Source organism: Dicentrarchus labrax, unplaced genomic scaffold (genome assembly GCF_905237075.1).
Source record: "Dicentrarchus labrax unplaced genomic scaffold, dlabrax2021, whole genome shotgun sequence".
Lineage (NCBI taxonomy): Eukaryota > Metazoa > Chordata > Actinopteri > Moronidae > Dicentrarchus > Dicentrarchus labrax.
Genome location: NW_026136710.1, coordinates 19,948,906 through 20,222,441, shown reverse-complemented (window position 1 = coordinate 20,222,441; position 273,536 = coordinate 19,948,906). Strand labels below are relative to the sequence as shown.

At 40.3% G+C, this 273,536-nt stretch overlaps 9 protein-coding genes and 1 long non-coding RNA gene across 18 annotated transcripts; 5 read left to right on the top strand and 5 right to left on the bottom strand.

Moving 5' to 3' along the window:
* Window positions 1-116,514: 116,514 nt before the first annotated feature.
* Window positions 116,515-120,542, bottom strand: LOC127370644 (oocyte zinc finger protein XlCOF6). Its single transcript, XM_051412882.1, has 5 exons — window positions 120,184-120,542; window positions 119,307-119,478; window positions 119,124-119,219; window positions 118,748-118,807; window positions 116,515-118,393 (listed from the first exon to the last, which is right to left on the bottom strand). The coding sequence occupies exons 1-5, from the start codon at window positions 120,439-120,441 to the stop codon at window positions 117,090-117,092; spliced, it is 1,890 nt and encodes a 629-aa protein (XP_051268842.1). The 5' UTR covers window positions 120,442-120,542; the 3' UTR covers window positions 116,515-117,089.
* LOC127370645 (uncharacterized) lies at window positions 120,286-136,597 on the top strand. Its single transcript, XM_051412883.1, has 7 exons — window positions 120,286-120,430; window positions 128,533-128,663; window positions 130,279-131,576; window positions 132,188-132,657; window positions 133,629-133,829; window positions 134,166-134,276; window positions 135,082-136,597. Exons 4-7 carry the CDS (start codon window positions 132,361-132,363, stop codon window positions 135,106-135,108), a joined length of 636 nt encoding a protein of 211 aa, XP_051268843.1. The 5' UTR covers window positions 120,286-120,430; window positions 128,533-128,663; window positions 130,279-131,576; window positions 132,188-132,360; the 3' UTR covers window positions 135,109-136,597.
* Window positions 136,598-139,933: 3,336 nt separating this feature from the next.
* pip5k1ba (phosphatidylinositol-4-phosphate 5-kinase, type I, beta a) lies at window positions 139,934-158,745 on the top strand. 3 transcript variants are annotated; one of them, XM_051412950.1, is made up of 15 exons: window positions 139,934-140,097; window positions 144,285-144,516; window positions 146,094-146,224; window positions 146,891-147,008; window positions 147,122-147,274; window positions 149,722-150,018; window positions 152,363-152,547; window positions 152,906-152,986; window positions 153,417-153,465; window positions 153,582-153,666; window positions 153,749-153,889; window positions 153,979-154,069; window positions 154,431-154,527; window positions 155,768-155,837; window positions 157,771-158,745. In XM_051412950.1, exons 2-14 carry the CDS (start codon window positions 144,445-144,447, stop codon window positions 155,804-155,806), a joined length of 1,539 nt encoding a protein of 512 aa, XP_051268910.1. In that variant the 5' UTR covers window positions 139,934-140,097; window positions 144,285-144,444; the 3' UTR covers window positions 155,807-155,837; window positions 157,771-158,745. The 3 variants fall into 3 exon arrangements, with proteins under 3 accessions (XP_051268910.1, XP_051268912.1, XP_051268911.1); XM_051412951.1 differs by lacking the exon at window positions 139,934-140,097 and adding an exon at window positions 143,973-144,092; XM_051412952.1 differs by lacking the exon at window positions 155,768-155,837.
* A 2,264-nt stretch (window positions 158,746-161,009) lies between these two features.
* On the top strand, window positions 161,010-197,163 carry tjp2a (tight junction protein 2a (zona occludens 2)). 5 transcript variants are annotated; one of them, XM_051412457.1, is made up of 26 exons: window positions 161,010-161,191; window positions 172,268-172,397; window positions 179,915-179,968; window positions 183,813-183,937; window positions 184,900-185,002; window positions 185,175-185,967; window positions 186,103-186,206; window positions 186,613-186,766; window positions 188,080-188,191; window positions 188,640-188,782; window positions 188,899-188,983; window positions 189,124-189,274; window positions 189,592-189,700; window positions 190,158-190,377; window positions 190,721-190,908; window positions 191,025-191,120; window positions 191,267-191,346; window positions 191,429-191,639; window positions 191,790-191,890; window positions 192,041-192,265; window positions 193,101-193,205; window positions 193,519-193,722; window positions 193,946-193,960; window positions 194,173-194,250; window positions 194,991-195,076; window positions 195,212-197,163. In XM_051412457.1, exons 2-26 carry the CDS (start codon window positions 172,392-172,394, stop codon window positions 195,366-195,368), a joined length of 3,705 nt encoding a protein of 1,234 aa, XP_051268417.1. In that variant the 5' UTR covers window positions 161,010-161,191; window positions 172,268-172,391; the 3' UTR covers window positions 195,369-197,163. The 5 variants fall into 5 exon arrangements, with proteins under 5 accessions (XP_051268417.1, XP_051268414.1, XP_051268415.1 ...); XM_051412454.1 differs by lacking the exon at window positions 161,010-161,191 and adding an exon at window positions 167,469-167,873; XM_051412455.1 differs by lacking the exons at window positions 161,010-161,191; window positions 193,946-193,960 and adding an exon at window positions 167,474-167,873.
* Window positions 197,164-197,849: 686 nt separating this feature from the next.
* On the bottom strand, window positions 197,850-215,719 carry LOC127370746 (amyloid-beta A4 precursor protein-binding family A member 1-like). 3 transcript variants are annotated; one of them, XM_051413098.1, is made up of 13 exons: window positions 215,399-215,719; window positions 209,093-211,039; window positions 207,813-208,187; window positions 207,070-207,109; window positions 206,626-206,771; window positions 202,744-202,776; window positions 202,376-202,462; window positions 201,954-202,154; window positions 200,356-200,535; window positions 199,459-199,671; window positions 199,212-199,331; window positions 198,802-198,942; window positions 197,850-198,328 (listed from the first exon to the last, which is right to left on the bottom strand). In XM_051413098.1, the coding sequence occupies exons 2-13, from the start codon at window positions 210,974-210,976 to the stop codon at window positions 198,257-198,259; spliced, it is 3,492 nt and encodes a 1,163-aa protein (XP_051269058.1). In that variant the 5' UTR covers window positions 210,977-211,039; window positions 215,399-215,719; the 3' UTR covers window positions 197,850-198,256. The 3 variants fall into 3 exon arrangements, with proteins under 3 accessions (XP_051269058.1, XP_051269057.1, XP_051269059.1); XM_051413097.1 differs by having other exon boundaries at window positions 209,093-211,036; XM_051413099.1 differs by having other exon boundaries at window positions 206,632-206,771; window positions 209,093-211,036.
* Window positions 199,929-206,217, top strand: LOC127370748 (uncharacterized). The gene is made up of 2 exons (XR_007886271.1): window positions 199,929-199,986; window positions 205,508-206,217. It is a non-coding gene; the product is annotated as an uncharacterized LOC127370748 (long non-coding RNA).
* A 5,776-nt stretch (window positions 215,720-221,495) lies between the features above and the next one.
* Window positions 221,496-237,832, top strand: LOC127370518 (MAM domain-containing protein 2). Its single transcript, XM_051412648.1, has 15 exons — window positions 221,496-221,720; window positions 221,840-221,950; window positions 225,183-225,472; window positions 227,356-227,440; window positions 227,612-227,749; window positions 228,772-229,043; window positions 230,826-230,919; window positions 231,752-231,898; window positions 233,212-233,331; window positions 233,440-233,585; window positions 235,201-235,297; window positions 236,002-236,163; window positions 236,327-236,580; window positions 237,305-237,389; window positions 237,506-237,832. The coding sequence occupies exons 1-15, from the start codon at window positions 221,690-221,692 to the stop codon at window positions 237,550-237,552; spliced, it is 2,079 nt and encodes a 692-aa protein (XP_051268608.1). The 5' UTR covers window positions 221,496-221,689; the 3' UTR covers window positions 237,553-237,832.
* An 856-nt stretch (window positions 237,833-238,688) lies between these two features.
* Window positions 238,689-245,686, bottom strand: slc30a5 (solute carrier family 30 member 5). The gene is made up of 16 exons (XM_051412647.1): window positions 245,168-245,686; window positions 244,517-244,639; window positions 244,325-244,391; window positions 244,105-244,190; window positions 243,844-243,931; window positions 243,258-243,345; window positions 243,056-243,132; window positions 242,771-242,941; window positions 242,186-242,474; window positions 241,544-241,752; window positions 241,054-241,211; window positions 240,817-240,946; window positions 240,143-240,404; window positions 239,828-240,054; window positions 239,087-239,215; window positions 238,689-238,972 (listed from the first exon to the last, which is right to left on the bottom strand). Exons 1-16 carry the CDS (start codon window positions 245,236-245,238, stop codon window positions 238,802-238,804), a joined length of 2,346 nt encoding a protein of 781 aa, XP_051268607.1. The 5' UTR covers window positions 245,239-245,686; the 3' UTR covers window positions 238,689-238,801.
* A 1,352-nt stretch (window positions 245,687-247,038) lies between these two features.
* Window positions 247,039-255,404, bottom strand: LOC127370750 (annexin A1). The gene is made up of 12 exons (XM_051413101.1): window positions 255,264-255,404; window positions 255,059-255,166; window positions 254,259-254,364; window positions 253,851-253,945; window positions 252,684-252,797; window positions 251,899-251,989; window positions 251,476-251,612; window positions 250,871-250,964; window positions 249,731-249,826; window positions 248,383-248,441; window positions 247,612-247,734; window positions 247,039-247,481 (listed from the first exon to the last, which is right to left on the bottom strand). The coding sequence occupies exons 2-12, from the start codon at window positions 255,125-255,127 to the stop codon at window positions 247,425-247,427; spliced, it is 1,041 nt and encodes a 346-aa protein (XP_051269061.1). The 5' UTR covers window positions 255,128-255,166; window positions 255,264-255,404; the 3' UTR covers window positions 247,039-247,424.
* A 1,008-nt stretch (window positions 255,405-256,412) lies between these two features.
* On the bottom strand, window positions 256,413-271,572 carry tmc2a (transmembrane channel-like 2a). The gene is made up of 20 exons (XM_051413256.1): window positions 271,239-271,572; window positions 269,630-269,668; window positions 269,044-269,503; window positions 268,262-268,417; window positions 267,707-267,797; window positions 267,524-267,605; window positions 267,320-267,426; window positions 266,993-267,091; window positions 266,225-266,367; window positions 265,818-265,965; window positions 265,473-265,661; window positions 262,447-262,626; window positions 261,715-261,873; window positions 260,612-260,740; window positions 259,840-259,907; window positions 258,985-259,224; window positions 258,745-258,870; window positions 258,422-258,500; window positions 257,802-257,913; window positions 256,413-257,476 (listed from the first exon to the last, which is right to left on the bottom strand). The coding sequence occupies exons 1-20, from the start codon at window positions 271,270-271,272 to the stop codon at window positions 257,256-257,258; spliced, it is 2,862 nt and encodes a 953-aa protein (XP_051269216.1). The 5' UTR covers window positions 271,273-271,572; the 3' UTR covers window positions 256,413-257,255.
* Window positions 271,573-273,536: the final 1,964 nt, after the last annotated feature.

Genomic DNA, 273,536 nt, shown 5'->3' with positions numbered 1-273,536 from the left:
CTTCAGATTTTCTAGGCAGTTTTATTGGCCACACATTTATCTCTGAGCCTTTTTAAAACTTTGCCTCCCTCAGGTTTCAGGGCTGCAGACGCAGTGTGCTGTTTGGTTTGGGTGCATGACTCAGTGCGCCACGTAGTGGTGGTCATAGGGAAACCATGTGTACTGTCTGAGGATCCACAGGGTCTGCTTTAGAGGAATTCAATACACTGCTCATTAAAGAGGAGAGCATGTTTAACTGCTTCTCTGTTTGGGTGGGATTATTAAAAGTATTTAGGCTACATAAACATCACCAGGTGGGGTTTAGAGATTGTCCATCAGTGAGTCATTGCAGATACAGACAGACTTCAGCCTGGTAGCTGAACTAATCCTCCTCATAACAACAGTACCACTGAGGAACCCGTCCGAGGGCTGCTGGGCTCAATGTAAACTTTACATGAGACGCTGAACAGTCGCCGCCGCTCCCCAGACTGGGGCTTCTGTTCACAAACGGCCTGATTTATTCCACCTGAACAGGCTGAGAACTCCATCTTGCCTGGTTCAGAGTTGCTCCCCATCTGTTTAACCCCTGATGCCACAGTGTGTACCCTTAGTTCAAAACAATTTATCAGAGCACAAAAAGAAAGAGCTTTTATAGAAGCAACATGGGTTGATGTGGTAGAACTACTTTTTCAAATGATGAGGGTTTTTTATTTTACCAGGAGGTAAACTAGATGATAAGCTCCAAAATGAAGTGAAATAGAAAGAGCACTGGGTAGCTTTCACATCAAATGCTTTATATATCATATCAAATGCTTTATTGGCTGTGACTGAACGGCACAGTAGCTAAGTGGTTCACACTGCAGCCTCAGAGCAAGATAACCTCAGATAAAGTTTGAATCCAACAAGGAGCTTTATAGATCAAATATGCATGTATCTCCTCATGCTCCTGCTGCATGTCCGGCCCCTTTACCTGCTAGATGTTCGCTGAAGTGTCTATCTGCAGTTTTGTGCTGGGTGTGTGCTGTACAGTGGGTTTGTCAGAGCTTCATTATGAATAAAAAAATGATTCACAGAGCTTAAAAGAAACACAGAATGTGTTATGGTGAGAAACCTTGAAGGTAAAATTTTTTTCTTCACAATAAAAGCAGCTCAGAGCCTAAATGAGCCCAACAAAGTGAACCAGGATTTAACGGTTTCACAAAACCAGGTTAGAGCTGATGAGATCAGATTAAGTCAAGTCGGGTTTATTTCATGACTTTGAAGCACCGACCTGCGACATCAAGCACTCACAGTGAAGACAACTGATGTATAAAGACAAAACTGTGATGAGCAGCACATATTAAACATATAATATAAAAAGTAGTATAGTATATTATGTATATAGTATATTATAATATATATAGTGGCATATTATAATATAAAGAGTATTATGTTGTAATACAAAGAGTATTATAATATATAAAGTAGTATGTTATATTATAAGGAGTATTATAATATATAAAGTAGTATGTTATAATATAAAGAGTATTATAATATATAAAGTAGTATATTTTAATATAAAGAGAATTATATTAAAGCAAAACCACTGTAATTAACAACACAAAAGTCTTGCATGAGTAACATGAACATACTTTGTACAAGGACTGACAAAAATGTATACAAGTATCGAAGTTGATACAAGATGACGTTAAACAGCTTATGAAATGAGACCCCAGTCTGCTGATTTATTTTAAAACAAGAATTAACATAATCAGCATTTTGGCCTCCCTCCAGCCCACAACATGTTGTCAAAAATATAATATAATCCGTGATAAATAAAATATAAAATATGGCCGTAATATTAGTTTTTAAATGATTTTTCTTATCAATCAATATCAATTTAAACCACCCCTTCATATACAATTAAAATGAAAACACAGTTCTGTTTTAAAAAATGTATTATGCGTGGCTCCAGATAATGGCAAAGGTCAAAGGTGATAAACGATTGATATGAAGAGAGCATGTTTACTTGTTGTGGTTTGGCTGTGAACAACAAAGATGATATAAAGTAGTCGGGGGGGGGGTGTCATTTTCCAAGCTAACTTTGCTCAGACTTATTTTAACCTTCTTTATGAAACATCATTTACTGAAACCTGACTTGAGTGGCATCGCTGGTAAACTGTGGAGAACTTATAACTTCCCCTGAATCTGTGCACCCGCTGTACACCACGAACCCTCAAATCGCTGGTGAGCGAGGTGAACCCACAGCTCATGATCATCTTCCTGTGGGCTTTGTTTACAGTAAATCCGCCTCACACTGTGTTTGTTTGGGTGCCATGGTGAGGTCAGTGCGTGTGTGCATGCATGCACGCGTGTCCTGTAAATGCAGGGATGTGTCTACATGAACCTGCACAGTGTTTTGCGCGTGTGTGTGTATGTGTGTGTGAGCTCAAGTGCACACTTCTTTTGTGCATGTGCACGAGCGTGTGTGTGTGTGTGTGTGTGTGTACCCGTGTGTGCGTGTGTGTGTGTGTGTGTACCCGTGTGTGCGTGTGTGTGCCTGTGTGTGTGTGTGTGCATGCACATCAGACTGATCATCCACCTCACCCAGACTAATCCATGAGCTATAATCACCTCATCTCCCCAGCTAAAGTGCCTGTCCTGCTTCATTTACGCCTGATATACGTCTGTGTTCCCCAAGACAATGGAGTCATTATAAATTAGGGTCAGTGGGGCTGCCAGCACAACACACAGCAGTGCATCCTAATGTTTCTCATGGCCTCATGAGTCGACTGTCACATACAGGCAGGAATGAAATCTCTGTATGAAGTATATATCACAGACGTGCTCCACGGCGAGGAGAGTGAGGGCAGCGACGAGGCGACAAGTGCTGCAGATTGTTCTGATTTTTATTTATTTTTTTATTGTTTATGAATGCAATCTGTAATAACCCAGTGCCATCAAAGTGTCACTCAGTGTTTATGTGACACAGGCATTACAGCCCTGCAGTCCTCTTCCATTAGCAGCTCGTAAACAGACTGTAATCACGTTCGGCTCTGCAAAGAAAAATCCATTTCAATATTCCTATCTTGCACAGAGAAGTAAATAAATAGTTTCTTTTTTCTTAACACAAGTTAAATATCTGCTGTAACCACTTGAGTTCTTTATATTTTGTTGATTCATTTGTTAGTTTTGTCAAGATTTCATCACAGATCTTTTATAATAATAATAAACCTTTTTATATAGTACGTTTCTTCACAATGTTAAAAAGCGCTTTACAGAAAGAAGTAAAACCAGAAAACCAGATAAAATGAGAATAAAGCCAAAGAGCATGAGCACACACAAAGTAAATACCATAAAATAAATAAATAGGACTAAAAACAGTATAAATAAATATATCATATTATATATCAAACATTTTCAAAAGCTCTCACAAAGAAGACAGTCTTAAAAAAAGTTAGGGCCATAGAGAAAGTGTGGGGGCTCTAACAGAAAAAGCCTGATCATTCTTCTTCAACTTACATTTTATGAATAGTACGGAGGATGATTAGAGCCACAAGGCAAAAAAATATTATTGTTTCTTCCCCACAAAAGAAAAAGCAGTGTTTTTTTCATTAGGTTTGTTATAGGAGTTAGGACCTGGCTGGGCCTTGGCAACCTCCCTTTTCTTTCCTTTGTCTGTATGAGGGCTTGTAGACAGTTTTTTATATAATATAAATGGGCCAAAATGTAGCTGTACAATAAACACTTTTACAATAAGATTTTTGATCTTTGTTACTTTGACTTTTTGATTTAGATTTTTCTCTGAAATTGTATCCACAGTTCCACAGACAATTAGACAAGAAATAGGAAAAAACTGCCGGAAAGAGTCGAAAAGATGCAGGCAGCACACTGACATTCAAGCTAACATAACATTCTCTAATGCTTATTCATGTGGATGAAGCATTAGTCATAATGTTACTTTCAGTTGGCTTAATGTTGCCATTAGAAGGAATGAATTCCAGGATTAATGGCGTCAACCATCTTCCTCTAGGTGTTTGCTGGGGTCAGCAGTCTGTTGTATTACCGCACAGCAGAGTGACATTGGCTCTGAACTACAGACTGTGTGAACAAGTGAACTGCCTTTTCCGGTAACCTTGCGATAGATGAGAGCAAGATGGCGAAACCTGTAGCTTCAAATGCTTAGAAGAACTAAAAACGATAATAATAAAATACAATAAAATTTAATTGAGATAAACTAGACTAAAATGACTTTGTCTAAAGACTAAAACAAAATCAAGATTATTAAAAGTTGACTGCAACAAATACACATTTCTGTTAAGGTGTCAAAATAAACTCTGGACTTGAAGCCTGAGACAGGATGTGTTTACCACCAAATGTCGTCAGATCTCTGGTGTCAAAGTCCTGCCTTTTATAAACCCACCACTTCCACTTCACTGGCAATGTATTTTCCAATGAACTATATCAATAAGCGTCTATTAGTTGATATTAGCACTTGTTTTTTATAGGTCCTGAAGTGTCAAACACCTAGTGAGCAAAGCAAAGTGTTGATTCATTATCACTTCCTTCAGATTCAGAATAACTGCATTAATCCTATTCACATGTGTTAAATTAACACATTTTAGTATGCAGCCATAATGTGCGTCTCTGTACCTCAGCTGCTAAATATTGATCTCTGAATAAATTTATAACATTAGTGGAAGATTATTGATAGTGCTATGTAGAACAGTTTCTCACATCATATCCTGTACAAAGAGACAGTGATACTTATAGTGGCATTACCATGAATTTATATTTTCATCTAATGAGAAGGAAACTGACAGCACACCTACCTGGTTATTTTTGGGGAATTAAATATTGGTTAAATGTCAAGGATAAAGTAAGGTTACAACAAGTTTCTACAGGCCGGAGTTTCTGATGCATATCAGATGTGAACATTGCAATAATTTTCCTACAACTGTAATGTGGAAGATCAGGATGGGCTGCTATTTCAATTTTCCATTTAAAACTAACCAAGGCTTGCTGTCTGCATTGCAGATTAATGCCTGGTACTGGTTATGGTCACATAACATTCTGCAAGCCCCTCTCTGCTAGTTTTCAAAAGGTTTTTAGAAAAAACGAAACATTCAGCCATTGTTATTGGAAATAAACTGTGCGTTAGATAGAGATTGATCTTGACAGTCATGTACTTCCCCTTCTCTTCTTCTCCCACTGTCCATTTGATTTCCTTTTACTTTCACCTCTTTTCTCTTTCCCTCATTTTCAGACTGCTTGTAATGCTATCGCCATCTCCTCATGGAAAAGTAAATGTTTATCTCTCCCCCAAGGGAGCGGTTTATTCCTCTGTCTCTCCTTCTTCATCACTCTGTCTAAAACTCCAGTGTGAACCTTCCCAGCTGGCCTTGCGTGCAGCCCCTTACAGGACGTAGATGTTGAGGTTAGAAGAAGAATAGCCCTCTAATAAAAGATTTGGCCTGGTGAAAAATATACAAATTAAGGTGAAATAAGAGTTGAAAGAGGAGGGGTGTGAGGAAGATGCACGATGACAGACTGAGTTAGACCCAGAAAGACGTGGGAGGTCTGAGTTATTCCTGTCGAATCTGCACTTGTAGGTCTGTGTGTGGCACCTGGTTGAACTCTTTTTGTATACATGACCTCTGCAAACACAAATACACAAATTCACACTTGCACACAAAAGCCTGAGAGTGTGTGTATGCTCACACAAAGACACACACACACACACACACACACACACACAGCTCAAATGTTATTATGAAGAAAAAACTTCTCTCTATCGATGTTTTCATAGTGATGTTCCCCTGCATGTAGGTAAGTAATGTCTGTGACCCGTGGAGCCTGCCCTGCTTAAAGTCATCCAAACTGAGGGCTGCTGACACTGGAATGCTAGCTATGTTGATGGAGGGAAGTGCTCACCAGATATGTACATATATACCAGTGGCGTGCACACAGGGTGGTGGGGGTGGGGTGAAGTGTCCCTTTTTGTATGGCTTTTATATACTCGGCATGTGTCTTTGTGGTAATGAGACTCTTTCGTGCTTTGTTTTTGCCTTGTTGTCACACCAAAGGTGTACTTGGGTGGTCCAATGCCATTCTGGTCAACCAAAGTGCCTTTCTGCTTGACCAAATCGCCCCCAAGTACACCGCTATTAGGTCCAAGTGCCCCTGTGGGATGAACAGAACTGCCCCTCTGAGGTCAACCCATAGGATCTCTATAGTTGTTTAAAGTGCCTCTCATCAGCCAACATATGCCCTTCAGCCTCAGTTTTCTTGTAGTCAACCATGTTGCCCTTCTAGTCAGTCCAAGTGCCCAAAGTGGTTGATCAAAGTGCCCCAAGTACCATGTGGCATGCAGGTCGAACCAACATGCCCCTCTATTCAACCAAAATCCTCATGTGGTCTGCTCAAATGTCCCTGTGGTCAACCAACATGCCCTGCATTTCCACTCTGGCTGAATTTAGAGCCCCTCTGGACACCTTCTGGTCGACAAAAGTGCCCTTATAGTTAGCCCAAATGCCTTCTGATCAACCCAAGTGCCCCTCTTGCCAGCCAAAGTGTGTGTTTTAGTCCCCTCCGGTTGACTAACATTTTGCCCAAATGCCACTGTGGTAAACCAAAGTGCTCTCTAGTCAGCCCCTCTTGACCAGTGCCCCATCAGTGTGTCAAATGACCTTTTGTCCTGTGTGACCTTCAGATGAATAAAAACCTAAACCCATACCTAAAACCTAAATCTGCACAAGGAGGTCGCAGTTCCCGTTTTTCATTCCCCCCTTGGTCAGCTTACGTTGACTCTTAGCCACAAAATCTGTGTACAGCATCCATTCACACAGTTTATATGGAGCTGAACACTGCTGACCTAGGATCAGCTCTCTGCAACCTAAATTGAGAGCTAGTATGAGTCACAGCTGTGGATGACCGCCCCAAAGACTAAATGAGTGGGTGTTATCCGAATCGAAGCCAAATCTGCCTCGGGGAGTCACACACTGTGAAGCTGAAAGTCCAGCGCTCATCTGCTCATTGATCGGCCCTTTTTGCCCTTTCAATCAATCCACTCACTCCCATTCTCATAACACAATTTTGCCAGTCTGAAATTAGCTTATTTCTAAAACCATAGGAGTCGAGATTAGATCTGGGGAGAGGACTAAAGGCAGAATGGAAACTTGCTAGAGAAATGTACATATTGTGTATGCAGTGTCCAGGTCTTAGCCTCCTCTTGAAAAACAGAAAGACACCCTGTAGGTGGGCCGGTAAACAAAAGCAGAAATCCTCTTGGCAAATAATGGCCTTTTGGAGTCTCTATTTGAGTTCATCTCTATCAAAGAGATTAATTATATACACAGCACTTACACCTTTTAGTTCTTGAAATGAAAAAGATCTGGAAATTAGCTTGGCCAGCTTTTGTTCATTAGCCTTTGATCTGAGGCATTTCAAGCTGAAGTGGGTACTTGATCATATCAGGAGATCGGGGAGCCGCGAATCAGACTGGTAAAGCAAAATCACTAGAACAGGGCAAAATGTATCTGAAGCCAGTGATCGAAAGGACTCATCAGCTCATGTGTCTCTGCGCGGATAAATGAGGCGTGGGGATCATACATTGGTAGTGGGTTCGACCTGACAGGGTCATGGAAGGGAGGGGGACAGGGGCAGGGGGGAATACACTGTCTGGCTCTGCTTCCAACAGATATCTGATCCCCCTCTGGGAGGATCTGTGTGAAAATGAAACTTTTCAATAAAGCTGGTGGCCTTTAATACAGGTTTTAAAAATAAATGACTTGTGCTGCGGTCAGCCTGAGGAAGAGCCCCCAAAATCAAAATGGAAACATAATAATTTGAAGAGCGATTTCAGGGTAGAGCAAGGAAACACACTCAGTAACACAAATAAACTACTGAGATACATAGAGTTGACGTAAGTATGTAATACTTTTCATATTAGATTCAAACATAACCAGGGCAACAGCTGGGTAACAATTGGATCTTCTCCGTGAGACTTGCAACTAATGATTATTTTCATCAAGTGTCTTAAAACTGTGTTTCACACGGAGACTTTGCACTCTGAATCAGAGCCTTTTTCTCAAAGATTCCTGGTTAAAATTTTTACTACGAAATAAAATGCAGCCGAGATAAAATGCTAAAACTTTATTATATAAATGATGTTAGATTCGAGCATCGCCGGCTGACCATTTCTTAAACCACATGTCAAAAGCCCAATTTTTTCATAGTTGTTTAATTTAATGCATCTTACAGAAAACTGACAAAGCACAGAAACATTGCAACCTTGCGTTTTCTTTTATTTTGTTTTTTTCCTGACAAATATTCACACTATGAAAACACAAAACACATACTTCTGATTTTGGCTAGACCCTTAGTTCCAATGAAGGGACATTTTAAGACAACAGCACACAATAATATTGTAATATATATATATACAAATATCAAATTTGTGGAGAAGACTCTTTCCTGTTTAAACACGAAGAAAGCCAACTCTATAAAGAAATTATTTTCCCAGTTTGGTGTGGAAGAACTTGACTGGCCTGCACAGCAGCTGGCAGCATCATGTACACACACACACACACACACACACACACACACACACACACACACACACACACACACACACACACACACACACTGCATTGCCTTAAGAAAAAGTAAATCTTTTAAAAGCATTCATAAGTAAATGAAACATTTTTTGAGAAAGTATGGTTTCCGTCATGTAAATCTTGCCTAATTGCTCAGTTGCTAAATACATCACGGCACTACGCCTGAGTGCTTTCCCCGAGGACTTTATTGAATTACAGCATTTAGACCTGATGAAGACCCTTATGTGGATTGAAACATGATTTAATCAAATCCAAGGAGCACCCAATATGAGTTGTTAGCCCTACTCTTCCTCATTTGTATATCTGTGGTTTTCAAAGTTTGGCTCAGCACCAATAATTCCTGCACAGCATCCTGAGAGCAACCAAATCATCACAAAAACTGTCAAACAGCCAACAGGAACCAGCTGTCAGGTGTAGCACCGGTGGCATTTCAGCGATTGGTGGGACATGTGGTAACACCAGTATGTGGGCGATACAGACGATGTCACTCCAAAGATCACCTGAAAGCAGTCATCAACATTTACTGACATTTCTCTGCTCTGTGGAAAAATAAATGGATGTCTGGCAGGTGGTTTGTTGAGATGCAGCCTGTACCCAGATGTCATACGAAAACACAGCCTAGTAGTATTGATCTATTCAATTTCTCAAATATAGAGCTGTATACAAAAATAAATAAAGCTCATTCTGCAATAAAGCTTGTTTTTGACGTATATTATGGTGGTCAAACACCATCATATATTAGCATGTCCTTAACTTTCAGCTCGAGTTATATCCTGGACTAAACTTTTTACATTTAATTTTAATTTTGTGCTTTTTCCAGTGGAAGTTATCTCATTCTAGGACAAAACTTTTGATATAACGGCATATTTAAACATCCCCTTACTGAGCTAAATCTAAAATATCACTGCTCCATGTTGGGCACGCATGCATAACTTGTAGATGTTATTACACCGCAGCTACTTCACAACTCTCTGCTTCTCCTAATTAGCAGACAGCCTGTGGAGAAGTGTAGGGCTGAGGTGACTCTGCATTGGCTGTGGCTGGTAATGATGGATCACAGGCGTCTGTGCCAGCCCAGCAGAGCGGCACAGCCAGGACTCACTGGAGAGAAGGCTGCAATATATCTGCATGTTAGCCCCGGATTCCATCTTGTAGTGAGTTGCGTAAACTGTGTTATCATTTTAGACTTCTTAAAGAGAGTTTAAAAAAATCTTTACATGTGAGAAAAACAACAATATAAGGTGAAACAATACAAACTTGTATTTTCATAAAAATACTTAATTTAAAGGAATTTAAGCTTGATATGAGTGATGATGAGAGATTTTAATAATTGTTATAGGCTTCTTGAAACAATAAACTGTTGCACCACGATCTGACAAAGAAGTGTATTTAGCCATTTCTTGGCACAGCATCATTTGTTCAAACTACTCAAAATGTGGATCATTGTTAAAGTTTTTTAATGGATGTTTTGACTTATTATTCCTATTTCTTCTGGGTCGTATTTGATAAAATATCAAGGGCACAGGCATACTATGCATAGATAACATTAGCATCAGATCGAATTATCGGATAGAATATAAAAAATACATGCCTAGGTTTATAAAGATAATCAAATCAAGTTTACCTGATGTCTGTCTGAAGAGCAGTTATCGTGCGACAGTCAACAACAGTGAACTCTTCCAGTAAGATGCATCAGGACATTGTTTTTCTAGTCACGGTCTAGGTGCTCACTGGAACTAAAGATTATGTTTCCAAAGACGAAAGCGAACGATTCCAGCTTACTGTACATCTGTGAAGAGCCATTCAAGGCAGATCAATGTGAGCGCTGACTGCAGTTAATAGTTCCCACCACAAAAATGGAACACATTTATTTGAATGAGGCAGGGAAAAGATATAAGAGGAAATCACAGAGCAAATTGCTAAACTCATATTTTGTGTCTCTACAGTCAACTTTGCAAGAAAAAAACAAAATAAAAAACCAGCCGCCTGTGAAAAGATGTGATACAAGTAGCTGTGATTGTGAAAAGTAGTAAAGGATAAAACATGGGGGACAATAGAAGACAAGGAAGCCCTGGGTGCTTGGGAAATACGCTTATTCTCTTTCTTTTTGAGAGTTAGATGAGAAAATATACCAATCTTGTGTTCCCACCTGTTTTTTACCTAAAAAGTCTGCAGTGTTTGCCACTAAACCCCATTCTGATGAAGTGCTTTGAGAAAGACAGCATCCCAGTCATCCTGGATCCTCACCAGTTTGCCTTCAGAATCAATAGATCCACTGCCATCCTGGGCCCGAGCACCACACTGTGCAACTGGACAATGGACGTGCTCACAAGCAGACCCCAGACAGTTCGATTGGTGGTAAAACCTCCTCCATTGTAGTTCTCTCTCTCAACCCCGGAGGCCCCTTAGGGCTGTGCACTAAGCCCCCTCCTGTTCACGCTGTACCATAACTGCGTCCCCCAACATGGAGACGACTCTGTTGGGAAGTTTGCGAATGACATCACTATCATTGGCCAGATTTCAAACAACGATGAGACTTTATATCAGAAGGAAATCAATAATCTTGCAAAGTGGCACACAGAAAACACAGCTACTACTGCTCAACACTGGACCTACCCATCTACTGTGCATCAGTGATATCAGTGAGGTGAGGTGCCTGCACAGACCCCAAAGGATACTACGAGACAGTAGTGGGTATTGTCCCAGCCACAGTCTGTCCACCCTGCTGCCGTCTGACAAGAGATATAGAAGTATCCGCTGCTGTGTGACCAGACTCCAGAGAAGCTTCTTCCCTCAGGCTGTGACACTGCACTTTAAATAATAGCTTTTTGTTCTTGTGCATGTAGCGTAAAGAGACTACAGCTTGCAGTTTGTAGAACAGCCCTGTGTTATAGAATGATAAATAAATTACCGTATTTTCCAGACTATAAGTCGCACTTTTTTTCATAGTTGGGCTGGTCCTGCGACTTATAGTCAGGTGCCACTTACATATGAAATTTAACATGTTTTAAGGCTTAACCAAAGTACTCCAGCCACTCGACATCTCAGTGAACCGGAGCTTTAAGGCAGTCTTGCGTCGCCTGTGGGAGGAGTGGATGGTGGCTGGAGAGCACAGCTCCACGGAAACCGGAAGGATGCGCCATGCAACTTTCCAGAAAGTCATTGGATGGATCGACACAGCATGGACTTCAGACTTCACTGTATTTATTGTAGGTCATAATGGTGGCACTTAGAGACCCTAATATTTTCTGGAAGTGGTACACGGTTTAAAAAGCTTGAGAAACACTGAAATGAACAAAAAATATTAATAAAGACTTTATGCTTTAGAGGTGCTGGTAGGCGGATTTTGTTTCCCGCTGGACAGAGCCAGCCAAGCTTTTCATTCTTTGCACTAAGCTAACTACCTAAAGATATAGATATGAGAGTGGTATTGTTTTAAGTATTCAACAGGAAAATTTGATGTTCACACAACATCAGTTGTGTGAGAGCTGATAACACTCCTTTTCCTTTATAGCTTTTCTTCTCAACTGGTGTGAGAGTGAGTGGTGCCACTACTTCCTGTCAAGTGCTAGGTGCCAGGTTTTATACGAGCATTGGGGCTCTTTCATTTATTTTCCTGTATTCATTTTCAATGGTTTTAGAGTACTTCTCAAATCAAAATGAAGACTTTATTTTTATGTATTATTCAAGAAAGGTCATACATGCCAGGGGAGTGGGGACTCCTGGCACCAAATGACAGTTTTTTCATTTTTTTTGCTCAAGGACACTTCAACAGTGAGTGACACTTTGATAGCTGTAAAGATGAAATGTTTGATTTTCAAGTCACAGGATGCCCTTAGTAGCTATCAGATCACCCTGCTGTCACAAATGGACACCATGGTCTCATTCATTGTCTTCATTTCCCTGCACAGAGGCTCATCCCTCACAGTCCCCTTGAAGACAGATTTAGCCTCTAAAGGTGATGTATTTGTTTAGTTAATCTCCCTTACAATCCTGAAAGCCCTTGCTGGTGAATTACCAGCAAGGATTACTGGGTAAATCTGCTAGGGGCTGCTTGAAGTGGAAGCAGGGGTCAAATTTTTTGAGGAGGAGGGGAGGTCTCTTGACTAAAATCTTTGCAATTTTAACTTTCATGTTTGAACTGAATTATTACAGTAAAGAGCCAAAGAAAATGTTCACCACCTTTGTTCTCAAGAAAGCAAGTCATAGATTGAAAAAACAACAATTCTTCCTATTCCCACAGAAACTGACACTTTGACATTGACATATACCTGACAGAAGGGATACACAAAGTGAGTAAATTCCTCTCAGTCCCTGGTTTCTGTCACACAATGGATGCGGCTGCAGTGATTCACAGAAAGGCTGAATGGGGGCTGGAATGATAGCTCAAGGTAATCTGTGTTTCACAGCGTTGGAGTGCCTGGTTTTTGTAACCTTGTCATGAAAAAACAAAAGATTCTCATAATGGACTGAAGTGAGCTGGGTTACAAAGAATATAATTCAATCTATCATCTCCAAAGGAAGCAGCATCAGAGCAGCAGCAATTTTTGTGCTTCCAGCATGAAAGCTCGTCCTATGGAGCGATAAAGCGAGGTCGATGCACGAGCCAACGGTAATGATGATGATTACACCGATGAAATTAGTCTCTGTTGTCACCTTTGTGAAAACAAATTAGTCATCTTTAGTTTTCTCCTGTTGCAACTCTCATAACTCTAATTTCCTGGACTGTATTCGTAAAGTCAACCGCGTCACCGTCAGTCCGCTTTCAAAACACCGTCAGGCATGACTTACCAGAGGTTTGACATTATTACTGGCCAACTATGTATGGAGCCCCAAAGGGTTCACTATTAAATAAGACAAAACAATCAATGAATCAATAAAATAATCATATGAATACATATGTTTCATTAACCATAACCAAGTAAAAACTTCATCCATAAAGTTAGATGACCAAGACCATGGAAACTTTAAATTTAAGAAAAATGCAAGAATACCCTGGCTGGAGTTCACAGCATTTCTTCTCTCAGAATAATTATGTGTTTTTCTGCAAACATTAAGGCCAGTTCTAAACAATAGTTTGTCCTTGAGAGTCTATTACTGTAGTGAAACAATAAACCCTGCTGCGCTAGCACAGCCATTAGCTTTGTATTGCCTCTGCCTCTTATTGCCACTTTATGAATATGGTTTGTATTTCATCTGGCAATTTGGTCAATGAATAAAATTACAATATATTGTTTCTGCCTCCTGACAAACTGTGATAGAACTCGACTGTTCTGATCTGCAGCGGGCTGGGTGATTGTACATGATCACATGATTTATTCTCCAACATTGTGGCTTCATTAAAGTTTGTGTTTGGATGTGGATGTGGTCATTAATACATACGTTTGTTTCTTATGATCATATGACCGTTACGTTGTCTGAGTGTTTACACATCTCTCCTTTATTACAGCTGATGGCAATAAAGAAATTGCTCATCACATGTACTCATCGACTGGCAGGTCAACGTGCTGTGTCAGCAGTAGCTCCACACTGGATTCTTGCAGGGGCCTGAAATACAGAAGCAGGCATTTTCCACCAACAAGGAACTGAAATTGGAACCAAAAAATAGGAGGTTTTGGTAAGCAAAGCGGGCATGTCATATTCTTCAGGTCATTGGTCATTGCATAACACTCTCTGTTCATAATGCATTCTTGTTTACTATGGTGCCATTCAAAATCTGGTGGAAACGTGGGCTGGTTCGCTACATAGCACCAAAGGTTCAAAGAATCTTGAAGGGAACCGGTTCAAAAAGCAGAAATAATTTGGTAGAAAAAGACTAGTTATGTATTATTGCCTATACATATAAAAATTGCAAAATTTCTGTTAACAGCGAAAAATAACGAACTAAAGTCACCAATACACAATGTATAGTAGTATATAGCAGTGCTAGTGGTAGTCAAAGTAACTGTAGTACTAGTAAGAGCAGCAATTATAGTAGCATTTTTGACGGTGGTAATACGGGCAGCTTTTGTTTACTGCTCAAATCCAAAGCCTTATAATCTGCCTCTCATTCGCCCATTCAAACACACTATCACACACTAATGGCAGAAAGCTACCACGCAAGGCACTAGTCTAAGCATCAGGAGCAATTTGGGGATTAGTGTCTTGCTCAAAGACACGTTGACATGTGGAGATGAGGAGTCACAGCCAACCCTCCGATTAATGGACTCGCTAAGCCCACTGTAGCAGCAGCATTTGTTGTTTTGCAGGACTAACACTTATTGTAGCACCGGCAGTGGCAGTTGTTGTAGCTGTAATAGTAGCAGCAGCAGTAAAGCTGCATCTACACAGGCTACATAGTGCAAGCATACACAGCCATGGAAATTGTTGTTGTAATATCAGCAGTAGTAGTGTCACACTGATATGGTTGTCATTGTCCTATTGATTGGCTGCCATCAAGAAAGTGGGTCTTATCTTATATGAGCCTGCAGACACCAAGGGAGGAGGAGGAGGACTAAAGTTCAAGAAAGTTAGTATGCTGCCGAGGAGCGAGAGACTCTTTTTATCAAGACTGTGATGGAGAATGAATAATAAGTATTTTGGTTTTGTTTCCGTCTGTTTATATGTTAAACCTGCATGTAAAGTTGGTCTAGCTGTAAAGGCAGAAAGAAAGTGACCTTTAAATTGTTCAACAGTCCAAGTTCTTTTTTTTCTTTTTCTTATTACAGTGCAGATCGGTTTGGCCCAAACCTAAGAAAAAAATAAAACTAAATAAAATATAAAAATAAAGAATAAAGGTATTTGGCGAGAAATCAACTCTGCTTGGGCTATGCTAATTTAAGCCTGGGCCCCTGGCAATGTACTGTTACTGTGGCCGTCACGCCAGCATTGTCTGAAAGACTGAGAGAAGCTCCAACTCAAAATCTGCATATCTTCCAAACATCTCCCAAAGCTCCCCCTATCCATATTATACATGGCACATTCCCCCAGGAACTTGACCATAAAAGGAGTCCAAATGGACAGGGACTGGTTTGGCAGTTCCTGGGTAAAAACCTAGAAATACCTGGCTCTTTAACTGCTAAATTCAATATGTTCACCAGCAAGTCGGCAACTATATCTGTCCACTGTTTGGTGCTGAGCAGGTAGTGTGCGGTGGGTTTTTACAACTTTTTAGAGGGTTTTCTCACAATGAGAGCAGTTAGAGTGAACCAAAACAGTAAAGTTGTGGGCCGGACAACTTCAATGAGCTCAAAGTCGCTATAAAGCTTTGTAAAGCCAAAGACAGCTGCAGATATGGGCGATAATTCATCATTACAAGTGAACTCTTTCACATTGTTTTCACATTGTCATTTGATACATTGTTATTTTAGTCAGTGTGCCCTTGGGAACGTCCGGCTTCCAATACCTAGATGGAGGCAAGTCACACAGTTAAATTCATCTATTCTCTGAAGTCAGCAACCTATGACACACAGCATATATCATGGCCTGTTAGCAACATGGCATTACCGCAAGGCTTAGTGTTAATTAATTCCTCTAGATGCAACAACACTACTTTCTGGCTGGTACCATTAAAGCAGTGGTTATAGTAAAATCCATTACACATGGTATGAGCAGCAATAATGGAGTGGGTACTGTGCAAGTGTTTTATGTAGTCTCTTGTGTGCTACTTGTGTGTATGTGTTTGTGTTCATGACCGAATGCCAACATGTTTTCACAACCTGTCATTAGCATGTCATCCTATTAGCACGGCTCTAATTCAACAAAGAGTGTCGAAAATAAGAAGCCAGTGGTTCAGAGATGAGTCAACCAATCTGTGACTCTGCAGCACTCTGTGAAGCTTTTTATATTGCCCCCTTCTCCTCAACCATCTTCCTGTGTAAGAGCGACAGATAAGAGAGGAGCGGATGAAAGATGATGATGATTAAAATAATACGCCTCTTATCAAAGCGCAGAAAGCCTCTCCGTGCCCACTGAAGAGGCTGTTTCAGACGGTCGATATTGCCTCTGTGTTAAAAATGAAAAGTATTGATCTCTTTTACCTCAAGCCGCTCAGCTGATTGAGCCTGAGAAAATCTGTATCAGCTGCCAACCCTCACAAGCAGGCATGAGAATGATAAACCAGACGAAACGACTCAGAGTTCATCTGAGGGAGCCGCGTTTCCTGTCAATATGATTTCAGGGAGGAGAGCTGAGTCGCCTGTCCAGTGCTGTAAGTCACACTGATAACAGCTTTATCTCTGAGACGCCTCTGTCCTCCATCACACCTGGACATCCCCCAGGTTTCAGACAGACCTGCATGTATTTGGGAGGCCAGGCGTGACCCCTTGTTTGCACTTACACGTCTAACCGGAGCTGGTGAGGTATCTAAATTGAAGCAAAGGCCGCTTACTCCCACAGTAATCAGTCTGGGAAACAGCCGTGGGCTATCAGAGTCAGCCCAGACACAGTTTGTCATGAAGCAAAAGGTAATGTGGTGACAGAGTGAGGTCTGTGTTGTCCAGCACTACAGTCCCTTTCATAAACCTCTGCACACTGAGCTCACAGCTGGATGATTAGATTAGTGTGACCTGTAATCAAATGACAGGCTCCGGTGACACACACAAACACACCGCAGTGGGTGATTTCTGCCCATCCCTCTATATCGCAACATCACATGCACATACCAACACCCTCAGATATGTCGGATAACTCTCCAGCATGAACACAAACATGTATTTTCCTGAGTTAATACTTCCCTTCACTCTGTCCATATACTTTCGCAGGAATGTGAGATAATGAGAAAAGTGGGGAATGGGACAGAGAGACAGAGATCACCTGCTCCATGCTGATGAACAACATTGATTGCAGAATGCTAGTTTAAATTCGTGCATGACTGGTTGGGACTGAACAGACCATGAGGTTTAAAAACTCCTCCCCCCCCCTGTTGACTGCAATGTCTAAATCAAACAATATAATTTAGATACAGAACCATAACATTATTTTATCATGGCACAAAAGATTGTATAAATAAGACAATGAGAGAAAATGCAGCATATGGCCACCTGTGGCAGCACTGCTGGAGACTCCACGTGGAGTGTGAGAAAGTATTCCTGCGCCATCTTTGATTTGAGGTCATTCTCAACCTAACCTTTCAAGGCCGATGAGATCACCTGAGAATCCAGCTTGCCAGCCTTAAAGATATGAGCTTCTGTCCAACCACAGTGGTTAGAAACCAATCAACATCCTATGAGGAACTACTGGCAACTACGGCACGAGCCATGGGCGTGGTTTCACAGTAGGGGTGTGTGATGACGTGTGTGAGAAGTGAATGTACGCTTGAAAACAACAATGGCGGCTGCTTAACAGGTTAGCGTAGATGCTGCCAGCATCAGTTCTATCAGAACTGGCGAGTACTTCTTCATTGAAAGAGAGGGAACAGCAAAGGACAGCACTGAAGGCTTTTCTCTATGGAAAAGATGTTTCCACTCTTGTCCTGTATGGTTTTGGCTCAGCTGGTTCATCTAATCACCTGCCAAGTACTTTGCCCTTGCGCCTGCTCTTTTCTTCTGAACCTCTGTTCTTGCCTGTTTTCAAACAAGAACATAGTAGAAAGGCAATTGGTTATGGCCCAAGTACTGTCCCAATTCGTAGCATTTAGGCTTGGAAGTTGACTTGTGTGAACTTGGAGTTGACATATATCCCAGCATAGATTTGAACCAGTGACTATGGTGCTAGGCCAATTCCCGTATATGATTGTCCACTGGATCCAGAATTCGTTCCATTACGCCATCATGAATGCCATTTCAATGCTTTTATTCCTGCTCTGAGGAGCGAGGAAGGACATAAGACATGAGTGAGGATACACGAGGCCAGCCATCACAGAGGTGTTTAACCAGACTGACACACCTCTTTATTGATTGGAAACCTGTTAGTACTTGGATGTTACAGTGGATCGGACTGCTATGAAACCGTATCACAACACTGCAGTTTTAAGTGCATCGAGAAAAAGCAAAAGGAATTCAAGTAATCGTCCTAAGTGAGACTGAAATAATGCATATGTGTTGTGTGTGAAAGACTGATTAACAAAAGAACTATAACTGTCTTCATTCATTAGAAAGATTTGAGCTTGAAGATTTATTTCCCCCTTTTATCCATATCATGTGTAATATTATAATCAGGGAGAGGGGTAGAGAGCATTGTCTTTCTGGGATAAATACATTTTAATTTTCATTTCCATTCAGTCACATATGAGTGGACAATAAAAAAAAGTCCCAAAAATCTAAATCTAAAACAAAATACGTGTATGTGAGACTCAGCAGTCTTTGAAAGTGTTTTTTGAAAGTGGGTGCTTTGAAAGACGCCTTTGTGTAAAGGTGCTGAAAACCTTGACGTCTGTGTGCATTAACAGCAGTAATATTATGACCAGGATGAAGGGCTCAGCACACAGTAGGCCCTGCCATACCAAGGTAATATATACAAAGCAGAGAAAAGTGCTCACATGAAAAATGAACTGAGGCAGTATTGAGATAAATGCAATATATAGAATTAAATCTGCTTAAATGAAACTTTTGTTGAATACATACTCCAATTTACTTCTATTAGTTCATCTGTCGTGCTCTCTTATGCCTTTCCAAAACACACAGGATTGTGAGTGAATGAACAATAAATGAAACAGCAGCCAGCACTTTCAATGAAGATATTCAGGCAAGCAGAGCCACCGAGGGTTAAATAGCTGTTCCAGTAATTGTAGCAAAGAGTAGCTACTATGCCTCTGAGGGCCTCAGTAAAAATCAACAAGGTCATGTAACACGTCATCCCACCAGGTCTATCAGCAAAACTGTTAGCTGTAGTGAAAAGCTTGCTGTCTTAGCCTCCTCCTGGCTGCATCCCACTGCCTGCCTCACTCCAACATTTTAGTGTGTTTTGTGTGTCTTTGTAGTCTTGAAGAGCTTGAGTGAAAAGTTCAAATCCTTGCTACTTTCACACCTCACACACCTGGTCAAACGCTGTGTAATGTGGGCATATTGTACTGATTCTGCCGTTGGAAAGGTGGTTTCAGGGACTGTCTGACAAGCTGTGCATTGAAGATATTGGGACCTTTAGGGTGCTGACATTGGTAGTTCAATTTGCATGTTTTATTGACAGGGTGTGCAAAGCTTCCAAGCTTTCCTGCCACCACTGTTCCAGATGCAGAACCTGCAGACCTGCCAAGATGCCACTGAGCAAGGCACAGGCTACATGGCAGCACATTACTCCACATTTTCATGTCCTACTCTGCCCTGTGTTTGGTATTTTTGGCCTTGTGTGTGTAAAAAAATTAATGAAAAAAGAATTTCCCCACTGGGATTAACAAAGTAAACCTACTGTGTTTATTTGTTTAATCTTTTCTGGGGCCGGGATTCACAAAAGCACCGGATCAAACTACCGCCACAAGAAGTAAGACAATCTCCCTAAAAACCTATAAACAAATAAACAACCCTGTCTTCTAGAAGTTACTGCTATATAATAGTGTGGAATAACAAAAAACTTAATTAATGTTGATGACGTGAAGCACACAATGCTTTAAAAAAAATTATTTAACCAAAACAACCTTACTTTAAAAAGTGGGACTAAGGATGTCCTCGACCATCTCCTTACAAATTTGGTACAGTGAATAAGCGTAGCACTTTCCCTACTGAAACAGAACATTGCCACAAAATATAATCCAAGCAGCAATTAGGTCTTCGTTCTAGGAGACTGATCTGAAATAAAACATTTGAGTTTACATATAAAATGACAGTATGAGCTTAAGAAAAAAGTGTATAAGCAATATCGAGACACTTTAGCGGATATTTACTAAGGGTTTGGTCCCTATTTTAGAGTGCTAAACAGTTAAATTGCATTTGTTCTTATTTACCAAGGACACACCATGGTTTTCTTCTGGAAATGTATATCAGCACCTGATTTATCAGCAGACTGACCACTGCAAAAGATAAAATTGCATCTAAAATTTAACGTCTGGAAAAAGCAGGCGTAAACAGGGTTGAGAGAGTACCTGCCTAAGACGAGTATCCAGTACCGACGATGTACGACCGGTTTAGGCACCACCCATGGCCGGTTACAGCTAATGTAGTTGGTTGAACAGATGCAGATAATAGTGTACTCGCTCATCCCTAGGTGTAAAATCTGCAGTATTGTTTTACTGGACACACACAGGTCAGAGACTACAGCCAGGTCAACAGTGTGACAGAACAACACTTTGACTCCCAACCTGTCAAATAGTGTCGCTGGGGCAGTGGCTCTATATATTTGGCTTCAAAATATGAGGCTGTAGGTATCCCTCGCGTAATTTCCAGACGCGCAGGGCTTTGCGGTCAAGTTAGCAACAATAAACATGCAATGTCTGGTTAGACTTTTAAAATAAAGCTTGCATGGTTAACATTGTGAAATGGTCACAGTTTGGTTAGGTTTAGGCACAAAAAATACTACATAATGTACCTGATGTAACTTACGTACATTACTTCAAAGAAATTGTTCACTTTTGCTTTCACACGGAACACAAACAGCGGTCTCCTGGGTTAGGCCAGATTATCCATCCACCCCACCACCTTTATATGCTGACTTTCTCCCTCTTTATAGTACGTCACTTGACTTTTATGGTGGGCGTGTCCAGAAAGGATGCTTGAAGGACATCTGTAGCATCATATATTGAAGCAGAGGGCCACTGACTAAGCTGCAGTATTTGACTATTTGGGAGACCAAGTTGGACAGAGACAAACGCAAACTAAAAGATGGATTATAAAGTCACTTTACCAAAGCTCCTTAGTCAGCACAATACAAGATAAAATTGCAGCAACCCGTTATTCTTCATGTGACTTTCTTTATGCCGCAGTGGCCTGCTGCTTATTTGTCTACTTTGTCTACTACTTTATTTGTCTTTTTAGCGCCCAGTCCAATGCGATGTGATTGAAGTGGCCAGTAATTAAGTAGGCAGTCATGTTATTATTTATTACAGAAAGGAACTTGTCAAAGACATTTCACCAAGAGTCATCAAATCATAGATCTTTCCGTTGAGCTGACAACACCCAGCTCCAGCATTTAATATTTCTCGCCATGCACAAAGCTTTCTTCTTGCAGGATGAATGCACACTTGCTGTCCTCCCAAAAATGTTCTTTTTAACCAATATTATTTACAGGACTTATTTGAGGGCAATTTATTGGAATATTGCAGTGTTACAAAAGTTTTCTCCCCATATGGTGATTTATGACAGGTTTAACAAATACCCTGCTTTGTTGCATGTTCGCACCCCGTCTGTTTTTAAGTAGGTGTTTGCAACAGACACGATGATGATGGAGTGAACGCTAATGGATATTATCTAATTAAGTAGGAGAATGAGAAGGAGGGAGAAGAGAAGAGAGAGAGAAAGGACAGCAGTTGTGACTGGCGAGAGAGGATGAGAAATGAAAGGAGAAAGAGCAGCAAGACGTGAGAGAGAGTAAGAAGAGGGGGAGGGAATAGGAGGGTAATGGGTATAGAAAAAGGACGAGGAGGAGGAGGAGAAGATTAAACGGTGTAAGAGGAGAAGGAGCAGAAGATTAAAAAAAAAAAAAAGAAAGAGGTTTTGTGAAATTCGAGACAGAAAGTGGAGGAGAAATAAAAGCAGCAGGACAAAGATATGTGAGAGTGAGAGGAGAGCGAAGAACAAGAGAATGAAGAGCAAGAGATAAATGGCCGAAGGAAAGTACTCAAGTAGGAAAGGAGGGAAGAAAAAAAAGATGAGGAGGAGACGAGTGACAAGGAGTAGGAGTATTGGATTGGCACTGAGGCTCCAGACTGCATCAGCAGCCCTGCCTGCAGGTCACGGAGGCTACAGCTGAATCCACAGATGCTCCTCAGTCAGGAAGATCTGACAGTGACCTCCTCCCTGAAAGAGGAGGTGATTTATCACACAGGCCATAAATCAGCATGTCTGACCTCCCCTGCACACAGCTCACGCCCCGAACTGTTTACTCTGCCGCCCTGGCTATCCATTTTGTGGCAACTGTCAGGCACAACAGCAGCAGATACACGGATGATACACTAGTCAGAGGTGCCCTGGGCGTGGAGTTGGACTGCTTTATATGCCACACAACCTGGAAAATATGGAAAACCTGGAAAGTTTCAACATCAAAAACACATACGTGCAGAGAAAGTGAACAAGATTTACCCTGACATTCTGATTCCGATAGTACATATTTAAAAGGTCCAGTGTGTAACATTTATGAAGATCTATTGTCAGAAATGGAATATAATATTCATAGGTATGTTTTTATTAGTGTATGATCACCTGAAAACAAGAATCGTTGTGTTTTCATTACCTTAGAATGAGCTGTTTTTGAATGTTTCTACAGTAGCCCAGAGCGGACAAACACTGGACCTAAATATGGCCTTTCTCGTTTTCTCATATTTGGAAATGTGGGTGAGGCGTGGAGGTTGTAATCAGCAACTACACCACTAGATGCCACTAAATCCTACATACTGGTTCTTTAACAATGACTGAGTTCTACTAAATGTCCTTGAAGGGACAAGCCAAAATCGAACGGGCTCCAGATAGGGCCGCTTACGGTTTTAACACATTTCACGAGTTTCTCCTTTGTGTTTGGAAGGGGTGGGTGAAGCAAGGAGGTTTTGATCTGCAACTACACTGATATATGCCCCAAAATCCTACACACTGGTCCTTTAGGCTTCTCTCTTTAAGTTGCTGAAGACCCAAACCTACATGTAGTCAGTAATAGTATCTTCTGCATTCTGCAATCCACTTTCATGTCGAAGTGTCACACATAAACAGTATGTGGTGAAATGGTTGGTCAGGGCGGGAAAGACCAGTACATTGTGAAGACACAAACCTGTTTCCCATAAACTAAGTTCTAAATGGTTTTGCTAAATACATTTTGGAGGAAACATAAGTGCTTAATAGATTGAGTTCACTGGCATCGTTTCTCTCAAGTCCACACCCAAGTGCTAAGAGGCAGTTGAGGTGCATGGTGAGCATACAAAGCGCAAGACTTTGACACAAGATATTCATCTATTTTATATATTTCATCTATATTCATTCATTCAGATTTGGCCCTATGTGTGTTTGAAGCCCTGTGACTGGGTGGGCCTGAGCTCCAAGTCCAGGCTCTAAGATGGGAGGGATGCAAGAACATTTTCCAAAGCGCCAAATGTCCCTGGGAGTACAGTGAGATCAATAATAAAAATAAATAGAACAAAAATTATAAAGTATAATAATGTTTTAGACTTCAGTTACTTTTCAACATTTGCTTTGCTGAAAAGTAACAAAAGAATAGTCCTAGCCTGAAATGAACATGTTCTACTGACTGTTTGTGGCCTTGTGTTTGTATGTGTTTAGTGCATGAGAATGTGTGATGCTGTGTCTATATACATTTTACAATTCAGCCCTATAGTGACAGAAAAAGTAATGACAAAGCTAAAAGCACTGGAGGATTCCTTTTGCTGGTCTCTCACTGTTAGTTTAGATAAGCTAACCTCACACACTTAAACTAATCAACCTTAGTTATCTGAAAACTGGAGAATGTAAACACTCACTTATCACTTGGCTGAAGGGGGGCAGGTTTGCAATCAGGTTGTGTCTTTCTGTCCCTGCTGTCATCAGTAAACACTCCTTACCTTTAAGATAACAGAATAATAAAGATGATGGTAATCATGTTTCACTCATCACTGGTTCCCCTCAAGGATTATGGAGGGATTAAGATATTCATTTTATTCCATGGATCAATTTTTTTTATATTTATTTTGAAATGCTGCAACTGTAGATTAAATTCATGTGACCCATATACAGAATCACAATCTTTGGAGCCATTTTTGATTGTTTCTTGCTTAAAGTTTTTAGTCAAGCTCACGGCATGGCTCCAGTGATGGCAGTTTCTTTTTGGTCCAGACTTTGGTGACCTCCTTACTTTTCACCTTGTGTCACCATCAGGTAATTTTTTTTTAAGTCCAGTACTTTGTAACTTTATACTTTTAATACTTGAGTTTTTGTGCAAATACTAGTGAAATTAACATTTCTATCATCCTCAGATATGCTTAGCACTACTTAGCAACATTTCAGCATGCTAACGCGCTAAACTAAGATGCTGAACACAGAACATTATTTATTATTCATGCTCAACATTAGCAAGTTATTATTGTCTTACATGCACGTTAACATGCTATGGAGTCGGCTATGTTGGACCACCAAGTTAGTATCCCAGAAATGACAGACCACATGCTGGCTCTACATAGGGCCTTCAATGTTTGTGAACTTGTGAGTTTCCTACATGCTTGGAAGGCGAGTTGTATTTCCAAATCCTACACACGGGTCCTTTTAAATTTTTAGATTCACGATTTCTGAGCCTGCACACTGGTGCCCCAAAAAGTCTGGGGGCCATGTCAGATAGTGTACTTTGATCATGATGTACAACCATAGAACATTCTGGTTCAGCACCAGAAACCATGACCGTTTATTAAGGTGGGACAGTTTGCATATCAGTTACTCTTAGTGAAGCCTATACAGTGACATTTGTGACTATGAAATGAATCCTCGTTGCAAACACTGATGTGTACAAAGGGTCAGGTTTCATGCCATTTAGCAGGATTTTTCAACCCCCCTTACAGAATATTTCCTTTATACCAAAATGTACCTCTTTTTTTTAACCTGTACTTTGGGCAAAGATGAATTTGGCCTTTTGAAGCTGTGTTCAATCATCTGATGATTTGAAAACTTGCAGATGAAAGTGCTTTAAAAATAACTGCCACATCACCTTTACGGCTAACAAATGCCCCTAATCAGCATGCAACTTTAAACGACTCATCATTGGAACAGTGTGTTTGATTGTTGGATTGATTCAAGTTAGTTTAGCATTAAAGTGTGTTTCTATGAGATGTTAATATTATTTGGCCTCCTGTAAAAATAGTATTATTTAGCTTCTTTTTTTGCTTATTTTAATCTTTGGGGTTACAGATGTTAGTATACTCTCAGTTTTCTTATTTCAAAAAATCTATTTATTTTATATATTTACAATTGAAGTAGCATTGAGTAGTAGCTTTGTCTTACTGTGGCCGACCTGCTCAAACGTCTGGCACAAGAGCCTCTTGCTTGACCATCTGCAGTAATTGTCTTGTGACTGTTTTGCCTAAAGGCGGGGTATTGTTGTCATCTTTTCAGCTCATTGCAGTTGTTTACACATCAACACTAAGCTGAGCTCATCAAGACTCTGCTCTCTCAGAAACCACAGTTTCCATTAAGAGTTTGTGTCACCAGTATTTCTTGTTTAACTTGCTACAAGAAGCACATACTGCACATATTTATTTTTTGTATATGTTTTTGATCTGTTTCTGCGATAGCTACATTCACAGGAAGCATATTTCTTGTGTCAGGAAGAAATCAGGGGCATGTAGATGTCACAAGGATGACTACACAACCACATTCTAGCCTCACAGCTCTGCTAGATGCTTGATAAAATCCTCTACTCATGGAACAGGATTTTTAATTTACGTTATATTAAACAGAGCATTGTTCTCTTGTACTTCTGTATCAATAATCTCCCTCTTCGTTGTGTGAGCTGTCAAATAACAAGAGGTTCACCGGCTTAAGGAGAGATGACATCATTTTTTAAAGACCCCTATATGACCAGCAGCACCTCCTGGTGCCTGAATGTCAGCACCACAGGATGGTGCGAGGTCACGGGATGATGAACTGTAATCAAATAATCACGATGATATACGTGGAATCCAGTTAGTTCATATCAGAAGTAGACAGTAGCCACATTCAGATGGAGAAAATTAAATCATAACCACACGAGGTCTGGATCAGCACATGTGGGTCCATTTAGCTACTCATGCACTTCCTCACATAAATGCACACAAAAAAAACAAGACTAAAACAATAAAATGCACACGTGTGCAACACAGACACACGTATGAATGGAGTGGCACCAGCTGTATGATGGGGTTTTATCGTCATCTTCAAAAGGTTACTGTCACAACTATGATCCCCTCCTGATAACAAAAAACTTAAAAACTTGCAGTCCACTACCGGTTCGTAGAGTACAGTACCCATTAGACACTACAATAGTTTACCAGTAGTACCCATTGTTGTTTTTTTTTTTGTAAAAATGGTTTAGCATCCCAGGAGGATGGTTGTTGTTTTACTGCTAGATTGTTAAATATCTTGAGCATAAATTTGACTTGTGAATGGTGTTAATTTGAAGATGAACGGTAGGTGCACTCAGAGAGTTCATCCTCTGGGGTGCACCCCCTTTAGATTTAGATAGGTCTTTATACTTTTAGCTTTCTTTGGCATTTTATGCTTTAATTAAAGAGCTGACAATAGAGAGACGATAAGACATGATGGGAGGGACAAAGGGAATCACAAATAGTTAGTCTGGGCCAGAATTGAACCAGCATCATTGCAATTCATGAGCAGCACGTTAAACCTCTAGGCCTACAGGTCACCTTAGATTTTAATGTCTTGTGCACTCTATAGACCACAAACCCATGGAAAATACAGAAATCTGATGTGTATAAGTCCAAAATCCAAAAGGGACATAAGAACAGTGAGAGTCCGAAACAGACCAGATCCAACACAATGAACCCAAATACTGTAGAGCCCAAAAGAGAGAGAATAACACTGGTGGCAGTGTAATGCTTCAGTAATCAATAAACAGAGCACCAACCCCTTATTTTTCCTTCACTTCACTGCTTAAAAAAAAATTCTCTTGTGATGATTATGATGCACCTCGTGACCAGAGCTGATAGAGAGTCCTCTTGGATCCACTCAGGGTTTAGACATTCTGACATACAGATCCAAGACCCATGGTGACCTACCTGTCACACATATAATATGGACACAGACTCAGTTACTAGGAACTGAGTGGACCTGTGAAAACCTACTTACTGCTGTTTGTAATGAATAATGTGCTACTGCATTCACTGCCAGTCCCACAGTGCCACCTAAATTCCTAGAATGCAACGTATTGTGTAATGTAATGTCACCTTATCCAGCGTCACAAGAGCTTGTGGTGCTAACTTCTCTCCCTTCTCCCTGAGGAGTCCACATTCCACAGGCCGAGCTTTCCTCGGACATCCAGACAGGGGTCCTCATTAGCAGTGACCTCCTTGTTAATAGCTCTTAATTTCACATGAGCGTGGTGACCTTTAGCACACTCGTGTCAAAGGTTGTGGCCTGCCTCTCGTTAGCTCCGTGAGAGGACACTGGTTATATTTTATACCTTGGTGATTGAACCCGAAGCTGTGGCTCGTCCCCTTTTCAGAAGGGTCTTTTCTCCCGGAGAGTTTACCCAACCCTAACACTCAGCTCTGTTTAGAGCCAAAGAGCTTTCAAAGAGAGGGACGCGACCCCCACGCCTAAGCCGGGGCGCTTTAGGGATGATGACGCACTGCTTTTTTTAACTAATTTATTTATTCCAGTTATTAACCCTTTAACACTTACCCACTTGGTGAAACCATACTTTAGCCACATTAGCTGTTCACACTAGGGACCGCATGGGTGGTCGGTCCACCACTTTGGTCAGGACTGAAATACCTTGACAACTATTCAATCGAGCTGACAGGTTGACATTTTTAATTCAGACTGGAATGTCTTGACAACTGTTTAATGGACTGACATTTGGTACTTTTCTAACTTTGGTCTTCCCTTGACTTTTCATTTTTCATTAAATATCAGATTGTTCAATACTTTGTTTTACAGTCCATGAAAGTTATGCATAGTGGTAGCATCTCACAAGTGGATCAGTGGGTGGTGAGATGATGAAGGAACAAAACATAAAATAATAAAGCAAAATCACTTAACCCTGCAATAGCAATTTTTTGTCCAACTGGAGGCAACAGAAACAAGCTGTAAACATAACACTGACATTATCAACATAGACCAGGGGTCTGAAACTGCCAGCCTCAGAGCCAATTCTGTGTTTGAGACTCCTGCCATAGACTGTATAAATAAAAATTGACTTATTGTTGATGGCTCTGGCCATTGCCATCTTGGCAATCCTGATTCTACGAGCTCACCATTCTTACATTAATAATAACTTACAATACAAATTATTAAATTTAAATGAAACTTTTTTTATAATAAAAGCTAAGTAAAAATGTGCACATACAAAAATTGGAGAAAAGCCACAAAATGGATACATAAGCAAATTATTAGTGTTGCAACACTTGGCAATACATTACAGTCTATGCTTTATGTTAAAAATGTGTTGTTGTTGGGTCAGAAATCCTATTTTTTAGTCCATGTGTCTGTGAGTTCAAGTCCATTAATTAACACTACTTTACTGCAAATGTTGCAGTTTTTCCAAGGAAGACAGCTTGATAGTCCTTTGACTGGCTGAAACTTGATTTTCAGTTTTTTCTTAACACAAATAATATATTTGGCATGTAGAAAGCTAAAATACACCATCTTAGCTGACACATTCTTAACCCTAACCCATCAAAAATGACTACAGCCGAGTACGGATTCTCTTTAACCCTGAGGTGAACATTTTCTCACCAAGACTAATGAGACATCAGGTTGGGTGAGGTACAGTATGAGATCTAAAAATCCTGTTTGTGTGTCCTTGAAAATCCTGACAGAGTATTCATTGGATGATGTGGTTATTTGGGAAGCTAGTTGGGATTTTTCCACATGATGTCATCACGAGGTTCATGGGTGTAACAGCAGAATCTGCAAAGGTGGGAATCAGGCCAAACAGAACTTAGAACAAAGAATGTAAATGCAAAGATTGGGTTACTGAAAACAAGCAAGCAGCAGGGCATAGGGTTTTATAAAATAAACCTTTTCCTCGGAATTTATTAATGTTTCTGCTGTGATTTGATCAAATAAATGCCAGATTAAGTTCAGTGGGGAGAGAAGAAGAGAATGACGAAAGTCATGTTGAGTCAAACTTGATTAGACGGCTCCTTTAACAAAGTGAGTTTGTCTTTATGGAGAAAGACAGGACGAGAGAAGAATGCTGCTTTATTAACACACATTTCAGAAGGAATTATTGTGCTTTTGGCTCCACTACTTTTATTTTATAGCTATAGTTGGTAGTTACTTTGCAATTAAGAATAATAAAAAAAAAGCATATGATCTGCTTGTAAAAGCTTAATTCATTTGCATCTTTATTATCCCACATTAAAAGAGACTCACACATTAGTAAAACAGCAATAAAAAATATCTGTTATATAGACACAATGGCAGTAAAAACAAATTAAAACATAGAAAAAGATAACAGTAAGACAGGGACTATCTTGCTTGTAACTACAGAGGGTGCAAATTAAGTGCAAGTGATTTTATTGCACATACTAAAAAGTGATGTTTGTATCTATTGCACCTGGCCTCTGGGGAGTCAAAGGAAGCAGCTCAAACTTTATCATATTTTCCTTTTGCCAACTTTACCATCAGAAATGTGTTCCAAACTGTCATTAAAGGACCAGTTTGTAACATTGAGGAGGATCTATTGGCAGAAATGGAATATAATGTTTATAGGTATGTTTTCCAAACCAAATACTGGCTCTACGTTTGCATTTTCGTGCATTTCACAGCCACTGTTGTTTCTCCTTAGTGCATGGAAGGGGAGCAATTATATGACATTATATTCTAACTTTATGGTGCGGAATTAAGGAGTGACTGTACAGGATAGTGAAAAAATGATGCAGTCTTTACTAAATAACGACTATGACCCACATGTATTGTACTTTTTGAATTAGACATTAGCTGGTTATTCTAACATTCTGCATATTTAAAGCTAATGAGAGTCTATGAGAGGCAAATAACTGGAGAAAATAAAAACTTGAACTCAAGATGATTGAGTTCACCCTGCAATGTCTTGGGCTTGTAGGAAACTGTTTGGTAGGAAGCTAAAAACCTTAATATGAAATAAACAACAACGTTATATAATTTCCGAAATATGTACCACCCCTGTCTAGACCAATGTAGTGAGTCATCCACACAGCTGTGCGAGGTCATTTTGTGAAGACAGATTTTTTTTGTTATTTATGCCAATAGAAATGTCAGTGTGACTTTGAATTAGGTTCTATTACTTCTGGAACAGAGCCCACAAGTTCCAGTTCAAATGTGTCTTTCTATTACTTATAAAATGGAAAAACATAACTAAAAAGCAGACTGAGTGTGGGCGGGCAGATGATGTCTAACTACAAATGCACACAAACACTGAAACAACATCACATGATCACCTCAGGGCCCATCAACAAAGATGTCAACCGGAGCAAACATATTGAGTTGTCTACCAAGGCCTAATGATAAACAAAGGCTCACACACACACATACACACACACACACACACACACACACAATGAAACTTTATCAGACTGGGAATTGATGCTGACAGTGGATGTGCGTCTCAGCTGGTGGTGTGAGCAGAGACAACACACTGTTCAAAGACTGATAGAGAGCATGGTTTTGCATACTCACTGCTGATATTAGCTGGCGCCTGCTAACACCTCAACACAGCAGGCAAATAACAACACTAATGATTTTTGCAAATGCAAGTGGTAAAATCATTAAATATTGTGACAAACAATGTTTGTTCTATTTAATGTGTATGCATCAGATCGTATTGTTATTTTAGGAATTGTTTTCACCTCAAACTGTTTTCGGGATGAGAAAGATAATAGGATGAGATGATTTGTAATTAATGAGATGGCAATAGCAGTTAAATATACCAGGCTGATAGTAATGAATAATTTGTAACAGGTAACAAAAACATGGGTAGTCATCTTTTTCATCATGCAAAATTAAAAATGAGAGCTACAATGACAATGACTATTCTGGGATTAAACCTCTATATGTAAATAATATATATTTTGTGCTTAATCTAAAGGAGCTGTTTATTGCTTGCTGGGTGGGCAGGGGCTGGACTGGCTGGATTGCAACCATTTCAAGAAATTCTATTCATAAACTACTAATTAACAGCAAATATGCTTTCAAGGAAACTTAATGCAGCTCTGATTCAGTTTACAGAATGATGAAATGTTAATTAAGGTATATGGCAAGTCTCAAAATGTTAAATCTAAATGTATCAGTAAAATGTTCACTGACAACATATTTAATTTATTTTCAGCAACAATGTCTGATCTTGCTATACAGCATCAGCTTGTTAACCTGACTCAGCCAATTAGTAGAAATAAAATTAAAATAAATACTCTCCAGTTCTGATATAACTGATGCTAACAACATCTACGCTAACCTCTTTAGCATTTGCGATTGTTGTTTCATCAACAGTGTCTTCTCACTGCGTCACACCTCGCACCCACCCCTGTATCTGCCAGTACTTTGTCAAATGACACTGATTGGTCCGGTACCGCTGTAGCAAATGGATTTTTACAAGATCTCGCGAGTCCAGAGTGGCCATGCCTTGGTTATCAGCTTGTTACAACTACAGCTACTTTTCACACAGCACTTGGTTAAGGTTAATGACAGATGATGCTCATGATTTAATACAGAAAACAATCTGCAGTGACTAAAAGCACGGAAAAAAGTCATTCACATAGATCTTTTATTACAGCCATACACTTCAGATATTGTATTGTTTTATCTTGACGTTTTGTCAATGTTCATACCCTGACAGAAATAATATTTCCTTCAGGGTTTTATGGTTGGAATAACAAACTAACTTAACTTGACTCAATGATAATTGAACAACAGAAACAAAAAATCCAAAACAATAATAATGGAAAAGATGACATACAGGAAACAAAACTTAAATAAGTTAATTATTTCCATCTGAGCCCAGTAAGAGCATTCATTTACCCACCATTGTGTTATAATGGTAACACAATAAAAAAAAAAATTCTCATCTTTGTAAGTATTTCCAACCATTATGCAAAATAATGTGTGGTCTATAAAGGAAGTAGTAACATCATATAACTGATTACAGCTGTGCTGCCGGGAAATAGTCGAGTAAAAGAAAGCAGAATAGTACATGAGCTCAGGAATTCTTTCAGAAGTAGAACAAAGGCTTTGGGACTAACTGAGGGCACAAAATACCACTGCAAATATATGCTTCTGTACAGGGTATTTAACATAGCTTTGGGTCAAACCATTTTATAAGTAAAGTGGAAAAATGGTAATGACATTAAATAATTTCATTTGCTTCTGCTATAAATCAGCTGATATTTAACTACAGTATGTGAAGCTAACACTGTAGAGGCTTTAGAAAGACAATAGACCAAGACACATATTTATGCCCTGCATGCAGACACAAGCCATGCAGGCACCAGTAAAATACACACACACACACACACACACACACACACACACACACACACACACACTAACCCTGACCTGTCATTGACGTAATGTATTCCCTTGCCCCTTACCCTAACCTTACTGTAACCTTCACAACTAAGTGCCCAAACTTAACCATTACGCTTTCCTTAACCTAATTCTAACCCTAACACTAAAACCAAGTCTTAACCCTCAAGCAGCCCTTTAAACTTGTGGGGTCGAGCATTTTGGTACCCACAAAGCTGTCGGATAGTGGGCTCCTATGGGCCCCACGAATGTTGTAAAACAAGCCTGCATACACACACACACACACACACACACACACACACACCCACACAAAACTAATCAAGCTTTATTGATCAATGTACTGTAAGTCAAACAGAGCCAGAATTCTTTGGACAGCTGTGTGTGGCATGTACAGTATCAAGGTTTTTATAATAAACCAAACTGAGGAAATCACTGAAATGGACATAAAATAACCCAAAACCTGTGTAATGTTAAACTGACTTAATTTGGATGGAGAATTTTTGTCCTTTTTTTATTGAACTTGGTTATAACTACTTCTTTATAGCACCATCACACCATCAAAGCACCCATATGCTGTAATATTTGCAAACAGGGAGTGTGAGAGATTGCTGTAGAAGGTGTTGGTGCAGAACTTGAGTTCAGAAGGCTACAAGAAGAAACATAGAAAATAATAGAACTTGAAGAGTTTGATGACATTTTTCAGGAGAGAATGTGTGTGTTTATATGCGTGTGTGGTTTATGACGTACATGCTGCCTGCCTGTAACAAGGACCATTATCACTTAATGAGCTATTTCACATGCGTGTTTGTGCATTTATAAATGCCCATGTGTATAAATATGCATGTAATACTAATGAGTATGGAGCTACAGGTACATCACACTCCAATTTGTCTGCAGAAACGATGCTGTTTGCATATATGTACCTGTGTGTTTGTGCAGGTCCCTGTGTGCCTGCACATGTGTAATGAATTACCACCTGCTCGTGGCTGTCAGCATATGTTTTTTTATTGATAATCTTGCGGAATCTCCACAGGCCCCTGTGTGCATGTGCACAGGGATTAGAGCATAGTCTATTCCATTGTTGCTCACATGCGTGATGCCTGGGAGTATCCTCAGGCTAGCCTGCATGTAAACTAGGGTGGATATGTGTTTACACCCTATAATCCCTACAGTGTACCCACCCTCGTGCTCACATTGCAGCTTCAGGAATGTAGGTGTTCAATTACTTGTTATTTACTCCACTGAACAATATTTCTATACTTACAATGGATCAGAAGATTATGTGAAAGAGGTTACATGCAAAACTAGCTCATAGTTTTGTTTTTATGGGATTCTTAATGCATGATTCAGTCTCGACCCTCTCAGCAGCCACATTTCCTGCAACAGGCAGCTGTTTCCAGCAAACATTGTTTGACAAAAAACACTGTAGACTACCTGCCCAGCACCAAAATGAAAGACCAGCTAGCGACAAGAGAGAGAAAAGGCCAAATATCTATCTAAAAGAGACAGATTTTTCTCATGAGTTGGTGTAACATTAAATTCAACAGGTGGACACAAACAGGACTCCAGTTAGATGATAACTTTGGCCACTGAATGTGTAAATAGGCAACTGCTGTGTGAATCTCTGAGTTGGTTTCGTTGTTTGTCTGACCCCTAGTGGCCAAAAAGTGATTAATGCGACATTGAAGACAACGATTTGGTTTTTGCCATTGTTTTGCTAACTGGTTCAGAAACTAATTCATGATTTAGAATTTAGGAAGAGTGCACTTTTTATTTATTTATTTTTACAAACATTTAGGTTACTTTTAAATAATAAATAAAATATAAAACAAAAGTTTAATTAAATTAAGTTAGTGAAATAAAGTAGGAAATCATGTAAAAAGCCAATGACAGCAAATATAATTGCACAATAAAATGAACAATGAAAGAAGTTGCATTGAGGAATCTGAACTCCAACACCAGCATTTCTAAAATCCTTTGGCCCTGCATTCGACATTGTTATGAAATCACATACTAATAGCTATTTTTGTATTTTCAGACCAAGTCAGTGACTATCTGGTGTTTATATACTGACAGGTGTGTTTATTACTTTGTCCCATTTATATGGATATGGGTATAGGCTAAATAACACATCTCTAAAACTGTTTCAACAAAGCCTGAACATTATAACAGTCTACATTAGTCAAAAAGAACACCCAAAGCTCAACCAAGCATCTGGCAGCCCTGCACATCGAACAAGCTGAAAAACAAGGTTTGAGCGAGTACTCGGCTATAACAAGTATCTGGTCATTTACTTTTTACGAGTACAAGTACCAAACAACTAAAAAGTCTCAATATCTCTTCTTGTAAATATAACCTTTATTTAAAAAGAAAACTCAAAAACATTGTTCTGAAGCTCAGTTCTGTAAATAGTTTCTTTCTGACCAACCAATATCAATGTCAGACTTCAATTATCAACTTCCACTTAGCTCCGCCCATTAAGAGTACAGATACAAATACAGATCATTTAGTTGGATGAACATATACGGGTGTATTCGCTCATCCTTAAGAATAACTGATCCAGAAACAGATCAGAGAAGGAAAAATAATCACATTGAGGATCTGGTGGAGATCAAACCAGAGCTAAAAAGGAGAGTGAATAATAAATGTATCATGGACAGAAACAAAGAATTAATGTTAATATTACTCAAAGTCATGTGCATAGGTAACTGTTTTCTCAGATGTTAACAGTGTTATACAGGTAAAGGTCTTTCAGCTTGTTATGGAGATCTTTTGATCCCTAGTGGGCAGAACATGAATAAATAAAGGAATGCAGCCTTACATACAGCATCTTCTTTCTGGCTTCAACTGTGTTAGTAGTTTCCGATCAAGGCTGTCACCACAGCTGCAAATGCACTTCTCCCCACCCTGCACAAACACAGATACTATATAAATGTATATATACAGACAAATATTCAGTTTCCAGTTCATAAATATAACCTGCACTGCCCTTTTGCACCATGAGATCCTGTTGTTCTTCTACCTTGTGTGTCATTATTATATTCTGCTAAGCCTATTAGGTTTCAGGTCTCTGCCAATAAAAACTCTTAAGCAGTTATTGGTGGCTGAAGCAATTCTGATCATCATAATATCATGTTCCCTGTGGGAAAACAAAGAGAACTTAATCTTTCATTTTTGTGTTATTATCAGGGACTGTTCATTTTTGAGGCACTGACTGTTAAAACACACACTTTGTACTGAAAGAGATATGTTGGTTGGGGAATATTACTTTTGTCTTACAGACCCAGAGTCAGCCAAACTCCTGACTGCCTTTTCTTGTCTCTGCATTTAGTTTAAATGTAAAATATCAGCTGGATGTATGTAGGCTTGGATAGTTGCTCATCTGCTCAAACATAGTGAAAAATACAAAGAGCTATGGCTGTATGGATGCTCTAACTAGATTGCAGGTATTTACATAATGGCTCATTTCAATGTAATGATGAACATATGAAAAGTCCAGTCCACTGTGTTTACATGCAGCCACTGCCAGGGCATATAAACCAATAGTTCCAGATGATAAGATAATTGCTACATGTTTTGATGTGCAAATCATTTATTAGTATAGCTGCTACTAATCTTACTGCTCAACATGCCTTCAAGCTGCATGCAGAGAAGACACCAAGGCACATATCAATTTGTCCACATTTGCACTATTAGGCTAAGAGTGTGCAGAAGGAGGACTCAGACTGTTTTTGCATTGATATCAGTACTACATGTATTTTGGATGTGTCCGCAATATCAATGAAACAGTGGAAAGCAATATACAGGCAAGTAGAAAAAAGTACGAAGCTGCTACACATTGTACGTCATCAACATCATTTACACGCCCACTCACTCGCTGTGAATTCTCTGGACAATAATCTGCTCTGTTCATACATGGGCACTATCAGACATTAAACAGACTTTGTACAAGTGAGCTAGCAGATGTCAGACTTTTCTTTCATCCACAAAATGAGAAGAAACAAATAAAGTGCTGGTGATGAGGATGATTGATTGTGTTTGCACCTGTGATCTTGAAAGCATGCATACATACGCATACACATTTATCCACACCTGGTATAAGACTTAACATCCTGGCCCACTACATGACTTTTCCTTTGTTTTGCTGGTTTTGAGTTTTTTGGCAAATGATTACACTTTTGATAGGTACTGACCACTGCAGACCAGGAACACCCCACAAGAGCTGCAGGTTTGGAGATGCTCTGACCCAGTCGTCTAGCCATCACAATGTGGCCCTTGTCAAAGTTGCTCAGATCCTCACGCTGCCCATTTTTCCTGCTTCTTGACCAATCCAACAATCAACAACCAATCAATCAATCGACCATTTGTTGCAGCTCTACATAAAATATACTTGTTTAGGAAATCATTGCATCATCAACCCTTCTTGATAAGACTCCCAAGGTTTCTATACATTGTATTGGCTTTAGATCTCGAACTGGACATATTGAGTAATTTAATTTGGAGGACTTGTGCATAATACTATCAAGGTTTATACAACTCTAATCCTATTTACATTTTTAAAAAAATACTCTACCAGAATTATCGGAGGACGTTGCACTGTGTTGCAGCAAAAGTTGAGTTGGACACCCACTGTGTAGATGCAGTGGTCTCATTGAAATGAGTGAGGGATCTGCATTTTCTCTCACAGTGCAAATGTCAGTTGTAATATGGTTTTGGGCTTAAAGACACAAAGCTGTTCTCTGAATCTTTGATACGTCCCTCTACTGTCAACAGGCAACAAGCGAGTTAGCTAGCAACCCTGAGGTGGCAGCAATGCAAAAGTTGCTCAAAAAGCACTTTAGACTCACTGACAACAATTACTCAAAGGTCTGGTCTGCTGCCAGAAATGAGAGTCTATCCCTTTCAGACCTAATTCAATACACACTCTACCTTGTAATACTCCAGTGGGGTCAGCTCACATGGTTCTTGATTCTGCAAAGCCACAGAAACCTGTCAGGTCCAGGACACTGACAAAGAGAGTCAGCACTAGAGCAATGGGGTGCTCTCTCAAACTACCAGGACACCATCCTGCACATTTCTGTCAGCCAAGTCTCAATTCTCCATTGCTGCCACTGTGTTCTTGACCCCATGGTCATGTCTTTGTTGATGTTCAGTGTGAGCCATATTTGCAGTGGTATTTTGGAGCGAATACTGCTGAATTCACATGTGTAATGACCTTCAGATGATTATTCTCTTTGGCTTTCCATCACATTCATTCTTTAGTTCCTTTTTTTGCCTCTTTAGTCTCTCTTAGGTGCCCCTCCTCTGAATTGTCTCCACTAGCCTCGCTGTCCCAGAAGCCCATGCAAGGAAGGCAATCTAACCCTGCACAGGAAACCAGTCAGCCTGTTATTGCTGGCAGCCAATGGAGCAGCCGTGTTTTAATATTCATCCACCAAACCCCTCGAACCACATAAATCAGGGGTGCAGAGGGGCAATAGTAGACCTTGCCCACTGTTAGAAAAACCACAAACGTCCTTCGACAGGAAGAAAAGGTAAATAGTTGAGCAGATTGGCAGAGAGCAAGGGATCAGGAGTGCCAACATAGAAATTGAGCTGCTACATCGATAAATGAGTAGAGAAATTTAGAACTTTCCCGTGTGAGGGAAGTGAAAAGAAAGATGTTCTGTTCTTGATGTAGACTAATTAGAATCACATTTACTTAAAGTCCCCTGGATAATAAATGACAACAGCTTTCCTTCATGACATTTTTGTAGAAACAGACAGCTAACTATGCATATACTGTATGGTGCTATTCAACATAACATCTGTCAGTTTGTGCATATTTCCTGATATGTCGGGCTAAGACGAAAAAGTTGTTATACTTGGAAATAATTATCTTTCATTTATTTGGGGGATTTTATAGAATTTCAGTTGTCATATGACATAGTGCATAACTAATGTGTTTCTGTGCAAATCCCCCTTGTGAGCCTTACATAGTGTACATAATCAATTTTCACATTTCAACAGACGGACTGAAAAGGCAGCCTGGAGCAACATTCCCAAAGGAGGCTCGGGATTCAGCTTTTAGTTCACGGAAACTTTGGCTGTCATTGGAATCAAACCTGTGAATTTTGGCACGTCACAGCTACATACAGCAATAGATGAATAAAGTTGTTGTAGAGTAAAGCTTGATTAACGAATCTCCGGTCAATATCTCTCATGCATCCTCATTCACCTCCACCGCCTCATCAGACTCCCAGGCTGAAACTGACAGCTGGACCCTGTCTGTCACTTCCAAAGCCAAAGGCCAAAATCCAGAGCAGGGGCGTAGTTAATCCTACTGGGCTAACAAATTGGCTCTTATCGCCCCTCCGAGGAATCAACTTGTCAGATCTCACAGATAGTGCTCAGTGCAATGAAATGGTACAGTGCACACCGTTTAAACACATAAAGCCATTAGCGTGTCATGTTGGAACTTTGCAGGTCCGTGGGTCCTATAAACCCAGTTTCAGCCGTGCGTAGGGATCAGCAGCCTTGGAAGCATAAACCAGCGCCCCGACATGGATTCTGTCACCAGCTAATATGTCAGAAGAGGTTTTTTTAATCCCACAGTTAACACGAGGGAAAACACTCAGGCCATTCAGTTCTGACAGACCCTTGAGAAAGTCCTCCAGCCATACCTCCAGTTCAGTGTGAGGCCAGAATATTGGAGAATCCCCAGAAGCATACAAATATTGTGTTACACAGTGTAATTGATAATGGGTGAAGGCTTTATATGTTTTCAGTTCTGCTCACACATACATTGTAATTTTGCTTATAGGAGCAGGGGCAAAGTAGTGCGGAAACACAGTGCATGGATCCCTCATAAACTCTCAACACCGAGACGTTCATGCCCGTCTCAGCCAGCGAAAAAAGCACAAATCTGTTTCTAGGTGTCCTTAAGGCCCGGTGTCACAGGGAGTATCAGGTGTCAGGTACGCTGCACATGTTCAGCCCTCCTCCCTTTCATAGAAAGCCCAGATGTTTATTAGAAGATTTATAAGCAGCTGAACTGCGGTCTGGAGCTGACGCCGTGTAGCAGACCGTAGCTTTTAGCCTGGCACTCTGTTATTGCAGGTTGCTAATTCTTTCAGGAGCGTGCAGTTTGAAGAGGAGGTATATGGAGCAGAGAAAAGTAACAGCACCCATGGGGCTGATAATGTCGAAAGCAGCCTTGATCAAACGTGCACTGAGACATAGAGAAGCTTTTTTGTTGTTGTTTATTCTGAAGTAGGTACATGAGGTATTGAGTATGTTGCTAGTTTGCCTGCCTGTTCATCTGTGTGTGAACAAGCACCCTCTTGAGTACTTTTATCTGTGTAATTTTGTTAGTGAAAGCAAGGAGGAGAGCAAGTGATAGATAGAAAGAGAGGAGAGGAGAAAAGACTGAGATGAAGTGATACAAGGAGAGAAAGCTATAGCTTGTAAACACAAAATATTTAAATTGATTGTTATTCAGAGACACACACATACACATCTATCATGCCTCTTCAGTCCTCATCATAGCTACCATACAAACGTACAGTATGTATTGTATGAGAAGAGAAAAAGAGGACCAGAGGTCACTGTATGTCTGAGGAAGCACAAGGAACAGAACAAAAAGACAGGCACAATTAGACAGCAAAGACTGTACAAACAAATCTAATATAAAATCAAAAGTTATATACACAATACTCTAGACCAGTGTATGTTAATATTACCTGACGCAGCTATAGCTGCCAGTAGTTCTACGAAGGATGCTGATTAGGTCTGAACCACTGTGGCTTGGATACAAGCGTATAACAAGCAGCAACAGATTCAGTGACCTTTTCCTGCAGACATTTTGACCTGTCATAGTAAGAGCACATGTGTTACTGATAACATTAACAATGGCACTGAGCTATATATATACACATGTTCTCAACAAAGCTAACTTCATACTAGGCAATGTAATTTCTCAAGTACCATGCCAAAGTTAATAGTGACTGTTAAAAGCCCAGTGTGTAGGATGTAGTGGCATTTAGTGGTAAAGTTGCTCATTACAACTCACTGAACACTGGTCGCATCTGTATTTGACGACCTGGGAATGACTGGAGAAACTATGGTGGCTCTAATAAACACACTGTACGCTACCTGCCCAGAACCAACCAGCAGACAAAGTAAGCAACTATAGTGAGTGAACATAATGGATAATTTAGCTGCTAAAGAGACAGATATTTCCATCAGGAGGGGGTTGAAACCAAGAACACAACTTGAAATGACTTCTAATGTTCCTTCTTCATATTCGACATATCAACTCAAAAAAGGTATATGTCAATGTTGTGAGCAATGGCCCAAAAAAAAAAAAATCCAACTCCAAATCAAGTCCAAATCTGAGGTCCCAAACCTACAGCTATGGTTTTCATGTGAAATGTACTAAAACCACAGCAGCCCATATATGAATTCATCATATAATTTGTCATTTACAATATAAAGTTTTTACATTTGAAATGTCCAAAAACCACATGTGCATATATGAATATCACACTATGTTTGATGGCTCTGTCTGCTGATCTCTTCAGCGCTCCACCAACACCATCTGGTGCCCCCTTGCCCTGCCTCAAAGTACTTCCAGTTGACATTTTCAAATTCTAATTTATATGGCTCTGTGGAGAGAAGTTATAAGTTTTCTTTGCATCAATTCTGGGTGGCTTGGATATCACTGAAAAAGTTTTTATTTTTATTTTATTTTTTTTTACTTCCTGGTACCTTTGCATTACTATCCCAGGTACAAGGTCAAGGTGGACCCAAATAGCTTAGGGTCAAGCCGTTTACTTGGATAAATAGAGCAGAAGGCGAACAGAACGGGAAAAACATTACCTCACTCTCCTTTTTAATCACCATAGCAGCTTTCTTCTCTTTTCATAGTTGCCCAAAGATCTACATTGAAAGTTGTGTTTTTATTTTGAAAAGCCAATTGTTTGTTGGTACTGTACTTGCAAAGTTTGTAAAGTAAAGTAAATACAGTTCCAGATATTCTGAAATTGTAAGTGGTGAACAGGGTGAACATTTTGGGACAATAGGGTGGACATTTTGAGCTTCAGTTAGCATATTAGCTTACAGCAAACTGAGTAACTGAATAGCTTGTCTGGTTGTTGGAGAGAATTTGGTATAGTTAAACATTAAAAAAAACTATTCTAATCACCCATATAGTATATATTTTGTGCAGACAATGTGGAGATTTCTTGGGCAGAGCAAGTAAACAAAATTTATACAAAGAAAATTTGTCAGTAGGAAAGTCAGCTACTTACTCACCTCAGCGGTTAAATGTCCCACCACTGAATAGAGAGAGATAAAGAGAAAACAGTCACTTTGATGTCAATGGTGTGGATTGCCTTGTCTTAAAGGGGCGGATTCCCCAATATGACATTTAAGGGTCACACACAGACTCATAGGTAGGCAGATTTTGCTACATTTGGGGAGAGCCAGGCTGTTTCAAGGTCACCGTATTTTCCGCACTATAAGTCGCTCCGGAGTATAAGTCGCATCAGTCAAAAAATGCCTCATGAAGAGGAAAAAAACATATATAAGTCGCACCGGACTATAAGTCGCATTTATTTAGAAATGTATTTCCCAAATCCATGACCAAGAACAGACAGAGACTACGTAACTGGACACACAGACGCCGAAAAGATTGAGAATTCTACCGGGAATGTTAATGAAGACGAAGGAGGGAAATGAGGTGGGCGATACGAAGGCGGCAAATTTACAAAAGATTCACTGAACAAAAATGCTGATGTGGTACATGAATATTTAGCTGAAAATGTGGAGAATGCACGGCAATCAAGGATTTTGGGCGATGTCTAGGCAAACGCCGGCAGCAGAGCAAATACTCGGGAGGCTACCTTATTTAGAAATTTATTTTACAGTACTGGAGTACTTTGGTTAAGCCTTAAAACATGTTAAATTTCATATGTAAGAGGCACCTGACTATAAGTCGCAGGACCAGCCAAACTATGAAAAAAAGTGAGACTTATAGTCTGGAAAATATGGTATGTTTTCATTAGTATATAACCACCTGAAAATAAGCCATGATGTTGAACCGCCATGTTTCTACAGAAGCCCTGAACAGACAAACCAAACACTGTTTTTTGGCAGCCACCATAGTTTCTCCTACATACAAAGCTTAAGCTATATTCAAATGGTTGCAATATGCAACTTCACCACTGGGTGCCAGTGAATCCTACACATGGGTCCTTTAAGTTAATATGACAAATTCATTATTTATGTAAAGGACACCAAAAGTGATATCTCCCTACAGTGAAATAATTTATCCCTATGCCATTTTGTAAAACATATCTATGGTATATACTGTATACATCTATCTAGGAGGAAGAAAAAAATATAATACCCAGCCTATTGTACAAAGACAAGTAAAGGAAAAGAGGAGAATAGAGAAGAGATAACAAAGGAGAGAGCAGGAAAGGGAAAGAAAAAAAGAGCAACTGGAGGAAGACAGAAGAGTCATCCTCGCCCCGGGCATATCTGCCCAGATAATGACTAGGTGAGGAGAATCTGTGTCACTGGGTGGCGTGGCTGGCAGTGGCAGTAGCTGACAATCATGGACCAGCTGGACAGTCAAAAGGACAAACAGACAGGCATTTTATTCCATTACTGGTAATTTTGAATGTATTCCCCCTCCATGTCTTACCATCTTTGCTTCACAAGAAGCATAGCCGAGATAACTCTGTAATTTAGTTGTGAAATCTTAAAATAAATCCAATCAAATGAAACTACAGCAGAGAGAAACACAGAGCAAGGCTTGCATTGTTTGATGTCTCGTGATAGTGAAGCGAGAAAAGTGTCACAAAAATGTGACAGAAAAACAAGACACATGCAGACAAACATATCAAGAGATAGACAGGCAGCCTAATTGATGATGGCTTGCTCTGTATTATCCCTCAGTCATGTCACAGTTAAGGGAGAAAACAGGGCAGGATGAATGTGACTATTATTTTTATCCGTGATAGGATATGATCCTAATCTAATCTCCTCATAGCCAGGGGTAAAAGAACAAGTTGAGACAGGTGACGTAATACATCTCTTGCCCAGCCCCTCAGTAAATGTGAAGGTGCTCAACAGGAACCACGTTCTTAAAGCACTGCCCGCCACTTTGTCATTCGATATAAAACTATTAAACTACTAAAATAATACAGGTCCATACTAGTTAAATATGCATTTTACCTTGGTGAGTTAATGACTCATGATTTAATTTAGGCAGTATGGACAAAGAAAAAAAAGTTATGAACCAATTTTTTTAGTTATTCACTTTGCTGCTCCTTTTGTCTTACTGAAAAAGGTCACAGGTCACATTAAATTGTAAAATGTTTAGATAACATGTTACATGCCAGGGTTTGCAGTGAAGACCAACAACCAGGATTTTAAAAATATTGTGGGCATGAGTCCATGTGCCTCGACCCCAGACATGAAAAATAAGGTTTTTACATTCTTTTATTTGGATTTTCATATTTAATTTACAACATTATTCAGTTAGCCATTCACTTATTTTCTTCTTTACAGCTCTGTAAATTATATCAGACAACATGATGATCTACATGCTGTTTCAAAGCCTTCTCTAGACTACCGGGAATAAAAATATGGTGGGAAAATACTGAATACACTATTGATGTGCTTTTTTGTTGGCTGAAAAGTGAAATATTCCAAAACATTGGAAGCATTTAAAATACCCAGCATGTGTAAATTTTAATTGTAGAATGTAATCTCTCCCCAGGTTGTTAAAACACCAAAGTCCACAAAAAGAAATACCAAGGACATGACAGCAGTGTACTAAAATTTACCTATGGGCCTGGTCACAAACACTTGATTTCTGGACCGAAAAGACCACAGTTGAGTTCAAGGGAGAGATAAAATGGGCTCTAGATGGGTCAAGATTGAGACTCACAACAAGCAGGTTCTCATCCAAGACCAAGACTTAAGATAGGATTTCATCAAAATAGATCCAAAATGTTTGCTATTTTGGTACATGAGTTACTTTGAACAATCTATTTGATTTAAATGTGCAATAGCATTACACACACAAAAAAAGCTGGACTAAGGGCTAAAGCATGTATTGGCGAAGAGACACTGAAAGTTGTCAGTGTCACAGTGGGTATCACCAAGGGAAAGCCTTTACAATATAAATAGAAGTGGACCAAGTATAGAGCCATGGGGGACACCTCCAGGGGCAGTATTACAGCTGTGAATGTCTATGAACTTAGAGGAAAGAAAACATTTTTTTGTCTGTGTGTTAGAAGATTAATAGCCCACCAGAATGGGCCTAAGGCTACTTGGTCTGATCCAGTGGGCTGCCTCTTGTCCAAGTGCTGCAAACTGGAGTGATTGAGTGAAAGTGGAGATTCTTAGGCCAAATTGGCTCATGTCGGCACTACTAAAACCGAGCCAAATATGGCAGCCATATATGGGCTAGAGTTGGCACATACTGTATTTGGTCATGTGGTGTCTGTACCAAAATATTGCAGTGGAGGTTTAATAATCTAGTATAAAGGGTAAAACACCTAGGGGCGCCCAGTTAGCTCAGTAGAGCTGGTGACCCATGAACTGAGGCTGAGTCCTTGCTGCAGCAGCCCAGGATTCGAATCCAACCTGCAGCCCTTTGCTGCGTGTCATCCCTTCTCTCTGCCCCCCCTTCCTGTCCATCTTCAGCTGTAATTATCATAAAGGCAATAAAAGCCCCAAAAAATACCTTTAAAGGGTAAAACACCTAAAGGTCCTGTTTAGTGAGGGATGCTTTCCTGTAATCCTTTTTTACTCAGGCTTTGGATAATTCAATGTCAAGTGGCCATGTATTGTGCTCCACATCTCCAGTACATAACAATCAAGCCATCATGGAAACCTTCCAAGGTTTGAGTTTCTCCAGCCCTTGTACCCCATCCCTCCCCCCTCCCTTTGTCACCAAATGAAACCGCTTTTAACAGCTTTATTTTTTGTCTGACTAATTCACACCCCAGCTCTTTGTACTCCCCACCATTCTCTATTCGTATTCCCCTTTTACCTTCTCTACTCCCTCTCTAAAGTTCAGCCGCATTCCCCCTATCCCATTATCAAAACCATTTTACCATGCAGAAGCGGCTTGCTGCTTCCTCCCTGAGACGAAGAGCCTGCCTTTCATAGAAAAGTGCTCTCTCTGCCATGAATACGTAGTATTAATAGCATCTACCTAGCATGCAGCTTTCACTGCAGTCTCACAAAATGAAAATGTTTTGTAAGAAGGTGTACATCTCACATTTCTCACAAAAGGAGTCGGAGGACTATGTGCCACGCTACTGGCACTATTATGTTTTTTTTTTCAGGCTATGGCTGAATTATCGATCACATTAGTCTACAAGAGTGGCAGCTCACTGATCAATAGCAGCCCCTTAAGGTTCCATTAGCTCTATTGTTCAATAATGACTGGTTCTTTTGCAATGCATCTAACTGGCAGTAATGCCTCATCAAAAGCCATCTTCCCTATTAACTCTTTTCAACCTACATGAGCCTTTGTCCAACATAGAGGCATGACATATGACACAATGGCCTGTCTGGTTCTTAGAGTGGATTGCATTTCGACTTTAATAGGCATGGTATATTTGGGTTGTTTGAACAAAAGAAAAAACAGCTGACGGATGCACAGCCCTGACATATTATAATATGAACCAGCAAAAAATTTTTTTTACACATCCAGTCAGGAGCACCATGCATCCATTTTCTGAACCTCGTTACGAAGATAGTCATTAGATGATCATATTAGTCTAAGTGGCAGGTGCTACTTAATATATTAAGTTACTCAATATAAACTAAACTTGTGTCAATTAAAATGAGGTACACAGATTGAACGGGTTTTGTTCTGAGCTTGTTGCTGTAGCTAATAAAACCGTTGACAAAACTAAAGCCTAGCAATTATCTCAAACTGATAGCTATAATGGCTATGTGAGATTTCACTGGAGAGCCTGTGGCTCCACCTGCCTCTCTTGCCGTCTTTGCTCTGCTACTGGTACAAGGATGCTTATATCAACATGACATGTGCCATTTGGAAACAAATCCACTAGTGCAAAAGTCACTCACAGTGATGCCATTTCATGCTCTAACTGCTAGATTCAGTCCAATAAAGTCATGCTGCTCATTACTGATTCACTGTACACTGACTGGATACAACAGTGCTAGCTTAGTGCATCGTGTGTCAGCAGGAACAAAGTTTTGGGATTAGATTAGATATTTAGAGGATGTAACCATTTTCTAAAACCATCGAATCTCAAATGTGAGTGGGCACATGGCACCTGCACCCATTCTTGTTTCTGTTTAAATAATGATAAATAAAATATTAAATTTAAAAGGTCCAGTGTGTAACATTTCAGAGGCTCAACTGGCCTAAATGGAATATAATATTCATAGGTATGTTTTCATTGTATAATCACCTGAAAATAGGAATCGTTATGTTTTTGTTACCTTAGAATGAGCCCTTTATATCTACAGATGGCATGGATCGCCTTCTGTGGAGTCAACCACTACCATGTTTCTACAGTAGCCCAGAAGAGACAGACCAGACATTGGCTCTAGATAGGGGTGTTCATGTTTTTCAATTGTTCGCTGCCACTGTAGTTTCTCCTTCATGCTTGGAAGGAGAGGTTGAAGCGAGGGAGTTGTGATCTGCAATTACATCATTAGATGCCACTAAATCCTACACACTGGACGTTTAAAGTCAATGTTTGTTCTCCATTCTGTCTAAGGACATATAAACTATGTTTGTTCTCCATTCTGTCTAAGGACATATAAACTACAACAACATAACAGCTATTGTATAGATTTCCATTTTTTTAAAACAAAGATGAACAGCGTGTCATCCCGAAGACCCAGCATGGCATTGTTCGACTCACAATGAAGAGTCAACACAGGGGGACCTAGCTGGCTATCTGCCACTAGAAATTTAAGTTGTCTGTCTCTTAACAAAATTAGGGACGATCCATTGTGCTAATACTGTGTACCAGTTACAGCCACTTACATATATTACCAGGGCAAAGTAATGAGGCTAGTGTTCCTCAAGGTTGGAAAACGCCACCTGAGAGAAAAATAACAAAATAAAGGCTGACGTGGTTCCCTACCTGTAGCGGTATAGAGTAATACAGAGATGTGGATTTTGGTTGATGTCACGTTATGCGAGGGAAAAAAAATAAAAAATAAAAAACATTTGCAAACCCATTATAGCAATTCAATTTCAATTCAATTTTATTTGTATAGCGCCAATTCATAGCAGAAGTTATCTCAGGACACTTTTCAAATAGAGCAGGTCTAGACCGAACTCTTTAAAACATTAATTACAGAGACCCAACAGTACCACCATGAGCAAGCACTTGGCGACAAGGGCAAGGAAAAACTGCCTGTTAAAAGGCAGAAACCTAGGACAGATCCTCCGGCTCTAGGTGGGTGGTCGTCTGTCTCGACCAGTTGGGGTGAGAGAGAGAGAGAGAGAGAGAGAGAGAGAGAGAGAGAGAGAGAGAGACACACACAGACAGACAGACAGGTGCACAGCAACAACAGTATTGGCAATGGCAATCTAGCAGGACCATGGCAGGAGGCTCCTCCAGGATCGACAAGAACCTGCAACGCAGTATCTGGCAACTAGGGGTGGGCGATATGGGCAAAAAATAATATCTCAATATTTTTTGGGATTTTGGCGATAACGATAATCAGCCGATATCCTTTAAAATGTGATTAGAATTGTCTGAGCTGTACTTGTGTCCACCAAACGCGTTTACAGCGCTGAGAGAGCTCAAAAACTCATTTTCCGAGCGCCCAGCGGTGTTAAAAGTTGAACAGATTTCAACTTGAAGCGCTCTGAGCGCTGCGCAAAAAAACCCCCGTCTCCGCTGACATCTTTTTACCGCTGAAGGCGCTTAGCGCTCTGAACGCTGAAGCCCATAGGACCCACGTCTCGGCACTAAATCATCTGAAGTACCGGTAGCTTCAGGGACTGGAGGTGCTTGCATTTTCTCTCTACCATCACAACCCGCTGCTAAACTGTTGCAAGGAGGATGCTAGCGAGAGGTCACGTGATCACGTCATGTGATCACGTAGGCCCACTAGTTGTGTGACTGAATCCTGCCATGCTGTAGAGAGCGCTGCTGCACCGTGTATTAATGGATGTGAGGAGTTTCCGCGGGCGTTTCATTGTTTTTGTCGAAGTAATTTAAATACTCGATAATGGAAATTTGCACATCGTCAAAACAACAATGACGATATTATCGCAAACGATATATATCGCCCACCTCTACTGGCAACCCAGATCAGGCTCCACAGTCAATGCTACTTCAATAAACTGCAGGACGTTCAAGGCAACTGCGGCACAATACAAGCCAATTTCATACATCACAGGCAATATCTACACACACATATTTACAACTGAATGACTAAGCTGAAATGTAACTTTTACCTCAGTGGTATATCAACTCCCAAAGCCCCCTGTGGGCAACAGGCTTAAAGTGCCTGTAATAAAGAGGTAAACTGATCAATAAAAGTCTTTAAAGGAGTTCATCAAGGTTAAAACAGTCAGCTTTAAAACATACCTTCCAGAAGACTAGCCTGTTCCCTAGCCACACTGGACAACATGCATCAAGACTGAGAGCTGAATGCTACTCCTATGTATTAGCTCCTAATGAGACAGTAGTCTGCAGGTGGGTGCCTGCCAGTGTGAGGGGCAGAGGCTGGAGCCTCTAGGGAGTGGGAAAGCTAAGATGGTGGCATAACTAGGCCGAAAGCCTATACCTATCACACATAGTTAGCTTGTTTGAAAGCTAACCAGAACATGTTTCTCTTACATTTACATGTTATTTCCTCGTTTCCCTCACTGCTAATGTTTTCTTCCTTATTTTGACCCCAGTCCAGCCTGGCATTTGCAGTTCTGGTTGTCAGTTGTAGTCCCTAAAGAATGGATTTATCAACGGATTTAATAATCATTAAAAAAATGAACACAGCAAAAAGAACGGTAAGAATTTAAGCAAAGACAGCAGCTCTTATAACATTATGCAACTCCATCTTAAACTCCTGTTTTTCCTGTTTACTCTTGTGTTCATGTCCTGGTTTTCATTCATGTTTTAATTAACACAGCATTATTTGGTCACACTGAACTGACATTGATTTGACTGTTTACAAAAAGAAAAAAAAAGAACCCTAAGACAACAAAAGAAACATGAAATTGACTGTTTTCTGTGTGTATTTTGTTTTGGATAACTCAAAATAAGATTTGATTGTACTTTTATATTTGATATTTGATTTTTGCTCTCCTACATTAAGATGCAGAATCTTTGCTTACACCCAGTCACTCTTAATTCCTTTGAGGTTACATTCTTCCCAAAACTTTCTCTTATGTTTGTCCATCTTTTGGAATAATGAACCATAAGGCCTTCAAGATTGGTTGGATATGTACCACAATAATACAAAATGTTATTGCAATGGCAAGTAGACACAAATAATAAGTATTTTCCATATTAGTTATGGGAAGTACTACTAATGAACTTATTAGCAAGTTAGTTTAGTTTATTCAGCTTTGGAACAGCAGTGACGAGATAGAAATCTGAAATATTAGATTAAACTATATAGTTTTTTGTCATATGTAGCCCTTAATCCATTCTTTAAAAGTAGAGATTTACAGCCACAAACAGTGCAACCTAGTCTCTGTGTAAAAGATTGAAGAAGAGAACCTAAGAGGATTGTGTGAGAGTTTAATAATACTGTGCATTGACTATAGAGCACTGTATCCAGTAAACGTGGACTAAAATTACCTCGAACAGCGTACTGACCTAAGACATCTGTTTTCTTTGTTTTGGGACTCCCATAGAACTAAGAGCCAAGTTGGAAACATCTCAGCTTTAAGAAAAATACGCCTGGATGTAATTATGAATTTGAAGTAAACAGTATTTACAAGTCAGAAACTGGTAATTATGGCATCTCCCGGATGACCTGAACACAGCATGAGCAGCACCTGTTCACAACTTTCATTTTGCATGCTTTAGTGAAAAATGCATAGTTTCTTTCTTCATTTACAAACAGGCTTTGGTCTGTTGGATCTGGATAGTGGCCATATCTGTAAAGGACACTGAGATTTATCGTATTACTTCTATTATTAGGATATGACCAGCAGGATATTCTACTGTTACAGTGAGATCCTCATACAGCAGCTGCTGTGATTTACAGGAGGTTTCTAATTGAACTGCCAGGCCTGCCTCAGTGTGAGTATGATCAGTGATCTCTGGTCCACTATGTGGGGGAAGCATCTACCTTTCTTCTTCTAGTGGATCACATAACTTGTAAGGAGAGCTTAATCGAACTTTACTTTTTCTCATAATTTCTAGTAGAATCTCCTGTTGCGCAACGTGGTGTTTTTTTTAGTCCGTGGTTTGTTCTCCAACACTGACAGATGATTTTATGGACAAATTTTTTCCGATGTCAATGTATTGTGCTTTTTAATATGACATTCCTGTTGCTCACTGAAATTGAATGGGCTGTATTTTAGTGATTTTTACAGCAGTAGACTATGCAGTAGTGTGCACGTCAGTGATGATGCTCAGAGGAGCTGTGTGCCATGAGTGTGCTCAGCAGGACCCCTTTGCCTTTTCCTTGGACCACTGACTGTGACTATGACAGTGGCCGGAAAATCTTCAGGCCTGCAATGAGCTAAAAACAAGCAGAGAAGAGGCAGCAGATGTGGTGTCACCATGGTCCGCGGTTCCAGCTCAATCTCCAATTCAAATCCCTCAGTTCCAGCCATGGCATCTTTGGCTGCTAAGCAAGTTATTTAGAACCACGGTGGACCAGCACAGAAAAAGTCATTAAAAATAGAAAAAAACGAAAAAAATAAATTCTGTTGCATTGGCCTACACAGTCATACTTGACCCATTTGTTCCATCATTTATTTTTTTCTTTTCTTTTAGTGAGTAGCCCTCTCCTCAGTTGGAGAATAATGAAAAGGATTTGGGGGCTCAGGTGCCACAGCTGCACATTGACTGAAACACAAAGCATCAATCCAACAAGGCACGAGTGCAGAATGCATCTCATCATGCCTGTGTGTGTCATCTTAATTGCATGGATGGATGACTTTTTCCCGAAATGGGGCCCAAGAAAATGAAACCCCATTTCTGATTCCATGTATGGGCTGTATTTTTCAGCTGTAGTCCATCAATGTGTTTGCATTCTGTAATCACCATTTTTTTATAGTATTTTTTATTGTTATGACCACCTTTTACACAGAGTTTGCATATCAACTCACAAGAGGTTCACAAAAAAGGATGTATGCATACACTGGACGAAATGCAAATATTTCATTCAGAATAAATGTTTTGGGTGAACAAACTGTACTCAATCACTTCCTGAAATGATCCGTTCTCAGTCAGTTCAGTTGAGCTCTCTGTTGGGAGTAAACGTACTACACACAGTGAATGTGAGCCCTGAGCGATACACAGTCACTCAAGCCCATCTCCCTCTCTTTGTAAGAAAACTTTGAAACATGTATACAGTATTGGCTATATGTCAGCATTTTGTTCATTATATATTTACTAATTTTAAGTTTTGAAATCTTAGATTATTATTTAAGATCTAAACTTTGAAGACCTAAACACAAGCTATTTTCACAGAGCCTCTACTAAACAATGTTGTCCTGCATTAGAAAAGTACACAGATAAAACAAACCAAAGAGCTAAAAGAAAGTGGCAGAGCATCAGCTAGAATAAAACACTGAATTTGTGTGTCGTCAGATACAGGTGAGAAAAAAAAGCAGCCTATTAAATGGTTAAGATTATTAAAAATAGAAAAAGAAATACACAATATAGACAGAGAGTAGAAGTTCCCATAAAATATCAGGAAAACTCATCTTTGGTGGAGTATTGAATAATCCAATTCAAATCACTCGTTTTACAAAACCTTCCTGCAGTTATTGTGTATACTATTTAGTTTCATTGTGCAGTTTATCAGTTGTTCTCTACTGTTATTGATATACATTAAATATATAATATGGAATATCCATCGAATGTCACTTAGTGTATCATTCCTGTTTTCATTTATCTCTTGTTATATAACAAATATTGTTAAAAAAATATATAAAACATTTTTAATTTAAAGCACTGGAAAAAAAAGTAAGTTGGGGAACTTATCAAGGACATTAGACGAGCAATAGGTGTTGAAATTTAGCAAACATTAAATACAGTATGAACAAAATACTTGCAGTGCGTACCCACCGTGGCTCACAGTCAGTGCAACTTTCAAAAAGCAAATTCCAATTTGTACAAGGCTGATTAAATATGGTCACATAAATCTGTATAATGGAGACTTCCTTAAATGGGGAAATAAGAGCAATAACTGTGCTTGTATTTCACCAGTAAAAAATTAATAGAAGAGCAATAGGATGAGTGAAGGAAAAAAGAGAGGAAATGAAGGACAAGACACAGAGGAGACAAACCAGAAGAATAAAGGACAAAAGGGATGAAGGTTGAGGAGAAAGGAAGGGAACAAATAAACGAGTGAAGGTCATTTCTTAAGGGAGGGCAAGAAATTCAATTTCAAACAAAGCCTGGAAGACAAAACAGTTAAAAGTGTGTGTGTGTGTGTGTGTGTGTGTGTGTGTGTGTGTGTGTGTGTGTGTGTGTGTGTGTGTGTGTGGTTCTCCCAGCCAGGCAGCAGGTGCTGGTTTGGTCCCTGCTCCAGTGAGCTGTGTCTGGGTGTCTGGGTGGCTCCACTCCCAGCTGGGGCACAACAAGTTCTGCAGTGTGTGTGTGTGTGTGTGTGTGTGTGTGTTTGTGTGTGAGGTGAGAGAAGGTGAGCTGCCATGTGGACGAGGTGATTAGATTAGCAGCATCTGAGGCCTGGGTGCTTGGCCGGGTGTCTGTCGGAGGGTCAGGGCTCGTCTCTCACTGTACATTCAGCTGCTCTGTGATTAGCTGCTGATGGGCGAAGTCACCCAAAACTTACACCGGAGCCAACTTTTCTTCTGGGTAAACAAGTAAACAAGGTGACCGTGTTCCACATTTGCCAGCATGTCTCCGCTCATCGAAAATTAATGAGCTCAAAGCCATGAGTTTCTTGGCTGATGGTGATGTATCGGTTATGTGTACATACAAAAGGACCGGATGGTCAGCTGGCAATTTGCTCTGATTGGTTTGCTAATTTCTCGTTTTTATTTTCTACTGATAACGTGACTCCCAGGTACTAAAGTCAGGACCTAAATCAAGAAATAGTGGGTTCATTTTTGTCTTTCCATTACACCTGACAACTTGTGAAAAGGAAAATTATTCAGAATGGATGAACAGTTATGTATCTATACCTCAGTTTGAAAAATAAGTCATGCAGTCGTGGCAGGAACCTCACATGCTGCTTCGCATTAAAAGCTTTCCACCGATGAGCCAGCAGGAGGCCTTTATGTGAAGCAGCTGAAGGAAATGGAATGCAATTGTCACATAGAAGGAAAACATTTTTTAGTGGTGCTACTCTTTCAGAAAAATTGGTCCACTGAACAAGAACTGGAGTGCTAAATATGGCACTATTTTGGTCAGCAGATCACTTCTGTGAGCTGTTAGAAGGCTCTTACAATGGTTTGTTCAAACTAGCAGCATACCTTTAACATGTCATCAAAGTAAACCGTGTCTTTTATCTGCACGGGCTTGGCCTGTGAGTGTGCCCCACTGACAAAAGGAGGCATAAACTCATAAGTGTTTGCATTTTTACTGCATCTAAAGAATTGTGAAGATTAGGCAAATTAGACCAAAACAGAGTTGTTATGTGCAGTGTGCGGGTGTGATGTCTGAAAAGGTGTCAGAATGTGCATCTGTTGATTTAAAAGTCAAATGATAAAAATAGCAGAGCAGTAGCTTGTTTAGTCGTGTAGTCTTATTTGTTAAAAGGGCTAAGCTCTACTGTGGTGAAGTCTGAGATGTTTTTTCTCATTTTAGTGTTGTTGCTCAGTCAGGGAAAGTGAAAACCAGTGTGCATCATTAGGTAGTCTTGTTAGTGAAGAATGGGGCATAGGTTGTAGAAGAAGGGCTGAAACAGGTGTGCACTCATGTATGTGTGCATGTAGGTAAATTACTATTTCACCACTAACTGAGGATTAATATTAAATTAATGAATTTGTTATTGTGTATTATTTAAATGTTGAGTATTTGTCTAGCTGTGGTTGTGAGGCTGTAGGTTTTATCTAGGAGGATATATTGGTAGACATGGAATATAATATTCACAGGTATGTTTTCATTAGTGAATAATCACCTGAATACAGAAATTGTTGTGTTTTTGTTACCTTAGAATGTAGACAGTAGCCCAGAACTAACAAACCAAACCCCAAACACCAGCTTTAGTCTACATTTCTACTACATGCTTCAAAGCCCAGTCTCATTCCCAGGTTGTTAGATGCACAGATACAGATGTAAGCAGTGTTCATTTAGTTATCTGCACTTTCACCACTAGATGCCACTAAATCTTACAGACTGCTCTTTCAGGATATTTTGTTTTTAATTTTATTTATTTTGCTATTTATGCTACCAGCTCAGCTCTGCCAATGCCAGTCGGTTGGTTCACCCCTTTGTTCCAGACCCATAGCATTGTCATTGTGATGATTTTAGCAGCCACACAGAGCTGCTAGCATCTACTACACATCTCATTTATAGTGGTGGTATATGGGGAAAGTCCCATTTGAGCATCAGGGGAATTTTTGTTCCAGTACAGCATTTACCACTTGGACAAACTGGCAGCAAGGCTGAGATGTTGCACTGCGTCCAGCTTTCTCAATACATCTGTTATTGCAGCCTCCACCCTCATAGTTCTGGGTCCATCAGAAAGTCTTCTAAGTTGAGAATGAATAATACAGGAGTGTGCAGATGCTGTACTGGTTCATCTGTTAGTGTAGTTAATTAACCTGACTGAGCCAGATGGTTTGTAAACTGTTTGGAAAAGAGCAGCCTCCTTAAAAATAATTGCAGGTCATTGTATGAACCATCTGTCTGTCACAGGCAAACTTCAACTAATCAAATCAACAAACTATCTTAAGTCTTACCAAAGCCAGAGTCGGGAGAAAAGTGAAAAACATCTTTTACATTGAGAAAAGCCTTCAGTGCTGTTCTTCGCTCTTCGTTCAGTGAAGAAATACCCTCCAGAACTGATGCAACCAGCATCTATGCTAACATCATTAGCAGCCGCCATTGTTGTTTTTTGAGTGAACAGCCACACGTTGTCACACACACCTAACTATGCCAGTTGCTCATGCCCTGGCTGCAAGTAGTTCCTCAAAGGACACTGGTTGGTCTAAACCACTGTTTGACACAGCCCTTGAAGCCTGGCAAGATCTCACGTGGTTAATACATAATTGCTGCCCAGCACCGTAACCAAACTATCTATGAAGGTGTGTTTACCTCTGAGAGAAAGTCTTACTTTAAGGGAGGGTATGAAGGCAGGAACTACATCCAAGGAACTAAAACCAGAATTGGGTTCCTGCAGTCAAAATGCAGGTAAAGTTTCTGAGATCCCAGAAAGGTCCCTGGAAAAGTTCCTGCAATCAAAAAGGGCCTTCAGAAAGAGACCTGAGACTCTTTTCCCTGAGACTGTGCCACTATGTGAGATGTTAAAAAAGTCAACTCTAAGCGTAATGTAAACTCTCATTGCTGGTCACTTTTGTACTGCTGAAAGCTTTAGTAGTAGAGCAGTCTGCATGTACCAATCATTAAGGCTTACAGAGTAGATTTACTGAACATTCCTTTAATCCTACAATCTGCACCAAAAAGCTCTGCGGCTTCTGACCAAATTCCCTCCTCAAACAAACTTTTCACTTATGTCCTTTTACTGTCTTTGGTCTGTTGCTGCACGCGCACCGCCTGCAGATCGCCCCTTATCGTGCAGGTTTCACCTTACGAGCTACTGACTGTCTGTCACACATCCATATTCAATATCCTTCTTCCATCTTGAATAATCTCTTTTGAATTACAGCCTCTCTATGTGAGTGATGCTAGTCCCCCTCGTCAGTGCCTGGTTTGGCTGCCGTGGCTGGCAGCCGGGGTACCCAGGTGTGGTGCTGGAGGTACCCAGCTGTGAGGCCACCAGCCCAGGCATGACTCATAACAGCGTCCCCCTGTCATCTTGTCAGTCACGGCTGACAGAGGCCTCAGCAGGACACACAGCATAGAGGGTGACAGGGTGTCTGATGGCAAGTTTAAAATGTGAGAGGCCATTTGATAAGTGTGTGTGTGTGTATGGCCTTGGCTATTGTCCAGAAGGCACATTCAGGATGTCGTGTGCGTGACTCGATGAAGAAGTGTAGCATCATCGCCCAGAGAGGAGTGTGTGTGTTTCCAGACCTGCAGTGCATTATGGTTGTGAAGTACACTATTGATGCGTAACCATGGATGGAGAGAAATTGCCTGGTCACTCTCAGCGTGAACAATTCTCTCTCCTGCTCCTGTCCTCCTCGTCTCTCTGCACAACAGAGCTCAGTCCTTTAGGAGGAAAGATTAACTCTGTTCTCGGCAGTCTAAGGCAACTTTACTGTGCTATACTGAATTTCACTGCATTATACGAAACCTCCAGTTTATCATAAAGCAGCTGCTTTAAGAGTATAAGGTTCATTGCTTTTAGAGGTTTTTAGACATGCTAGTGACAAGGCTCTAGAGATGGTAATATCTCAACAATTATTGGATGAATTGTCATTAAATTTGGTACAGATATTAATGATGCCTAGAGGATGAAGCCAATGGCTTTAGTGATCCCCTGACTTTTACAGTGCCACCAGGTGGTCAAGGTTTTCACTTATCCAGTAAAATATCTCAACAGCTACCAGATGGACTGCTGCAAAAGTTTGACATTCATGGTTCCCAGATGATATAGTAAAGACTTTGATGATCTTTTGAGGACTTCCTCTAGACCCACCATGAGGTTCTCATAATACCTTTTATATTCTTATTTTTCAATTTATAGTATTGATATGTCATTTTTAAAATTCCTTAAAAATAGAACTAAAACTAGAGGGGCACTGGGAGAGCACAGACCTCCACCAAGGCCAATATTCTTCAATGACAAAAAAAATATGCAAACACAACCACTATATATGTCTGAATTACAGTCTACCTAATGTGTATCTGCCCTGTCGTTCAGGTCGGCTCCAAAATTTAGTTCTCCCTTGACCCATACTACACCCTTCCACTAAGTTTCACAAAAATCGGGCATGTAGTTTTTCCAGAATTCTGCTGACAGACAGACAAACAAACAAATGGCACCAAAAACATAAGGAGTCCTGTATATGCCTAAAGAACATAAAATTTGACTTATTGCCCGACCCATGTCTTTTCTTCCCCGACCAACCACCTTCAACCCTTTCACCTATATCACAGCCTCTCCTTGGCTCATTCATTGCATTTCGCCATGTGGAAGTGATGATCTGTGAGCCAACCTCTGAATGCATGTACTGTGGGAATGACCCATTATTCCACACATGGGCAAGCAGCACGAGACCGTATGAATAAAAGACTTCCCCCGCTGACACCAGAGGTTCACACCTTCTCTTTTTCCCACTTCATTGCCAGTCTTTCAACCTCCTCACACTCGTCCGCTCTTCCAGAACAATAATCCTTCTTAACAAGCCGTATAATCTACATGTCACTCACGGTCATGAGTCTTTACATAAATGCAATTTTCCTTATCAAAATGAGTCAACACTTTGCTTGGAGTGACAGTGACTTGAACTGAGGTGCATTACTTCACTTAATGGTAAAATATATATATATATATATATATATATATATATATACATACATACATACATACATATTCAACCAGGAAGCTAAAGCAACATGCAGCTCAGACAGCAAGATACTGTGATTATCAAAATGGATTTTCAGGAAGAAAAGGAGAGTCGAGGACTTAACTACCTATCATTACTCATTTCCCCTGTTCTATGAGTATGTTTTATCATATTTCAGTGAAAAGGCCTCTTTCTGCTCTGCTACTGTTAATGCTAACGTCGTCCTTTTGATAAATTTAGGATAGCGTACATTTCTTCAGCACAAATTATCATCAGTAAAACACTCCTCTCCTTCCTAAGAGAAATTTTATAACAGGAGAAAAATTTCGATTTCTCTCACACTACTTTCCCAGATGTTTCACATTAAAGTCGTCCAGCAGCTTAAGGGCATGATGTCACGGGTACATTTTTATTTTGAACCATCTGCAGTTGAATTACTAATATATATATATATATATATATTGGATAGATTGCCATGTTTCCCTATGAATAAATTGTAATCACTTTGCTAAAACAACTCTTAGGAAACAGCATCAACTGCTGAAAGGTTGTCATTGACGTCCCCTTGTAAACTTGACTTGCTAACTGCAGTGCAAATCACACTTAGGTACAGGTGGCCTTTAGGGGGACTAACCCTTTGTTCCAATGGCCCATTGTTCTAAAACCCAAATACACTCTCCATGGAGTTTTTTGACTTTGTTCTCCCTGGTAAAGGGCGGTCAGGTGACATTTGTCAGGTGGCCATCGTCGCAGTGGTAACAACAGTTAGGTGACCTTTGTTGTCATGGTTAAAATAATAAATGTGGTTAATGCTGTGAAACGGTCCCAATTTGGTTAAGTTTAGGCATCAAAACGAATTGGTTAGATTTATAAAAAGATTGTGGTTAAAAAGAGTACATTAGTTATGTTACTTACAGGAGCAGTGTGTAGGAGTTAGTGGCATCTAGCGGTGAAGTTGTAGATTGCAACTAACTGAACACTGCTCATGTCTGTATTTGACACCCGGGGGCTGAGATCAACCAAACTTGCAAAAAACATGGAAAGCCCTATCTACAGCCAGTGTTTGGTTTGTCCTTTCTGGGCTACTGTAAAAACATGCCGGTTCAACATGGTGGCCTCCATGGAAGGGTCACACAGCGTGTGTAGATAAAAACAGCTCATTGTAAGGTAACAAAAACACAACAATTTCTGTATTCAGGTAATAATACATTAATGAAAACATACCTGTGAATATTATATTCCATTTCTGCCAATAGATCCTTCTCAATGATACACACTATGTTATGTACATTTGTTGTTAATTCCAGTGTGTGTATTTTTGGAACATTGGGCCCCCAATGGATGTAAACAATGGGCTGTTGAACAAATGGGGTTCAGTCCAATGGGATATTTTTCGGACTATTGAGGTTTCAGAATCATGGGACGTTGGAACAATGGCATGGCAGTTTTTTGTCTTTCTGTAATTATTGTTAGTTTGACATACTTTGAGCTGGTTTTATGGAAGCTAACTTGCAAAAGTATATTTGTGTACACTGGACTAAATACATATAAACATTGCATCTTTTTTATTGTATATTCAATTTCCAACCATGAAGCAAAACAATTACTTGCATATATGTTCCTAATAAATATGTGTACATAGAAATAGATTTCACATCAGATGTACAATAGTCATAGCAGGGTATCTTAGATAAAAGGCACAGCTGCTGGTTGAGAGCACTGGCACCTTTTTTTGGTTCAAACTCAAGCACTGACCTCATAATCACTGGGGAAGTTCTTGACACATCTTGTTTTGTTTTTTCTTTATTAGTGTCTTTATTGCAGCAAGATTGAACTGGGGAAGAGAGGGAGGGATGGAAGAGACGGGAGGATGTGAAGGCGTGAGATGGAAAAGAATTGGATAATAATCGATAGAGAAGAAGCGTCAAGGAAAGACAGAGATGCTACAAAAACAGCCTCCAATTTCATTAGAGAAGAGTAGATGATGATGAAGATCATTTCCTGCTGGTCTCGTATTCTCAGACTGCTGTTGCTGTCTAATTCAGGCCTCTTCCTTTCTTGCCCGGCGTCTCAGACCAGCGACCCCTTATTCACTTTGCCACAAACGGCAAATTAAAAAGACATCGGTACATAATGTGCTCAGGGCAGATAAATTCAACACCATATGCAGGCTGGCAGCACAGGCGTAAATGATCTCACCCTGAATATTACAATTTACCACAACAAGCAGTTACAGAGGTTTGGGCTATTAGCACTAAATGTCAGTCTAATTACGGTCGGGTACAGCTCATCATTTGTCAGGTAATCTAGGAGTGAGCCTGTCCCCACTGTGAGATGCAGCAGACGGCACAATGCACGACAAAATAAGCTTTCAAGAGGGTTCTTTGTTGAGTGCAGTGCTTGTTGCATCTGGAGAGGCTGTTTGGAAAAAGAAATTGTAATCCTGCGCTGGTTCCTGGGGATATTCATTTGCACAAGATACTTTTCCACTCTTTATTTTCTTTCTTCCAGGCCTCATAGACAGGAAAATTAATTATGAGTAAAAGGTTGTGCCTGCTCATTGTACTTTGATTTATTGTCCTGTAGACTCAGATAGATGGAGGGATTATTGGATTTGCAGATGGAAAATAAGGTTTCCACATTTTGAAAAGAGACTTTATGAAGGAAGACACATCTTCGGTTTCTTCATTAAACATTTGATTTTATTTGTGATCATGTTGATCATATAAAGACCACTGTCCGAAAATGCATTTAATCCCTAACACATTCTAAAACTTTCTTCCATAATGCTGCAGTTATCAATTCATCAAATGTACTGTAAAACTGCAAATAGTTTACCTCAAATACAGAGAGAAACAGGCCTTTATTTGGCTTTTAAACAGTTAAAGCTTTCACTTTTTATTTATTTCCATATTTTATAAAAATGTCTTCATCTAATTTTCTCTTCCTCTATGTTTACCTGTTTGCATGATAAATGCATTATAAGGTACATTTCCACAGCACAAATTTCATCAGTACAACAACAGTGATGGTCAGACTCACCACTCTGCTGCTCTGGGGTTGCTCTTCTCTAACAGAAATACCATTTTTTTAAACTAATTATGTCCAGTGGCTTCATTTAGGTTAGTTTTTTTAATGTAAAGCTACTGTCAATGAATCGCCCTGCATAGATATTTCACATGAAAAGCCTTACATCATCTGAGAGGGCATCCGGTTCTTTGTAGGCTTTTTACTTTTAAACATATTCCCTGCCTTGTGCCATATCGCTACATTTCTTAGGGCATTAGAGCTCCAAACTGTTTGTGGCTTGTGGTTCAGGAGGTAGAGCAGGTCGTCTGCTAATCGGAAGGTTGCCGTTTCGATCCTCCTGCTGCATGTCGAAGTGCCCTTGAGCAAGATACTGAACCCCAAGTTGTGTGAAAAATTGTGTGAATGTGAATAAATTAGTGCTGTCAAACGATTAAAATATTTAATCGCGATTAATCGCATTACTGTCATAGTTAACTCACAATTAATCGCACATTTTTATCTATTCTAAATGTCCCTTGATTTCTTTTTGTCCCATTATTTTTTCTCATTTTAATGCTCTTATCAACATGGAAAAGTGGATCGGCTTGCTTTGTGCAAATGTTGTTTTTATTGAAAAATCATCCATTGTCGCCTGGCTTTGACAAGGGGGCGGAGAATTCGCATCAGCTGTGTGCTTGGCCATCAAGTGGTATTTCAGACTGGACGTGCTGCGATGATAGCTCAGTTCACAACCACAAAACACACAGATAACTTTGGTCTTGTCAACCATTTGGCAACTTTTTAAAAGTAAACTTTTCATTCAGAATATTATTGGCATCCATTTCGGTGTCTCCCACTCGCCATCCACTCAAAACGTAACGTCTACTACTCTTAAACAAGTGTGTGTGGCGTGCCTGTTGTTTTGTTTCCGGTCTAGCTAGATCCTAGTAACTAACGTTACTAGTTGTTGCAACAGCATGGGAAAAAAACTACAAAGTGTGCTAGGCCAAAAAGAACGTTAATCTCGCGATAAAAAAAATTGACGCCGTTAAAATGGGTTTGCGTTAACGCCGTTAATAACGCGTTTAACTGACAGCATTAGAATACATAGATTAGCTTCTGTTTGTGATGAGCATTTGCCATCACTGTATGAATGTGTGTGAATGTGGCATGTCGTGTAGAAGCAATTAGAGTGGCCGGAAGACTAGAAAGGCGCTATACGTACAGTCTACTTACCATTACTGTGACTAATGAAGGTTGATCCATACCAACCAGCTCATCCCAAACTTCACATTCTGACCACCACAAGGTCTGTGTGATTTGTCGATTAATGACAGCAAGTTAAACTTGGAATTCAAGGACAACAGGTGGTGTTATTGTGTGAGCATTTGCTGTTACCTCATCTCACAGTTGCAGTGTACCTTACGTTATATCAACTGGTGCTGAAGTTTTGCCCTTTTGGAGTTTTGAGTCTGGTAAAAAGTCAACAGCAAGATCTGAAGCAAGTCTGAAGTAGTTGGCTTCAAGTGACTCAGATGTTATTTTCACTGCTCAGGACTGGGAGGTGTTGCATGCAATCCCTGATCGACTTTGGAAACTGGACATTCTGAAGAATTCAAGATTCCACATGTCTCAATTAAAACCATCAGTGGAGTGCAGCAATGCTTTCACTTAAGAGCTCAAGACAGGACATGTGTAGAGCATTGTACACAGTTTGGGGTGCATACATGTACGCCTTTCTGTTCACATTTTGAATTTAACTTTCTTTTTTTTTACATTTTGAATTATACGGTTTCCTCACAGTTTAGATAGAAGACATTAAGAGTCTGCATAAATGAATAGATTCAAAACAGTATTCAGCAGGGACACATTAGGTCTTACTTTCAGTTCAACTATGCAGAGTGAGAGTCCACCTCAATTTTGGAAAAAGGTTGCTGAGGAGCCAATTAAACTATTTTTCAATTAAACTAATTTGACCAACCAAATCTCATGACACCCATTTAAACTAAAAAAAGCAATTCTAGTTTATAAAAACTGAAAAATTGAAAAACAAGCCTCCCACATGCACTCCTAAGTCACACTGTCAAAAGAAAATAAACTGTCTGTCTATCTTATTCCTCCTGCCCTCACAAAAACCAACCTGACTTCCCTCACAACTGCTACAACAATACACTACATCCATGTACCATAAGCCTATTTGCTAAATTCCTTATTGAGTTTACTGCATAATTTTGTTTATTTTTTAGCATTTCGACAACAACACTGCAGTTTTGTTGCCGGCAGCATCCTGCTCCTGTACTTTTTTTAGCCACGCTAAATCATCTGTCAGTCTGTCCATCACTTTGGGGCCAGACTGAAATATCTCGACAAGTATGAGTTTGACATTTTTGGTTTGAGTGAAATGTCTCAACAACTATTGGATTTATTACCATGAAATTTGGTACAAATATTCATTGTGCCCCGGGGATGAATACCAACAATTCTGGTGATGCCTTCACTTCATATGTCGCCACTATTAGGTCAACAATTTCACTCATGCAGTGAAATATTTCAGCATGAATGCTACCAGATGGAGTGGCATAACATTTTGGACAAACATTTATTGTTCCCTGATAATCAGTCCTAATGATGTTTTTTTTTGTCTAGTGCCAACATGAGAAATGTTTAAAGAACCAGTGTGTAGGATTTAGTGGCATCTGCAAAACTAAATGACATTCCCATTAGTTGCAGCTGTACTTGCACTACTGTTTAGTGTTAATAAGCAAATGTTAGCATGCAAACAGACTAAATTGTTTAAAATGGTAAACATGGTTAACATGGTAAATGCTAAGCACTGACTTGTTCTTAGTGTGAGTATGTTAGTATGCTAACTTAAGTCATTAGCCCAAAGCACCACAGTGCGTACGTGCAACCTCTCTTGAGCTGTCAGGTCAAGGTAGGCTAGGTAGACTTGGTTGCATAACCAATGCCTGCATTTGGATATAAAGACTGAGAGTTTGAGCTCAATGTCAGCTCAACCCAGAAAGGAGGCTCAATATTGTTTTGTCCCAAAGTTATACAGACCCAGCAGGCCTACCTTTTTTTTATACCTAAATTAAATTATTAGAAATGAGGTATATAGCTCAGAGTTCTGCTAAGAATTTTCTTGCTACACTTGCATTGCTCTATATCCTATAACCTTTTGTACTTTTCAGCAGGTACAGCTAGAAACCCTCCGGCGTGCTCAGAGGGCCTTTGTTAGGGTAACTTACCTATTGCCATTCCATGGTCTATACGTGAATAATGTCCCTCTGTAGCTTGGAAAGGTCAGCATGTCGTACCTGATAACGTTCATGTTCTGCACGTCAGTGGTTTCTGCAGCTGGAGCAATTGCATATAGATCTGTGGAAGTGAAAGGGGAAGAAGGGGGTAAGATTAAAGTCTTGATGTCCAGGTGGATGTTTACCAAACACTGCTGCTGGAGGCGTAACTCTCTCTCCCTGACACTGATTAGATACACATCTCAACCTGGAATCAACAATTCGATGCACTTAAGATACACTCTAACCATTGATTTAATACCAGTGAATCCACATCTGTGTTACTGCAAAACTATTTTGTGTGTATTTACACCATGCAAATCCCCAGATGGAATGTTAACTGAATAAATTGTTTATATGTATATTTTAGACTTATTTATATGTAAATTAAAATGGTCTGATCTTATGTTTCATTACATTATAATGTTTTTTAATAGACTAATGTGTACACTCGCATTTGTTTATAATTCAGATGAAAATCAGTCAACATAAAATAGTCCATTCAAACAGGCTACTAATGATCAATAATCATGCGTTGGCTTTAGAAATCAATTTGTATTGTATTGTATTGTTTTTTTTCACAGGTTTATTGTGCACTTCACCACAGTTTTATTTCAGAGTTTTCATAAAGCAGGTCACACTTTCAGTTGTTTAGTACATTTATATGTTCTCTCTCCCTCAGTTGATATTCTTGGCTGAAACCAAATAAAGGATTGTGTAACAGACCAGAGAGAAGTTCATTTTATGCTATCAAGTGCTGAACCTCCACAGGTCTGGCCGTGCTGTAGGGGTAAGATGGTAAATAATCGTATTCACTGGTAAAATAAAGCATTTCTGATTCAGAGACACCTGCATCAATACTTCACCTGTGATTCCTCGCAGCTTTAGCCTCATTCAAGTGATTTGAATCAATACAGCTTTATCTCAGACGTTAAGCCTGTCGCATCGATTAAAATCACTGAGTTGCTACACTTCTAGATCATAGCATAATGCAACAATGTAAGGATTAAAGCTCTATTTCCTTTTGGGTCCACCCATGCTAAACTTGATTGCACTCACTGTACTGTAACAATAGACACTGAATTGATTTACAGCCAATATGCTTCAAGGCAGTATTTATTTATTTTGCAAGTATCCAAATGTCTTGCAGTAAAGACTAAGAAAAAAAAAAGAATGCTCTCAAAATGGAAAACATTTATGGGTTCACACCTGTAGTTTGGTGCATTTGTTCTGGACTAAGAGAAAAAATAATACATTGTTGCATTTTAGTTCTGGTCCAGTTTGTGTTCACAAATGAACCAAGAGGAGTGAACATGAATTTAAACAGACTGACAGGTAACTCATTGATTGGACAGTTTTGGCCATTGTCATCCTGCATCATCAGTATCCATGTGGGGAAATCAAATTCCAGTTCAAGGCTTATTACTCTGAGATTGCTGTCACACACTTTTTAATGAACTTAACGAACTGGCAATGTACAGAGAGTGTGATTTAAGCACAACAGTTTTAACAGCTTTTGACCTATTAGTTAGGGAAAATACCCTAATTGAACAGTTCGCTTTAGAGCTGCTGCATGAAGCTGACATACGTGTTACAAAATTATTTGCATATTATGGCTTATACAAATCAGTATAAGATCCCTTAAAAACAGATTCACGATCAGCAGATGGAATTATTAGTTGTTTAGCTTTTGAAATCATCTTTTGAAAAGTCACATATCGGCTATCATTAAATCCTGCTTTTGGTTTGTTTGCGTTCACACCACAAACAATACACACCACTTAAAAGTAGACTGAGACCTTTAGCTCCAACGGCTCTCCTAATATAGATAACTTCAAGATTTGCAACCATGGTCAGGATTGTCTGTTTGGGCTCACCACCTTCTGAAAGCACTCTTGGCCACATAACAGACGACTCTGTCAAAGTCAATAGCTTTTTTTCTTCATGGTCTTCCTCAGTGGATGGAAATTTGACAGTTGTCATTACTTGACGTAAGTATGGAACAACAACATCTAAATGAACTCCATGACAACTGAGGAAGACCATGAGAAGCTAACCAGTGCACTTGAGTAAATTAATTATGAAGACATTTTGGATGTGAGTTGGTTTTCTTCCACCATTGTAGTTCATGGCAAATTACTGTCACGTTAACAGAGGCAGATACAGTAATTTAAATATATACAAGTCCAGAAGACACGACAGGGGCAGGACAGCAGACCATAAAGGGACTTTCATCATGTAACACAGTATGTATCAACAGATCCACATAGAATATAAAGTCCGACTGCGACTCATTGAACATGTTTTTTGTTCTCCGTCTGTCATTATTTCCAAGGTCAAGAATGAACATTAATGTTCAAGAAGAAATTCAAGCAACATAAAGGCTACGTACAACCAAGTCAAGTCAAATTTTATTTTTATAGTCCAAATCAAAATTTGCGTCAGGGGGCTTTAACATTTAACATCTGTCCTTAGATCCTCCATTTGTTTAAGAAAAAACGTGTATTGTAGTTTGGCCGCTTTGTTGTATTCAGTTGATGCAAATGTCATATGATTTTTTTCCTGAGATCAAAAAACGTTAAGACTCTGAATCTCTCTCACTTTGAACTTCAGCACCTTGCAAGACTAGAGAACAACACTTTTCTTGTACATCATCCTTGCCCTCCACTGTGCGGACGGGCCTCAGCAGAACACCGCAGAGAACGGAGGGGGGTCAATGGGAAATTGATTCTTTCACTGCTGTATTTCTTTTCAGAGGTAGACTGTCCTCAAAGACAGACTGTAGATGAGGTGAGCTACCAGGTCCGTGCTTTTGTATCTCCATCAAAGAGTTTGGGGCACCCCTGAGGTCTATCAGGAAGTGAGAAAAGATGGACCACAGGAGAGCGACGTCATGTAGCTAATAAAAGATTTAGTTCAACTGAAATTACAAAAGTTGTTCCTTTTTTAGCAATTAACAATCATGGCAAAGTGTTCAAATGTAGTCTTTGTAGAATTGTATTACTAAAGAAAGACAAATTTCTTTTGAGAAATACTCCTTTAATCTCGTTTAAGTTTGACCGACACCCTGACTTTCCGGTGATATGGCAACAGTGATGTAGCCAGGCAAAGCCATAACACATCATATGTCCACAGATAGTGCAGACAGTACAGTACCTTCATCATAAGAGAATGAAACTGGAAAGCTATTGCTGTGAGGAACAGAGACGGTGGTTACGCAATGTTGCAGTGCAGCATAAAGCAGAATAGTAAAGGAAACAGCTCTCCCTGCACCCAGAGGCATGAGGGAGTTAGAGGACCCCAAATAACAATGAGTCTATGGAGTGACAAAACACTCCATATAGGGTGAGTCATAGAAAACGAGCAGATAGAAACAAATAAAGAGCAGGGGGAGATAATAGATCATTTAGACGGGGCAGATAGCGGTTGCAAGTGATGCGCAATTCATGGAGCTATCAGCGGCTGCAATCCATCCTCATTCCCAGAATGTTTGATTGCTAGCTTGTTCAGCAACCCGAGAGACAAGACCAAACATGTGCCTATGCCTGTACTGTAGATAAGAAAGAGACATAGGTAGAATGCTAATATGTACTGCAGTTCAGTCTGTGGCACTTGTCGTATCACAGCACGTCCTCTCTTTGCATAAACCAGTCTGACTTGAGAGACCTTCAAATCTAAAATGTATCTGTTTTTGAGTGTTTTTTTCTCAGAGGACAGAGCTGAAAGAAACATGCTGTTTGTTGGAGCTCCTAATGAAAAAGAAAATCTCTCTATTTTCTAGTCTGGACAGGAATTTATTAGGGTTTGCAAGGACATGAAATCACTGATCATCTTTGAGTAATGAATGATAACTGAGATACAGACATTTTATTTTTAGTTCTTGGGGGTTATTTCCCTGTGACAGAGTGCTGACTGTGTTCTCTCCCGTCCACGATGGCACTGACATGTTGTATCTGACAGAGACAGAAATCTGTGTTTGTTTGAAAATCTGGTGATGATCATAGTGTGTGGGAATTTTGGCAGAGGCTTGGGTTGCTAATGAAAGTCATCTGCTGTACTGAGATAACCCTCCAAATGGCTGTTGCTTCTACATGAGAGAAAGCGAGAGATGTGGAAGGAGTGCATGATGAAGAAAGAACTTAATGGAGTTGGAATTCATGCCTTGAGCTGGAAATAAAGTGTCATGGATTTCTGTGATTTGAGCTTTGACAGTACTGACAATCTTAGCAAAGTGACTTTGCTTCTCACATTGTTGTGTTGTGTTCACATTAAGCAAATAACACTTACTTTACCACACGTATCACGTGTTGACTAGAGGAATGTAAAATATATACAACATCACAGCTGCAGGACAGCAGCGCATATTCTGTCTATGTTATTTCATCATGTAACACACTGAACAATAGTTATGTGCTACCGTGCAGAATGTCAACAGCTCTGTACAGCTTATTAAGCATGACGATGAAGACCCACTGAACACAACAAGTTCAATCATGGGTAAGTGAATTGCCTCTCAAAGCATTGTGGGACAGGCGACGCAGAAAAGGGAGGTGCAAAAAGTTAAAGTCTAAATTTATCTGGTTAAGTGAGTTGTCAGATGAAACTAGTAGTAAAGGTCAATTGTCGTGGGATGATAGCCGATGGGTTCTGATTGCTCCTCATCTGTCTAGTTCTTGTTACTGTTACTTATTACTTTTTGGGTTGCGTTTCGGCCAATGCGTTCTGCCTCTTTTTCTCTCCACACTGGAAACCAGAACACTTCCGATACCAGAATCTTGGTCCCTTGCCTACAGGGTTTTTTGCCAGGTGTAGGCAACTATTTTATATGTGGGGAGACTTTATTTTGTATTTCCCTATCTGAGATACTGTATGCTGAACAGAAGAGTGAGAACACTTTTTCTGGAGCATGGCATACAGACAGGACCATTGCTGGCTTTATCTATGTGTTACTGTAGTGACTTTATTTTGTTATTAGACACAGGTGACTTTTTTAAGTTACATTTACAGAATGACTGTGTTAGGCACCTGGTGCAAGAGAGAGAATGGGTGAGTTAAAGTTGTATATATATATATATATATATATATATATATATATATAAAGTTCTAATCACAAGACAGAAGCTTCACTGAGCTTAAAACTGCCGAATGTTGACAAACACATTTTATTCCTTTTTGATCACATGCTCTATGTAATAAGTTTTGCTGGATATTTATTTCCTCAACCATGCAAGAGACTGTTGGTCAGATTATTATGATGAGATCACCTTTTTTTCCCAAATAGGATAAAATGGTATTATGTTGATCAGATCTGAGAACATAAATCTCAAAGCCTTAAATATTGGCTCTTGCAGTTTTTCCTAGTGTATTGAACGGTTCAGCTTTTTAATGCTAGATTTAAAACTCTGCTCTCTGACTTAAAAAGCCCCAGCTTGCGCTCAGATTTGCTGTGCTTGTGCTCAAACTCTGTGCTTGTGCTCAAACTCTGTGCTTGCACTCACTTATATGTTGTTGCTTGCACAGATTTTCTGCGCTTGCGAAACGTCTGCTCTCAGATTTCTGCTCGGCTCTTGGATTTTTTTGTGCAATGACCTCGAATGACCCTGTCAAATGACCTGCCTCACATTCGCTGTACTTCTTAGAGTGTCTCATACAGGCGGTTAATCTTTAAGTGAGTTCATCCACTCCCAGCCTCCATGACTTTACTGTATATACCTCTCTTGCAAGTTTTACAATAAAGAGGGATAAAAGAGGTTATTGTATAAACCACCATCCGTAGTTTTTACTATAATAACTACATACTGTATATTAGTAGCCTTATAGTACACTGGCCTCACAACGAGAAGTAAAGCGAATGCGCCTGCAACGAGGGTAGCATACTATTGGTTTTTACAGGGTCATTGCACGGAAAAAATCTAAGAGCAGACGTTTAGCGAGCGCACAGAAAAAGCGTGAGTGCGAGTGCAAGCAGGGGCTTTTTGAGTGCAAGGGCAGAGTTTTGAGGGAAAGCATTGTAAATCTGAACATGAAATGAAATCAGTAAATTATATTCTCAAACTAAAAGACCACGCTCTTGAATAAAGACAGGAAAAAAAAAAACAGGAATAGAATGACATTCATCGGCTTAGAGAGCGACCCTGAATGCAGAATAAGAGAATCCCTGGGCGAAAGCGCCAGGTGCAAATCCCTAAAAATACCTGAAAAACCTCCTTTTTCTCTCCCCTCTAATCTCTGGTTCAGACATGAGACCTAAACGTTAAGTTGCCATAAGATTAATGTAAAGAGCTGTATGCCTGAAAGGGGCTTCAGTGAACACAGACAATACAGCCAGGCTTTGAAAATACAACACATGGCACAGAGGCCTTTTTGCTGCTGCAGGGCCTGCATGCTGAGTGTTCATCATGTAACAGTAGCCTTTTTTAGTTTTGGGTGTGAAAAGTGGGACCAGGTGTGGCCAAGAATTGTCACTGTATGGAGCCAATTTCTGCCTCCTCTTGTGCCCTCTGCTCTGCCATCGTTTTTTCCTGACACAGGTGCTTGTTTCCTCTTCGCCTCTTTCTGTGTTCTAGTAAACGTAGGAGGATTGTTGTTTAGTTCAGGCATCAGTCTGTCCACTGCTGCTACACACAGCCCCCATTAAACCTTTCTTTACCGTAGAGCAGTTAACGGCAGTAATTTAAGTATTGTGTGACCAAAGCGAAAAGTCCCCAAGTAAAGAGTGGAAATACCAAAAAAGGTGCTCACACCAAAAGAAATAAATAAACCCTGCTTCACAGATTTGCATTTTGTGTTCCCTTGCAAGTCACTATCTTTTGTTTCACTGCCTTAAGGTAATCCTTTAAATAAGAAAATAAACGATGAAATCACGGTGAGCTATTTCACATGCAGTATTCAGAGATTTTCAGGTTAGAGGAAAAGCCTGTGGCAAACATCTGGCTTTCTTCACGTATCTTTAAAGTTTAAAAGCACGGGGAGTTATTCAAATAAGAAGAACCGCAGCGGAGAGTGGAAGAGCGGCCTCCGTCTTTGTGCTCCCAGTGAATGTGAGCCGCATTGTCATTAGAAAGTGCATTGGCCTCCTCATCGGAGACCCCCTGCAGCTGAAGGCGACACGCGGGTCCGTCGTTGACATTCCCGTGGATGCCCTGTGCCGCCCTGTTTCTCGAGGCAAGTTGGAGTAATCGTGGCAATGAGGGGAAGTGCTGGGTGGCATCAGAAGGAATTACTGGAGGGGAAGAGGAAGAGAGAAGGCAAGTGTCACCTTATTATAACCTGACCCTAGGGCACCAGATTTCTACCAGAAGGAGCTCAGGAGTTGGTCATTTATGTGATGTAAAGCACACAAATGCACACACACATGAATCTGATCATGAGTGGAAAATCTGGGTGGGTAAAGGCAATAGTTGAGCTGTGTTTAAGCAAGGTACTGTACTCTAAGCTGCTTTATTGGAGCTACTCAGAAGCACTGAAAGTTAGAGGAAGACCCCAACTGCTGTGAATGTATATTAATGCGGTGCAGGGTATTTCTGATCAAAATTGCAGTTTTCTGGCAATTAGGCTAGTCAGCCAGGTTTAGTTTTGTTTGTATTTTTAAGCATGATCATTAAACTTAACACAAGGAAGACAAATCAAAATGTACACCCTTCACACTGAATGACATTATATAGTCAAGCCACAAGAAGAACACACACACACACACACACACACACACACACACACACACACACACACACACACAAACAATCTTTTTAAGCACTTACAGTCAGTCAGTTTGGGGTTTTTCTGGTCATGGATGAATGACCAGCTTGTGGAAACGGCTGACAGCAGAATGGATGGAGTAATCCGGGAGTGAAGTTTGAGAGCAGTTCTTACACATCAGGTATCAGCATAAGTTACAGGACGGTACAGGACAGGGATCAAGCAACATGTTACTGAAGCTACACAATTTATTCACACAAATGTTGATCGTGTCGGAGAAGTGAAAAAGAAATGAACACCATTGTTTCTCTGATGCTGATTTGCACCAGAGAAATAATAAATGTAATGAAAACAGCAAAGTAAACAGACATTTATTCACCCTTACTTCTCCTGGAGGGCTTCACATTAGCTTGTACAGTTGCATGTTGCAGACCCCCTGGACATGTTTCTTTGAGGTCGCTCTCAGTCTGACATTCAACCTCTAAAAGCACATTTAAGACATCGACAGAGTAATGGCATTTTAAATGTGGTAACATTCTAATGACAGTATAATGGCTCTGTTAATGTCAAATCAATGTTTATTTGCACAATGTTCATTAAAATTATGACAACATTAACATTATAGGAGGAACAGAATTGTATAGTATTATTATTATTATTTTGGTATGAGCAGTTGTAAATGATCCCAGTTTGTGTGCTTTTCAGCACACACATTTAGATACACATCAGATAGTTTACTGTAAGGTTAGCATTAGCATCACAACCACTAGAGTAGGAAAGGGTAGAAAACTTACAGGGTGTGGAACTGCAGATGGAGTGAGGTGGCGGCTGGACCCAAACCCTAACTTAAACTCTATGTAGTTTAAATCGCACACAAGGGGAAAATGACTATTGTAAATGTACATTGCAGTAGTGTTACTGTCGAGGGACCCTCCTGCCACCTGCAACCGAATCGAGCTATATGAGGGTCTGATGGGAAACAGCGCAGTCCGGTTGTACAATACTAAATTTAAAAGTAGAGCCAGATAAAAATAGTGTGAATGCCTGTGAATTATTCTTCTACCTCTCTGATAAAATTCCTGTGAATGATGCGTCTCACTCAGCATACAGGGTATCTCTTTTTTTATATAACTGTCATGACGTCCCAAACGGTCGACGCTGTGTCTGCATTGGCCTTGCAAGGTTCAGGGTGATTTAAACCAGGAGAGGTCGTGTTCATAATTTTGGAAAGACAATATAAACACCAGCATTTATGTGTTTCATCACGGGACGGTCATATGATTTAGTTTACAGCTCAAAAAACACATTTTCATCCCTAAGTGAACATAAATACAGGTGTATGTTCACTTCTTTACCTGAGGAGGACAATAAGTGGCTAAACTGCTCACTTAGGCAGTCACTGTTAAAATAAAAGTGAGAAAAAGACAGTAGTGTGCCAGTATTCCTTCTTTTTTTCTTAGATACATATAATGGTGTACTCGCTCATCCCTATTTCTTCTATGTATTAGGTTAATGGTTACTCAGGTAATTTTTCCACTATATTTTTGTACTCTAATTCAATTATTTATTTCAATGACAACTTACTTTATGTGAGTACGTAAAACAACTGAAACTCAAAAACTGTTATCAACCTTTTTCCATGGACAGCGTGGACTGAAGTGGCCTGGATAAGGACATCAGCTAAAAATAATAAATGAAAATGCAGGGGCCCAAGTAGTAAGAGCTGCACAAGGACTTTTGAAAGGTGAAATTATCCTTGATTATATGAGTGTGGCACAGGCTTTAAGAATAGAATGACATTCATCGGCTTGGAGAGCGACCGTGAATGAAGAATAGAAGAATCCCTGGGTGAAAGCGCTGGGTGCAAATCCCTAAAAATACCTGAAAACCCTCTTTTTCTCTCCCCTCTAATCTCTGGTGCTTCTCCCCCAACAACAATTTATGACCACTGAATTGCACACGAATACACACACACAACCCACACTGAGACATTCACACTTAAATGCATGAACACAACACCCATACGTGCGCATTTTCCTGTCACTTAGCTGCGTTTCTTGCTATTAATCTTACCCTGCATACCTCATATTTCCTCACTAACTGCCATGTCTGCAAGACTACCAGCTCGCGTGCTGTAGTAAGATGGAGTCTTTGAGCCCGGAGGCCTCCGAGCTTTATCTCTGGTCTAAGAGAAATTCAGGCAGCAGTGCTGATAAACCCAGGCCTTAAAAGCATGCACATGCACACAAACACAACCCAGACATGCACGCTCGTGGCAACATAATGGAATAAATTCACCATGGCTGTGCTGGGTGGAATTATAAAGTAACATCCGTGGCCGAGTGCATGGCTACAACAGAAAGATAATAACGCATTTCTTCTTCTTTTTCCCTGCTGGTGATTTACAATCACGTTGGGGACTCTCTGGGCTGCTGAGGGCCATGTTTCGGCATGTTTGTTCGACAACACTGTTTTATTTTCATTAGACTGTCAAAGCTGAAGAGGATTCCGGACATGTGTTCACACACTTGCAGAATAACAATGACGGGCAAACGTTTCCAATGACGGGCAAACTGCGCCGTGTGTGTGCGCTGTGTTTGACATGATGATGAATTACATATGAAATAGCCGTGCAGCCGTTTCCAGTTCACCAGTAGCCGTCAGATGGAGTAAACTCTGGATGGGAAATTCCCATTCTGTCCACTCATGCACTAACACCAGTCCATATGAATTGTTGCACTGAAATGAGAAAAAAGGGGAAGTTGGGTTTAAAAGAAAATGGCTTGCTCTCATTTCTTCCACAAGCATCTCGTGTCAACCATCCTGAATATATTTCTGCACCCAAAGCAAGCAGTGGAGAGGAATTACAAGCCGGGGCTGTCGTTTCTACTTCCATATATCCTGAGGTGCATGTAGGTAATTGCAACTCTAGCTCCTGCTTTTATGTCAGTAATAAGAGAGACTTAAGTAATTTCCGACCCTCTCTTGCTCTCTGACTCGAACACACGGTTATGAAGGATACAGCAGCTCCCCGTCATTAGTCATGTACTCTGCCTGAGATGGCTGACGGAAATGGAGCAGACTCTGTGGCTTCAGAGAGGACCCAGTGGACAGCGGGAACGGCCAACACCAGCAGGATGTGGAACCCGGTTCATGAGGTGTTGCTGGACAGGGACAACAGGCTTCTGCTCATGAGGTCAGCCTTCCCCTTTCATCACCGCCATGTCCTCAGCGGTCGGGGCTGGGAAATCTTGGCGATGGGTTTGTGGTTACAAGTGGTCCTGGTTTTGGGAACATGACTTTTCCACCTTGCTGGTATTTTCGTGATTAAGCTGAAATGCTCCCTTGTGGTACATATGGGAGACTTTTTTCTCCCATAAAGGAGTGCTAGCTATTTTCTAAAAGGTTCTTCCTCAACCTCTAAAACCACCAGTATGCAGGGGCACATCATCACATGCAGCGCCCACCTCAAAATGTGTTTAAATGCAATACCAAGTAATAAATAAAGAAAACTTTCATTTTATAGAACAATGTCTCATGATTTATGAGTGGAAAGCGTCACTATAAGGCCACTTCTGAGTATTAATTACCACAGAATAATTTGTTATTGGTTGTTTACTTCATTACATGCATGTTACAAGAGAGACAGTGTTTAATCCGATGATACGATACAATACAGGGATTACGATTCAATATATTGTGATGTATTGCGATACTATAAGCAAGGCGATATATTCCTATTTTAAGAAAACTGTCATAGTATAAGGAACATGCCACCATATGCATAAAATTTAAAGTTTAATTTTCTTATACAACCAGAACAGCAGGATCCGCATTTGTATTTCTCACATTCCCTCTAACATCATAGCCCTCAGTTTATGTTTACAACACTGCTATCTAGCAGCAGGAGGTATACACACAAAAATCTATAATGTTTTTAAGATTTAATACAATATCACAACATAAAATATTGCCATACGATATTTTTTGATATTTTCTTACAACTCTGCTGCCTTCATGTGCACACAGCAGCAAATACTGCTGCGCTTTAAAATCAATCGTACTGGGACTAGTATCAATACTGAAAAGAAGACTTACTGTATTGTATTGATACTTTGGGGATCGATGTGTCCACCCATAGAATCCCCACAACACAACATGCTGTTGCATCGATAAGTGAAGATGGACCTTCACTGTGTAAATGATGTAATGTAATTTGGAACAGCCTCTTAAGCTCATGCTCCTACAATATTAAACACAGAAAAAAGCTTTTCACTTCTTGACTGGTTTTGGGTTTTAGTTTAGTTATTTTATGTTTTATGTTGAAAGAGTCTTTCCTCACATGTCTTGGTTAACTTTGCTTCCTGTCTGAGTGTTTGACACCAGTTTTGATTTCCATTCCTGCCCTGATTAGGTTCACCTGTGTTTAATTAGTTATTTGTGTATTTAATCCATGTGTTTTCCCTTTTCCAGTTGTCATGTTATCTGCCTCTGTTCCCCAGTCCTGTGTTCTCGCTGCGTCTCTGTGTTGCTGCTTTGCATTTTAATTTTCCTCACCTTGTGGAGTTTTCTTTTTTGTTATTGTTGGGCTTCTCTTGTTTGAATTATTCTTTGGTGGACTCCTCAGCTGCCTTTTGCTAGCTTGTGTTGTCCTGCTTGCCTGTTTGTTCATAGGTAGGTCATTTTAATAAAAAAAGACTTTGTCATATTTTCTGAAACTTTCCCTATATCCTGACAGTAATAAATGAGACAGATAATCAGGCTCCTCCTAGTGCTCCCAATGGTATTTGCAAGAATCCACTGAGCCTGAGTGAAAACCACCAATCAGAGCCAAGAAAGAAAGTCCATTGTGAATCTCATTCCCAGCATTGATATTTAAGGACCTGGGAATGAGACTCAACAATCATCTATCTGTCTTGGCTCTGATTACTTATTTCTGTTTGGGCCCGGTGGATTCTTGCAAATACCATTAGGAGCTCTAGGAGGAGCCAGAGGAACCTGTTTTTTTTCCACAGATTATCTGTCTCATGTACTACTGTCAGGATATAGTGAAAGTTTCAGAAAATATGACAGTTATTTTTATAAATTAACTGCAGCTTTAACATACCATTTAACTTAACATGTCTTTAGTTGGCTTTTTGTGTTGTATTGTCGAAGTGGTATGTACTTGTGTATGGGGACCCCCACCCACCGCCATCCAATTTCACCCTGCAACAACCTTTTGTAAAATGTCCTACGTCTGCCACTGCCAGTATGAAAGTGTCTGGATTGTATCACCAATCAGTGTAATGATCAGTTCAGCAATTGCTCTGTAACTAGCGGATGTCACTCCAGATCCATTCACGCCATCCTGTCCCTCAGTAACCCTTTTCCCGCTATTTCCACCACTTGATCTTCCCCGCACACTCACCCTAGCTTCCTATTTCCCCTAATCAGTCCAGCATATCGCATGCACTAAAACAGTTCTTTTATATTTCTCTTATATTTTATAATATAAATGTGTCCAGTTAAATGAATTGACTTTATATAAGTGTTTTAGTTCATTCATATTTTTCAGCATTGCAATTAAAATATTAGTTATCTGAATGTCTACTGACTGTGCAGAAAGGAAAATTGCTGCACTTACCCTATCAGTAGAAGCGCTATCCATTTTCTTATTCTACAACGGACACACTGTGTGTGTAGGCTGAAGGAAAATGTGTGCTTGTGTTGGGCATTTTATTAAAAAATTCAGATGGACGTGTTTTTGGCAGTTCATTTTGGAAGTGCAGCACATGTATACCGGTTCATTTCCACTAGTTCTCCACCAGATTGTCTACTTCACATCCGCCCTGGCTTTCTAGCCTTGTTTATTCTGTCTGCCTGAACCTGCCTCCCAGAACCCTTGCCTGTTTCCCACTTTAATGATTCTATGCCTTCCCCCTGCCTGCTTAAGTTTTCCACTGCTGATTGGATTTGGTGTGTTGTGCTTTTGGGTTCAAGTCTTTTCTGTGCCACACTTATTGCAGTTAGTCAAAAATGATGTATAGTTGGCTCTTGGTACCATATAAGATACCTTATATGGATGGCAACGTTACTCAAATTTTACATACTGGTTAAACATTTGTTACAATAGTCAGAAATACAGAAAAAAGGGAGCGACCGTCTGCCATATCTCAAGTAATGTACTGTGTAATACTACTGTATGCGCTAGCTAGCTTTGGAAAAATTGTTAAATACAATACAAATGGTTTAATTTATTTCATTTTCATGTTTGCATTTATTTTGTCATAATTACATTAATATTATAATATAATACTATTATCTTACAGTAAACACTGACAGAAGGTAAACACTGGGCTGTGATTGGACAGTTGATTTCATTTTGGCATGGATGATGCATCCCCATGTCAAAAAAGAAAAAGCTCCCTTACACCCCCTTATGAAAAGAAATTACAGTGTTTTGCATTTACTTTTGGCAGGTGTGCGTTGTGATTTGACTTTAAAGTGGCATAGCAAAGTCATGTCACAATAAACAATTCAGTTATTAAAGACAAAAAGCTAAATCATTTTCCTTTTAATGTATGTTTTCCATTGAATTATGACAGCATAAATGAAATACATTTGTAAACACTTGTATATATCGTATTGTATAATTGTTTAACAATTGTATTGTTTTTGCATAACAATGTATTTTACTTGCTTTCTTTGTTTTATCATAGACATTTCAAATCTTCCATACACATGAATGTACAGGGACAACAAGAAAGGAAATAGAGGTTCTGTAAAAAAATAAACACTACTGGAGTTTCTGGTTATATTTCAAGTCAGCCTGTGTGTTGTTAGACAGGTACAGCTAATGCCTGGTTTGTCACGTCCATGTGAAAGCTAATAATCTAATTTGTAGCTAATACACAGGTAGGAAAAACCCTCCAGTGGCCAATTTCAGAAATAAGGAGTGACACAGATTTTCGTTGCGTTAGTCTGAAATCACCTGAAGCAGCAGAAGCTTTGGTCAGAAAGCTCAAAGCATTTTTTCAAATTACACTTGCTCTTTATTTTTGCTTTACAAATTGCTTAATGGTCCTTTTTAAAACCTGTTTCAATGATTTTTACTGTCCACCGCTCTACTTTATATTCGATGCAGACAAAAGAAAAGTCTTATCAGGTGTCTTATATGCCACAGTGCTGTGTTATGACATATTAATATACATATATGTCTCATTCCTAATAAATTCTCTGACATTCTTCTCCTGCTCTTCAATGACATTTTAGCACAAAGGTTGTCACTCTACTGAGAACAACTCAGACTGTCAGATTCCAGTCCCGATGTTTCTATTCGAGCGGCGACCTTTTTTAACTGCATAAATGCTGCAAACAAATACGCTTTTGTCTTCCAAGTGAAACATACAGTAGAATAAAACAAAAGGAGAATAAAACAAAAGTCAGTACAAGAGGGGCTCAGACGCTGAATAAAACATACGAGTGAGAAAAACAATGTCAGCTCGTCACAGCAGTCACTGAAAAGTAAACAAAGAAAATTATTCTTTTTTTCTCTAATATGTTTTGTCAGATGACATTGTCACAAAAGGTCAAAAAAAAAAACACGGAGGCAACAATCAAATCCCTCAGCATGTGCCACAAAAACCCATTTCCCTAATTAGTTATCAGCCAATAAAACAGCAGAGAGATCGAAGAGCAAGAAACATGAAGAGCCAGGACATTTTTTATGATAATAGCTATTGTGAGAGACAGTTATATGAGACAAAGAAGAATAACACATCTGCAGTGTATTCAAAGGTCCCCAGGAGTGTCCAATTAGACAAATATGAAGCTGAGCACGTTTAGAGGTAACAGTCTGTGACACTCAGCCACCTCTTATCTTGTGAAAATGGAAGAAAAGGTGTGAAACAAACAGCCAATTAATTTAATTGGATCTTTTACACTGTCAGGTGCAAAAGGCCTAATATATCCACGTTTTTTTTAGATTTCTACCTTTTTGAAATTCAAAGGTGAAAATCAAATATGTTTTTTTTACCGCAATGGTGTTTAATTAAGGTATTAACGCCATTATTCTACAATCGGCTTTAATATTAACAACTTGTGTAACAACTTTTGGCTGCTGAATATCAACATTTTAAATGTCTCCCTATCCAATTTACAAACATGAACACATCTTGTTCTGTGCTTTAGCTTGTTAAACAAGCAGACAAAGATTCACTGGGGAAAAGTGTGCTGTTAACATCAGTTTACAGGCTAGATAGTTAATTAGCTGGTCATCTGCACCACATTAAACAGAAAGTAAACATACCTGCAAATGTCATTTTGGTCCAGTTTGAACCTTCAATACCACTAACATCACTGACTATGTTTACATGCATACATTTTTTTCCTTATTCTGAAAAGACAATATTCCTACTAAGCTGTGTACATGGCGAATGGAAATGAATATTCCACCAATTGGCCTGTTTATATGCAGCAGTGCACACTCCAATTCACATAACTGTTAATGATGTGCTGTACGTCTTACAGAGGAATTTCCCTCATTTCCCTTTCCCTCTTTTTCAAGCTGCAGTCATGCTGCCCCGTATGTCAACCTATTGTGACACACCCATTGGTTTGTGGAGTACCGTTTTGAAGCCTCGAGTTTAGCATTATGGTCGTCGCCATGACAGTTAGATGGAGCCAGTGGAGGTGACATACTGCAAGTTGAGCTGCTGTCATTGGCTGTGCAGTCTCAGCAGAATCTTGATTCATATTTGATCAGCACTGCCTAGTTTGACAGTTTGATCTGAGTTTTGTGTGGTGCACTGATGCACTGAGAATGACATCAATCACAAGGTAGTCACGCCCAAAAGCATACACTGCTTTTTACTACTATTTTACTTTAAATGGAACCATGATTTACCAAATGAACATCATGCTGTATGAAAGAACACTTAAACCTAGAGATTGAAACCATAAACTCATTAGGAAACTGTTTACTGAGCTAATTAATCAAGTAAGAAGTCGGGTAATTTCTCCATTAGATTGTATGGTGTTATTGCATTCAATGGAGCTGCCCCCTGCTGGCCATTACATAGAATGCATGTTTTTTAACGCATTGGCTTCACTTCACAGACTCGGAAGCTCTGTCCATTATATATACTGTCAGTGTGCTGCCCCTGTGGTAACGTTAGCCACACAAGCTTTATGTCCTGTAAAGTCAGTGTGCTGCACAGTAATAATCTGTTAACGTGTAGACATGAGATGAGCTTTTTCTTAACATCAGTATCAAATGTTTGGATCAGAGTTCGTTTAATAAACTTTATGGGTCAGCTACATGATTCAATATAAAACATAGAAACGCTGAGTTGATTAAATCAAACAGCGGGACACACCTGTCAAGCCCTATCATTTCCTGTGGGTCTGAAAGCACAGGGGAAATCACTGCTGGTAGAACCACCGCAGTGTCCACTGTCTCTGCATGTGGGTAAAAACCATGTGAAAAGAACAAACAAAAGAAAAAAAGCCACAAGTGTGTTTCATGACCTTTAGATGTCAAAACAACCTTTGACATCTGAAGAATAATTTTAAAAATACAACACTCAATGGGGAATAAAAGCTTCTTTTTTTGTATTGCTGAAAAAAAAAAAAGAGTATGTGAATGCAGAATTATAGTGAGAGAGTATAGAGACAATAAGGGAGCCTTCAATGTCCTCCAGAGAACCTCCAAATATACAGTAAAGGATTCAGTAACAGAACAATGCAAGGTTGGTGGGTTTATTTAAAAAGTAATTTTATTAGAGGGTAAAACCGCTTCCTAACAGACACTTAAATAATATTTGGTATCATATCACTTCGGCTCAGAATCAATATACCACACAGTAAAGTATTTTGAAATGTAATGTGAATATCATTTATGTTCCACCAACAAATTACTTTTTGCAAATTTCAGAAAACTGTGCTACACTGGTGTTCCTGCCAACTTACAATGTGATCATTGTGCTTTTATACAGTTAACATTTTACCAAATGGCCAGATGAGAATATGCATCATTTAAAGCTCCGGTGTGTAACATTGAGGAGGATCTATTGGCAGAAATATAATATAACATTCATAGGTATGTTTTCATTAGTGTATAATCACAATCATTATGTTTTTGTTACCTTAGAATGAGCCGTTTTTATCTACAGACACTGCGGGTCAGATTCCATCAAGTTGGCCATGTTGAATCTGCGTGTTTCTACAGTAGCCCAGACTGGACAAACCAAACACTGGCTCTAGATAGGGCAGTTTTCAGCCACCATAGATTCTCCTTTGTGCTTGAAATGGGAGGGTAAAGCAAGGCGCCTAGACGCCACTAAATCCTACACACTGGTCCGGTACATGTACTTAACACACGGTCTTTGATGGACTTGTAGAGTCCTGATGTTTTTCACTACTTAAATATATCCTAAAATACACATGTAAATATAACAGATCACACCTCAGGGTCACACCTGTACGCTTTTCTTTAAGCCCTGTAGCTTATTAGTATAGATGTTAATTAGCATCATCAATGCAATTTATTCTAGCTCATTACAAATTCACATCACCTCAATGCAGGTGGTGTCTCTTAGTCTTCTTAGATGTGTTAGAGTAAAAAAACAAAAAAAAACAATGAGCAGGCTAACATAATGGTGACAGTAATTGCATATGTGCTCTAAATAAAATGTAATACAACAGGACAAAATTCCACTAAACATGTGTGATGGTCCTGGATCCAAGCTAATCTCCTTCCAGATTCAACCTAAGATTGAAAATGAGAATTGAAAATTAGTGAATAATCAGTCCTTTTGCAGTGTGTGAATAAAATATGTTCGCTGTTATCCAAGGTCAGCGTGCTTTGTGTTTCTGCTCTTTCTCCCCCTTTGCACAGATACAGAAAAAAGCCCAGACAAATTTTGTGTGATGCCTGCGCAGATCAATTTAAAAGTCAACATGTGGTCCAGATAGAAAGGGTGATGGACACACATGGTTCAATGGAGATTGAAAAGAGGCCAATTTGGTTTGATATAAGATTGATAATATGCCAAAGGGGAGATGGAACCCTATCAATCAGAGCATCTGCCCTTGAATTGCCTGTCATACCTCGATCCCAATGAGGCTTACACAGCTACTGAAGTTTTGATTCCTGATCCCAGATCAGCTGTTGCCCAGTTACAGACTGTCCGGCATGACACATGGACGTCTTTAACTTCTGGCTGCTGATCAATGGTTTTCCTCCCTGATGCTGCTGTTGTTTCTGCTGCACCCTGGGCAGACTAAAATGAGATCAAGTGGGATCACTATGCAACAGTACAGTCCAAGGATCCGATGTTTCCTTCACCTTTTTCTTTTATTTTACTTCACATGACATTAGCCTTTGAAATCACTGCTTATTACATGTGATGAAACTTTAATGTTGCCCGGGGGGAAACTGAAAGTAAGAAAGTGACACATCATTTCCTGCTGCTATGATCAGGGGAAAACTAAGAAGATTATAGCTTTAAAAAAAACATGAATTAAGTATGGAATAATATGGATTTAAAGTATTTAAAGCATATTACTTTAGACTATACATACCATTTAGCTGAGCTATTTGGACTTAATTGACTTCAAGATAAAGAACTTCGACAACATTAATCAGGTTCCTAAAATGACTCTTGATAGGAGATCATAAAAATAAAATACTTCCCCTCCAGATATGTTTTAAGACATAAAAGTACTCTGCTTGAAAAACTAATTTGTCTGATATGGCTTTTACACAAAAATGTTCAATTACCTTGTTAAAAATTGTCAAAATGACATCAATCTCACTCATTGCAAAATCGATGAAAACGCAAATATTTCTTGTTTCAAAGGTTTAACTACTGTACCACTGTGTCTCCTACTATCTCCTCTGTGTGTGTGTGTGTGTGTGTGTGTGTGTGTGTGTGTGTGTGTGTGTGTGTGTGTGTACTGGAAGTTTCAAGTTTCCTCATCACACCTATGCATTAGGTGTGAGTATTAAGTATTGCCTCCTGCACCACGACTGGCTTCCAAATGTGAGGTTGTGATGTCAAAATCCTGCTCATAGATGCGGGTCTTAAACTTTCTTCAGCAGATGAATTTAAAAACATCATTGTAGCGTAGTATTGTGCACATTCATCATTCTGCACAGTGAAGCTCAAACATCCAAGTGACATAAGGATAAGTGAAACATTTTTAGTGGAGTGGGAAAAGCAGTTTTCAACCAACAGCAGTGTGAAATGGTGTGATGACTGTGCTTTGTATGTCTGAGTATTACAGTACTATGCTGTTTAAGGTCAATGTAGTCATATGTCTGAGAGTCCTTCACCAGGTAATCCACATAAATGTTGTGTAACGGGAAAAAATATATATTTATATAAATTCACTAAATGTGGGCGGGCAGCGGATGAATGTGTTTTTTTGTTTCTTCTGGAGAAATCACAAATGAAAATGACTGCGAAAGCTTTTTTAAACATTTAAATCAGCTAAACATTATCGAGCCTTATCAGCCGCCAGGATTTTTTTTTTATTGTGAAAGCAGCAAACTCTCACATCCTCTCTGAGGCAACATACATCTGCAGCTGTACAAGACAAGGATGCTGTAAACCAGTTAGCTGTAAAGTTTGTGTGCCAGGACATCAGATCATTTGAAACTGTGTTTGGAGATGATTCAGCGAACTGCCACAGGGCTTTATTGACATTGGTGCCCAGCTGTCAGTGTGGACGCAGCAGCAGCATTGTGAGTAGCAACATAGTTGGTGATTCTTCATGATTCTACACGTTACACATCTAACTGCACAAGTAAAAGTATGATATAGCATGTGTGTTTAATCACGGGTCGGGTCTGGATTTGACTTGGAGATATTTGCAGATAACAGGTTGGTCCCGATACTTTGCTCTGCAGGTGGCGATTTGCAAAAATGGATCTGTGAAGGACTGTGTTCTTTTGTTCAAACAAGGAGGGGTGGAGGAATGGTTTTTGGTTAAGATTGCAGCAACCCCCCACTCAACCTGCTGTATCCCTGTAAGAAACACATTTACCTGTGCTGCTCACTTTGTGATTGTGCGATGGCGCCTCAGGGGAGGTCCAGTGTCTTTCGAACAAACACTTTGATGAGGATGCCCTTTATAACTAACAGGCCGCCTTGGTGCTCCAAAACGCTGCAGGAAGATGTGGACACGACTCATCACCTATATAAATTCTGTTTTTGAGACTTGTATAAGGAGAATACCCAGGCATCACAGCAAAGGCCGCGCTTCACAAACAGAGAATGTCTCCCCTGCCGGGTAATATCGCCGACAGCAGACTTTCACCTCCCTGACTTCACTTCTGCTTGTTTACGGAAACTCAACCGAACAACAGGCAGAGAAGGCAAGTGGGACGTATTAAGGGGATTGTTAGAGATGCTGCTGCCATCTGATGGGAAGTAACAACACTTAAACAACACTTCACCTCAACCCATTAGATCCTACACAACTCTGAAGACCTGGCCGATGTAATGAGAGCAACATGGAGCACTATATTTATGGGCAGATTTGTCAAACCAATGAGCAACAGAACCATTAGCATTGATAGCAAAAGGCAGCGTTGCTTCACTGTCCTAATGGCAAAAGCCAACGTAATGTTACATTAGCGTTCGATTTAATAAACAAGAGTTGTTGAAAGCATTGCCATGAGCCAATTACTTTAAGGCCTGCTGGTCAGCTCACTGTAATTTAAGGTCATTTTCCAGCCTTTGGGGGCAATCAGGAAGTGAAAACTACCATTGGACCTCTCTAGATTACAGTGTCCATCTACACAATTTGACAGGCAACATGTCATGTAATTCACTGTCTTTGACTTCTCTGTGTTTGGACCAGCTCCACCTGTTTTTTCCACCCCAATCTAAAACCGAATTGAACACTAGCTGTACACGTGTTAGCCCTATGAGAGCTCACTGTGACGTAAAACAGGGGAATTAGGCACCACAGTGGTCCGTGGTCCATTTCTGCCTCGCAAATTATGCTCTCTGCTTGACTCTTCCTGCTCTGGCCTCCATCCCTTCATCTCTGTAATTTCTCCCCTAATGTGTTTTCTTCTCCCCTTTTCTTTCACCCTGCCCGTCTTTCCATCCTGCCTCTTCATTTTCCCTCCTGCACAATGGCAGCCTCTCGTCAACCCCCCTGACCGTCCTCTGTCCTGTCCCGCTGTCTTGCTCTTTCAAATATTCAATACCCGCCCCTCCTCCTTACTTTCTTCTTGCCTCTGATCTCCTCATTTCGTCATTTCCCCTTCTCAAAGCAAGAGCTGGCATATCACCTCCAGCTGATAGATCCTAATTACATTGTCCACTCGGTATGTGTGACTCTTGATCCTCACCAGGGTGTAGCATAAGATCATCAGAGGAAGCACATAATAATTGGTGGTGGGATAAACCGTATATAAGGTTGCTTCCACACCTGTAAATCAGTTAATTTAGTTTGGACCTACGGAAAAAATTTAACATTGTTGTCTTTTAGCTCTGTAAAAAGGGTGAACACAATCTTAACCAAACGAACCAGGAGGAGTAAACATGGAGGTACTCAGACTAACAGGTAACTAATGGATTGGACAGTTTTACAGACTGTCACCCTGCATATTCTCTGGTTTCACAAAGTACTCACAAAGATGAAAAATAATAAACCTTATTAGTGTCATTAGACAGCAACTCAACTACATTATGAACACTGACAAACTGAGCTAAACACAAGACAATAACTGCTGTTGGATCGCTGTGTCACTTTCTAATGGACTTAACTGCTTTAGTACACAAAATGGTATACAAGTAGTTTTAACTGCATTTGGCTGCTATAACAGAGAAAATCCTCACACTAATGTGCTGACTGGCATACATGTTACCACGGTTACTTAACATTTTGCACAAATATGTAAGCCTCTTATACAGTTCGATCATGAGATCACTTAATGAACAGCTCACAATCAGCTGCTGGATTTAATGGTAGCTTAGCAATAAAGTAAAGTAGCAAATTAAACACCTGAGGACTCTATATGGATGGTGGGAATAACCCAACCACTACATCACAAAATATGAACGTCTTTCAGTTCATTCCCCAGCACAGGTAGGCAGTCTGAGGAATGCCTCCATTGTCAGTTCAGTTTGAATCAAATTCAAAAGGGGAATGGGAATGTGCTGGGAATGTGTGTGAGTGAACAGGGCGAGTAGATGAATGGTGTCAGCCTCTGACTGCAGTGTATCTTTTCCACTGGCAGGAAAATGATGATTGTTGCTGAGATGAGGTTGTGTTCTGGGAAGAGCTGACTCCTGGTCTCTTCAGTTCGATTAGCTTGTCATCAAAGTCACACTCAACAAAGCAAAGTTTGTGTGCATAAAGACTAATGTGAGCAAGGAAGTTGTGCAAACCTTACTTCAGTAAAAGTAAAGTAAAGTGACCCATATTGCTGTACTGTGTCCATCCCCACACTGTGCATTTATCAGTTAGTTGCTGACGTTACAGTAACGAAACTGATCAATGAAAACATTTAGCATTCAGACCTCCCTACGTATATATGTTATATATTTTGTTAAGTTGTGTACTTACATTATCCCAAATATCCAACAATGTTCAATCCCAGAGAAATCTATCATTTTATTCACGTAACAGTGCATTTAACTGGTCGCCTGTCAATGGCGTCATATCCCAGTTCCACATGCGTTGTTGCTAGAAGCTGTCATAAATTGACTTTTTATCCAGTTTTAAGCCACATTTTTACAATAAGCTTTACAATAACTAATAACTTTTATCATTGTTTTTAACCGGATGAAGGATTTAGTCATTAGACGTCTGGATCTTAAATTATCAGAGAAACAAGTTGAGCTAACGTTAGTAGCAGCTCGATTGGCAGGCCCACCAGATCATCCCTTGTCCGTCGAACAGTGTTGGAGAAACAGATTTTTAAGGTGAAACTGCTTTATTCAGTGGTTTTACTGGTTTTAATCAGTGGGTCTGTTTGTTTTGGAGAGGAGGAGACCTCTGTCGATAATTTGAACAATTAACACTAAAGGAATCCTAACCGTTTGTAACAACAGATGATTCAATACCAAACTGTGGCATATCTAGGGCTGGGTATCGAGTACCGATTCAGGTATCTTTCAGGTATCGACCAAAACAACCCGGTACCAAGTAGTATCGAAACTAAGCCTGTCAAACGATACCTGCAATCGGTTCTTTTTGTACCCACTACCCAGATCAAGAAAAAAATTACTGTTTCTATGGTTTTGCTCTGCATGGCGGTAAAGCGTGCACGCTTTAGTCTGTGGCGTCAAATGCGGCAAGATTATTTCGGGGAAAGCGGGGAATACTAGCAACATGATGAAGCACCTCATCACGCACGGAACAAACTTCAGGGTGGACAACTGCACTGTTTTTAAGAAGCCGGCGTCTACAGCACCAGCATCGTCATCATCATCTCAACAGGACACGGAGCAACCATCGATAACTTCAGGTAATATATAAATGGTTACTAGGTTAACGGTACTCATCCTTTGTGTGCTAAAACATTTATTGTAAATGTATATGTAAATCATTTGGGGCATGTTGTAGGTATGTGTGCTAATTTTACCTGATTAGCAAGTTAGCACCCTACTCAGTCACATCTGTCAATGCTTTGTTCAGTGGTTGTTAGGTTACCGGTAGTTTTAGCTTCTATAGCAGCTTAATTACTTACGTACTTAATGTTAAGGTCCAACTATGACTACTACTACTACCACCACCACTGCACCGGCTGACGTTGCCGGAGACTTTAGCAGCAGCCTCACACCATTCACGTTAGCTGCAAGATCGCAGATGACAAGGGAGAGGACGGAGGAATGCCACAGGAAAGTGACAGAGACATGGAGAATTTGTGGCAGAAGAGATTTCCCAGATTAATATTCAGGGAAAGGTGGTAGCATTAACAGTCGACAATGCTGCAAATATAGGTGTAGCTGCTAGGACGTTGAAGGTGGTCAAGATCGGCTGCTTTGCTCATTCTCTTAACCATGCAGCCCAAAAGGTGTACACTGAACTAACAGTGTCGAATTGGGCAGCAAGAATCCAGGCAGTGGTTGTGTGGCTGAGGAAGGCGAGCTTAGCCAAGCCAGTTATGAAGGAGAAACAACGCCTCTTGCATGTGCATTGTTTAATATTTATTAATAATTTTCAGATCTCCCACAGCATGCAATGGTGCTTGATGTGAGAACTAGGTGGAATACACTCTACCTCATGATTGAACGGTTTGTAGAGCAGTATTCAGCCATTCAGGCACCATCTTTGGACCCCAGGCTCAGGAGGTCAATGGAAAGGGACAGGTAAGATTTGATGTGCATAACATTATCACTAGTCTGACACGGTATTTCTTTAATTTGATATCTTCATTAAAACTGCTTTGGTTTTGTGTGTGGTGGTTGTCTTCTTTATTCAGGCTGCAGAGAATAACAGACCAGGACTTCAGGCGTGCAGAGGAGTCCGTGAGATTGATGAGAATCCTCTATACCTCAACAGTGTGTGTATCCTCAGAAAGGACTCCAGCATGTGGCCAAATTCTGCCCATCGTGCAGAAGCTTGAGGGCCACTTCAAGGTTCAGGATGCAGACTCCAGCTTTACTGCTGCCATTAAGAAAAGGGTGTGGGATGACCTTTCAAAGCGTTACACGGTATGTATTTTGTTGTTGTTGTTGTAGTAAATCACCAAAAATACATTATGAAAGGGTCTAACTCTGGTACTGGCATATTATTTATCTCCCACAGGATGAAAACATCAGGATGTTCCTGGAAGAGGCCACATCACTCGAATCCCAAAATCCTGGATGCTGCCGTTTGGTCTAGGTTGGAAGAGAAGGCATGCGGTGAACACTCTGAACAGGTTTGCTTCATTTTGACTATTGTTACTGTACTTTCTGGGATGAAGATGAAGTATTGATTATTGAAATGCCACACAGAATAGTGATATAAAACTGTATTAACATAGCATGCACTGGAAATCGATGAAGATGAAGAGGACCAACTGGACGAGGGGATGGAGGTGGAAGAAGAGGATGAAGAGGCTGCATCTATGGAGAACACAACACATGTAACCTTTCCATAATACTTACCATTCATTACTTGCTCATCTCTTAAATAGACAAACCTAAGCCCTTTGCATTAAGATGATCGGTACTTCAGTGCTTTCCTCTGGTTTAGTCTCAGTTGTTTTTTCTCTCAATTTTTACCTTGATACTTTATAGACTGCTGTGACTACGAGCCACTCCATGTCGGACTCTGCACTGGGGGAGCTGTTCGCTGAGGAGGACCTGGCCCTCAAAACCATCCAGGCAGCACCACTCCTTGACTGGTCAGAGAAGGCACGGAAGGAGCTTGAGCTCTACAGAGCTCTGCCTACAGAGCTGACCTCCACCAATCCTGCTGAGTGGTGGTGGGAGAGGAGAGGGACATTCCCTCGGTTTGACCTGGCCTCTAATTACACGTGTGCAGGCATCCTCCACTCCAGCAGAGAGAATATTTTCAACTGCTGGAGACACAATCAGCCAGGAAAGGGCATGCTTGCCCCAGAGAAAGCTGACATGCTAATATTTTAAAAAAGAACTGTTGAGGAGGACCGACTCGTCTGGTTGTGGTCTGTGACTGGTTAGATTCAGAATGTTGGTTCGGTTGTGATGTTAAATTACACAGCCCAAATAATTCTTCATTGTACATGTTTGTACAGTTATTAAATAAATATTTGAGCACTTTCAAAATGTATTCATGTAAAAATCTTTTGAATGGGGAGGAGTGGTGACATTTACGCAAACCGATTGCTTTTTTTTTTAAAGTTGAAAAAAAGTATCGAATGAAGTATTCAATTGGCATCGGCATTGTGTTAAGGGTACTGGTATCGGTACTGGTATTGAAAATCTTTAAACGATACCCAGCCCTAGGCATATCATCATGCTAACGCCAAAATGGAGAGCTTAAACCCCAACTAACCAATTTGGCATTCAAAGCTTTCATTCAGGTATTTCAAGGATTGTATTAGATCTGTGGATTTCTTATAAAATGTAACTCATTAAACCTCATATTTGAAAGAATTTAGGTGGAATATAGTTGTTAAAACCAGTTTTTGATGTACTGACTTGCATCAGCTCCTCTCCCTGTGGTAATACCATTCATCTAGCCAATGCGCCTCACCTGCTACCGGTATGTGTGGCTCTACTCTGATTGGATACCCACTGCACTTTGAGATTTCAACCCATGGGAATACATAGCTTCTGCTCTTTTATACTATTAAGATTCATTCAGTGACCTGTGTTGCATAGGGGTCTTGTTCATGAGTTGTTGCATCATTGTGGTTAAGAGTAACCTTAGCTCAAAAGGGGAAGCTCTACATTTACCAGTAAATATACTGTATGTTCCATCTCCCACCTATGGTCAAGACCTCTGGGTAATGAACAAAAGAATGAGACTGCAGATACAAGCTGCTGAAATGAGTTTCCTTCACAGGGTGTCTGGGCTCACCCTTAGGGACAGGGTGAGGAGCTCAGACATCTGAGAGGAGCTCAGAGTAGAACTGCTGCTTGCTCCTTCTTGTTGAAAGGAGTCTATTGAGGTGGTTTGGGCATCTAATTAGGATGCTTCCCTGTGGAGGCATTTCAGACATGTGCTACTGGGAGGAGACCCCAGTGCAGAGCCAGAACACACTGATGGTATTATATATTTTATCTGTACTGGGGTTCCCCCAGAGGAACTGGAAGATGGCTGGGCTGTCTTATTTAGCTCTCGACCCCTGCGACCCGGACCTGGATAAACAACAGTAACTGGATGGATGGAGCTGTAGCAACCACCATGGCTGTGTGTTTAGTCTTATAACACCTGTCAATCAAGAAAAGAGCCCTAGCACATACCACTCTTTTGTAGATAATGTTTTTGACAATTTTGCCTTTATCATTCAGGCAGTAGCGAGTGACTGGGACAAGAGAGATGACATCCAACAAAAGTCCAGGAAAAACACATTGTTATACCAATAAAAACATTTTCGTTATCACTGTCTTATGACTTTGCTGATAGCAGTGTTATTTTTAACAGCTTGTCGCTTGTAGTCTCATCATTCAGTTCTTTGTCCACCAGAGGCTGTGATGACTTTTCATCCCAGTCTTGTAGTCTGAAAGTACTTTTCTGAAAGCAAGTGAACTTCACAGGCTTCTTAAAGGTCCATTGAGTAGGATTTAGTGGTATGTAGCGATGTAGTTGCAGATCGTAAGTCTATTGCTTCACCCTCCCCTTCTAAGCACAAAGAAGAAACTATGAAATGGGAATCTTAAGCCAGTGTTTGGTTTGCCCCTTCTGTAGAAACATGGCGTCACCTTTTAAAGGGACTTACACAGGTTATCATTTAGTGGTAGTAAACATTTCTGGTGTGCGCACCTTTGTTCCCACTTCCAAATATATACAGTATCCAATTCTCATATATTGTGTCCCCCATTAAGAAGACTGGACACCATTCACAACAAAAATATAAGACCCTACCCTGCTCTCCCCCAAACTGTAAAACTACCTTAAGCCAAAAGAAAAAATACAATATCCTCCTCCATTTCTGACTCCCTCAAACCTCAATCCCCCCCTCCACAATAATTTGTATCCCTAAGGTTTTGGACAACACGATGGGAGTGAAAAATCATATTTTACATGGCACATATAATGGCCTATAATACATCTTCTTGTACTCTAAAAGAAATAAACGCAGGGTTAAACCAAGGCCAGTCTAGAGATATACTGTAAGAGCAAGTATGAATGTCAGCACAGCAGGTGAAGATCTGTACAGGATATGAAGCTTCCACTGGCTACCTCTTTCAGATGGCCTGAACCAGGCAGATCTTAGGCTATCAATCTCTGAGAAACAGCCAGACCAGCAGTATTCAGCACAGCCAGAAGTCAGATGCAAATTAGGGCTATATATAATATTTTCTTGATTGGCCGATTCATCGTTTTGTCTATCTTCTCTTAATGTTTCTGGGCCTCTACATCTGAATGACCTTGTCAATCTTTAATTAAAGAAAAGTACAAACCAGTAGTTGAATTCCATATTGAAAGCACAATGACACTCTTCATGTTCAGACTATTTTTAACCTTGAAGCTATTGTGCACTCTAACGCACTTTAAACTGCATCCCTCCAGCTTAGACCTCAGTGTCAAACAGCGTTATTTGCACTGCAAGGCCAACCTAACACTGTGACTTTGTTGGGGGAGTCCATTGCAGGAGGCATTCTTAAATGGAAAATGTAGATTGCAGTGAGCAACACTGGTGTGTAGGTCCCAAGGACTGAATGATTTCTATTGCTCATAGGCCATAGGGAGGGCTGCTATGTATGGGGGACGTATTTTGGCTTTTATTGTTGTATTTGAATGGATTCACAGAGAGATTGGAAGCCTTGAAAGCCCCTCAGAAAAAAAGGCTTTCAGCGCCTCGCAGGTTTTGGTGTTCTGAGGGAAATGGCTGCATCGATTTAACCAGCCCCGACTGAATTCCAGGGACGGTCCCAGTGGTCCGTCCTTCTACCGCTGCTTTCATCTGCATTTTCCCTCTTCGGCTGCATCTGCATGCTTTCCGAGTGAAATTAGCCCAATGTGACAACCGATGTGCCACTGGGACCCCGCTGATAGCTGCCAACAACCTCACCTAGAAGCAAACTGCCGAGACGGGAAGCAGCAGGCTTCCTTCCCAGCAGATAAAAACACAAACATGAATTGTTATTATTATTATCCTATCTCCCGTCTCTCAAATCGGCCCCAACTATTCAACCACCTTCCCTCGTGGGTTGTCAATAGAGGAGCCAAGAGCCTGCAAATCTGTCTGTTTATATACATCACATCAAGAGCAAATATTAATGCCCAATTTCCTTGCAGTGGGCCATCCTATAATGCATTTATCCTCTGCAAATAGCAATGTCACGCTAACTCTAGGGAGAGGCGTCAGCTGAAATGTTATGAATAACTTGATCAAATTACACAGTCGGAGCAAGAGGGGAATAATAAGGCTGGTGCTGTGGGTCTTGGCAGCCCTAAAGGGCCCAGCCAGGTTAAGGCACCCAGCCAGACACCATGCCTGGAACTAAATGAAGCTGTTAGGAAATGCTACAGGTCGTTCTGAGGTGCACACTGCGCTCCCTCAGGGTCCACCATCTGCTGACACATGAAATACCAAGACAAGGAAAAAAAATACTTTTATACTTTTAAAGAGAAGTTGGACTTTGTGCTCCATTCACCTTTTCCCTGAGAATAGAACTTTAATTAGTTGTTAAAAGTATTTATAGCCCTCTTTTGCTCTTGCAGTAAGCTAATTCTTTCTTTGCTTTAAAGCCACCCTCTGATCAAATGTGTGTTTTATTTATTGTTACTGCGCTTGGATGTTTGAGCTTCACTGTGCACGGTACGTGATTTATGTTCAGTATATTTATAGTTTGGAAGCCAATTATGATCCAATATGCGACTTACAGAAGTGTGATGTGGAGACATTATATCCAGCATTTGAAACAAACAATATTTACATATTTATAGATTCTGGATTTTTCTGTGAGGGATAAGGAGTAGATATGATTTTTTAATATGTTCAACAAGGTAATTGTCGAAAAACTAATTATTGATCCAAGCAGAGTATTTTATATGTGTCTGGAGAGGATCTATACCCTCTATTTATTAATTATTAGGTTTTTCTCAAGATTTAAAGATTCAGTGTGTAACATTCAAGATAATCTATTGGCAGACAAGGAATATAAAATTCATAGATAGTTTTCATTAGTATATAATCACCTAAAAAATATGAATCATTGTGTTTTCATTACCTTAAAATTTGCTGTTTTTATCTACAGAAGTTGCAGGTCCTTTTCTACGGAGTCCGCCATGTTGAACCACCCTGTTTCTATGGTAGCCCAGAGAGGACAAACCAAACACTGACTCTCTGAAGTTTTGTGGTTATGGTAGTTTTTCCTCCATGCTTGGAAGGTGAGCTGTATTCAGTTGGTTGCAATCTGCAATTCCACCACTAGATGCCACTAAATCCTACACACTGGTCCTTTAAGAAAATAAAAAGAAACAAAAAATTATATTTGTAACATGTGGCGCTCCCCTTATCCACCACAAAGACAATCCCCTCGTCATCTGGCTGGCCAATACAGTAGATCTACAATGACATAAATCTGTAAAAATGTTCAGGTGTCCACATTCTGTTGACCAGCTACATACACGTAATATTGAATGATATGAGTAATTGGTATTAAATGTCTCCACTCCAGAACAAAATATAATATATAAGCGTTAAGTATAATCTCACCTTTTATTTTGATAAGATCACATTTCAGTCATGTGAAACCACAGATGTCCAGAGGCAAGGCTTAATAAAGTAGTGATTTTTTTTTTTTTATTATCTCAAATGAAAAATGGGGGGAAGCTGCACTAAGTCATTATGTTTCAGCAAAATAGTTCCCTAAAACTTTTTTTCTCCTCACACTAATTCAATTATAAATCCAATATCTTTTCTCCCTATGCCAAATGTCAAGCTGTGCCTGAGTTATTCCTGACTACGTGCAGAATCAGTTGGTTTTGGCCAGAAAAATGTGAACTGAGGCATGCTGGGATATGGCTGGCCCAGCTGTGTTTCTGCATGCAGATTGATAAAGAGATTAGCCACCCCCTATGTCTGACCTAAAACAAGGTCATTCGGGGCAGATACTGTACATAAACCTCTATCATTATCATCTGCTTGTCTTCCCCCTGACTGTAACACCCCTCACTGATTATAAAGAGAAAACATACGACTTCTTCCACAATAGTAGTGTTTAGAATTACTCCCCTGGAACAAGCGCTGGCAGCAACAATGTATTTAGAATAGAAAATCATAAGATGATTTTAAAATAGTGTTTCCAAGCATGCTGGCTGTGTATGAAAGGAATGCTTTATGTGGAAGAAGATCCAAAAGTGTGTTCAAAGGCCTTTAAAAGGGAGTGGTTAGTTAGCTCAGTTTCTAAAGACCATTTTAATTTCCTCTGAGTCATCGCTGGGCAATTGTGCAGCGCTGCCCATGATACCATCTCATTAATCATCAAAGACATTTGCAGAGGATTTTGGTAATTGTCCGGGTTATACCTCACTAATATCTGTCGTTTATATCACATATGGCAGATGATGTGATGCTGAGAATTTGTCTGATGTGACTTTGGATTTTTGCAACTTGGTATTTAATCATGTGACATTACAAATAGATTAAATATGATTGATATTGCGTGTTAATTTAAACGAATGTGTGAAATATTAATATATATTAATAAATGTCAGTCAGTCAGTCATAGTTTTAAATTTGTGGTTATTTGGCATTCAAATAATAACATGTTCCACATCAGTTGGCTAACTGAACATCGGATATCCAAAAAAATGTTGTGCATTGTATTACAATGTGGAGGATGTATCAGGCAAGCTGACCCATGGTGAAAGTCTAAGGATTTTGGAATGACTGGAAAGACATGGGCTCCTCCTTCTTAAAAAATCAGGAAATCAATATAGGACTGTATGCTGGAAAGCTAATCAGCTTTTTCAAGTCAAGCCATGCAAGGATATTCACGATTATCCCAATTCATGATTATCATGATAATGAACATTCACCTCACTAAATTCTTATTGCAATACACAATAATATTGTGTATCGTCGCATCCCTACTGCTAACCCCGTATCCATTTCACCAAATTTGTAACATAAGATCTTTCCTCTCATTCATTTTGACACAAAGAATTGTTCACGGCCTTTTCAGGCTTGGTCTTATTATGCCCTTTTCTTAACACACTAATTTTTGTCACTTGTACATTGCATTGACTTACATTAAAAGACCAACATTTAGGAGGTTCTATTAGCAGAAATGGAATATAATATGCATAACTATGTTTTCATTAGAGTATAATCACTTGAAAATAAGAATCGAATGTTTTTGTTTCCTTAAAATGAGCTGTTTCTATCTACAGAGGGAGTGGGTCCTCTTCTACAGAGTCTGCCATTTTGAACTGTGTGTTTCTACAGTAGCCCAGAACGGACAAACCAGTCACTGGCTGTAGATACAGCCGTTTGCCTTTTTTATGGCTACCATAGTTTCTTCTTTGCACTTGGAGGGGGAGGGTGAAGCAAGGGAGTTGCAATCTACCACTACATAGCTATATTCCACTAAATCCTACACACCGGACCGTTAATTCCCTGGAGATTTACCTGAATCTAACCCACAACCTAAGCCCAATCCTCATAACCTTAACCAAATACCAAGTCTTAACCCTAAAATGTAACGGTTCACTTTGTGGGGACCTGATTTTTGTACCCACATTGTGGTTAAAGTAAGTAGATTGGGATAATTCCAAAGGGAAATAATACTCTGTCCATCCTGGGAGAGGGATCCCTCCTCTGTAGCTCTTCCTGTGGTTTCTTCCATTTATTCTTTATTTAAAGTGTTTTTGGGGCTTTTTTCCTTACACAATTCAAAGGTCTAAGGACAAAGCGTGCGCCCTGAGGCAAACTTTGATTTTGAACTATATAAATAAAATTTGACTTGACTTTGACATTTAAATGCGAAAGAGACTGTCACCTCAGGCCCAAAAAATAATAAATCTGGCCTTGACAAGAACGGTGTCATGACATATTAAAATAGTGTTCCGTTCCCTCACTATATTTAAGACACGTTGTATGATATTTTTATGCCCCTGTAGCCATGTTGTTAATTAGTGTCTTTCTGTCTAATTTATTTATCCAGTTTCATTATTTTGAAGTTCAGATGAAATCAAATCTAAGATCTTTTAATCCTACAGATGATCAGGTGCAACACTGATGATCTTGACCTCTTGACCTTTACGTTCAGCCAATGGCGTGCTGACTCTGTTAATTATCTGTGTACATGTGTGAGGAACGGGAAAGACAAATGAAGGAGTCACATAAAGACTTCCTTCCCTTCCCCATTGTTTAAAACCCTGTCACCCTGATTGTGTCCTGCTCCTCATTGTTATTCATGAGCTGTCTAGATGTGTGTGAGGATTCTTTATTGCTACTCTGCCATTCTGGCTGCAATGACTCTGTGATGAGGCTCTTAAGCCTGTAGTCAAGTTCAAAGAGTAATTTCCCTGAGTGTTATTTCAATGGAGTGAAATGGTTTCTCATCATGGGCCTTTTCCCTACCAATAATGCCAGGCCAGCGAGCTGCCGCGCTGCTGGGCACGTGCACATACCTCACAGAATCAAGATGAGGTGGCTGTTTGACACACTTGATCACACACGCACAAAGGCTGGCATCAGTACAGATGAAGCCTTAGCGCCTTGTTGATGTGTTATATCTGTGCTGGTAGCCTGCAGCCCATGTACAGCAGTAATGCCAGTTACATGGAACCCCATTCATAAGAATTTGAGTGATGAAATTTAACACATGGATTTCTCCTGTTCACTACTACAACTTCTTGCAAACAGATACATCAGACAGAGTAAAGGCCCTAACCGTCAATTAGCAAGCTTATTAGCTCAGTCGTTCAGCTGCCTGCGAGCTATTCCCCTTTTGTGGAGCAGTTTATACCGCAACAAATAAAAGTGGATGGTACGGCAAAGCTAATAAGCTACTCTATCTATAACCTCCTGTTTCCTCCATTTTGGACTCATTTTGGCTCTCCATTCCCTCAAAGGTAAACAACACAGTCAAGATAACTTGCTATTGGGTATACAGAGCAAATTCACTGTTCACCAAAGTTAAACTCAGCATGGACATTTGCATTAGGGGTGTAATAATATTTAAAAATGAAATATTGATGTCATGTTAATAACACACATTTGATAATAGCATAATGACGGCCCTGCCCGGAGGAAATTGTGAATAAATTGAATTAATGATGTACTTGTGAAAATAACGTTCAAGCAGAGAATGGTGCCTTGCACTGCTTTGACAGTTTTGACCATTCTTTTTACTGAATACATGTATGAAAGTCCTAGTGAGAACAGACAGGTCGACACACACAAACAGACAGACAGGTAAACTTTCACCTTTGTTATGTTGCAGAAGCACCAGGACCATGACCAGCAGAGGATTAACAATGTTTCCTCCCTGACCATCCAATATGTCTGGGCATTAATAATGCTGAAATCAGACAGAGAGATGGCAGGAAAAAAGAAAATGCAGCGAGGCAGAAAGTCGAAAGAAAGAAAGCAAAGCAAGTCTATGAAATCGCATAATTGCGCTGCAGGGAATTTTAATCAATTAGAACCGCAGAGCTAATTAAAGGCGGCATTGTGTTTACTGACTCAGAGCGGTGAGCTCAGGGGGGAACAAACACACCAAACACACACACACACACACACACACACACACACACACACTTCCTGTTGACTCACATGTCCCAGGCATACACTGAAACATGTACTTGTATGTCACAGGTTCAGTCCTGACTCACCCCACTTTATCATTTCTGCCAACGTCCTTCCATTTAAGATCGTATCCAAAAGCTTTAATAGGCTTAAAAGCATGCATTCGGCAGGTGAGTGCGAGCACACACACACACGCACACACACACAAACATACCTGCATGGCCATGGGCTCCCGGATCCATTCATGAGCACAAAGCCCAGTCACGCTTTATCTGTCAGTGTTGAGCTAAGAGAGTTGACCCTCTTGAGCAGCCGGGCGCTGAATGTCTAATGGTGTTTGACAGTGTCCAAATGGACTCCCATACAGTTCAGAGAAGGTCATTTGCATCATTTAGTGCTACTGATGAGATGAATAATAAATGAATTACTGGCCTGATGGGAGCAGGGAGGAAAAAAGAGTTGATTGAGACAGGAAGCTCTGCCGTTGGCTGTGAATTAAGGCGATGCAAACAGGTGCTGTGTTTACCGCACGCGCTCACTGTGGGGCCTCTCTCCAGCTGTAACATTTTCCTGACATCCTCCATAGTGAAGGTAATTTCATTACCCAGCATCCAAACTCTACATGCTTGACTAGTCGAGGAGAGAAAGGAAATCAATAGACACCATTACCATGGTTCTCAGTTGAGGCGTAATGGATATGCACACGGCCAGTTTGTGAGTGTGTGTGTGTGTGTGTGTGTGTGTGTGTGTGTGTGTGTGTGTGTGTGTGTGTGTGTGTGGCAGTGTAAAACAAACCTCATTTACTGTTGACTAATGAAGATTTAAGAACCTACTGTTTGTCTTTTTCTGAGCAGCTGTCAGGGGTTGATTACATCTTCACATCATAGAGGAGTCCTCGCCCGGAGTATAACGGCGTTACGTTTCATGCTTGTCTCCTCCGACCGCGACCCTGCGACCCCGCAGGTTGACGGGAGAGAGGGGGAGGAGGAGGTGGTGTTGAGGGAGAAAGCAGAGGAGTCAGACGAGTCACTGGAGTGAATCGCACCACGTCAGGCCACCAGACTCCTCCATCTGCTATCAGAACTACGCCTGTCTGCTTGGTAATTAAAATTAATTACCAAAAATTAACTGCAGGCCTGTTTTTTCTCTGTAAATCCTCTCCCGGCCTCCTCACACACATGCAGAGATGAAACAAATCAGCACATGCACACAAAACATCCAAATAATAGGTTTTTGGCAGATCTCAGAAAGCTCTCCAGTTATGACACCATCCTTGATAGACATCATGTCGGTTCCCCTAGCTGTTTTATCCGTACAGCTCATCTCACGTGCGCATGGTGCCGCCGTTGTTTTGTTTAACAGGCCTATCTGGCTCCTGCTAAGGCGCCGACAATTTGTCTTTTAATTTTGAGACAACATCACTTTGCATCTCTCATTTCAGAGACGGCGGGAGACTGTCTTTGCCTCTCCTGATGCCAGCAGACGCGTTCATGTCCAACTGTGATGTATGGATTAGCGAAAGCCATCCTGACAGTCTGCAGCACGACCGAGAGAGCAAACATCCACTCACCACATGCTGGCCTTTGTGTAAAAATAACAAACCAATCTCCATAAAGTTCTGTCAATAGGGACAAATTGAGTTATCTTCAAAGAAGCTTCAGTAAAATTATTTTACCTCAGTAGCAAAGTAATAAAATCCTTATTTTCTTTTGCCACCAGTGCTGAAGTTTTTTTCTATTAGTAAAAAAACTGTTTGTTGCCCTCATGGACACAATGTCACCACATCTTTAGACCTTAATATTCCAGATAGGACAAAGCTGGCAATATTCTATATTGTAGTTACTGTCAACACATCCTATGAAAAGACCAAAAGTGTTTCAGTCCGCCTCTCAATACTATGCGACTTCCCTACCCCGTCTGTGGCACATAACCTCAGGCCCATTGCTCCTTACCAATGCTGTGAATCTTTAAAGAAGGCTATCGAAAATATATTTTAATTATTTCTTAAACGGCTCAGTAATTTCCTAAAACAGCTGGTTACTGTAGTTTTTAACCTAAGTCACTCAAAGAATTGCATTAAGTACATTTGTTGGGGACTATTTTCAGCTGCTCATTGGTGCTCTTGTATGTTTTTACAGCAGCAGGGTGGGGTATGTGTGACTGTGTGGGAGTCAAAGTAGGTCGAGTGTGTAACATTTAGGAGGCTCTATTGGCAGAAATAGAATATAATATTAATTGGTACGTTTTCATTAGTGTATAATCACCTAAAAAATTGAAATTGTTGTGTTTTTGTTTCCTTAGACTGAGTCGTTTTTATCTACCATGTTGAACCGCCTTGTTTCTACAGTAGCCCAGAACGGACCAAACACTGGCTCTAGATAGGGCCTTTAGCATTTATTGCGAATATCATGGCCACCGTACGGGGACGGTGAGGTGAGGGGGTGGTAATCTGCAACTACAGCACTAGATGCAACTAAATCCTACACACTGTTTCTTTAAAAGTTATTCAAGGATGTAATTTTTCTGCTTACTTTCTCATTTACTGTTCACTGTTCAGTTTACAGTGCTCTGTCAAGTACAAACATAATTGATGTGTGGCAATGCAATAAATTAATTTAACCGCTAATTAGTTCTTACTGCTACATGCTGCCAAGAGCTGAATGAGTTGTTGTGAAGTAATTCAAGCAGTAAAATCACAGTAAGGAAACAATTGGCCACAATTAACCACAAGCTCATGTATCATTACTTTATCAAGTAATTAGAGAGACAGTCACCAATCATTCTGATCACTTATTATAGTTATTTATACATCATTAAGAGTGTTACAAAGTGTTTTACAATCAAGGAAATAACTGAAAAATATAAAGTATTTGGGGGGTAAAGCCTGTGGTGAAGAATTAATTTATAAAGATTAAGACATACGGCCGAGCCATTTTCCAGACTTCTCTAAGAAATTTATTAGGGGAAAATTTGAAAAAGCTCTGGTCCAGCACTTCATCTTGGCAGTCTTCCCTATGAATCAGCAGAGATTACAAATAAATCCACTTAGACAGCAATCTGTGCGGTGACCGCTGTGTCTTGTGCTGCTGCGGTGAATCAGATGTTTGCAGATTCGTTTTAAAGAAGGTGAAACATTCATCGCATTATTGAGAGGAAGGCTGACAGTAGGTATTAGGTAGAGCATCTGTTGTCTTGTCAGTTAAAGTGTATGTATGGAAACATGTGGGTGGACAACAGGGCCCACAGGGACATACAGAAAAGTGTGAAGAACAGTTCATTTAACAGTCAAATATTATATATATATATATATATATATAATATTTCACTATGTTTTTCTATATTACTTCTTTTGAATTTTTACTGAGGTCTAGAACTAGACACTGGGCTTTGCAAGTTTGAAAGATGATGTCATGAACATTTACATATTGTCTGGCGACACAGAATTGCTGGTACTGTCTAAAAAATAGCAATCAAGACAGTCAACAGTCCACAGTTTAGATCACAAAACAAAGCCACACAAATTTTACCAATATCAATCTGAAGTTTGTTGTTTGGAAAAAGGTAAAGGTGACTCAGTTTGATGTTCCACAACAATGACAATGTTATTAAAATTGCGTGGGCAATTGTATTTAAACAACATTACTAAATGGACAATGGACAATTTCCACATATGTTTCAGTAAATCATCAGTAAGTATTCATGTGGCTGAAGAGTGCAACCCGCAGAAGAAGTCTGGATAAATACAGTGTAAACTCAGAGATGTCTCTCCTTTTAGTTGCATGTCCCTGTGCTGTTCACCAGGACTCAAGGCTGCTGACAGGTTTGCCCAGCAGTCTAAATCAATACAACAGGTTCTTTGAGAATCACACACACATACGCACACCTGCAGTTAAAGGATAACCTTGAGACAGACCCCTCAATGGTGTAGAATGAATGGAAAGTGTGAGGAAAAGAAAGTGTGTGTGTGTGTGTGTGGTGGGGGGGAAAGAGAGAGAGAGAGAGAGAGAGAGAGAGAGAGAGAGGAAGAGTTTGGTGAAGACACAACGGAGTAGGAGAAAGAAATGGCTTTCTCTTCTGTCCGACTGCTCTCCAGGCTACAGGGTTCTTTATAGAACAGCTGGTCGATTGTGACTATGGAGAATCCTGCAGATACTAATGAAGAAGAGGAGGGTCTGACTCTAGAGTGGGGTGCAGAAAACAAGACGGGGAGTCTGCAGCCGTGCTGGTGGCTTTGTGAGACTGTACAAAGACACAGTGTTGCAATAAGTAAAATGATGAGCATGCTACATGCTGATGTAAGCAGGTATAATGTTTGCCATGTTCTTTAGAGGTTCATTGTGTAACATCTATCTACTGGTTGATATATAATATAATATGCATAACTATCTTTTCATTAGTGTATAATCACCTGAAAATAAATATTGTTGTGTGTTTGTTACCTTAGAATGAGCTGTTTTTATCTACAGAGGGAGTGGGTCCTCTTTCATGGAGTCCATCAAGTTTCTGTAGTAGCCCAGAAGGGACAATTCTTACACATTTTTTGCGGGTTTCAAAGCCACCGTAGTTTCCCCTTTGCGTTTGGTTAAGTCAAATGGTTTGAGTTGGTTGCAATCTGCAATCTCACCACTAGATGCCACTAAATCCTACATGTCGGCACTTTAATGTGAGGAACGTTCCACCAGATCTGTGTGAAGCGATCGTGGATGAATTATAGAGACTCTTGCTATTCGGTTAGCTACTTCAGCTCATGAATCTAGTCCATATCGTACATTTCAGAGCTTCTTGCTCACATACAAACACAGTATAATTTACACTTTTCAACTGCATAATCCTGACAAGAAACTGAGAACAAAAAAGCAAATAAAGGTGGACAGATCCATGAGATCACACCGTTAATGTAAAGAATACATCATAAATATGCAAAGACACAGTGTTTTCATCATAAATGCAAAAATATTTTATATATTATTGAGGAATAATGCTGAACAAATGTTGAAAGGATAAGAAGAAGGATAACAAAAATTGTACTTATTAATTGTGCTTTGCCAAATATATTATGATTCTCAGAAACATCCTAATAGATGATATATATGGAGAGGAGAAATAGAGAGTTTCGCTGCATGCTGAAAGTGAGGGTTATGGTTGTTCATGAAGAGAGAGTCTTAATTGTTTCCTAGGAGACAGGCAGAGACTGCCCAAGAGTTCAGGCGCTGACATCCACGCTTTTCTCATTAAAGGAGTACCTGACATTCTAAGCAGGAAAAAAAGAGAAAACAACATTCTCCAGTGACTCTCTTTCACCTCTAAAACTGGTCGACAGTCAGACTGACAGACGGGAACAGCTTCTTCATTATCCTTTTGTAATTCTTTGTTTGTCGACTGAGTCAACAGTATTAATCTTTCCACGGTAATGTGGGTCTTGTTTATGTATGAGAGCTGTGTGGACTTCTTCAGTCAACCCCTGTGTGCCTGTTTATGCTGTATGTAATAGCTTTGATGATGGAATACAGATACAGATGTAATTCTCAACCATAGCACCTATACAGTACATTTCGCCTGTTAGGGAAGACAAGCAGCAGTGCTGCAATGTGAAGAAAAGCATGCATGGTAAGTGTCACCTCGCTATATTCATACAAAATCAGTCTACAAGTGTAACATGACACTAGTTGTTGAGTAAAGGCCTCAGTATGCTTCAAATAAACAGATTGTCAGAAAGTCTGAAACCCTGTTTGAGGAATCAGTTATGGCTGGGTTGTCAACTTTTCGGACTAAATTTTCAGTTTAGATTTTTTTTATTTTCTACGGCAACACAACGAGTGCCGTGGAGCAGAGACTGTCTGAAAGTTTTCTCCGTTCTCTATTTGTATGATTCATCACACTGAGACTAAAAAGACCTGAAGACTTATCAGAGTTTGGGGAGGCAGTGGGATGCAGCCAGGAGGTGACTACAATGGCAAGTGTTTCTCTCCGCCCTCAAGTCTGGCCTTTCTGAATAGGCATAAACGCTTTTCCCTTCAGATGGGATGACATGTTGTACAATATAGTTTGTTTGAAGCATGCTGATGGCTTAATTGTCTAATGAAACGCTAAAGCTAAAAAACAGTTTAGCATAGAGTTATTTTAGTAATAGAAAATCTTTTACTGCCAGTCATGCTGGTGTTGGCCATGATTTTTGAATAATAAGATAAATCCTGTCTGGAACTATTCTAATGAAGAGACCCTAGATCTGATCCAAAATGCCATTGAGCTGAACAGACCCAAATGGAGAAAGAACACTGACAGCATGTGGACTGTAATGATAGATATGTCTTGGATCAAAGAATCCAGGACAACTACAACATATTCAGGAGTTATGAGTATAAAATGGCTGTAAATGGCCACATGGTGGAGCTATTGTGTTATGTGATATCCTGCCAACAGTTAGAAAAAGAAATGTATGTACCAAAAACATAAATTACTGGTGGAGGTAACTGAAATTCAAACAATTTAATCTTTAACCACCATGTTAAAGGGTAACTAAACCCCTAAATTTTGCTAGCTCCCTTCTTCGTAGTAATTTTAAAAATGCAGCAGAGATTATCATAAAGGGAGCGTGGCCTTGTGGTTACAGAGTGTGTGACGTAATACCGACCAGACAGACTGACAACCATTCAGTGTAACCGCTCAGCTAACCAGCCATGAACCATTCATTCCATTTGTAAAGGTTTCTGTGTTGTAACGTTAGGTAAGCTTGCGGCTCAGAGAGGCTAACTCTTTGGTGTCTTTGGTACAGCTACATAGCCGCTCACATTCTGCAGAGTCGAGACGCTGATTTTATAGGAGGGGTTTGGGTTTGGTTGGTGATGAAAGCTGCCACCACATATATCACCTTATTGGGTATTGATCAACCAATAATGAAATTCAATTGGTTGAAACCAATAGCCAGCTTTTCAACCAGCAGAGGGAGGTTGCATATTTATAGCCCATTATGTAGAATTAAAATGCTAAAATGTCAAGATCTGGATCTGAATCAATAAACAACACTGATAAATACCCATATACATAGGTTTGCAGTTGAAAAAAGTGTGGTGGGTTTAGTTACACTTTAAATTCTTTTTCTTCTGACGAGGCCAGAGATTTATAAATTATCTTTGCACTTACAGGTCAGCTCTTTTTCTTGTTCCATCACTGAAGATAAAACCATGTAACACTCAACCTCAATATTCCCCAATATTCCAGATCACCGGCGCCTCTCCACTCTCCTCCGCTGGCTTCCACGTGTCCATGGCAACATTTCAGTTTAGTATTGATTTTACCATTTGAACACTTTGCAGATCTTGTTATGCCTTATTATTGCCAGAGCGAAATGTCCTTCTCCAGCCACCGGACTGTGCTTTTGGTTTAGAGCGACGCAGGCTCCATTAAGAGCAGGCCTCAGCCTATTTGGGCCCCAATGAAACACTCTAATGGTGCCATTAGAGCAGGTAGATTAGTCACAGTTACACGTTCATTCTGTGAATGCAGTCAGAGAGAGAAAGAAAAGAAAATGTGAACTTTCCAGAGAAAGTCCTGACTGTGAGGTTCAGAAAAAATGGCTTTATATGTTGTTATGCGCTAATATGGCTTATAGATTAGTGAACCTGAAAGACTGCATAATTTAGAAAGGGCATTTTTATTAACCGAGTCCAAGGAAATGAACAGAAGAGGCAGAGGAGACAAATAACAGCAGGAAGAATCAAGGAACTTTATTAACAACAGTAGAGATCGAAACATAATTAAATAAATGCAGACAGGTCTTAGGAAGCACTTCAGAAGATGGTAGTGATTCTGTGAGCCTCTGCTCTTCAGGGGGTGCTTCCCAAGAGCAGGCTCACTGAGGGTGAAAAGCCAAACCTGCTTTCATTTTCTATTGTCTATTTTTAGAAATGACTTGTGATTTATGCAGATGTACAGATCCACTGTAGTGTGTATGAACGAAAGAGGCCTGAACATCAAAGGTCAGCTGGCATCAAAGATGGCGATTAGAGTACAGTGAGGTTACGGTAGCTTTATAAAGGAGCCATTGAAATAATGTCACGTAATTCCAAGTAGAATTTTCTGGCTTTTACTGAAATACTTTTATGGGTCGAAGAAGGGACTGTCCTTGGCTCCTGAACAGCCTTTCGATATATGGACACCATAAAGCTGTCCTTCTTACTCAATGAAAAAAAAAATGGTGACTGATAATATAAGAAACCAATGATAGAAGGAGCATTTCTGAAGTTTCCTGGTTGGGAAATACAAAAGCCATCAACTATCCATGCCTTAATAAGGAACTAAATCTCATCCTTTCTACAACAGACATTATACATGTTTATTAGTGTATAATCACCTGAATATAGGAATCATTATGTTTTCGTTACCTTAGAATGAGCTGTTTTTATCTACAGACGGAGCAGATCCTCTTCTTAAGCCACATGTTGAACAGCCCAGAAGGAATAAACCAAACACTGGCTCTCGATAGGGGTGTATGCGCATATTGCGGCCACCGTAGTTCCTCCTTCATGCTTGGAAGGGGAGGGTGAAGCAACAGAGTTGCGAACTGCAATTACACTGTTAGATTCCACTAAATCCTACACACTGGATCTTATTAAAATACTAACAACTATTTTACTCTTCACTTACTAAATCATGTTCTCAAATGAGTTTATCAATTCCCTCAAATGAATAGCCTATATAGTATTTGCCCCCTTGACACTGTGGATCGATTGGGTTTTACTACAGTTTCATTTTGATTTTGCACGAAGACATGGATATACTTAATGTTCGGTAGCAAGTATTTCAAGGGTACGAATTAGTAGACAACAAGTACAATAAGAAACTGACAAATTAGTAATTTCATGTCATATTTATTAATATTGCCCTTGACCTAGTGGTCAGTAGTTCTGTACTTCATGACATTCTCACCATGCTGGTGGCAAAGCTCTCTAAGGATGGTAATGTCAGTCTGTTGGTCTAACGCTTTGCTATTGGATGGATTTCCATGAAATTTGGTACAGACCCTCATGTCCCTCTCAGGATGAATTTGAATAACTTTGATCCCCTGACTTTTCTTTATCCCTATCATCAGGTCCAATTTTTATTCGTCCAGTGATTTGTTTTATGACCAAATGCAAACCTACTGACATTCCCATTAGCCTCAGCTGTACTTTGTGTTTCGTGCTAAGCAGCAAATGTCAGCATAAGAACACAGTAAACTAAGACTGTGAACATGGTAAACATTGCAAGCTAATCATAAGCATGTTGCACTCTTCCTATGCAAAAAAAATGGATCAGGAGCCAAGTTTTAGCTTGCAGTAAATGTTAGCTGGTTAAATCTGTTAAACGTACTTGAACCAGTTTGAAATTCAACACTCTTACCCACCTTCAATACATACCAGGCTCCATAAACCCTGTAGTGGTCAGAAGATTGTTTGAGCCACATTCTCATTGTGTTTTTTTTTTTTTACATGTTGTTGTATGAATTATGCCTATATTTATTCATGATTTTATTGTTCCTCGATTTAGATTTTGTATGCCAAGTCCTAGTCATTACATATTCATTTCTTTTGAATATTTCATGATCCCAGTTTTGAAAATACAACAATTCTCTGTAATGAACCCTCTGTCACTAATAATATTATGTATTTGCTTGCATAGTAGATGTAATGTCTTCCACAGGTAAGAGGAAATGTAAGCCAAGTGGGAAATCAGCTAAATGACAGGCAGAATGTCAGACTTGATCCCTCTGTTGCTCACCTCTCTGAGTGAGCTCCATTTTTTCTTCTCCTGTCAATAGTGCAGCTGGGTCTCCGTTTCCCATTGGATCCATTTAGGGGCCTTGTTTTGATTTCTTCACACGAAATATTACTCCATCTTTAAAGGCCCGGGGGTGGTGTCCCCCCCACTCTGACCTTTCCCTGTCAGTCAATAAAATGAACCCTCCTTTCATCAAGAGGACCCACAGGAAAAATTAATGCATCATTTGCTGCTGCCGCACATTTTCTATGAAACCATTGATTCTAGACAGCTTCTTCACAGACATTCAGATGGCTCTGCTTCACATTCTAAAGGCGAGTATCATTTATTGTATTGGGTTTGCAACAATAAAGCAAATATACACACATTTCGTTCAACAAAACAACCATTCACATTTGAGATATATATTGTGATGATGTGTAATTTCAGCCTGCTCTCATTCCCAGGGCATCAAATACTGGTGTTTTGTCACGCCCCCTCAGCGTTTAATACAGACTCACAAGGAACCCTTCTCATCTGTATGAGACTTTCATCTAAGTCCAGTGTGACCCATCCACGTCAGGTGACACAGGTCAGGAAGCTGTTTTTTGGGTGGATGGATGGGTAAAGCAAATACAGGACTTTTCACAACCTTGTGTTTTAAAAGGCGTCTCATACAGATGTTACAGGGTATCGAAGGGGCGTGACAAAGCGGTGTTGTGTCGGTGTTGGTCATTTCACTGGTGAGAAGTACAGTTTTGAGATGTAACAACTTCTACTTTCCCTCCACTACATTTCCATGCTTAATGTTGTAACTGGCTATCCACTATATATGGTATCTGACAGCTGGAGTTTGGAGAATATACAGTTTCCACATTGAACATGAAATAAATATTGTATCTTCAAAATGTCAACAAATGTATCAGTAACAGCACAAAACCTTTTTTTCTTTCGTTCTTTGTTCTTTCTCTTCTCTGCCTGTTTTTTCCTCCTCTGTATCCTCATTCCTGATCTACTTTCTCATTTTCTATCCTTTCTGTCCTTTTTCAACTGATGACAAAGCCTGACGTGTCATCTTCTGTGCTATCAATACATTTGATACTTCCTTTAAACATTACTTATAACACTTATTTACATTACTACACGGATGGATTACAGAATGGGTTTAACAGGCTCGGGGCCCTGAGGGGGTTAGGGGGCCCCTAAGCCAGAGAGAGGATTGCTCTTTGGAAAGTCACAGGGCTCAGTCAAAAGTAGGTTGTTGTTTTGTTTTGCTCTTGATCCTAATCAGGTCCCTTAATATTGGATATCTTTTGATCCAGTGTCTGGTACAATCTGATCTGTCTCAGGCAGTGTTATTTTTATTATTTGTGTTTATTTTCCCTACAAAATAAAGCTCCAGTGCACATTTAGGCTAGAACAAGGCTACATTAAAATGTGTGAACCCATTTAAATATGTTTGATGGCAAGAATACTTCATGTATCAAAGGTTTCCTTGATGATTTTTAATGGTGCCCTATAGTATTGTGTACATCAGAGTTATTATTTTTAGGTTTATATGAAACTCAGGCTTTATTTTATGCACAAACTGAAAGCTGTGTGTGACAAACACCCTGCAAGGCTTTGTTTTTCTCACTTCCTGCAGACTCAGCATTGATTTAATGTGTGTGAGTCCTCGTCATCACTGACACCAGTTCAGCTCTGAGCTCGACCTGCTGTTTACAATTCGACCCACATATGTTTGATAATGTTGCATAATGCAGTGATGTAAGCACACTGAACGCTCACATTATCCCGCTCACTGCTGACGGCCTGCTGCTGCTGACTGATGGGCCGTCCACATGAGGGGGAGCAGTGAGTGATAAAGAGCTGGACAGAGTTTAATTAATGGTGTCTATCCAAGGTCAGAGTCATCATGTCAGTGAGCTGTGGCCCCACGATTGATTGATCACATTCTGCTCTCCCACTCACACAGTCACATGTCCAGTCAGGTGACACACATTGATCTGGTTCTGTGGACTGTGACAGCACTCCACATACAAGATCCAGCCAGCCATCAATCCATTAACCATCCATCCACTCATTATCTATTCATTTACTCATTATCATCCACACATACATATAAATATATGCATTAGAGCTGTCACTTGTTCCAAAAATCAAGTTGGAATGAATTTGAAATGACACAAAAATTGTTCTAATCAATTTGACTACAGTCAAAGATAAGAATTTCACTCCTACCACAACAATGGGCCGCATATCCGCACATATAAATCTTGCTATCTTATCGTGGTGACATTTTTATGAGCTTCAGGCAAGGGGCCCGCTGAAGCTGAGTGTGCCAAAAAGTAGGCAGTCAGACGAGGTTGTACATTTGACATTGCTCCGCTGCCTCCTGGGTGGCAAGCTAACGTTAGCAAGTGAGTCCACAGATTTGTTGTCATTGTAGAGTTAGACAGCGGCTTCGTACAAAGTCGACTGAAGATGCTTCGGTGTCGCGACTGTCCGCTCAGGAAAGCTTTGCTCCATGCTTTGCTCGTTAGTGTCCTCCATTTCCGGAGTAAACAGCATAACATTAGGTGCTGAGTTTCCTGACAGGTCAACAGGGCATGCTATAGGACAAGCTGAAAGTGGAGCTCTCTCCAGGATTACAAGGCGACCTACATCCATCTATTAATTCATCCGACTTACATTGTCAATTAACTTTATTATAAATTGCACAGGTACAAACTTTGTCATTTGTTTTTCCTTTGTGTACATCACACAAAGGAAAACAAATGACAAAATAGCATAAAAACAGTCAAACAAATTTATTAGATAAATTATGTGAAATAATAAAATAATAAAAGAATCATTATTTCAATTAAGAAGGCTACATTCATTTGTAGAGGTACTTTAAGCAAAAAACTGTATTTGCTTCCCTGATCTCTACAGACTGGTCTCTCTGGAGTGCAGGAGCTCTGACAGCGAAGGTATGATTACCCGTGTGACTAAATCTGGACCTTGGATCGAACGATCAGAGGAAAGCACCATTGCATGCTGATTGCCTGTTCTCCGTTCCTATAGTTCATCACTGTGCTGTCAGTGACACTCTGTCACCACGCGGCTCCAGCTGACCGTCCAGGTAGTGACCCCTGAAACGGTCTTCCATTAATCACAGTTAGACAACGCGCAGGGAGCCACAGCGGACGAGAAATGAAAGTTGCTGGAGGTCAGCCTGGCAGGCAGCAGCCGGTTCATCTGAAGGTATCGACGCTGCTGCCGTTTCTGAAATGAACTGAAGCAATAACTTGTGCGCGTATGCAAACAGATCAATGGTGCAATATGGTTGATTATGGGGATCAAGGCCCCGGGAACAGTGCTGGGCTGTGAGGTGATTTTAGCACAGTGGCCACATTAGTGCAGGATCACATGAAGAACATCCACCATTTTTCCCCATACATAATGATTCTAAAACTGTAAAATGGTGAATAAACATCTCTGAAAGTCACACTTTACTTCTTTGGCATATGCACCCAATGAACAGCCTTTTGTCAGAACACTAATGCATGAACACTTGCAAGAAGAGGAAAAGGGAGTGAGGCAGTGTATGGATGTGGACAAGACATGTGACTCATAACCAGGTTATATAGTAATATAGTTATAATAATGTAAGACAGTGAGGATACAGTCAGCCATTTCATGCAGGAGACAAGCCTATAGGTGGATCGATGCAAATTCACTCAACGGAAAACTCATATGCCATAAATACCGGTGTACTACACGTGTAAATCCCAATAAGGAAGGAAAAAGTCATTATAAGTTTAACATTTTTTAGGAAATGATGGTTTTTATGATGCCAAATTTTACTGCTTCCCACAACAATGCAGCTTTCAGTCAAACGTATTGCACTTGTTTAATTAACCCGGGTACAATGCTTTTTTGGCTTAAGCTTTCATTATTAGGTGCGACCAGCGGCTCTATCCACAAACATTTCTCCAGCCTTTGGTGGCCAGTTTTTCCCCAAGGAAGATGTAATTTGGCATGGAGGTCAAGTGTCTGTGTCTGTGTGAATGTATGGATGCATGCACGTACGTGGTAGCAGCTTTTGTGTTTTTGCTCTCGTGTATGAAAAAAAAAAAGACCGTTTTATTTCACGCTGGACACAGAGCAGGCATCAATTGATGTTGTCTGGCTTATTAAAATTTGGTGACAAGATGCTGCATCGTTCAAAATATGCTTCACAATATGCTTTTGAAGTGCTTCACACAACTGTTGCTGATGTGACTGTTAATAGCAGTGCCATTCACAGCCCACTCCATTTAAAACACAACAAGCACGGATTAGGAATACCGACACGCAAGGTCATCAGCTCCAGTAGTTTAATGAAATTCCTGCCATTTTGCCCACAAGAAACATTCATGGGTGACAACTTTCCAATTTGCGACCTGACATCAAAAGACCATTACTAAGGGGGTCTTCTAAACTCTGCAAAAACACTCTGAAATTACATGTAAGGGAAAATCACAGCACGCACTTGGTCTTTAGTATGTCGTATTTTTTTATACTTAGGCTACTATAACTGCTCCTCTGTATACCATACCATACCAAAAATATGTAAAAATATTAAACATTACTTTTAACATTTCTAATAATAAACTAAATGAGGAACTGTGTGTGTGTGTGTGTGTGTGTGTGTGTGTGTGTGTGTGTGTGTGTGTGTGTGTGTGTGTGTGTGTGTGTGTGTGTGTGTGTGTGTGTGTGTGTGTGTGTGTCTTACAGAGTTATTCTAAACAAACTTCCTGCAAAGAGAACTTCACCTCAGCGGGAGCTTAATCTCCATAAAAATACTGAATTCTTAGCAGCATTAAGCACAGCCAGCCTAAAGGTTATACTAAACGCAATAAACTGGTATTAGAGGTGTGCAACCGGCTCAGTGCAGCCTGAGACGGAGTCACACAGGGAAACAGCTGAGGCTGCCACAAGCAACACTCAGCTCTTCCCCGAGCAAGTTTCATGTAAGGACAAAGGTTTAGTTTTTTCAGACTTCACTTCTTCATGCAGCTACTTTTTGGAGAAAGACAGATAATGAATATTGATCTAATCCAATTTTCAGAGGTTCTAAAATTGTAATTTTTTGAGTGGTTATTCTTGATTGATTTTTAAAAATTGCTTAAATTGCTGTCTGTTTTTGTGCATTTTCTTTGTGATGCTTTGTTTCCTTTACAAAGATACAAAAACTTGAAAAGCTGAGAAGAAGGGTTTTGTTCCGTGATATGTATTTAATGCGAAAAACTGAACAAATGAATAAAACAAACATGACAAACACATACAAAGTCAGAACTCACACAAAAACAACTCTCCCATTTAAATCTCCCCATAAACCTGCTGATCAAATCTGGCAATAAAGTCTCTCAGTGAGGTCACAACCTCTTGAAAAATGAATTCATGCAGTAGTAAAGGTTTTATACATTTGTAAGAAAGATCTTTTTGAACATAAAGGCAAAATAAAGGATGGCTGTCAGTATGCATACCTGTTGACGGTGTGTATCTCTGAGGTAGCTTCGAGCTTCATGTTAACTGCAGTTGTGTGTAGGTTGATCCTCTACCACCATCTAGTGGATAGTTCACAGAACACATAGTAACTTCCTTTTATAGTTTTGGTTGGATTCACACAATTAACCATTTCTGATGATGAAAATTCTTTAGAAACACCATCAAGCTGCTCCAGAGCCTTCCTCGAGTGTTTTCTTCCTCATTTTGATTATCCTGGTAGACTGGGACAACACAATACAATGTCCTGTACCAACTTTTCTAGCTTAGCTTTGCATAAAGACCTAACTACCAGCATCTCTAAAGCTCAAAAATGAACATGGTTTATCTCGTTTTGAAGTTAGTGGTTTCACAGGGTGTTAAGTGTTGGTAGTTTTACACGACACCACAACATAACGGGCCCATAAACCCTGTGCATTAAACAAACGATATAATTAGAGTGCTTTAGAGGTGCTGGTAGGTGGATTTTATTACCTTTGGACAGAGCCAGACTAGCTGTTTCCCCTCTTAAACTAAGTTAAACTGCTGGTGTAGCTTTATATTTACTGTACAATAATGGGATGGTTTAGATCTACTTATCCAAGTCTCTGCAAGAAAGCAGATTGTATTTCCAAAAAAATGAACTTCTCTTTTAAATAATGATTCAAACTGTAAAAAAATAAATAAATGTTATAAGCAACTACATTCAATTTCATTTGAAATTGTAAACATCAACAGTGGGCCGGGAGGAAATGGCAGGATTAAGGGAACTGTAAAACAATCAGGGAGTGTATCTTTCATGTATTTCACACCAGCTGTTGTATAGTGCACTACACAGTGATGGACCAAACAGGTTAGTGTAAAACTGTTCACTCATTTCTTAAAGTATTGTTAGTGACACCCAGTGATATCCATCCAGTGTACATTTAGCTACTGCTCCTCATAAAACTTCAATAAACTGAGTATTCCTGCCAGAATCCCAGCGTTGCTCTAAGTCGCCCTGCCTGCCCAGTACTTATATACAAGTGCTGTTATACAAGGTCTCGGGCACGATGAAGTGTTAATTAGCTTAGGTTATCTGCTTCCTTTATTGAGCTCATTTACCCCCTCCTCCCCTTCCTTTGTTTAATGACAAAGGAAATTACCCACATGTAAGTAATTTGTGTGATTCCAGTAAAACCAATCAAGTGAAAAGAAACTAAATGAAAGTGAGCACTGCTTTAAGAAAGAGAGGAGTCAACAGCTACTAATGAAGACAGCCCGGAACAAACTTTAACAACATTTACACAACTTCTGAGAAGTCCATTTGAACACACTGGGTACTTTATTCATATGTTGTAGGCAGTCCGGGGAAAGCTACATTGCTTGTCTGTGTCATTTTCTGGAACAATAAAGTTCTCAATTCTTCACAATAATGCAAGACTCCAGTTAGGAGTGGGCGTAACAGTAACAGTTTGGGGAAGACTGTTTTAGGATGACAATGCCCCCCCCCCGCACCTCAACCCCATCTAACACCTCTGGGTCCATAAAGCTGTGAGCCAGGTTCCAAACCCTGATGGAAAGTTAGAACAGCCGTTAATTTTCCTGGTTTTGGAATTAAGTGCTCAACAAGCACATGTGGGTGTGTCTACAGAATTTGGCCATGTAGTGTTTGCAAGTTTAAGTCACGATGTAGAACTTTTTTCTGGAAACTCGATTAAGAAACTGTTATGTTATACTTGCAATGAAACCTGCAATGGCCTAATGCAGCCGCAGTTATTAACTCTGTATAACAGGACTTAAAGATCTTTGACGCTGGACAAGTCTCTATCATCTCACAGTATTTATCGTCAGGTACAGGGAGTGTGCGTACAACGGTGAAATGTTTTAGATTTTTACTGCAGTTTTTTCAGACTGTCCATCTCCGTCTGGCTGGTGATCACTCTGATGTTTCTTGAAGTCCCTGTTGTGTGTGAATCCTTTCCCGCAGACCGAGCAGCGATACGGCCTTTCTCCTGTGTGGATCTGTCTGTGCAGCTTTAGGCTGCTGGACTGAGTGAACCTCCGGCCGCAGATGTTGCAGCCGTACATCTTCTCCCCCGAGTGAGTCATCGCGTGTAACTTGAGATTGCTGGGGTTGCTGAACTTTTTATCACACTGATTGCAGGCGTAAGGCTTCTCCCCCGTGTGGATGCTCATGTGGTATTTGAGATTGACCATGCAGCGGAATTTCTTGCCGCACACGTTGCAGACTGGCTGCTGCCCCGGTTTCTTCCCGGTGTGGATCCTCATGTGGTTCTGAAGCGCGCTGGCGTGGCCGCAGCGCTTGCCGCAGGTCTCGCAGACGTACGGCCTCTCTCCCGTGTGGGTCAGCATGTGGTGCTTCAGAGCGCTCAGGTGACTACAACCTTTGCCGCAAACCTTGCAGTTGAAAAGTTTTTCTCCCGTGTGTTTGCTCAGGTGGTTTTTGAGGACACTCAGGTCGCTGCATCCGAGGCCGAGCACGTCGCAGCAGTTTTCCTTTTGCATGTGAGTCACCCGGTGAGTGGCCAAGGACGAGGACGAGAAGAAACACTCGCCGCACATTTCGCAGACGAAATCTCTGTTTCCTGAATGTAGATTCTCGTGATCGGCCAAACTCTGTCTGCACTCAAAAGTCTCCGGGCAAAGTGAGCACACAAACGTCTTTTTTAAGGCACAACACCTGTGCCGCTGAAGCGCCAACAGCCCGGTGAACTGATCCTCGCACAGAGCGCACGTGTGGGTGATCGGTTTCTTCATGCTGTGCCGACGCATGTGTCTGTCGAGGGTATACTTGTAGGCAAACTCCGTCCCGCAGTCTGAGCATTTGTAAAGCTTCTCTCCGGTGTGACGTCTTGAATGTGCGATGAGCCCCTGGAGTCCAGAAAAACGTTTGCCACACTCAGAGCAAAGGTGAGGTTTGGAGTGAGTCCGATAGTGTCTGTCCATCAAACACTTGAGAGCAAATGATTTGTCACAAGAAGGACATTTGAATGGCCCTGTGGTGGTCTTCTTCTTTTTGATCTTGGATGTGGTAGATGAAGTGCCGCCATCCTCCTGGACGACACCTTCCCTGCTTACATCAGAGGCCAGCTCTGAGACGGGCTCTGTTAGCGTAGCTTCAGGCTGAGATCCAGAGCTAGTCTCAGGTGGGGCTGCATCAGCTGAAACTAAAACAAAGCTTCATTAGCGGACAAGAAACAAAGTGAGATGTAAACAGCTAACACAGTCAAACACAGCAACCCACAACAAATTAGAATACAATTTCTGAATGTTTTTGTTCATGAAGCACAGCTAGATTGTAAGACAGGGAAACAGGGTTTTCAGGTTCAGTGTGAAACAATGACCTAAAATAATGACAGAAAATATAATGTTTAATATCAGTGACTTTAAAGAGAACAGCAACAACTGCAAATGGCAACAACAATTCCAGTATACTGCACGCACACATTCAAGACTGCACTTTGGTACTTGTTCTCACACACAGGAAGTATCCGTTCTGCTTGTAAAGAAGCATTAATTACCAGCTTTGATGGCTGACTCTGAGTCAGCTGCTGCTGCCGTTAGTGCCGTCTGTTGCTCCTCTGAAAACACAAAACGTGAGATTAACTTCAGTGAACCTCTCCTTAAAACAGAGCTACAATGTTCTGTTCAGAAACATGGTATGCTTCACGGAGCATTGAGTCTGTCCAGTCACAGCTACTATGAGCCAGGAACAAATCCAACGTGGAACTGCACAAAGCTTTATCTCTGCCAGTGAATCTGCTCCGAGGATAAAGGATTGTTTTATGAGTGACAGATATTTAGCAGCCGTTAGAATTCGGAGTAAGTGAAGACCTGAAGTTTTTGGTTGGTATTTCATATTGATTTCACTGAAGGAATCATGTCATCAGTAAATACCTCGGTAATACATATGGTCATTCTCCTTTCTTATTGCTGCTTCCAGTCCTCCCTTCATTTTCTTTTTCTTCTGTCGTGAGCTCCTGGTCGCTGATTCTGTCATTTAAAAAGAAACATATAAAACCTTGTGTAATATACATAAAATGCCTCTGCGCAGCCACTCCAAGCCAGTAACTGACTTACGCTTTTGGGGCCCGGCCACTCGCCCTGATCTTGTCTTCATGCTCGTCGGTTTCGTCTTGTCACTCGAGGCAGCAGGACCATCCTCCGCCTCACACATAGACGCCTTCAGCATTATCAGTATTTTCTCTACTGCACCTTTGGCCCACGCTTCCATGAGGGATGCAAACTGCTTCTGTTAAAGCCGTGGGTAAGAGCAATGACAGTGGTGAGTTAAACACGGCGCTTGAACATTTAGTCAATGAACTGATTTGTTGAGTGACCGAAAAATTGTCTACACAATTATAAATGAAAAATGCCATATATGTAAAGTCTGGCTTCTCAAAGGTGAGGAGATGCTGCTTCCCCCCGTTTTCTATCACTGTTTGTGGAACATCTCTGGGTTTGGGCCTGTTGGTGGTACAATAAAAGCTGTTTGAACACATTTTATAGACTTTTTTTGATAGTCAAGAGGTTAACTGATAGAGAAACCACTTACAGTCCTACACCATTGACACCTACAATCAAAAAGGTTAGTAATATGGTTTCACAAGAGTAAAAGCTGAATAAAAGTTGCTTTGGGTAAAGATTTATTGTTGCACTTTATGACCTTTAACCTGTCAGTAACTGTTTATTTGACGCTGACCCGTAGTTGAACACCAAAAAAACTCAACAACTCCAAAAATTTGGATTTTGCTGAATCGCCCTGGCGTCCTCTCCATGGCAACAACCGAAACGGCTCATGGGTAGTGTAGTTTTTAATACCGTTACATGTCAAACTGACGAACATAAAAGTTTCTCTCACACTAGCTGAAATGATGACGCAGTTTTTTCCGCAACTGTACAACCGCTAACGTAACTAGCTAACCCATTCTTACGTTAGACAACACCGTGTGTGTACCGTTATAGCTTTATTCAATTGTCGCCTCTCCTCCGGTGGAGTCACTTCGCTCTCCTCCTCTTCGGTCTTCATGGGAGTTAACGTTACCGTAGCCGGAACCGAGCGCTGCTTAGCGGCCATAGCCTTGGCGTTAGCCGAGCACTGGTACTGGTCCAGAAGTGTGCTGAGCTCCGCCACCGCCCCTTTCACCAGAGTCTCCATTACAGCAGATAACTGACTCTCTAAAGTCTCCAAACTGAACATGCTTGTAAGTAACATGGTGGTCTTATTTAGATTTTTTAAATAGTATTTTCTAAAAGGGAATAATTATTTCCTCACTGTGCACGCTGTGAAACTTGTTGTTCCTCTTTCTTCTTCTTCTGGTGATTTAGGTCGCATTGCAGGAGTCTGCCCTCTAGAGGATATCAAGTGCTCACAACAAATTCATTCAAAGAAAAACATCATTATTCTGTTAGATTTTGGCTCTTTGGTCATACTTTTTGGTTTCAAATCATGTTTCTTAAATTTGTACTTCTACTTTAAAATATTTTCTCATAACTCGTTTTCTAACCCCCTATTTTAACCAAATTCTGTTAAACACAACATTTATAGAATCACATTTATATTAATTTCACTAGCAAGGACCACACCACAGCAGTATTTAATTTAAAGGTTTAATGTGAAATTCAGGAGGTTTTGATGCTAAAAATAGATGAAGGTGGAAGAAGTTGTCCTCTGTTAGGTTGGTCTGGGACGACGTGCTGAAGGTTGGGCAGAGGGAGACTCAGTGTGGGGGTTCGGTCTCCAGCCCCCAGACGGTACGTAGAATGTGAAGGAGGTGGAAGAGGTATGCACCGATTGAATAGGAAGGGAGGAGGGGCGGGACAGTGAAGGGATGAGCAGAGGGAGGGATAGGGTAGGGGTGAGGTGAGGTGAATGGATGAAAGGGAAGAGAAAGGGTGGGTGGGTCGAGAAAACTGGGACAAACAGGCCCAGAAGGGGTTGATCAGGTATAAGTAGCCTGCCAGGTGATTAGAGGTGTGGTTCAGGTGTGACCCTGCTCCTGAACCTTTAGTAATAAAGGTTTTCAGGAGAATTCAGTGTCTGTTATGTCTGCCTTACGTTGGTATGAACAGAACAGATTACACCACTCTGACCAGAAGAGAGAAGTTAATATTGACGTGCTGTTGTAGTTCGTCACTGTAACCACAGAGACACTGAGTGCAACCAACAGCTGCATCAGACACATTCAGTAGCATCACTTCTGGTATATGAAGGAAGTTTCTGCATGAGAAAAAGATTTGGGTTGTTTAGTCACTATTATGAGACATGCAGGCACACATTGTTATAAAATAGATATTAATAATGTCATAAACCATCTTTGTCTTTTACCAAACACAGAAAACTTTCAGAATTGTCATATTAATGTTTCCTTAAGGATCCCCACCAAACATGTATTAAGACACATATACAAATAGTCCACTTGGAACATTAATGTGTGTATATTTTATTTTTTTCCACAAGAAAGTCTAATTTCCACATTTAGGATCGATGAATATCTCTTGCTTCACTGTAAAGTCCATTCTCAGTCTATGTGCACTGGTGGCTTCAGGGTTCTACATCACACTGTACAAGTTGCATACTGGACCAGGATTAACTTCCAAATCCCTTAAAATCAGATTTAAGCACAGAGAAACTTTCCACTTTCAGCAGATGAATGCGAAAACATCCTTCTAGAGTCAAACTCTGCACATACAGTATTCACACAGCTCACTGTAGGGGCAAAAAGAAAAATACATTGATTTGATATAATGGTGCTATCCCACTCCATGATAACTCCTTCAGATTTCACCACAGATCCTCCACTGGGTATTGGTGACAGTGCTGTGTGTTGACTAGACTCCTGTTCCTGCTGAACTGAGCCAGTATGTTTGATCGAACTGCTTTCAGCTCAGAAGGCACAAGAGGGACGCCAGATGTTTCCTCTGAGTAATGTCAAGACCGTGGTGGTCAAGAGACTCCACGTGTGGTCCTCTGGTGGGTCCACGCAGATGAGAGAAGTGTCAAATTCTGCACATTAAACGAAACATGGCAGGAATTTGATTTCCATGCAAAACACATTTCCCTTGTTGTAATTACTTGCAGGCAGCTCAAAGAGTCTTTATATTTCCTAATGAACTGTTTTATAATATGATATTATCTTATCTGATAGCATCAGTCCTAAGGAAAAGTAAACACAGTTTGCCACTGAATATAATCTTCTTTTTGTTATAGGGAAAATTAATTTAATTTCTCAGGGATGAGTTGAGCTGGCAGTGTATCAAACTGTCAGTCATTCTGCACAACAAAGGGAGAGAAGTTACAAAACCTCTGATAAACATCTGATGAACCAGTATGTGCAAATTCTCTAATTCTCCAAGAGAAAGAAATGCTGCATGTGGCCGACAGAGGCAGACTGAGACAGAGAAGATGTGGCTCTTATTAGATGTAACGACGATCCCAAAGTGTCCAAAAGTTCTCACTGCGGGGACACAAATGTGTTGCACACCAATCCATTGTGGTCCAGATGTGTTCATTTCAATTAATATTATACTGGATGTTATTTGAGGCTAATTACATAAAAGTGACTATTATTACAATACTTATCATACAAGAAATATTCATAATGGAATTGTCAATACGCTGGCTTGGTCTTTTTTTCCCAGTTTGTTCAACTTTTCATCTGTTAAACTGGAAATCAGTGTGACTCATTGATGTGTTTTTAATAGTTTTTGACAACAATGGAGCTCTATTTCAATAAAAAAAAAAAAAACTATAGATTGTCGCCAGCCTTTTCCTTGAATGACAACAAGAGCACAAACAAATTGGTTTTAGATTTCTGTATGCTAAAAGACTTTTACAGTCTGACTACAGTCTGATTTTGACCCTTTAAAATCATTTGAAATATGCTGTATCTTTTTTGACAGGACTATATAGCCTAGATCTTCAGTCAGCCATACCTCCCCATAAAGTCTGTACAAGTGAAGAACTTAGCCACTGTGAACAAATTGCTAAGACTCCCTGTTCAGCAGTCGACTAAGCTCTGCACCTGATCAGAAACAGCAGATACAACACGACAAAAACGCACCAATCGGCTGATCTTGCCTCAGAAGAGTTGTTCTTTCAGAGAAATCCACAGACTGGCAGCTTGAAGAACTCCTTTCTTAAAAATGTGTAAAAACAGAGCAAAAGAAAGTCTGACACTGTCCTAAAAAAACCAAACAGGTATCCTCCTCCAGCTCCAGAAGCAGCAGTAGCAGACACCGTAGCAGTGTAGTAATCCCTGGCAATGTGATTTTTATTTTCTGTCCCAAATCATCATGCCAGAGACCCACACAGCCACAGCAGAGACATTACTCCGTCCTCCAGGAAAAACACACTCCTCTGTCCTCATCTCTCTCCCTTCTCCTGCTACTTTTTCTCTCACGTTCCAGTCCCCCCGGTGCTCCCTCCCCCCACTCTCCCCCTCTCAGGCTCCCATGCTCGGTTTAACTTTGGGTATTTCCCTCATTAACTGCTACGCCTATATCAGGAACTCCAGAGAGGCCCGAGGAAGTCGGGCTCTGAAATAAAAATGACAGCGTGCTCCTCTGATAGTAACTAACGATAATCACCCCCTGGCTCTGCTGGGTGGGCAAGTCTCATGGCAGGTGTGAGGGCATTCTGGGACATGGGTTTAAACAGTCAGTGACTGGACGAAACGAGAGAACCTTTTTTTCCTCAGATAAATATTTAGACATTAAAAGTTTGTAGCTTGTATGCAACTAAAGCTGGATTTCAAATCAACACAGGGTTAACAGGAGTGTTGCTATAGATACGTATGGGGTAGGTTTAACACAGTGTTAAATGGTATGTAATCAGGCTGTATCATGCTTTAAATACATTCCCCGTATTATAGGTATAATATGCGATATTTAGGCATGAAAATGGGGCGACGTTATTCAGCTAGTTCACACAGGAGGCAGGTCTATTTAGGATTGCTGACTTTTACTGTATCCTGAACCGAACTGGTGGAAGATCCAGAGCTAATTAGTGGGAAAAGGGTCCACACTTCTCTTCCTAATAGTTCTGTTTGGAGCCACAATCACAGTGTTCATACCTCTGCTTTCTTGCGATCACATTTGTATGCATGCACTATGTAGCAGACTGATACTAATTACATCTCAGCGACCTCATAGTTTCATCCAACCTTTGTAGTATTTTGATAGGTGTGTTTCCTACTTTCCTCTAGTTGCTGTAACTTTCAGATAAACACGGGATTATACCTGATAATAAACCTATAATCATACCTAGTGCTGTCTTTGGTCTTTTTGTCTATTTGCTATTTTGCTATTTATGACTCACTGACCCGAGCTCATACAACTTGTTTTTGAGTAAAAAAAGTGAAACATATTTATAAAACATTACTTTGCGTCAAAGTTTAGCAAGGACATTTGTTCAGTTAAAACTGAACAGTATGATTTTATTAGTGCAAAAGGGACAAAAGTACACATGAAAATGTCACTGTACTGCAGAATGAATGCTAAGCACATAAAAAACATTAACATTATTGCAACAACAAAAACAGAAACACTAAAACTGTCACAGTCTGTCTGGTGGTTGGATTGTGTGTGTTGTCATGCCCATTTTGGTCAACACATGGTAGTTGTTGTATGTGTCTTCTGACATTTCGTCCTCTAATGTCAGTTTCCTGGCCTCTGTCCTTCTCACAGTATCATGATCAATGATATTATGAAGAGTCTGACATTTATTCAGTATTCAGTATTGTTTAGTCATTGTGAGCGAGGCCTCAAAAAAGCTTTATAGATCTGCTCGAAGAAAAGTTCTATTTATTATTGAAACAATGTTGTGATTGTTTGTGAGATGTGGTTCCGGCTGGGGAAAGAAGCATGTGGGGGTCTGGGAGAGGAAGTGTGTCCATCTGATGAATGGCCATGTGCCTGGACTCAATTTTATACACTAATTGTCTCAGCCATTCATTTATAATGACCGCCACATGTGTTGAAAAGTTAAATTAAACACCCAGGATTGAATGAACATTATCAAAATGCTTTTTGTGTGTTCAGATGCTCTGTGTGAACAAAGTCATGGAACTTTATGACAATCAGATTAAATTCACTACATTTATCAGAGAGAAAACTTGTAAAGCCGTAAAACTAAACACAAGTGTGTTAAGTGTGGTTAGCTCCACTGCGTAAACCTTTGTTTTTAATTAAAGTCCCTAAACCTTTTGTACGCAAGCACTGCTCCCTGAATAGAGCCAGGCACTGAACTTATGATAGGTAAGGGTTGGGGTTACAGTTACAGTATTCTTCTTATGTTTGGGAAACATAGGGAGAGTGTTAGTGGCTGATTTTTCATTAAAAGAATACTGATTAAATATATGGTCGGGGTCTGGGCTGAGCTGGGCCAAACTGCTCTGGAGTAACAATAAAGTGAAGGGCTGTTCAGGTAATGACAAACAGAACAAGGTACGTGTGTGCCAAATGATACTGCTGCCACACACCAGCAATACTTCCAGAGTCTTCCAGATTCATTTGTGTCTCCTTCTGCAGTAATAGAGACAGTGTGACCTGTCAGCGAGGTTCTGGCTCCCATCACAGCCTTTTATTGGTCCCACCGGTGGACTCACGGTGCAAGGGAGCAATACCTAAACCGCCTAATGAGACGTAGAAATTTGCTTGTGGCAACACATGTCCCTGTTAGGTTACTCCAGGCTGCACTCCGAGGGTTAGGAGAAGAAGAAATTGATGAGGAAGAAGAAAATTTGTCAATAACTGTCCTATGAGGGCACCTACAGACAAATCCAGGTTACTTAAAAAGTCCAGTGTGTAGGATTTAGTGGCGTCTAGCGGTGTAGTTGCAGATTGCAGCTCACTCACCAAACACAAAGGAAAAACGAAGGTGGCTGCAAAACACGCGAAACACGCATTCGGCTGTAGGCTCTACAGTGCCTGTGTTTGGTTTGGCCTATACGTTCTGGACACTGACATCTTCTTCAAAAACTTGAATATATGCACTGCAGTCTATATGAGGGAATAAGTGATCATTTATTCTATGATGACCATAAATACAGCCATAAATGGTAACATCAGCATGCTAACAGGCTCAAAGAGACTATGCTAACTTGCCAGTGCTTTGCTGGACCGGTGATGAATGTTAGTCCAATGCACCTTAAGGCTAATGAGAGCGCTAATGAGAACGTAGCTGTTTTGGTTCACTTTTAGCACTATCATTAGCATTGTTTCAAGATGCAGCAACCAGCTGTTTCAAGTAAAAAAAAGCTCTGACTGTAGGCTACTTGCCCAAACACGTTAGCGACCAGCTGGTGACCATAGTGGAGCCATTTTCTCAGGAGTTGGTGATTAATCATAATTATCAGGTTAACACTCAGATTGCTGTTGGGCTCTTTTGGTCTCTTTTAAATACAGTGCCAGCAGTAGGGTGACCTGGTGTCACACTTTCTGTGGGACTGCACAGGCTTTTTATCTCTTTATATATTGAGACAATGTCCTACATTTTTATTGGCTTTAGTTTTCAAAAGTCAAATCACTGCATGACAGATATTTTTCTAAAATCTGGTTTTAATGACTGTGAGGACGGCAGGGAAGGCCGTCATCATGGGACTGTGTTTGATGTCAGTTTAAGCTGCACACACGGGTCGAGTCCAGGTTAACCTGTTACCGTCTGTGCTACAATGCACCAAACTGTGAGCCACCAGCAGGTCACAAGCTATGCAAGTTATACTTTTAACTGGGTGAAACCGGTGGAAGGCGACTCTCGCAGACAATCATAAGACCATATGAGCTGTGAAACTTAAGCTTCCTTTTATGCTTTTATTCATGTAGGATTTGGAAATATATTTGTTATTTCCTTCACATCAAACCTGCAGCCCAACCTGAGTAGTCTATTGTGTGCTACTGAATCAAACAGAGGGCAAAGCTTAGAGATGTCACGAGCTAAGATGCAGAATAGAAATGTTTATTTTTTGAGTTAGATAGACATTATAGAAAATTTTAGACTACCTCACGTCCCACATTGTCCCACACAAACATCTTTGTCCCACATTTGGTTTGTTGGGATCTAGCCAGCAGTGAATAAATTATCTCCACAGCCAATCAGTAAAGATTTATGGTTTAATTAACTATGGTCATTTACAGTTTGTCCCACGCCTTATTTATATTCCATATAGTGATGATGCACGCACCTCATATTAATCACATACAGAGATTAATATAGACAACCCAATGCACGGTGTTGGCAGGTGTGTAGGTTGCATGTGCAGACATGATCCTGCAGGACTGATAGTGAAATCTCAGGTTTATCTGTTTGAGCCTGAAGCTAAATATCAGACATTTTATATTATCAGCTTAGCAGGCTAACCTTTAAATTGTTGTTGGGCTGTTTTTGTCTTGGATGTAAAGCTTATTGAAAATACGGTGCCAGCAGTGAAAAAGTGCTCTCCTCAGCCAATCAGCAATGATTTATGGTTCGTGGCTGCACAGCTCCACAGCTGCCTCTTAAACCCGTCACTCATCCCAGTTTCTCATGTCACGTAAATGATTTTCATAATAAATTCTTAGCTCTTACTCAATCCCCACGAGATATCGTCTTCAGAGTATGAGCGCGTTCAAACTAAAAGTGAACACGACATGCTCAAGCTAAACTGCAACCACACCATCCTGCTGTATGCTGGTGCGTGTGACTGATGGAGCTTACTTAATGGGAATCACACTACAATAACACGCTCGATCCTGCTTGCTGGGGTTTCAGTTTTTACATGTTTGATCCACAGAGGCATGACATACCAAGCGTGATCGTGGCATGTGACCTGGCCCCGCCAGCTGTTTAGCCACCCTACCTCTGACCTCCAAACCCCTGGGAGTCAAAGTCAAATCATGCTTGACTTGGTGGGGCCTTTATGAAAGGTGGAGACCTGAAGGATTGTATTAGAGCACTGTGGTGGAAGAACAGGTTTAAATTCCTGGATTCCCACAGCACATGCCACCAATAACACAATTTTTGCCAGTGTCTACATTTGCTCTGCTCCATGTGCTGACAAATTAATACTGTAGATTAAGTGAAACACTGGAGTGAAATTATTTATTTATTTATTTATTAACACAAAGAACAGGAGCAACTTTTTCACACTCCTATTTAAATATGTGGCTCTAGGTTTGTTGGAAATGATTGGTTGATTGTAGCTGACACCACTCCATTTATGTGCCTGAATGAGAGTACAAATGACAATGACTTTGTATAGCAATTTGGATTCAAACAGCCATGTTTAAACAAAACTCCTCTTCCTTTTTGTTCCTCTTTCTCCACCAGCACTGAAGACTCCAACCTGAACGCAGGACACCAGCAGCCCCTGAGGGCGCCACGAGATCATGTGACAGAGCTTTGATCAGCACATACATGCCTGCGTGCCGGGCTCACCGCTCTGTGCTCCATCTCACTCTGTTAGTGTTCAACACGCAGCTAAGGCACACTCACACACACACACACACACACACACAAATTAATATATTTAGTATACATGGATACACATGGATGGAGGCAATATATGCATAAACACACAAGATGTCCACACCTCTAAAAAATGACTCAATGACTGACACCTTACTACCAGACACAAAGCTACATCCTTGGTCAATGATGAAAATTCACTGTAGGTTTTCATCATATTCACTTAAACATTAAAACTCAAGCCTTTCATTCTGTTTTAAAGGCAGTTGTGAACAATGTGACACTGTATCAGTCCTGTGTTTGCCTGCTTTAGTTTCCAGTAACCCAAATGATGCTTTCCAAAATTCCCTGAAGCGTTATCTGCCAAATACGCAGCAACATTGTCCAGACCCAGACCATTGTTGTACAGAACATGCAGTATGCATCCTGCAATAGCTTCACTTGTTCCGTTTGCCTCTTTGTAAAAGTCTAGCAGCCCGTTTCAGATCCCAAGAGTTGGTGAAAAGTATGCTAATGTTCCGCTAATGGGAAAAAAGCATGGCTCTACCGAATCACACAGCAACATTTCTTGCGATCTTGGAGCCAAAACAGATTGATGCTAGCAGATTTGGTTCTCCTGGCTGTAGCGTCTTGTCAAAACAGTCTTAGCGTGCAGAGCTGTGGTTGTGCCTCCGAGAAAACATTTTTTTGATTGAATTTTTACGTCAACGTGCTTTTCAAGTACGTAAAAATGTTAAATGTTGGCAAACCTAGTCCTAGGCAATTAGCCTAGCTTGTTCTAAAGACCGATAGCAGGGGGTACCAGCTAGCCTATAGCACCAGCAAATAGCTACAGCACGCAACTCCCCCTGAAACCATAAATGATCATTTTCTACATTTCTTTTTGTGTACTGATTCAGCATGTTAGTTAGTGAGCTTTAGATTTAGCTTTTGTTGGTGGGTATGATTTTTTGCCATCGGACAGACCAGGGCTAGTTGTTTGCCTGTTGTTTCTAGTCTTTATGCTAAGCTAGGCTAATTGGCTGCTGGCCCCAGCAACATACCTCACTCAGAAACATCAAAGTTGTATCATCTCATCTAACTCTTGGAAATACAACCAATAAGCACAAACTGTTGTTAAGATAAGAGATACAACTGTAAAATCTTGTGCTGATGAAGGCATGGCTGAACTGTATTGCAAGCCACGCACCTAAAAGCTTTTTATCATAACCTCCACATTGCTCCAGCTCATAATGTTTTTGGATGTGATTTTAAAAAAAAAGATTTGAACCATTTTCTCCAAGAGCACTAGCATTTGTCTTTTATTCATCATTGAGTAGTTTTAGGTTTAGTCTTATATCTTAAATTGAAAGATTACAAGCAGATCAAGAAATTAAGACATTTCTATGATGCTTTGGTTTAAAACTACTACACTGGATACAGAGAAAACAATGCATATGGATATAAGATATAAGGTTTTCATCTAACGATGACTTTAGTACCTTTAAATATTTGCTGTTGCATCTCTTTTACACCAAATCATTTACTCCTTTAATCCATATCAGAATTATTCAAATGTCTCCTAAAATAATGAAAGCATATTGACTTACTGTATCCTGTTTTCCGCAGCATCACTCATGCAGTGGCCCAGTGACAGTGCCTCCCTGCAGCTTTCCTGTGTATCCTGAATGCCAGGAGGAAGGAGTGGGCTGAGACTGACGCCTTTCTCTCCTTTATAAATCAGGCTTTATGAGTTGACATAGTGTCGTTTGTGCATTAGGCCTTCCCCCACTCCAAAACAATTCAAAGAACAGTTTGTTGGTCTGTCCCTCGTTGGCACAAAGCAGCTCTTTCAGCCTGAGTCTGAGTCTGAGTGTAGGAAGTCTTGTTTTGTCTCAATCCAATTCAGTTTAACAAAGCTTTTGATTATTTGATTTAAAAACATGCTATAAATACAATGAGTACAAAAAAATAGTTCTACATAGTACAATAGTTTGAATAAGCTTACTTCCAACATAAGGGAATAAAAACCTGAATTGTAGGGGCAAATTATTAGAAAATGTTCCCAAAATCAGAAATCTTTGGTAATATTTTATATTAGCAATATAGCAAATGACTGTAGTGTAAAAAAGGCCTTCTGAACCCCACAGAGAACTATCACCAACTCTGCAGCTAAGCTTTTCAGCCTATTTTAGTTAATAGGTTTGGCTTTATGGCACATTTAGTGTATGGTCATCAACCTCATGTGCCGAAGCAAACTGCAAGCAAAGTAAGTAAGTCATTGAAGAAAATGGAACATAGCAGCTGTGTCCTTCCGTGGACTGTAGAAGATGGAGCCTATACGGGTGGGGAAGTGTACTGGTCTTTATTTGCCAGCTTTTTTTGTTTTCCTGAGATCTGAAGTTTTATTTAATCAGCTTCATATAATTTTAGTTGATGATAATGGACATTTTAGTCCAGTTTTCATTAAGTCAATCTTAAACATTACAATGACACATTATCATCTTACTAAGTTGACATGGAAAACTTGTTAGCAAACAGCTGTCTATTTATACATTCAGCAGACACCTGAGGGAAATATCTGGCTCTTTAGCTGCTAAATGCTCCACAGTGTTCACCAGCTCGTCGCCAACTGTGTCTGTCTGCCGTTTTGGTTCTGTGCAGGTAACATGCAGTGGTTTTTCAGAGCTTTTTTTGTTTTTTTAAAACAGCTGCCTTCTTTGCCTGAAAACAATGCAAGGGGGGCATAAACTCTCAATTTCTCCTTTCCACCAACAGGGAACCAGCTCTGTTCCAGTTCACACACCTAGTTTTGCACCATTCTGAGTATTTTGAATTTTTGGTTTGGAACCTGAAAAGTTGTTTCCAAAAATAGTTTTTCTTGGGAACCAAAGTGTGCATGTCACATTCTACAGGTCTTTCTCCAGGTTAGAATCTGTCTGACAGATATTTGTCTAAAACACTGGTAGTGAAAACTGGCCACAAAATGGCAGCTTGTATGGATAGGAATATGACAGAGAGAAGGGTCTTGCCTGATGTCAAAGAAGTAATATATAATCCAGTAATACATCCAGCCATTAAACATGTTCAGATTAATGCACTACTGTACATCCAGTACCCCTCCCAGAACAAGAAAGAAGCTCATTGCAGTTCCTCAGACAGCCAGTAGATGTCTCTCTTGCTTTATCATGTATAAATCCAACACAGGCTCATTTGCATGAGGAGAAAAGTGTCCAAAGTTCAGCAAAGTGTTACAGTGACAACTGTAAACCTGCAGCATTCACTTCAAATTAAGCACTTTATCAGAATTCATCAGCAACAGAGAATTTTGTTGATCGGTCATACAGGTATCTTTATATAATGTCTTGTGTGCCTGTGTGATGTGTGACCAATTCTGGTTATTATTTGGAATAGAATATTTAGACCTCTGGTTCAAATGTTCCTATTTTATAGTTCAGCGTCAGTCTGGGAACTCCTCCCTTGTCTCCGTGTGGCTCTCCTCCCTCTCCTCATCCCTCTATCCTTCACCACTCTTAAGCTCCAGACCTCCTCAGGGAACATCTGACGCACATCAGAACACTAGAGGCCCGGCAGATGTGGATTCAGCTCTTCACCACTCCTGAGTTTTTAAGCAGCCTTCATCAGATCTGGTTCTGGGCTCTCAAGATTTGGGATCTAGACCTGCAGAAAGGGATTTAGAGTCTCCACCTGATGAAATCCTGTATGAGTATGGGGGCGAGCCGAGTGCTGCAGCTGTCTGTTTTGCTGGTGGGACTCTGTGCCCCTCCACCAGGTGATGCCTCCACATCACAGGAGGCAGGTGAGGTCCCCGTGTCCCAGCTGAGGATGCTCTCGCTGGGACTGGCTCACCTGCTGCGGGGGGTGGAGGAGAACGCCGGGCGGCTGGAGCAGCAGGGAGACCAGGTGGCAGCAGAGCTGGACGGGGCCACAAAGAGTCTGGAGGGCCTTCAAAAGCAGAGTTTACAGTCAGCACGGACTCACAGGCAGGTGAGCAAGAATCCTTTTACAAAGGAAATCCACTGCAGACAAAAACATCCAAACTTTATCTTGGTTCCTGACCCACAGGTACACAGCATTCTATCCATTTTTATAAGTTGGTAGGGCTGAAACCAACATTAATTTCCACTATGCCATGTATTTATGTGTATTTGCATTTTTCTTCTTTTTCTCTTTGCTTCTGATACCCAATCTTCCCCTGTGAACCTTGAGGAAGTTAAAATAACTCATTCCCCCACACAACAATGCAATGTACAGTATACAGCATTCTCTATGTTCTCATTTAAGGTTTGTACTCTTTATGCTGAGTAAAATATTTAAATAGTTGTATTACCTTTGGTCTAAAAGATGCCTCTTTTAGAGTTGATGCTTCCATGATGAAATTGCTGATATATTTAAGGGTGAACATGGCATGTTTCATTGATTTAATCTTTGTTTAATATTATGGAAGTGACCTTACGTAACCTGAAAGGTGCAATATGAATGATTGATTCATTGATGACACCATGATTTTTGTGGCTGCACTATGACGTAGATCTGTAAAGGTTTCTCATGTCTCACTGAAGGCTGCTCTGGTTGAGAAGATCATCTCTGAAATGTATTTGTTTGGACATAGTGTTTATTTGTTTGCACAACTGAGACAAACTAAAAAAAAACAAAACAAGTGCAATCACCATCAGACACAGACGATGGATGAAACAAACAAAACAATTAAAAAGAGAGGATTAAGAAAGAAAATGAAATAAAAGATACAAAATAAAGGGTTTTATTTCAGCGAGATATTTAAAGTTGATTTATAGCTGTTCCAGAGAAAGGGACTTCTATGTAATGGTATATTGAAAAAAAGAGGTATAAAGTCAATGACTCCAAAAAGTCTAAAGACTGATTGATATACGAGTCAACTTGTGACAAAAATATCATTCATCGCTTTGAATAATGTGATGTAATGTTGTGTTCTTCAGGTGAGGAAGGACCTGCAGATACAGAGTGCCAGGGGGGACAGGCTGTGGAGGGCGGTCAGAGATCTGCAGAAGGGGCTGGACGATCTGGAGATGGAGCAGGGAGCCACGCAGCACCAGATGAACCGGATCCTCCAGAGACTAAGGAGCCTGACCGAGCCGACTTTGGGGGATCAAACTCAGCTGGATATCAACAACACTAAAGTGAGAAAACAAGAACAACAACTTAACCAGTAAATAGAAAGGTATTTATCTGGGTGACACCAACACACAGGCACATAAGGACTCTGAGCTGTATTCAACAAGAAACCCAAACTGTCGCCACAAAGTTGGAAGCAGACCACAGGGATGTCCATATACTTTTGGCCATTATAGTGCATAGCTTTTCTAAAACTTTAAGCATTAAAAAACTATGAAATATTTTAAAACAACATTATTTTGTGTGTTATCTATTTGTAGTTTCCGGGCTATAGTAGACACACATTTATCAGTGGAGGTGACAGACTATTCTCACCGTCTGGTATCCTTGTTGTGTTTCAGGTTATCATGGATAAACAGGCCCGACGGCTCGCCAGTCTCACCGCAGAGGTTTCAGCCCGAGACCGACTCATTGACAGACGCCAGCGGCACATTGACCACCTGGAGAGACAGGTACCTTACTTTGTGGTTTGATGCTTCAAGTTTCATCTGTTTAAAGTGAAACATGACCTCAAAGAACATTCTTTCACAGTCTCACGTTATTACTATTATTATTTTAATGTATTTTAGTCCAAAGGCTAGCCTCTCTAGAGTCTATAAAGTAAAATAATAAATTATTATTATTATTTGAAGTAGTAGTTTTGGTTGGAAGAAGCACCTTAAAATCAAACTGTAGCTCTCTGACAGATTTTAGTGTGGTGTTTATATGTGCACCACAGCAACAAATGGTGCACTGTGAGGCAAGTCCAGGTGTGCTGTGGGGTTTTGTGACAACCATACATTATTATTGCAATATATAACTATACTAAAAGTTAGGAATTTATTTTTAATTTATTCTACCAATACTTTTGATGCATTCCACTACTGTGCCTAATTTTTAATTGAGTAACCTCTCTAGTTTAAATGGGGTGTGTTGATGCAGTTTTACAGTTTAAAATGAATTCTTAAATTATTTTGTTAATAAATATTACACGAGTGATAGTTGTTTGTCAAATTTTATTTGGCATTAGTAAATAAAAGTAAATGTACATGTACAAGAGTGATAACACTTGTTATAGAGGCTATTTTGCACAGATATGAATACAGGTGCCACTGGTCTAGGTATTGTGATATTTGTGAGTGTGTTTTGAACAGGCACAGGTGAGTGTTGATACCCAGGACACTGACTCCGCTACGTTGTGCATTATTCTTACAGTTTTCTATGTTTAAACAATAATGCATTTCTTCATTTGCGACCTGTCTCTATGTGTTTGCTTAGGTGTCTGAGAGGCTCCCAGCAGCATGAGGGAAGACATGACTCCGACTGGTGAGCAGCTGCATCAACACAGCGACTCTGAACCAATCCGCTCTCGCTGAAAAAGACTTAAAGCCGACAGAATGAACTGCTCTGAAACAAAGGATGTGTCACAATCAACAAACGCGTGTGTAATACACACTGTGTTAGATAAACAGACATCCGGGTTGCTTTCCAACACAACCTGTCGATTACAACAAAGAACTCTATTACAGGTTGTGTTGAAAACTATCGTCAATGCGTGTTGTCCTCCATTTCAAACTGGTTCAGAAATAAAACCTTCCTGTTACTGAGTCATCATGTTGTGGCTCTGACTTCCACAATATTGTGGTTGATGGTGGTGGTGAAACGCCTTGTGAAGAAACTTGCTCATACACACCCAAATAAACTGAGGAAACCTTCAGGCTAACAACACTCATCATCGAAAAATAAAGAGTCAAATCACGTGAAAGAACACAGTAATATGAATAACAGTTGATTGGCAAAATATCCAGCAAAGACAGTGGGATATTATTTCAGTAGGTTATGATAAAAATAGTGGTTCACGCTGTTTACAGCCTATATACTGTGATTGTGACTGTACACAATAATAATGATAATAATAAAAATAATAATAACCATTACATAACATGACATTTTTTAGACATGTTTATCTAACTGTCCTTATAGGTCAGGCTCAAGGCACTCAGTCTTTTAGTCTTACAATCATCTTTGAATGAAAACATGATATGATAGAGAGAGTCCACCTGTTCTCACAGCAGTTTACTCTGTTTCATTTTCTAGAAATTACTAGCAATTTGTGTCCTGAAACCAAGTGACATCATTTCATTATTTTCAAGGGGAATTCATCCGAATTTACTCATCAAAGTGTGTTTACACATTGTGTCGTCGGGGAGTACTCTAATCTAAATCCACTATGACGTTAACCATTAATCTGTGGTGGCATTCTGGCCGTCGCTATGTTGATTTTTTGGAGATATGAGTCACCATATTTGTAGTCTCTGTCCTGACTAGATCTGACTGAGAACCCAAAATCTGGGCAATTTTATACCGGGAAATGCACCACTTAACAGCATATCTTTAAGAAATCTATTCAAAATGTATGTATTGTCAAAAGATTTTAAAGATATTTAACATATATATATATATATATATATATATATATATGTGTGTGTGTGTGTGTGTGTGTGTGTGTGATTTAAATCTCGATGTGATATGAGACATGGTTCCAGTTGTTTTGTTTGAAATAATTTGATTGGCTTCAGCTCCTGTCACTGTTTAAAGGTCTCATTCACTGAAGGCCCCCTGATTGTTTTTTTCTCACCCTAATGATGGAACATGATTATCTAATCACCATTAGAGCCACCAATTAGGGTGTGGCCTATATAAAATAGCAGTGCCTGTGTCTTACTATGACTGTTGAGCTTGACGAAGGCCGAAACATCATCATCTGAATAAAAAACTAATTCATAAGGAACAAGAGGGTGCAACACGTTTTTCCTACTCTCACTAAGCAGCTAATGTAGCATTGAGCTGCTAGCTTCAAGCAGAGAGGGCTACAGAAATCTGGTAAGTTTACGTCTTTCTAACTCCACACCCTTTTTCACTTGTCGTCTTCAGCCCCAACAGGCACTGACTCAAGTGACATCACTTAAGGCAATTTGTCAGATTTCACACTGCTCCCTCTGGACTATGGATGTATTAAAGGAGAACTGGATACAGTGTTGGAGATGAGGCTCCGTTCAGTCTTATGGAGGCAGTTCAGTGTCGCATAAAATTAAAAAAGGTTTGATTTCCTGGTATGAAATAACCCGGATCTTCTGCATTATTTCCACATTGTGGGGCTTGTAGAGCAAGTCCACTAGAGACTTCCCCTGGTCCGTTAACTTCCAGTTTAGCCCTCCACTGACTCGAAATTAACAATCCACTTCAGATAGTAAATCCTATAGAGATACATTTTTCAAACACATACATTTTTAATTTGCTCAACTAATTTTGCTGTTTATTTTTATATCACATTTCATACACAAAAGCAATTCTAAAGCTTTACAAAATGCATCAAAAATGTTCCAATAAAAATAACACAGGATAAAAATTTTACATTTAAAAAAAGGATTGGGATCAAGAGAAAAACACATGATTGGGACTTTTAAAATCCCTTTTTGGTTGAAGTGTTTTCAGCTTGTTAATGAGGGGGGTGAAGTCTAAAAGATTCAGACCCATGGCCTTACATACTGACAAGTGCTTACATTCTTTCACTGAGAAACCCTGTTAGTTCTGCGCCCCGCAAAGTATACGTAGGGAGAAATATTAGAGCATCAAACCCAAACCAGCAGCTCGGCACGCTCACAGCTGTATCGCTGCCTAATATGACAAAGATTGTGTGCTGAATCTTGGAGGACTGAGCTGATATCTGATGGCCTCAAGTCCTGTCTTGACGGCCGACTGGCAGGCAGCCTGTCCCCTCTGGTGTTCCCAAACAAACCTCCAACAACTCGAACTCTGTCCCACTTAAAAGGAAAAATGACAAATAGCTGGGGAGGAGAGAAAAAGAGGAAGAAAAACAGCGGTGCGAGGGAGGGTAGAGCAATAGAGAGTAAATAATAATACAAAAGAGATTGCAAAAAGTGAGGAAGGAACTAGAGCAACAAAGGAAACAAAGTGGGGGAAGAAAAAAATTAAAATGCAAGTTCTCAGACAATCAACAGGAATATAGTACACAGCAGCTCAGATTGTTACCATAAAGTAGATCTACAGAAGATTAAGTGGTCCATTTGGAACTGGAAGGTGTGACAGAGCTGCAACAGCGCCCCCTAGAGGTCAGAGGGAAACACTGCCATTGTATCCGACAAGTCATTTTTATGCCAGGCTGTAACCTCACTTTGGAACAAAGAACAAACAACTTGGCTCAGTTCTACCGCTGTACGCTGGACATTTTCAAAATTGCTGCACTTTTGACAAGTTTAAGTAGAGACACAGAGTTTTTGCATAATGTCTAATGTGAACTTATTTTACATGCAGGATGGTCCAGAGGTAAAAGAGGCCCGCCAGCAACCGAAAGGTCACTGGTTTGATGGCCTAAGAGGCCTTGAGCAACCCCAGCCTCTCTGATCTCTGATGTTATGCATATGTGTGGGGGACTGTATGTGTAACTAGGAAGGATGTGCGAAAAGATAAGAAGTAATCTTCTTCTACACCCAAATTTTCTCAATAATAGTACACCGCCTAACCTCTGCTGATACATACTTTAATAGCAGTATGAGAGATTGTTTTGTTTAATGATGGTTATATAAAAAAAGAAAAGCCCATTTTATTGTATATGATTCCTGATGGTGTATGTGTAAGCTTGGTGCTCATTTAGCAGTGAATGCTGCACACAGAACACTACACCACTGTGCCACCCCCCGAAGTGAACACTGGTCTCGGCCCAGGCACTCCTATGAAAATGTGTTGGCTTTGCCACTGTTGTGGGGAAGAGTGAGGGAGCTAATGTGCAGCCTGGAAAGACACTAAAGAGACTATGTTTGTTGATTTGATGTGTACAACAACCGCAACTGTTCACAGATGTGTCTGTGGAGCTGTGAACAGTAACCGCGGGTCAAATCTAATCTTTTGTTCCAGTTCCCACCTTTTGTGCTTTCACAATGTGCAGTATGTGTACAATAAATGATGTGTCACTGAAGCTCAGTTTAATTTAAATGAGCAGAACTGAGAGAAAGATAAAGGCAGAGGAAGAGAGAGATACACACAATATGAGACATACTGTGGATGTAGATAGAAAGAGAGAAAACAGAGGAAACAGATGAGGAGGAGGAGAAGAGAAGGAGAAATTGCTGATTATAGCATTCATCATGAAATATTGCAAACTGCATGTTCTTTTACTATAAGCCTGCCAACTGTTAAGTTAGATGTCAGTGACGTCAGTACAGCATAGTAGGTGCATTATTAGTTTGCTAGATGCATCAGTGTGTAAGCAGCATTTTAGTGTTGTGGTTTTAAATGCTTTATATACAGTGAGCTAGTTTAGCCCAGTGATTCCTAACATAGGGGTCAAGTCTCCTTCAAAGGGTCACAAGATAAATGTGAGAGTCCATGAGCTGATTAATGGTAGAGGAATAAAGAATTACAAACAAATCTGTATTTATATTTTGGACTTTTCCTTAATAATACCTATGAGTATTATATTCCATTTCTGCCAATTGATCCTCCGAAATGTTACACACTGGACCTTTAACTACAGTGCTTGAGTTAATGTTACACCCCTGGTCCAGCTGAAGTTAGTTGCATGTCATTTCCCTCCTCTCTTTCACCTCATTTCCTATCATATGTCTATTGTCTTCTGTCTAATAAAGGCAATATAAAATAAATAGTTAGGAATTAGAACTATTCTTTGACCAAATTCATAGTTAATAGTTAAAAGTTAAAAGCTTTAATTGCTTTACTATATAGTCACACAGTCATCATTATCATCATATTAACAATTAAACATGTTTTGTTTCACAAACTGATTACACATTAAAAAAAAAAAAAAAGAAGTAGAAACAGAAACAAGGTCAAATGTAAATATCACAATTCAGTAATAAGTGTATAATATGCAATAAAAAGTAGCCAATAAGAAAGAGTTGAAAATGCTATGAAGGCTTTGGTCTTTTTTTACCCATCACCTCTACTGCAACATTAACAACAACAACTTAGTCTGACTCATAGGTGCTGGGGAATAATACAACAGGTGGGTGGAGAAAGACAGACACAGACAGAGAGAGAGAGCGAGAGAGAGGGAGTGAGAGAGAGAGAGAGAGAGAGAGAGAGAGAGAGAGAGAGAGAGGAAGTGGTGAGGATGCTCTAGTCGCTGCAGCACTTTGCTCCTCATCACACCACAGTCAGTCAGTCAGTCAGTCAGTCTAAGTTTACATCACACGACATATCATCGCTGTTTCACTGACCTGCAGCCACCACCGCCTTCATACGGCCATGCCTAAGGTAAGAAGGCATTCATTTCCTGTCAACTCTATTACAAAGTGAGGATGGAGTCTAACTTTTATTTCTGTTTCTGCATGAGTTAGACTCAGCTGTAGGTCTGTAGTTGTTTATCTACTGTTGTGAATAATTAATACTTCTAATAGAATAGTGTCAGGCAGCCTGTACAGGCTATTTTTGTGTCGCTCAGGAGGAAGATGAGCTGATGATGCTATCACAAAAGGAAACCAGCTCCACTTCCCTTCAGTCAGAGACATAAAGTAAAATGTCGGCACTAAGTTGGATGGGGTTGTCATCGTTTACATGTATGCAAAACAGCTGCAGTGTGCATGTTGTGTAAGAGAGCGCAGGTTTAAATATTCACCTGAGTTCACCTAAGCCTGACAAGTTACTTAATATACACTGCACAGCCTATACACCTAGCTACAACTTTTGTAGTCTAATACAACTACCCTGTAACAAATCCTACCTCCATGAAGGTAATGTTCAGTTTTTGTTGAAGTCATGTTGTTGATTGAACTGTGTCGTCATTTTGGAGGCTGTGGTGCTGTTAAATTGTATTGTATTTGTTGTAAAATTTCATAGGCTATTGTTATATTACCAGTTCTTTTTTAATGGTATGTTAATTCCGTTGAAATTTGTTTTAATTGCTAAAGATCAGTCCGTATTAAATAACATAAATCACATGACACCTGCCAGCCACCATGAACCGTGTGAGCCATACTAATGGCACGGCTCTAGAGTTAGCAAAGTGGTGCCTGTTAGTAGTTCCACCACTTAAGATCAGACTGAAATATCTCGACAACTAGTGGATGGATCGCCATAAAATTTTGGATAAACATTTGTGGCCCCCGAGGAGGAATCCTACTGACTTTGGTGATCCCCTAACTTATCCTGTGGCACCACCATGAGATTGACATTTTTGGCTTTTAGTAAAATATCACTAACTATTAGATGGATTGCCACAAAATTTGGTACAGACATTAATGGTGCCCAGGGGATGAACCCTAAACCTGACTACTTGTGCTACTGTGAGCTTTCCTCTAGCACCACCAGCAGGTCAAAATCTTTACTTATCCTGTGAAATATCTTAACATCTGCTACATGAATTTGCACCCACCTTTGTACAAATATTCATGGATCCCAGATGATCCTAATGATTTTGGTAATCCTCTGACATTAAGTGCCACCAATCCATTTTTGGGGATTTGAGTGGAATATCTTGGGATGTATTGGGTGGATCGCCATGAAATTTAGTACACAAATTCATGTCCCCCTCAGGATGAACTGTAATAACTTTGGATGATACATCATAGTGCCATCATCAGGTCAAAATTTGTATTTTCGCTGAATACTTTAGTTTATGACCAAACTTGGAAAAACCAATGACATTCCCATCAGCCTCAGCTGTCCTTTCTGTTTTGTGCTTATTAGCAAATGTCAGCATTCTAACAAGCTAATCTGACTGTGAACATGGTTAAACATTATACCTTCTTAACACCAGCATGTTAGCATTGTCACTGTGAACATGTTAGCAGGCTAACTTTGGCACTTAGTTCAAAGCACCAGGTACAGCTGTAGACTCTGTTTACAAATAAATGCAAATTGATATCACTGAAATGGAAATTAAACATAAAAATAGCCTTCAAACCTTTACATAATGAAGATTTAACTTGTGTTTTATATACAGTATATAGCTACAGCAATATAAATACTTGTCAGTGATTGGACAATTTCTTACAACAACTTGCAATTCTCCATTTATTATGTCCCAGGTGGGAATTGAACCCCTAACTCATTAGTTATACATGCTACAAAACTACACAACACTACCTGTTTTACATTCACAGTCAAAAGCCTTTTTGCTTTTTATCTATCATCGTTTTGCAATCTGGTTTATTATTTTTGATATTAGTGATAGCAATTAGGAACACTAAGAATTTGTTTTGTCATTGTTTTGAATGGAAAGGCATGCGTCTAATCTTTATAACTATGCAGAAGGCAAACTAATGCACTTACAAATGCTTAGTCCAAAGTGCTGTGCCCACGTTGTGCTCTCACGTCATTCAGAGTGAAGTGCTGCAGAGGAAGCATGAAATGAACTGTCACATACTGTACATATGTAATTAACCCCTTTCACTACCCTAACCACTAAGTCTGTTTATAAAAATGACTAATCTTTAGCAGGTTTCTTGATCTCTTCATCCTCCAATTAAAACAGGCAAACAACCTAAATGCAAGGCAAATCCTGGAGAAACAAGGACTCTCATCATGACGCTTATGAAACTGTTTCATTCTCCTCGAGTCAGACCGCAACACCACATCCTGAGGCAGTACTTAAAATAAACAGGGGTTTGTTTGTTAGGATCTGTGCTGAAGTTTGCAAGTTTGCTCAAGACACAAATAGACGTTTTGTTCGGAATGTAACCTTTTTGTGTTTCACACACTAATGTTTGCATCATTGGAGCAACATGGCAGGAAAAGTACAAACACCTCATGGGAAAAGCCTTTAGCGCTTAAGTCAGACCACCCTCTATAATACCCAGGTAGGCAAATTAATACAGTATTTATATGGCATTAGAAGGGTTACACACTCCAGGTTTAGTAGCTTCCTGTAAAATAGGTATCGATATGTTCAGATGAATAGTGTTAATAAAAACGTATTTAAGGTTACTTGTGGAATTCCTCAAGGCACAGTGTCAGGCCCATTATTGTTTATTTTGTAAATAAATAGCTTATGTATTTATGATATATTATAGGTTTCCCAAAAATTAAAATGTATTCTATTTACAGATGATAGAAATTTACTTTGTTCTGTGAATCATTTGAAACTGTTTATTGATGCTGGAAAAATAACTGAAACTTGTAAAATGTTAGTTAGTGTTGGTGTTTATTATAACAGACTATCATTACAAAGACAAAACTTATCATAGGTGAAAACGTCTGAAATCCGAGTTATTAAAAATAATAAATTATCGTGAAAACCACATATAAATGATGTCCAATCAAAAATATCAAAACCTATTGCAATACTGTATAAAAAAGGACTTAAATCAAGCTTCATTATATACTTTGTGTTGTTCACTTATACTTCCATACATTGCTTACTATGAGGAAGCATGGAAAAAAACATATAAAACATACAAAATATTTTTATACTTTAAAAGAGAGCCATACCAATTATCAACAACATTACTTTTCAAAAACTGTTGCTGATCAAATCAAAGCCTTTAAAATTTGAGATGTGGTATGGTTTAAAACAACATGTACAAGATCAATTACTATGGCTAAAGGTATCCAACGCTTTCAAATGAGAGAAAGTCAATATGATATGAAAGGAATCTGTATGTGTAAGAAACAAAGGGCACATTATGTTGGTTTAAAAAAATAAATAATAAATATAAAAATGTATGAGATTGGCATGTTGGCATTGATATGCAAAAAGGTTCAGGTTTATATGCCTCAGTATCAAAACAATACTTCTGTTGCTGCAGTATTTTATTCTGTACTGCTGTCATTGTTTTTTCTATTTCCCTAAATTGTTAAATTCTTTACAGACCAATATATATTGAATAGAAATGTCAGGTTTTGAATCTTTATGTAATAGTTTATATAAACCTTTCTGGAGTTGCTCCCATGCCTCCAATAGCTTAGTATACAAAAATATTGAAAAATATTAAAGCAGCAATCACCACAGCTACTCCTTATTGAAGCACTGCAGCAGGAAATGTATTTGTTGTTTCTGTCTCTGTTTTGGACATCAGTCTGGCCTTTTACAGGAGTTGGGGTCACATTATGTAAGCAAGAAATTCTCCTTTGCATAGGCCTACTGTTATAAAACAGGGGAATTTGGTATGTAATGGTTTTCCAATCCTTCTTAATTAGGATCAAGGGTTGTTGTGTCGGATTCTAGAGCTAAAGACTCTGACAAAAACACTGGTGGTCCCTCAGAACTGAGCAGTGCCCTGGACAGAGAGGTCTGCACATTTTAAGGCTCTGTAAGTCATATGGAAGATGTTAATGGAAAGGGAAATTAGAAATCTTAACAAGATGAGATTGTTATTGCCCTGAAATGCTAGTGCAACCTGGGTTATCAGACGTACCTGTGCAGTTTTTCACCTGCTGAAACTTTGCTTTGCGTTGACATACATGCAAATGTGTAACTCCTCTTCTCTCTACCTCATCTACAGGAGTGGCGTACCTGGAAAATGCAGTTTCCGTAAAGCCCATTCAAGGTGAATCACTGTGTCAGGTCAGCCATCGTTGGGGGGAAAAAGGAACTCAGCCTGCTTCACAGTTGGAGGAAGGACATCCGAGCTTCCCTCTGATCAAGTTCTCTCTGCCCAAAAGATGTCAACCGCCAGCACTGACAGTGTAGGAAGAGGAACCAAAACCTCCAAAGTGTCAAAGGACCATAAAAAGGTAAGCAGGGGTCATTACTAATAACCACAGTCTCTTCAATTAAGTAAAGGGCTCAAACATTTGGAAGACAGCACTATTAAAACACCACTGCTGATATCAAAACTAAAAAATGATTGTGTAAGGTTATTCAAATAAAAACAAAATCCTACAATTTATTAGATTGGCCTCATCTACTCCTTAAAAACACAGACTTTGCATATTCAAAGTGTTATTATTATTAATAAAACCTTGTACATTGCAGTTAAAGTTAAAGTCAAAATCTAGAAGGTAAAAAAAAGTCCATCAAAATGAAAATAAATATATATAATTACAGTTAGCACCTTAACTGTAGCTAAATGTGTGTTTTTTTGTTGGTCAGCTGTGTTGCGCAACAGATCTGTTTGGTGATGAAGGGAACAGAATGGTGATGGAGAAGATGATTAGGTTGATCAGCTTTTTTTTGTTTACAGAGAGATTTCACTGCAGTTCAGTTTATTGGAAGAAAATTCTTCAAGTCATTTTATTTCTATTTTATTTGAGAGACTGATTTCTTTATATATTGTGGTTATATTAGGTCCCTCATGCTGTAGTCAAAATGTCTCCACACTTCTTTATTGTAGTTATGAGGAGCTTATATTAGACCATCAAAACAGTTTGTTTTAAAGGGCATTCCTCTGACTTTTCCACCATGAGGTTGACATTTTTTGGTTTTAAGTAAAAAGTCTTGACAACTATTGTATGGATTTACATGAAATTAGGTACACACATTCAGGTAGAAATTTCAGCTTGTCCAATACTTTGGTTTATGACCAAATACCTGCAAAACCAACAGCCTTCCTGCTAATTACAGCGGTAATATATATACTATATATTTAAACCAGTAATGCATGATTTGCATAATAGTAAAAATAGTGAAATAAAATAGTGAAATAAAAAACATAAATGCATAGCCATCCACTTTTGACTGTCTGTCACTGTATCACACTATCCATTACAGTTACATAAAAAAAAGACGCAAGCAGATTACAGTTACATTTAGTAAAAGTGAAAATTATTTAGCAGGATTACAAATATAAAATACATCTGTTTTTCTTCAAAAATACTCTGAACAGAGGACACACTTCTGATGTTACAAATCTTTCCATTTTCCATTTTTGTGATATTGTTCTGTTGTTTTAAAGAATACACTTGTGTCAATACTTCTTATTGATTCTTCTTTTATCTTGTCTTTATTTACATATTTGGTGTTGAGGTAATACAAAAGAAAGGGAAACTAATCAAGTTATATTACTTTAAAATTGTGATAGCTGGATTAGGTTACTGAATTGTATTGGATTACATTTTTAAAGTAATCCTCCCAACCCTGTCAACCAAGATGGTGAACTTAATAAATATTACCTGCTAAACATCAGTATTGGCACTGTGAACACATGAGATCTGCTGACTGACATTGCCATCCCTTGAGCCACACTGCATGCTGAAAACTATCTGACAGGTTTCAGCAGATTTTGGTGAAAGGTTAGGCAGTTGTCAATGATGAAGTAGTTAATTTCTTTCTTAAACAACATGTTTTCCTCTTCTCTGTTATGGTTTGCCAGCCCACGGCGTCAGCCCTGAAAGGAGCCATCCAGTTGGGCATCGGTTACGCTGTGGGAAACCTCAGCTCAAAACCAGACAGAGATGTTCTCATGCAGGACTTCTCTGTGGTGGAGAGCGTTTTCCTGCCCAGGTACACTCTCCTTTCTTCACATTTTTATTGTTGACATTTAGTTAAAGCACACATTCAAAGTCAGTTTCAGGTTAATAAACGAATGAGTTCAAAATATGTGCAATATTCCCAAGATTTTGGAATATCTGTCTCTATGTGTACTGCAGTGAAATGTAGGGGGATAAAAAAACAGCAATATGTCTGTGGATAGTAGTTTTCTGCCCCATTACACATCACATCCTGTTCAATAATCTAAGCACTTGATCAACACTGTACGTCTACAAGATTACAGTAGTATGGAACTGAGTCAGATAGGTGTGAAGCAGTTATTGTCTTCTGACTAATTCTAACACAAATTCATACACAATCATCATTTGTCAAAAAGACAACATAGACTGGGCATGAGCTTAAAGTATTGTTACCCATAACAAAAATACCTCGCAAAAATGGGGAAGTCACTTTTGGAAATGTACAACCAAATAACTTGTAATTTAGTAGAAAACCACACGTTTCTGCAATAGTCCTTTCTCACAGCAGACATTTTTGACTCATAGTAGAAAAAGTTCAGGTGTAACTCATAATGTTAACAATGGCCCTGTTCAATTCAAGTATCCCAGTAAGCCAGCTGCTGTTTTGTGTTTGTACATTTGATCATTTTCTTATCCTGACTTTAAATATGTTCCCCAGTGAGGGCAGCAACCTGACTCCAGCACATCATTTCCCAGACTTCCGCCTGAAAACGTATGCGCCGCTGGCCTTTCGCTATTTCAGAGAGCTGTTTGGCATCAAACCAGACGACTATCTGGTTAGTGTGGAGATTCACATCATCATCTTTTCCTTTTCAGTATGATGTGGCAGAAGTTTCAGTTGACTCCATTGCTACACTTGCTCACACTGTTGCATCATTCTGAATTTCAGTATTCCATCTGTAATGAGCCTCTGATCGAGCTGTCCAACCCCGGCGCCAGCAGTTCCTGGTTCTACCTCACCAGCGATGATGAGTTCATCATTAAGACAGTGCAGCATAAAGAGGCCGAGTTCCTGCAAAAGCTGCTTCCTGGTTACTACATGGTGAGCGCCTTCCTCAACCACAAACTGTCACTGCATTTACACATATTTATCAAACTGCTAAAAGTGCAAGTCTAGACATATGTAGACTGTGGAGGAGTTTTCTTATAAACACTTAGTGTTGCTCATCAGTACAAACCACAGGCACAGGGTACCTTTAAATGAGAGATACAGTTATAAATCCATATCTTACTTATTCCTACTTACAGATTGTAAAATAAACTCTATTTATTAACTTCATATAATTAACTTAACTTAACTTAATAATATGTGCCTTTAACACCAACACATTTTTGGTAAACATGCCCAGTGGTCGTTTTCCACTGCCATAATTGTGTACAGTGTAATTTTATGATCAGAGGTAGTCATTTCATTCACCCCTCAACAAGCAGGAACATTCGTGTTAAAGGCAACATCCCCAACCCGTTCTCATCCCTAGTCAACAAATCACAACTCTTTGTCATGCCCCTCGTCGTCTCATACTGATGCACACGGCACCTCGTCACTGTGAGATGCATTAGACCGCCACAAAGCCTTCCTGCCAGGAAGCCTTTTTTCGCACATGGTTTATGTTTTAAACTTAAAATAACTCAGTGATTACTTTTGGTTTCACATGGAACATGAACCCCAGGCTCCTGGGTAAATGTCCTGTGTTTATTGGAGCCATCCACCCCACCCCCTCCAGGTGCAGAGTTTCTTGATCTTTATACTATGTCACCTGAGTGGGATGGGTTCACATTGAGTGTCCACAGGATGAGTCATTTCCATGCTTTCCATTCCTTGTCTATTTTGTGACTATAAGCGTCCATTGCTGGAAAGGGCATCCAAAAACGCCCCTGTGGGGACATTAAAATGGTACAGACACACCGGATCTTTCAACTGATCTGTCCCTGCAGTAATTGAAGGATACGCGGTGGCAAGTTGACTGACTGTTTACCTTATGAATTTACATAAGCAGGACTCAGCTTCAACTTTATGCAAATGTAGTCCGTCCAAAGCAGCACGATCACGAAACTCAGTTAAAACTGTAAAACTAGGCAATGCTGATCAAATATGAATCAAGATTCTGTTCTGCTTTGCCTATTTCTCTCCTCAAATGTTGCCTTTTTAGAAATATATTTTAGTTTACTCTTTTGCTGTAATATGTAAACATGGGATGACATGTGGCCACAGGTCAGTTATGAACCCTGGGCAGCTACAGCAAGGATTCAACTTTGGTACATGGTGCGCCGTGGCTCTACCAGGCTCTACTATCCGGGCCCATAATGTTGATATTTGACGACCTGTGAATAAGACTGAATCCCATGTATAACCATTATTGTAGTTTACTTACAACAAAATTTAAAAAACTTGAATGTGCGAACAAAGACTGCATTCAGAATCATGATAAGTAGTCTCCAGTAGCTCCAGTAGCCATAGAAATGTCAGTGGATGATACACTTGGTGACCTTTGCTTAAGGGGCACTGAGGTTTATTCAGTACACCACTGAGCAACCTTTCTGGAGAACACATAGATTTAGTTTACGAGTTGCAGCTGCATCTTTCTTGTAAGCTCTTATCTCAGGGCAAATTTCTGATAGGATGTTACACCCCTTTTTTGCATTCCTCAGTGGTGGAAACGACAAGATTTGTTCTTGCACCTGGCATTCATTTTGTTTGCAGTCTCTTGCAAAGCAGACAGTGGTCACTGTGGTATTAAATTCCCCTTATCATACTGTGTGTTTTCTCTGATGTATACCTCCCCTACCAGTAGCAGGAGGGGTTTTTTCATGTCATCCCTGTCTATGTGGGACTTCTCTTCCGCATGTTAAGTGCTATTGGAGGTATCTTTTTTAGAAAGAATGATCAGTGGGCCAGATGTAGGCTGTGTCTGATTGGCTATTTTTGCTTAAAGTATACATGTGATTAATCATGAGATCACTCAAAGGTTCCTCCCACACTTTACTGTAGGAGTGAGTCTCTTGATAAAAATTCTTCAAGTAAGTCTTCTTAACTATTTGGTGAGAAAAGTTTTTTTTTTTTTTCAGCATTCCCTAAGTGTATGTTTTATAAATCAGGCCCATGGTGGTTACTGAGAAACATCTGAATGTGGCCATATCAGATAATTTACATTCATTGCAATAACTTGACTACCCTAAAGTTTGTATTTACACGCAGCTGATTGGTATTTAAATTTCTCCTCTTACCACCACCACCACCATCTTAGTTTTGGGAAGGTTTTGTGGTGAAACAGCTCACAGTTCTTCCTGTGTGTTCATATGTTCTTTGAACTACAAATAACCAGCTTTTCAGTTGAGACATGTCCTTTCGGGGTTATTTATTTAAATTCCTGTAACTTTTTTCATCTTTTTGAGGGACCTACATGTAGCTTAAAACCATATTCATAAATCAATTAAGTTTGTATGACTAACATATATATAATAAAATTTGCTTTGTCTTTGTTACTATAGAATCTGAACCAGAATCCGAGGACATTGCTGCCAAAGTTCTACGGCCTTTACTGCATCCAGTGCAGCGGCATCACAGTCCGCGTGGTGGTGATGAACAATGTGCTGCCGTGCGCAATGAAGATGCACTACAAGTACGACCTGAAGGGTTCCTCGTACAAACGCCGCGCCTCGCGCAAAGAGAGCGCCAAGCAATCGCCCACGTTCAAAGACCTGGACTTCCAGGAGATGCACGAGGGCCTGCACTTCGACTCAGACACCTACAATGCCCTGATGAAGACCCTGCAGAGGGACTGTCGGGTGTGTTCACACAAAGATCTTGGAATGCCTTTTCTGTTCAAAATATTGAGTTAGTGCATTCAAGGCAGAGTTACAGACATTTTTCACTCCTCGAGACATTCTTACATGTTCACTTATTTATTGTGATCCTAATTCATTTTACAAGCAAAATTACATTTAATGTTTCTAAAACGTTTTTAACAAGGCTAAAAATCTAAAGGCTAAAATATTCATTATACTGTTGGACAGAACAAACAATATAGCCTAACAGATGATGTCTGGTGCTTTCTTAGAACTTTACTAGTAAATTAAAATATAAATTGAGACCTGAGGAGTGGTGCTAGAGGTTGCCTGTTTGATTATAAGATATCATGTGTAAGAGTTGTGACCTGAAGGTGGCGGTAAACGAAAAGTCATAGAACTATGGAAGTAGTTTATCCTCTGGGGACCATTAATATGAAATCAAGCTTTACAATTGGTTGACTTCTAGTTTACAACAACAACAGTGTCTAAGAACAAGATTGTCACAAAGAGTCCAAAAGGAAACTTTAATCTTTATGAGCTCTTTGTGAGATCCCACTACAATCCCAGTGGAAAGAATTTGTGGCAATGATATGCTGTCCAATCAGTTGGGGACACTTGGCTGCCAATGGATTAGGAGGTGGTATTAGTCTCCATGACAGGGCGATAAATAGATTGCGGTTCTTCCAACAACAGCCCTGAGCTTTTGAGATCCGTTTTCATGGGCCAAAGTGTTGGTCAAAGTGAATTTGAACCCCACAGAGGCACCTAAAAACCTTTAGGGTTCATCCCTGGGGACCATGAATGCATCAAATTAACTGACAATAGGGGTTGAGATATCTGGCTTTGGATTACAACGTTGATCATACTGAATGGCCAACTGACAGCAACAACCTTAGGCCAACAGGAGAAATCTGCAGGTAGCAGTTTAGGGACAGTCAAACATCAAGGTGTTTGGTATGCTTTTATAATGTTTAAACTTATATCTTTATGTTATTAGGAATGAGACAAAGTCTGCAATGGGCTATTTTTTTCATTACCAATTAATTTATATAAAAAAAAATTCTCTATGCAATTACAAAGAATTGTGAGAAATGCAAATCAAAAACTCCCAGAGCCCAAAGTGACATTTTCAAGTGTCTTGTTTAGTCTAACCAACATTCCAAAACCCAAAGTTATTTAATTTACAGTCATATAAAAGAGAGAAATGTAGCAAATTCTCACACTTGAGAAACTGAAACCAGACCATGTCTAGCAGTTTTGCTTGATAAATAGCATTGTTTATCGACTTATCATTTCAGCCCAAAGAACGCTCACAGAGGGTTTAAATCTTTCCGCAACACAGCCTGAACTGAATTCAGCCAGTGACCACCGCACCGGCTCGGCCCCTTCGATAACATTATATAACCGGGACAGCCCACTTCAGTAAGCCACGCTCCCTTTGCTCAATCTCAGGCTGTTATGATGACCTCATTAGCGCCTGCCTGTTATTTCATTAGTGTGAAACAACAGTGGCCACTTGATGGAGGATTAACGCCCAGCAGAGCAGAGCACCTGACTCATGATCAGGCTGAGCAGCTGGACTCTGGAGCACAAACTGGCCCATCTGGCCCTCTCTTATTGGGCCCTTTGTTTACCAGAGCTACCTCATGACATCAGTGTTGGTCAGAGGGATTGAGACGTACTGTACTTTTGGTTGTGCAGATCCGGGTTTAGTCCCGTTGGTACCTGCGTGGATGTTGAAGAGAGGTCAACAAGCTTGTTTAAGAAAAGTTTACTTTGGGTGGTTAAAATGTTATTTTACCATTTACAGTCTTGTTTCGTTACATTAGTCAAATACTTATTATTAAATGGATAATATCTCATAGTAAAAGAAAGTGACATAATACTCTGATGGAGATCAGAGGTCATGCTTGATGGAAGGAAGGAAGGAAGAAAGTGTCAGTCCCTATTCCATACAACATACTAAACCTACCGATTTAGTATTTTCTCACTAAAGAAAATGTCATTATGCATGCAAATTTGTTGTTTAGTATGATGCTACTGTGATGAGACAGCTTGAAGATCTAAAAATATCAAAAAATAACTTTGAAATCTTTAGTAGCGCTGTATTGGCACACAGTTAATGTGCAAACGGACCCTACTCTTCAACTTTAACACTGGGAAGTTACTGTTGGCTGTTGTAAATGGAAAAGGTGTGACTTTTTATTACAACTTCAGCCACTAAATGAAGCAGTTGTTGTAATAATGTGTGCTACTTTAACTTTCCTAGTTTTTTTTATCTTTTAGTTTAATTTCCCTTAAAATGGAGTAGCTTACTTTCTGAGTTTCTTTCCTCCATCAGGTCCTGGAGAGCTTTAAGATCATGGACTACAGTCTCCTACTGGGGATTCACGTTTTGGACCGGAAGCCGCTGGGCAGAGGAAGCCGATGTGACAGCAGGAAAGGACAGAAAGTCCTCTACTCCACCGCCCTCGAGTCCATCCAGGGGAATGTTAAGGACCCCGAACCAGTGGTTGATGACGACACGTGAGAAAACCTTTTGCAGTTTCTTTGTACACTATTCCCTTTTTTTGGGGGGGGGCTTTGTATGTCATGTAATATTCAGAAATAGAGAACATAACATCACATTTCACACCTTGGTTTTATATTAGAGTTATTTTTGTAGCTGTGAGTAGGTCACTGCCAGAGATGTTTTTATGCAGTGTGAAAAAACCATTACAGTCTGACAGTTATCTTTTGGTTATGATTCGCTTAACACACTTCCAATTTATTCACTGTGTAGTGTGCTACAGCTATAATTTACTAATTATTAAGAACATCTAAAAGGGAATTAAAATGTCCATTATAAAAACTGAAAAATTCATGAATGCATCTTTTTTTCCAGATTTGGTGGAATTCCAGCCAAACATAAAGATGAGAACCTTCTCATCTTCCTAGGAATCATCGACATCCTTCAGTCCTACAGGTGAGCGCAGTATCACACACAGACATACACACTTTTCAGACTGTAGTTCCTCTCTATTGTATACAGACACATTTCACCAGAGGGCTCATTTAGACTTTAAAATTAACTTTAAAATTTAACATTGAGAAATTGAAAGTGAAATTAATTAATTAGTAAATTAGTTTAGTTTTCTTATTCTGTCTTAAAGGATTAATTAGAAATAACATTGTAAAATCTTGAAAATTAATTTGAAAAAAGCTTTTCATTTGTACTTTTGTACACACTTGTTTATGTTTCTCTACTGATTTAACATATTTAACATATACTTTATATATGAATATACTGATATCAGTAGAGTTTGCCACCAGGCGCCATAGACATGCAGTATACGGTATGTGTATGATTATTATAATAAACAGGTGATACATGTATTTTCAATGCTTATTTTCAGGTTCATCAAGAAGGTGGAGCACTCCTGGAAAGCTCTTGTACATGATGGGGTATGTAACTTCACATCCTCTTCCTTGCCTGTCCAACTATCTATGTGTGTGTGTGTGTGTGTGTGTGTGTGTGTGTGTGTGTGTGTGTGTATCTGACAGCTTTCTTTTCTTTTCAGGACACAGTGTCGGTTCACAGGCCCAGTTTTTATGCGGACAGATTTCTGAAATTCATGGGCTCGACTGTATTTAAAAAGATTCATCGTAAGTCATTACACATACATAACCCTGTATTCTGCATTCAGCATATTCTATATTTAATAGTCTCTCTCTTTGTGTCTCTCAGCTTTAAGAGGAGCATCTTCGAAGAGGAAGAGGAATTCCCTCTATACAGTAAAGTCAGCCTCTCAGGAGATTCTGTCCCCACATAAGGAGGAGAAGAAGGAGGAGAAGAAGGCCCAAAGCATGGACAACCTGGATGGAAACTGTAGGCTCACATTTTATATGATGTAGCAGCCAACGTTTTCTGTACATTTCTTTTGTGTCATTTCATATTTCCTCTGCTTTTTGCAACAGTTTACAGTTCCTCCAAGCAACCAGATCTTCTGCCAAGATCTGCTGTTTCCTTCCAGTCCAGCAGAAATGATGAAGAGGACACTGAGAACAGGTACTTTACTGTCTGCAGCTCTCAGATCTAAGCTCTGTCTGTTAACAACACAGTTTTCCAGGAATTTAGAAAAGTTGAGATTGTTTGATCACTTCATTATATTTGTGTGTATAGTATTGTATTTTTTTTCTTGAAAAAGGCCCATGTGGTCAAAATGCATGTAAAAAATATATGTATTAGGAGAACCTGATTAAGTGTGTGGGCTTCATTTTTCTTTTTCTTAATTTTGCATAACTTCTCATTATTATCTTATTTTGAAATTCAGTGATATTTTTAACCTTGATTCAACTTAAGTTATTTAGTCTCTTGTTCAAACGCTCAGTACACGTTTACTGTATTTATTTGTATTCTTATGTTGCAGTGAAGCCCGACGAGCCTCCAGTTCAACAATTGCTCTGGACGATCCTCTGCCGTCTCTCAGCAGGAGCCAGTCAGACTCTGAACTGGACGTCTACTTGGTAGGAAATGTTTTATTTTATTTTATTTTATTTTATACAATCTTTATTAAAAATATTTTCAATTCCAGGGTTAAAGGGTAAGGCTTGTGCTATTCTATATTTAGCTTGACAACAAATCCCAAATCCCATGAATAGACTAAAACAAACAATGTTTTAGTCTGTCTCTCAATAGGCCCTATCCTCTGTAGCATTTAGCCTCAGGAAAAATATAGAATCTCTCCAGCCTTTTCCATTAAAATCTAAATAATCAGAAATTTGCCTAAATAGGCCAATATTTGCTGGGGTGCAGGTAAATATGAATTTTTACATGAATTCAATAAAGTGAATCATATTTTCATTACTTTATGGAATATATTATATATTTTCATAGTATATTGCAGCAGCTGTCTGCTCAGTCCTTCTATGGGAAGAGGAGGCCTGCTGTGCCACAGATTGATCTTGTGCTAGCCCACCTAGACATCATTGACTTTGATTTGCAGCCTAAAACTGAAACTTTTTTAAAAAGTCAAAAAAGAAAAAATGTCTTCTTATATCCGCTAATAACACTCCATGGTTAAAATTTCAAATGTCCCTATAAAGTGCCCTGTAAGGGTTAAAATAGGTATGTTAGTTATGTCAGTTGAGTTACGTACATAAGTTGGTGATACCAGACTGAGTATTTTTGGAATGGGCCTTCGGAGCAGTGGGTGTTTGTTTTCAGAATAATGAGCTGTTAAACAAATGGGCTTTCGGTCCAATTGGTAACTTTTTGGACTATTGGTGGTTTCGGAACAATGGGCATAATTTTACCTTATTTTACCTTTAACAGTCAACAGTGGTTAAATGCTGCGTGCTGTACGCAGTTTGTGACACCTGGTGTACGATAGAGTATGGGGCCACAGTTTGGGGGAAAATTCCTAGATTTTTTTAATTTTAAACAGATATAAGGCTACTCAACAACATCTGATATAATTCATATTGTCAAGGATGGAGGATAAAATAATTTGGGATGATCAGGCTCAAAAGTTTCAGTGTCATAGAATCTATGGTAAGGGGGTATTTATAAGTGGTATTTTGTGATATTACAACATACTCATGCGATATTTTCATAATGTTATGGCAGTATTCTCATAACTTAACAATTCATTTTCTCTAAAACAAAACACAAATAACAGTGGGCCTAATACTTTTCTGTACTGGTGTATTTGGGAACATTATTCACAATGAATCCAGGGGTCACTGGGTGTCTCTGCATTTTCAGCGTCACACAGTCTCACCCAGGCGACCCAGCTGGAGTTGATCAGTCGTTTGTGTTCCAGCATCCATAAACTGTAAGCAGCAAATGACATCCATAGACTATCCTATTGATTGTTTCCAATCAATCTCTTTTGGAAAAGGCACTGTTTGATGTCAGCTCCATCAACTTTCTTCTTTGGTGGTGGTGGCTCTTGGGTCCTAGAGGCCCCACTGGCATCCTGTGACATTTATACTGTATGACTCAGCAGAGTCCAGTCCCCTGCTCTCCCCCTTCAGTCCTTACGTCTGTGTCAGCCTGAGAAACCTCCATGAATCCCCCTTTCTGCAGCACTTCTCTTACATAAGCACCAAATCCTCATTCAGGCTTATGTGAAGCTGTTCTTCGGCCCACATTAAGCAGTTCTCCTCGGGCTCTGTGGGAAGCCTGCAGACGTCGGAGTTAATCTACTCTCAAAGCCTCTGACAAAAAAAACAGTGGGATTCAAAAACTATAGTCAGGGTGGAAGAGAAATCTAGTTCTTGAACACATGACAGCCCTTTATCCTTAACTGGTCCGAGAGATGTTCCCAGCTGTTTTTAACCTTTAACCCACAAAATAGAATGAAGTCCAGTCTATAGTACGAGGAAAGAGTTGTTCTTTTTCTGCATTATTTAATTTTTTGTATTTATTTAAAGGATCATAACAATGTTTCTGCATGTTTGACCCAATTAATTACATGTTATACACTGTATATTACTGCTGAACTTCCAAAGCTGTCTTAGTGTTTTAAATATTGGAATAGTTTCCTTCCTTTCAGGCAGACACTGCATTAAGTTTACTGTAGTGTAGTACCATAGGGATTTTTTTCCCAAGTCAATCTGTTCTCATAGTGTTATCACAACTTCGACAAAAATAATTCGATCAATGATGCTGCCTTTGATGGACAACCTTACAGTCTATGGAAACCATTTGCTGCCTGAAGGGTAAAAAAACCCCAAACAAATACTATTAATAAAACACTGCCGGATGTTTTGGAAACTGGTCAGCAGTAACGTCACACACACGCTGAGGAAATATAGCAGGCTTCCAAAAGATTAAGAAAGTAATATTTTGACACGGTCTTCATCAGGTAAACATCCATGTGAAGGAAAAACAGGTTACACGGTATATATTCAGAGCAGCTTCACCTACAATAAAGAGGTCACATGATACAAAAAAACCTCCTTATCCTAAAAGAAATACACTGGATACATAAAAATGAAATTAGTTGAGCCCTATTCAGTATATACAGTGAGATATGTACAAGGTTTCGCACCAGGGGGAGACATCTCATCAGAATGGATGAAGGAGATTGTTTTTGTTATTGTGTTAGTATGAAGCCTGTTTTTCCTTCATGGATAACAAAGACTTTGACGGTTGAAGGGTCAGGGTCCAGGCTGCACAATGCTAAAACTGAGGCCTGAACCCAGCAGAACTCTAATGTCTTTGCTTTAAATAAATGTCAAGCAAAATACAGTGGTATGGTCCTTTAAATTACACAAAGAATTATGTAAGAACTGTATTGCATTGCTGTATGGAATTTTCACAAGACTAATGTGAGTATTAAAGAAGATAACAGCAGCATGGATTTATTATGAAACAATGGGCCCCTGGCACAGATGTGAAAAAGGACCTCTCTCATACCTACCAGCCCCACCACCCCCGCCCTGTGCAGATTAACCATCAATGTTAAGTCCAGCTTTTGGTTTAAGACTCACCCTAAACCTCAGCTTTCTGCTGTAAAACAGCTGCTTTACTAATCTAAATGTAAGCTAATTAATTGCTGACTGTAGTATTAAGTAGGAAAAAACACCTGTTATAAGCAGGTAACTTAATATTAAAGGGTCAGAGACACACAGTCTCTGTGTCCCATAGGCCCATTCAGTAATCCATCCGTGTCCAGATTGTAAATGTTCAACTTTTAACACCAACTTTTATCCTTTGTTACCTAAATGACAAACATGACAAACATCTTTTTTGTTCTCTAGTGAAGAGAAATGAGTGAAGACTCCTCTCCCGCCACCTGTACGTCTGACCTTTGACCTCACAGCCATCAGGAGGACCTCACAACTGTGTGAATGTGACAAAAACTACAAGCAGTAACAGTTTCTCCACTGTGAGCATCACTCTGTGCCTCTGTGCCTTTCGCTTCGGAGTAAAACTAAATATATGTGCCAAACCACTGGTTCTGTTAGTCCCATTATCAGCAGACAGGGATACAGTCTGTGTGGGGTGAGATCACTGAACCACTGTGTTAATATAAAACACTACGAAGCAGTTTCTTCTCCTGTTATTGTACACTTTGCTGCTAGTTCAACAACAGTGCTCAAAAAGTTTCAGTCTTGGATGTCTGATTTTCTGTTTCAAATGTTTCAAATGTCTAAATTGTAACTGAATCAGCTGCAGGGAAAATAATTGTCTGCTGTTGCTTTCAGATAATATAATTACATAGAGCCATGTTGAATGAAAAATGCCAATTCATCTGTCGACACATTCAAATACGCATGAGTGATAGAGAGTGTTATGCTACCTTACAAACATTATGTATAGATGATTTTACAATAATTAATTATTCTATATCCTTTGTGTATTTTCTTTCAAACATACAGAATCCGCTGCCTTCATGATAAAAAGTATTTGCTTGTTTCTTGTTATAAGATGGTTTTCATGTTATAATGTTTACTGCTGTAATCACGTACCTTCAAACCTGTTTTTGGTTCTCAACCTTTCATGCCTCCCTGTGTCATTTCCCTAGAGAATGTACATTTCATCTCTATTAAAACTGTTTTGAATCCTGGAGGCAAATAATGACCATACATTGTACATTATGTCAAATGTCTTCTTTTTGTTCATGTGCCTTCAAAAGTTTAAAAAACCTGTGCTTTTATGAGATTTATAGGCCTACAACTGTAATATTGCAATACTTTGGACTTGTCTGTGAAATAAATTAATATTTAATGTAATGTGCTTTTTTGAGAATCATAATTTTGTCTAAGTGTATACCCAACATTTTGATTTAAAAAGTCATTACCAGTATTTATTTTTTTTAAAAAACATTAACTACATCAGTTACATATATAGTGGAAAGGGATCTTCCAGCACAAATACAGTAGGGGAAAAGTGAACTGAGAAATTTAAAACATGAATATATTTGTGTGTATTTAACAAAAACCTATAGCGTACAGTCGTCAGCAAATAGCAGTTTAATTCTATAAACTTTTGTAGGAGTCAAGAAAATCCCATGAATAAGTTAAATATGCATAAGTCACATCAATTGTCATATTTTATTTAGACACAAGGGGGCACAGCAATAATACAATCAGACTGTAGACAGACATTCAGTCAATGACGGTAAGCTTTGTCTTTACTTGTCTGCATGTGTGTCCCGTCCATTGTTATATACTATTAAAGGATGATACAATGAATCTGTTTGGTTAACAGGCAGATTGCTTTATAGTGTATAATGTTAAAGTCACAGTAAAGATAAATATATTTTGTGCATCCAAGTTCATTTAACGTTAAACTATTTCACTGGCTCAATTCAATCGATTTATTTTTTAATGTGCAGTAAAGTGTGTTGGTCTTCACCCACTGATGGTTTTACAGAGCAGAGTGTGAGGCCAACACTGCAGGTTTAGAGGATTTAGGTTAATCTGACTGGGATGAAAACATCTGCCAGAGGTGGAAATGAACAAAGTACATTTACTTACTTTCTGTTTTAAAGTGTGATTTTAAAATAGCTGGCAGTGGTGGGTTTGCAAACAAATTTGTAAACAAATATAATTAACATATATTTGCCTATGTTACTGAAGAATTTGTTGAAGGGTTTTATCTGTATTCTCTCCCTCTCAGATATTGCATGACTTGTACTTCACTATGCCAGATGACACAGTGGCTGTTGTGGCTCAAAGCTCAGCAAATGTTACCTCTCAGCACGGAGTGGAGTTTAATTTAGAAAATGACAAATTGTGTGCGTTAACAGATCTTATACTCGGCTTTTATAACATCAGACATGCCAGAGTGTCTTAACCTGAACAGGTTGAACCGGTCAGACAAGTGCCAAAATCACAGCCGGTTGCTATTGTACTCTGTAGCTTTTCTGCATGAGTAGAAAACAGAGGTGGCAGCATCTGGTCACTAACAGTATTTGCATTCGTATGCAAAGTGATTGTAAGGGGAGAAACTCAAGTAGAGAAACTGAGGTGATAAGCAAACATAAAGAACATATCTTTTCATATCTTGCAGAGCAAAGTTGAGCTTGATATGCTGACAAGACCACAGTGTAAACAATATAATGTGATTATTAGACTACGATATGTACGATACATGTTAAACATTTTAAGTCTAATTTAGATTTAGATAATAAATGTAACTTTTCATGTAATCCCAGGCAACTGACTGATAAACAAGAACAGTAGCCTTGTTTTACTCAGATGACAAATCATATTTGCCATTCTTATGAGAAATTCGAGTGATATGAGCGTCTGGTGATATTCCACATATGAAATGTATGAAATCACATACAAAAAACCCATAACTTTACACCTTACTTGTGATTTATTCACATAGGCTATATGCGCACATGGTTTATCACATTTGTCACTGATATTCATCAATCATTCATTCTCTAAGTAACACCTTTTAAATTTGACTGATTTATGAGATACGACATTATTGATCCCACACTGGGGTAATTCACTGGCTACAGCAGCTCCAAATACAACGCAATAGATCATTAAATACACATTAAATAAGAACAGAATAAAAGAAATACAAGATATAATAGAAATAGAAAAAGAAGAATAAGTGTTATAAATATGTACACTATATACAGCTTTTTATATACAGAAGTGATGTGATTGAAAAAAATACATACAGTAGTTTCATGTTGGTGATTTAGGCTATAAATATTAATACAGTGCAGGTATTATTGATCGATTAATCCATTCTCTTTTTATTGCCCATTTAAAGATCAATTAATGAAATAACTTAGAATTAGTGTGGTTATTAACAGAAATTCATCTTGGACTGATGGGGAAAAATCCTTCATTTCCCATCAGTCCAAGATGAATTTGCTCACGGTGTCCGCTGTTTTCTTTATGTGTCTGTAGTAAACTGAGTCATCGTGTCACGTTTAGGCCGAAGGATGGGTGACTCAGGAGAACGACACCACCTGCCGCACCCGAAGGGAGTCACATCCGAAACTACAGCCCTGACCTAACACACACCTGCAGTATCTAAGCCACGCCCACATACCTGCGAGAACCAGGAAATCATTATTAGGACGCGACGAAATCAAAATACTTCCCAAAACTTCTCCCCGTTGAAGCCCTCGTCGCCCTCTGCACCCTTCACATCCACCCGCACTTCAGGGACTAACCTCTGGCCGCACAGGAGCAGGAGCAGACGGTGAGTGTATCGCCCTGTTCGCCCGGGACGTCGACATGTTTCCACCGTCCTTCGTGGCTCTCGCTCACTGCCATATTAGGACATTGTACTGATGCCTACAGGTCGTATGGTTGCATTTCGGCAGGTTCAGGAGGGAACAACATTTTTTTTATCGTGCTCTTAGAGGCAGCAGTCTGTTATTTTCTCTTTTATCTAATGGTTACTTGTTAGCCAAACTTCAAGTGTGACCTACAGTGCGTTGAGGCCTCAGTGTCTGTGTGCTTGTAGCTGCAGTGTAAATACATGAGAGGAACAGAGTGGGGCTGGGCTGCCATTGTACTGTTGTGTATTTAGTTAGTGTGTGTGCTTTGTGTTTTTACCGGTCAGCAGACAGCCACTTTTAGTTTCAGAGGAGTAACTTACAACTTATTTTGAGTCGTCAAAAATAAGTCCAAAGGGGGAAAATACCATTCCTGAAATGGCAGCCAACACTATCACTGTGTGAGACTTGCATTGTACTTTTCCGCCTCTTAAGGGTAATGTAGCTAGGCTGTCCCACTCCACTACATGGAGGCCTATCCTAGCTGACAGCAGGAGTTAATACACTCAGTTGCCAGTTTATTATGTATAGCTTAATACAGGCTAAATGTAGGGAGGTTATAAAGTGAAACTGTTGTGTTTTTATTCATCTTTATGGCTGTTGAATTTTAATGTAAAACTTGAGTGGTGTTGCCTCATGCTGAGAGGTAATTCAGATGATTGTACAGCGGTGTGTAAAACCTTTAAACACCTACTCTAATTTACAGTAAATCCTCCCTACGTGAAGGTTATAATGTTCCAAAATCCCCTAAAATTACCATACAGTTGAAACAGTTTTAATAAGAACAGAGCCTTATACATAAACTACATGTAGGGAGGATTTATTGCAGGCTTGACATGAAAAAAGCTGTCTACCTCTCCAGCATACAGTCCTATATTGATTTCCTGATTTTATTTTAAACAAAGGAACAAGGGGGCGGCCCAAATGTTTCCAGTTATTCTAAAATCCTTAGACTGTCACAATGGCTGAAGGCTCGGCTTTCCAGAAAAAACCGGATGTGTGGAAATAGTATAGACTCTGAAGTAAAGAACAGGGAGATGAGGGGTCTTTCTGTGAGGCAATAAATATGTTTCCTAACTAAATGTAAAGTGAAGTATGTTAACACGGTAATATCGTGTTTCGCAGTTATTTTGGTGTTAAAAATCGTGACATGAAATTTTCATATTGTCCCCTGCCTACCACAGTGTGACAGCCAGCATGCACAATACCTCCGCCACTCAGCCATCAATCACTTTATGATTTACACTTACATTATGTCTTCTGTGAAAAAGACCCACACTAAAGTATAACCAGGTGTAGGCTGCGGCTCAGTAAATCGAGCCGGTTACCCACTAATTGCAGGCTTGGTTCAGTGGTTTAGCTGCTCCTGTCCACAAGTGAACCTCAGATATATCCCCTAATGGCCGGGCCAGCTTTGTGAATGGCAGCTCCACGGGCATTGGTGTGTGAATGGGTAAGGGTCAGACAATGTACAGTGCTTTGTCCTGCAATCTTGCTGGCTGATCCTAGCTCAAACAAATAATCAGAATCAGCCTTGAAAGACTTACTATGTGTAATCGCAGAACGTAAACTTCATCAGAAACAATTCTAGGAAATGTTGTCATCAGACTGGTTGTGGTGAGTACTTGCTAAACTGAGCTGCTGTCTCATTCTTCAGCTTGCACTATGTCACTTTACCAGCTCTTGAAAGGAAAAATACTGCAGCAGTGAGATGAACAGGCTTTTGTTTCATGTAAAACTGTAATATGTCATATTTTTCCAGTGTCTAGTTCGCCTCTCTAGGTCACCTCATGCTCTCTGCTGATCCAGATTATACCTGTGCAGGGCACATGCACACACTGATTCTCTTTCCCTCTCTCTCTACTCTCATCACAGATTTGTGAGTGGCATTTGTCCCTCCATCTGGCTCGCACATGCATTGCATATGGACATTGCATAATGGCCTTGGGCCTTAGTAATGCAGCACTACTCAAACATGAGGGAAAGTGACAAGGGGCAAAGAAACAAACCGCTTATGTAAAAGCATTAAGACGACCAAACAACTCCAGCTACATTTGCTCACCCTGTGGAAAAAGAAAAAAAAAATAGAGGGCAGTTCTCAGACTTAATACTTAAATACTAAATACTGAAAACATGCAGCGACAAAGGAATTAGCCGGAAGAATGAATCTCTCTCCTCCTTCTTTCATAATTTTAATATATAACCATTTAAAAAAAATAAAAGCCCTGACCTGCAGATTTGATGCAGTTCCTATTCATAACATTTGTAGTATATTGGACAGAGGAAAAATACTGATGATTGTAAAGTTTTAAGCTGGAGAAAAAACACGTAACCTTACCTTTTAAAAGTTTTATGTACAAAATTCACTTGCCACTCATTGTTGCACTAGAGCGCCAACATGAGACCAAAACAATGGGCACTATGGCCGACCAGACTCCAGTGACAAAGCCTGTAATTTTACCTAGGACATAATCGTAAAACACACTTGAAACTGGGCTGAAGTAAAATGGAACTCACAAAGTATTCTTTCCACTGTCTTTCCAACAATCTCTAACTCTGGTTTGGTTGAAATAAACTATTATTCACTGAGCTGGATGAGAAAAGAGCCGCGAAACGGGCAGCTATGGCTGCCATGTACGTCCTTGGGGACAAATGCACCCGTCAAAGTACGTCCACTAACAGTGCTTGTTTTTGCCCCTGACAGGCTCAGATTGTTATTCTGTCTTTTGTTAAACCAGAAACAGCCATAATATTGCTGTTGCTCGCCACCAGACTCCATAGACAATCCACGGTAATTTTACCGTGGATTTAATCAATATGGACAGAAACAAAATAAGAAACATATTGTTTTTCTCTATATTAATGTTTTGAATCTATATCTATTTTTACTACTTTACATTTTACTTAATTACTCATAAAACTAAATTAAAGTACACTATTAATGAAAATGCAGCAACTGAGTGTAAAAAAAAAAAAAGCCAAGAAGCTAAACGTGTTGTTCAGATCTTGGATAGGATATCACTACAAGTCACAATCATACAAACATCTGTGTAAAACCAAATCGATGGCACTGCTGTAGGAGACCTGAAGGTTTGTTTGTGTTTGTGTATAAAAGCATGGAGTGAAAGATTAAAAAGAAGATACTGTGAATACCAGTGCTAGTGTCTCAAAACCTGCATTCTATGTAAAGGCCAGCAGGGGGAGCTCCATTGGCTGCAAAAACACAGCGATCCCACTCACTCTAATGGAGAATGAGCCGACTTATCAATTAATTTATGAGCTCAGTAAACAGTTTCCTAAAGAGTTTATGGTCTCAATCGCTAGTTTTACATCTTCTTCCATACATTTTGATGTTCATTTAGTAAATGATGGTCCAATTTTCAGTAAAATAGATGATAAAGTCATGTATGCTTTTGCGTGGGGCTACCTTATGATTGACAGGTCACACTCAGTGAGTCCGATCAGCGCAGTGCACAAAACTCAGATTAAACTGTCAGTCTAGGCATTGCTGATCAAATACGAAGCTAGATTTTGTTACTGCGTTGACCATTTCTCACTTAAAACCTTTTCAGAAACATATTTTAGTGTTCTGTTTAGCTGTAATACGAGATTGTGTGTGACCAGGTGAGCCGCCATTGTTTCCTGCTATGGACGAGTCAAAACTGCGCAGCTCAACTTGCAGTATGTCAAGTCCGCTGGCTCCGCCTAACTGTCATGTTAAGCTCCAAAACAGTTCTCCACAAACAGATTTAAACATATTAAGTTTTTAACTGGTTATTAAACAGTCTCAATTTAATACTGATGCCTCTATATGACCTCCATAAGCACACAAGACCATCGGAGAGAAGATTGGCTCTGCCTGCCACCGGGTTGGATTCAGTCAGATTCCCCTTGAAATCAATGAAATGAGGTGGTAGAAACACTACTATTTTTGTCCACAGGGGCTGGCTGCCTATTTTTTAAGTGCACATGCAGAACAAGTGTGGTTGAAGAAAATGAAAATGGAGAACCATTACAGGTCTACAGGGCTACAGGTTATGGATTACTGACGCCTCCCCTCTGCAAGCACCAGGTGTACACAGTTGTGATTGTGCACCTTTGGTTGCATGTTGATCTGAGTAGTGTTTGTATCCCTACAAATACATATACACTGTCTGGATGCAGTTGGGGTTGGATGAATGTCCTCTGTGAGATTACTGTAAGGTGTTGGATTATGATAAAAACCGCCTGTGAATGTCATGCCGCTGTGTGAATTATGCACAGCTTAATGGTTTGGTCTCCTCGCTGCTTTCATCCCAGACAAGGCTCCTTAATCTGAGCTCCTTTGACAAAGACGACACAGAGGGTGAACTTAAAAAACCTCTGTCCTTCTAGTTCTTTGTGCTGCTGTTACCCAACGTTTTCAAAAATAGACTCTTATGTTTGTGTCTCCCCCGCTGTGCTCCTGGTATTTTCAGCCCCCCTTGGAGTGCTGCAGGATTTTTCTGCTGCTCAGTGAAATCTGCAGCAGCTCTCATGGCACGACCATCCAGAGCCGTAATCCAGACGTCCAAGCTGCTGGGATAAAAATCCTGTCCGGAGTTTGCATTGGTTGGCAGTTCATCAAGAGGCCACAAAGATTATTTATTTATTTATTTCCAACCTCTCAGGACATGGCGGCCTGTTGTCAGATGGTGACTCTGGGACTACAAGATACAGACATTTAATCTGTACGGCGGTGTGGCCTGCAGGCCGGGGGTTGCACAAGTGTGAGATAGAAGAAGTGCGTACTTTTTTGGGGGGGGAGAAGGCTGGGGATGCATTATGGAAGTTTATTAATGACCAAAATATTGAGTGAGTGCAAAACATATGTTGAGTACGTCAGTTTTTAAATCGAACATTAGAGAAACAGTCTTAAGTTTATGTTTATTTTGGGCACTTACGTCTTTGTTAGATAGCAATAGTGGAGAGATGATAGGAAATGAGTGAACAAGAGATGCAACTGGATTCAAATCGGGGACACTGAGCCATGGGAGCGCCGTTTTTCACTCTGGTCTGAGAGAGGCTTGATATAAAAGAACTCGCAATTGTTGAGTTTCAGTAACTTTATAAATGGTTAATTAGACAAGCTTGGTCCGAGCAGCAGCCGGTTCACACAGCCATGTTTGAGGAAAACAGGTCCTCGCACTGTTACAAAGACTTTTGACTCTTGATTTTTTTTACTCTGGTCTTAAAATATCCTTTAGTTTTACCGTTTCTTTGCAAAACAATTGCGTAATCTGAAGGAATTGCAAGATCTAAAAAACATTGTGTGGATTGAATTTGTGTCTGATGATATTCTAATACATTTTTCATTTTGTCAAGTTATATGAAACCAAAATCAACAGTCCCGCTTACAAGTGTTGTGTGTCTGTTTCACTAGGCGAGATGTACATAATGCCCTAAATGTGTCTTAATCCACAGCTGAAAATAGTCCCCAACAAATGCACTATTTAATCCTAATGTTTTAGGGAATTACTAGGCCAATTTTAAAAATCGAATTGTCGTAATCGTAGGACGACTGACACATAGTTGGTCTTTCTCCAGTCATGGCATCGTGAAAGGGTTTGAAACACCAAAATAAGTGTTTTCAGGGAAGAATAGAAAAGAAAACTATACACGATAGTGTTTGCCTTTAAGTCCTGCGATTGTATGATTGAATGACTCATTCAGAGTGAAGCAGCTGGAGATAGTAATGAGAGCACATTTCAAATGAAGCTTGCACAAAATCAGTAGATTGCTCTGAAAACGTGTTTCGTACTCACAAATCTGTCGCTGTGCACATTTAAATCTTGACTAGCAGATTGATTAAAGTTTTGTCGTTAATAAACCTCCATACGGGGTTAGCCCTGGTGGAGGGGAGACTATGGGGGGGAAGTAGATGGGTCTGTCCTGGTGTAAATGGCGAGAAGACTAAGCCTGGATGGGGGATTATAGGAGGAGGGGGCGGGGAGCATACATGATCTGTCAGGGCTTAGTACCACAATTATCCCAGCGGCTGCAGCAGCAGCAGCAGTGGTGGTGGCACAGGCTGCGTTTTCATTAGTGTAATGTCCAGAGAAGCTCCAGAATTATGTAAGAGTGACGTGCTGTCATCCCCTCACGGCCTGCCCACCGCCTGGCAGGAACGTGGACGTTTGTTTTCTTTTTATCCCCCCTCGCTCAGAATAGCCAAAAGGACATCTGTCAGAGTCAGCGGTTGGGGACAGGACTCGTAGTAGCCACGCCACGGGGACCTCGCCTCTCAGGGTGCTGTGGCTCGTTGTCATGGAGAAACTGATGCGCTGAGGCGGCAAGATAGGACAAGTTTCTTAGTCTTGACGATGCAGAAGGAGATGAGCAAACAAGGAGATGTTGAATCTCTGTCTGTCGCTTCGTTAGATGAGTGATGGAAGTGTAGCAGCAGTCAGAGCAGTGTGGTGTGTGTGTTTGTGTGTGTGTGTGTGTGATGCTGTTGCTGTTAGAAGAGAATTAGAAGATGAAGTTTAAGAAGTTCATCACGATCATGCAGGCGGCCATTGGGATTGTACCGCTGAACAAACGGGAGCTTCTGCCACCAGGCAGAAAACTGTGGAGACCCCCGGGGTGAGTTAGATCACTGTGGTTGTGTGCGTGGCTGTGTGTCATTATGTTTAACACACATAGAGAGCTTGTGCATAGTAGTAGTGAACTGTTGTAACGACTGCTGCAGCTGTTTATTTCTAACAGATATATTTCTAAATCCTGATAATGTTTCTGAAATACCTTTTAGTGTCTAATTCAGGGAAGCAACAGATGGATTTAGATGGAATGTAATAACTGACCTGTAACATTTCATTGAAACAAACAAAAGCTTACTTGTATCTGGTCATCCAGGCAGTTTTTTTTTTTGGTTTTATTTGCCTGGGTTTTAAGTCTCCACTCTGATACAATGGGAGTAAATGGAATTTGGTTTATGGTCCATCAACATCAATGTATCTTTCTAGAAACAATGTCCCAGTTAAAAGCCAGTGAAAGTACTATATAGTTCTAGTGTCCTGTAGGTGGGCGGTGAAATGTTAAAGCACAACAATCATCTTTCAGTCTAAGTAGGAATTGTTTAGCAATGATCAAACTTGTTGATTACTATACTTTCAGACAAACCACGTTTCTACCAGCAAGGGTTGAAAAATGAACAGCAGCTTTTTTTGCATCTTTGAAATCCCCATTTGTAAATGCATATATGAGCTATGTCCTGTTCAAAGGAGAGAACTGGAACCCTACGTATGTCATTTGTCTTTGCCCTTGTTTTTGTAGTAAGTTTTATTTTATTACAGGAATTGATGCTGTTCTAGTCATCTGACCTTGTTTTTGTGATTTTGTTTTAATTTGAACTATAACATGAAGCTTACTGTAAAACAGTTTCTGGCTTCAGATGTGAACAGTTTTAACATTAATATACAGCATATAAATGCAAAACCTTTTCACTGCACAGTAAATGTTACCTACTTACTGGTTGTTTAAACAGTATATATTATAGCCATACTCATTCTACTGCATATACTAGTAGGGCTAGTATGGTTCTGTCCATACTGTACATATCATAGCTGCATTCACTAGTACTATACATTTGTCATATTGGGTTATTAATTTAGTCTATAGCACAGCTAGAACCCTTCATAATATACTACCCCATTAGTTGGCTAAACGGCCTAGCATTGCACTCCTTGTGTGCAACGAGAATTAAATTGAACCTAATCTACACTAAAACCACACTTTTAGATAATCAGACTGATGTTCATCACATCCATATTAATGTTCCATTAATGCACCCTAGATCTTTATATCACGATGATGTGATTCCACTGAAAGGGGTTAAACATTATTATTGAATAGTTGTCAAAGTCAAACAACTACTCAAGTGGTGTTAGTTTGGTGAAAATGTCGAGCAGTTTTTTTGTTTGGTTTGGTGCAATCTCGGAACCCATCGGCTATCTTCTGACGGTTTAGCCTCTGGGGGCAAGAGCCAATGTTTCTGGGCTTCCTGTATAACCAGTGGATATCCTGACCAGTACTTCCTCTGCAGTCTGATTAGCAACTTGATGCGCAAGAATGATGGAAAAGACACATTTCAGCTAATCTCTATAAACAGATATCGGCATATGAATGCAGTTTTAAAAAGCAAAATCAACATCATACGATCGCCGATGGTTCCGAGATTGAATATGGCAAATGTGTTCCTTCTTCTTTGCTCTCTACATGGACTGTTTAGCTACAACTAAAGCCCGCTCAAATACTCTCGGACTACAGATGCCAATGCTTCCGATGCCAAAATCTTCTACTATCTACAGATAGTTTGATCATTTTCAGTACTAGTCCCAATACATAACCTGCTTGAGCTCAAGGTTATCTCAGGACTGAATTGATAAAAGAAAGCCTGCGTTACAAACTGGAGCAGTGGACCAGGTGGGGAGAGTCTGATGAAAGACAGCCCTGAGTTTTAGCATGTAGGGTGAGTGAGTAGGGTGACTTTTTGGAGCTTGACTCATCCTAGAGACTGAAAGTCAGAAAAACTCAGCCTCTTGAACATTTGATCATGCTTTTTTTAATCCTTCTCCAACCAAACTTTATGGAAGTGCAATGCTAAATTGCTTGAGTAAAGCCAGTGTGTTATATATTGGATTAAAGTGTTCCTGGAGATACAAAGCCCTTTATCGTGTTTTTACTGAACCTACAAGTCTGTTCTTGGTGTGTAAGGAGCAGCAGGTTTAGTCATGCAGAGGAAATCTGCTTTTCAAACTGTCGGCTCAGTATGACAGCAGTCTCTGACTGTATCCAATCTGAATGCATCAGAAACCACGTTTCTGACTCGCTGCCATGAAGTTGAAAAAAAAAAAAAAAAAAGTTGTTTCAGCTCTGGAGAAACGCCACATGTACGAACATGTTCAGGTCAGAGATTCTGCTCTTGAAGTGAGACTGCAGATTATAGTATTATAGTCAGTAGTATCAATGTGAGCCTGGTGTCCACTGGCTTTACTCACAGCCGTACACGGATGGCTTAGTTCTGGGAAACGGGGCATTTTATAGCTCTTACTTTGATCCTTTGGTCTTTTGAAATATTTTGTATACAATTCCATAACAATCAAGGTTTTAGTTGCTCTTTGGACTTTTGCAAAAAGGAGATAGTTATAATCTTTAATCCCTGTGAAACTTAGAGTTTCTCATCTAGCATTACTTAGTGTGTAGAAACCAAAAGTGAAAAATATCTGTCACAGCATCCCAGAGCCGGGGTGACAATCAGATTACTTGTTTTGTTTTACCAACAGTCCAGAGCCCAGATATAGACAATTTACAATTACATAAAACAGAGAAGGGCACATTTGAGAAGCTGGAACCAGGAATTTGGGGGCATTTTTAGTCACAGTAGAGGCATGGAGCTATGACGATGGTTTGTTGGTTGGTCACTTGTCCAGAGTGAAATATTTTGTACAGTTGTTCATGGTTCCCAGATGATGTATTTTACTGACTTTGGTGATCTTCTTCCACGAGGTTGATATTTGGGGTTTTGAGTGAAATGTCAACAGTTACTGGAGGGATTGCCATGAAAATTGGTACACACATTCATTTCCCCCTCAGGATGAATTGTAATAACTCTGGTGATCCCTCAACCTTTCATGTAGCACCATCAGCAGGCTGAAGTTAATCCAAAACTTTGGTTAATGACCAAATACCTGCAAAACTGTACTTTTTGTGTTTGGTGCTACTTAGCAAAATCAGCACGCTAACAAGCTCACCTAAGATTGTAAACATGTCAAACATTGCCTGCTCAACATCAGCATGTTAACATTATCATTGTGAGCATGTTAGGCAGGGCTTTGAACCAAATGCTAATGTAAACTAGTCTAAGTACAGCCTCACAGAGCTGCTATTAGGGCGGCCCCAGACTAAAGATTTTCCTTTCCTTGTCGACTAGTAGTAAATAAAGCCAATAGTCGTCTAGATGTTGATTTAATTACTTAAATTTATAGATTTTAACAGCCGTCTGCTCAGTGATAACGGTAATGATTCTGAATGTGTCAGAGCACATAAATAAACATTTAGTTCATTTATTTCAACACAAGTATCGTTGTTCAAAACACAGAATAACTCATTTCAACTTCACAAAAACAAATACTGATGCACTTATCAATACGTTGGATGACGTAATAATTACTTACAAATGATCTCGCTACAAACTCGCCTCGCTCACTTCCGTATTCTTTGTCAGTTTTAGCATTACATAGTGATGGAGTAAGGGCAGATTGATTTGAAAAGTCTGCATTGTATATTTTACAGAAAATACTAAACACAAATAAAGTATATTGAATATGTCTTTGCCCACATCTGCACTTGAAGGGGTAGTCCAGTGAGTTTAGTGTTGCATTTTCATAAAGTTGGGGGGCAGACAAGAGACAGATTAAGGTCAAAGTCAATGCAGATGATCAAGAGGCCGAGTTTTCCTGACTTTTAGTACCTAATCGGGGTCAAGCTCCAAGTACACTGCATCCTACCATTTCCCACAATGCAACTGAACTGTGTCTTTCAAACTATTTGCAACACATCTTTCTCTTAAAACTTTGTAGTCTCAAAGACCACCGTGAGATAATCCCAATGACGTCACTTTGACATCATCAGGATTATTTTCACAGACTTGAAAAAGCTCCTCTACAAGACTATAAAAGTTTTCACAGGCTGACTAGTAACGGACATGATGAGTAAACTAAGCTTTATGTGTTAAATGAGTGGTGTCCCTCTGATAATTACTAAACTATTCTGCAAATTCAAAACATGTAAGATAATAGCACAAGTATTTATGGGTAATAATACTGGGGTCACATGTCATACACTGCTCTCTCTCTCTCTCTCTCTCTCTCTCTCTCTCTCTCTCTCTCTCTCTCTCTCTCTCTCTCTCTCTCTCTCTCTCTAAGCTTATTGAAAACATTTGAATGTTTAACACAGTGTGTCTCTCTCCATGTGTGTAGGGACCAGCCTGGCCCTGACCAGACCAGCACTGACCTTATCAAGTCCGGCCGCAAATTCTGCTGGTCCAGAGAAGCCCAGTACTTGTATCTCCGCCGCCTCTCTTCGCGCAGCTACTCAGCTATTATGATGGTACGTGGTTTACATGATGTTCAATGTTGGTGCTGGTTTGGTGTGTCCTGTTGACCCTGAACTGTGTGTTTTAGGGTTTAAACTCAACATGTCTGCACTCAGACTTGAAACATGAATATTAGCATTTATTATACTTTATGGTTTTTAGATTTGAGTCCAGTCAACATGGGAGCATGAGGCAGCTATATTCATTATGTATATTATGCTTTAACACAGGCATAAATTCAATTGGGTTAGATTTTAAAACCAGGAAATGTAGATGGGACTTTCCGCAGCCTATTTAAAACCTTGTTTAACTTTTTATGCACCAGGGTAATAGAGCTCCCATCTTAAAGCAACATTATGTAACATTTGGTTTTTGTTACGATTTGGCGCCCCGAGTTGCAGTACCACTGTGGTAAATATGGACTGCCGTACATTTGATATAATTATATTACTTACGATCAAAAACTAGCGACTTTGCTAACACAGCCAAACGTTAAGCAAGTGCAACAACACAAGATATAGCAAGGCAGCTAATATTACTGACTAGTCCAACAGCAAGAAGGCCAGCTTGTCTAACCCTTACCCTTGTCTGAAGCTATCTACTTCATGAAGCTCTCGCCAACGATTAAAGGCCAGTCCAAGATTTAATTTACTCTTGTCCAGTGGTTTCTCTCTCCATTTCTCCTCTTAGCTTCTTCCGTCGTCCTCTTAAGTCTTCACCTCTGCCATTAGCTATGTCCACAGAAGCTGCTGAGCCCGGTTATATTGCCCGCTCACCTGGCTCCAGTTCTGGCATGATGCCGGCGCCGCTCTATGTCAGCATCTCCTCCAACAACACTCCCTCAGTGTTCTGAGCACCCAGTCACTAATTAGCTAACAGTAGCTGTGTTTTGCAGCAGTTACTTTATTATCCATCAGGTAACTCTGTAAATTAAATAGAGTTGAGGCTGAGCAGCCGGAGGACATCAGAGGGAAAACCAGAAAGCAAATGTAAAATAAAATATGATTCACCAAAATCGGTGATATAGATGGTGGGGTTTGACTGTTGCCACTTACCCTGACCTGGAGCAAAAAGTTACATAGTGCAAGAACAGGCGTACAGGGCACAGAGTGGGAATTAGAGAGGCACCATTCACCCTGTTAGTGTAACTCAGTGTAGCATCAAAATTACTTTGAAGCTGTTATTTCAAAGGACCAATCCGTAGGATTTAGTGCCACCTAGCAATGAAGTTGCAGATTGCAACTAACTGACCACCACTTGTGTCTTTATTTGAGGACCTTGGAATGAGAACAGGCTGTGAATTATATAGGAGAAACTACAGTGGCCACGAAACTTGCAATTTCAGTGTTCAATGTGGTGCCTCTGAATGTTATAGTCTTTAAATACAGCAACACACTGCAAATTACAAATACTGGTTTGGCGTTGGAGATGGCATAGTACTTGCCAGTCAGTCAGGGTTAAACTGACTGTTTTCAATGTCAGTTTTACATGTTAAACATTAAGCATTGTTGAAAGTCACATGAGACAATGTGTGTTTGTAAAAGATATGATTGGTGGTGTCGATACATCCTGCCCGATCTGTACTGTGCATGTGCAACTCTCAACATGAAAAGGAAGCGAGATGGCTTAACTTCCTCCATAAAGTATATATATGTAGTTACTTATTTTGTCACGGTAAATCAGATTAGTGTATGCTGATCCACTCTGAGGTTGCTTTTGGGCCAATTGAAAAGGCTGTCTTTAACATTGCTTGGATGATTGTGTGTTTCTCTCTTGTTGTAAATGTCATGATTTCATCTTATGAAACTCTGTCATAATCCCATCATTGGACAGAGCTGAGCCTTTTTTTTTTGTTTATCCCAAAAATAGTTTGTAAGCTGCAAACAAGGCTGCTTCTCTCCTGAAACGTTGATGTTTTGGGGATATGAGGTTTAGTGAGTCAGTGTTTCCCAGACTTCTTTGCTCTTTCCTTATTTGAATACGACTACGCTTTAGTGACCCCTCCTGCACACAGGATGATGATTAACCAGAGAGACATGTCACGTCCCGGAAGCTTCATTGTTTTAATGACTTGGTCACACAAATTATTCAGGCCAGTGAAGCTGTTTTGCATTAGGATGGCCTATTTTAAGGGCATTTCACAGAATACCGCTGATGTGAAATGTGGGATTTGCCTTGATTGACCTTAATTTTACTTCATGTTTGAAGACGTTCCGTTAAAATAAAGCATTTTGGATAAAGTGGTGTCCTTTTTGTCAGTAGAAAAGCTTTTTGGATTCGTTAAAATGTTGGATATTGAAAGGAAATGGTTAAATTTCATTTTGAATCAAGGATTTTGGACATTTTGAGGGTCAGCTGGTATTCTTATCTGTGATTTGTCTCGTGCTGATAAAATTCCAAAAAAGGGCAGGCTTGAATGGATAGAACGGATAGTATTACACACACACACACACACACACACACACACACACACACACACACACACACACAAACAAACAACAATAGGTTATTGTGGGACAGCTGCACATGGCCATCTAGTTGTTCTACACATTTGTTTCAGCTGCTCATGCATAAAGCCTTAACATTTTTTACATAGCTCTATATGGCTAAACCACATACCTACATTGGTGTTCTTTTGCTCTGGGTCTGTTCTCCGTTGTTTGGGGCCCTCGGGTCCAGTCAAAGTAAATGTTAAGGTTTAGTTCAATGATAATTTAGACAATAGTGTGCCTGTTGCTTTGTTGCAGCATTTTGTTGAAGGTCCTTTCCCATTTTAACATGACAATGTTGCTATGCACAAAGGCATGTCCATCAACAAGTACACCTCCCAGTTTGGTGGTTGCGTCTGCAGGAGCCTTGACTTTAACCTCACCCAGCATATTTTGGATGAACCGCTGCAATGGCTGCAGAGGTGGGGAACTAAGAGAAAAAGATTAATAACAAATATATTCTGCCCTGTCAAAAGTATTGGTGGTAGAGGTATCTTAGGACTATATTGGGTTTCATACTTTTTTGGGATGCTATCTTTAGTTTGAAGGGCTGTTAATATTTTATACACACTAAACTAAGGCAGTTGCTGTTAAGTATGTCGATATAAATTTGTTTTATACACTTAGACAGACATTTAAAAAAGAAAGCCCTCTGTCTGCTCAGATGTTGTTTTTAAATGGCATGTCTCTGTGAGTGAGTTAAACTCTGCAGAGTGTAGTACTGAATGTGTTTTTGTGCTGTCTGTCTGGGAGCCTCACAGCAGGCTCCCTAAAAATCAATGGGGATTTTGGACGGATCCATCTCAGCGGTGTAACAGGTGCAAGCCGCCTCCGTACATGTACTGATAATGTTATCACCAATCTGTTCTTACTGATAACCAAATAATAGAGTTGAACGAGGTTTAGGTCATAACTTGTTGCTTTTTTTTTATGTTATCCATCACAGTTACTTTTAAATTGACCCCCACCCCCGCTCACTTTTGGTATAACCTGAACCAAGCTAGGAGTCGGCGCTAATTTTTGCCCTGAATGTTTAGTCTTACTATTTTTTGCAAGCAAAGTGCGATATTTAAAGTAAAGTAAAGGAGACTTTAACAGTTGCTACGCTGTAAAACGTTACTTTAAACTCCTGCATCCGACCAGGAACATCTATCTAAGTATTTAGTTGTAATCTTTAGTCCCGGACAGTTCAAAGTGCGTGATGCCAGTAAACGGAGGGGGGCTGCTCTCTCTGAACAGATATGCAACTCAGTATTTCACCGTAAGTACTCCCATAAATACATTCAAAGTATTCCTAAACAGCCGACAGATAATAGCACTGATGCACTGCTGTTTCAGTGTTGTGTATGAGGTTATATTTTAGGGGAGAAGTAGATTGAGGCGTTTCCATGAGTCCCAGTTAAAGCCTGTTGCATCCTGCTGCACCTGCTGTGGTATCGGCTACTCTCAGTAACACTACTTTACTTAACGTTAGTAGAAACACGTCCAGTGTTAACTGATCAGTTTTAAACGTTGTTCTCAATCTATAACTCGTATTGATATATCGACTTGTCTCGTGTTTGATCGCCTGGTCTTATAAACAGTGCGCTCAGCGGTATGTCTGTCCTTTGGTGGTCAAAGCAACACTTTTGTTTAATTTTATTTAGTTTTTAATGACCCACTTTTTAAAGGAGGAACTGTTAACGGTGGTGTGACTCGTAGTACTTTACAAACTAAAGGATACAAATGTCCAAAGCTATTGTAATGGCTTTGTTTTTGACGTTATTTATGTACTGGTGTGTTGTTCTTTCTTGGGCCTCCCGGTGTAACGCTGCTGTGCCACCAGCAGGGGGCAGACTTGTTCAACCTTTCTGTGTATGAGCCGCACACAGAAACATGTCAGACTCATTGACACTATATGTAAGGTCACACTGCCTAATGAAGGACTGCTGGGTGGTTTGAGTTTAAAGCAAACATTGAATGTATTATAAATAACTTCCCTCAGAAAGTTGCATATGTTACATCTGGCTTCAACCAGAGATCTGTAGTTGCACAGCTAAAAGTATCCTCTGAGTATTGAGGTTGGCACACTCTCAAATATTCAGGAGGAATTCATAAAGTGAGCAATGTTTACCTTTTGAGAAAGGCTATGGCGATTTAAGCATCTTATACAATGCAGTCAAATTTCAACACAATTTCACAAAACATTTTTCGTTTTTCTTCATTAAATTTCCAGCTGCCTTGACATTGGGACTGAAACTAGTATTTAAAAATGTAAGCCTTACTTGAAACCTGAGCTAGAACAATTGGATTTGATCGTTATTAATTATTCATTTGACTCATTTTCAAGCAAAAATATGAAACGTTCTCTGCTTCCAGCCTTTTCTATGTGAGGATTTTCTTTAAGTTTTAACATTATTGTAAACTGAATATTTTTCATTACTTATTATGTTATATGACATTACTTTGGACACATTTTGACATTTTAAAAACTAAACAATTGATGAATCAAGAAAGGAATCAGCAGATTAAATGACAATAATCATTTTAAGATAATATGAATAAACATTTAATTTGCAGCTATACTGAGTACTAAGACTCAAACACCCTATTTGGCTTACATGGTTTTTTGATATTGTTTTATGAAAATGTGTGGGACTTATAGCAAAAGAGAAATTGATGTGAAAATACATTTGTGTTGTGGTCTCATCTCAAAATCCTCCTAATTCTAACTGTAAGAGCTACTAACACAACCAGAGAAGAAGCAAACAAAAAACCCTGTCATTTTGTATAATGTTTGAATTTGAATGTCGCCTATAGAGACTCTACATAACTAAGATCCACCCACACATTCTGTATTTCTGTTTTCTGAAGAGAGCCGACTCCTTCTTTAAATAATTTGTTTCTAAGTCACGTCCTGTTAGGATGACCCAGTATTTCAACCTCCCTCCTCATTAGTGGAAATGTGTTTGTGTTTTGTTATGTAATAGCTGACACTCAGGAGGCTACGACTTATCCAGCAGGCTTGCCTGCGAGCAGCCATCACAATCGTATCGCACAGTACAAGAAGACGGTCTTATTAAAACTGGTTTGGCCTTGCTCCAGGCACTTTCATTGGCTGCTTCTAAGTCGTTTATCTGACTTTCATCTGTTCTCTTCTGCTGCACTCCAATTTCCCTTTTGTGGTGCAAAGAAATGCCACATAGGTAGTTGTAGAAGAAGTCTTAATTTGAAACTCAATACTGTTCAACATAGATTCCATCTGCCTCAATCTTCAGACACAACCCTGACCAGATGGACATTTCAAATGGCAGTGCCAAAACAAATATCCTCTCTTATGTTCTTTTCTCTGTGGCGTATAGAGATGCTGCGTTTGTCCTGTTTTGATTCACACGGTCCTGTCGGCTCACTGCTGCTGTTGGTCATCTGGTTTCCTCTTGTAGGCCAGAAGATCAAAAAAGTGGGTTATGATGGGTGTGCTGCCAGCTCGTGTAGTGCCCCCGTTTCACTAAGCCTGCGCATGAGGTGTCAGCGGCGCACAGATTTCACTTTCCCCTTTTATTACCAAAAACCCCACAAACAACTTAAAATCCCAACCATTGTGCTGCCACTAACTCCAGTCTGCACTCTGCACACATTTAGTGCCAGTTTGTCTTTGCTGGTGTGTGAATCGTCTCTCAAACTTTTGATAAGTGTCTGATGTATCTGAGGTGTGAGCAGACGTCAAACCCAAAATGTGTGGTGCTATTTGTTGTTGTGTTTATGGATGAGCACTCGGCCGTTTGATCAGCGCGTGCCTGTGCAGGAGTTGGTGCGTCTCTATGTTTACACTGTCTGCAGACGGTGGGATTTGTGCTGAATGTAGGCCAGCAGAATCCCTCTTACGTCAAAGGCAGGCAGGCGGGCAGATGCAGGAAGAGAGCTGCTGGTGGTTGTGCAGCTGTGACCATGGAGGAGGCTGTGGCGCACATCAGTCTGCCAGAGCACCGCTGGCGGTGAACAGGGAGAGACGCAGATAGGAAGAGACGGAGAGCGCCAACGATGAAGACCGTCCTCAGCCTGCACAGGAAATGGGCCCATGCAGTCAAGACCATACGTATCCTTCAGGGACTTGTGAGTTCGATTCTGCTACCATGGCTCGAATTTAATCAGATGTGTGGCAGGCGGCTGGACCTGACTGGTTCTGTAATAGATCTGAGTGTGCTTATTTTTTTTTTTTTTTTAATGACTTGGGCAGTTCAGAAATGGGTTGAGTTGAGTTTGGTTCTGAAATGAGGGATCCAGAATTGCAGAAAAGTGGCATCAACTGTTATTAAAAGATCATTTAGGATAAAAATGAATTGTGGTACTTTCAAAGTGTAAGGGCTGATGTTAGTATTCAAAATCAAAACTGACTCAATGCTCCGTTTGCTGAGGTATGATCTGTGTAACTTTCACTTGGTCTTAACTGGTGGAATATTTTCACCCAGGTTAGTTTGTACTGTATTAGGGTTGATTGGATTATTGATCAGACACTTAACATGAAACTAATGATAAGCAATATGTGAAGTTAAAGAAATGATAGTTTCTTTTTCCCAAATGCAAAACTTTAGTTGTTTTCTTCTGTTTAACTGGATTTATTCCCTTTTTGGGGTCGAACAATAAAATCAAGTTTAAGTTTGGAGTGTTTCTTGTTAGTCTCGACAATAAAAAAGATTAAATAGTAATAGTTAGTTGCATCTCTAGACTAGAAGTTGAGTGGTTGTGTATCTTTGTATCTGGTTTTATGTGACCTGTTGTGGTTTCATGGAACAGTCTGTCAGAGGAAGTGCTCTCATCCCGAATTATTTTTAAGTGCTTGTTAAAGAAAGCTAACTGATGTTCAAGTGTTCTCATCCATATTTAATCGACCTGAGCCAGAAGTGTCTAACTTGTTGCAAACGGCCGGGCAGAGGCCTGTCATTGTTCTCCCGCTTGTGTAAGGACAGCTAATGAACTGGCTTTGTCGTTACATCACGTAATACATTATTAATCTGTTCGGTGAAATGAAACTAGCCATGGTAATCTTTCCTTTCTCTCCACAGAACCCGGTCATGGAGGAGACCGTGTGGGAGCAGTACACCGTGACCCTGCAGAGGGTGAGTCCATCTGCACCGAAACACACCAGACCTCATCTCATTTACAGTATTTCCATTTCAGCCAGAAACCCAGGCTGTTCTACCCAGTGCTGCACAGGGAGGGCTTTTAAATGATTAGTTTGACACATTGCAGTCAGCTAATAGTTAAGAGAGCAGAGAGTATGGGCAGATGTGACAGACATTGCCCTGTCTGCTGAATGAGAGCCAGCGTGAATGTAGACAACCATGAAAATGGATTCTTTTAATTAATTGGAATTATGATTAACTAGGCTTTTAAGGTGAGCTCCGGAACCTCCCTGTATGGTAAAATGTATAATGGTGGATATAGTGGAGCATGTAGCGGACCCTCATATTTCCCTTGGTTGGTAGAGAGTGAATCTCGCTGTCAGATTTACATTCCAAGGTAGACACAAACAAAATAAATGCTAATGTTGCTCCATGTTTGCTCAGTGCAGTGATACTCAATCTGTGGGGCACAGAGTCACTGCAATGACTGCAATTTGCTGATGCTATTATGCTGACCTTTATTTGCCTAAAATTCAACTTAGTTCCTTATTTATAGTTTATAGTAGTTTTGGTTCCTCTTTCATTGTTAATGACTGCTAAAAAATGTGTGTGGTGTGAACCTTTTTTCAGCTTTTGAAGGATGAAAAAGTTTGCCATATAAACTTTGTAAGGTGGTAGTGTGCTGTGTTTACAGCTCATTGTGTTGCCCCCGAGTCAATTATAGATACATTTTAGTGTGACAAATTCTACACAGTTGGGGGTGAGACTCTGCAGGGGGTATTTGGATGAAGCCAAAGTTCTCAAATACTGTTATGTGTTATCTGAACATAAGCAGCGATACAAGATTTTTACCTAAATGACATACAGTCTAAACTGTAAACTAAAAGTTTGGATTACAAACTGTAATTTCCCTCGGGATAAATAAAGTATCTATCTATCTCTCTCTCTAAGAACTATTTGATCAAATAAGTAAACAAGATTATGAGTCTAACCAGACACTCAGGGCCAGCCAGGGCCAAATGCTGGTAAAATATACAAGTGGTTGGTACATTTGCTTCACTCACCAGCCAAATAAAAAGGTAATCTGTTGAGCTGGTAAGATTTGAATATTTACTTGCCATTTGCTGGCCGACCAAAGCGTTCATTCTGCACCCTGGTGTCAGCTCTCAGTACAACCCTTTCAACACTCTACTAACACATTCTAGTTGATGAGTAGAAATGATAACTAGTAACATACATCTACTTGATTCTCTTCTTTAATACTTTGTTAAATGTGGACGTCTCGCCACCAGCCTATTGAACCTGGGCCTACACAGTTGTTAAAGTTAAACACGTGTACAACTATGTGAGCAGAGCAAACCAGTTGAGCTTAGGTAATCACGATGAGCTCATTGTCTCGTGCTGAGGTTCACTGAAGCCAGAAAAGCAGATTTAGTGCAAAAAAGGTCCTCTGCTGCAGGCTTGTGACCCCACACTCTCCACCCCTCCACAGCCAGCTGTCACACTCTGCTTTGTACGTCCACTTTTTACTCTTTTCTACCATTTGTTAACGGAGTGGCATTTTAAACAATGTTGCTTCTACTGCTGCCTCTGTCCCTCAGAACACCTCTCATAAAGTGGAAGAGAGCTTAAAACTCAACATTCAGAATAATGTTTATTACATAAACTAATATTCATCAGGAAATGTGCCACATTCAGTCAAGTGGCAATTATTTTTTTTGCTAAATATTATAGAGGAAACGTATAGGAATATATATTTTAACTTTACAATTACAGACAAGACTAAACATTACAAAAAACAAGAAAATATAGTGCTACAGCAACAGGCACATGACACACACAAGTTGTTTTCTGTTTGAATGTAAATCAGTTTAACTATGTCCAAAATAAACATACATTTAGATTAATAAATGCATAGTAAAAACAAACATGGAGGATATAAACACAGAGCCAGATGTTTGAGAGGTACAGTTTGAAGCCTGCCATTGTTTTGGATTTCACAATTTAAATGACAAAGTGAGACTTTAGCAACCCAACTGTGCAATATGGGTCTGTGTAACAAACCAGGGCAAAGGGACTTTAAAAAAAATACTGGGCAGGTGATTGGATGAACCAATCAGATCAATATAACGTAGTCAAACTCTTACCGAAGCCAAGAAAACTTCTTTTCCATCAATAAAAACCTTCAGTGCTGTTCTTTGCTCTTCTTTCAATGAAGAAATACTCTCCAGTTCTGGTAGAACTGATGCTAGCAGTATCTACGCTAGCGTCTTTAGCCGTGGCCATTGTTGTTTTTGAGCATTAGACCACACCCATAGCTCATATTGTAGCTGCCAGAAGTGCCTCTATGACACTGTGTTTGGACACAATCGTGTATTTTGAAAAATGGCTAGATGGGTTCTTGCTTGATTTGGTGATCCCGTGAGTCCAGCTGCCTCACAAGGTTAAGACTTGATATGATAAAATATTTTTAACTCTGTTTTTGGCAAAGTAAAGTAGGTTTTGGAAAGTATAGGTAAAGTGTGGAGGCATCTGGAGGAGAAAAAATGAGACACTTTGTTGCTTTTACTTGATGACACTTTGAACATGCCTGACAGGTCAGATCTGACACTATCTGCTATCATCCAACTTTAAAGACACACTGCTGTTTTTATTAAACATAATCAATCTGACATTCAGCAGCAATAAAAAAAAATAACCAGGAATCACAAAACATTGCCATGTTTACTTGTAGTACGGTATCAGAGATCTTCAAAAATTGCAGTAAATGTTGTCCTTGAACAATCATGTACAGTAACAGGAAGTGGCAGTGGGTGAGAGCCGCTATCTCACCGGCTTTATTAAATAGCACCACAGCTATCCCCGTACACACGCACACATTTGCAACCATTACACCCCATTAAATCCCATCATCTCTTGCCTCAACTACTGCTGCAAACAATAACACAGCAGCACGCTCCTTTGGCTTTCATTTGCTGTGATTTAAATCCCCTTTATAACAGCGTGGTGGTTTTATCTCCGTTGAAAAACGACATGTCTGTATTTTATTGGCTAAGGAGTGCTTTCCAGCTATATAATAATTATTTGATTATTTGATTGTAATATTTTATAGTATGTCATTAATTTTTGAGATTATTATATCAGAACCAAAGATGTCTTCTGTCTTCATGTCTCTTGTGTTCCTTCATGTTTACCTCTGTTTTTTTTTCCTCTGCTCGCACTTTCTCCCTCCCTCTGCCTCCACGGCCATCTGCTAGACACAGAGGAGAGTGGTGAATTGTATGGGGCTTTTTTTTTAAGTACAGATGGAAGGGAGGGGATAATGAGACAGGGTCATCAAATCTCTGACCTAATCTCATCTGGGCAAACTGGAGCAGTGGCAGGTAGAATCATTCAAAGCCGAATCATCTTTCCAGAGAAGCGAGGAGCCTTTTAAAAACAGAGTTGTTTGTGCGCGTTGGCATACACTGCACACTGCATTTCCAGGAAGTGATTTTTAATTTACAGACACCCATGTTCATACACACTAGGATTAGCATCGTTGTTAATCACACACACAAAGCTACAGAAGATAGACATGTAGGCGGTGAACTGCTGCACAGCCATACATGACTCCAGTATGCACAACTGTAATCACAATCAGTCAGAATCCTTTTAATCGTACAATACACATACAGCCATGATAATACAGGGATTACAGACTCTCTCTCGCTCTCTCTCTCTCTCTCTCTCTCTCTCTCTCTCTCTCTCTCTCTCTCTCTCTCTCTCTCTCTCTCGCTCTCTCTCTCTCACAATGATTTACATGTTTTCTTTTTTCCTTCTTTTTTTTTTTTTTCAGGATCCAAAGATGGGCTTTGGCATCGCAGTGTCAGGGGGGCGGGACAACCCAAACGAGGAAAGTGGAGAGACGTCCATTGTGGTGTCCGACGTCCTGCAGGGAGGACCTGCTGATGGCTTGTTGTTGTGCGTACTCTTCTTGGTTATAATATTAGTAATCAGTTAAACTCGACTACACAGACAAACCTACTGTAACGACTGTCATTCAGTTAGTACAGAGATCGTACGTAGGATCACACTGCTGTAAAGTGGTATGGGGTGAGGTATCAGAGTACATGAGCTCGGTATCGGTGCATCCCATCCAATTCAAAAGTAGAATTACTTAACCATGACCCCTCGTAGAGATTTTGCTACTCCGTTTATACTGAGGGAGCGAACCCTTTAATATCCTTGTATGTATTAGGCCGTGATGGGCAATACAAATGTTTAGCGGGGGCATTTTATATTTGTTTTGTGGAATATTACAGAACATTTATTTGTTTGGTATTGAATTTACAGGACTTATACATAGTCTTCCAGAATTTACTATTTTACAGTGCTACACAATATAAAATGACATATCCATGATAGCAGCAGTTATCCATATCATCCACACTAACCCCTTTTGGAAAAGTTCTCCAAAACAAACCCATGGCTCATTTAATCAATCAATCAGCATTACATTTTTATTAACTTTTATGTGACAACTGAAAACGGATTTGTACTGGAATAGTAAAGTTCCCTATATATACTTTGATTATTTTTTGTGATTAAAAACCACAAAGCTGTCCAGCTTATCATTATGACTCAAGGGATTTAATTCCCTACTTGCAGCAGTTACAGTATATGCCTCATTGGGAAAGGCTCCGAACAAACGTCTGAATGGAGACAAAGCCATTAGTGTTCCAGCTGTCATTTCAGGTCCATATGAACATACATGGTCATGTATTAAAGTAATGTCTTTATTTTTGGAACTTAGAAAACCTAAAATAACTAGATTAAAGAAATCGTTGTCATTGTACTTCTGTGCAATGAAAATCCCTGATATTAAAACCATTATAAAAAGAACAATATAACTAACTTAGTTCACAATGTGTGTTTGTGTTTAGTGAGAATGACCGTGTGGTGCAGGTGAACGCCATCCCCATGGAGGGGGCCATCCACTCCTTCGCTGTCCAGACCCTCAGGAAGTGTGGCAAAGTAGCAAAAGTTGTGAGTAAAGCTTTTGGTCTACTGTTAGAGCCTTATTCTTGTTTTGTTACTTATTAAAATAATGAAGTGTTCATTTAAGTTGCATACTGTGATTATGATGGGATAATTGTTAAAGTGACCTCTGACCTTTTTTTTTTGTATTCAAACATTCTTTGTGTCTGTTTATCAACAGACAGTCAAGAGGCCCAGGAAGGTTCCAGTCAATATGCTGAACCGTCCCCCGTCACCTGACGACAGAGTCTTCAACAACGACTACAATGACGATTACAACTACGAGCAGGACGGTCGCAGTGTGTACAGCGGCCGGAGTGGTGGCGGGCGGGATCACAGCCTGGAGAGGGAGCGAGGCGGGGGAGGCTACATGGATTCTGGCTACCAAACACGTGAGCGTGACTATGACAGGGACTATGACCGGCGGGAACGCGGCAGGAGTGCGGAGAGAGAACTGAGCCCCGACCGGCAGTACAGGAGAGACGGCAGCAGAGGTCGCACTTTGGACAGAGAACGCAGCCCGGAGCGCCCCTACAGGAGTGACCACTTGCTTGCCCGCGACTATAGCCCGGACAGGAGGTACCGCAGCGAGCGCACATTAGACCGAGATCACAGTCCCGATCGGCGCTACCGCAGCGAGCGTGCCCTCGATCGGGACCACAGCCCAGACAGACGCTACCGCAGCGAGCGAACCCTGGACCGCACCGACAGCCCAGACCTGCGCCGCAGACGTGACAGCCACAGCCCAGCTCGGGGCCCCGGTCGGGACCACAGCTTCGAACGAGGACGTGAGCATGTCCCCAGTGACCCGAGGAAGTACGAGGAGCCGCTGAAGCGGAGTGGGAGCAGAGACCGTCTAGAGCGCTCGCCATCACCCGCCGCCATGCCCATCCCTCTGCCCCGCCCAGCCCGAGATCTGGAGCCACTGGAGAAACCTCTGAATGTGCTGCTGCTGAAGAACCGGCCCAATGAAGGTAAGAAAATTACTGCTGTCAGACTGTCAGATGGTCAGACTCCATTTAGACAAACAAAATAGGAACTTTGTACTTTTTGAAACATGACTAGTAACATGTTATAACATGATGATTCTTTTTTACCATCTATTCCAGAGTATGGCCTTCGTCTGGGCAGTCAGCTCTTCATCAAAGAGATGACCAACACAGGACTTGCCGGCAGAGATGGGAACTTGCAGGAAGGGGACATTATATTAAAGGTAGGGTTAAGGTGCTTACTCGCAGTGCTGATCATTAACAAGCTTCATGTCAGAATATTATTTTCGTTATTAAATGTCAAAAATGGTAAAAAAAAAAAAAGTACTCAGAACAAGTTTCCAGAGGCCAAAGGGATGTTTTCAGGGGGCTTGTTTCGTCTGAACATTCAGGACATTGGTCATTTAGGACGCTGTGTAACTTATTTGAAGAATGAATCAAAAGAAGGAGAGATTTCTGTCTTTTATTTTATGAAAACATCAAACTGCTCACAGAATGTTATTACTCTCACTCTCTCCATAACGACTACTGTCTGAAGAACTGCACAGGGCTCATACTGTTGCATTGTTTCTTTGCTCAGTGATCTGCATCTGACTGTCTCCTAATCTCCTTTCTCTCTCTGTCCGTCAGATTAACGGCACTGTGACAGAAAACCTGTCTCTGAGCGACGCAGGGAAGCTGATTGAGAAGTCTCGCGGGAAGCTGCAGCTGGTGGTGCAGAGAGACAAGCGGCAGGTGCTGATCCGAGTGCCCCCGATGGTCGACAGCGACTCAGAGCTCGATGGTGAGAGATACTCGAAACTGAAAAGCAGCAGGTCCTATCCAGCGTAAAGGCAAACCTAGCGAGTGGCCGCCATCATCATATATAAACCCACTGCTATGAACTTCATATGAATGGACTGTGGAAACATTGTTGCTGTTGTTGTTGTTGTAATTGTCCATCAAGAACCTGTTTTCCCTTCATAAAATAAAAGTTTTTACTCACTCATCAGTATTTAGTATTATTTGGATATTTAATGTGTTCAAATATTTTACAAAACTCATACAAACTATGAGCTAACGAGAGATTCACCAACCTATCATCACTATTCCTCCAGCAATGATTACTCACTCCTTTATACCTGTTTTTAATGTCACATGACCAGATGGCGTGCAGTGATTGGTCAAAACCAATTTAGATAAGTGGTGTGAGTGGATTGTTCACTGACCAAATGTTTGGAGGGAGGGGTGGAAAAGCCGGAAGACTTGTGACCCACTTTGTCTGGTTTTGGGACATTGTGTGTGTGTGTGTGTGTGTGTGTGTGTGTGTGTGTGTGTGTGTGTGTGTGTGTGTGTGTGTGTGTGTGTGCTTGTGTGTGTGTGTGTGTGTGTGTGTTTGTGTGTGCTTGTGTTTGTGTGTGCTTGTGTGTGTGTGTTTGTGTGTGAGAGAATATGTGTCTGCATGTGTGAAAGTGTTCACTCGCCTCAGGCAGGGTGATCTAATCCCCCCATCATAATCCTACTATTGGATATGACAGAATTTCATTATGTTAAGGTTTGCACCGCAGCAGCCCTCTGGTTTCTGCCGTTCAGCATCCCCCTCTGTAAGGTCTCTGAGAACAATAGGGACTGATTGTGTGTGTGTGTGTGTGTGTATTTTTAGCTGTCAGGTTCAAATCAAGTGCATCTACTTCATTTAGCTTTTTAGTGGTATTGCTATGCTTCATCACTGCTGCGATGTTGAAATGCATGGCGAATCGAGCCTCTTTTTTTCAACATCAAAGATAAATTCACTTCTCTCTTCATCAGGATCCTTGAAGCTGGTAACAAATATAATTACTGGGCATACACCACTTTGTGTAGTGATGTGACCTTCATTTGTGTCGTAACTTTGTGTGTTTGTGCCCTTTTCTGCATCCGTGACCTGTGGGCCATTTGAATTGTAATTGTTATGTAATTTAAAAGATACAGCCGCATCAAGGAGAAATTCAACATTTTTACTCCTCCAGACATGTTTTTATTCTTTATTCTCTGAAGATAATATCAGAGACCTCCACACTCTCAAGTTGGTTCAGAAAGGTTAAATTGTTCAACCTGTTTGTTCTTGTTGTGTTGCAGATATCTCTGAGATCGAGTCATACCGCTCCTACTCTCCGCAGGATGACAGGCGGGGCCACCACTCCGACCTCTCCTCCCACTCCTCCAATGAGAGGCTTAGAGATAAACCCAGGTACGATGTCATTGAATCTTGAGCCACAGGAATGAACTATTTCCCCCATCTACAGAGTTTTGTTATGTCCAGGAGCTACAGAAAGCTACAAAGAGTCCAGCTTCACTAAGATGTCCCCAGTTTATTAAGTGTGTTCAATACAGCACAAAATCAGGATATGACAGGATTATGTTGATTTATGCCTCATGAAGATGAATCAGTCCATCACATTAAATCAATGAGGAGGAATTTCTCTGCATCGACGAAGTACTCGTGTTAGACTTCTCTGTATATTCATTTGTTGTCAGCCGTTTTACTTTTATCTTGACAGTATCCAGTCAGGAACTATTGGGGCTTGGGTTTGTGGGGTTCATGCAACAAAGGGCCACAGCTGAACTCAGGTTTTGTAGTCACCATAATGTCCTATTAGAGATTAGACACATTTTAATTTAATTTGTGATTTCACCAGGGAGGACCCACCCAACAGGCTGGCAAAAATGGGCGCCATGCCAACGCCATTCAGAGCTCCTGACAGAGCTCCTGACAGAGCTGTTGAAGACACGCCCCCTTTACAGGCAGAGAGGGAGGACACGCGAGCAGAAACACCACCAGGTAAACATGCGTCTCCCTCTGACCATACGAAGCTCTGATCTTGAGCCAGTTTTGAGTCCGTGTAAATGTCAATGCTGCAACTTGAAAATATGTACGTTTATTTTCTGTTTCTGCAGTGCCAGCATTCACTGTAGCCCCAAAGGTTCATGCACCTCCCAAGGTGCCGCTAAAGCCAAGCATAGAGGACCAGGAAATATACGGGTCAGTATATCACAAATATTTATTTGGGGTTCTGAAGCCAGAGACCTATAAATTGCATATGAATTTCATTCTTTCTGCATATAAGGTTTTTCCTTGCTTTTTGCGACTCTGTATAATGAAACCTTGCTTTCATCGTCCAGGCCGAACACAGTGATGGTGCGTTTCCAGAAAGGTGACAGCGTGGGTCTGAGGCTGGCAGGGGGAAATGATGTAGGCATCTTCATCGCTGGTGTTCAGGAGGACAGTGCGGCCGAGCAGGAGGGTCTCCAAACAGGAGATCAGATCGTGAAGGTTAGATTTCTTTTATTCCACATTAAATACCTGCAGATACAACATTCAGATGACTCAAAAGCAGGAGACCCCCATTAGACTGTGACTCCGGTGAAGGTACCATCTATTGAACACTGTTGTAAACAACAAAAATAAAATAAAAGAGAAAGGAAAAACTCAAGTAAATCAAGAAATAATCAGCCTTTTGCCAGTGTTCTGGTGTTTTATTACTTTGTGTAAAAAAATCTCCTATTTGATCTGCTACTCATGGTGTATTTAAGTCTGTTCTATACTATACTCATTCTAATTGTATTTCATGTGTGTTTTGTCTGTTTCAGGTCAACAACATGGATTTCAGAGGCATGGTGCGTGAGGATGCTGTCCTCTACCTCCTGGAGGTTCCCAAAGGAGAAGATATAACCATTCTTGCTCAAAGCAAACCTGAAGGTACTGTACTGTATAGACAAAGGATGCTAAGATGGTTAAAAAGGAAAGATAAATACAGTGCCAAATACAGCCAAACTTCTCATGCCTATAATTAACTTAACAAAAGGCTGCAAAGAATTCAGTGCCAACCCAGATAAAGGTATACAATCAATATGTATCACAATATTCACTTAACTACACTGATTACACTGAAGTTTGGTGTATAGCAATAAATATGTATGCTATATTTTTGGATAAATAAAGATAAACCATGCAGATAGAGAATAGTAGTAGACCCAGAATTTTGCCCTGTGGTACACCGAATTGACTTTACAATAATGTGAGGTTGAGTTATTTATTTCAGTTCTAGTTTAGTTTAGTTTGTGATCTTTAGTAGAAGTATTAGGCTTTTTGACACTCAGTGAGTGAATTGGCCCAGACTTACTGTTTTTGGTTTTTCATGTGTTTTCCATTTCAGTGTACAAGGACATTTTAGCATCTGGCCGAGGCGACTCTTTCTTCATCAGGACCCACTTTGAGTATGAGAAGGAGGCTCCTCAGAGCCTTCCTTTCACCAGAGGAGAGATCTTCAAAGTGACAGACACGCTTTATGATGGCAAACTGGGCAACTGGCTGGCAATTCGCTCTGGCAAAGACAATCAGCTGCTGGAGAAAGGAATCATCCCCAACAAGAGCAGGTGTGTGCAGGGTTCTTGGTGCTTATGTATGTAGGATTAAAGCTGCAATAGATAACTTGAACATACACAATGCAAAACCTTCTGGTCTCTCTCTGTTGCTCGAATTGCCTACTCTAGCTTTAAGTATTTGTTAAATTGATTGCTATAATCACTCACTGGCTTTGGAGCAGCTGGCAACAACTGAATCCTCTGATCAGCTCTACAGTCTAGCATTCAAAAGCTCTGCTTCATCAAGAGTCCTTCCAGACCACATAGTGTGGAAAATAAACACTTTTAGAAAAATTAAAATAATATGTTATTATGATGATGTTGACTTAAGCTTTTTGACATTTTTGTCTCACAGAGCAGAGCAAATGGCCAATGTGCAGAATGCCGCTCGGGCAGCGTCGGGCAACGACAGAGGAGACTTCTGGAGGCTGAGAGGTCAAAGGGCGGCAAAGAAGAAGGACTTACGCAAGAGCCGAGAGGACCTGACCGCGACTCCAGTCACCACACGGTTCCCCGCCTACGAGAGAGTGGTCTTACGTGAAGGTACCCCAAAAAAGTTAACAACTGGCCACTTGTGAAATCCTATGTATTCTTGATGTATTCCATGTTTCTCTGTTTACTTGTGAATGAACTTGTGTCCTATTTATTATTTCTTTCAGCTGGTTTCAGGAGACCTGTGGTGATATTTGGGCCCATCTCCGACGCAGTGAATGAAAAACTGGCCAATGACATGCCAAACGAGTTTGTCATCGCCAGTAAGTGCTTTAAATTGTACTGGAGCACACTCTGTTTCACAGTGTTGTATAATGTATAGTGAACATAGTGAATATTAATCAGTATTTTAGGCTGACAGATGCTCATGTGCCTCATCCTGCATTGTGAATAATTTCACTTCCCTCAGAAACGGAGCCCAAGGATGCAGGAAGTGAGAAATCCTCTGGAGTGGTGAGACTAAACACCATCAGACAAATCATTGAGCAGGTAAGGTATACCAGCAAAACATGCAGCTTCATAAAAATACTGTTACATCATCTGACACTCAACCACTCCCCGGTTCCCTCAGGACCGTCACGCTCTGTTGGATGTGACTCCCAAAGCTGTGGACACTCTGAACTACACCCAGTGGTATCCCATCGTCATCTTCCTGAACCCAGACAGCAAGCAAGGAGTCAAGACTATGAGGAACCGCCTCATGAACGGATCCAGCCGCAGCGCTCGCAAACTGTATGAGCAGGCCGTCAAGCTGAGGAAGACCTGCTCACACCTTTTCACTGGTGGGTTTCTGCTACAGTTGTTCAGTGTTCAGTTAGTAAAAATCTGCAACTTCACCGCTACATGCCACTAAATCCTACACACTGGTCCTTTAAAATTCACACTGATAAATTTACTCATTGCTGGTCATTCTTGTTTTCGTGCACGTTTAGCGACCATCGACCTGAACTCGGCCAATGACGCGTGGTATGGCAGCGTGAAGGATTCCATTCAGGAGCAGCAGGACAGAGCTGTGTGGGTGTGTGAGGGCAAGGTGAGTCCTATAATCTGTGTGAATGACACGCTGCTGCTGATGACTGCGTTGATAATACGATTCTGCTCTGATAAGTATGTGACTCAAACCGAGTCGTGTGAGTGAGAACACATCCAGCGCTGACTCCGTATCCTCACTTCCTCTCCCCAGTTGGACGGCTCAGAGGAGGACCTGGATCTCCACGACGACCGCATGTCCTACATCTCGGCGATGAGCGCAGACTACCTGAGCATGGACAGCCGTCTGACCAGCGACTACGAAGACACGGCGGATGAGGGCGGGGCTTACACCGACAACGAGCTGGACGAGACACTGGACGAGCCCCAGCCGGTGTCGGCCATCAGTCGATCCTCAGAGCCGGTGCTGCCAGATGAGGTGGGCGTGTCCGCTGATACCGCCTGAAATACTGTGCAGTGTTTATACACACCATACATACATATATATATATATATATATATATATTTTTTTTTTAAATATATATATATATATATATATTAAATATATATATATATATATATATATATATTTAATATATATATATATATATATTTAATATATATATTTAATATATATATATATAAAATATATATATTAAATATATATTTTATATATATATATATAAAATATATATATTAAATATATATTTTATATATATATATATTTTGTATATATATTTATATATATTTATATATATATATATATATTATTTATATATATTTTGTATATATATATATATTAAATATATATAAATATATATATATATAAATATATATATATTTATATATATTTAATATATATATATATATATTTATAAATATATATATATATAAATATATATATATTTATATATATTTAATATATATATATATATATAAATATATATATATTTATATATATATATATTTATATTTAATATATATATATATATATATTTATAAATATATATATATATAAATATATATATATTTATATATATTTAATATATATATATATATATATATAAATATATATATATTTATATATATTTAATATATATATATATATATATATACACACACACCTTTAAATCCTCGTCATCGTTCATTCATTGCTAGTTTTAAGGTTTGTGTGTTTGCATAATGTGACCCTTACAACCCGTGTGTGTGTGTGTGTGTGTGTGTGTGTGTGTGTGTGTGTGTGTGTGTGTGTGTGTGTGTGTGTGTGTGTGTAGAAGTCTCACCCTGAACCCCGTGCTCGTATGAGGAGGTCAGGGAGCAGAGAGGTGCTGAACAGAGAGCCCAGCCCTCCCCCTTCTTTTGTCCCTGAACCCCCAAAGGTGAGATCCACCACCCCCTCCTCCTTCCCCAAAAACTCTTAAATGATAACATCCCTCTACCTACACTTTCCTGCGCTGAGGAGTTATATTTAATATTAGTTCCATTACTACGTTTTCTTTCTTTCCAGACTTTAAGAACTTAAACTGCAATATACATAAATTCCACACAGAGTTAAATTATTAGAGGTATTATTATATGGGTAGCAGCTCACAGGTCTGAACAGGCGTTTTAATTTGAAGGACACAATGCTGAAGCAGACCAACCTCACCGTAACCGTCCTATAATATCCTGAACAGTCCTCTCCTGTGACAGGTGCGGACTCAGACTCGGACTGACTCATCGCGGAGCTTTGACTCACACTCCAGCAGCACCATCAGCAGTGACGCTGCGGCCGGAAACAAGCCGCTCCCCCCACCCGTGGCCCTGAAGCCCAACGTCGCCCGTCTGAACCAGCCAATGGAGGAGCTGAGCCCGGGGAGGGAGGAGGACCCCGCAAACAAATCCTTCCTGGGCAAGGTTAGTATCATTATTTCTTTGTTTGTTGTATTTTTAGACTAACAAAGTAGTTTCTATTCTGACCTATCAAATCTTACTTTTCCCCTTAAGAAATGTTTCTGGCTCACCGTGCATTAAGACATTTTTTCCCTCATGTTTAAGACGGAAGCTTTGAATCAGTTATTAAATAACTTTTATTCCACTTTCTTCCTCCTTTGCTTTCATTGCTTCTAATATGAAATAGCAAATGGGTGACCAGGTAACTGAATGTGTCTGCATTGTCTTGCCCTCCTTATAAATCCATAATTACTCCTCATCCATCATAATAGTGTTCCTCCGTCTTCATTTAATGGAATTATCCCACTCAAAGGTTTCATTTCACACTCACTTTGAATCATGCCTTGTGGATGTGCAGCACCTACTAATCATCAAAACTGGACTCTGAATGAACATGTATTTATTTCCTCCTAGATTAAAGCTTTTGAGAAGATGGACCACCTGGCCAGAGCTCAGAGGATGCTGGAGCTGCAAGAGGCCGAAAGTGCTCGAGTCAGTAACTGTTATTGTTGTTATTATTGTTATTGTCATTAGGGCCTGAAGCAGCGAACACAGTTCTCTGCCCCGATCGCTCCTGTCGACCGTAGAGATTAGTAGCAGCGATGGGCACTTTAAGTCATTTCCATGTTTGAGTACTCTCAAAAAAAGAAATCTGATGTAACAACAGTGTCCAGAATGAACCCCCACCCACACCCACTGTAGAGGTCAGCCAGTAATTCAATCATTTGGCTTGTAAATTAAAAACTGTGGCTGGTCTACCTTCTCATCTAACACTGCTAACGTTAGCAAACGGATTGATGAGGAACGCTGTCTCCTCTGTTTCCCCCTCATGTTTAATCTGCCACTGGTTGTTGTTGTTGTTGTTGTTGTTGTTGTTGTTGTTGTTGTTGTAGTATGATACAGACGTTTGGTCTCTCTCATATTTGGTCTAAAGGTCTAAGTTCATCAGTCGTCTAACAGTCATCAGAATTCATTCACTTGAGGACCATGACCTGTTCACACTAACTTCTGATATGGGCCACATTGAACCAGTAATGTGAAGACTGAATTGAGCGCTAAGGGCTTGCAGCGTGAATGTAGCTTTAAGTGTCCTCAGTTTGCCTTTCTAACACTGCTATCCATCCAGTGGTTGGGAGTTGAAACACAAAAATCAGTCAATCCATGTAGAGTTAGGATGTCATGTTTTGTATTTTGTATTAGTTCTGACATATCTGGGTCTGCTCTCTACACAGTTGGAAATTGCCCAGAAGCATCCAGACATCTACGCCGTCCCAATAAAACTGCCAAAACCCAACCTCAACCGTCCCCAGCCAATTGGGTGAGAGCACCTCTCTCCTTTGTAACACAATACAAATTTCTGTTTCTGTAGATGTTCCAGGTTATATGGCTTCAGTCTCATGAAGGGAAATAAGCTGAACTGCTGTATCGTCTGTCTGTCTGTCTGTGTGATCAGTTCCAGCTCCAATCCCGAGCAGCAGACTCCCTTCAGGCCACCGTACTCGGAGAGCAGAGGGCACGAGGACGACGAGGCCGAGTACCGCAGACAGCTGGCTGACCAGACCAAGAAAGGGTACTACAATGCTCAGAAATACAAAGACACCGAACTGTAAGCTGGGAAACCAGGAAGTCACGAGCTGGATTCCTCCCACGTCATCACTACGAACAGACAACGTTTGTTGCCTTGGTAACAGCTGGTGCAGCTTTACCTTGATGTAAACTCTCAGAATTTTGCTGGTAGTCAGAGTCCTGTTGTCTCACTGCGGTACACGTTGTACATTGATGCAGGCGACACACAATATTGTCGTTTACCACTACGCGGCTCCTAAACAAAATATGGCAGGTTTTTGTGACGTACCTTTTCACAGACCTGATATTTCAGTGTATATATTCTTTTTTATGTCTCTGAAGAGGTTTTTATTTTTCCCTGTTAAACACCTAGCCACAGTTCTGCTCTCGTCGACTGCCACTGCAGTCCCAGAGATAAGCATGTATTCCTGAAAGATAAATATTTTGAAAAGCAGGTTATAGAAGTACACGTTTTGAATGCATTTCCAGAATCCACAGGCCCTTCTAACAACAACCATATAGATTTTAAACTTATAACATGTAAATATGACCAGCTATCTTGGTTTTAATTAGGATAGAAATTGTTATCATGCAGCAGATGAAATGTTTTTTTTATCCAGGCTCTTTGTATGTTCTGGAAACACCTTTAGAACATCTGTAAGTGTTGTTAGACGACCTTTTGAGTTTATTAAAGATAGGCAGTTTATATTTTTCAGAAATATAGGCGCTTACCTCTGAAGCTAACTAACACCGTGCTGCAACCAAACCACAGATGTATCACTGTAGACTGTATAAGTATCTAGACTGTTTGGTTTGACGTCCTATTAGTGAGTGGGTTTGTGTGCCACTAACCCCCCCCACCCCCACCCCAGCGCGTTGTTAACTAACTTGTTTCAGGCACGTTCATACAAGAATAGTGTGAAGATCAAACTGTCAGTATGGGTTCAGCTGCTCTGATGTCAAATAGCTGTTAGTCTTTGTTTCTTATCACTGTCCTGCCAAGTCTTCTCTGACTTATTGTACACCTCTACGTTCCTGATTGGACATTTGTATATACACTACACTGTAACATGTGTGCATTCTGGGAAGCTGCATATTTTAAAGTGCCTTGTAAGTCTGATGTTGGCACGGAAAAAAAGAACTATCCAGAGACAGCACGAGGTTCTGAAATGGACCAAACAACCTGACACTGACACCGCCTGCTGAAACGGACCAAACAGAGTTCAAATAGATATTTTCACTACATTGTGACCAATACACTGAACGCTGACCACATACAGGTTGTAGAAGTAATCAGGACAGAAACACATTAACTATACCAAAGAGAGATTATAGAGATGCTACGCTGTAATTACGAGATAGAAGGATCTCATAAATGCAACATCTGTATAGTGATTATAACATCTGTATCTCGTACTAATTGGTTAAAAATACAACATATGGAAGTCATGATTACAATGCATCCTGTCTACAATGCACTGCTATAAATGAGGGAGGCTGCAGGTGTATTTGAGTCAGCTGGAACAGACGGAGCCGACAAATGATGTCACAGATTTCACTGTTAAAATGTATGGGAGGGGACGCTCAGATGATGGAGTGCAGCATAAACTCGATGTTTCTGACAGTCTGTATGTTTGTCTTTAGACAATCACATTGTTATTGCTTCTATGTTTTTATACTGAATATACACTGAGCTCTGTCAAGTCTTTGTACACGGGAACGTGTTCAGTTTCTTTTAAATGTTAGTTTGTGATTTCTTTTTTTTAGTTTGTGATCTCCTTCGTGTAAAAAAAAAAAACAAACTAAAATTCAATAAATAAATTTCGCTTTTTTACATTGTTTCTTTTTACAGCGTGTCTTCTTGGAAGTGAGTCTCCCCTTTTTGTCTTTGAGCAGTTTGGAGGGATTAAAGGCCGTAGTATGCCTCAAACGACATCACCCGACCACTTCTAAAGGCAGAAGTGCGGTGCACGCTCTCAGGCAGGCAGTCAGGGTCAGCTTGAGAGAGAAGTTGAAACCCTTCCTACATTCTGGCACTAGCACCAGCAGCCTGCTCTCTTTACAGGTTAACGTCCACCTGCCTGTGCTGGATGTGGTTAAGCATTGCTCCGGTGGAGTTGTTATATGCCAGTTTGTTCTGATACAACCTTATTTCCTTTTTTTTAAATCAAAACACTGCATTAGTGCGGGGAGGGGGGAGGGGGGAGGCTGCAGGCCCAGCTAGTGGTGGTTGGTTTTGATTATCACACATCAAACATTTTGTGAGGCCACTGTCCTTTCAGAAGTCGTGCTATTAAAAAGGGACAGCAGCTTCTGATGGCACTACATCAAACACTTGAGTTCAAGTGGACGGTAAAATGAGAGAGGGTTTCTTCTTTTAGATTCTGAAAAGCTTTGAGGAAGCTAATCGCGTGCATACCGCTGCAGTAATTTGTTGTCGCTCTTGAAATGAAGCTTAACTTATTTTCTGAGTTAACAGCCAACTGCCTACAGTTCATATCCTGTTGAGTAAAACAAACCAGAACTTACGGTCTTTTCTTTAGAGTTTATTCAGCAGAGTTGTACATGCATTCCCCTTTAACCTGACCTCCGCCCTGACAATGTATAGGTCCAACATGATTAGAGTACATTCAGATTTTACAGCTATTTAACCAAAGGTAATATTTACTCTGCTTGCCACCTAAATACGCACAATAAGATCCACGATTTCTCTTTGGTCGAACATAACACATCACATTAACACTCGGCCTAGTGAGATAATCTGTCTTCTGCTGTCATACTGTAGATGTACATGTTTACATGACAGTGTACTGTACAGATTAAGGCAAGTCAAGTGATATCAAATGGGATAGAGAGAGGAGAAAGGTGGTTAAAACAACTGAAAGGATGGATGACAGTAGTAAAGATAGACTGAGTAACACTGTGAATGTGTTCAGATGTAGACAGGTTGCTCCTGTGCTGTCAGCAGACGGTACATGGCTGCAGGCATCGTCTTCATGTGGATCTGGAGCAGAAAGAAAACAAGCAAACATTATACTGATGAGTTAGTTATTTTTAGAACATTTCACATGCTCAAGCTTAAAATGTAATGTCATGAAATCCAAAGGGCTCCTTAATCTGCTCCTTACGTTTTTTTGTATAACAATTTTTAATATTAAATACGGTATTAAAGTAACGTCAAAAACCAGGTCTGGAGCCAGCACAAACAAATAAAAGCTGGTCACTAGGGAGAATTAACTTTACTGTAAAAGGCTTTTTTTTAAAGAAATACTGTTTTCAGGCGTTTTTGTTTGAACTTTGCTGTTCTTTCAATCTCTATCAAACATTGTCAATAAAACTAAAAGCTCATCAGGAAAGGGAGGAATTTGTGCAGGGTTTTACCGACAATATATTGAAAAAAGTAAAAGTAGAATTTACTTTCCTGCAGACAAACAACAAATATTTGAGTTTTTGATTTCCCTGCAGAGCTCCTCCTACCTCTCCCATGGCATTAGACAGAATCTGAACGATCTTCTCGTGAGGCGTCGCCACGACACTCTGGCTGTTGATCTCGATGATGCGGTGGCCGACGCGGACGCCTCCTCTCTCAGCGATTCCTCCTCTCATCAGGCTGCAGATCTACACACACACACACACACAACTCAAACACACAGTAAAGACAGCGGTAGCAGCTACCAGTGACTCTGAGACTAAACATGTAAAAACTGTAAATGTGTCCTTGGACACTGTCCTAACAATCCCTGCTCCATGTCTGTTGCTAAGAAACTGCCACTGTTAACAAAATAAAAGCTCTTCTTCAGTCATATAAAAAGAGGATAGCAACACAGTTCAGCCACATCCTCTGTGTGTGTGTGTGGGTGTGTGTGTGTGTCAGTCCCCATACTCACGATGCCGTTCTGCACACTGAAGCCCAGCTGGTATCTGAGGTCTGGCCTGCGGATGAGCACCATGGTGACTGGAGGACACCTGACGATGTTCATCTTGATTCTGGACTGAGACTTGAGACCCTGAGGGAAGACAAGAGTCTGGTTAGCAACAGGAGACATTTAACCACCTTCAACAGAGGTTTTTCACATTAAAGTTCATTTTTAAACATTTTGTAAGGTCTAAACTGAGGTGAGGGCAGCAGCGTACCTTGATGATGCTCTGGCAGGTGCTGAGCGGTAAACCCACCAGACTCGTCCCGTTTATGGTCATGATCTGGTCTCCGATGTTGAGTCGACCAGACTTCTCGGCCGGACCAGCGTGCATCATGCTGGCGATGATGACGGTGGGGAGGATGGAGCCCCAGCCCGACTCCACTATCACCACCCCCAGGATCTCGCCCTTCTGCTTCTCGATGTAAACCTGCGAGGAAACATGCAGAGCTCATATTTGCACAGCTTTTCAAAGACAGGATGAGCTCTCCAAGCGTCTCCACAACAGTCTTCATTTTTAACTTTTTTTAACAGACTGTATCAATTTGAACTCTTTAAACCTCTCCCAGTGAAATGATGCAGTCATCCGAACGACATGAACGAGTGACGTTGCTCCCACTTTGAGATTCTCGCGGCCAACTGCACGATTCTGAAAAATGCGAGATGACAGCAGGCGTTCGGAGCAGCGGGAGGAGGGTCTGCGGTCAGACCAGGTTGAGCGTCTCAAATTCACCTTCATGCTGGGGTTAGTAACTTTTTTTTTCCTTAACTGCATGACATTTTTCAGGAAAACTGTCACACAGCTGTGACCCTGAAACCAGCTGCTCATTTGAACCACCGGAAGGCAAACTAACAGAGCAGGCTGAGCAGAAAAATAATTTCACTGGCTCATTTGTGTTCAAACATTAATATGACCTGAACTGAACTGAAGGGCTGTGCTGTTCTACCAAAGTTGCAAAATTCCTTCAACCCATAAAGGTCAATCAAAGTGGAATATATAAATATATATAAATTCCAGCAGAAGTTGATTTCTTTGAGGGTAAAAATAGATTCAAGCACAAGAGGTGAATGAGAAAACTCCTGTGACTGTGCTGCCACCTGCTGGCTCACTTACGTCTCTGCAGTTCTCTGACTTGGAGAAGTGGATGAGGTCGTCGTTGTACATGTCCTGAGTGTTGAGCAGGTCGCTGTACTCCCGCTGGCTCAGGTCCTCGGGGTCGATGCCGTTGGCCCTGAGAAACTCCTGGTAGGCGACGCTGAACGACTGACCGATAGACTGAGCGATCAACTGGGCCTGAGAGAGAGAGAGAGAGAGAGAGAGAGAGAGAGAAAAAAACAGGGCTTGTGAATGACGGGAACTTTTATAGTCCCTTTGGCAAATTTTGTCTGCACAGACCTCATGTTTAAAAGTCTTGTTTACATCCCGCTAAGACACACACACACACACACATACACATACACACACACACACACACACACACACACTAGTACAATACTTGTGAGGACCCTTACAGACTTGATGCATTGCTTACTTGTACTCAACTTACCTTACTGTAACTTAATCCTAACCTTAAATTTAAAATCAATCTTAAAGGCTGTGAAAACATGTTATCAATCAGCTTCTTGCTAAACTAAATTCTGTCTGTCTGTACCTGTAGGTTTAGTATTGACTTCTTTTAACACTTAGATAGATAGATAGATAGATAGATACTTTATTCATCCCCAAGGGGAAATTCACACTTTGCTTGCTTTCGTGGCACCAATTTTGCCACAGTTTTCCTCGCACCATAAAATGATGTCCAAATTTTCTTTTGGCAATGGGCCGTGTTCCCAGATCTCAGCAACGAACTGGGTTATTATTACCGATAGGAACGATAACAAACCTACAACAATAAGACATATATCCACACCAGAATTATCCTTTAAACTGCAGTTCTTCTAATGGCCACATGCTGCTCCAGGTACACTGTATTGAAATCTACTAAAAAAAGTCTCAAATTCTCTCTGAGAACAGAGTCAGTAGTACATTTCCCAGTTTCTAATGCACATCTTAGTGGCAGATATTGGGGGATAATTTGGGAAATACACTTGTTTGCTTTCTTTTCAGCACTTAACAGAAATGTTTAGCCTAGCTCAGCACAAACACTGGAAGTGGGTGGAAACATAACTGAAGGTCAAAGATGCCTTCTCACAACTCCAAAGCTGTCACATTTACAAGTTCTTAAATTTCAACATGTTAAAATTTAAAATGGTGACTTTTATGACTTCATTTTTTTACGAACCAATAACAGCTGTGCTCAGTGATAGCCTGTATCTTCACTTTTCACTCACTTCCCTCTAATTCTAAACAATATCCATGTGATATAAGGGATTCTTGGATGTGTAGGTGACTAGTTAACTAGCTATGAGTGGTGGGAGGTGTATTTCCCCTGCTTTCAGCGTTTGTGCAAAGCTAGTTTGAACTTGTCCTGGACCGACCTCTGTACTGAACACTCAGCTCCAGCTCCCAGCAAGACAACAAGTGCTCACTTCCAACTTAATGAGTGTTGCTTTCAATAATGTCATAGTCAGCAAGGGTGGTTTCGGTTAGCTTTCCTTGTTCCAGTTACTGCAAAGGCAGTGGCGAGCAGTAAACGCAAACACAAGCTTCCCAGCAGTATGATTTATAGGCTAATAGATAAAAATAAAACATATTAATAATCAATAACTCACATCCTCGGACTCGAAGACGTGGCAGATCATCCTGTACAGTCGCCTGTCGTCGTGGGTCATGGTGGTCTGCTCAGCTGTGTGGTCCAGGTTTTCCTGTGCGCTGCGGGAACGCACCATCTTCCCCCGGGCCATCAGCACCACCATGTTACCGATGTCAGCGATGTAGGAGATCGTCCTCAGTGGCAGGTCCATTAAAGACTCCTGGTGATCCAAACACGACAGGAGTTACTCTTGATTAAATCAGATTTTGCTGTGGGTCACTGCTATGACATTAAATCTGCTAAATAGAGACATTTTTTACTGAGGTTTGGTGAAGAAATCTAACCTGTCATCTCTCTTTGTGTAAAGACATTCTCCGTCCAGTACTGAAGGATTTAAGTTATTTACTGATCAGTAAGGTATGCATATTATCATTGTGATACCTGAGTGTCTGCATTGAGGACTTTGATCCTCTGTGTGGACATGAACAGATCAACCTCAGCAGTGGACGGAGCCTCCCCGTCGGGGCTCTGCACGGCCGGAGAGAAAACAAGAAAAGAAGTGAACAGAAGAAGCAACAGGTTGACGGACAGCAGCGAAGGAGAGCAATGCTGGCGTCACGACTGTCAAGAGCCATCAAATCGAACGACCGCAAATAACATTTTAATGAAAGCGAAACACAGATGTCTCGTGCAATCTGCATGCGACACAAAATAACGATCCTGATGGAGCTAACATTAGCATCTGAGCTCAAATATCTGTACACAGTCATTTTTAACATGAGACTTGTTCAATCACAAAACAAACGTACCTTTTTCCTGTTTTTCGCCTGCTTCTGAGCAGCCTGTAGTGATCAGAAAGCAGAATAGAGACTGAGAAAGAGACAAAGAAAGACAACAGTACAAGAAAATACCTTCTCGGGGGGGGTGATCGCCTCATTCACTGTAGACTGTCTTTATTCCAAATGCCAAATTAGGGGACAAAAGGACCTTAAAGGTGTGTGTGTCTGTGTCTGTGTCTGTATGTGTGTGTGTGTGTGTGTGGGGGAGGACAGTGATGTTACTGTCTATCACATCTGACAACAGCAGGCTGCCAGAGGCCTTTGCAGCAAACATTATCAAAAGTTTCCTCTTCATCAATGTGACACAAACGACCCCGAAGAAAGACAAGCGACCTCATGTGTTTCTGGCAGACGCCTCATCACAGCTCTGGGTCTGTGTTTCCAAATGTTGGGCTTGTGCTGCCGTTTTGCTCTCTCAACTGTATCTGTGTAGTTGGTAGGTGTAGTAATGCCCTTTCTACAGCAGACTTACTAATAATATTACAACTAGTTGACTAATGAATTTGTTGATGAACAGAAAAATCCATAACTATTTTGATAATTGATTATTCGTCAAAGTAATTTTTCAAGCAAAATCTTCATTTTCTGATTATCTGTGGGGTTTTAAACGGACAAAATAATAATAAAAATGAGTATTTATGCTCAGCCAAAGATAGTTTCTTTAAGACAGAAGCATCACTTCTGACTTCATGTTGATGTCTGAACAGGTAAGAGCGGACTGTGTCTTCCTACAGTTCAGCAGGGTGGTGAGTCTTTTCCTAAATAAATGACCTCACTAATTGTTATTTTCACACAGACAGTCAGCAGCTAGCTCTGTAGTTGTCGAGTGTTAATGATGGACAGCAGGCGGGTAGTGAACAGCAATAGAATCTTCTAGTTAAACTGCAATGAGATGAGTCTGTGGATATAACTGATACAAACTTGTTTAACACTATTGTAGACCAACACACCGGCCTCAAGTTAGGGAATAATCACAATTTAATAGGAATAATTGCATTTGGATATTTTCCACAAATCATTCAGCCCTAAATATAAGAAGAAAAAATAAACAGGTTTGTCGATGCCAGCTTCACCCAGAAACAATAACAATTAGCTGTTTAGATGCGTAGAGATTGTACCGTTAAACCTCTATTAATGTGAACTGGAGCTTATGGTGATATGGGATGATTAATGCAGTGAATTTATGTCAACAGTGCTTATTAGTATTTATTTACTGTGGCCAGGAGAATGTTATTTTGTGGATTCTGTCCCGGAGCAAACATGTCAGATCTTCTCAATTCAACCTCGCCGCTCGCAGACTCTTTAGGCTATACGTCATCATCATCACAAGCTCGAGTCTGACTCCTGACCTGTGGTGGACGTCACCGTATATCACTCTGTTAAGAGCTGTCATGTCACCTCCAGTATTTCATTTCATTTTATATTTGGCAGACATCTCGTATAATAATCAGCGTCCGTCTTTCTATGCCGTCCTGGACTGTCCCGCTTGTGAGGCTGAAGCTGCAGAGCTCAGTGTCCTCCTTCAGGAAAGATATTTTTACACACAGATTTTTATGTAATTTGTTTTTTACCTATTGTATTCAGTATTTTCCATTATATTGCGGTTTTATGTCTGCATCTTTGTCAGTTTGTGAGCATCAGCTTCTGCAGTATTTGGACATCCAAGATATATTTTATTAAAATGTACATGCCTATATGAGTCCTACGAGGACGAGGACTCTCATATTTATGAATCTCAAGAATATTTGTGTTTATCTGGCCTTTATTACTATGTTGTTAGTAGTTAGTATTATTGTTATTATTTACTATTATGTTATACTGTTGGAAAAAAAAACACTACATAAGCAAGTAAAATGATCATATTATGTTTTATATGTATTCTGTATTAGAAATACTCACATGCACTAAATACATTAGATCAATTATTAATCTGATAAAATACAACAAAGTATACTCCTGAATCTATTCCATCAGATTGGTATTGACCCCGATACCGACACTATTAAACTCATCAGCCAGATGTGATGGATAAACATTAGATATAGTTTTCTGGTCTGTTCTTTTTTTCATTTGCTGAGGTGAGCTCACACTGATGCATAAAACCACTGCTGATACTTCATCATTGTCACTTCCTGCTTCACATACTTCACAATAAAAGGACTGTACTATTACGGAAGCGGTACTGCTGAAGCCTGAAATGTTGAAAAAGTTCACTTTAGTTCTAAACAACAACAACAACAAAAAACAAAGTTATTACACCACAAAACGTTTTTTTAGCAGGTTGGTTTTGCTTTGTAAGAGAACAGACTCTGTGCTGTTTGTCAGGTCTGTCTGTACATAACACCAGTAACTGTGTGTGTTATATCTTGACAAGCTGAATGAGGTTGATGCTTTGTAATGACAAAATTTCATCAACCTTCTAAATAATATAATTAAAATTGGCACAAGCCTAAAAAGGATGTTGGTGAATGAATGTCTCCACTAGTTAAGAACGGCTGAGTAGTTACAGCGACCTGTTAATTTAACTTAAAAAAGAATGGAGGATTACAGATTTTATTCCTCTGTAGCAGCCACTACCTTGAGTCGGATCAGTACATCCCTACAAGTGAGATGCCAGCTCACTTAGCCTGTCAGACAGCGAGCCTCCACTCTGTCTTTTCCATTCTGAAAATGTAAAATGACTTATGTATCTCCCTCATCATTATACAGTCTCTAACCTTCTCCCTCCCTGTAGGTTTCTCAGACCTTAACGGAGGCGATGTCCTGGAACTGTCAGTCAACCATCCAGTGAGCAGAGTCCTCTTCCCGCCTCTGACTTTCTTCGCTCGATCTCCGAAATGGCAACGTCTTACTGCTCATCTCTCCCACAGTTCTATGTTTGAATGCCACGCTGTCACTGGAAGCCATCTTTCCCACTCACTGCCTGACACCACCTGCCCTCAAGTGACTGCAGCTACATTCACACAGGGAGCACAGATCTGTTTCTTGGTGTATCCACTATTATGACTGGATATTTCTTCTCATGTATCCAGCAAAAACAACCCACATGAAATCATATACTGCTATATTTAGTTCAGTCACTGCGATCCAAGTGTTTGACTTCATGAACCGCGACTGGAGCAGAAAACAGGGCTTACAGTCTCCGGGGCTTCGCAGCCTTGATCAAGAGTTTATGTAACATCCAGTGGAGCTGAGGAGAGGAGCCTGTGTGACTGTGGATCAGGAGCAGTGATCTGTGGATGATGCATTGTGCACAACCCAGGGACTTTTCGCCCGCTGGCTGTATTGCCGGCTGAGGGTTTCTGACTTTAAAAGACTCAGATATGAAGCAAACCTCAGTTACATCACAGACGACCAAGTGTGTTAGATAATGTATCTCCTAACCAAGGAGGTATGGATTTGATGACTGTTGTAAGCACTATTATTAAAAATGTAAACCATGAATATATAGTTTATCAAATTTTATGTTTTTTTATGGCTATCCCATCTTATGGGGATATTCTAATGTCTATTGCATCATTTCAGACACATTTATACCATTCAGCCAGTATTTATGGGGCTGGCATAAGAAATTCAGACATATTCAATTATATTTCTATGCTAAGATATATAGGTATACAGATCAACATTTAACCTTTGAATTAGAGTTAGTTAAATATAGTCAACAGAGGCAGCGATTGTACCTATCAAATTAAAAACTAAAATAGGGTATTTTCTAATGAGGCAAGCTCTTGAAAATACCCAATCACTTCCTATTATATACTGCACTATATTTTTTTATCATGTAGGGAATATGTGAACAAGGGAGTAATCTCAGACACCCTCTATTATAAGAATAAACTCAACACTCACTCGTACTCTGTTCATGGCTTCCTGGGCCTGCTGCATTCGGGCGCTCTTTGTGGGTGTCCTTTCTGACAGCAGGTGGGTGCAGCCCAGGTAGGTGGCTGCAAAGATGATGCCATCAATAAGGTCTTCAGGGTCACATGGTCCCGGGACTGCATGAACCAAATGCGCTAATTAGGCACATGAACACACATGCATACATCTGCAAGCGCACAGACTTACTACATACAGATTTAAAAGTGAAGATATGGCAATGATCTGGTAAAATTACACCCACCATCTACAATATCAGTAAATTTAAATATGAAAACACAGCCTTGAATATAAAATAAAGGAAACTAAACAGATTGTAAAATGTCATATGTTCAAGTATTTATCTTCATGTAGACAGATGAGCAGGACGCAGATGGAACTGAGTTTGATATGACTTTCATATGTAAGTCCACTCACCGTCCACAAATGTTGGAAACTGAGGAAGAGATCTGCGAATCTGAGAAGGCACAAAAGGGAAAAACTACATCAACATCCTTATTTCTATTCACATACTGCAGGTCTCCTTATTTAAATTCTGCAAGACTTTTACTGCTGTCACCCACTTAGCTGCTGGCAGATAAACCTTGTAAAAGATGCCAGGCTCCCTTTATCATCCATGTTGCCATGGATTCAGTGAGTTACGCTGCAGTCTGATACTTGAGACCAGTTTTTTTTAGTTATTTTGACTAATTGCCAACATTAAAAGTATGACGAATAAGCTATTAGAGATTCCTCTTTGCAATGTAGCCATGGATGTGCAGACGACTGTCACTTGGCAATATAATATTCATAAAAATAAAAATAAAAAATGTTTGACACCACATCAGATTTATTTTTTTTACTTAAAACCAAACTGCAAAAGACACCATATCTTTGGCATTGTGAAACCGTATCTGTCTTATTACTGAGACCCCTTCTTCCTCATATGGGAAAATTATTCTACATGTTTTGTGTAAATGAGTGACTTGAGTGGACTGGGGCTAGTTTACATCTCAATTTTACAATTCAAATGTAAATTCAAAATAATCAATTTAACTGTGACTGGATTGTTTGGATACCAAAGAAAACGTAAAAAAAAAAATGACTCTCTAGAAAGTTCTGGAGTTATAAGGAGCAGCTTTTTTTCTATATTTTATGGATGTTTATTTGTGAACTCTGACCTCCTGGACAGACGGCGGCTGTGGAGGCGTCAGTGGCTGAACTTGTGGACGAGGCTGCTGAGCTGGAGGCTGCTGATGCTGTTGTTGATGTTGAATCTGTTGCTGATGTTGACGTTGTTGATGCTGATTAGGCGGCACGTGTGCATACGGTTGTGGCTTTGTGTATGTCTGAGGCGGCCTCGTGTTGTCCCTCGGCTGTGGATGGTGGCCTTGGTGGTGGTGATGGTTGTGTTGGGGCTGCGGTTGGTGATAATGCTGAGGAGGAAACGCTCTGGCTGACTCAACTCTCAGCGGACTAACCGGTTCCCGAGCTGGAACTGAAGCGTAGCGGGACGGAGACTCAGAAACTGACTGCGAGGGGGAGTGAGGAGACAACTGAGAGAAAAAAGAGAAAGAAAAAAATAATAATTGTAGTATTATTTTAAGTATGTAAAGAATTCTTAAAATAAATCATAATACAAAAAAAAAAAAAAATCACTCCTTTGAAACTGCAGTGCATCTATAGCAAATCACCTTATTCCAACAATACATGATTTAGGATTTGGGCGTTAGTCCAAGTAACAGAAAATGAAATTAGAGCCAGTGATGTAAATCTTCAGTCTGCTTGCGTCCAGAAAGTAATAAAATCTAATTTAATTATTGCAACACTGCAGACATCGGCAATGTCAATCATCAGTACAGCCTTAAAGGTATAGTTCAACATTTTGGGACAGAAACAGAAATAGCACCAGGAGTCATTTAAAGAAATACCTCTAAAATATAACCACCTAAGTCATTTTATAGCTTTGGTTCATGTTCATGTGTCAAACAAATAAAGACAGCTTTAGAGTTGTTTGTATGCGTATTTTTTTTAATTTAGACAACTGACAGTATTTCATTTGTGGACAGAGCTTCTGGATCTGTGAAGTAAACGTGCGTTCTCTTTACAGGCCAGCGGGGACAGCTCCATTAACTGCAAACTAAAAGTCTGATAGTATTGAGCCTTATGGAGAAATGACTCTACTTCTCACTTGATTTATTAGTCTTATATATTATTATATATTATTGTAAGTCTTCTTCCATATATTATGATGTTCATTTAGTAAATTATGGTCCCATTTAGAGTAAAACAGACGATAAAACAGGGTATGCTTTAGGGCGTGGTTACCTTGTGACTGACAAGTCATTCTCAGTGAGTCCGTCCAGCTCAACACATGAATATCAGATCAAACAGTTTGGGATATATATTTTTCAGTAAAAACAAAACAGTAAGCATTAATGATGAGTGAAGTCATACTTACATGGTCAGCTGTAGTCTGCGGAGGGTAAACGTCCTCTGTGGGGCTGACCTCCTGCCTCATCACCCAAATCGGCTCCACAGGCTTGTCAGGTGTGTAGGGGGAGCGCACTGTCTTAGTCTTTACCTCCTCAATTGCCTCCCTAATGTCTTTAATGGCCAGGCTGATGGCGTCTCCTGAGCCCCTGGAGCCTTCCTCCCCTGGGGGGGCCACAGTGTTGCGCTCCTCCTGGGCCTCGCCTGAGCTGCTCTGCGTAGACGAAGGGCTCTTGGCCTGGGTTTCTGCTTGTCTAGGTGCCTGCCTGCAACTTTTGGGAACGGGGCTTTGATCGGCGCTGTCCCCCTCACCGTCGGACTGTCCGTCGTAGTGGTGCAGCCGGCAGCCAACTGAGCGGTCCAGAGGGGAGTGATGGGAACCGCGGTCTCTACCCTGCCTTGTGGAATAATGGGAACCCTTGGTGGGGGAGGACAGAGCCCCTTTTTGTACATTCTCCTGTCTATGGCTGCTAAAGGGCTCTTGGTGGGACTCCTGCTGGGCCTCATTAGGCTCAGTCCTCCAACCAGATTGCCTGCGAGGTTCTCTGTGTAACTCGGGGTAGGAGGTCTTAAGGGGCTCAGGAAAAGAGTTAGGATGGGATTTTGGCTCTGAGTACGACTCGTAAACAGGCTCAGGGTAGGATTTTTGGTGGGACTCTGAATAAAAGTCTGCATAGGTTTTTGGATAAGATTCTGAGCTGGAAGTGAAGTGAGACAGCGAGCACGATTCAGAGCAATCGTCATCGTCATCGTCATCTTCTTCTTCAGGTAGTAGGTCGGTGTCAGGCAGAGGGCTCAAACTGGTGTCCTCACTGAAGTGGTCAAGCTGGGGGAAGGGTGGAACGTCTGGGGATGAAGGAGGAGTTGGAGACTGGAGGGGCGGTGGGCTGTGGAGAGGTCCGTCCATACTGAGCGAGGCGGCGCTCTCCGTGTCGGAGCAGAGATCAGTGATTTCACTTCCCTGAGCTGCAATGTCCTCCGCTACGTCATCCATCACTTCTTCCTGATCCTCTTCCACCCTCTCCACACGGTCCTCAGCTTCGTCATCCACTGTCTGCATGTCGTCATGGCAATCTCCATCATCCTCTGCCTGTTCTTGTTCTTCGTCCTTCTTCTTAACTTCCTCAGGTTCCTCTTCACACTCCCCTTTACACTCCTGGAGATCTTCCTCCGCCTCAGCAGGAGGACTGTGTCGAGGGTGCTGTTGCATGCTATGGGTTGCAGGACCAGGTGAGAGGTGGGTGGGGGTGACAACAGCAACGGGGGTTTGGTGAGGAGGTCCCCTGTCCTGCGATTGGTCCATTACAGGATCATCTGACAAGCGTTGCTGTACCTGCACTTCTGCCGGACCCTTTCTCTCATCTGCACCAGGCTCAGAGTCCTTCATCTCTCCGATTGGTTGTCTCTGTCTGTGACCTCTGAGCCTGGGGTTAGGGTCGCCATGACGGCGGTAACGGGCCACAGCAGGGCGGGGTTGCTGGATGGGACGAGGCTCAGTGTCTCGACTCTCTTCTCCATCCGGCTTGGAAGGAGCCACCGCAGGGACCAGACCAGGACTCTGAGCCTGGCTTTGGCCCTGCCCCTGTCCTTGCCCTGACGGAGGCCGCCGGCGATGCCGAGGGGGTCCGCGACCGGTGGGTGGGTGGTGGTGGTGGTGGTGGTGAGGAGGGTGATGGTGATGATGATGATGGGGATTCGGTTCTCCATCCTGGTTGAGCATCTGACATGGCCTCCAGGATCGACGTACTGGAGGCTCCCCGGGTGTCGTCCCGTTGGGCTGCCTGCTCCTCGGAGGCACCTTGTGCTCCTCGCCTGCTTCCCCGGATGCCTCTCCCTGATACTTGTGGCTCATGGCTGGGGCGTGATCCGACTCCAATTTTCAGAACATGCTCCTCTTGTCTTCAAGAAAATCCTGCTCATAGACGGAGACAGGATATAAACATGAAAAGTCAAATTACACACACAAAAGAGGTCCAAGGAAAGGTTTAGCCTCACATGTCAAACAGACACCTTATTAGGACTGGATATTGAACACCAACACTTCCTGAATACACACTAAAATGTTTCCATACAAATCAGTATCAAAAGTGGCATTGAATTCTTGCCTCTAGGATTGGCTCCAGCTGTCCTCAAGGATAAGTGGGTATAGCTAATGGATGGACTGACTGAATAACTGCAATCAATATCTTAAATATCCATCTCTCTGGCAGCAGTAAAATACACACATTTAGTCTACATTAACAATGCCACTGACTTTAACTTAGATTATTTGCAACTTTGCATTTCCTTCAGTTTACAGTATCAGCCCGGGGACTCCCTGTCTCTATATTGCTAATAGCAGAAACCTAAATCCTCTGGGATTCATCAGGGTGTGCAGTGCACTTTAATCTGCACCACATTCATCCGTCCACCAGCAGCTGGCAGATGGCACAGGATGGGAAGATAGAAAAGGAGGACGAGGAGGAGGAGGAGGCAGGGCAGGAGGACAAGGAGGGACATCTCTCTGGTATCAGATAAGACCCGACAGAGAGAGCTGAATAGGGCAGCGATCTGAATAATAAATGCCCTCTGTGAGTGAGAAGCCCAGTTTTGATATTTATTTAATATGACAAGGCTATCAGAGTATCCATTAGTTATCTCTTATCGCAGGCTTCGACGTGTCTGAGGTCAATGAGCTGAGAAAGGACACCACAATATAATCCTACTACAATTTAAGGAATAATAAACTGGTTCCAGAAAAGTATAGTATAGAAAAATATACAGTCTGATTTAAAGAAAAAAAAAGAAGGATGAAGCTTGTTTATGCCTACATGAATGCTTAAAAGCATTTCTCATTATTGCTACTCCATATGTTTCACTGAGGCTGCTTTCATAAGTTATTTATCTGACCGTAATGATCAGAAGAATATATAAATGTCTGGCTGTATGCATGAGATGTAAAATCTAACAAAAAAGGGAAATCAAACTGAGGACATGAGTCTTTTGTTATTTTTTGAAAAACTTACTTAAATCATTCGAGGAATCTGCATATGTTCGTTAATACAACTTCAGGCATAAAAAGATATTTCTCATAAAGGGTGTTTCCCCACATTTATAAGACAATAGTGCAAAGGAAAATGTACTTATTTGTTTAGCGATATTACTTAAAGATGTTTTCTTCTTTTTTTGGTGAGGAAATCTTGAAAAGACAACTAAGAAAATTGGATTAAAGGACCGGTGTGTAGGATTAGGCGGCATCTAGCAGTGTAATTGCAGCTTGCAACTCCATCACTTCACTATCCCCAACCAAGCGCGAAGGAGGAGCTACGGTGGCCGCGAAACACAGGTATCTAGACCTAGTGTTTGGTTTGTCCTTTCTGGGCTACTGTAGAAACATGGCGGACTCCATGGAAGGCAACCCAAAGCGTCTGTAGATATAGACGGCTCATTCTAAGGTAACAAAAACAACCATTCTCATATTCAGGTGATTATACAATTTTATTTCTGCAAATAGAGCCTCCTAAATGTTACACACTGGACCTTTAAGTATGCCAGATTATTCTGAATCTTAATTATTGCTTTTATCTTAATAGGTCCATTTACAAGTTATTTCATCCATCGTATGCGTGAGAGTGGATTTCTCGTAAGATTTGTAAATTTATGATAAGCTCACTCCCAACTGTGAAGTACAGCAGCTCCTGTTCAACATTCATATTCATGTTTCACAATACATTAAGAGGCAGTGCACATATACACATTCTAGACTTAAAAATCAAACACATGGACAGACACGGAGGGCAAGGGTTAATGTTGATCCTGTAATCTGAGCACAAACCACAACTGCTGGCGAGGGAACATAAAGGGACGCAGCAGGAGTGAGGGCGGACTCCTAGGGTGGCTAATGTCCCTCTCTGCCTGGACTTTAGGACTGGACAGTGCTGGCTGGGTGACTCAGAGTGTGTGTGTGTGTGTGTGTGTGTGGGGGGGGGTCAGAGAGGAAGGGTTGCCCGGGTCACAGATGGCCCTGGCAGCACGGCAGTGAAACGTACACAGGCCTGCAGAGCTGTGAGCCGAGCACTACACTTCCATCTGTCAGGCCACAGTGAAAGCTGCAGGGTGGGGGATTTACTAGCCCATTAACTTGCTGATCTTATGCTGACGGACACAAGCACACACTGACAACAACACACGTGTGCTATACGAACTTGCAAGGACCTTCACTGATTACATCAATTCACTAGTCTTTAACTTCCTCCACTACATGCCTAAAGCTTGGGCTGAATGATGATGAATAGCAAATTACACAACATTTTTGACTGAATCGCGGCTGTTGAATTATGACTATTTCCATCATTGATGTACCTGTTAACAGATAAATCATTTATTCTATAAAATGCCCGATGACATTTTGGTGATGAGTAGACTACAAGGGCTTCTAGAAGGTATTTACACAAAAATGATTACACAATTTCTAATGACCAAGGGCATTCACCCTTCATTTCACTCACCCTCAGCAATCAATTACGCTTAGAAAAACGTTTTATCGATCTATGCTCTTCAAAGCCACCAGACTCCTTTGACAAAAACAGTCATTGTACCTTGCAGAACACGGGAGTCCACTGCTGCCTCGATTGGTTAGTTTGTTTGTGTCATTGTGTAACTTTGGTGTTTTAACACATTAGTATGGATCTGAACCGAGATGAGTTGTTTCAGATCGAGGCAGTGGTAGACTAGCAGCCCCAGTGTTCTGCAAGGTAAAGTTGCTGTTTTTGTCAATGGAATCTGGCTGCTTTAGAGAGAGAAATATAACCAGCTTCAGTATGAGGCTCTCTGTCAGCTAGGTAAAGCAATGAAAATATTCTAAATATAGCGTGCACTTAAATTGATCGCTCATTTCTGTGCTGGTACTCCTGTCTGCTTCTCCAAACTGGGAGCGTGCCGACTGCCATCTTCTGTAGTGTAATAGTGTAATACACTCCAGAGCCAGTGTATTACACACTGACTATGGCGTCTCTGTCAGTGTAATACACTGGCTATGGATAAGTAACTCATACAACCCCACTTTAAAAACCCAAACTTCCCTTTTTAAGCCATAATTTTCATACTCACAAATATTAAATAAATTTAACAGACACTGGGTGGTGCAGTGATCAGAAAAAGGCAACAGTAAAAAGGTACATCCAATCATTTAAATGCTTGCCACACATCACACATTTAATCCCGAGTTTAAACTTTTCCCTAAACCCAGATCCTAATATTGCATTTTATTTAAATTAGGCCTAACTATGTCCCAAAACCCTGCTGAAACAGTTCACTGGTTGATTACTCGATAAGTCAATCAGCAGAAAATTAAACAACAAATCTGATAAGTGATTTACATATCTAAAGCTAAAATGGCAAAGATTACCTCCCCCAGCTTTTCAATTGTGAGGATTTGCTGTTTTTCTTCAAACTGTTTAAGAGTAAATGGATCTTTGGGTTTTGGACTGTTGGTCAATTGAAGACACCATTGTGGACTATATATTTCTCTTTTCTGACATTCAAGATAAATGATTCATCAAAAAAATGACTGGCAGATTGGCTGATAATGAAAATAATCATTAGATGCAACTGTCCTCACTTTGAAACGATTCTCCTTATCTTTCTATTCTTGAGAGCATGATTCATCCTCTCCCCTCCTCTCTCCCTCTCTCACACGTACACACACACACCACACAGTGACAGACACGCTCACTCAGCAAACATATGGTCCATGTTGGGATACATCAATAGTCATATTACTAACATTGTGTTTACATGTAGTCTACGAAATTGCTCCACAGGGAGAAGACACATTCATGACTAATCCACGAACAAGTGCCAAACTGGCAAGTGCTTTTATTTTGAAGGCTTCTTAAATCCCCTCCCTTGGCCTTGAACGGTTTTATTATGTTAAAAGCCTTCCTTTTGAGATTGCCACTCATTATCAATTGGTGATTAGTCCTGCACTCAATCTCTTTGAAAATGCGCTTATATGGTACAATTCATAAATGATCACGGTGTTATTCTGGATACGTACATCCTGCTCTTTCACTGTACCCCATTGCCTGACATCCACTTGGGAATAAAGTGCAGCAAACTGTCACCTGTCTAAATGCCTCCCTGGTTCCCTCCGGAGGGTCCACATTAAATCTCCTCAGGTGTCGGATCCGCCATCAGCGAGAAAGACCCGAACACATTCCCACTCCGCCTTCCTGCCCCACACTAAACCCGGCTTCCCGGCACCGGCTGCCGGACATGACATTCACTCATTTACCTGCATGTCAGAGGAGGAGAGGCCCGGGTCCGGCTGCTGCAGTACACATCGCCCCTGCTCCCGTTGCCTGCTCGCTTAGCTCGGCTTGGTTTGGCTCGGCTTGTCCCTCCAGACAACTTGCTCGGGATTAAACGCGGAGAGCTCAGCCCCTCCTTCTGCACCGTGACATCAGAGCGGATTAGCGATGCACAAAGCGCCTTTACAAACACTGCTGCTGCTGCTGGTGCTGGTGCTGCAGACACAAACAGGTCCTTACGGCCACGAGTGGAGCCCAGCCTCGTCCCACCTACTCCATCATCAGCAGCTCTGCTCTGCCCGCCTACCGCAGCACCGTCCGCGGTTATATTCCCACAGTCTGCCGGAGGTGTCGCTGTTTATCTGCCTGTGTTATCTTTCTGGTCTGAACGAGATGCTGCTTTATTACTAACACACCTGTAACAGCTGGACAGGTGGGGGTATAAGTAGTATCCTGTTAGCTGTACTGTGTGCCCATTCATTGTTTTCACCATAAACACACAATAAAGTGTTGATAATAAGGTTTTTACATTACTTACCTTTGGCTGTCATCATGTTTAGCCAGCTCTGCTAACGTGAGCGTATCGTTTTCTTCAAAGACAAATGTAAACCAAACTTTAAAACAAAAACACAGCTTGTTTGGCAGCACAGTGTTAAAAACAGCCAGTTTCTTCTCCAACATATTTTAACTGTAATGAGTCCTGATCATCAAAGATGGCAGCTGGAAGTGATATTTCTCTGTTCTTTACTTGACATTGTGTCCCAGTAAAAAATAGAAAATAATATGTAAATAATCAGCATCAGGAATTATTTTAGGTTACTGTGCATTTAGCTTAAATAAATATAAATATATAAATAATATAAAAATAAATATAAAAAATAAATAAACTTTTGATGACATTTTATGTCTTAATTTTTTTATAATATTTACATATTCAGTGTGTTAGTCATTTCTATATATTATAATTATAAAATTGGCCATTTCAGTGCATCTTAGCTCACTGTAACACTTGTTAATGTTATAAGCAACCCCTGTTTCTTTTCTTGTATGACATGTCTGCAGTGAAAAAGGCCTGTGGATGTCTTGGTTCAGTCGTACATGATGCATGTGTTGCAATAATATTTGGGAGAAAAAAGCCTACACACTGCTATCCATACTTGAAATTGTGAAATAATTGAAAATAAGATGAATATAGATAAATGAACCCCTACAACCTACAAGATGAGTAAGGAGTAACAATTCTGGGAAACAATAATCTTTATTGTGCAGCAGGTGGATTTTTCCTTCAGGCTGGATAGAGGAGTCATTGAGAAATCTCCACCTCTCCATTTCCTTGAGTTGTCCAGATATTCACAATCTTCAACTGACCCAAGTTGAATGTTCAGAGTTAGTTTACGTTTAAAGAAAGTGACACATTATTAAACCCACAAATATGCCAAATTTCAAAGTCTTTCATCTCTTGAATGATGTGTAGATGTATGTTTTTGCCCCAGTCCTGTCATTAATTAACACAATAGTCACTGAATATTAATGTTGTAAATGTCTGTCATTATCTAATACACAGGTGGTTTAATCTTCATATGCAGGTTAAAACCGTTTCCGGCACGATAATCCGGGCACATTTCGGTGTCACTCAAGGCCTGGTGGAGCAGATCAACAGGGACTGTGTCTACACATTATTGAGCCCGTGTAACGCATTCTCACCTAAGTCATGTGCGCCCTTCCGCCGGAGCAGCCGTTACCGTGACAACAACATGTGACGGAGGATGGTGATGGTGTGGAGTAGTAACCATGGCATCCAATCTGTTATTGCCATCTTTGCAGCCACACATCTTCGATCCCACACTTTCCGATTGTGGAAAGTACAGGCTGTAAACCTTTGCGTGAGTGTGGAGGTGTGTGTGACACAATTCAAATCCTAAGCCAATCAAAAAGCTCCAAAACATAGAGTGCAACATGCAGAAATAGGTCATCAGAGTGTATGTGAGGTAACGTTATCGCTCTGCTGCTGGCATTAACTCGTGTCACACTATATTTCATGCTCTGAGTCCAATACACTGCTGTTCTATTTCCAGAGAAGACATCAATAATTTGTGGCCTTGTCTGCATACTTGGATGAAGGTATAGGCCTCCTACTGTATGTATTCTGTTGCACGCAGTGAGCACAGCCCAAACCCATTACTGGAATTAACACACATTAATGTTTCATCACAGCCCATAACAGAGCTATCTTTTAGCACGCAGAAAACCCGTGCCCTCAATTCAAACGCACACTGCAGGTTTCATTGTGTTCATGAGAATCCATGTTTACCTGCCCAGATCCTGTGTTTACAGCCTGTCTACAGGTGGCGCTCTCCAGCACGATGGTGTTAATACCAAAGTAACACTTTATTGTCGTTTTTACCTTTATAGGGAAGTTAAACTCAGAGCAATGGTTTATTTTTTTAAGAAAACGCAGTTACACAAATACACACCACCAGTTGGGGGTTAAGGGTCCTGCTTGTGGGCACTTCAGTGGTTACTTTACCCACCCATATTCCTCCTGCTAGTCCAGGAATCAGGGTCACAAGCCTCCTCTAACCTTTAGGACACCATTAACTTTTAAGTTAATCAATTAACATACAATCAGTTAATTCTAAACTAATCATCCATGTGCATTTGTTAAGTATGAATAAGTCTTTATTGATATAATCTTAATAAAACATTAGAGAAAATCATTAACACATCTTTTAAATAATCAATGTATAATTAGTTTCTACATTAACTGAATCCTCTTTCCAACAGCCTTAGTAGCTAATTAAAAACATGTAACATGTTAACACACTAAACTAAGATGGTAAACATGGTCAGCAATATACCAGCTGAAGATCAGCATGGTAACCTTGTTATTGTGTAACAAGTGTGTGTGGTTTGCCATTTGTCTTTTTTTATATATAATGCATTCACATGAAGACCTCACGGTTGACAGTTTGCTTTCGACACTTTGCTGCCATCAGACTGTGACATGTTCTGAACGAGATGATGAGGCCACAAAGGCCAGTAATTGGCTCGAGGGTTACCAAAGGATTCAAAAGGAAGATTTCAAAGGGATAATAATATATCAGACTATTTTCTATGTTATTCAGAATATTACAAATACCAAACTTAATGCTTTTTTATATTAACTTTGTTGTACAAAGTACAATCACAAGGCAGAGCCTGTAATGTAAATGTGAATGTTTGCTCGCCCTGTTTCTCTTGACTAACGAAGACTTGCATTAAGAAATAATATTTCATAATAAGATGAGTTTTACCAATGTATTGTTGTGTATCACAATTTCATTGTTACATTAAATATGTTGAATGTATTTATATGCGCCCATGTTTGAAAAGTGTAACAAAAGTGCCCACTTGGATGCCCCTATGATAGATAAAACATGACCAAGTGCCCTCTAGGTACTAATCCTAACCCTGACTAAGATATTTCACTAAATGCATCCCAATTTTCTGCACACTTGTGCCCTTTTTATTTTTTTTACCCCTGCCCCTCAAATGGGCGGAGTCTGCCACTGCTTATAAGTGATTATTATTATAAACTGTTACTGATGCTCCCAGCAGATGGAGTGAAAGCACAGGATCTGAGACAGGTTTGCCCTACAGAAATAAACATGTTTCCCTTCACAGAGAAATCTCAGTTGCAAATACGACAGTGACAAAAAATAAACTGTTTAAAAGGTCCCTTCCTCCCCTGAGAACAGAGCTGGTCCAGCAGGTTTAAATCAAGAACATTTTCAATAATAGCTATTCTAAGTTTCTTGTTCAGGGTTATTGGGCTGAGGCGGGGGTCTGGGGTGTTCTCAGAGGCAAGGGTGGAGGGCCATAAGGGGTGTAACCTTGCTGAACCCTCTGGCAGTGAATCACATACTGAGGAGAACATGTCATAACTGTGTGATCACGCAATAACAATAACTTCTGCGTACATTGCCCATGACACATTCTGGCAACTTTCAGTTATTTATCTCTAATGTGTTTTCTGCACCAACACACACAACCAATCAAACATATGAGTAATGGACATTTAAAACAACAACAATCAGCTGGAGATGATTCAGATCCTCAGTGTTTCCCGAAGAAAGAAAACTTGCAGGCGGCTTTCTGGAGATAATCAGGGGAGACCTGACCTCCCCATGTGATCTGACTGCTCATGGCACCTCATTGAAACGTTGATAACCAAAGGCAGAGGACTGACCATGTACAAGACAACGGCAGAAAGGGAGACAAAGACAGAGGGGGAGAGTGCAGGTCTGACAGATGGGTCACAAATGTGGATGAGAACGCTCTCTTCTTAAAAAAACAAGAAAGTCCAGTCTCCAGTATCCAGCATGCTACATTCTTTTTTTCTCCAGCTCTTAAATCCATTCCCCTAGGCAATGTGAAGAGTGAAAAAGTCTTATTTTTTGCACTTGGGGATGAATGCAATCAATGAAAAAACAGCCTGGTTCCCAACTTTCAGTCTCATTATTAAAACAGTTAGTCTTCAGACATGGTTCATTTGCATGACATGAAACTGATGGAAACTGCGTGGGAATGTCTGCAGACTTACAGAATTGCCTGTTTTTTTCATCTGAGCATCTAAAAGATGTTCAAGGCTGAAGCCAGGGAAAATATTTTAGATGGTTGCAAAATGTTTTGACTCTCTGCGGGTTTGTAAAACACAGTTTAGATCATTCATGCATTCAGGCCTCTCCTGAAACAGTGAAGCAACATCATACAACTTCAAGATAGGGTCTTAAAGGATTGTTTTTGTCATGAAATTCAGTACAATACATAAAATATGTTAATAATATGCAGTGTGCTGTAACAGCCTGCACTGGTCTGAAAAGGCTTTCCACCACATTTTCGAGCCTGGTTGCAGGGATTTGCCCCCAGTCTGTGTTTCAATTCCTCCCAAAGGTGTTGGAAGGGGTTGAGGTCAGTGCAGAGCTCTGTGCAGACCTGTGAAGACTAGTCAACCTTTTCCACCATAATGGAAAAAAACACTTCCATTAAGAAGCGTTGAAGTGAGAGGGTAAAAAAAAAAAAAAAAAAAAAAAAGACACTGTATGCTGTAATATTTCCCTTCATTGGAACTAAGAGGTCTAGCCAAAATGAAGAAAAAGCACTCCGTCCACATACTTTTGGCCATATTTTGCACCAAAAAGATTTTGAAAATTGAGAGAAAGTCTGTTCCGGAGTTAATTTGGTGCATTTCCAACACGTTCTCAAACCTAAATGACAAAGGGGGTTTATCAGAGCTTTCCGAAACGACTGCCACTTCTATGGTTGAGGGTTGGTTTAGTTCAGGCAGCTAAAACCACTTGGCTACGGTTGAGAGACTGAGAGAAACCATTGTTTACTGTTGGTAGGAGACCATGTTGTGATTGTATAACCTCTATAAACAAATATCTGCATATGAATGCAGAATCTGTAGGCAAGGGAGAGATTTTGGCATCCATTTGTCACCCAAGTAGTATTGGCAAATCACGTCAGGGCTTTGGTTGCATGCAGGTGTGGAGAAAAGAATTATGTAACGATGTAATTTAGCCTTCTTCAAATTGATCTACATTCATTTGCAGATATCTGTTTATATAGATTAGATTTATGTAGATATAGATTAGATTAGTGTCTTTTATTTTTCTTGCACATTTGGAACGGGAGGGTGAGTCGAAGGAGTAGTAATCTGGAACTAAGATAGATGCCACTAAATCCTACACACTGGTCAGTTGGTTGGACCAAAGGATCATGCCATTGTTTTTCTCATGGGGATACTTCCTTCATTTAACAAACAAAAAGTCACTCCTCCTCTCCCCATTACTCTTTCTATTCCATTCTTTTTCTTCCACAACCACTCTCCAATCTCACTTTGTTCTCCCATCCTCACATCTCTCACATCTTTTTCTCACCAGCCATCACTCGTCTCCTTCTTTCCACTACCTTCCCTTTTTACTCTCTCCCCTGCTCCCTCACTGGCCTCCCAGCAGCTCATCACTCACCTTATTCTCCTCCTCCTCTCCCTCTCAGAACTCTCTCTTTCTCCTCCTCCTTCTCCCTGCTCTGTTGTGCAGACACATACATACTTCCCGGCGGAGAGTCTGCAGTGTGCTGCCAGTCTGTGAGCTGGAGAGACACTCAGACGACACACTCAACAGAAATCTTCTGAGACAAACTTTGGTTGTAACTTCTTTTACTTTTTACCACTGTGGACTTTTGCTTTTCTTATTTCCTCTGAGGGTTGATTATTTTCACAGAAAGCTGCGATGCTTCCACTCTACCTTTTGACTTTTGCTGGTGAGTGCATTTTAACGGTCGTGCCAGTGTTGGTGCATGAGGGCATGTTTCTGTTAATGCCAGTTGCTATGATTCATATTTACCATTCCCTCTCTCTTCTCTCTGCTCTCTATGCACAGCCACCATCCAGGCCCACAACCAGCTGTTGCCAGGCTCCTGCAACTTTGAGTCCAACACCTGCGGATACACGTCAGATGCAGACTTTACGAGGTGGACCCTGCACAAAGATGGTACTGGGAGACTTTAAAAGATGCCACAGAGCATCTTCGGTCCTCTAATTCTTAAATTTTCTTTAGAAAAAATTAGTTTAGAGGCTTGTAGTAAGTGTAGCCTTTATTGTGGCTCTCTTACTAGCAGTTACAGGTTTAGCTGTGATGTTGCAGTTGGTGCTGCCACCGAAGCACACTGGTGAAAAGAAACCCATCTGGTCTGCATTGATTCCTGCATCTCCAAACATCTGGAGTGAGTGAAATAACAGATTTAGGCATTCTCGCTGGGTTGGTACTGCAGCTGATACAGATGAGTGCTGTGCACACCCATATCTGAGTTCTATCAGTGTCTATGTATGTAAAGTGATCAAAGCCAGCAGATGATCGCAGATTAGACGATAGATTTGTATGATTGCCCTGTTGTAGAAATAACACAACTGTTGCTAACCTCTCTCACGTTCTCATTTGCTGTATCTGTACTGAGATTTAATACAAATGGAGACTATTTTGTGTAGATCAAAGTCCATGCACAAAGTGTTGAGAAGGGTGTAGCTGCAGATACATCTGGAGACAGATACCTCATGCTGCACTAGCAGCAGGATCCTGTCATATTAACTGTGACATGAAGTGTGGCTTGATTTAAGAGGTGGAGGTCATGTTGATGTTTCAAAGTACTATATTCTTAAACTATGTAGTATTTGACCCGATACACAATCTGATCTACACAAAAACTTTAAATAAATCTAAGCATTTTTCACCTAACACACCTAAACTTGGCTGGCCAGACACTCTAATGAATGATGCACTAAGTATGGAGTGATTGCAGGTGCTGACAGCATAAATTGGCAGCCATTGGTAAGAGCCAGAAGTGTCAGAACATATCTGAAAGTGACATCAGTAAACTTAAACACCTCTAAACTAATACCAATATCTTAACTAGCTTTAACCTTCTACCTAGTGGTAACTAAAGGAGTGGATACAACCTAGTATGAATATGCATCCCTTCTTCTTCTCTTTTACTTCTTTAAACAAACAGTTCAACCTAATATGCTTATTTGCTTTCTTTCTGAGAGTGAGAAGAGAAGATCGATATCAGTCTCTATGCATTTGCTGTGGAGCTTGAGTCAGGAGGCGATTAACCTAGCTTAGCATAAAGACTGTAAGCGGAGGATAAAGCTAGCCAGACTCTCTTTAAATTTCAAAAACAGAAATGTAAAAACTATTTATGGTTTTGAAGGGAGTTACGTGTTGGAATTATTTCTTGTCAAATAACAGCAGGGTGCAGTGAATTTCCGGACACATGGTGTCAAAGAACAGTTGCCAGCAGAAATTGCAGAATACTGCTTTGAAGTGCTGGGCTGATGTCGATCATCTAGAACTTTTTCCAGCGTGTAACTCCTGTACTGATTAAACAAACAAGTTTTGTAGCTGTTGATAGGTATATTTCTGACATTGGACATAGCCAAGCTTGCTGCCTCCCCCTGTTTTCAGTCTTTATGCTAAGCTAGGCTAATATTATCTTAACTTCAGCTCTGTAACCCACAGACATTGTTATTGACTATTTATTGAATGTTTTAAACAATCATCAGGTATATAAGAGGTGAGAAATAATGACAAAAGTAAACAGAGCTAGCAATGACATCTGCAGACTGCTTAGATTGTATAAGCGGTGACGGTAACTTCATATTTGAGAGGCTGGAACAAGCAAAAAGCTGTTATTTTTACTTGTTAAAAGAGTTAATTGATTACCAAAGTTGGCATCAAATGAATTTGCTGACTGTAGACAAACCACTTGATTGACTGATTGCTTCTGCACAAGTGAGAGGTCTAATCAGAACTCATATTGCATATAACAATCTCTCATCTACACTCATTTGATTGGTGAGGCAGACTTCCTCCTGGTGTGCCAGGGAACTGCTGCTCCAGTAGCTACTGTATCTGCAGCCAGACCCTGTTGGAAAAACTCCTTATTAAGACTTTTTTTCCCCCACCATAATCCTTGCTGGTACTTGTCTGAAAATCACTCTGCTGTTGCAGCCTGTCTTGCTGTCAGTATTCCCTCTGGGATACATCAACTACTTTCTTTTTTCCTGTTTTCATCCCTGTTGCTATTGCCGACGGCTTGTTTAAAAGGTCAGTGTAGCTGGTACGTTAATGGTGGGCTGATTTACTCTCCTCTCAGTCAGTCTCCGTTCCCTTTCTGTGGTTTGTGCAGTGAAGTGAAGTCATGTCAAATATACAAAGCTCTTTTTGTGTATTTTCTTCTTGTCTGAATCCAAAGATGTCATTGACACTGATTCCATCGACACGTCGGTTTCAGTGTGTCCCAAGGTTATGATCGATTAAGTTTCAGTTCAGTCAATTAAATACACACATTTGCAAACAATTGCAGTTTATTGGCAACAAAAGAAGACAAACACCTTGAATTGACCAGATTCAAGGTGGAATGAGCTCAGCCCTGCAGTGAGTGTGTGTTTGGATACATGTGTCTTTGTCAGGATATAGGAGCCCTGGGGCAACAGGGCATTCCACAGGGACAAATAATAAGTGACAGACCAGTGAGGAGAGCTCAGGGGCCCCTGGAGCAGAAAAGATAAGCTAAGAGCTGTTATGGTAGGAGCTGAAGTGGATTTTATGTTATAAAAAGTCAGGGGGTCATCACTCCTGATGTATAATGCCTGATTTGCTTAATTTCAGGTAAAAGTTGCATTAGAAACAGTGTGCATGCTTTAACATGTTTTTCTCCCTTCTATTCTACCTAAGAGAAACTCTTTACCATCAAGTTTCTCTTTTGGGAGTTAGGATAGATACCTAGTACATTTCACACATTTCAACATTTCACACAGGGCTTCATATCCTACAGAAGACCGCTGCTCAAATGTGAACTTTGGTTCACCAGAATATCAGTTTGTAAAGAAATTATGATCAACAGTCATTTAGTGTTTTTAGCAATGTTGCAGCTGGTGTCACTTTATTAGTCAGTCCACCACTTTGTCCAATACTTTGGTAATCGACCAAATACCTGCAAAACTGACATTCCCATCAGCCTCAGCTGTACTCTGTGTTAAATGCTAATTAGCAACTGTTAGCAAGCTAACATGCTACACTGTGATGGTGACCATGGCAAATATTATTTTTGTATCTGTAATGTTTGAGGGCAAGGGACACACAAAGGAATCCCCGAAATTACAATATTCTTTTCTTTTCAACTTCTAAATGTTTTTTCTAAATCCAACGTACCTTTTTGTTTCAGGCCGTTTTGTTGCAGTGGATGCAGTCATGAACTATGACCCGGAGGATGGGATAACTGCAGATGCCGGATCACAGAGAGAGATCACAGGGGTCCTGCTGAGCCCGGCTCTAGAGCAAGGAGAGTGGAGCTGTCTGAGGCTGGTCTACCAGATCACTGAGTCGGGGCGCCTCGAAGTCCGGCAGCGCACAGAGGGAGAGAGCTTTGACAAACCACTGTGGATCAGCCAGGCGCCCTCTGACAGCTGGGTCATCTCAAGCATGGACCTGCAGAACAACACTGAGCCATACAGGGTAAAACACTTTCAATCTTTCTTTGGGATACTAGCTTGAGATAGGTCCAAAGTTCCACTAATGATCCCTGGAGGTTGTTCATTTTATCCCAAATATGAAAGCATTGGATGAAACAAACAGTATGTTGACATTTTAACTATTCTCAGAGCCTAACCAGTGGCACTAATAGTGTAATATTTGTGCTGAGGGTATACTGTACCTCTAGAGGAAAGTTCATTCACTGTTCCAAAATGTATTTTTTCTGAAAGCACAGAACTTCAAGATGGACCAAAAAGGTGCACTGCACTAATTAACTAATTATTTACTATTTTTAGAATTTAATCAAAGATTACAAGTGGACTGTGTCGCAGCACTGAGTACTTGTGCTTTCCATCCCTCTTCAGTTAAAAAAAAAAACAGCAGATGTGCAGAAAACATGTCATGCTGGTGCTGAAATTAGGAAATATATAGGTTGACATTATACATGCAGGCCCAAATTGAGGCCAATATGAAGTGTGTGGAGAAACACACACAGCTACACCCACACACATTATCTAAACACTGTGTGGGAATAGTACAGCACATGTTTATATTATATGTAGAGGCTCTGACAGGGTTGTGACCTGTATGATGGTAAGTTGGGTCTGTGCAATGGGTGGGCCCCTCAGCACATAAACATATTTCAGTGCAGACCTAGGTGGACAAATGAATATGACAAAGGTTTAAATTTCACACTGACCGATAAAATGTTCTGCTTTTTACTCTCACTGAACCCGAACCCACCAACTTATTCTCATGGCTGTAATTTCTTAAGAAAATAACAGCTCTGTTTTCCAAATTTCAAATGACTGTCATGAACAGCTTACAAACACTTTAATCACTTTAGAAGAGAAGATCTACACCAATCTCACATTGGTGTGTTAAATATGGGGCTGGAGTCAGGATGCGGTTAGGTTAGCTTAGCTTAGCAAAAAAGTCTGGAGGCACTTTTACATTTTTGTTGGTGTATGGGTGAAACAAACCAGATTCAGTATGTTAATTATCTAGCTTTAGTAGTGTTGGTAGAGCACATTTTTCCCTTTACAGAGAACCAGGCTAGCTGCTTCCTTCTGTTTCCAGCCTTCATGCTAATTAAGCTAACCACGTCCTGACTCTAGCACTGTATTTAACACGCAGGCATGAAAGATATCAATATCAACAACTCTTGTAAAGAAAGCAAATAAGCATATTTTCCAAAATGTAGAACTGTTCCTTTAACAATGAAAAGGAAAAGCTACTGAATGGAAAATAGCCAACTGAATCTGGTATGAAGCATCTCTTCTCATTGCTTGAGATTGATGTGTAGCCCTTTGCCTATATCTAAATGGTAAAATAAAGAACGGAGTCTAAAGCCGCTTTCTAATGTGACATTTTGCCACTCACTTTTACAAACCCACAGAGAATTATTAACATATTTGATCAGCTTATAGTTTTGGTTTTACTTTACTTTACCTGCCTAGCACTAAACAAGAGACAAAGTTAGCGGGTAACTTTAGCCAGAGGAGAAAGTGGAACATCTAAAGGCTAAAGAGCCAGAGTTGGTGGTGGAGACCAAACCAGAGCAAAAGGAGAGTGAATATTAGACTTATTCATCTAAATCTGTTCCCACACACACAGACACACACACACACACAACCTCATGCTTTAACAAGTGTGTTTCTTCTCCGTCTTCCTATGTGCTCTGTAAGTAACTTTAAAGTAAACCTGCTGCTCACCAGAGCTTTGAATGTAATTTAGTTTTCTCTGGGTTTAATGTGTGCACTCTCCCCGACCTTCCATACGTCGGCTCACCTCCTATGATATCATTCTTGTGTCACTCCATATCACTGGTTGCAGGGTATTACTGAACATGTGTTGTTGATTAGATTGTCATCGAAGGTAAACCTGGACAGAGCGCTGGGAGCAGTGTGGCCATCTTTGAGATCCACATAACCCCCGGATACTGCCTGGGTCAGTTACTTCACACCACCACACACGTATTTCTTTAAACAAAAAGAAAAACATTATTCACACACATATTGTACGTTCCTTATTCTGACAGACACACATGAACATATCTGGTACATTATCAAGTTAAAAGCCTTCTGCCTGCCTGCTGATTTCTCGTTTTTCTGTGTGCAGAGTGTGATTTTGAGGAGTCTCACCTGTGTGGATATAGTAACCAGTGGAACGCCAATGTAAACTGGTATGTTGGAGGAGGCGGGGTCCAGCTCCTAAATAACAACATACCAAATGACCACACCTACAACAACAAGACAGGTGAGTGAGATGTACATGATATTCATACAAAGGTACTGGACAGATTTGGATGAAATGAGCAGGTGAATGGTATTTAAAGAAAATTCTATTATTTATACATTTCTCTACATTTTTACATTTTTTATAGTTTTGGCCATAATTTCTGTTAGTTATAATAACAGTGACACCCCACCTTAAAATATAAATCTCAATATTTTTCGTTTTGTCAACAAATCCCATTAAAAGACCAGTCCAAAAGAAGACCAAGAGAACAGCTGGGCACAGCAGTTTTTGGCAAACATCACTCCAACGGGACATTTGTCGGGACTATTTTCAGGGGTGGATTAATACAAATTTGGTGTTCTAGTGTTTACTGCAGCAGGACGGTATATGTTGAACTGAATCAAAATAAACTACAGTGTGTGTGTTCATGGTTATGAAAGAAAATGTCACCCGGTGCAACAGTGTGGCTCACTGATGTGTTTTTAATGGAAGAAGAGGATATATCAGGCTTTAAGCACACACAATACTTAGGATCAATGCATTATTGGTTTTGGTCCTGTCATGGGATTTTTTGACAATAAAAAAACATATAGAATAACATCAGCCTTTAATATGTTGAGGATGTGGCACCCCTGTCATATAACTGTTAGTGCCACCTATAGGAGGTAAAAAGCCGCCCTGATGGAAGCAAATTAAACTCACAGAGGAAAAATTCCACTATAATGACCTGTGTTTCCTTCATCCACCTACAAAAATCTATGAACATCTCTTTTGTCTTGGACGCGTTCAGTTGAAGAAAAGGCTGATCAATTGTTGTTTAAACAATATTTAAATTTGTAGTTAGGACGTGTTTCAGAATGATGTTTCAATGTTGTTAAAACAACATATATGTAACCATATTTTGCTAAATTTTAATGATCTGTAAATCACCATACCAATGCTTAATGTGTGTGAGTAAATTCTGAAACTGTCAAGTCTCAAGTCAAGGTCACTGGGACACCGCATTTCACAACCTGACTCATATTTAAACTCCCGCTCAGGCCACTTGATGTACGTGGACTCTGTCTACGCGAAGACTTTTAAAGAAGTGGCCAAGCTGGTGTCACCCATGACGACGGTCCCGATGTCCGGCTGCCTGAGTTTTCAGTACCAGCGAAGTGAGGAGAGAGGAAACCTGTTCTCAGTCTTCACCAGGGACCAGCTGGGTCAATACCAGGAGCTGTGGAGGGCGGGGACAGAAAACCAGAGCGACTGGACTCTTGGAGAATGGATACCTGTGCAGGTGGACATGAAAGCACCATACTCTGTGCAGGTCAGTATGAACATGTCATTGTTAAGCTGTATGTGACTTTTACTAAACAGATATACCCCAAATGCAACAATGGGCGCAGTGGGTAGAGCTGGCGACCCATGTACTGAGGCTGAGTCCTTGCTGCAGCGGCCCAGGGTTCGAATCCGACCTGCGGCCCTTTGCTGCGTGTCATCCCCTCTCTCTCTCTGCCCCGCTTTCCTGTCAGTCTTCAGCTGTCACTATAATAAAGGCAATAAAAGTCTAAAAAAATATACTTAAAAAAACAACAAAAAAAAACCAATGGAAATAAAAGTGCAGTAGAAGAGCCAATCAATCAAAGGCACATGAGAACAGCAGGTTTCTTTTATTTAGATTTTTAAGTGGCTGGGGTTGGGGCACATTTGAGATAATTCAGTGGTTGGTTCCATATGTGTGCAGCATAGTAGCTAAAAGCAGCTTAACACTGTTTTGTTCTGCTGGGTTTATATTCTTTGAGGAGATCGTTAAGTATTTGGTCCAGGATCATTAGCAGCAGCTCTTTAAAATCTAGTTCTATAAATAACTGGTACCCAGAATAAAGATTTAAGAAGAGGAGAAATGTGCTCAGTTCTCTTGGTTCTCCTTAGAACTCTGGCCGCAGTGCTCTGAATGAGCTGGGGTTGTCTGAATGTCTTTTTGGGGCAGGCAAGAGACAATAGTCCACCCTGCTGGAAATTAAGGCATGAATGAGTTTGTCTCGATCTTGTCTTGACACAAGACATCTAATTCTTGATTTCTAACTTGGATTTCTTGTCTTTATAACTCTGGAATCAAGCTCAGCAATAACTTTAATTATTTCCTCCTGGTTGACAATGATCTCCATCTTGTCTTTATGTAATTGAAGAAAATATTATTTACTGGCTGCAAGATAGAGTGAGTCTAAGGGACCATAGACACTTGGTGGAAGAGGTAAATAAATCTCAGCGTCATCTGCAAAACTGTGATTAAAGGGAGATTATATAACTTTTGAAGGAAGAAATAACACATTCTTTGTCTTACAAATGAAAAGTTGAATTAATAAGAAATAAAATGCATGCTTGCTCAGTCCAATACCCTCAGGGGTTTTGCTGCTACAGTCTCACTTGGTCTGGTATGACCAGCAGTCAGTGGTGGGTAATGTTAATAGATTTAACATAACAAATTAACTTTACCAACTCTTCTGTACTTGTGCTACTGTTACTCTACATTTTAGCTCTTTTAGATCACCTACTGGTTACATCTTTAAAGCAACTGACTCAAGAGAACCTTGGGACATTTAGGGAAATTCAATCTGCCATTATCCTAATTGTGTAAAAATAACACAGTCCTGCTTTTTTTTTTTTTTTGTTATTATGCAATATATTATTGTTATTATTACTGATGAATTAACTTATATACCTACTGTATATCCATATACTGCTGAAGTATAAGAGTTTAAACTGTAGAAAATAATCATATTTCATGACTTTATAATACTTCACAGGTAAAGCTTCTACAAAGTAACCACTAACTACAGACATCACAGTAAAATTAATTTACTCCTGAAATATAACAATGGAGTTAAAGTAAAAATTAATTCAGTTTTGCCTTTGAACCTACAGTACTTAGTTCAGTTTCTGTAAAATGAATAAAGAATTGTTAGTGCCAGTACCTCAAAACTGTACTTAAGTTGTGCATACATTTACTTCTGTGTGAGGGTATGCAGCTGCATGCACATAATTGCATGCAGCTGCATACCGCATTGCTCATGAGGGTCTGTCTCCATGTGTCTGTCTGCCTTGCCAGGTGGTCTTTGAAGTGTCCTTTAACAGTCCCAGAGGCGGACGCGTTGCAGTTGACGACATTTCCTTTTCTCCAGAGTTCTGCAGTACAGACACTGGTGAGCTGCAGCCTGTTAATTCATAACAGGCTCATTTTAATGTCACCATTATAAAAGTCCTATTTATGTTATGATTCTTTCTGGGTGAACATCCTAAACATCAGCAGCCTGTTGCACAAGCTGTGTTTAAGTTCAAACGTAGCCTAGTTATAACATAAATTATTACTAAGTTGTGATTTATGCAATACTAAAAATAAAAGTGGTTGCACCACAAGTAACAACTTAATAGTTACACATGCCCCTGAGGTAGTGTAAATCATAAAATCAAAAAAATTTAATTTATGGTATGATATTTAAATATGGATCTAGCTTAATGTGCTATGAAGTGGCTAATGCCAGCCAGAAAGCACCGTTACCATGACGAAGGAACAAAATCTTTGATCACTGATTGGTCACTTGCCTTAGTTAAATTATGCCTAAAGTAATCATGGTGCAACCACTTTAAGGAGCTGATTTAGTTACAAACTAACTAGTAGGTACTAAGTGTCTAGTGTCGACTTTACACCATAACTTATGGTAGAACTTATTAATAGCTTAAAGCCCTATTAGCAGCCCAGATAACTGCAATAGCCATGAGATTTTTAAGTTTGTCCTAAAGGTGGAAGACTAGAGTTTGGACCATGGGGTCAACCAAAAGGTTTCATCCTAAGCATGAACATGCTCCCTAAATTGTATAGCCATGTAGCTTTTAGATTTTTCTTTAGATTTCCTCTGTTCAGTTGAAATATTGACCTGACTATGGCGCTAGAGGAAAAGTCCAGAGTTGTAAAAATGTATCACTAAAACCAGAGACACAAAAATGTCATGTCGATTCCATACATTTGTCCCACAGAGCCGACCTTTGACCCCTCCATCGCCAACTGTGACTTTGAGTCAGGTCTGTGCCGCTACAGTGAGGACAAGCTGACGGGGTCATCGTGGAGGAGAGTATCTGTGAAGCCCAACATATTTAGGAATGGAGACCACACCACAGGGGCAGGTGGGATAAAACAACTGATATATATATAACATTTAAAGCTGCATTAAAGGGCAACTCCACCAATATTACATATCAAAGTCTGTTGGGAGCTGAGAGTAGGCTACTGCATATGTGAAAAAAGTTGAAGAAAGCGTTGTGGCTCTAGAGGGAGCTGTATGAAGTCTGATAAATGTCCTCAAGTGAGTTCTGTAAGCTCGAAGTTTTTTTTTTTTTACTTGCATAAAACACCAAAATCTGTACAGTCGAGTGAATCAAGTCGAATTGCATTGTGGGTAAGGCAGGTGTCAGGTTTTGACAGTGAGACAACAATATCTCTGGTTCTGCTTCACTGATTTTAATCAGTTTTTTAAAAACTTTCCATTGTAATTATTGTATAGGAGTTAACCAATATTTCTGATTATCGTTGGGTCAAATGACTGTGGGGGACAGTTGTAGTGCCAAAATCATGGAAAATAATGTGATGAATATGCAGCTCTATTGAGCATTTTAGCCTCTTTTAGCTTATTGTTTTGGTTGTACACCACATTTACTCGCTGGTTCAGTAGGAAGCTGCTTTCAGAAAAAAAGTTCTAAAAACCCTCCGTACACCAATTGCTCAGCGCTCTTTGAGGCTGTACTTGCACTGAACTAAATGCCAGAGATGTGGAATCGAGCCAGACTTGAGTCACAAATTTGATGAGTTTAGAATCAACCCAACAAAATCAAAAGACATGCAACTTGACTCTAACTCGTGACTTCACTTGGTCTCGAGTATTTTGACTTGAAAATAGTTTGCACCGTTCCCCAAGGCCAAAGAGTAAATTGTATGTCATTTAAAAAGTGTGCCATGACTACAAACTGCAGCTGGACAAAGCTAGGGACTAGCTGGTGAACAGAGCAGAGCATTTTCGCAGCCAGATATTTTTGGTGGTAGCAGCAAACAGAGCTGAATATTCAGGTGGGCACAATGACAACTCCAAATGGATGATAATGTTACTGCATATCTGCTGGGTGTGTAATTTTTTTCCTAACACATTCGCCATTACAATTTAACAAGCCAAAACAAGTGATTTTGTCATGGCTGTGTATCTGTCAGCTTGTTTAGATTTTTTTTCGTGTGGCCCACAATCAGTTCACGTAGCTTTAAAAACAGTGAAACCTTTAGATGAGGATGTGGTACTGGAGAACAACGCAGGATTTGAGACAGAAAAACGTTGAAAACCGTTCAAATCAAGATCAATGCCAGGTGCGAGGGGTGATGGGAACATCATGGAAAACAGATTCAGAGGAAGAGAGAGTTTTGCGAGAAAATAAATGCTGTCTTCTCCTTCCAGGATCTTTCCTGTTGACTCACTCCCGGCTGGGCCCACGCTACAATTACTTCAGCTACCTGAATGGACCATATCTGCCTGGGAACATGAAGTACTGCCTGAGATTTTTCTTCTCTATGAGGGGTGAGTGGCATCCAAACACTCTCTGGATATGTGGTGTTGTTTGTGTGAATCCCGTGCTGTGATTTATTTGACTGACTCACAAACCCGAAATAACTCTGGCAACTGCAGGTTTCAACCAGACGGACCGGGCTCTGGCAGTGTATCTGGAGAATAGGCAGAATCTAAACCGGGAGAAGATCTGGACTCAGGGGGAGAAGTCCAGAGGAATTTGGATTGCAACAGACGTCACCTTCCAAACGACAGAGCATGCCAGGGTTAGAAGAAAGAAACAAAGAGGAAAGAAAGAAAGCAGAAAGGAGGGGATGGCGGAACAAAGGAATAAACAAACAAATTAATGACTGAATTAATAAAAAAAGAAAGAAAGAGAGTAAGAAAGAAAGAGAGAAAGAAATCCATGAATACATGCAGGATGAAAGGAAGGAGGAGGGGGAGGAATAAAGAAAAATGAAGGAGGAAGGAAATGACAAAAAAAATGTATGAAAGAGTAGAAAAAATAAAGACAGAAGAAAGGAAGCAAGAAATGAATAAATGATCAAGAAAGAAAGAGGGAGAGAAGCATGAAACTTGCAAATCAAGGAACAAATAAATGAAATAATACTGGAACGAAGGAGATAGCAAAGATTAAAGCTGCAGTACGTAACTTATAAAAATAACTCATAAATAACTTAAGTTACATTTGCTGAACCGTTCACTTTATCCTTACAATAGTACATGAGCCAGATAATCTTTGAAAAAATGGTTTGTCTGGCTCCTCCCAGTGCTCCTAATGGTATTTGCAAAAATCCACCAGGCCCAAATGAAAACAACCAATCATAGCCAAGAAAAATGCTTTTGGACCTTCAGATTATCTCATGTATTACTGTTAGAATATATTGAAAGTTTCAGAGAATGTGACAAAATTGATTTTAATAAAAACTACTACTGCTACTTACTGCAGCTTTAAAGGAAATAAATGAACAAAGATAAAGAAAAGCAAATGAATGATGAAGCCGCTCTGTGATGATAGTGCTGAGCTTAATGCTAACATTAGCACGATAACATGCTGATGTATAGCATGTATCATGTTCACCATGTTAGTTGAGCGTGCATTTTCACAACATAGCTAAAATAGCACAAAGTATAAACCAAAGTATTGGACTAATTGAAATTTTCATCACCAAAGTTATTACAATTTGTCCCAGGAACACTAAAAACATAAACCTGCTGGTGGCGCTGGAGGGAAAGTCCAGAAGGGCATATTTCAGTCTGAAACAAAGTGGTCAACGGACCGACTGTTACTATTGCTACACCACTGGCCTGGCCAATAAAAAGGAAAACAACTATTTCCAAAGAACTTTCTAAGGAACCACTTAAGGAACAAACACTAAAAACTCAAATAAACAAAGAGATTAATGGAAAAAAAACCAAACGAAGGAAAGAATGCAGGACAGATAAACAAACAGGATGACATAACGAGAAAAGAAACTAATCATTAGTAGTTTAATAGAAAGCTTCATTTTCTGTTCTGATCTGTGGTTTCTTTTATTTACTCAGCTGTTAGAGGACACAGTATCATCATCATGTGCTTTGTGTGATGAGAATTAATGCATCTGGGTGCCAAAGAGCTCAAAGGCTTTCCCAACACTCACCTTTTGTTCCTCACTTCACATACTGAGCCGTTTTAAAACCCTCACAGTTTGATTGATGATTTCCTTTCTTCCTCACGTGGGATTTCAGAATCTCACACAAACATCAGAGCAGAAAGTGAGCAACAGCTACAGCAAAGTCCTTGTTTTTTTATTCTATTCAGGGCTGATCAGTAAATGATTAATGGCTGTAGTGTGTGGGATGGTGAAGCTGATGCTCACTCTTCTCACCTTTGCTCTTCAGGTGATTTTCATCAGCACCTGCAATGGCTTCTGGGACTGCGGCTCTGTGGCTTTGGATGACATCAGCTTGAGCCTCGGAGACTGTGAACTGACAGCAGGTAAAAATTGTACAGTATGTACCCACATGTTGCAGCCAGATTGTAGATCTAACTAAATCCAGTCTGGGAATTAAGGCTGGATTGTTAACTGGGCAACTGATCTGGGGTCCCATGACTGCCACGGGCCCCAAAAGTTTGAGGTAAATCCCACTGCATGTATTAACTACTGATTAATCCCTGATTTATAAGGAAATATAGTATCAACTACAGACAATTTTGACTTATTTTTGAATTTTTAATATTTTTATACTGTATAAATTAAACCAGCAGGTGGGGGGTTAGTAGGGGCCCAATAGTACAGGGTCCTCCCTAATAAAGGAATCAAGGACCTGGGCAAAATCTATCTCCTATCTCCTCTTTGTGAAACTTTTAACTCCATATTTGCTTGTTTGGGGCCATTAGGTCAGCCATGGGTTTCAGAGATGCTGTTAAGCACTATTTGTAGAGAAAGGAAGACAAACTCATGTGACATTCGCCAGCTAAACTCCACACTTTGATAATTTCTTACTGGCAAAGTGCCTAGAGTACCTGAGATTCATTTTGAAAATAGACATAAATGAAAGGACCAATGTGTAGGAATTCATTGGATCAGATTCAAGTTAGATTTAGAGTCCAGAGAGATGCAGCTGAAAATGGTTTGTTGATAGTTGTGTTTGAGCGTTGAGGGTTACCAACAGAAAGCCTTGTTCGTTTTCCTGTTGTAGGGTCGTCGTCGTTGTCGTCTCTCCCGGGACACTGTGACTTTGAAGCCGGCCTGTGCGGTTACACTCAGGACAAGCAACAGGACGATGCTGACTGGGAATGGAGGAGAGGACCCACCCCAACCTCGTACACGGGGCCAAGAGGAGACCACACCACGGGACTCGGTAAGGGCCCCCTGCTTCAACTCTCCTCCACAATAACCTGCTTACATGTCTTAATGCAGACAGTACACAGGCATGCTCAACAAGAGAAAAAGTGTTTATTCTATAGGACAAAAATACACACAAACGCTTCCGGTACTGCTCACACAGCACGATTGATTGACAGGATACTACCTGCACATGGAGGCGTCGCCCATGCTGCCCGGTCAGAGAATCCGACTGCTGTCCCGCCCTCTGAGGGGCTCCAGGGGGCCTCAGTGTCTGCGCTTCTTCTACCACATGTACGGCTCAGGCACGGGCCAGCTCAGCGTTCACCTCGACAAGGACGGAGAGGATATGTTGCTGTGGCAACAAAGCGGCGAGCAGAGCATCGCCTGGCTGCGGGCCACAGTGGAGTACCAGTGTGACAGCCAGCATCAGGCAAGACTGCAAGAAAATGTCTCCTGATTGTTTTATATTAAAAGCCTGAGTGCTGGACGTGGGCGACTATGACAGAAACGTAATCATGGCCACTAGCTTTTTTTTTAAAAGAATAACTGCAATTAATGATTATTTTCACTAGAGATTAGCCTATTTTATTATTTTTTTATTGTATTTGGTCTATAAAATGTCAGAAAATTTTGAAAAAATGTCCATTACAAATTCCCAGAGCCAAAGGTCAAATATTTTTTAATATAATAATAATAATATAATACAACTCCAAAACCCAAAAATATTCATTTAAAAATGATTAAACAATTTTACATATTTACTCATAATAGTAGGCCACAGTACTGTACTGGAGTATGAATGTTATACTTCTGCTCCACTACTTTTCAGATGGAAATATTGTACTTTATAATAATATTTTACATTAAAAAAACATGTGATAAGACTATAAAATACACTTATTATATATTAATAAATGATAAATTAATTATATATTATTAAAGATTAAAGCAGTGGTTCTCAACCTTTTCAGCTTGTGACACAATTTTAAAAAATGTGTCTTGTTGGAGCCACTTTTGGCCCAACAGTTAAAATGATCCAATATTCCCCCAAAAAGATTGGAGAAAAGTGGCACTAGTAAGCTAACAACCGAATGATGTCATATATAGTAATACAAATCTTCTTATTATTGTCTCTCTCTGTGTCTCTGTTCCAGATTGTGTTTGAAGCGATCAGGGGTTCATCAGTGAGGAGTGACATTGCCATTGATGACATTGCCTTGGAAGGCGGTCCTTGCCCAGGTAAACAATCTATTTAGTTATATATACAGCTAAAGTTTAACATCCGAGAACGCACATGGGAATTACCTGAATGTCTGTAATAGCAGCTTCCTGACTCTTCTCTGACCCCCCCGCAGAAATGAAGATCAAAGCCACCGCGGGAACCTCCAACGAGATCGAGTAGGAGGCGAGAGGAGAGCAGCTGTGTAGGATGCATGAACCCCTCCTTATTTTGCACATTACTCCTGACTCCTACGTGTCAATCTGAACATGTAGGGATGTGGGTAAAAGGAAACTTCTCACGTAGTTCTGTTTTCATGGAGCAACACATATCAGTTGTGTCATAGTCAGCATTTCTCTCTGCACTGTAGCCACAGAGAGTGTGTTAAACTGTGTTTTTCTTCACATTTATATGCATTAGATTAATGCTCATTGCTCAAATAAAGCGAGAAGATTATTCAACAGTATTTTTTCCTTTCATTGGTAACTGCTGAGTCCGGTGCTTGCTTTTACTGTCACCTATAAGGAATATAGCTTAGCATGATCTTAGCAGGAAGGATGTCATCATTTTTGTATCATAACTCATAACAGTGAAAGAGAACATTATAATAACAATGAAAACTCACCACTAAGCTGCAGTTATTGTATGCAGGTGTTTTAAAGCCTACAGAGGGAAGATGTAACTACAATCCCCATGTGTTTTGGCTGTGCCTGAAAAGGAAAAAAAGATTCCTTCTCAACCATTACACAAGCAGTCAAGCATTGATGAAATATTAAACAAAAAGTTTTTTGTAAAAAGAAAAAACTAAAACTCTTTTTGTGTTTTTGTGACAATTGTGAAATATTGACTCTATGGGACATTTTTCAGTTGTAAAATAAACATGTCAGTGCTCTCTGGTGGATAAACAATGTAATAGAGACACTTTAGCTCAAATATAGGATAGCTTTGCCAATCCTTGTTATCTTTTGAACAACACTACTCACTGTGTGTTACAGACTGGTGTCGAGGGCAACACAACTTAGAAATTAAAGAAATACTAAGAGCAGATGATGATAGGGTCCTAGAAGGGAAGGTAGAATACTGGAATAACACCAATGTGGACATTTTAACACAATAAATGATTTAAAGGAAAAAAAGTCAAACATTAAATGAAAAGTATGAGAAACAAAGGTTTCCTCAGCCCCTACTCACATGTGGGGAGTATGATTAAACTGAATGACAAATGCAAATAAAAAAGTCAGTTAAATTCTGAATGGTTAGAGCGGGAAAAGTCTAGAGTGTTTATTCTGCACCCAAACAAAATGCAGCTGACACAGAGATAAAACCAATATATTCAGATTTATTAGAACCACATACATACATACATATACTGTACATTTCAATGAAAAAGAGATTGAGTCTGTAAAGTTTCATTTGGTCCCACAGATGTTCGTTACATGATACATGTCCCGTCTTTCAGGTATTTTATAGTCTCCATCTGCTGGGTCATTGCCAGAACTTCCTGAAACCCGGTGCTGAGTCCAGACATGTGCTGGAAGTACGCCTCCTTCTCCACCTGGACCGACAGGTTGTTCACACCGGCGTCTTTCAAAATGGCTGTCACCTAGGAATCAGGGGAATAACAGTCACTGACCAGCCACTCAAAATGACATGCCAATTCTAGAGACCATTAATATGTACAGCACAGATCATGGATCAAGTATGCCTCTTATTCTACCTGCTGTACGATCCTCTGCTCCACCACATCTGACATGATCTGGAGGTGGATGGTCCCTGCGATCATGTTGGCAGAATGCCTCCAGAAATGAGGGTCTCTGTACGACAAAACTCCTTCAATCTTCTCGATCTGAAATCACACTCAGGAGAATTAACATCAGGAAAACAATTCTTTAACTTTCTGATGATGGGGCGATAATAAGGTTTACTGTTGCCACGGCAATGACCAAGAAGTTATTGAAGGAGTTACCTTGTCTTGATGGGAAGTGTCATTTGTTTCAAGAAAACGGGAAATTTAAAAAAAAAAAAAGTGCAATAAAGAAAAATAATCATTTTATATACTGAACTACCTCAATAGAATAGAAAATAGTGACGTTCCAAGGTCTGCACCAAAAACTAAAAACGTGCTCCTTAATCCTGCAGCCTGACTTTGCACCAAATTTCATTAATCTGACATGTTTTTGAGATATACAGCACCAAACAAACATTTCTTCTTAGTGGAGGTAAAAACCATCACATAGTACTGATTTCAAATCAGTAGACAAGAACTAAACTTAACAAAATGTACACTGATTCACACAACAGTAGGAAAAACTGCCATGTATCCTCTCAGCTCACCTCACAAAATTAGAGAGAGAAACAAACGTCAAACATCTGCATCCTCCCTGGTTATAAACACAGTTACTTTGATGGACAAAAATCCCCATCTGCAGTAACATTGTCCTCCTGTGTGACTCCTCACCTTTTCCAGTGCGCTGTTTAGGTCCTTCTCGTTTTCTGGGGGACTTCGTAGAAGAAGAACCTCGCAGGCGTCCTTCAGCAGAGGGATGACGCTGAGAAAAATAAGCGTGGCGATGAAAAGCGAGCAAATAGGGTCAGCGATCAACCAGCCAAACTGCCGGATGAGGATGGTGGAGATGATCACGCCGACGCTGCCCAACGTGTCAGCGAGGACGTGGAGGAAAACACCTGGGAGAAAAACAAACACGAGGCTTTAAATCTGCTACAGCTTTCATTTTACAAAGCTCTATTTCAGAGCGTGAACGGAAACACAAACCTCTCATGTTAGCGTTCATGCCTCCGCCCCCGGAGCCATGAGAGTGCCCATGTCCGCCGTGCCCGTGTCCTCCATGCCCGTGCCCGTGCCCTCCGTGAGAGTGACCGTGCCCCCCGTGAGAGTGACCGTGCCCTCCGTGGCTGTGCTCGCTGTGGGAGTGGCCGTGGTCATGTGAAGAGCAGCTTTTGCCCCCGTGGGAGTGAGCGTGACTGAACGCGCAGATACCCACCAGGTTGACCAGTAAACCTCCGACAGACACCGGCTGCAGGAGACAACTGTCAGATTCCGAGCTTCCAATCTTTTAACATGTCGACTGTAAACAGATGGACTAGGGCTGGATATCATCGAACACAAACACTATACTTTTTCTGATACCTTGCTTTGCTGAGTCACAAAATAGCAGCTATATAATGTTTGCATTGCCAGTGTTTTGCCAGGTTTAAGAAACAAATGACTACTTTCAACAAAATCTGTATGTTAGGGCAACATTTTTAAGTAAATATGGAATTTGAATATTATTCTGACGTGTCAAACTGATGACAGATGATGCAGACCACTTATTTCTCAATGCAAAGCTTTTACATTGAAAATAATACTAGATAAATGTTATTAAAGTACATCAACTAGTTTCAGTCACATGCCTTTACATCAGGCGGTAGATGCAGTTTACTCACAGTCAGCATGTCTGTGTTTATATTAGGAGGATCCAACACACGGGTGACTGACTCCATAAAGACAAAGAAAGCGATGACCATCAGGAACAGGCCGTTGATGAATCCAGAAAGTATTTCAACACGACCATAACTGCAAAAAACAAGAGCCAGTATATAAACACCCAGCTGAATTTTTAATACCTTACATTTTTCCTATATCGCCTACACAAAAGTATTGTCATATGTTCTGGACTTTACCCGTAGGAGAAGATCCTGGTAGCTTTCCAGCGGGTCATGAGGGCAGCAAACAAGCCGAGGACTAAAGCTGAGCAGTCGAACAGCATGTGGAAGCCGTCGGAGATCAGTCCCAGGCTGTTGGTCCAAACACCATAAAACAGCTCCACAAAGGTGAAGGCCTGAAACATGCAGAGCAACAAACATTACATCAACTCACAAGAACAAGCATCTGAAGTCAAAGCCAACTCTACACACCGCTCTCAAGTCTGAAAACGTCTGAGTTATAAATATGCCCATATGTCTCAAAGCCGCCTCCACACACTCCCAAAAGGCTTTATTATACTGAAATCTTGTTCCTGTTTGTGCTATTGTACCTCTATTTACAAAGCTTAAGCAAAAATTTTAATCCATAAATTGCCATGGCAAAACAATTATTTTTGTAGCACTGCCAATCTTTCACCCCCTACCCCTCCCTCAGTGGTGAGCTTTCTCTCCCAGACATTGTACATACCAGGTTGAGACACAGGAAGTAGAAGATCTGTCTGGAGTCGTACTCCTCCAGGATCTGTTTCAGAGACTCTTTGATGAACCGCGGGAGGGACTGCGATGTGTGCTGCAGGGCGTCACCCATGAAGTTGTACAGAGGGGTCCCTTCGGGCGAGTAACCCACCAAGGTACCCTTCTGACCTTTCTTTGACGGAGACGAGAGAATACTGGAGGCTGCAGAGAGAGAGAGATGGGGGAGGAGAGAAAGTGAGGTGACACAACATTTAGAGTGTGCAGCTTCATATCCCATGAGCCTTTTGCATATCGTCAGCTCTTAATGACAGCTTTATTTTCACTGTTACATTTAAAATACTGCAAAAGTAGACAGACATTTGACTTAATAAACACCAGAAACTTGTTTTTCAGAGAGAATGTTGAAATAAAGAGATACATAAACATAAAATAAACATCCATAAATGCTTTGTTGGTGCTGGGCAACACCTGCGTGCACCAAAATAGGAAATTACCTGCACAGTACTTTGATCCCAAGAAGAGGGATTATCTGAGGTAAGCTTTAAATGATCAATGGCTGCACTATGATTATAATTTCAGCTCAGTTCTATCTTTAGAAAAAACATTGCTGCTGACTCCCACAGCTGCTACTTACACATGATGAAGAATACGGCGCTGACTAGCACTCCTCCAGAGAGCACATGCTCCGTGCTGACCTGCTGGGGCGGTTTGCTCATGGAGCGCAGCTGGTCGGTCAGTGGGTGAGTCCAGAAGTTGGCCAGCAGCAGGGCGCTGAGGAAGAGGGCGATGGTGCCGTAGCGGGCGCATCTCGGCGTCTCCATCTTTGCGCTGCAAACGGCCTCGACGTAAAACTCCAGGATCATTACGGAGAAAATGATCATCCCGAACGGCAGGATGAGGGACGACCACGATTCTACTTTACTCTGGTGTTGAGAGGGAGTGAAAAAAGAGAGTTTAAATAAATGGTCTAATCACATAGATGTCTTAGGCCTTCCTAAAAATACGATGAGAAAAGACAACAATTCCTGTGACTTATATTTCATAACTTGAAACAGAACCTCTAGTTTGGCTATTTGGTGGGTAAAAGTAAGTAAGTTCTCCCTGGCTAATTTATATTCTCTAAGAAATAAAAACAGTTCACTATGTCCACCAAAAGAACAAAATGGGCTACAGGCATCCGGAGATCTCTCATTTTGTCTCATTTTGTCAGTGCACTTACTTCTGTGGTTGCTGAGAGCACAATGACCCAGGGCAGCAGCACCATGGCAGAAACCAGGTTGTCAAGGGCATAGAGGCGTTTTGCACCACCAATTTCCACTGACAGTTTCCTGGAGGCAGTGTGGAAGCCCACCTTCAGGCACAAGGAGGCCACCAGCAGCACAACACCACCCTGACGGAAAGACAGAGGGAGGACATTAAGTCAGGAAGCAAAACCAATACTTAACTATGCTTCTGTAGGCAGCACTTAACCTACAATTGAATGTGTGACACAGGCTTAGCTTACTTTGTGATCTGCAACCCCTAAAAATGCAATGGCAGTGTAGAGGAAATGAGTGAGCGCGCTGTCATGATGTCCTTCAGCTGGTTAGCAGATGAGTCAAGGCAAACACAATACAAACAGATAAATGTGATAATGCACAAACAGACTGCGTCAATAGCAGTGAAAACTGATGCAACTGCTGCCCTTCAAAAGATGAAAAGGATACGGTGCTCCGCCATCTTTGCCATGAGATCGTCGTTGTCAAAGAGGAGGAGGCAGATCACAGCGATGATGAATAAAGCGGCGCCTCTGGTCTGTGGACAGTCACGGACAAACAAAAGACAACGCAATGCTTATTACAGGCTTCTGCCACAGGAATATATTAATCTGAGGCAGTACACACAGTCCAACACAGTTGTTTCAGTTCAAGCAGTGTTTAAGCTTATGTCAGTCCCAAAATGCTCTCTGAAAATATGAATTCTGGTTAATTACAACTTCAGTCTTATTTAACATTTTTGCCACCATTTCTATTAGCTATGATCATGTTGTACTCACCAAAGTAGTTGCTGAGATCTGAGTACAATGTTAGTATTACTGATAGGAAAGATGGCTAAAACAATAAAAATAAGACATGTTGTAGGAAACTGCAATGATCCTTTAGAAAGCACTGAAGTGGTCATCTGCATAAAGCGGTTGCTGCGTGTAAGATCTGACACTATAATACATCAATGAATAACATAGTTTAAAATATATGGGACATTTCTTTTCATAAATACAAGTTTCTGATTTTAAAATCATTTGTGTCCTCCTACCTTGGACGGCCCGCCTCCGGAGCTTGTGAACAGGACACCGAGGAGAGCAATGACCACCACGTCACTGTGCTCAAAAAGCAACAACGTCCTGTAAAAGACACGAGCCAGATTCTCATCACACCTTTAACTCAGAGTCTGCATGAACACACTCACACAGTTAAAACCACACAAATATGCTCACTCACACATATGTAATGAGTACTGTTGCATTTAACTGCTATGAAAAACACACTCTAACACACATTTATGGTGACATTTTACCTCAGAGGCCCACAGAGAGTTAGACCGAAGAAGCCCAGGAGGGAGATGACACAGCTGAAAACAGCATGCTTTAGTAACTTTATCCACTGCAAAGAAAACAGATTTAAATAAAAACCAGATTAATCATCACAACAGGTAGACACAAACACACACAACCACAGAGAAAAACTGGGCTGAGCTGGATCATACACACGTTAAAGAGGAGGAATTTCCAACAAACCTGTCTTTTTGAGATGACTTTTCCAGAGGAGAAAGGCTTTTGAAAGAAAAGCAGAATAACAGCACTCCTGAGAAAGGAGAAGGATCACAGTCAGCATGTTGTCACATCCATAAAACCAACAATATAAAGTAGTAACAATACACAACACCAAGCACATAGTTCAATCAAGTAACAAGCATATGGAGTACTTACCCTAATTTTAATATGAAGATAAAGTGGACGATGTGAACAACTTTTAGGATGTCGTAAGATTCAAAGATCCCGAGAGCCTTGAGGACCTTCGTGACAACCAGTAAAACTATGTATCTAGTTAGTCTGAAGAAGAGGGAGCACAAGGACAAAGAAAATGTATTAGTACAGTCGGTGGGTGATGGTGAATAATTTGGATAATCCATTGATCTACTGACATACAATCACTAAAGCCTTTAATGTTTGTAGTGGGTATGAATCTTGTATCTTGTGTGTCAATTATAGCACATCATTTAGTTCCTGTGTACTCTGTATGTGGAAATGGCGATAAACAACCTTGAACCTTGATCGTTAAAGTTATTTATCAAGTAAAAAGTGCAAACTTGTTCCAGCTTCTCAAATGTGAGGATTGGCTTATTTCCTCAGAGCTCAGACACTGGGTGATTGTGATGGGTGTTATTCAGTATTTCTGACATTTACAGACTAAACAGATGATCAATATTCAGTATACTGAACACTGAGATACATGAAGCTATAATTTAGTTTCAGTTGGTGATGTGGGCTTAAAATAACTAGCCTCAATGTGACATATAGCCTTAAACTACAGTCATCTGTCTAAATGGGTTTAGTGTAGGTTTAAAAACAGACACATACCTAGAGTTGGGCACTTCGACCATGCCCAGTTTCCCCCCCGAGAGGACGTTGCTGCTGTATTTCTCTTCCATCTTCACGCACCCAAACTCCAGCTGCTGTATTTATGTCCCCAGCGTCTTTAACATCACTGTTAGCTGAGCAGTGAACTCCAACCACAGCCCGTTTACAGGTGAAGAATATGACCAGGCTCCTTCTGACTCACATTCATGATTCCGTTCAGACTAAATGTGTTGAAAGAAACTCTCCACAGGAATAAACCTACAGTCAGATTAGCCTGTTAGCTAGTTAGCCTTCTGGCATGGCAGTTCAGGTTTTATCCAAAGTTTCTCCTCTGTGGACGGGGTACGTCAAACAAACACACGTGGTCGCTGACTGAGCGAAATACATTCAACAATTGTCGGTTGAGTTGACCACAGTAACAACAGCTGGAGTCCGTAATGAAACGATAAAACATCCGAGCTGGCTAAAAAGCCACCGCACTTCCGGACACGGTAAACAGTCCACGTCACGTGCGTGTGTTCGTCAGCGTTGCGCCTGCGCAGTTTGCACCAGAGCCAGACTTGGCGGATGATGACGAAGACGATGTTGGATGGTGGAAGTTAGTCATGTGCTGAGGTTTTACTTTGTCATTTAAATTGCTGAATTCATTTTAACTGTTTTTTGTTGGGGTTTCAGTCCATATTGTTATCTGAGGCGAAAGGGTAATGTTATTTTATGGAAGCACATTTTCACCAGACATGAGACACTAATAGGCTACTTAAGATTTCTTCAAAATGTCAAAATATTGACTTGCTATCTCATTTAGAATCTCATAAGTTTGTCTTAAATAAAAATGTCATAATTTGACTCTCAAAGTCAACATTTAGACTTGATATTTCATAATCATGACTAAACGTAGAAAGCAGGGGTGCAGATCCGATGTCAGGATTGGGGGGGGACACAAAAGTGATTTTTTTTTTTTTGGACGGTATGCAACTCATAACATGCCACCATAAATCACAACTTCATAGAGGCTCGCCATATCATTCAAAAAGCACTGCACAGGGAATCATTTATTGTGCTTACCTTTCTTGTTTATTTGTCCTTAACAGCCAACAGGGGGTATCACTGCTTACTTAACTGTTATATTAGTAAATCATCATTCTAAGGGTCTCGGGCATGTAATGTCTACTCATGTTCTTATCTTTCGCCTCCCTCCAACCCTCCCAGAGCCCCAATTCTTCTCTCCATCTTCCTTTTCTCCCAGTGTAGGGGACTACTTTATGCATGATTCATTGATATGGATGAATATCAAAATATGAAGCCCTGTTGAGGGGGTCGTTTGTTTTAAAGCCTGCTGATGTCATCAGCGTCTGTGTAAGAAACTACCCATTCATTTGCATTGTAGTGGAGGAGACCAGAGATGGAATGTGGAGTCAGAAATATATTTGTCAAACATTATTTGTTCAACCATTTCAATCATTTCTTTTTAGATGTGAATCTAAAATGTGAAGAATGTGAAGTCTGAAAATACATTTGTTCAATTTTGAATAATTTAGGGTATTTTTATTGGGGGGGGGACTGGTTCATTGTCAGAGACTCATGGGATATGTTGTTGCATTTATTTCCAATTAAATTAATTTCCTGGTGTCCTGCTCCACCTTCCTTCTCCTTCACTTATTTTTCATTTGTTATAATAAATCAATAAGTATGTAGAGAAAATTGCTCAACATACAAGTGGGCATAGCCCAAACAACACCAAACAACAGAAAGAAGCTGTATATGTTTTTTAAAATATTTTTCTGCCCCAGTATTTGCAATCGATGAGTCGACCTCATCCCTCTGATGTTATGTGGAAATGGACATAAAGATTTGAATAAGGAAAACCAGAGTAACAGGACCACACTAACATTTTATCAATTAATATAACATTGATAAGCATTTTAAAACTTTAAAGAAAAATATCATACTCCACCCCCCTTTTTGTGTCTTTCACATCTTTTAGATTAGTTTCTCATATATGTTATGTTATTAAACTTTTGATTACAATTTACTCCCAAAAGAAAAATGATTGTTATTGACAACATACACAAGCTGTTATTACCACTAGCAGTGGGTTTTTGTCAGAAAGAGGGTATGATACAGTATGCTTATCTGATTGTCTGGGGGATAACATCAAGTCAATAAAGACAGACTGGTCACGTTAGTCGTAATAATTAAAGAAATGTGAGATTTCAGTGGCATCCTCAACTTCCAGTTAAGTTGTTACAACAGAATTTCAGTGAGGTCCACACAGTCCAAGCAGGATGTCCCGATAATGTCCCTTAGTGTCTTTCTGTGAAACAGAGACAAAGACGTGGTCAGCTGAAATACTCTGATACAATATTGTCATTTGTTTTAGTACTGAATGAGAGAAAATCAAGTGGAAGTGAAAACTCAAACACTTCATCGGTATGTCATTTTACCATTATGTCCTCCTGTAGGCTGACATCATACATGGCCCTGTATTGCTCCAAGATCTTCTTCAGGTCGATCTCAGAGCGGCTCACCAGCACCCTGATCAGTGTGTCCTCGCATGTGCCGTGGCCCTGTGAGAACGGAGCAGAGGCTCGATCACTGAACAGGTAGAGAGCATCAGCCTGCACATCTCCTCAATCACAGTGACACAGTGTTTAGTTAAGGGCTCTCATTCAATATTTGTATGAAAACTATGTTCCATCACTACAGTCTACATCTGTGTTGGTTGCATAACCAATCCCTACAGTTATGCAGTGTTTTCCAAACACTGACAATATTTATGGTGACCACAGCTACACATCAGGGATTTGTTTACAAACTAGCCTGTCATTACTACTGTCAGTTTTGACATATTTGCATGTGAGTGCAGCTTATAGATCTGCACTATTTAAGCAGGCATTGGAAAAAAAGACATAAATACAATAATTAAGAAATCCTTGACCATGTCACTCTAAGTAGGAAAAATAATGCAATTATTCTAAAACTTGAACTATGTCTCTATCGTTTAAGTTACTGTATATTAATGCAAATCTGTGCAAATTTCTATTATTATTATCCATTATGAGCAATAAAAACAGTTGTTGTAGGTCAAGATGATGTATTGGTCCAGTCACATCAGCAAAACTGAAATGAAAACCTCCCTCAGCAAGAATATCTGTGGAAAAGCCAAACACACACACACACTGACACACAGTGGTAAGAGAGAGATTCATACACACCTTCATTGCCAAATGGAGCTTCTCAGCGAAGAAAGCCGGTGCGTTCCAGGAACATTTCACTAAATGTCAAAAAGACACAAAAACATTATCACTGAAAATATGCACCGTCCAGCTGCTGTGTCTGACAGCTCACAGTAATTCTCTGTTTCCCTGTCAGCAGTTATAGTTCATCTTGTGAAGTTTTGCATTCAGGCTAAAGTAGTTCAGAAGATGGCCTTGTTCATATCTGTTGGTTCATACACGTCTCTTCACTTGAGCTTGTTGAGCTTGTTGAGCTGGAATTATTTTTTTATTTGTGCATTTGAGGTTTTTTGCACTCCCTTTGTTTATTCTGGTTATTTATGGATGTCCTCCTTCCAGCGCCTGGATACCACATGTTGAATGACTTAACAACAAAACAGTTAATTTATGTTTGAGTTCAAGCCATTTGTTAAACAGTTAGCAGTGGTTCTTTAGCATGAAAATGTCTGTCAGTCCATACATCTGAAAATAATTCCCATGACCTTTTATCTTGCTCCACCCACTGGACAGAATTCCTTTTTGGCTCATAATTCGTTTACTCGTTCTGTCCGACATATGAACGATGAACAGCAGCCTGTAGTGTTGTTGTGGAGCAACACGGTACCATTCAGTGCTTATCAGTGATAAAAATGAATGCGTTAAAGCCCATGAAAATAAAGTATTCCTGTATTTGGTTTGTAAGTTTGGAAAAAAACATTCATAGCTATTATTTGTTAAGAGATTAACACTAAAAAGCTCAACTGATGTGCTTCATCGGGACTGTGTGGATGTGGTTTGATCACATTTGATTGACAGTGGCCCAGCAACATTCTATAACTATATTTATACACAGACAGGTGACAAATGAAAGGATAAATGAATGAGTGGAGAAACAGATGCTTCCATACAGGACACTTGGGGTAATTGAATGGTTTTGAGAATGAAAATGATGTGAATCTGATGAATATCTTTGGAGAATGGTGATGGTTTCAGGGACTAGGAGGTTTGTATTGGTATTTAAATTGTCACCCATCTGTATCTCATATATTGCTAAAACCTGACTGGTGCACAGAGATGCATGATATCACCCTTTTCCAACTGAGCCATTTCACTTCAAACAAGTGAGGAAAAAAAAAGCACAGAGGAAAACACAGATCAGACAGATACAGAAATACATACATAAATCTCTCATTTGAAAAAACTAACAACGCTTTTAATTTTGACAGAAAAGGTTTCAACGTGTTTATGAAGGAGAACATTTCCCACAATAAGAGACTGACTGAAAAATGTTTTTCAGGCCCTTTTAAATGAGTTCTGCATGTACTGCAAATAATAAAATCCTCCTTACCAATGTCAGTGAGACAGTCTTCAATGTCTCCCTTCAGCTCCATGTCCAGGGCTTTAGGTAATGTGATGTCACTGATGCACGCGTATTGCTGGAATGCTAGCAGGTAAACAGACAAACAGGTATTTATGGGTAAATGGGCTCCCTGTCAGACACAAAGCTGAGGACTCTCTAAAAAGTCAAGGTATGGGATCATTGCATACACCCCAAACATTCCTGGAAGTTAAAATAACAGTATTTAGTTGGTTTGAAATATGATATGAACTTCCATAAATCCATACACACTGCAACCCTTAGCACTCAACTCTGATTTATTGCTCAGATCCGATTTTCTTTGTTTGGCTGTTCACATTATTTGTTAAATGTGGCCCATATCAGATTCCAGTATTATCACGGTACTGAAGTGACCCGCATAAAATTTAGACCTATAGTGACTTAAAAGTAACATGAATTCTGATCACAGTTCACATTGAGGTCACGTTGCAAAAAAAAAAAAAGAAACCCAACCTGTGTCTGATCTGGACCACATATGAAAGTGGCCCAAATCAGAACTGAAAAGAACAGCATGTGATTTGTACACTGTAATGAAAAAAATCTGAGCTGAGTAACATATGAGCAAGAAAATTAGATTCAGGCCAACGAAATTGACTAAAATAACATTGAGCTGAACTACAAAAGAAACATTGCTGTTAGAAAAGCTGCAACACCAGCTCGAGCTTCCTTTTAGACATTTCATTCATAGAAGTTATTTTTGCTTTTTACAACTTGTCATGAAGTATGTAGCACAAAGAAATGTTCCTGTAAATGGAGCATCGCCACGTTGACAGTGTGTGTGAAATAAACCTTCACTTGATACATACATCTGAAGACTGAAAGAATCTATTACCTCATCTAGGGCACAACTGTTTTTCATTTTGTTTGATAAGAGCAAACCATGGTCTCCATGGATGATGAAGACACAGAAATCTGTCTGACTTTGTTCTGTGTTGTTCCTACACTGCTGGGTGTGTTCCACCTGTCAGTCTGGAAGAGTGTGGTTCCACTTGTTTTTCCAGGTGTGTGTTTTTGTCGGGCGTTTGGCTGTTTCAGCCTCTGATGAGTCAAACTTATGAGCTGAAGCATTCACACATTTCAAGCACTCACTCTTAGAGAGCTGCGGGCCGCTCCGCGTGGTCAGGATGTTGATGAAGGCATCAACATTGACTCCATCGGTATTCTCACCCGCCTCAAACAGAGTCTACAGGAACAATGCAGTAACATTAACAGTTATTATTGTTCTCTTCAAGACGTTTGCATTAAAGGAGAAGTCTGGTGATATTCTATATATTCTTATTGTCAACAATTCCCACTGTGTAGCCAATTCCTCCTCTGTGCCATAGAGCTCCATTGTTATCAGTGAGTCACATGTTCTTTCATTACCATGAACACACACACTATAGTTTATTTTTACTCAATCCCACACACACACCGTCCTGCTGCTGTAAATACTCACTAGAGCACCAAATGTGTGTTAATCCACAAATTAAAATAGTCCCAAACAAATGTACTATTTACTCCTGTTGGAGCGATGTTTGACAAAAACTACAATGCCCAGCTGTTCTAAGAAATTACCAGGCCTTTTGTTAAAATCAAACTATGCACTTGTCTTTACAAGGAACCAATGAAGATATGTGTTTTGGTTACGTTTTTTTTTCATGGGATTTGTTGGCAAAATATTATCCCTTAAAACTTGATTTTCCTCATTTTACCTGTGCGTCTCTTCGGGCCAGATCCGTGTCGACTTCAGTGTTCTCAGCTCTGTTAGCTTTCAACATGGCCAGAAGGGCTGTGGTGAAGTCACCGCTGGTTTCATCCTTAATAACGTCCTCCAGGTCTGTTTTGTACACTAAGGAATGAAGAGCATTTCAGCAGGATAACAGACTTTGCATGAATTTAATGGAACCCAGCATGCCTGCGGTGGTTATAGCTGTTGTTTACTGTCGTCATGACTGGGTGATTACAGTGCTGCGCTGTCTAGGAATTCAGTATTGTTCTACTGCTGTGTGCACTGGCGACACTAAAGAGTGTAAATACTTCAGATGTTGCATTAAATATGAAAACTTTTCAGAAACTCAGAGCTCTGCGAGTGCGCCAACCAAGTAACAGAGTGACTACACTGAATTTGGCCTAACCTTCTTTAAAGACCCTCTTCAGTTCTTGAATCTCTTGGTTTGACCTTGTTGCCAAAACCTCCACCAGGACATCTTCATCTGTGCCCAGACGCTGTGGGAATAGAGCAAATGCTAAGTGTGACGAAATCATTTAAAAAGGTACTCTTTAAACATAATTACAAACTAAATGCTATACAAGCATTCAAAATATTAGGTATACAACTAATATCTACAGAAAAATATGCTTTTAACTGTATTCATTGTACTTGTCATTATTCATTCTGATCATTTAGTTAATGCAGTGATTTATCAGAACTAGGCAAAAGCAGACTCGTGACCAGGAGGCTGGTTCCATCCCCAGATTGGCAGAATAAATCTGGGCAGGAAAGTACTGTTAGCCTCTATGTCATCATTCCCCTTTAAGGAGCCCTTGAGCAAGGCACTTAACCACTACATTGCTACAGGGCAGCTGCTCAGCAGCCAGCAGATCAAACTGAGACTGGAATAAAAAAGCAGCTTCCAGGTGTAAGTGTGTGTAACTGCTGCTGAAAACCCCCTGCACACGGTCAGCTCAAAATTCACTTTCTTTATTAAATGATGTGCTGACAGTGAGCAGGGGTTCCTCTCATTTTTACTTGGTCTCATTCTCCACTGATGTAGAAAAGAAGGCAAGCAGGAAAAATCTCTGAATGTAAAAACACTCAAACCTGTAGATGAAGAAAATATTGGACCTTGGACAGGCCAAATCAGAGAGGGACTCCCCGCCAGCATGAGAGTGACATTAGGAAATACAGATAGATATTTACCTTTGTGGCCTTCCTGAGCAGGTGGGCATCAAAGTGAGGGGGCGCCATGAGCAGAGCCAGAGAGACGTCCTCTAAATCTGACCTGAGAGCCGCCTTCAGGGATTTATCCAGGCTCTGCAACACAGAATAAGATTAGATTTGATTCTCACATCTGCCACAGGGCCTTTTTTTGATACTACCACCAGGGTGTGTCAAAGTTGGAAATGTTTCAAATTCCACACATAGCCTCTTTAAAGGTTCACTGTGTAACATTGAGGAGGATCTATTGGCAGAAATGGAATAGAATATTCATAGATATGTTTTCTAGTATAATCACCTGAAAATAAGAATTGTTGAGTATGAATAAGCTTAGAATGAGATGTTTTTATCTACAGAGGGAACGGGTCCTCTTCTACGGAGTCCGCCATGTTTCTACAGCTCAGAACGGACAAACCAAACACACAGGGCCTTTTGCGTTTTTTCCAAGTTTCTGGTCATGAGCTTGGAAGACTGGGCTGTATTCAAATGGTTGCTTCATCACTAAATACCACTAAATCCTACATACTGGTCCTTTAAGGCGAGAACATAGACATTTTGCTAAACAGTGGCCACAGGTAGTAACTACGGGATAATGGCAAATTACATTGATGAAGTCAGCCACCTGCCTCAGAACTGTCACTTGAACAGCAATAGTTATTCAAAGTTTACAAACTAGCCACCATAACACCAGTCGTACCGGACCAAGCAAGGTTGTAGGAACAAAACCTCTCTGTGTATTGAATTAAGTAGGGCTGCGATTAATTTCCTCTTTCAAATGTCACATAGTCTTTTAAGTGGACATAAGCAAAACAATGTTGAAACAGACAAAGCAACTCTCAAATAAAACAGCTTATACAATGTACACCCAGTGGGTTAATCTGAGGAAATAAGAAGTGCAATAGCAGCTTTAATTCTTATAAAGTGGATCTGGATGGAAGGACTTGTTGCTGTCACGACATTTGTGTTGCAAATCTGTAACAGCTCAAAACAGTTTACATAGTGAGGTCAGAGGGAGGTTGCTGAACAGTTCATATTTTAGCAATATTAACAGTTTAACTTTTGGCTGTTTTGGCCTGTGTTCAGCTTGTTGCTGATTTATTATTGTCTGACCGTACTCAACTCTGTCTTCATGAGAAATGAAGAACTCACCTTCCCAGTGGACGCTTCATAAACTACTTTGATCTTCTGCCTCTGCTCGTTGCTCCTCTTCACCAGCACTGCAATGATCACATCCTCGTCCACTCCTGTGAGGGACAAGCTGTACTTTACATTACTTTCTTTAAAGAGAGCAGCATGTAGGTCAGAAAGGTGGAGTCTTCAAGTAAGATTTGTGTCCTTAAAAAAACTTTTGTTTTAGTTTACAAGTACATTAAATCAAAGAAAACCAGAGGAGCAGCGTGACTTGCGGCTTTAAATTAAGTTTTTCTGTAAACATTAACCATGTTTTAAATTGTTCTTCAGAATTCTCCAACTTTACATTGTACATCACCTGCTGAAACATTTAAGAACAACCCAACAGGACAGAATTTGTAAGATAACATAAGTGGACACACGCACCTTTGCTCTTAATGGCGGCCTGAAGAACTGAAGCATCACTGCTGGCATTGAAGTTCGGGTATGGGGTGACTGTTCCATAATACCTAGGTTTTGGCTTACCCTTCACCTACAACAGCAGCCAGAAATACAGATGTTTTACTAACTCTGGAACTCAAACCTAGCCTTGATCTTCAGTTTTGAAGAAGGATGCTTAAAAAAACATAACTTGAAATATGTAAAAACAAGGAGTGATCAACAGTGTCAAGTGCCTTGGAGAGGTCCACGAAGATGGCAGCACAATGATTTTTCCCATCCAAGGCATTGGAAATGTCATACACCACCAAAGTAATGGCAGAAACAGAGCTATGCATCTGAACGCGGACTGACGTGGGCTCAGAACAGTTTGTGGTTAGAGATTCCTTAAAATGACAGTTTACCAGTGACTACAAATTTAACTTAACACAAACATTTGAATATTGGTCTATGATTATTTGGATCGCTCCTTTCTCCACCCTTATGCAGATGGATGACAGGGCGATGAAGTGACAACAGCAGAGGTTTGAGAGCCCTACAGACAGCTGTCAGTAAGTCATTTCACTAAAAAACAATCAAATTCATATGAAAGCCAAATACTCCTAAGACCTAGGGAAAGCTTCTCCTTAACTTCCAAATATATTAATAGTGGTCATTTAGCTTGAGAAAATTTTGATTTAAATTGCAAAACATAACTGAAGTAACATTATTTCTAATAAAACTGCAGTTAGCCAACAACAGGTGTATTCTCCTTGTGACTGGTCGTTCCCATGTGATCTGATACTCACTGTGACAGTGTCATCCTTGGGGTCTCCGTCTTTGATCACATTTTTGAATAATTTCTTGAAAAAGGACATGTTTGCTTGGCTGGTAAGTTCAAACCAGAAATGAAGTTGCTGTAGTGGGAAAAAGAAAAAAGAAAAAGAAATTAACAATTTGAGATGGTTTAATTATTTCTTGTTCTTTATATTTAAACATCCAAAAAAACCTCACCTGTGCTACTGGAGATGGTCTCTACACGGTCTCTTTGTAGATCTCAGGTGCTGAGACGCAGTATTTAACTGACTCTGCAGTGGCTCCACCCGTCTCTGTGCAGATGATTTTCAGGCAGGTGTGTTTTCACCCACAGAGGATCAGCCAATCGTCTGCCACCTCTCAAAGACAACATTCCTGCGTGGTGACAATCAGAGGCTTGGGCACTTCTGACTGGTTGGGTGACTTCTGCACAGACTTGTATTGTAAATTTGCGTGCGCTTCACCCTTTATTCAAACAATGTATCATTAACACAGACACACAAGGAACAGTGATGACCAAGATGAATGTGACTGTAGTTCATATTTTAAAGGAGCTGCTGCAGTAAAAAATGAATTACTGACCTGAGACAACACATTGTTGTTTTCTGCACAATTACATGACTGAACCTGATGTTCCACATTTTTTGTGGGTACTGTTTATTGTGTTGGGGAGTGCTACTACATTCAGTAACACCTTTTTTGCCTTCAGAGGGAGCTGCTCAAAGGCTGATACATTTCCTCAAGTGATGTCACTTGAGTCAATGTGGGTTGGGGCTGAAGGCTGAAAATGAAAAATCTGGCGGTGTGGAGTTTACCAGACCTCAGTAGCCCACTCCTAACCTCTACTTGAGGCTAGAAGCTCCAGAATACATTAGCCGCTACTAGCATAACACATCCAGATCTCTGACTGAACTGTCTTAGTCTAGGTTGCACTGTGGGTAATGTAGGCGCAGGTTTTGATTTTAAAAAACAAAACTGGATTTTAATCGTAAAGTCTGAATTTTGTGGAGAACGGACACAATTACCAACTTTGTGGAAAAAGTAATATAACTAGTAGTGTAACTAATTACTGTTGGCAGGGAGTAATGAGTAATGTAATTTTACTTTTAAAAAAACTATTGAGCATTGAGTAATAAATTCAATTTTTTGAGTAACACTGTCAAACAAAAAACAACAACAGTTGGAGACAAAGTCACTGGGTTCTTCATTTTGTTCTTAATGAATAATGTTTCACTTCGATCTATGAGTTCATCCTTTCCTTGTGTGGTTTCAAGAAAATAACTAAATTTTTATTTCAAATTAAAGTAAAATAAAAGTAGGAAAAATTACAATAAAATAACACAGATAAAAGATTTTAAACTTTATTGCAAAGTCAGAATTATACCATTAATTACAAAGTCAGTGTAAATGTAAGAGAAAACAAAAAAGCCTGAGGCGACAACGTATTGCTACCACGCCGGAAAAAGAAAAACAGACGTTATATTGTAAAAAGTTTATTATTATAACAAGATATTTTCATGTATTATGACAAACTTATGACTTATAACAGAAACTTTTCTTGTTATAACAATTTACTATTATCTTGTTATAACATAATAACTCATGTCATTGTGTCATTCAAACAATATAAGTTATTACTTTACAACATCAAACATTATAACAATATAAATAACGTGAGATGTTTGTATGTCATAAAAACATGTAAATATCTTGTTATAACAAGAAACTTTTCACTTTATAACGTTACACTGATACGTTTTTCTTTGACATGGCAGCAATACGCTTCCATAACAGATGTCTCAGAAAATAAATAATAATTAACATAAAGTACAAGGTGAATGAAAACTCACAGTGCCTGCCCACCTTTAGACCACAAACATGGATCAAAAACACAGTCTTCCTTCATGAATCAGAAGTTACTCAAGACAGAATTGAGGTTTTTACTGCAGTGTTTGAAACAATACTGTGGGTTACAGTTTAAGCTGGAATTTTCAAAAATGACCTCTGTTAAACTTTGAATTATTGTTGATGTCTGTAAGGAAATATGAGGACTAAATGAAGGTCTCTGTAACTGCAAAATGCCACAATTCCAACACCTTGTTTTTGAGCTTATTTCTGTCTCCAACTGTGAAATGAACAGATTGTCTGAGGGATGGACACAGCCTGCAGGAATGAGATTTTTTCACATTGTTATCTCGGAGGGGGCCCCCTCCCACGGCCTCGGCCCGGTCCGCCACCTGGACCCGGACCCGGCATCGCTCCGGGTCCTCTAGGCCCCGGTGGCCGGCTCACCGGCCCTCGAGCGTTGGGGTTGGGCGATGCCAGAGCCACATCTTTCTGCAAGTTAACGCCTTTACCAGCTGACCCGGGCTTCGTCTTAGTCGGCTTTGCTTCCGGCTCTGGTGCCTTTTCTGTTTAGACAGAGACAGTGAAGGATCAGCTGAATCTCTAGATTTCACATGTTTTGAATTCAAAATGATAATACCTCAATGAATGCAGAGAAATCAGAGCTGTTAGTATTCACCATAAACCATTAATAACACATTAGTGTTCGATATCCAGAAGGAAATTGATTTTTACATTATGACACAGGGGGAAAACTTAGGATTAGTAATGATACACAGATACAATATTTTCTTATAATATAAAAAACTGAAATATGTTAATTATGGAGGCAGTTTCTCTTCATACAGTCTATCTGCATAGGACAGGTCAGCTGTCTGGGAGTTTACTAACCAGGCACAGGTGGAGGGGCAAGGGATCGGTTCGGCAGCAGGTCCTCGAGGTCTTTCATGACCTGGTTGGTGCTGTCCGTGTTGTTCCTCCGGTTCTTCTCTTCATCCCGAGCCTGGACAGAGAGAGAGAGAGAGAGAGAGAGAGAGAGAGAGAGAGAGAATGTGTTGTTATTTATGTTAAAGATAATGTGTTAGTCTCTCAATACTCCCTTGTCTGTCACTTTCAGCCCCAAACCCTTTTTGTTCCCACTAAAGATGTAAATCTTTAAAAAACACTTCACAAATATTTTTATATATATAATAGTTTAAAAATACTAAAACAGCTGGGCACTGTAGCTTCAAGCAAACAGACTAAAAAGTGAATTTGTTGGGGAAAATACTGCAAATTATGCATGTGCATAATACTGAAGGGATGGCAGTGTGAACATGTTGATGTTTTAGCTGGTAAATGTTTACCATGGTAGCCATCTTGGCATAGCATTTTACCATGATAACATGTGCTAATTAGTACTGGACACAAAGTAGAGTTGAGGAAATGGTTAAAAATAATCTAAACAGTTAGTCATTTCAGCACTGCAGTTCTGTGGTAGACTGTATTGTGTACACCACTTTTATTCTTACCATCTGCATCTTCTTCTTTAGCTCCATGTTGGAGTTTTGGTAGGCCTCAGACACTGAGTTCAGATAGTAGATGGCGAGTCTGTAAGGGAGAATGAGAGGATTTGCCATTTTTTCAGTGGCTGCAAAGGCAACATGGGAAGTTTTGCAGCCTTTTTGGGCACACACTCTACAACAAGTTATTTGTGTAATCACACACTTGCATATATATGTGTATGTGTGTGTGTGTGTGTGTGTGTGTGTGCATGCGTGCATTTGTGTGTTTATGTGCTTGTCTGTTTGTGTGTTTGTGTGCATGATATCCACTGTGTCTCCTATACACTTACACCATGAGCAGTACAGCGGGTATGATGAGGCCTGGGTTGGCTGCATAGCTGAAGAGCGTCCCCATGAAGGCTGGCAGGTCCAGGTCGATGGTCTCCATGATCACATCAAACATCTTCGGCTTCCCACTGCAATCATCAACATGGTCAATGCGCGCGTGTGTGTGAGAGAGAGAGTATGTATTTGCACATGCTCATTTTAACTAGGCTCCCATACCTCAATAATCTGTAATATATTGTTACCTGAAGGGTCCGCAGTCAAACGATGGCGGCAGGGTCATGATGGTGTAGACGACAGGTAACAGACTGAGGAAGAGGATGAGGAGCAGCAGGCCCATGTAGAAGTTGTTGGACTTGGAGGCCTTGAAGACTCTCTCGTGGGGGACATTAGTGGCCATCACGGCCCAACACTGATAGTACATGGAGCTGAGGAGGCGGAGCACGTTGATGCCGACCAGCCCAGGAGCATAAAACGCACCCATCCTGAAATACACAAGGACAACATGTGAAACATTTCAACATTGGTATTTGAATATCATATCTACTGTATACAATCCATTTGTAAGTCCCATTAAGCTCTTAAAATTAAAATACAAAAGAATGCCACGATGAACTAAAATCACAACTTAACAACTCTCCTTCTAATGAGAAGCTCTAAAAACAGATCATAGGCCAAGAAACCCAGACACAGTGGAGTAATAGTAACAATATAGTATTTTAATATATATCACCTTACTATTACTACATTATACAGTAATAGTAAGGTGATACAAATGGCATAGTATAATGTTACATAATACGGTGTAATTTACTACATGTAACTGGTGATGGTCATTCAAAGTGCTGTTGATAATGCACTGCAACCTGAGACCCAAACACTGGCAGTGTCATATTGTTATCATCTAGGCACTCAGTGATACTGGATATGCATGCAGAACACACACCCATGCATGTAAACACACACACAAACACACACACACACACACACACACACACACACACACACACACACACACACACACACACACACACACACACACACACACACACAGGCAATTGAGAGTGTGCAGTGTTTGTATATAAAAATGAAGTTTGTACCAGATCATCCCTTGATTGAAGACCAATCCAAGCACATTACCACTGATGTCAAACTCTCCGTATGACGGCTAAAAGTCAACAGACAATGATTACTTGCTATTTACTGACAGCTTTACATACTCACAGTTTAAAGGACTAGTGTGTGGGACTTTAAGTCCTTTAAGTCCCCAGGTCAGCATATAGGGAACTAGATTTCAGCTAAATTAGTGGGTTTGACCTGCAACTGCTTACAGTTTTAAAAATGATGGAATAAGACAAAGAGTCTTACAATTGTCTTGTCTTGCAATGACAATGCTAACATGTTGATGTTTAACAGGTATAGTGTTTACCACGTTCGCCATCTTAGTTTAGCGTGTAAACATGCTAACATTCGGTAATGGGACTGAACCACTGTAAAGGTTATTAGTTACAACAAGTTATAACAAGTCAACACGTGAAAAAGGTCTGTTGTGTTATTCTGTTTCTTCAGGCGCTGATTAGTCCAGTACTTAAACATTAACTCAGCATTGGCAAGTTATGGTGTGAGAACTAATCGCAATTTATGCACCTAAATTAAACAGCTGTATTTACTGTGTGCTCCAGCTGCATATGATATAGGGCTAATCTGACATTCTGCATGCTCACAACGTAAAAATAAAACAATCATGTATTCTATAGCTATACTATCAGTAATAACTCAATAATTGCTCAACAAGTCTTCCTCATTGTAGACATTTTAACATCTCACAGCAGGAAAATAATAAATAATAAAATGAATCAAGGCTGAACTTACAAATCCAGCCTCCAGGTCCCAGCACCAGCAGTAGTTGAGGAAGCGAACGATGACGGCTCTGGCAAAGTCACCAATCAGGATGGTCAGGTAGGACACCTGGATGTCCGACACTGTCAGCTTCACAAACTCCTGGAACAACACAGGTTCAGGAAGGTGAAACCAACGGGTTTGTGACCCCAGTTTGTCTAACCACAAGTCCCCTGTTTCAGCTGTCTTTAGTGATTATAAGATTGAGACTTAATCTCACATCACAACGGCAGACTCAAGAAATCAATTAATCTTAAAATACAAGTGATAAGATTTAAATGTTGAACAGGAAGTTGGAGAATCATCAGCACAGGTGGTGTCTGAATAACTTTTTGATTTCATTTGATTCCTTTCTCTTAAAAGAAGTGCATTAACCATCATAGCATAACAGGACTGTGGCTAAAATATGTTGTTTCTGTGTTATGCAAAAAAAAATCCATCAGATTTTATTCAGTGTGCCTGAATGTATAATACACATTAACACACAGTCTTTTATTCACCATACTTATTTAATCTTCCATTAACATCCTTTTCCTCTTCCTCTGCACACACGTACACAAAAAATCTGTGGCTTGATTGGGGGAGATGTGCTAGGATTTTTTTATTGATACTTTTCATAATTTCCAAAATGTTCCATGTTTTCTGGTGATTTTTTCCCATTCATTCCTTATGGAGAATTCCCAGTCATACTTTAAGCTAGAAACTTTTCAAAAATATTTCACATCTTTCAGCTATTTAGTTATGAAAGTCAATTAGAAAATCCTTTGAATCCACTCATCTTCAACCTCTTCCCACGCATTCATACGTTCACACAGAAACTCGGTTCATTCTCCATTCAATTTAAAACATTCATGACAAATAATATTTCATACTTTTGAGAAATTGTGATTCAAAAAATATTTAAACTAATAATCTTCTAATATTCAAGGTAGAGAGATATAGTAACTGTATTTTATCAGGAAGTGCAGGATGACCCTTGTTTTTCAAAATAAAGACTCCAGTAGCTTCTTAACAGGGCGCAATGCACCTAGCATTCAGGCACACCCAAAATTCAGAAATGTTCTAGTTTTCATTACTATTCCGACGGCAGTCTCCCAGCAGGGTCCTCTGATGACATCAGCAGGGTCCATGGGGGGTGGGGTGGACTCGGTGTCATTGATCGCACGTGTGAAGTTAGCGTAGTACTCCTTCATGGCCCAGATGGAGGCGTTCCTAATGGACCCCTCTTCTTCCAGCTACGAGGTACAAAGAAAGGAGTCAGTCAATGGAGACACAGGTTTCTGTTCTATTTCATGTGAATGTCTGGTGGATCATCCATCAAAAACAAATCGTACTCATCCACTTTTTAAAATAAATATCATATAGAGTTCTACAAAACAGACTGTATGACTGTATGACTGTATGACTGTGGAAAATTCTGGTAAAATTCTGGTAAAATTAACAATCAACAACACAGTGTGTAAAGTCTGGCTAGAGACCCCTAGTGGCTAAAATGAACCTACAATACAGAAGCAGGGCTAGAAAAGTTGACCCTTGGGTTGGCACAACAGGAAAAGACCCTGGATTGCAAACAATTTAAAATGTATGAGATATTCTGTGTGCAAACTTGCCCTTTTGGTCCGAGGGTAGAACTAGAGGGTCAACATTCTGATGCCACTAATAAGGCAAAACTAAAGCCAAGACACTTGTTGAAAAGTGTTAAAAAGATATCAAGATTGTGCCAAGACTGTCTGAAGGGTTTTGACACGCACGCACGCACGCACGCACGCACACACACACACACACACACACACACACAGCTACCATACCTTGGTGTTGACCTCATCAAACAGAGCAAACAGAAAGGTGTAGAGGTTTCCCAGGAAGAGGGCGAAGATGCGTCCGAGCTGCCACTTGAGGGCGATTCGAGGATGGTAGTCCTCCAGCTCAGCAATGGTCTCAAACAGAGGAGGACACACCAGACCCAGCAGAGACATGATGAGCTCCAACTGTCCAAATCAGACAAATATCTATTTCAGTACAACAGATAACACCCTTATATACAGTATATTATATGTGCACATACATATATATTTGTCTTTCTATCTCTGTTTTTATACAGGGTTTCTGCAGGTTTCAACAGGTTAAATTTAAGACATTTAAGACCTTTTTAAGACTATTATGACTGCAATTTAAGACAAATTCTACATCCATTATGGCAAAAAGAAAAATACAAGCATGTAAGTATATGAAGGAAAATCTGTCTATGTCAGTCTCAATTACAAAAAAAAATATTCCTATCTCGCATTTGAAAGCGAGCCTGCAAAATGCAACTTTATACAAACAATGTTAAATTTGTTAATCTAATCATCATCATCACCTGTCAAAACTATATTTTGGACATTTAAAAAAAATTAAGATTATTGGATTTTAGACATTAGGAACCCACAGACACCCTGTTACTTTATGTTTTCTAAGTTATTATTACAGATTTTTCTGCTGATCTTCAAATTTGGAAACTGTTTAGAAGTAGCATTAAGAATTATTTGGCATACAGAATCTTGCATAACAGAGCTGCTCAAACCAAGTCTTTATGATTATTACTATGTATATAGTCTATATAGGGGAATTATTTGTAGACCTTTACCAGAGCGGGTCCTGACCTTCCTGGGGCCCTAAGCAAAGTTCTGCTAGGGGGCCCTCCTACCTGACCAATGAGCCATGTAAACTAATTGCTCCACAGACACACAGTGCTCCCACTACAATTCTTCCTCCTTTAAAACTGTTTGCTTCATCCTTCAGTTTAAGAATTAGTACCGATATAAACAAACAATATTTATTTAATAGAATATTAAGTGAATATTAACAATAACACTGTAGACAATATAACTGCTGAAAATAATAAAAACTACAAACCTTGGCGCCAGCGACAACGGCAGCCTGTCATGGCAGCTCCTTTCATTGTTGTAGTTTTAGTGTGTTTTCAGTGTGTTTTTGCTATTTTGAACTCTTTTCTTACTTTCTTACTACTTTGTTCACGTCTCCTAAATACTTTTTACTTTTTGTTTACGCTGGTCTCCATGGCGACGGGGAGTCGCATTGTTTACACCCGCGACCAGATGATCGCCCTGAGGCCCCCTAGCATCCTGACCGGAGAGAGAGCCTCCATACCGGAGGAGCTGAGGAGACGGTGAGGCTGCAGAGCGGGGGTTAAACGGAGGATGAAGAAGAGGAGCTTTAAACTCTACATCCCTGCAATCATCGAGCAGATACCGGACTCCATCGTCACCATTCCCGGCGGTTAAACGGAGGATGAAGAAGAGGAGCTTTAAACTCTACATCCCTGCAATCATCGAGCAGATACCGGACTCCATCGTCACCATTCCCGGCTTCCAGACGGTTCGAGCCGACAGGGACACCACCGCGACCGGCATGAAGAAAGGAGGGGGACTGTCCGTGCTCATAAACAACAGGTGGTGTAACGCCGGGCACGTCTGTGTGAAAGAGCGTCTGCAGCCCGGACATCGAGCTCATCGCCGTCGGACTTCGTCCATATTATCTGCCACGGGAACTTTCCAGTGTTGTCGCCATCACTGTCTATGTTCCTCACAGTGGTCTTCATCATCACCATCACTGTTTACATTTATGATGTCTTATTTATTCTCCTGTACAGCACTTTGGTCAACTTTGGTTGTTTTTAAAGTGCTTAACAAATAAAGTTGGATTGGATTGGATTGGATTGCTGCCTGGCAATTAGTCCAGTCCTCACAATATTATATAATTAGTTTTGTCTGTTCAATGTAAATATAAGCCTGTAGGCTCTGACTGCAGCTTTAAGTCTCAGAATATCTACATCAGGTCCTTTAAACTGACTCCCCAACATTTCCTTTTATACACTTTCACATATAAAATACTATTTGTACTTTGGCTTGACTGAATACTTGATGGTTATTATTTACTGAGAGACGTGCATCCATTACCCAGTATGTCCAACTATCAATAAACAAATTTAATATTTAATCAACAGTCAATTACTGAGAGACTTGATAATCATTTTCTTATTTTAAAATGATGTGTGTCTTTGAGGAGAGCCATCACACCCACATACTGTCTGCTAGAGAGCACAGGTTTCACTATGTGTACGTGCATATGAACGAAGTTAACACAGTTCATGAACACTGTTGCCTGTTGCAATTGTAAAGTTGTATTTCACTGTCACTTTTCTCAAACAAAAAGTCAGAGAATAGCCCTGGAAGACACAGACAGAGAGCTGTCTGTCACAGCTTATATTTACAGTGTATAGACAAAGCTGTCCAGCTGTTTCTGAGACAGACAGACAGACAGACAGACAGACAGACAGACAGACGGACAGACAGATTCACTGCAAACTGCACATCAGCTTACATTACTATACAACATTAGTGTTATTTACTGACATCAGATACAAGTCTACCTGATTCCTGTTCCTACAATTCACTCTCATGGTGTTTTTCCTCTTTTTCTGACGGATAGTTCTGTTCATCCTCTCATCTAAGTTGTAAACACTGACACCCACTCTGACATGAAGGGGAGGGTGCTTGAAAATTTACGGGGCCTTACACATAGTGAGCGTATAGGGCTGACCGGCTCTGGCCTTTACAGTTTATTTTTTGTTGACTTTTATAATTTACAGGGTGTCACAAGGCCCAAAGGCTCCAGAACAAGCAACTAGAAGAACTAGGTGAGTCTCGAGGTGAGAGTGAGCAGTGGTGGTAGTAGACGTAGCAGGAGTATTATCACTAGTGACAGTCAATAATTAGTGATAGCAGGAACAGCAGTAGGAATATTTCCTTCCGAACCATCTGGCCATTATTACCTCGTTCTTCTCGTACCAGCTGAGGTCATCTCTGTTGGCGAATTCCTGAGACCTCTTCACCACGAAGTAGATGAGGTATCCGCTGCCGCCGAGGCTGCAGATAATCATGACGTTAGCCAGGACTCTGAGGAACCTCCGCAGGTGAATGTTCTCATCCTTCTGGTTCTCCTGCTCGTCCACAATGGACTCCTGTTGTTTGTCAAAACAGGAACAGAGAGGGGAACTTAATCTGTCATTGACTGCATTAACGGTGTAGCAGTGAGCTCTACACATGGAACATGAACAGTTGTCCTGAGAAATAGAGTCACTTGTTTATGTTTCTGGTAAACCTGTTGCTATGGTTACCTTGAAGCTGGTGGTGATGGAGGCATACTTGTTGTCAGCGGTCTCTGAGTTGCCTATGAGGTAATCCCAGCTGGTGAACATCTTCCAGGCAAATGTAAACTCTCCGTCCTCTCCGTCTCCACCACCGACATCAGCGTTCTTGGCCATACTGGAAAAAAACGAAACAGCCTTCTTTATGGGCATGAAGGCAGACAAGGAGCAATATGGAAATGGATCTTCATATTTGAATCACTAAGCACCAAAAACACAATTGTTTTATCTTGATGTCTTTAAGTTATACCTGAGTCCTGCTTCGTTTTGTCGCATTTTTTAAACTTAAATGACTTAATAGGTTGTTTGACAGTAAATGAATGAAAAGCGACCATACTGTATGGAGCCACCTGAGCTTCATTCTGCTGCAGACTCACGTGCGGATCACAACCATCAGGCTGTACCCGAAGGTGCCGATCCCGACCATGAGGTAGGACAGGGGCAGCCTGAACTTCAGCAAGCCGATCGTCCTCTGGCTGTTGTAATAACCATAGAACAGGACTGAATACTTGCAGTAGCCCTGAGAAAAGAAGAAGCAAAGAAGAGGTTCTTTTTTTTCCTCTAGTGTCTGTGGTCATGTGTGTGACATAGTTGTGCTGCCATTCTAGCTGTCGAAAGATAGGTTTGGATCTCAGAGAATGTTCTAGTTAAATAAAGGTCAAATTAAAAGAAAAAGTGGGGATTTGATTTGATCTTACAGTATGTTACATCTCACTTATGAAGAAGCCAAAGACCTTCAGTTACACAGTTAAGAAGTGAGATGCTCCCTCTGGCTGACAGAAATAATCAGGAGGAAATCAGGTTGTGTCAGCTCTGCGATTTGGAAAAAAGTGAAATAAGAGTCCAGTTTTTGGCCACAAAGTCTCTTAAAAAAAATCTTTAAAAAAAAGTGAATAGTTGTTTTAATTTTAAGCATTTAAAATGTAACAATTTAATTATATTTAATTACTTCGATTTCTCTTGTTTTTGATACATTTCTCAAATTTTCTCTTTACACATGTGTATGATTGTATAAGTTATGTGAACTAATTTTCTTTATTTTGGACTTTTTGTAGTTTAATTTGAAAATGTATGAACTGAAACCACTGAGGGTTGGCTATATTTATATGACACATTAAAAATCTTATATCATATATCAGACTAACGTTGAAGTCCATGAGGACAGAGTAGTCCTGAGCCGTGTCCTGCTCTGCTCTGGGGACAGTCTTCCTGGGAATAGATCCATAGGGAAGACCCATCAGAACCTGGAAAATTAAAAAGAATTCAATTAGTTAATATTTTATTTAATTACACTTAACTGATTTTTCTTGATGATTATTCTTGATGTATCCATTTACTGAATTTTTGTCAGTTTTCATTTTGATTTACATAAACCAACAAAATAATGTCTGTTTGACTTTATGTTTAATGCTTTGCTTTGAAAATGGCATCATGAATAGACTTTATTATAGAAAAAGGACCACATTATTTACCTCGGGGAGGACCACCAGTCCAAACGTAAACCCAAAAAGAACCAGGTTCATGCCGTACATCCAGCGCAGGAAGATAAAGTAAGACGCCACAGATGACCCAAAGTGACCTGAGGACATCAAGGAGATTTTTAAACTTAGCGTCTGTCCACTAGGAGGTGTTGTTCAGCTGGTAAACACTATGGCTGTGCCGTAAACAAATCTTACTTTCCACTTCTTTGATCTTCCTCTCCCAGGGGATGCAGGCTGTTCTGAAGTTCTCAAAATCCCTCTGGAACTTGATCCATTTCTGGGAAGAAGATAAAAAGATTGAAAATTATGGAAGGAAAACACACAGACACACTCACACAAGCGAAAGGCAAAGATGGGAAGTCTGAATTTGTGCCTGACCTTCGTCATCATCACTTTGTAGGCGTACCACTTCCTGCCTTTTCCTTTGCCCAAAGCTCCTTCAAACTTATCCACAAACTGTTGAGCCTCCCTGTTAGGAAACAAGGGCACATGTGATATAAATGCCCATTAGAATATTGAAATGAGCTGGATTTATGTTTTTCCACACTGATTCATGTCTACAGTCCCAATAAGAAAACATAAAACTGTTTAACAAAGACAAATATTGACTACATGTGAAATCTTGAGTGAGATGAGTGAGTTTTGTGTTGCAAGTGCGCATTTCTAGTTTCAGATGAAAAGTTCTGTCGAATTAAAAAAAAATTTAAATTCAAAGCAGAAGTGATCATTGAACATTTTCACAACGTGAAGACATAAAATACCCAGTTTACCAAGTGGAATTTATATTTTCACAAATGATCCACCCAAACCAAACTGGGTAAAAACTGGATGTGATTTATTTATATCAAGGCTTGAAATATAGCTTTATGGTTCTGGGTTGAAGAGAAGAACTTTTATCTCCAGATGGAAACCAGGACAGGTGTAAGAGATTACTTCAGGTGCACGAGCCTCCGCTTCATCCTCCAAGGCTTGTTCCTGATGTTAGCGATCAGTTTCTTCTTCTCCTCCACCTCCTCCATCAGCCGGGCCATCTCTCCCTCTGACATGGATTCCTCCTCCTCGTCAGAGTTGGAGTTGGAATCAGAGGAACTGGAGCAGAAAAGGCAGATGGGGAATGGTGAATGGAGGGAGTGAGTTTGTTGAAGGGATAACTTTGAATACAGAATGAAACTGAAGGATGTTCATGTTACCCAGAGGATGACTCCTAATGATTTTGGTAGCTGCCTAGCCTTTGCATTAGAGGGTAACTTTGGTATTTTTAAGGAGGCGTTTGTTGGAACAGTGGAAAGACGTTTTTATTTTAGTTTGAATGAAGTGTTACAATATTCGATAATCTGCAAGGTAAAATGACTGCTTTTGTCAGTGGAGTCTGGTGGTTTTGAACAGAGTGATATAACTGTTGTTTCTGGTTAACAGAATGGATCTTAATCTTCCACTAAAAGGTCTATCTCTGTAGCGATCCTTTCAGTAATGTTGTCAGACACTTATGATATGAATCTGAGCATGTCAGTGGCAAAAACAAGTACTTTTAGTACATTGATGGTGCGCAATTGCCCATAAGGATTACGTTGTACCTTGTATGTTCTGTATTGATTGATTTTTAAGTAGCCAATATGGCTCAGTAGTAGATCACAGGACCATTTTATTGTATTGTAATTTGACAGTAAGGTGGGGTATCTGTCTCCTTATAGGTAGATGTACTTCCTCTAACCTACCTGTCGTCTTTCTTTTTCTTCTTCTTCTTGTCCTTGTCATTGTCCTTGTCTTTCCCCTTGTCCTTCCCCTTGTCCTTCCCTTTGTCCCCCTTCTTACCCTTACTGTCCTCCTCCTCCTTCCCTCCTTTCTTTCCTCCCTTCTTCCCCTTCTTTCCTTTGTCTGCATCACTGTCCTCCTCATCACTGTCCTGGGCTTTGCCTCCTTTCTTCTTATTGGCTGCTCCTCCTCGCTTCTTCTTGGGAGCCTCGTCCTCACTCTCATCCTCATCATCATCACCCCCGCCACGTTTCTTGGCGGGCTTCTTCTTGTTATTCGCTCCCTTGCGTCTCCTGGGAGGTTCGTCCTCGTCATCATCCTCATCTTCATCCTCGCTGGCTGGTTTTTTCCCCCGGCCTCTGCCCTTTGCACCTCCTCTTCCACCTGCCTGCCTCCTGTTTGTTCTCTTCTGGGTGCCACCGTCTACATTACGACCACATAAAACACACAACGTACAGCATTTGGTTTTCTGGTTATTAGGCTACACTCTAGAGTATAATTCTTTCAAATCTGTTCCATGAACAGATTTTATCTGTTTTATCCACTCACCATCACTGTCACTCATATCCCCATCTATCTCTATCTCAACTGAGGAAGAACACAGAAAAAAACAGTATCAACGAGCACATATATCCACAATGAACACAATTATAATTCTGTTCTACAATTGTGAAATTCAGTGCAAAAAATGTCCACTTTAAATGTAATTTCATTATCATTGAGTCTAAAATTTACTTCATACATGAGTGAAGTCAGTGGCTGGTGGGCAATAGAAGAAGTGGCGTTGATATACTGTATAGTCATTTTCTGTCATGGTTTTTATGGCCCCAGTGTTTGGCCTTCTGAATGGTGTCCCTCAACTAAACAACATGGATGTTAACAATGCTGGAGTTAAAATACATAACAAATTGGCTTTGCAAATGTTTTATGTGGAAGAAAATGCATTTGACACGTTTAGAGATCAAGAATACTTTTGTTACAGGGCACTTTTGAAGAGTAATTAAACCCCCAAAACACTGTTTTCTGCTGTAGCCCTGTGTTTTTGGATATTTACTAGTGCTGTTGATTGATTCTGGTCCAAATCTCAACATTTTAGTATAAAGTAATTGAACTCTACGTATTTTGCTAATTATATGCATTGCGACTGCCCTTTACTGGTTAAAACCCGGCTCTTGCAAATGAATTTTGCTATTGGCTGATCTGGAGGGAGGTGACATACATATGCAGTGGCAGCTATTGTCACCAACCAACCCCTGCTACTATAAAACCAACGGTACAACATGGGAACCACTCAGAAACTTTTATAAACGGCCCTGAATGTGCTTCTAGTGACCAATTCACTCTGTGTTTCTCGCGTGGACCTGGAGTGCTCATGGCTGGTTATCTCTGAGCCACTAGCTTAGCTACCGTTACAGCTCCAGTACCACACAGAATCTTTTACAAACAGCCTTGAATGTGCTTCTAGTGACTGTAAAAACTCCAATTGAGTCTGTGTTTCCTGCGCGTACATGGAGAGTCTGACAGCAGCTGTCATGGCTGGTTAGCTCTGTAAGCTCTGACTACTGGCAGCTGTATTGTATCTATGTATCTGAGTGTTAGTCACTCTGTCACTCTGGTCGCTGTTACCTCCCGCATCACACCCTAAGTGATTCTCTCTGCTGCATTTTTTAAATTTGCTGGCAGGGAGGGAGCTGGCAGAAATTAGAGGTTTAGTTACACTTTAAAACACAACTGTGCCGAAGCACAGTCTGAGAGTCTCTGCGTTGGTGAATTATTGGCTTTCCTGGTCGATACAGATACCCTAACCCACTGAAAACTTGCATTTAGTATTGTCTCCTGAGCAGTGCCCAAATTTTGTTCCAGGAACTCAAGAGTGGGTGATGGCTACACACTATGTTGAACTTTATTAAGTTCCTGCTTCTGGAAAATGGCCAAGAGTTACATGATGTAAGCATGTAACTCTGTCTATAAGTAGTAAATGGTCATAGAAATAAAATATATGATCATATACAAAGTTTTTTTACAACACAAATTGTTCTACAAATTTGTTTTGACACAAGAAAACAATTTATCTTAAAAATCAATTGGCCTGCATCACATATCATGACAACCTGACAACATTATGATGAATCCTCCTCTCCTCTCATGTTCAACTCACCATCATCTGCTGAAGACTCTCGTTTTCTCGGCATGATGGAAAATTAAAAGCGTCTGTCCTCTGCAGCGTTCGCCCAGTCTACCCCCACCAGCAGGTTGGCTCTCCTCTGCCTAGGCTCCCCGCCAGCCAGCACCCAACTCAGGTATCTTGAGCCGTCACTATGACGACTGCTGCATGTGACCCACTCTCAACAGGTGCTCCTGGATAGGTGCAGTAAGTTCTGCAAACCAAAGGTGATCCACTGTGGCTTATCAAGCAGAGAGAGGCTATGTTATTCTCCGGGAGCTGTGATATTCATGGTTTATCGTTTCTACATAGAGGGGGTGATGTGCAGCCGTAGGTTCACATCACACCACATTGGTTCTCAAAGGTGAAACAGCATTCAGTGCAGCTCCATTTAACTTGTGTGCTGCTTTGTTTTTCCTAAATGGCCAAAGGACCATATCATCTAAAGCGCCTAGAGACACTCTCACTCCTCTTGTTACTGGAAACCCCACACACACACACACACACATATACACGAGAAGACCAGACGCCCTAAAGATTTAATGAAGGTTTAGGTTTCTCTATGCGAGGCTCATTGGGCAAACAGTAAATACCCTAAGATGACCTTGGAGCTGCAGTATCTTTTATGTTTTATTGTTTTCAATAGAAATACAGCAGGTAGGGAGTCAGCCGACCTGCAGCAGACACCGACAGCAGCTACCTGTGTGTGCCTAGCTGGAAACCGTACAGAGAAACACTTCGCAGCCTCATTAAATAATACAGTAGAGCTCATTTTTCACATCCAAAATGATTCCATTACACGGTTGTCAGTTCCCACATGTGAGCTGTGGATCACACCCCTCTAGACTGGTGCTGGTGTACAGGTGACTGTGCTTAAGGTGGTGACAAGTCTGCTCCAGCCCACCATGGTGATAAAGTGTATATGAGAGCATAATATTGGATGTTGCTCTAGAGCTAATGACGTCTTTGATGGTATAATTAATTTACCGTATTTAGATCCACCAGCACTGCTGTGAATCTTGATTTTGGTGAGATTAAAACTGACACCACACAGAGCAGCCTAAATGTTCATTATTAATGGCCATTATATAAGCTATTATAAGATTATCATTTCTGAAGACATATTTTTAAGGTAAATGTATGGGTACACGCCTATGTACATGTATATACACGTGTGTAGGTGTATGCAGTTATACATGTATTAAGGGGCCATATGCTTCAGAAGTTCTTGTCCAATGGTCGAATAGATTCAGAAACATCGTCCCCACACACCTCTCTGAAGGGGGCGGAGTCTAGACATTTTCTGAAATGCGAAACCTGTGAGAGGGTATGAGTACACATAAATACAACACACTGTAAACATAACACTGACAAATATTATCAACGTTTAAGCTGATGAAAAAAGCTCCTACTACTAATAAATTTTCATTACTGATCTGTGCATTTGGATTTTTTTAAATTACTATTTCTATAAAATGCTAAATATCCTGAGGTCTTGTCTCTCTGAATGCCTGCAAAAACAAAGTACAAATACCAACCAACAGCTGAAATTCAGCATTTTCTCTTCTGGACCCATTTGTGGTCTTGACACAAATTTCTAAACACCTGCATGTCTAGATAAGCATCAGATGTTCCTAAATCAATATTTCATGCATGATCACCATGAAAGATGCATAAGGAATTAAAAGTTAATGGATCTGTTCTAGCAAACACGCTGCTACATTACTGCACATCTGTGACAGGTCAACAAACTGTGTGTGTGTGTGTGTGTGTGTGTGTGTGTGTGTGTGTGTGTGTGTGTGTGTGTGTGTGAAAAATAATTATAAATGTCATTTTTAATTTTAGAAGCGTGCACGTTTACAACTCTAAATGTTAATATTAGAATGTAAGAGCTGTCTGACTGCATTAATCATATTGTCCAAACAGTGCTGACTATGATGGGTTTATCTAAAGTTCCTTTTACATTGACATTCGAGTGGTCTTCATTGGTATAGGGTGTTAACCTTTATCCGTGTTTGTCTTCATATGTTTTACATCAACTGAATAATTGTTTAATGTTTAAGAATACATTCATGTTTAGATTTTTGTTCTGTAGCTACATACTGCCACCTTAAAATATAAGGTTCTGACATTCTGTCCAAATGGAGTAATTCATATATTCTGTGACAATTTATGTCAACATTGACATTATGTGAAGTGTTTTTTATAATTGTCGGCTCTATATGGTTCTAAGCACATGAAAGGATCAATCAGGTTGGATGTGTTTGTCATGCCACCTAGTGGCAATCCACT

Bases quoted from the DNA above. Each gene is read 5' to 3' on its own strand.
- LOC127370644 (XM_051412882.1), bottom strand. From the start codon at position 120,441: ATGTTACTTACAAGCATGTTCAGTTTGGAGACTTTAGAGAGTCAGTTA. The intron at 119,220-119,306 runs GTAAGTCAGTTA...TTTAAATGACAG, and splicing joins AGTGGCCGGGCCCCAAAAGC to AATCAGCGACCAGGAGCTCA. The intron at 118,394-118,747 runs GTAATTAATGCT...GCTTTGTTTTAG, and splicing joins AGAGTCAGCCATCAAAGCTG to TTTCAGCTGATGCAGCCCCA.
- LOC127370645 (XM_051412883.1), top strand. From the start codon at position 132,361: ATGAAATCCTGTATGAGTATGGGGGCGAGCCGAGTGCTGCAGCTGTCT. The intron at 132,658-133,628 runs GTGAGCAAGAAT...TGTGTTCTTCAG, and splicing joins CAGCACGGACTCACAGGCAG to GTGAGGAAGGACCTGCAGAT. The intron at 134,277-135,081 runs GTACCTTACTTT...GTGTTTGCTTAG, and splicing joins TTGACCACCTGGAGAGACAG to GTGTCTGAGAGGCTCCCAGC.
- pip5k1ba (XM_051412950.1), top strand. From the start codon at position 144,445: ATGTCAACCGCCAGCACTGACAGTGTAGGAAGAGGAACCAAAACCTCC. The intron at 146,225-146,890 runs GTACACTCTCCT...TATGTTCCCCAG, and splicing joins GAGAGCGTTTTCCTGCCCAG to TGAGGGCAGCAACCTGACTC. The intron at 152,548-152,905 runs GTGAGAAAACCT...CTTTTTTTCCAG, and splicing joins CCAGTGGTTGATGACGACAC to ATTTGGTGGAATTCCAGCCA.
- tjp2a (XM_051412454.1), top strand. From the start codon at position 167,767: ATGAAGTTTAAGAAGTTCATCACGATCATGCAGGCGGCCATTGGGATT. The intron at 186,767-188,079 runs GTGAGAGATACT...GTTGTGTTGCAG, and splicing joins CAGCGACTCAGAGCTCGATG to ATATCTCTGAGATCGAGTCA. The intron at 193,206-193,518 runs GTGAGATCCACC...CTCCTGTGACAG, and splicing joins TTGTCCCTGAACCCCCAAAG to GTGCGGACTCAGACTCGGAC.
- LOC127370746 (XM_051413098.1), bottom strand. From the start codon at position 210,976: ATGAGCCACAAGTATCAGGGAGAGGCATCCGGGGAAGCAGGCGAGGAG. The intron at 202,155-202,375 runs GTATCACAATGA...TTGGATCACCAG, and splicing joins TCCTCAATGCAGACACTCAG to GAGTCTTTAATGGACCTGCC. The intron at 199,332-199,458 runs GTACGCTGCTGC...GTCTTCCCTCAG, and splicing joins CCTGCCAGAGCATCATCAAG to GGTCTCAAGTCTCAGTCCAG.
- LOC127370518 (XM_051412648.1), top strand. From the start codon at position 221,690: ATGCTTCCACTCTACCTTTTGACTTTTGCTG. The intron at 225,473-227,355 runs GTAAAACACTTT...GTTGTTGATTAG, and splicing joins ACAACACTGAGCCATACAGG to ATTGTCATCGAAGGTAAACC. The intron at 237,390-237,505 runs GTAAACAATCTA...ACCCCCCCGCAG, and splicing joins GGAAGGCGGTCCTTGCCCAG to AAATGAAGATCAAAGCCACC.
- slc30a5 (XM_051412647.1), bottom strand. From the start codon at position 245,238: ATGGAAGAGAAATACAGCAGCAACGTCCTCTCGGGGGGGAAACTGGGC. The intron at 244,191-244,324 runs GTTTGTTGGAAA...TTTTCTTTGCAG, and splicing joins AAGTCATCTCAAAAAGACAG to TGGATAAAGTTACTAAAGCA. The intron at 243,346-243,843 runs GTAGGAGGACAC...GACTGTCCACAG, and splicing joins CCGGAGGCGGGCCGTCCAAG to ACCAGAGGCGCCGCTTTATT.
- LOC127370750 (XM_051413101.1), bottom strand. From the start codon at position 255,127: ATGTCCTTTTTCAAGAAATTATTCAAAAATGTGATCAAAGACGGAGAC. The intron at 253,946-254,258 runs GTGCGTGTGTCC...TGTCCCTCACAG, and splicing joins GGCCGCCATTAAGAGCAAAG to GAGTGGACGAGGATGTGATC. The intron at 247,482-247,611 runs GTAAAATGACAT...TCTGTTTCACAG, and splicing joins GCCTACAGGAGGACATAATG to AAAGACACTAAGGGACATTA.
- tmc2a (XM_051413256.1), bottom strand. From the start codon at position 271,272: ATGCCGAGAAAACGAGAGTCTTCAGCAGATGATG. The intron at 260,741-261,714 runs GTAATGAAAACT...GTGTTGTTCCAG, and splicing joins GGGAGACTGCCGTCGGAATA to GAGTTTGTGAAGCTGACAGT. The intron at 258,501-258,744 runs GTAAGTGTATAG...TCTCCCTTACAG, and splicing joins CCCGCTGTACTGCTCATGGT to ACTCGCCATCTACTATCTGA.